The sequence below is a fragment of the Oncorhynchus kisutch genome, linkage group LG1 (genome assembly GCF_002021735.2).
Source record: "Oncorhynchus kisutch isolate 150728-3 linkage group LG1, Okis_V2, whole genome shotgun sequence".
NCBI classification, from domain to species: domain Eukaryota; kingdom Metazoa; phylum Chordata; class Actinopteri; order Salmoniformes; family Salmonidae; genus Oncorhynchus; species Oncorhynchus kisutch.
In genome coordinates this window covers 38,165,829-38,390,610 of record NC_034174.2, presented here as the reverse complement: position 1 = coordinate 38,390,610, position 224,782 = coordinate 38,165,829, and the positions used below count along the sequence as shown (strand labels likewise).

At 42.7% G+C, this 224,782-nt stretch overlaps 6 protein-coding genes across 17 annotated transcripts; 2 read left to right on the top strand and 4 right to left on the bottom strand.

Moving 5' to 3' along the window:
• Positions 1–25,442: 25,442 nt before the first annotated feature.
• LOC109894670 (arf-GAP with GTPase, ANK repeat and PH domain-containing protein 1) lies at positions 25,443–80,289 on the top strand. Of its 4 annotated transcripts, none has more exons than XM_020488313.2 (19): positions 25,443–25,876; positions 64,336–64,394; positions 64,843–64,930; positions 65,232–65,317; positions 65,529–65,670; positions 66,306–66,440; positions 66,647–66,768; positions 67,017–67,181; positions 67,439–67,525; positions 67,729–67,833; positions 69,209–69,374; positions 69,726–69,845; positions 70,041–70,178; positions 70,576–70,635; positions 71,288–71,439; positions 72,124–72,214; positions 73,639–73,861; positions 74,175–74,526; positions 76,640–80,289. In XM_020488313.2, exons 1-19 carry the CDS (start codon positions 25,714–25,716, stop codon positions 76,874–76,876), a joined length of 2,691 nt encoding a protein of 896 aa, XP_020343902.1. In that variant the 5' UTR covers positions 25,443–25,713; the 3' UTR covers positions 76,877–80,289. The 4 variants fall into 4 exon arrangements, with proteins under 4 accessions (XP_020343902.1, XP_031679330.1, XP_031679322.1 ...); XM_031823462.1 differs by lacking the exon at positions 25,443–25,876 and adding an exon at positions 45,300–48,113 and having other exon boundaries at positions 76,640–78,332; XM_031823470.1 differs by lacking the exon at positions 70,576–70,635 and having other exon boundaries at positions 25,444–25,876.
• Positions 80,290–81,361: 1,072 nt separating this feature from the next.
• LOC109894690 (G-protein coupled receptor 182) lies at positions 81,362–85,393 on the bottom strand. Its single transcript, XM_020488356.2, has 2 exons — positions 84,668–85,393; positions 81,362–83,626 (listed from the first exon to the last, which is right to left on the bottom strand). The coding sequence occupies exon 2, from the start codon at positions 83,621–83,623 to the stop codon at positions 82,526–82,528; it is 1,098 nt and encodes a 365-aa protein (XP_020343945.1). The 5' UTR covers positions 83,624–83,626; positions 84,668–85,393; the 3' UTR covers positions 81,362–82,525.
• A 4,683-nt stretch (positions 85,394–90,076) lies between these two features.
• Positions 90,077–106,673, bottom strand: LOC109894676 (phosphatidylinositol 5-phosphate 4-kinase type-2 gamma). 2 transcript variants are annotated; one of them, XM_020488343.2, is made up of 11 exons: positions 106,431–106,673; positions 106,185–106,340; positions 105,984–106,081; positions 100,610–100,706; positions 99,916–100,065; positions 98,845–98,991; positions 97,846–97,884; positions 97,601–97,714; positions 97,113–97,386; positions 93,894–93,997; positions 90,077–93,701 (listed from the first exon to the last, which is right to left on the bottom strand). In XM_020488343.2, the coding sequence occupies exons 2-11, from the start codon at positions 106,332–106,334 to the stop codon at positions 93,621–93,623; spliced, it is 1,254 nt and encodes a 417-aa protein (XP_020343932.1). In that variant the 5' UTR covers positions 106,335–106,340; positions 106,431–106,673; the 3' UTR covers positions 90,077–93,620. The 2 variants fall into 2 exon arrangements, with proteins under 2 accessions (XP_020343932.1, XP_020343917.1); XM_020488328.2 differs by having other exon boundaries at positions 106,185–106,673.
• A 4,189-nt stretch (positions 106,674–110,862) lies between these two features.
• Positions 110,863–113,954, bottom strand: LOC109903098 (insulin-like growth factor-binding protein 3). Its single transcript, XM_020499761.2, has 4 exons — positions 113,404–113,954; positions 112,664–112,698; positions 112,361–112,483; positions 110,863–112,121 (listed from the first exon to the last, which is right to left on the bottom strand). The coding sequence occupies exons 1-4, from the start codon at positions 113,744–113,746 to the stop codon at positions 112,008–112,010; spliced, it is 615 nt and encodes a 204-aa protein (XP_020355350.1). The 5' UTR covers positions 113,747–113,954; the 3' UTR covers positions 110,863–112,007.
• Positions 113,955–115,361: 1,407 nt separating this feature from the next.
• On the top strand, positions 115,362–169,753 carry LOC109894724 (SPRY domain-containing protein 3). 2 transcript variants are annotated; one of them, XM_020488425.2, is made up of 11 exons: positions 115,362–115,492; positions 116,014–116,148; positions 120,434–120,509; positions 122,206–122,330; positions 125,772–125,907; positions 126,235–126,420; positions 149,763–149,912; positions 165,599–165,656; positions 168,015–168,134; positions 168,323–168,444; positions 168,703–169,753. In XM_020488425.2, the coding sequence occupies exons 2-11, from the start codon at positions 116,021–116,023 to the stop codon at positions 168,835–168,837; spliced, it is 1,236 nt and encodes a 411-aa protein (XP_020344014.1). In that variant the 5' UTR covers positions 115,362–115,492; positions 116,014–116,020; the 3' UTR covers positions 168,838–169,753. The 2 variants fall into 2 exon arrangements, 1 of the variants encoding a protein (XP_020344014.1); XR_002255908.2 differs by lacking the exon at positions 165,599–165,656.
• A 1,961-nt stretch (positions 169,754–171,714) lies between these two features.
• LOC109894697 (LIM domain and actin-binding protein 1) lies at positions 171,715–200,065 on the bottom strand. Of its 7 annotated transcripts, none has more exons than XM_020488369.2 (11): positions 199,978–200,065; positions 191,566–191,699; positions 190,484–190,529; positions 182,304–182,744; positions 176,587–176,641; positions 176,000–176,097; positions 175,200–175,265; positions 174,777–174,828; positions 174,369–174,451; positions 174,081–174,214; positions 171,715–173,762 (listed from the first exon to the last, which is right to left on the bottom strand). In XM_020488369.2, exons 1-11 carry the CDS (start codon positions 200,020–200,022, stop codon positions 172,703–172,705), a joined length of 2,214 nt encoding a protein of 737 aa, XP_020343958.1. In that variant the 5' UTR covers positions 200,023–200,065; the 3' UTR covers positions 171,715–172,702. The 7 variants fall into 7 exon arrangements, with proteins under 7 accessions (XP_020343958.1, XP_020343985.1, XP_031679286.1 ...); XM_020488396.2 differs by having other exon boundaries at positions 199,769–200,039; XM_031823426.1 differs by having other exon boundaries at positions 199,787–199,983.
• Positions 200,066–224,782: the final 24,717 nt, after the last annotated feature.

The window sequence follows — 224,782 nt, the reverse complement described above, 5'->3', positions numbered from 1 at the left end:
TATAGTGCACTACTTTTGACCAAGGTCCATAGAGCTCTGGGCCCAGTTTCCCAATAGCAATGGAACTGATCCACTGTTTACATCCTGACATAGTACACGATATGTGATCTTCAGATCTTGCCCCGCTAATGAACGGACAAGTTTGGTGTTTGTAACGCAAGATGGAGGAGAGATAGCATCATTCAATATATTGTTTCAGGTGATAACATGGTTATCTTTTTTTTTCTCAACTTCTTTCTTTACCTTTAATAGCATGTCAAGCTTGCTTGCACTGTAGAGCAGCTAGCTAGCTAGATAGGCTACGTTTTAGATACCACTGTAGCTAGCGACCTCCACCTAATGATTATCTTATAAAAATAAACGTCATTACCATCAAACTTAAACGGGAGCCAACAGTCATTAACTCAGCAAAAAAAGATACGCATTTTTCAGGACCCTGTCTTTCAAAGAGCATTTGTAAAAATCCCAAAACTTCAGATCTTCATTGTAAAGGGTTTAAACACTGTTTTCCATGCTTGTTCAATGAACCATAAACAATTAATGAACATGCACCTGTGGAACGGTCATTAAGACACTAACAGCTTACAGGCAGTAGGCAAATAAGGTCACAGTTATGAAAACTTAGGACACTAAAGAGGCCTTTCTATTGACTGAAAAAAACAAATATGCCCAGGATCCCTGCTCATCTGCGTGAATGTGACTTAGGCATGAGGACTGCAGATGTGGCCAGGGCAATAAATTGCAATGTCCGTACTGTGAGACGTCTAAGACAGCGCTACACGAAGGACCGCTGATCATCCTCGCAGTGGCAGACCACGTGTATCAACACCTGCACAGGATGGGTACATCTGAACATCACACCTGCAGGACAGGTACAGGATGGGCAGTTGTTGTTGCCGAGTTACACCAGGAACGCACAATCCCTCTATCAGTGCTCAGACTGTCCGCAATAAGTTGAGAGGTTGGACTGAGGGCCTGTTCTAAGGCAGGTCCTCACCAGACATCACCAGGAACAACGTTGCCTATGGGCCCAAACCCACTGTCGCTGGTCCAGACAGGACTGACAAAAAGTGCTCTTCACTGACGAATCACAGTTTTGTCTCAACAGGGGTGATGGTCGAATTCGCATTTATCGTCGAAGGAATGAGTGTAACAGTATAACTTTAGACCGTCCCCTCGCCCATACCCGGGCGCGAACCAGGGACCCTCTGCGCACATCAACAACAGTCACCCACGAAGCATCGTTACCCATCGCTCCACAAAAGCCGTGGCCCCAGAGCAAGGGGAACCACTACTTCAAGGTCTCAGAGTAAGTGAAGTCACCGATTGAAACGCTATTTAGCGCGCACCACCGCTAACTAGCTAGCCGTTTCACATCCGTTACATGAGCGTTACACTGAGGCCTGTACTCTGGAGCGGGATCGATTTGAAGGTGGAGGGTCCGTCATGATCTGGGGCAGTGTGTCACAGCATCATCGGACTGAGCTTGTTGTCATTGTAAGCATCTCAACGCTGTGCGTTACAGGGAAGACATCCTCCTCCCTTATGTGGTACCTTATGTGGTACCCTTCCTGCAGGCTCATCCTGCATGACAATGCCACCAGCCATACTGCTCGTTCTGTGCGTGATTTCCTGCAAGACAGGAATGTCAGTGTTCTGCCATGGCCATTGAAGAGCCCAGATCTCTATCCCATTGAGCATGTCTGGGACCTGTTGGATGACTGTTGCCTCCCGTTAAAGTTTGATGCTAATGATGTTTGTTTTATAATTATTTCATGGAGGTCCCTAGCTACAATGCTATCTTCAACCTTGCCTAGCTAGCTTGACTTGCTATAAAATTAGAGAAAGTTGAGGAAAAATTAACTAAACAAAAACATGTTTGTCACCTGAAACAACATATTTATTCTGTCTTGAATGAAGAGGTCATATTTAGCAACATACAAAATAAAATATCCCTAAATAAATAAAATCTCTGAAGAGAGACAGGCTCTCCTCTATCTTGTCAACTTTGATCTGAAGTTCTCAGCGGTCACAGAGATATGGATAAACTATGTTTAGCGAGATCTTGTGTGTGTACAGTGACGCGGGAGGGCAAAAAAAGCATCTAACGACGCACTTAGCTGTTCTACGAATGGTCTGAGGCAGGTGTTAGATTACAAGTGTTTAAGTGCAATGTTAATAACGAAGGAGATAGAACCTTCATAGGCGCATCGTTACATCGATGCATTTGGGAAACCGGGCCTTCGTCAAAAGTAGTACACTATATAGAGAATAGGGTGCCATTTGGGTCAGAGAAAGGCAACAGGAAGCTGAGACATTGCCTCAATCTAGAACAGGAAGTCAATACCAGGGCTGAGCCCACCCTCGTCAAGACAGATGTGAGTCATTCTGTCAATCATGGTGAAGTGAAGTGAGAGCGGATGTGAAGGATGTGCCACTTGAGGATGTGAAGTGGCAGCAGTCTTGGAGCGTTTGGAATCTCAGGGTCACTGATTCTTAGACTGCGTTTAGACAGGCAGCCCAATTCTGATATTTTTTTTACTCATTAGTCTTTTGACCAATCAGATCAGGTCTGAAAAAGATCTGATGTGATTGGTCAAAAGACCAATTAGTGGAGAGAGAAAAAAATCAGAATTGGGCTGCCTGTGTAAACACAGCCTAAGTGACCGCTTGGGGACTGTCTGAACATACTAACTCCAACCCACTGCTGTGCATAGGTACTGTACAACCAATGACTTTTAGCAGGGTTACCATCAAGTGCAGTACTTAATACTGAATGGAACTCGTTCCTTAACTCTTTTCTCTAAAACGTGTGTCCTATTGGCTGTTTTGTGAAAGTGACAAATTAACGGTATTTAGATAGGTGGTTAAAATCCATATCCATAGTTTGAAACTTCCTCCAAGATAGGATCAATGAGACAAGGGGTTCTTAAACTTTTTCACCCTGGGACCCAAATGAGAAATTCAGTGTTTTCCTGGGACTGAAGCTTATGAAAATATGCCTCATTTGGGGGCCCTAAGTGAGATTTGGTGAGGAGGCCCTCTTCACCTTGCGGGCAAAACATTTTAGTGGTGCTGTTCTTGACAGTGGAGATACATTTAAGTGTTAATTTCCTGAAATTCTACACATGCCATGGTGTGGAGAGAACAATTAGCAATAAAAAAAAATGCAATTCAACTCATTTTGCCATGGAGCAGAGATATTTATTTCTTCAGTTTTACAGCAAATGTCCTGCAATTCTACCCATTTTGCCATGACTTAAGTCATGCTAATGTGATATCTTAATGAGTGCCCTTTATTTATTTAAAAATGTTTACATGTCCTGACCCATATCTTTAAGAAAGGCTGACTTAGACAGTGGTGGAAAAAAGTACCCAATTGTCATACTTAAGTAAAAGTAAAGATAACTTAATAGAAAATTACTCCAGTATAACAGAAAGTCATCCATTAAAATACTACTTGAGTGAAAGTATTTGGTTTTAAATATACTTAAGTATCAAAAGTAAAAGTATACATAATTTCAAATTCCTTATATTAAGCAAACCAGACGGCAATATTCTTGTTTTTTTAATTTGCGGATAGCCAAGGGCACTATCCAACACTCTTGACATAATTTACAAATGAAGCATGTGTGTTTAGCCAGATCAGAGGCAGTAGGGATGACCAGTGATGTTAAGTGTGTGAATTGGACCATTTTCCTGTCCTGCTAAGCATTCAAAATGTTAGGAGTACTTTTGGGTGGCAGGGAAAATGTTAAAGTAAAAACTACATTATTTTCTTTAGGAATGTTTAAAATATATAAATAGTAAAGTACAGACACCCAAAAAAAACGATTTTAGAATTTTAGCAAATCATTTCCTCCAATGACAGGCAAATAAATAAGGTAATCAAAACAAAGTGTCACTAGGAAAACACTTCAAGTTATTTACAAAACAATTACACGCAACAATAAAGGAAACAAAATAGTTCAAACCAAGATAAATACAGAATTCACCTCAGGTTTTTGGCACAGATTGAAGGATCATAATTGAGTAAACATTTTTCACAATGGTTATCAGTGTCAATTTATTTGAAGGCATATACTTTAGCGGAACACCATTTAAACCAAGCTAGATCATCCAAAAAACGTTGGGCTGCCCATCGCTGTGTATTGTAATTCTCAATTTCCCACTTCATTATACATTACTCATCAATTCCATTCAAAGTTAATTTGAATTATCAGGCTTACAGAGTGTCTCAACTTTTGACATCCAATGAGAACAGATTGAATTCATATAGCGTCTGAAGGAGCGGTCAGCATTATCCCAGGAACCATTGCAGGTGCTGCACAGACCATAAGTTGACAAACACTGACATACAGTGGTGCACTTCTTATGTTATAAAAATAGCAAGAGTGCATTTCAACTTGGCATTTCTTGGTCATCAACATGAATATTCAAAAAGCTTGTTGTCTGAGGCATGATCTATAGGGCACCCCTTTTATTTGTAAAGAAATATTGATGGCCACAAACCACACACAAATACTTATTTGTTTAAGCTACAAAAGATTCATGTACGTTTATATAAAATCAGCACAACTGCAACACTTTCTGTGGCATAGACAAAACCTCTTAAATTATAAAAGATTGTTCTTTGTAAAAAAAAATAATTCTCTGCATGTCACCACACACAGTGCAATGCTGGTAGTTGGTGCTCAGGGTTCTGTTTCTGATAAACCCACAGACAGACAGAGGGCTAGGGGAATCAAACTGGGGTGGTTCTCAACCGGTTTGGTCCCAGGGACAAACAAGTACAGGGTCGTATTCATTAGTACCCGTAGTAGCAAAATGTTTTGCAACGGAAAATGAAAACAACTGTTTCTTATTGGGAAAGTTCAGGTAGTCCCTCCCTGCTTCAGTCTGTTTTCTTCCATTTGGTGCCTAGTGAATATAAACCCAGATATACCTCTTTGGAGAACTGTGTTGATTAAAAACATCCAATGAGAACAGATTGAATTCATATAGCGTCTGAAGGAGCGGTCAGCATTATCCCAGGAACCATTGCAGGTGCTGCACAGACCATAAGTTGAGAAACACTGACATACAGTGGAGTTAGACAGCTGTGGAACCATCCTATCATACACGAGACAAGAAACTGTACAGACCAACATTGCCTTCTCTTTCCCAGAGCTTTCTAGTGTGTGTGTGCAGCACGATGTGAGTTTGTATGACTTCCCATGTAATAACCAGAAGGTACCAGAAGCATCAGGCTGTGAGTGTGTTCTTCTTTTCATATTGACACATTGTGTGTATGTGTACATGTATCTTTGATGTTGTATTTAGTTTGTGTGTATGTTTGGTGCCCTGGTGTATATAATGCTTGTGTTACTTGTGGGCCTCTTCACTCTCAGCTTCTATAGGAATGGGGAAGGGGATGCCTTGTCAGTTGTACAACTGAATGCATTCAACTGAAATGTGTCTTCTCTACATTTAACCCAACCTCTCTGAATCAGAGAGGTGCAGGGGGGCTGCTTTAATTGACATCCACGTCATTGAGGAACAGTGGGTTAACTACATTGCTCAGGCAGATTGACAGATTTTTTACCTTGTCAGCTCTGGGATTCGATCCAGCATCCTTTCAGTTACTGGCCATACACTCCTACCTCAACCTGTGGTTGACTCTTTTTCTGGTTCCTGTAACAGGCTACTAACCACACACACAAGATCTGAAACAGAACAAAGTCATGAGAACTGTGTGTGCGTGTGTACACGTGTGTATGTGAATGCTGATATGAGGTGGTAGTGTTGACCTATATGTGCATTTAGGGATGAGTGAGTGTTGTGTGTATTTGCTTGTAGGGAGTCTGGGTAATTCCTGACCTCTGTGAAGCTGAAGAAGAGTGCACCTCCACCCAGGATCTTCAAGACCTCAGCAACATGCTGTAGCATCATGTCCCCACAGGTGAAAAAGGGACCAGTCAACTTACAGGAAAACACCAACACAGATGGAGAAAGAAAGCCTTCTATAACATAAAGCCTGGAAGACCATGCATACAACTACAATTGCATAATGAGCAAAAGGCCAACCTTTAGATTACTGTCTACATTACATACATATGTGGCGCCAGGTAGCCTAGTGGTTAGAGCGTTGGACTAGTAACCGAAAGGTTGCAAGATCGAATCCCTGAGCTGACAAGGTAAAAATCTGTTGTTCTGCCCCTGAACAAGGCAGTTAGCCTAGAGGGTTGTTGAAATCTACTTTCTTTCTACCCCAGTGCAGTGTTGGTTTTGCTCTTTGACCCATAATGGTTAAGGTTAAGACGGGTGGGTAGAGTTGTTGAGGACAGAGAGTAATCAGGTTGTCTAAAACCACATGTAGAGAGAAAGGACTTTAAAAAGGCTAAGAACAGAGAGAGGGACATTTTAGGGTCAGAAACCACACATGCTTTCTTAATGGACTTTGCAAATGAACAAGTATTTACAAGTATTTAGTTTTTTTGATACAGGAAATCTGCTGGTATATAAACACTGCCTAGAAAAGATGGAACTCTTCCCTGGCTAAGACCATTAAACACGAGGTGGGTGACATACTGGTATGTGGGTGTGGGTGTGTGTGTGTATCCCTCACTGCTTGACAGAGCTTCTCGTTGAACTGCTCCTAGCTCTGGGTGGTGTTCAGTAGGTCACCACCTCCTGGGTGGTGTTCAGCATGGTCACCACCTCCCGCGTGTCATTGCACATCAACCCCCAGGTAGCGTTCAACAGCTTCACCAGGGTTGGAGACTAAAAATACACTTACACAGTTGAGGACAGGGACAGGAATACTGCAGAATGGCAGCGACAGCAAAACGCAAGGCAAGGGAAAACCACACAGCCATACACTCAGTGACCAGTTTATTCATTTGGGATTCTGTAATTGATAGACGATGGCAGTTCCCAATCAGACAATTTCGAAAAAACTAATCTGTTTTCCTCAGTGCAATGTTTGGTGAATGCATGGTGTTGTTATGTCCTCAGTCCTCCTTTGAATGCTATGTGTACTGATACAGTTCTAAACGACCATCATCAAGTCCATCCTCACTGCAACAGATTGTCGGGTCTGCTGAGAAGGTCATTGGCTGCCACCTGCTCTTCATCGAGGTCCTGCATGACTTCAGGGCAAGGAAGCGTGCAGGAAAGATAATCGCCGACCCCTTCAGCCCAAAAACCTCCTGCCACCTGAACCATTTCTTCCCCTGTGGCATGGCCTCACCAAACCTTCCACCTGGTCCTCTCATCCATGGACTTTCCACTATTCATGCTGCACTATCATCCCAGAACTGCACATTGCACTCTCTGCAAATCTCTTATATGCATAATTTTGCTATTTGTTTACATTTTAGTAGACAACTTACAGGAGCAATTAGGGAAAAGTGCCTCGCTCAAGGGTACAGACAGATTTTTCAGTCAGCTTGGGATTTGAACCAGTGCCGTTTCGATTACTGGCCCAACTAGGCTACCTGCCGCTTATTGTGTTCATAGTGTACAATGCATTCGGGAAAGTATTCAGACCACTTGACTTTTTCTATTTTGTTACGTTACAGCCTTACTCTAACATGGATTAAATGACCTTTTTTCCTAATCAATCTACAAACAGGGTTTTAGAAATGTTTGCACATTGATTACAAATGAAAAACAGAATACCTTGTTTACATAAGTATCCAGACCCTTTGCTATGAGACTCGAAATTGAGCTCAGGTGCATTCTGCTTTCATTGATCGTCCTTGAGATGTTTCAACAACCACATGTGGTAAATTCAATTGATTGAACATGATTTGGAAAGGCACACACCTGTCTATATAAAAGGTCCCACAGTGCATGTCAGAACAAAAACCAAGCCTTGAGGTCAAAGGAATTGTCCGTGGAGCTCCGAGACAGGATTGAGTTGAGGCACAGATCTGGGGAAGGGTACCAAAACATTTCTGCAGCATTGAAGTTCCCCAAGAACACAGTGGCCTCCATCATTCTTAAATGGAATAAGTTTGGAACCACCAAGACTTCCTAGAGCTGAGCAATCGGGGGAGAAGGGCCTTGGTCAGGGAGGTGACCAAGAACCCGATGGTCACTCTGACAGAGCTCTAGAGTTCCTTTGTGGAGATGGCAGAACCTTCCAGAAGGACAACCATCTCTGCCGCACTCCACCAATCAGGCCTGTATGGTAGAGTGGCCAGGCAGAAGCCATTTCTCAGTAAGGCACATGACAGCCCGCTTGGAGTTTGCCGAGAAGCACCTAAAGGACTCTCAGACCATGAAAAACAAGATTCTCTGATCTGATTAAATCCTGGGAGAGTGGTGCCAGGAAAATACCATCTCACTCAACGTCAACAAAACAAAGGAGCTGATCTGGGACTTCAGGAAACAGCAGAGAGTGCACGCCCCTAACATCATCGACGGGACAGCAGTGGTGAAGGTGGAAAGCATCAAGTTCCTCAGCGTACACATCACTGACGATCTGAAATGGCCCACCAACACAGACAGTGTAGTGAAGAAGGCATAACAGTGCCTCTTCAACCTCAGCCTGCTGAAGAAATTTTGCTTGGCCTCTAAAACCCTCAAACCTTTACAGATGCACAATTGAGAGTATCGTCACCTGGTACGACAACTGCACCGCCCACAACCGTAGGGCTCTCCAGAGGTTGGTGCGGTCTGCCCAACGCATCACCGAGGGCAAACTACCTCCCCTGCAAACTACCTCCCCTGCACCTACAGCACCCGATGTCACAGGAAGGCCAAAAAAGATCATCAAGGACATCAACCACCAGAGCCACAGCCTGTTCACCCCGCTATCATCCAGAAGGCAAGTTCAGTCTTGGTGCATCAAAGCTGGGACTGAGAGACTGAAAAACAGCTTCTATCTCAAGGCCATCAGTCTGGTAAATAGCCATTACTAGCCGGCTTCCACCTGGTTACGCAACCCTGCACCTTAGAGGCTGTTGCCGTATATACATAGACTTGGAATCACTGGCCACTTTAATAAGGGAACACTTGCCCCGCTTAAGGATCCTCCCCTTTTTTTCAATTTTCACCTAAAATGACATACCCAAATCTAACTGCCTGTAGCTCAGGTCCTGAAGCAAGGATCTGTATATTATTGGTACCATTTGAAAGGAAACACTTAGAAGTTTGTGGAAATGTGAAAGGAATGTAGGAAAATATAACACAATAGATCTGGTAAAAGATAATACAAAGGGAAAAAAACGGTTATGACATCTACTTTGTGCATGACACAAGTCATTTTTCCAAAAATGGTTTACAGACAGTATATTTCACTAATAATTCACTGTATCACAATTCCAGTGGGTCAGAAGTTTACATGTACTAAGTTGACTGTGCCTTTAAACAACTTGGAAAATTCCAGAAAATTATGTAATGGCTTTAGAAGCTTCTGATAGGCTAATTGACATCATTTGAGTCAATTGGAGGTGTACCTGTGGATGTATTTCAAGGCCTACCTTCAAACTCAGTGCCTCTTTACTTGACATCATGGGAAAATCAAAAGAAATGAGCCAAGACCTCAGAATTATTTTTGTAGACCTCCACAAGTCTGGTTCATTCTTGGGAGCAATTTCCAAACACCTGAAGTTATCACGTTCAGCTGTACAAACAATAGTGCGCAAGTATAAACACCATGGGACCACGCAGCCATCATACTGCTCAGGAAGGAGACATGTTCTATCTCCTAGAGATTAACGTACTTTGGTGCGAAAAAAGTGCAAATCAATCCCAGAACAACAACAAAGGACCTTGTGAAGATGCTGGAGGAAACAGGTACAAAAGTATCTATATCCACAGTAAAACGAGTCCAATATCGACATAACCTGAAAGACCGCTCAGCAAGGAAAAGCCACTACTCCAAAACCACCATAAAAAAGCCAGACTATGGTTTGCAACTGCACATGGGGACAAAGATTGTACTTTTTGGAGAAATGTCATCTGGTCTGATGAAATAAAAATATAACTGTTTGGAAGAAAAAGGAGGAGGCTTCCAAGCCGAAGAACACCATCCCAACCGTGAAGCACGGGAGTAGCAGCATCATGTTGTGTGGTGCTTTGCTACAGGAGGGACTGGTGCACTTCACAAAATAGATGGCATCATGAGGGAGGACAATTATGTGGATATATTGAAGCAACATCTCAAGACTTCAGTCAGGAAGTTAAAGCTTGGTCGCAAATGGGTCTTCCAAATGGACAATGACAACAAGCATACTTCCAAAGTTGTGGCAAAATGGCTTAAGGACAACAAAGTCAAGGTATTGGAGTGGCCATCACAAAGCCCTGACCTCAATCCTATAGAAAATGTTTGGGCAGAACTGAAAAAGTGTGTGCGAGCAAGGAGGCCTTCAAACCTAACTCAGTTACACCAGCTCTGTCAGGAGGAATGGGCCAAAATTAACCCAACTTATTGTGGGAAGCTTGTGGAAGGCTACCTGAAATGTTTGATCCAAGTTAAACAATTTAAAGGCAATGCTACCAAATACTAATTGAGTGTATGTAAACTTCTGACCCTGGGAATGTGATGAAATAAATTAAAGCTGAAATAAATCACTCTCTACTATTATTCTGACATTTCACGTTCTTAAAATAAAGTGGTGATCCTAACTGACCTAAAACAGGGAATTTTTACTAGGATTAAATGTCAGGAATTGTGAAACTGAGTTTAAATGTATTTGGCTAAGGTGTATGTAAACTTCCGACTTCAACTGTACATGTCTAAAAACCTGTTTTTGCTTTGTCATTATGGAGTATTGTGTGTAGATTAATGAAAAATAACAATTCAATACATTTTAGAATATGGCTGTAATGTATCAAAATGTGGAAAAAGTTAAGGGGTTTGAATACTTTCCAAATGCACTGTAGACTGACCAGGTGAATCCAAGTGAAAGCTATGATCTCTTATTGATGTCACTTGTTAAAATTACTTCAAATCAGTGTTGATGAAGTGGAGGAGATTTTTAAGCCTTTTAAGGATTTTTAAGCCTTGAGACATGGATTGTGTATGTGTGCCATTCAGAGGGTGAATGGGCAAGAGAAAATATTTAAGTGCCTTTGAACGGGGTATGGTAGTACAGTAGGTACCAGGGTTTATGTCAAGAACTACAACGCTGCTGGGTTTTTCACGCTCAACAGTTTCCTGTGTGTATCAACAATGGTCCACCACCTAAAGGACACCCTGCCAATGTGACACAACTGTGGGAAGCATTGGAGTCAACATGGGCCAGCATGGAACTTTTTGACACCTTGTAGAGTCTATGCGCCGATAAATTGAGGCTGTTATGACAATGCCATTTTAGTGTAAGAGCTGTTTGAAACCATCGCCTGAAATTTCAGCCTGTTTTGGTGGGAGGGATTTTTGGCCTGCCTTGTGACAACGTCAGGCGGTAAATTAGTTAATAGACCAATACAAAGGGAGTTCCATACATCTCTGCTTATTGAGCCCCACAGTGGAGGTGTCATAATACCCAGAAAACCTAGCGGTCAAACAGGGAAAGGGTTTCAATAGTTAAAAAAAAACACTATTGAAGTAAAGGCTGTGCTTCGTGTAGGCTTACTCTCCCGTGACATTTTTATAACCATGTAAATCTCTCTTGGACAAGGTGACTTTTATAAATATATTCGGCTCTATTTACTCTCAGATTTGAAAATGCAAAGTAGACATCATGCAAGACTACCAATCCCTGCAAGCCCCTGCACATCATCTCTAGCGGACACTTTTGCTAACAGGTATTGTGTCAATAAAAAATGTGCACAAGACAGTTCACAGAATTGTCAATTTAAAGACATTTTGACAATTTATTCATGACTAAATTTAGTTAAGAATCTCTGGATTAACGATCTAATGTTAACTTCACCTCGGTTCGTCAGTCTTGGCCAGTCATCATGGCATGTGCAGTTCTTTATGATAGCCACATTAGCTGCTAATTTGCATTTAATTTTGGGGTGGTAAATACAGGCAAATTAATTGATAAAAGCCACCATGTCCTAGAGAGATTTACACGGTTATCAAAATGTCACACCAGGGTAAGCCTACACGAAACACAGCACTTATTTGAAATCCCCTATGAGAAAAATGAATGGTTGAAAAACGATTGGAACCATTTCCTTGTTTGACCGTTAGGTTTTATAGTTATTATAACTCATACTATGGTACTCGTACTGTGGTATAACGGCTACTTTTCCCCTCCACACTCAGACCACTCCCAGACAGTCCTAGCTAAATTCTTGCTTGACAAATTTCTCTTTGCTAAAAAAGTATTTTTGTTTCTTTAAAACAATCACAGTAATATACTTCATTGTCGCCTGGAAATGATTAGATATTGAGATAAATATGGCTGCATTGGGCTTTTTAACTGACTCACATATTAGGCCCCGCTTTTTGGTGTGGAAATGGAGGCACTGTGCATTTACCGTTTTCCAGCATTAGCCACTAGTGTTGCTGCAGGTAGAAAATCCTAGGAAATGTTCTGTAATTGACACAAGCTGTCTACAATCAATGAATCAATGTCTGGTTCTGTGTGTGTGTGCATGGCTTGGGATTGCCTGAGACAGGGGAGCCGTAGCTCTGCGAATCTTAAATCGCACAAAACCTATTATTTGTCAGGGAATATGATTTGTAGATCAATGATTGTACACCTCACTTTGCTCAATTTGATCCTTTCCAACGGACTCTGAAGTTGTAGCTAATGCTGCATTCATAACCAAGTAGGAAGGTGGTAATTACCAGTTGTAAAGTCGTAAAATTGGTTGAAAGCATTCACGTGCTTTGAACTTGTTGAGAAACACTGATTGGCTAATGTCAAACAAGCTGCGTCAACCATATGCTGGCTTCACAGGAAACTGGGAAATCATAAGCTATCTTACATTGCTATTAATACAGTTAGCTAGCTTGCTTAACATTGACAATATGGTCAAACTAGTTACATTTAGTTAGTATTCATAATGATAAGCTTTAGACTAGGGGTATTTAACTCTTACACTACAAGGTCTGGAGCCTGCCGGATTTCTGGTTTACCTGATAATTAATTGCACACAACTGGTGGTCCAGGTATAAATCAGTCCCTGATTAGATGGGAACAATAAAAAAAATGCTGTGGCACTGAATTCGAGATCCAGGGTTGAGATTGAGAGCTGTAGACCATACAATTTACCACTATTTATTTTTCGTAGCTGTCTATTTACCACCACAAACCGATGCTGGCACTAAGACTGTACTCAACAAGCTGTATAGTGCTCATCCAGAGGCTGGCGCTCCTAGTGGCCAGTGATTTTAATGCAGGAAAACTGAAATTCGTCTTACCTCATTTCTGCTACCTTGTCTCCTGTGCAACTAGAGGCGAGAAAAATCAAAATCACCTTTACTACAGACACATACAAAGCTCGCCCTTCATTTGAAAAATCTAACCACAACTCTACCCTCCCGATTCCAGCTTACAAGCAAAAACTCAAACAGGAAGTATCAGTGACACACTCAAAATGGAAGTGGTCCAATAAGGCAGATACTAAGTTACAAGACTGTTTTGCTAGCACAGGCTGGAATATGCTCCGGGATTCATCCGATGACATTGAGGAGTTTACCACACCAGTCACTAGCTTCATTAATAAGTGCATCGATGAACCATCAAACAGGCAAAGCATCAATACAGGACTAAGATCGAATCCTACTACACCAGCACTGACTGTTGTCGGATATGGCATGGGCTTACAAACTATCACAGATTACAATGGGAAACCAAACCGAGAGCTGCCCAGTGATGCTAAATGCCTTGTATGCTCGCTTCGAAGTACACTGAACTATGCGTGAGAGCATCAGCTGTTCCACGCGATTGTGTAATCACGCTCTCTTTAGCCGATGTGATTAAGACCTTTAAACAGGTTAACATTCACAAGGCAGCAGGGCCAGAAGCATCACCAGTATGCGTACTTGGAGCATGCGCTGACCAGCTGGCAAGTGTCTTCACTGACATTTTCAACCTCTCCCTGAACCCGTCTGTAATACCTTAATGTTCATGTTTAAAGCAGACCACCATAGTCCCTGTGCCCTAGAATGCCAATGTAACGTGTCTAAATGACTATCGCCCCATAGCACTCACATCTATAGCCATGAAATGCTTTGAAAAGCTGGTCATGGCTCACATCAACACCATCATCCCAGACAGCCCGGAGCCACTCCAACTCGCATACCTCCCCAACAGATCCACAGATGACACAATCACTATTGCACTCCACACTGCCCTTTCCCACTTGGACAAAAGAAACACCTACATGAGAATGCTGTTCATTGACCACAGCTCAGTGTTAAATACCATGGTGCCCTCAAAACTCATCGCCTAGCTAAGGACCCTGGGACTGAACACCTCCTTCTGCAACTGGATCCTGGACTTCCTGAAGGGACGCCCCCAGGTGGTGAAGATAGGCAACAACAAATCCGCCACACTGACCCTCAACATGGGGGCCCTTCAAGGGTGCGTGCTTAGTCCCCTCCTGTACTCCCTGTTCATCCACGACTGCATGGCCGCGCACGACTCCAACACCATCATTAAGTTTGCAGACGACATGACGGTGGTAGGCCTGATCACAGATGACAATGAGACTGCCTATAGGGAAGAGGATAGAGACCTGGCAGTGTGGTACCAGGACAACAACCTCTCTCTCAACATCAGCAGACAAATGAGCATATCGTGGACTACAGGAAATGGAGGGCAGAGCACGACCCCATTCATATCGACACGGCTGTAGTGGAGCGGGTTGAGATCTTCATGTTCCTCAGTGTCCACATCACTATCATGTTCCAAACACACCAACACAGTTGTGAAGAGGGCACAGGCCCTCAGATTCTCAAAAAGTTATACAGTTGCACCATCGAGAGCAGCCTGACTGGTTACATCACTGCCTGGTATGGCAACTGCTCGGCATCTGACCGTAAGACGCTACAGAGGGTAGTGCGTACGGCCCAGTACATCACTGGAGCCAAGCTTCCTGCCATCCAGGACCTCTATACCAGGCAGTGTCAGAGGAAGGCCTTAAAAATGGTCAAAGACTCCAGCCACCCAAGTCATAGACTGTTCTCTCTGCTACCGCACAGCAAGCGGCACTGATACACCAAGTCTGGAACCAACAGGACCCTGAAAAGTTTCTACCCCCAAGCCATAAGACTGCTAAAAAGTTAGTTTGAAATAGTAAACCAAATAGCTACCCGGACTATATGCATTGACCCCTTTTTGCACTAACTGTTTTTACTCATCACATACGCTGCTGCTACACTTTACTATCTGTCACTTTATTGCTAGTTACAGTATATGTACATATTTACCTCTTACCTCGTATCCCTGCACATCGACTCATTACTGGTACCCCTTGTAACTTGTGCAAAGTTATCGTTAATCACTGTGTATATATTATTATTTTTGGTATTTATCTATTTTCTTTCTCTCTGCATTGTTGGGAAGTGCCCGGAAGTAAGCATTTCACTATTAGTCCACACCTGTTGTTTATGAAGCATGTGAGAAATATTGATTAGATATTCATAAAGGTTGTAATAGTAAAAAACAGATTTGTCATCATCTTTTGGCTGAAAAGGTAAAAAGGCTGGTGGTGAAACGTCACAACTCGGCAACTCAGGTAAAAACATTTTCTCTGAGTTTCCCACTTTCTACTTGGAGGGTCGTACAAGTGAAATTTACCACTGGGAACTAGGAGCTTCCGATAATTCAGCATGTGAACACTGCAATAAACTTAAAGTACAGCTATCATGCTTGTAAACAAATTATAGTGTTTAAAAAAACATATATGAATAATGTTTTGTTGCATTTAAGTGGCAAAAATGCTGTTATTGAGGTTTAGCATGTGGGAGAAGTCGGCATTAAAGACAACTCGGAAACTATGAAATCTTTGACTTAGAAAGTCGTGGTAGCCTAGTTTCCCACTTGGAAATAATCATTATCAACCAATAGGATGCTGTACGCAAAAGCATATGCACGTCTTTACTCAAGGATTCAGAGTTTCTGAGTTGTCTTGAACGGGGCATCAGGTATGATAAACAAGTTTCCCACTAGTAATTACGTTGGAGGGCTGGATTTGTCCCAGTCATTTGAGGTAAGACCACTTTCCCATGTTATGAACACAGCATAAAAATGTGTAAATTAGCAGCAGTTAAAGCTAGAATACTTAACTAAAACAATAACAAAGGGCCACCCCGTCTCTGTTTTGGTAATAAGCTGAACAATGGGCCTGGAGAAATGTAACCACTCAAATTCATAGATACAGTGCATTTGGAAAGTATTCTGACCCCTTGACTTTTTCCACATTTTGTTACGTTACAGCCTTATTCTAAAATTGATTTTTTTTAAAAATCTCATCTACACACAATTCCTCATAATGACAGCAAAAACAGGTTTTTAGAAATGTTTGCAAATGTATATAAAAAAATATATATATATATAAAATGTATATTAAGTATTCCGATTCTTTACTCTGTACAAGCTTGGCACACCTTGTAGTTTCTCCTATTCTTCTCTGCAGATTATCTAAAACTCTGTCAGGTTGGACTGTGAGCATCGCTGAACAAGTATTTTCAGGTCTCTCCAGAGATGTTCGATAGGGTTCAAGTCCGGGCTCTGGCTGGGCCACTCAGACATTCAGAGACTTGTCCCACAGCCACTCCTGCGTTGTTTTGGTTGTGTGCTTAGGGTCGTTATCCTGTTGGAAGCTGAACCGTCGCCCCCAGTCTGAGGTTCTGAGCGCTCTGGAGCAGGTTTTCATCAAGGATCTCTCTGTACTTTGCTTCATTCCTCTTTCCCTCGATTCTGACGAGCAGTTGTGTAAAGTAATGAAGTAGAATTACTTGAGTTTTTGATATTTAATACATTTGCAAACATTGCAAAAAAACGGTTTTTGCTTTTTCATTATGGGGTATTGTGTGTAGATTGAGGAGGGAAAAAAAATATTTAATACATTTTCGAATAAGGCTGTAACGTAACAAAATGTGGAAAAAGTCAAGAGGTCTGAATACTTTCCGAATGCACTGTATGTATGCAAAGACAGACCATCCATGATATCAACATTATAGTTTTAACCATGTTATGAGGCTATACAGCGGTTGTTTACATTTACATTGTTTACAAACATTGAAGTACAACAACTTTATTTTCATATCAGCATGTTGCAATAAACCTAAAGTACAGCCATCATGCTTGTAAACAAACTATAGTGTTTAAAAAAACATTAATGTTTTGTTGTTGCATTTAAGTGTTCAGCATGTGGGAGAAGTCGGCGTTATTTAAAATTTTGTGAGTACTTTTGGGTGTCAGGGAAAATGTATGGAGTAAAAAGTACATCATTTTTTTTAGGAATGTAAAAGTTGTCAAAAAAATAAATAGTAAAGTAAAGTACAGATACCCCCCCAAAAAACTACTTAACTAGTACTTTCAAGTATTTTTACACCACTGCTGCTTAACCGTTTATAAATGAAAGCACTTTATGTATCTAGTCCCCCGTTTGAAGGTATCATAAGTACAGTGGCAAGAAAAAGTATGTGAACCCTTTGGAATTACCTGGATTTCTGCATAAATTGGTCATAGATGAAGATCAGATCAAATTCTAAGTCTTGTTGTGGAAATTTCCTCTATTTACCTAATCATGGGAGCAAACCACACAAACACACACACACACACACACACACACGTCAGAGTTAGTTATAAAAGTCCATCTTTAATTATATGAGCTCTTATCACAATCCTGTGACTCTCAGATAAATTCAGTGTCTCCCCAGTGAATTCTCTGAGAGTCCCCTTACAATGCAACTGAGTTCCTTTAATAGCAAAGACACCCATAGTCAGACAGCATAGACATAATTCATCGTTCAGCTTTGTCTCCTTTCCCAAACCTCAGAACCATAAACCAAATCCTCGATATCAACAGGCATATATCAAATTGTCATTTATATACAACCCACTCTAAATACAAACTCCTGGACAAACTCACGGATAGGAGATGAGGCTATAGGTTAAGATAGAAACAACAATAAGAGGGAGCATAGAATGATTCCAGACACTGCAACCCTCCTTACCCCACTGGGAAAGGTAGGGAGTACAAGATATGTTTACACATGATGACACTTTGACCTCTCCCCTCTCATCGGCCAGGCAACTTAGTTTTGACATAGAACAGCTAACTGCAACCTCACCACAGTATTATACAAATATACCATTCTGATGAGAAGTAACTTACACACATTTGATGAATATTAAACATCTTACAAATGTTACCAACAAATTCTGATAATTCCACGACAGTCACAACAATAGACAAACACACAAACACAAATAATAACACACAAACAATTATATGTTCTCATGTCTTTATTGAACACAACATATAAACATTCACAGTGTAGGGTGGAAAAAGTATGTGAACCCTTGGATTTAATAACTGGTTGACCCTCCCTTGGCAGCAATAACCTCAAGCAAACATTTTCTGTAGTTGCATATCAGACCTGCGCAACGGTCAGGAAGAATTTTGGACCATTCATCTTTACAAAACTGCTTCAGTTCAGCAATATTCTTAGGATGTCTGGTGTGAAGCGCTCTTGAGGTCACGCCACAGCATTTTAAATCGGGTTGAGTTCAAGACTCAGACTGGGCCACTCCAGAAGGTGTTTTGGGTCATTGTCCTGTTGCATCACCCAATTTATGTTGAGCTTCAATTGGAGGACAGATAGCCTTACATTCTCAAGCAAAATGTCTTGATAAAACTTGGGAATAAATTTTTCCGTTGATGATCGCAAGCTGTCCAGGCCCTGAGGCAACAAAGCAGCTCCAAACCATGATGCTTGCTCCATCCATATTTTACCATTGGGATGAGGTTTTGATGTTTCTGTGCATTTTTTTCTCCACACATAGTGTTCCTTCCAAACAAAGCAACATTAGTTTAATCTGTCCACAGAATATTTTTCCAGAAACGCTGTGGAACATCCAGGTGCTCTTTTGCGAACTTCAGATTTGCAGGAATGTTTTTTTTGGACAGCAGTGGCTTCTTCCATGGTGTCCTATCATGAACACCATTCTTGTTTAGTGTTTTATGTATCGTAGACTCATCAGCAGAGATGTTAGCATGTTCCAGAAATTTCTGTAAGTCTTTAGCTGACACTCTAAGATTCTTCTTAACCTCATTGAGCATTCTGCACTGTGCTCTTGCAGTCGTCTTTGCAGGATGGCCACTCTTAGGGAGAGTAGCAACAGTGCTCAACTTTCTCCATTTATAGACAATTTGTCTTACCCTGGACTGATGAACATCAAGGCTTTTAGAGATAACTTTGTAACCCGTTCCAGCTTTATGCAAGTCAACAATTCTTAATCTGAGGTCTTCTGAGATCTCTTTTGTTCGAGGCATGGTTCACATCAGGCAATGCAGGAACAATCACCCACGAAACACTCAAAGAATATGGCTGCCTTAATATGGTTCCCAATCAGAGGCAGGTGTTTATCGTTGTCTCTGATTGGGAACCATATTTAGGCAGCCATATTCTTTGAGTGTTTCGTGGGTGATTGTTCCTGTCTCTGTGTAGTTTCACCAGAATAGGCTCAGTCACTTTGGATTTTCTTTTTTCATTGTTTTGGAAGAGAAGAGAACGAGCGCCATTCTCCTTGCGGAGATGGTGCTAAATACATCAACACGGTCGGTCCCTGGGATTGGGCTGGCCAATACGATTCGTTTTGCTTGGAAGGAAAAGGAGTTGGAGCCTTTAGGACGGGAAACTTTTGGAAGGATAATATTGATGGGGATTCTAAAGCTGACGGTGAAGGAAGTGTTTTGTTTCCAAGGCAACTCGTTGGAGGGAGCATACGATGTGGCACTATATACAGAGGAGAAACACGATGATATCCTGAGAAGGGCAAGAGCAGTGGGAGGCGAGAGGCCGATGAGCCACTATGAAATAACAAGCCTGGCGAAGAATAACTTTAGGGTTGTAACTGTCAACATTTACAACCCATACGTTAAGGATGAAGAGGTGAGGGCCTTTCTGGGGAGATACATGGATAACGTCTCCTCAGCAAGGCACCTCAAAGACTCCCTTGGGTTTTGGAATGGGAGGAGAGGCTTCCAGGCCCTCCTCAGAGAGGACCCAAAGGGACATGGTGGCTACCTCCATCCTCCTGCTATGTTCTCCCTAGGGGCTGACAGGGGGACGTTGTTTTATGCACGTCAGCCCCCGTTTTGCAGGCGCTGTATGGCCTACGGCCACATATTCGCCTCGTGCAGCACAAGAAAATGCAGATTTTGTGGATCTGAGGAACACGAGGCGAAGGATTGTGACAAGCCTAAGGCGTGCCACGGGTGTGGCTCGTCAGCACACCTGTGGCGGGGGTGCCCGGCTCGTCAGAGGTCATATGCGTCTGCGGCTGGGGGGGGAGCAGGAGCGGGGGATGGGGGAAGAAGAGGAGGGGAAGGAAGCAAGCCTCATGACCAGAGTACAGGTCCAGAGGGGAAGGCCGCAAGGAAGGAGGAGGAGCAAGAAGCGGCGGATGGAAGAGAGAAGGAAACGGAAGGCACGGGAGTAGAAGAACCAGGAAAAGCGGCGGAAGAAGGCAACCGAGTGGAGGAGCATGAGAGAGAAGAAAGCGAGGGAGGAGTGTTGGAGAAGGAGACGGTGGAAGAGCAAGTGGACTGGGGGGAAAGTGCCCTGGTGGAAGAGATGAGGGGTATGGTGGAGGAGCTGGTGGGGGGGGGGGGTATCTCTCATCACCAAAGAAGAGAATGAAGAGGAGGGTGCGATTGGCAGACAGTGAGAGGGAGGGGATGGCCAAGAGAGTGATGGGGGTGGGAGAAACCTCTGGGTTGCTGCTGGTTTCCCCAGGCCCTCAACTTCTGTTGGGTGGGGACACACCTAACAAGACTCAGGACTGGGTACAGGAGGAGGTGGGGAGTTTTTTTCCAATCCAGCTGCAGCACTGGGGAGGGGGAGGATTGTGGGGGTAGACCCAGGGTGCAGGGCACCCCGGAGCCAAACACTATTCCTGCATCCTGGGTTGGTGAGATGGAGGAAGTGGGGGGGATGTCGGGAGTACGGATGGTGTTTTCACCGGTAGATATGGAGCAGGGGAGCATCGGGTGAGTCTCCTGTTTTTGGTTTTTTTCTGTCTGGGTTTAGAATTTGAGTGTATTACATGTTTTTATTTGATTCTTTCATGGGGTCTAATTTTACTTTTGTTACTTTAAATGTAAGGGGTTTAAGGGATTTTGTTAAGAGGAGGGCGGTTTTTAGTTATTTGGAGGGTGTGGGGTTTGATTTTTGTTTTTTACAGGAGGTTCACCTGAGGGATGGAGGGGATGTTAGTAGGTTTAAGAGGGAGTGGGACAAGGGGGAGTCGGTTTGGGGTATTGGGGGGGTGCACTCATCGGTGGTAGGGATTTTGTGTGGGCACAGGGAGGTAAAAGTGGAGGATTCTTTTGTGGTAATGCAGGGGAGGGTTATAGGGGTGGATGTCACGATAAGGGATTGTAAATTTAGATTAGTGGTGGTGTATGGGCCACAGGTGGTGGCAGACAGGAGGGAGATGGTGGACTGTCTGACGCCCCTGTGTGTCACAAATAGGAAATTAGTGATAGGGGGGGATTTTAATACAGATTTAGGAATAGGGGGGGATAGCAGTGCAGGCGCCATTACCAGGCTAATGGCTTGCCATGGTCTGGTTGATGGTGGTCTGCACACTACTCCGAAAATGGCCGGTCCTACATGGCACAACTCCAGGGGGGTTGAGCGGAGGCTCGACTATATTTTTGTACCCAGGTCTTTGGGTAAGTTGTCTGGGCGGCTGTTGCCTGTTTTCTTTTCGGATCACGACGGGGTGCTCCTGCAGGTGGGGTCGCCAGTCTGCCTCTTTGGTAGGGGGTACTGGAAGTTAGATCGGGATGTGCTGGAGGAGCAGGCTTTTGTTGACGGGTTTTATGATTTCTTTTGGAGGCTTGAAGGCCTCCGGTCCATGTGCGAGGGGGTGTTAGAGTGGTGGGAATTAGTTAAGGTGAGGATTAGGGCTTTTATAATAGGGTATTGCAAGAGGAAAAAAAGGGAGGAGAGGAGGGAGGTGGATCGTATCCAAAGGTTAATTGAACTCGAGTATGAGGCAGGCAACCTCGGCGGGTCGTTTGACTGGGAGAAATCCGCTACCCTAAAGGCGCAGCTCAGGGAGTTGCAGGAGCGGAAGGCTCGAGCTTTTCTGGAGCGTGCGCATAGTGGCTTTCTAGAACACAATGAGACTTGTTCCGCTATGTTCTTTAAGTCGGTTAGGGCCAGACAGAGTAGGAAGGCAATGCATGGCATTAGGGAAGAAAATGGTAGTATAGTTAGAGAACCAGAGGATATGGTCAGGGTGACAACTGATCATTTCCAAGGTTTATTTAAGGAAAGGGAAATAGATGTAGAGCAGGGAAATGTGTTTTTAGAACACTTGTCCAGGCGGTTGCCGGAGGACATTAGAGAAGTGATGGAGGCCCAGATTTCACTAGAAGAGGTTGAGAGCGCTCTTAGGAGGATGGGAAAAGGGAAGGTGCCTGGGATGGATGGGCTGCCGGCTGAGTTTTATCTCAAGTTTTGGGGTATACTTGGACCAGTGGTCCTCGAAGTCTTGAAGGCCATCCTTGAGACGGGGGTCCCGGGGGGATCAATGGCTGTTGGTGTGCTGTCACTTTTATATAAGAAGGGGGAAGTAACAGACCTTGGCAACTGGCGGCCATTGACCATGCTGTGCGTAGATTACAAGCTACTTGCAAAGGTTTTAGCATACCGGTTGCGCACAGCCCTTCCCTACGTCGTTCATGAGGATCAGACGTGCGGGGTAGAGGGCCGCTCTATTAGATGGAACCTACAGTTAATCAGGGACTCCATCGCTTGGGTTGAAGATAGAGGACTGCCTTTAATGGTAGCAGCGCTAGATCAGGCGAAAGCCTTTGATCGCGTGAATAGATCCTTTTTATTCAGAGTGTTAGGTCGATTAGGATTTGGGGAGAAGTTCATAGGATGGATTCGTACATTATATGTCGGAGCGGGGTGCCGAGTTAGTGTAAATAGTCACTTGGGTGACGTTTTTGACCTCTCGTCTGGGGTCAGGCAGGGGTGCCCACTCTCGGCTCTCCTCTTCGTTCTGTACATGGAGCCTCTGGGGGCTGCCATTAGGGCAGACACAGGGGTGGAAGGCTTGTTGATCCCTGGAAGTGGTGGGCTGCGTGTTAAGATGACGCAGTACGCCGACGACACTTCCTTGCTGCTGTGCAAGGACTCGTGCCTGACAAGGTCCCTTGCCATCTTTGGGGATTTCACCCGAGCGTCGGGAGCGGTTCTGAACCATGCAAAGTCTTCCGTCAAGTTTTTCGGTAGATGGCGCGGTAGAACGGATGTGCCCGGGGGGTTATCTCTCTGTGAGGGGGCCCTGAGGATTCTCGGGGTCCATTTTGAGACCTCCGGCTCAGCGACGCTAAACTGGAACATGCGTATCGCAGTGGTACAGAGGAAGCTAGCAATGTGGAAGGCTAGGTATTTGTCTTTTGTGGGCAAAGTCCTGGTCCTAAAGGTGGATGTGTTGCCGTCTCTTTTGTATTTGGCGTACATCTACCCATTGCCGGCTTGTCTGAGGAGGCCTCTAGTGAGGCTTGTGTTTCAGTTCATGTGGAGTGGCAGGTGCGAGTGGGTCGCCAGGGCACGCATGCTCTGTCCCATCAGGGAGGGAGGTAGGGGGGTACCGCATTTCCTCCTCAAGCTGGACGCAATTTTTGTTTCTTTCTTGTTAACGGAGCTTGCTCATCCAGTGATACACCCGTCCGGTTACCTCCTGCGGGTGTTCTTCTCGTATCAGGCGAGAAGCGTAATGGTGTGGTCTAACACGGGTCCTCGGGCGGAACAGCTGCCGTGGCACTTTGGTCATGCGGCCAAGTGGCTGCGTGCACACCCTGAGGTTGAAGTTGCCCGAGTAGGTTTAGATCACAGGCACCTGTACGAGGAGGTCTTAAAGGCAGGGAGTCCGGCGCCTGTAGTGGGAATCTCGGAAGTGGTCTGGGAGGGAGTGCAGGCGCGGGGTCTGGACAACAGGCTCAAGGACCTGAATTGGTTGAGCCTCCATAAGTGCTTGCCGGTACGTTCCATCATGTACCGGTATAGTTTGGTGCAATCCCCCACCTGTCCAAGATCCTCTTGTGGCAGGGAGGAGACTGTGCGCCATGTCTTTTGGGACTGTGCCTTTGCCGGAGTAGTATGGGCTAGGGCACGGGTGTTGTTAGGTTTGGTAAGGGGGGATTTTGTATTGACGTGGGCCAGGTTAGAGAGAGGTGTAGGGAGAGCGAGAGGGACGGATAGGGACAGGTTTCTGCTCTGGCTTCTCATGAGTCTCTTTAAACGGGGGCTGTGGGAAGCCAGGCAGAACATGGTGAAGACAGGGAGAGATTGGGGGGTGGAAGGGATAGTGAGGAGGGTGGAAGGAGATTTGAGGGGGAGGATGAAGAGGGAGGAGAGGAAGTGGGGGCAGCATGCTGCTCGGGAGAGGTGGAAGGGGGGTTTAGGGCTGGGTGTCATTTAGATTTGTAAGGGGATAGATTAGCGACGGGGAGATAGGGAAAGGTAGTTTGTAGGGTGACGGGGAGGGAAGATGCTCCCCTGAGGTTTTGTTTGGGTTTTTTGTTTTGTTTAGTTAAATTAAAATACCATTGTTGGAGTATGTATGAAAATTATGAGTTGTAAAGAATGAATGGTATTGAAGGTAATAAATTATTTTTTATAAAAAAATAAAAAATAAGGCTGTTTAGGTTTTCACGTTACGTTTATTGTCTGTATTGTTCGTGTAAAACTTTATTAAACATGAATCGAAATAACCACGCTGCATTTTGGTCCTCCTCTCCTTCACCGGAAGAAAACCGTAACATTATTTAAGATGAATTTATATTGGGCCCAACATAATTCGAGATACAGTATATAAAGCGCATTAGTTTCTAAACAGTGAATCGGATATGTATGAAAATACCCTCAAATATAAGGTGACATTATGTACTTTCGCCTAATATAAAACTTTCAATCTCAAATCGATAATTCTGGAGTATTGAGACAAATGAAACGTTTTCGCTTCAATGTGCAAATAAATGTAGGGCGTACTTCACTTGTATTGCTACAAAGCCACATACACACACAACCCACTGTGAAAAGACTGGTTGAATCAAAGTTGTTTCCACGTAATTTAAACCCCAAAAAATAAGTGATGACGTTGAATCAACGTGAAAAACAGATTAGATTGGCAAAAAGTCATCAACATAAAGACATTGAAGTCCAATGACATAGTGATTTTTTATTTATTTCACAACTCAACCAAATGTACATCAAAATTAGACGTTTTCAAAAACCTGACGTCTGTGCCCAGTGGGAAACACTGTCTCCATGAGGTGTCATATTTTTTCAGAGGACAAAACGAGTCCGACTCATCAGCATTCTTCTTTCAGCTCTTTAAAACAAGGAAGTAGTCGTTGTAAGGCACAAACGGAACAAGACATTTGCTCAAATGAATAAAGTACTTTTGATTGATGATGTAGGCTACTTTGCAGACAGAAGCTCTTATTAAACTGAATACATAGGTTCGATTAGCTTTGGTTGAACTGTTTGGAGAAGTGCGCGCAGATGGATAACGAATGTCAATCTCGCGCATGTAATCACCAGAGACAGGTGTCATTATGAACAGCAGCAACAAGTTAGCGCTTTCCAATGCAATTCGGACCGAGGTACGGCGCTATGAAATTGTGAAGAACAACTTTGCCAAACTTTTTAAGCAGTTGGAGAGCGTCGACGACCTACAGCTTCGCTCTGGTTTAAACGTTCACCTTCACAGCATCCAAGGTAAGCAATTCAATAGGCCTAGCCCCATGGCCTGCCATTGGCTCCCAACCCAGTTTATCATGCAAGGAGTTGTCCTGACAACCGACAAATAGTGGACGCATTTTCATTAAAATCAAATGATAGCCTACCTGTAGTTAAAATACACCACTTTAAAATGTAATTTCAAAGTGCTGGCAACTTGATAGGCTATATGTGTTCCTTTAGCCTAGTCCAAGTGTTCCCAAACTTTTTCACTCGGGTCCCCCTTCCAGCATTGGAGAACGTCCTGCGCCCCCAGCAAAACTAGAATAGTCCCACTATGCAAAATGACTTGAAATGACTTCTAAAACATAACTTAAACGTCTGAAAAGACAAGTTCAATTTAGGTTCTGAATGAAATGTGAAAATCTATTTTCCGTATGTTTAAAATACTTATTTTTCAGGATGTTGAAAAGGCATATTTTCCGGACGTTGAAAGTACGTATTTTCCAGATGTTGAAATCGGGTACATTTTCGGCTCTGAATAAAAGTTGAAAATAAGTCATTTGTAGATGTCTATGTTTGGGCCGATTCAAGGCTGGTCAAACCGGACCAAATCTGAACCAAAAATAGACGTCTATGATTGGTTCAGATTTGGTCCGGACCGGAACAAAAACCAATGTCTGTGGAAATCAAGGCCGGTACGGAACTGCAACAAAAAAGACGTCCAAAAGGTGTAGGCATCGATACATGCTTACTGAGGTGTAGCCCACAGTGTTGTCTGAAATTGAATTTGATGAATGCCCGTCAATGTTATGTTGTCTATAAACACCAAGAAACGATATCCGGACAGGACCGAAAAAAGACGTTGGCTCGTGCATACATGTCTGCCACAATGGAATTTTATAAATGCTCATCTGTGTTGTTGGCCCACCATTTGTAAAACAGGCCATTGCATTGGCTTTATTAGTCTTAATTCCTGTGACTAATCAATTTGGTTATTTAAGTTCTGAATATAATTTACCCAACTTTATCAGGAGTTATCGTGCGCCTATTTGCAGTGTGTTTACACAGCGGGAAATGTAGAAGTATTTTCTTTGTCGCTATGATCAACATTCAACAACTGATCATGACAATGGGGTGAAAATCCTACACAACAGTTGTGATTGTCCATTCCATATTGTCTATTTTATTTAGTGCCATTTAGGTTAGGCTATTTGATCGGAGAAACCTGGACTAGTTGATCTGGACATTTCTGACAAGTATAAAAAGGTATCAAATCTAATTTTACATACACATTTTACGTACACTTTTACATACAGTGGGGCAAAAAAGTATTTAGTCAGCCACCAATTGTGCAAGTTCTCCCACTTAAAACGATGAGAGAGGCCTGTAATTTTCATCATAGGTACACTTCAACTATAATAGACAAAATGAGAAAAAAATCCAGAAATCACATTGTAGGATGTTTAATGAATTTATTTGCAAATTATGGTGGAAAATAAGTAAATATTCATAATATTATAAATAAATATAATACAATAAAAAATTTAAAAATCCATAAAAGATTTTTGAAAATTAATCAGTTTATTTGAATTTTAACCATAACATATGTTGTAATATTTGTTCTATCTTTTCTGGGGGATGAAACTGAAATTGTAACCAGCTTTGTATAACTTTTTTAAGAAAAGGCAATAGTTTAAACAAAATATCATTTTCAATTAGTCAAAAATGAGAAATTTTAATCTGTATAAAGACAATTTTTTTTAACAAAGGATGAGCCTTTTTTAATAATCTACTGGAGAACCATTTTGGGTTTAAGTTTAACTTATGTATGTGTGAAGCTTTTAGTGAGAGGTTTAAAGCTATAATATTTAATCATTTTTGCCCCACAAACTCAGTCATTATATAAATAGACACATTTAATTTTGTCGTTTTAAAGTCGTCGGGAGTATGCAGTGCCATTAGTAAGTAAGTAAACTGTGATAGGAACAAAGAGTTAATCAATGTGATTTTTCCATAAATAGACAAGCATTTACCTCTCCATGGTTGTAGAATCTTATCTATTTTTGTTAACTTTCTATTGAAATTGATTGTGGTAAGTTAAATTATATTTTTTGAGATGTGAATACCAAGTATTCACATACTTGCCCATTTTATTGGTAAACTACAAGGTAGTGTAAACACTTTTTTTTTTAAACAATCCAATACGTAATATGGTACACTTGTCATAATTAGATTTTAATCCAGAGAGTCTAGAAAAGTGATCAAGATCTTCATTGAGACTGTGCAAGGATCCAGATTGCAGACTAGAGTCATCAGCATACATTGACACTTTTTGTTTTTATCCCCTGGATTTCTAACCCATTGATTATCTTGTTGGATACATTTTAAATAGCTAGCATTTCAATGGCCATTGTTTTACTCCTTTTAAAAGCTCAATACTTTCTGAGAAGTAACCATTATTTACTTATTTAGCCCCCCTCCACCCTTGATTCTCTGTTTAGCCTTCCTGTGACATTGGGTACTGTAGGTGTCCTGGATGGCAGGCAGTGTGTCCCCTGTGGTCCATTGGGCAGACCGTACCACCCTCTGGAGAGGCCTCCGGTTGTGGGCGGTGCAGTTGCCATACCAGGCGGTGATGCAGCCCGACAGGATGCTCTCAATTGTGCATCTTTAAAAGTTTGTGAGGGTCTTAGGGGCCAAGACAAATTTCTTCAGCCTCCTGAGGTTGAAGAGGCGCTGTTGTGCCTTCTTCACCACGCTGTCTCTGTGTGTGTAGACCATTTCAGATTGTCAGTGATGTGTACGCCAAGGAACTTGAAGCTTTTCACCTTCTCCACTGCGGTCCTGTGGATGTGGGCGTGCTCCCTCTGCTGTCTCCTGAAGTCCACAAACATCTCTTTCATTTTGTTGAGGGAGAGGTTCATTTCCTGGCAGCACTCCACGAGGGCCCTCATCTCCTCCCTCTTGGCTGTCCCGTCATTGTTGGTAATCAGGCATACTACTATTATGTCGTCTGCAAACTTGATAATTGAGTTGGAGGGTGCTATGGTGTTGAATGCTGAGCGTGGCCACGCAGTCATGGGTGAACAGGGAGTACAGGAGGGGGCTGAGCACCCACCCTTGTGGTCCCCCTGTGTTGAGGATCAGCGTAGGGAGGTGTTGTTTCCTACCTTCACCACCTGGTGGCAGCTTGTCAGGAAGTGCAGGAACCAGTTACACAGTGGGTTTCAGACCCAGGGCCCCGTGCTTAATGATGAGCTTGGAGGGTGCTATGGTGTTGAATGCTGAGCTATAGTCACTGAACAGCATTCTTACATACAGTTGAAGTCGGAAGTTTACATACACCTTAGCAGAATACATTTAAACTCAGTTTTTCCACAATTCCTGACATTTAATCCTAGTAAAAATTCCCTGTCTTAGGTCAGTTAGGATCACCACTTTATTTTAAGAATGTGAGATGTTAGAATAATAATAGAGAGAATGATTTATTTCAGCATTCATTTCTTTCATCACATTCCCAGTGGGTCAGAAGTTTACATACACTCAATTAGTATTTGGTAGCATTGCCTTTAAATTGTTTAACTTGGGTCAAACATTTTGGGGAGCCTTCCACAAGCTTCCCACAATAAGTTGGATGAATTTTGGCCCATTCCTCATGACAGAGCTGTTGTAACTGAATCAGGTTTGTAGACATCCTTGCTTGCACACGCTTTTTCAGTTCTGCCCACACATTTTCTATATGATTGAGGTCAGGGCTTTGTGATGGCCACTCCAATACCTTGACTTTGTTGTCCTTAAGCCATTTTGCCACAACTTAGTATGCGTGGGGTCATTGTCCATTTGGAAGACGCATCCCATTTGCGACCAAGCTTTGAGTTTGAGTTTATTTTTTTATTTTTACAGGGACAGTGCACATGAATCAACGTTTCAGTAAAAGTGCCGGTTTTAGCCAGCCGGCTAATTTTCAACCGCAGTCCCTGGGCAGGTTATTAAAAACAATTACAATATAGACAATAGCAACATAGAACAAGCAAGACATAGCAACATAGGACAAGCAAGACATAGCATACAGACAGAGCAACATAGGACATGCAAGACGTAGCATGACGTTAGCCATGTCTTCAAGCATTTTGTGAAAGTGTGATATGTGGTGCAGTTATGTGTGTCTGATGGCAGTGTATTCCAGACATAGGAAGCTCTCACAGAGAATGCAGATTTACTAAAGGTGCTTTTCCTTAGGGGAACTATACAGTCACCTCTCATGGCAGACCTTGTGGATCTGCTGCCACATGTCTGGGTTTTCTGTTTAACAAAAATATTGAGTGGAGGGGGAGCCAGGCCATTAAGGATCTTGAATACAAGACATGCGTCGGTGTATTGCACAAGATTTTCCCAACTCAAGAGCTCATGCTTTCTGTGGATGTAACAGTGATGATGGCTATTGGGCTTCCTATCAAGCACTTTGAGAGCCTGTTTGTAGACGGACTGAATAGGTTTTAATGTTGTACAGCAAGCTTGGGCCCAACTAGTCAAGCAGTATGTTAAGTGGGGGAGTATCATAGATTTGAAGTACAGTTTTGCTACCTCTGTAGTCAAACAATTTCGTATAAATCGGAAATGAGCTAGGTTGAATTTGGTTATCTGAATTACCTTTTTCACATGCTTTTTAAAAGAGAGGTTGGAATCAAGTATGATGCCAAGGTACTTAAAATCGGATACCACCTGGAGCTTCTCCCCTGACACATAGACATCTGGCTCAGTAGCATCTGTTGCCCTCTTTGTGAAGAACATGCAAACAGTTTTTTTCACATTGAGATGCAAACACGAGTCACTGAGCCACTTTGTAACCTGGACCATTACAGTAGTGAGTTCTTGTGCAGCTTGTTGTTTGCTCTTTGCATGCACATATATCACTGTATCATCTGCATACATTTGAACTTCAGACCCAGTACAGACAGAAGGCAGATCATTAATGTACAGGCTGCACAGGAGGGGCCCCAGTATTGACCCTTGGGGCACGCCCACATCATAGCTACGAGTGGGCGACAGCTCATTGCTCACTCTGACACACTGAGTTCTGCCTTCAAGGTATGATTTCATCCATCTCAAGGCATCAGGGGAAAAGTTTAACTTGGACAATTTTGTGATGAGAATCTCATGGTTAACAGTATCAAAAGCCTTCCTTAGGTCCAGAAACACAGCCCCAACAGCACCCCCTTTGTCCATCTTGGACTTCACATTTTCCAGAAGAAAGCAGTTGGCCGTTTCTGTGGAGTGTTTCGCTCTGAAGCCAAACTGCATGGAGTGTAATGTGAAGGGGCTGTTGTTGAGGTGGGCAATCAGTTCTGCTACACACTTTGCAACAACCTTTGACACCACAGGTAGTATACTAATGGGCCTGTAGTTACTCACGTTAGCAGGGTCGCCTGATTTAAAGATGGCCGTTATTATGGCCGACTTCCATACCCTTGGAAACACACCGAGACCAATAGATGTGTTGGTGACCTTAGTAATGGGGCCAATGAGTGACTCTTTGTAGTTTTTAAGAAAGGTAGAGTCCATCCCAAACACATCTTTGGCTTTAGAGTTCTTTAGTGAGCTAATCACCTTGTTCACCTTTGACTCAGAAACCTCCCTTATAATGAAGACTGGTTGAGTGTCATTCACTAGCACTGAGCCCAAGAAACCAGTGGAGGGGTTCTGTGTCAGTACCCTGACAGAGTCAATAAAGTAGGAATTGAAGGCTATTGCTATTTCGACTGCATCCTGTGTTAGATTGTTATTCACCATGATTTCTAGTCTTTTTGCAGTGTTACTATGGTCTTTCCCTGTTAACTTTTTTAGATTCTCCCATATCAATTTAGAATTTCCCTTTGCTTCACCAATTATGTTAATAAAAAAGTTTGCCTTGGCCTGTCTGATTTCTTTCATCACCTTATTTCTCAACATGGTAAACCTACGTCTGTCATGCTCTAATTTAGATTTTAGGGCTATTTTTAGAGCATAATCTCGTTCTTTCATCAATTTCCAGATTTCTCCATTTAGCCAAGGAAGAGTGCTCTTTTGGCCAGGTTTGGATTTGATTTTCTTTAGGAAGCCATTTATTGTAGTCTGGATTGTGGATAGAAAAACCTGACTATCATCTTCCACGTCTGTATAGGACAAGAGATCATTCCAGTTTATTCCCTTAATTGCTTTTTCAAAATAGTTTAATTCACTCTTAGGTATTCTGAGTTGATCCGGCTTTCTAACAGTAGAGAGGTTAAACCTGCTCTTAGACAGCTTTCTGGCTATAAGTGTCAGATTATGATCAGACAGCCCAGTAACCATATTGAATGATTTAGTCACTCTCTCTGGTTTACAGTGCCTTGCGAAAGTATTCGGCCCCCTTGAACTTTGCGACCTTTTGCCACATTTCAGGCTTCAAACATAATCAACAACAAGTGGGACACAATCTTGACGTGGAACGACATTTATTGGATATTTCAAACTTTTTTAACAAATCAAAAACTGAAAAATTGGGTGAGCAAAATTATTCAGCCCCCTTAAGTTAATACTTTGTAGCGCCACCTTTTGCTGCGATTACAGCTGTAAGTCGCTTGGGGTATGTCTCTATCAGTTTTGCCCATCGAGAGACTGACATTTTTTCCCATTCCTCCTTGCAAAACAGCTCGAGCTCAGTGAGGTTGGATGGAGAGCATTTGTGAACAGCAGTTTTCAGTTCTTTCCACAGATTCTCGATTGGATTCAGGTCTGGACTTTGACTTGGCCATTCTAACACCTGGATATGTTTATTTTTGAACCATTCCATTGTAGATTTTGCTTTATGTTTTGGATCATTGTCTTGTTGGAAGACAAATCTCCGTCCCAGTCTCAGGTCTTTTGCAGACTCCATCAGGTTTTCTTCCAGAATGGTCCTGTATTTGGCTCCATCCATCTTCCCATCAATTTTAACCATCTTCCCTGTCCCTGCTGAAGAAAAGCAGGCCCAAACCATGATGCTGCCACCACCATGTTTGACAGTGGAGATGGTGTGTTCAGGGTGATGAGCTGTGTTGCTTTTACGCCAAACATAACGTTTTGCATTGTTGCCAAAAAGTTCAATTTTGGTTTCATCTGACCAGAGCACCTTCTTCCACATGTTTGGTGTGTCTCCCAGGTGGCTTGTGGCAAACTTTAAACAACACTTTTTATGGATATCTTTAAGAAATGGCTTTCTTCTTGCCACTCTTCCATAAAGGCCAGATTTGTGCAATACACGACTGATTGTTGTCCTATGGACAGAGTCTCCCACCTCAGCTGTAGATCTCTGCAGTTCATCCAGAGTGATCATGGGCCTCTTGGCTGCATCTCTGATCAGTCTTCTCCTTGTATGAGCTGAAAGTTTAGAGGGACGGCCAGGTCTTGGTAGATTTGCAGTGGTCTGATACTCCTTCCATTTCAATATTATCGCTTGCACAGTGCTCCTTGGGATGTTTAAACCTTGGGAAATCTTTTTGTATCCAAATCCGGCTTTAAACTTCTTCACAACAGTATCTCAGACCTGCCTGGTGTGTTCCTTGTTCTTCATGATGCTCTCTGCGCTTTTAACGGACCTCTGAGACTATCACAGTGCAGGTGCATTTATACGGAGACTTGATTACACACAGGTGGATTGTATTTATCATCATTAGTCATTTAGGTCAACATTGGATCATTCAGAGATCCTCACTGAACTTCTGGAGAGAGTTTGCTGCACTGAAAGTAAAGGGGCTGAATAATTTTGCACGCCCAATTTTTCAGTTTTTGATTTGTAAAAAAAGTTTGAAATATCCAATAAATGTCGTTCCACTTCATGATTGTGTCCCACTTGTTGTTGATTCTTCACAAAAAAATACAGTTTTATATCTTTATGTTTGAAGCCTGAAATGTGGCAAAAGGTCGCAAAGTTCAAGGGGGCCGAATACTTTCGCAAGGCACTGTATTACTGAACACCAAATCAATCTGTGTTTTAGAGCAACAAGTCACCCTGGTCGGCCCTTTAACTAGCTGTGTAAGGTCAAAGGTATTAGTGATCCGTTTGAGGGTTTTCCTACAACACTTGTCTTCATAATTAATGTTAAAATCTCCCTCTCTCTCTCTTAAAATCTCTTTAATTTCCTGACTGATGTCTTGAGATGTTGCTGAAAATATATCCACATAATTGTCCTCCCTCATGATGCCATCTATTTTGTGAAGTGCACCAGTCCCTCCTGCAGCAAATCACCCCCACAACATGATGCTGCCACCCCCGTGCTTCACAGTTGGGGTGGTGTTCTTCGGCTTGCAAGCCTCCCCCTTTTTCCTCCAAAAATAACGATGGCCATTATGGCCAAACAGTTCTATTTTTGTTTCATCAGACCAGAGCACATGGTTTTGGAGCAGTGGCTTCTTCCTTGCTGAGTGGCCTTTCGGGTTATGTCGCTATAGGACTCATTTTTACTGTGGATATAGATACTTTTGTACCTGTTTCCTCCAGCATCTTCACAAGGTCCTTTGCTGTTGTTCTGGGGTTGATTTGCACTTTTCGCACCAAAGTACGTTCATCTCTAGGAGACAGAGCGCGTCTCCTTCCTGAGCAGTATGACGGCTGCGTGGTCCCATGGTGTTTATACTTGCGTACTATTGTTTGTACAGGTGAATCTGGTACCTTCAGGCATTTGGAAATTGCTCCCAAGGATGAACCAGACTTGTGGAGGTCTACAATTTTTTTTCTGAGGTCTTGGCTGATTTCTTTAGATTTTCCAATGATGTCAAGTAACGAGGCACTGAGTTTGAAGGTAGGCCTTGAAATACATCCACAGGTACACCTCCAATTGACTCAAATGATGTCAATTAGCCTATCAGAAGCTTCTCAAGACATGCATCATATTCTGGAATTTCCAAACTGTTTAAAGACACAGTCAACTTAGTGCATGTAAACTTCTGACCCACTGGAATTGTGATACAGTGAATTATATGTGAAATCATCTGTCTAAACAATTGTTGGAAAAAATAACTTGTGTCATGCACAAAGTAGATGTCCTAACCGACTTGCCAAAACTATAGTTTGTAAACAAGACATTTGTGGAATGGTTGAAAAACGAGTTGTAATGACTCCAACTTAAGTGTATGTAAACTTCTGACTTCAACTGTAGGTATTTCTCTTGTCCAGGTGGGATAGGGCGGTGTGTTAGCAGATCACATTACTTGTATCTGCTCTGTGATTGGACGATACAGCAGGTATCAATTGACATCGTGTGTTCGCTAACAGACCTCGTGATTTGTATCTGCTCTGCGATTGGACGATACATACCGCAATGCTGTATGTTATGAAAGATGGCGCTGTTTTACGGGCTCCTGACTAATTCTGTTATATTTATTTATATATATATATATATACAAACACACACACACACATTTAACAGAATTAGTCAGGAGCCCGTAAAACAGCACACACTACAGGTCAAAAGTTTTAGAACACCTACTGGGGGTTTTACTGTATTTTTTTACTATTATGTACATTATAGAGTAATAGTGAAGACATCAACACTATGAAATAACACATATGGAATCATGTTGTAACCAAACAAGTGTTAAACAAATCAAAATATATTTGAGATTCTTCAAATAGCCACCCTTTGCAAATAGCCACCGCCATACAACTGCACATGGGGACAAAGATAGTACTTTTTGGAGAAATGTAATCTGGTCTGATGAAACAAAAATATAACTGTTTGGCCATAATGACCATCGTTATGTTTGGAGGAAAAAGGGGGAGGCTTGCAAGCTGAAGACACCATCCCAACCGTGAAGCACAGGGGTGGCAGCATCATGTTGTTGGGGTGCTTTGCTGCAGGAGGGACTGGTGCACTTCACAAAATAGATGGCATCATGAGGGAGGACAATTATGTGGATATATTGAAGCAACATCTCAAGACATCAGTCAGGAAGTTAAAGCTTGTTCGCAAATGGGTCTTCCAAATGGACAATGACCCCATGCATACTTCCAAAGTTGTGGCAAAATGGCTTAAGGACAACAAAGTCAAGGTATTGGAGTGGCCATCACGAAGCCCTGACCTCAATCCTATTGAACATTTGTGGGCAGAACTGAAAAAGCGTGTACGAGCTAGGAAGTCTACAAACCTGACTCCATTACACAAGCTCTGTCAGGAGGAATGGGCCAAAATTCAACCAACTTATTGTGGGAAGCTTGTGGAAGGCTACCCAAAACGTTTGACCCAAGTTAAACAATTTAAAGGCAATGCTAGCAAATACTAATTGAGTGTATGTAAACTTCTGACAGACTGGGAATGTGATGAAAGAAATAATTCTCTCTACTATTATTCTGACATTTCACATTCTTAAAATAAAGTGCCACCTAAGATGACACCTAAGACAGGGCATTTTTACTTGGATTAAATGTCAGGAATTGTGAAACTGAGTTTAAACGTATTTGGCTAAGGTGAATGCAAACTTCCGACTTCAACTGTACCAGTCCTGTGTTTACTTTAATTCTACTAACTGTAAAGCTGTAAATGTGGTAGAGGATGTTGTTGAATTTACTATTCAAATATTGTATCTGAATCTAATGTCAAACAAACCTCCATGCCCTGAACTAACAATCGTGACAATATAATGAGCAATCCGGTTGATTGTGCATTTATGCAAGTTGTGGTTACCGATAGCGTGCCCCTTGAGATGTTTTCATGGCAGCGATACTCGTCATTGTTGGCCCTATTTCCTCTGTCTCTCTGCAAAGCCACTTCCTGCCTCAAGGAGACAGGCAGAGTATGTATTGGTACAGCTTCCTCCCTCCCCTGTACTCTACTTAATTTACAATTCAAAATTCGCCTTACTCCTACAATGTTTATTTTATCACACACTTTTACAGTGTCTCCTCATGTACACTCCCTGGACTTAACCTAAATCAAGCACCTCAAAAATGCTCTCCCGCCCCCCGTCTTACGTCTATCCTATCTCATCTCTTCTGTCCCTCCACCTTGTGTTGTCATTTAGCCTTTCCTCACAGCAGGTATCACTCCTCGTTAGGAGACACTATTCACCTTCAATAGCATCTCTATGAGACACAGAGGAAGAGACCGAGACCGAGACCGAACTCACTGCAACACACCACCTGGCTTCTCTCTACTGGTGTGGCAGTTAGATGATATCCTAATCTCCAGTCCTAATCATTCAGATGCAGACTTGTCAGCCTCGTCTAGTTTATTTCTTTGTGTTATTGCAGATCTCATATTTTGCAGTTACGAGGCAATTAGGACAATTTGAAACACCCCGGATCTTCTCTCAAGAGCTCTGATTCGATTTCTGAACCCACTCACCCTCTCCCTCTGTGTGTGTGAGTGTTTCATTCTGCAGTGTCTGTGTGTAAGGTGTGTATGCACATCATTTCTACACACTCATTTATGTGTTTTCCATTATTTAATTTGCATTGCGGAAGAGTCAAGTGTCATTAGTTTTGTATGTGCGTGTGCCCAATTTCTGATTTCCTGCGTAGGGGTCTCCTAAGTCCCACCCATCCCCCTGTTTACTTAACATTGCATACACACACACACACACACACACACACCGCCCACACCCTTCATGGCAGGAGGATGTTAATCGTCATTACGATGTGGCCGGGGAGGCTAAATGTTGATTTAATTTCTCTATGGAAGGATCACATAATGCCCTTGTCACACAGCCGGGCCTAGCCTCCCTTCCAGACTTGGAGAAAAATAAATGTGTCCCTTTAAGAAAGAGGTCACACCTCAGGCCAAAATTTATGTTGTCTGATGCCGGTGATTACACCAGAATGCAAAACATGTGTCAACTATCAGATTAGCAAAAGGAGAGTGGTGGTGTGGCTCTCCAGAGCAGCATTTTAGTTATGCAGGTGGTGTGTTGGAATGCACAGGGCCGTGGTCCCCAGTGGTAAGGGAATGCACTCTTTCTTGGTGGTTGACTTGATAAATGTCACAACAGCATAAAAGAAGAATGACAACAATGGCTTCGTCACCCCTCAGTGGAATGTTTGGATTGTTTGTCTCCTCATTCCAGGGTTTTTCTTTATTTTTACTATTTTCTACATTGTAGAATAGTAGTGAAGACATCAAAACTATGAAATAACACATGGAATTATGTAGTAACCAAAAAAGTGTTAAACAAATCAAAATATATTTGAGATTCTTCAAAGTAGCCACCCTTTGCCTTGACAGATTTGCACACTCTTGGCATTCTCTCAACCAGCTTCATGAAGTAGTCACCTGGAATGCATTTCAATTAATATGAGTGCCTTGTTAAGCAATTTATGGAATTTATTTGATTCCTAATGCGTTTGAGCCAATCGGTTGTCTTGTGACGCGTATGTGTGATGGTATACAGAAGATGGCCCTATTTGGTAAAATACCAAGTCCATATTATGAAAAGAAAAGCTCAAATAAGCAAAGAGAAACGACTTTTCAGAAACGAATTTCAAGAACTATGAAAGTTTCTTCAAGTGCAGTTGCAAAAACCATCAAGCGCTGTGATGAAACTGGCTCTCATGAGGACCACCACAGGAAAGGAAGACCCAGAGTTGTCTCCTGCCGCAGAGGATAAGTTCATTAGAGTTATCAGCCTCAGAAATTGTAGCCCAGATAAATGCTTCACAGATTTCAAGTAACAGACACATCTCAACATCAACTGTTGTGAATCAGCCATTCATGGTCGAATTGCTGCAAAGAAACCACTACTAAATGACACCAATAAGATGAGACCTGCTTGGGCCAAGAAACATGCGCAATGGACATTAGACCGGTGGAAATCTGGAATTCTGGTCTGATGAGTCCAAATTTGAGATTTTTGGTTCCAACCGCCGTGTCTTTGTGAGACGCAGATTAGGTGAACAGATGATCTCTGCATGTGTGGTTCCCACCGTGAAGCATGGAGGAGGTGCTTGCTTGTGACACTGTCTATGATTTATTTAGATTTCAAGGCACCCAACCTGCATGGCTACCATAGCATTCTGCAGCGATATGCCATCACATCTGGTTTGGTCTTAGTGGCAGTATCATTTGTTTTTCAACAGGACAATGACCCAACACACCTCCAGGCTGTGTAAGGGCTATTTGACCAAGGAGAGTGATGGAGTGCTGCATCAGATGATCTGGCCTCCACAATCACCCGACCTCAACTCAATTGAGATGGTTTGGGATGAGTTGGACCGCTGAGTGAAGGAAAAGCAGCCAACAAGTGCTCAGCATATGTGGGAACTCCTTCAAGACTCTCGGAAAAGCATTCCAGGTAAATCTGGTTGAGAGTGCTAAGCTGTCATCACGGCAAAGGGTGGCTAGAATATAAAATATATTTTGATTTAACACTTTTTGGTTACTACATGATTCCATTTGTATTATTTCATAGTTTTTATGTCTTCACTATTATTCACTATTATTCTACAATATAGTAAAAATAAAGAAAAACCCTTGAACCCTTAGTAAAGAAAATGGGATGATCGGTACTAAATCGGGCTGTTCAATGGTGGCCGGCACCAACGGGAGGGTGCAGCTGTACTTGGTGGTGATGGCATTGACTCTGTAGTCAATACACGGATGTGACCCCCTTCCTTCTTGGCCACAAAGAAGAAACCTGCCGATGCAGGGGAGGTGGATGGGCAGATGAAACCCTGTTGGAGAGCCTCCAGGATGAAGTCCTTCATGGCCTTGGTTTCAGCCACCGACAGGGGGTAGATGCAGCTGCGCAGAGTCTGTAAGCAAGTCGATGGCACAGTCCCAGGGGGCGATGAGGGAGACCGGTGGAGTGGGTCTTGGCGAAAACCTCCGAGATGTTGGCCTGGAGGGCAACCACAAGAATCTTAATCGATGTGGAACCACAGGGTAAGAGAAAGCAGGTCTTCCAACATCAAATCAAATTTTATTAGTCACATGCGCTGAATACAACAGGTGCAGTCCTCACAGTGAAATGCTTACTTACGAGCCCCAAACCAACAATGCAGTTAAAAAAATATGGATAAAAATAATAAATAAAAGAGCAGCAGTAAAATAACAATAGCGAGACTATATACAGGGGGGTACTGGTACAGAGTCAATGTGTGGGGGCACTGGTTAGTTAGAGGTAATATGTACATGTAGGTAGAGTTCTTAAAATGACTATGCATAGATGATAACAACTGAGTGTAGCAGTAGTGTAAAAGGGGGGGGGGGCAATGCAAACAGTCTGGGTAGCCATTTGATTAGGTGTTCAGGAGTCTTATGGCTTGGGGGTAGAAGCTGTTTAGAAGCCTTTTGGACCTAGACTTGGCGCTCCGGTACCGTTTGCCATGCGGTAGCAGAGGGAACAGTCTGACTAGGGTTGCTTGAGTCTTTGACAACTTTGACAACTTTAGGGCCTTCCTCTGACACCGCCTGATATAGAGGTCCTTTGCACCAGTGATGTTCGCACTACCCTCTGTAGTGCCTTGCAGTCGGAAGCCGAGCAGTTGCCATACCAGGCAGTGATGCAACCATGCTCTCGATGGTGCAACTGTAGAACCTTTTGAGGATCTGAGGACCCATGCCAAATCTTTTCAGTCTCCTGAGGGGAAATATGTTTTGTTGTGCCCTCTACATGACTGTCTTGGGGTGTGCTTGGACCCTGTTAATGTGTTGGTGATGTGGACACCAAGGAACTTGAAGCTCTCAACCTGATCCACTACAGTCCTGTCGATGAGAATGGGGGCGTACTCTGTCCTCGTTGTCCTGTAGTCCATAATCCTTAGTCTTGATCACGTTGAGGGAGAGGTTGTTGTCCTGGCACCACACGGCCAGGTCTCTGACATCCTCTGTATAGGCTGTGTCGTTGTCGTTGTTGGTGATCAGGCCTACCACTGTTGCGTCATCAGCAAACTTAATGATGGTGTTGGAGTTGTGCCTGCCCGTGCAGTCATGAGTGAATAGGGAGTACAGGAGGGGACTGAGCACGCACCCCTGTGTTGTGGATCAGCGTGGCGGATGCATTGTTACCTACCCTTACCACCTGGGGGCAGCCCATCAGGAAGTCCAAAATCCATTTGCAGAGGGAGGTGTTTAGTTCCAGGGTCCTTAGCATATTGATGAGCTTTGCGGGTACTATGGTGTTGAACGCTGAGCTGTAGTCAATGAGTAGCACTCTCACATAGTTGTTCTTTTTGTCCAGGTGGAAAAGGGCAGTGTGGAGTGCAATTTGAATCCGTCTCTGTGTGTGGAGTAAAGGTGGTCCAGAGTTTTTTTGTTGTTGTTTTGTTCCCCTCTTGTTGCGCATTTAACATGACATTTGGTGGACCGATTTTTAAGTTTCCCTGCATTAAAGTCCCCGGCTATTAGCAGTGCCACCTCCAGGTGAGCGTTTTCTTGTTTGCTTATGGCGGTATACAGCTCATTCAATGCTGTCTTAGTGCCAGCCTCTGACTGAGGTGGTATGTAACAGCTATGAGAAATACAGATAAACTCTCTAGGTAGGTAGTGTGGTCTACAGTTTATCATGAGATACTCTACCTCAGGCGAGCAATAGCTCGAGACTTCCTTAGATATCGTGCACCAGTTGTTATATACAAAAATGCATACCAGACAAGGGGCGGCGTGCCCAGTCAGTCAGTGATCTCCATCCTCGACTAAGAGGTGGTGGGGTCGTGGTGTTGGAGCCACGAGAGGCCAAGTATGACTTTGTGTACGGGTGCCTGGATGAGGAGGAGGAGCAGGAGGAGAAGGGAAGGGAAGGCTTTCTTGGTGCAGGCGTCCCACGGTGATGGTGAGGGGTGCTGTGATAGTCGCAGATCCCAGTGGTTTGTTATCCAGCGCTTGAACGGAAATGAGAGGAGTGCAGGTATGATGTAATTTTCAGGGAGAAGTCAAGGGCCTTATCCATAAAATTCCCTGTGGCACCAGAGTCCACTAGAGCTGTAGAAACAACACGAGGGACAACCAGCTAGTGATATTGGTACTAAAAAAGGGTTTGGTGGAGAGTGATTATGATGATGGAATATTCATACCTACCAGGAGACCTCTGCTCTAGTGGCTCCCAGGTTGGGATGTAGCGGACACCGTTGAAGCTGATGTCCCTACTGACCGCAATAGGGACAGAGTCCCAGCTGTCTCCAACAGCATCGCTCAGCTGCGGGGAGGCGTGTGGCCCCTACCTCCATGGGTTCAGGCTCAGACTCAGAACTGTCAATGAAGGAGGGAGAGTCGATGGGGGTGCCACCATCCTGAAGGAGGTTATCCAGACGGATGGCCATCGCGATGTATGTCCAATGAGAGGGTGTCGTCTAGGCATGCCAAGTCAGTCTGGACCTCTTCACGCAATCCTCTTCTGAATAAGGTGCAGAGTGCCAGCTCATTTCATCCGCTGGATGCTGACACTGTACAGAAGGTGAGGGTGTACTCCGCAGTGGTCTGGCCCTCCTGCCGTAGTTGGAGTAGGCGCTCACCCCCTCTCTGCCCTCCAGTGGATGATCAAATAGTCCTCTGAATAGAGCAAAGCACCTATCATAGGAACCCAGCTCCTCCTCGCCTCCCCAGACGGCCGTAGCCCACTCCAATGCCCGCCCGGTCAGCAGGGAAATAACCATGGAAACCTTGGACCTCTTGGTGGTGGGGGCACTGGGTCGACTCATGATATAGGATCCTCTGCTCGTTGGAGGATGCCGCTTGAGGAAGATCTAGATGTTGAAGAACGTGTGGTGTTGGCGAAGTAGGTCTCCCTGTTCGCCGACCATCTGGGAGATGTCTTGGTTGTCTGCTGCTTCCATTTTGTGAGGCATTATTCTGTAACGAAGACGCAGGGAGTCAGGAAGCAGGTGCAGTTGGTGAGTTTAATAAGAACGAACGTAGAGTGAATAAACAAACAAGCGTAGTGTCTGAACATGAACACGGAAACAATACTGCCTGATGGGTGATAACAACAGAGTGCAAGATTAAGGGAGAGTAATCAGGGAAGTAATGAAGTCCAGATGTGCCTAATGATGAGGCGCAGGTGTGCGTAATGATGGGTTACTAGACTGGCGACGTCGTGTGCCAGGGAGCGGGAGTAGACGTGACCCTAACGTTAGGCTCCTTAAGAGCATTTGTATTAATTATGGATCCCTATTAGCTTCTGCCAAAGCAGCAGCTACTCTTCCTGGGGTCCAGCAAAATTAAGGCAGCTTATACAATTTTAAAACATTACAATACATTCACAGATTTCACAACACACTGTGTGCCCTCAGGCCCCTACTCCACCACTACCACATATCTATAGTACTAAATCAGTGTGTGTGTATGCATGTTCTGTGCCAATGTTTGTGTTGCTTCACAGTCCCCGTTGTTCCATAAGGTGTTTTTTTTTTATCTTAAAAAAAAAATGTAATTCTACTGCTTGCGTCAGTTACTTGATGTGGAATAGAGCTCCATGTTGTCATGGCTCTATGTAGTACTGTGTGCCTCCCATAGTCTGTTCTGGACTTGTGGACTGTGAAGAGACGTCTTGTGGGGTATGCATGGGTTTCCGAGCTGTGTGCCAGTAGTTTAGACGGACAGCTCGGTGCATTCAACATGGCAATACCTCTCATAAATAAAATTAAAATCTAATAGTACATAATTGGGCCAATCCCTCTCCAAACATGTAGCTCTTTTTTTTCTGAGGAAGTGGATTGGTAACACCATCTTTAACATTGTCCTCATCTCCTGGTTGTGGTTGATCATTTAATAAAAACAAACATTTTGTTAAAGAAAGCTTAAATTCCACCGCATTTCATTGTTGCTGTTCTTGCCAGCTAATGCCATTACTTAGCTGACAGAAAACATCAGAACAGTTCTGAGGGAAAGTTTGTTATGATTCGTAAACAATTTATCAGTCTGTGCTTCCAAAATAAAAGTACAGGTCCAACAGCAAAACATTTTGTCGCATGTGGGCACTTTAGAGCCCTGAATAAGTCAGTCAAGTAAAATAAGTAATAAGAGATAGTATGCATTGTAAAAATGGACTGTATTACATTGTATTTACAAATATAAAGTGGGTAGTTACATGGTCATGCAGTGGCATAAATAGTATATAATAGAACAGCAGCGTTTGTGTGTGTGAGAGTTTGTGTGTAAAGGTTGGATGTGTGGGTAGTCAGTGTAAATAATCTCTAAGGAGCAGATAGTGTGTATGTATCTATAAGCAACTGTCTGTGTATATCACAGTAAGTTACACATTATAATTTCAGTTTAGAGGGGACATGATTCATCATACTCTGTGGGTGTTCTTCCTTCACAGATTTCAGCCAATTAAACAAGAGTCACAGGTGGGTAACACATACCTATACACACAATGAAGCCCCACCCCCACTGTGAGCACACACAACATACAGCCACATACATTTACACACTCATACAGTACACATGCTGAAAATCACGTGGCATGTATCATTAAGTCATGCGAGTATATTATGGGCTACATTTTGTATTTTTATTTATTTAACTAGGCAAGTCAATTATGAACAAATTCGTATTTACAATGATGGCCTACCAAAAGGCCTCCTGCGGGGACGGGGGCTGGAATTACAACAACAATGGGACAAAACAGAGCGACACCTCAACACTACATAAAGAGAGACCTATAAGTCAATAACATAGCATGGCAGCAACATGACAACAACATGGTAGCAACACAACATGGTAGCAGCAGAAAACATGGTACAAACGTTATTGGGATAATTATGATAACGTGTTAGTTTCTAATATTGGACCCATGGTTTCTCTTTATTGTGTGAGTCAATAATGAACTAATGATGAAGAAAGAAGGAGCAAAACCTTTCCTCATTCAATGTCAATGACACACAAATACACATGTTTGTTTTACTATCATTGTGGTGACCTAATTCTAACCCTAATTGTAAACCTAACCCCTAAGCCTAAAATAGTATTTTTCCATATGGGGAGTAGCAAAATGTCCCAGTTTGTCAGATTTGTCTTTGTTTTACTCTCCTTGTGAGGACTTATGGTCTCCACAAGGATAGTGAAACCAAAAAATACACACACACAGAGACAGACACTGTATCAGCAGCTTAGCGGGAGAGATGAGGGAGGTGGAAGGAGGGAGGTGGTGAATAAGCTGTTGCTACCCCAATCCTTGCTGATTTTAAAAGGGGGGTGAAGGGAGCCGTTCTGGAGGGAGATGGAGCTATTGTGACTGCCAAGGAGAGAGAAAGGGGAGAGGGTAGATAGAGCCTTCCCTCTCTTGTCGTCTACCCTTTTCCAGCTCCTTTTTTTCCTTCCCTTCTCTCCAGCATTCCTCTCCTCTCTTCCACCTTTAGCTACCCTCCTTTCTGTTCGGATCCCCTCTCTCATCCTCACATCCCCTCCCTTTTCTGTGCCCCAAGATTTATCATCACCCATTCAGTTTGTTTTCAAACCACCTTATTTAATTTGACGGTTATACCCTCCCCCTCACACTCTCGTGTTCATTTTTATCCTTTCCTCCTCTCTCTCTCTCTTTCCTCCCTCGCTCTCTCCTTTCATTCATCAGTATGACGTCTGTGGATTTTTTCATCACCTTTCTTCCTCCATTGCATCATCGCTTGCTCCCTCTTTCCTGAAGGGGAGGGGAGAGAAAAAGAGCGAGGGAGAGTGGGAACTGCCAAGGAGATTGCCTTAAGAAGAACAGAGCGAGAGAGAGAGAGAGCGAGCAAGCAAGTGATGGGTAGGAGGAGGCAGAGGTTTTTGTCTTGGTTTTGTCTGATCCGACATGAGCCACAGAACGTGAGTGCTTGACCGAGAACAGGCATCTCTCACTGGACGCATCACCCTCACCCTTCCACTCAGTCTGTCTGTCTGTCTGCCTGCCTGCCTGGAGCTGGGGCTGGAGCTGTGGTAGCGATCGGCTATCGAAGAGGCTAGCAGGCACAGTGGCTCTGATGAGAAGAGGGGCTAAGCTGAGCCGGTGGGCTTGCTCTCTGCCTCACAGACACATTTTATTGACTTGCTAATTGCCTAAGACACTCAGAGGAGAGGATGCAGTGACTGAAGGGCGCGAAGGAACCAACTGTACAGAAGAGCGTTACAGGCAGTGGAACAGTGACTGCGTTCTGCCTATCTGACCACCATTTCTGCTTCTCTTTACTGTGGGAATTACAACAGATGTTTGCAGCCTGCCTTTCATTGATCCGCACAACGTGCATACGTGATTCATGCATGACATTAGTGTGTCTTTGCCTCACATGCAGTCGGAAGTAGACTCTCACCACCACATGCTTTGCAACACGTGAATGATTTCCATATGGATGTTTGTTCTCTTATTTACATTCAAACCTGTTTTTCTCTGCTAGGTCTGCTTAAGCTGTTGTTTACTGTGCTGTCTGGTTTGTCTTTACACGATTACATACCCTTTTGTGTCTGTGACGGTGCTACATTATTTTTTTTATTTTTTTGTCAACCAATCAAATGTAATGGGGATATGAAGATTCTGAAGCATACAATGAATATCCTTCACTGGGAGTGAAGAAATTATCTGAAGAGAAGCTTACAGGCTGAAGACTGACTTGAGGCATTTCATCTTGTGTGATTTTGTGGAGTGGGGAACTACGTAGTACAGTCTTGTTGGAAAAATGGACCAGGCTCATTTGTTGACTCTTGCATAATTCCAGACTACCCAGTCTCAAACATCAAGATCGAGGAAAGCAATCTCAGATCCCTGGCATCGGGCTGTAGAATTAATCTTTCATATGGAGAGAGAAAGGGGAAAAGAAAGAGAGGATTGTGAATGAACCTGTGGAGGAGACCAGTGATCAGCAAAGAGAAGGTGACAAGGGGATTACAGGAAGGATTAAAATAAAGTACACTCTAGATTTAAGTAACTCAGCCTTGTTAAGTATGCTCTGCTAATTCCAGGTAGCTCCTACCACCTCTTGACAAAGTTACCATTCACCCACATCAGACGTATCCCTACGCCAGTTAGTTTGACAGTACCTTCTGACTGTTTTCTGGTCTGACTGTTGTCTCTCTGGTGAAGCCTCCAGCTGTGGGTTGCCATGCCTGTTCCCTGCGGGTCTGTCTGGGTCAGAGTGAGGGCTCTGCCGCTGCTCTGAGGTCAGTCTGCCTCCCTGTCTGCCAGCCTGCCGCCCCTATGAGCCAAACAGGCACCCTACCAAGGCGCACCACCTACCTCATCTCCCTCACCCTGGTCAAGGTCGAGGCGGTAGGGGGTGATGGAAGGGCCACCGGGCCCCAGCCACAGCTGGCCCTTTCCCTAGGGAGAGGAGGTGTGGGGGGCCCTGGGTATGAGGAGGATGAGGATCTGAGCAGGACCACTGAGGATGAGGGAGGACACTCGTGTGCCGTGGGGGAGGGAGAGGGGGACACAGAAATGGAGGAAGATGAGCAGGAGGACATTAGTTTTGGGGGGCCTGTTCAGGAGCAGGGGAAGCCTGAGATGAGGGAGAAAGAGAGTCGTGGGCCAGGCTCCTCAAAAGATATCACATTGGGGATTAAGAGCAAGGAGTGTCCCCTCTTACCGAAGAACATGAAAGACCAAGTGAAGGGGCTTGCAGGGGTGTCAGGTGTCCCCTCAGAGGCAGGGTTGAGGAGAGAGGGAACCCGTCCTAAAACCGAACTCTACAGGGAGCCACCCATGCTGTTTCCAAGGGGCGAGGAGGGGATGGGCGACCCAAGCAGCACCCTCTGCCGAGTCAGCGTGCCCATCACTGTCCCTCCCAGGTTTACCCATCGACCCGAGGTCCTGATGAGGTCACATGCCGGGGTGGGGGCTGTAAGCCGGCGGGAGTTGAGGGAAGCAGATCAGAGTATGCCTCCATCTGCCAAGAGTCTGGACCGCAAAGACAACCGTATAGGGGATCGGTCGCCTATGATAGGTGCTGCGGCCGCCCTAGGGCCTTACCGAGCATCCTGGGCAGACAGTGACGGCAGGACCACCCTCCTTCACCAGGGGGTCCCAGTGGGGGGAGGGTTTACAGGCGTGGTGACCAGGGAAAGCCCCCAAGGGGACAGGCTGAAGACAGGCTCCACCTCCCTGCCAGCTCAACCCACCACCCAGGTGTCCAAGCCGGCAAGGAAGGGCAAGAGCCGTACCCTGGACAACAGTGACCTGCACACTCTTTCTGAGGACTTGAAGAAGGGGAAGGATGGCAAGGGCCAGGGTCAGGGGGGAACCACCCAGCGCGCCCGCGACCGCAAGATGCTCAAGTTCATCAGTGGGATCTTTACAAAGAGTACGCCTGCGCCTCCCAGCTCCAACACAACGCCCCCTATTTACACACCCATACAGAGGGGTTCTAGTGAGGAGGAAGGTAAGATATCGCCCACATCCACCTCCCCATAGTTCACCCCAACCAGGTCTAGCTGCATTTTCCATTTCATTTCAGATTTTTCACTACTGGATGCGGCAGGCTACCATCTTACTCCAATGATTTACATGTTTTTTTGCCTGTAACATTGGTTAATATAAGATTTAAACCCCATACCCTTCTCCCAACTAGAGTGATGTTGATTGCATTGCTATTCCACAGTACAGTGTATATAGCCTTGGACTACCCTTCTGAAAAAAAACAGCATATTCCAGCATAGGCTGGTGACCAACTTTGGTTGTGTTTTTAGAAAAGTTTAGAAAAATGTGTTATTTGTGTAGAAAAATCCAAATGAATTAATCAATCAATGTAATGCAAAAACATAGATATAGAAACAAACAATTGAAAAAAATCTAACCGCAATAGAGCATGATGGGTGTGCTTTTGCAGACCAGCTTAACCAACTAGACCATGCTGGACCAGCATACACAGCATATACTCTAAAAAAGGTTATTGAGGTGTTCTTTGTCAGGGGTGAGAGTGATATTGTACATCTTTATTACCAAGAACATACAGTGCATTCAGAAAGTATTCAGACCCCTTGACTTTTTCCACATCTTGTTGCTGTAACGTAGACACGGAGTCAGGAAGCAGGTGCAGTTAGTGAGTTTAATGATAATGGACATGGAATGATACAAAACAAGAGAAGCGTCTGACATGGAAATACAAACAATACTACCTGATGACTGACAAAACAGTGTGCTAGATAAATGGTAAGTAATGAAGTCCAGGTGTGACTGATGATAGGGCGCAGGTGTGCGTAAAGATGGGTTGCCAGCACTGGTGGTTAGTAGACCGGTGGCGTCGAGTGCCAGAGCAGGAGAGTGGCAGTAGACGTAACAGAACCCCCACCCCCGCCCCCCGCAGGACAACACCGGCCAGGGGGAGGGCCCCGAGGGCGAGGTGCTGGCCGGTCCGGACGGCGAAGGTGGATATCTTGGATGATGTTGGGATCTAGAATGTCGTCCAACGGAACCCGACACTGCTCCTTTAGAACGTACCCCTCTGTCCACCAGGTACTGGAGGACACCCCCACGACATCGGGAGTCCAGGAGGGATCTGACTGCGTAGGCAGGGCTCCCCTCGATGTCTAAGGGAGGCGGAGGGGTGTCGTGGGGGACTGCATCAGCCAGAGGACCAGGAACCACAGGCCCTGAGGAGGGAAACCTGAAAAGATGGTGAGATTCAGTAGTGAGTGGGGAGTTGTAATCTGTAAATTACCTCATTGACCATCCAGAGGACCTTGAACAGCCCCACAGGACTTCTTACAGGGCAGGCGGAGAGGAAGGTTCCTGGTGGAGAGCCCGCCGCGATCACCAGGGTGGCGCCTCTCTGCGGTGGCAATCCGCCTGCTCTTTCTGACAGCGTATGGCGTGCTGGAGTCTCACATGGGAATCGTTCCATACCACTTCTGCGCGCCTGATCCACTCGTCCACCGCAGGAGCTTAGGTCTGGCTCGGAGTCCACGGAGCCAGGGCTGGCTGGTAACCCAGAACACACTGGAAGGAAGTCAGCCCGGTGGAGGAGTGTCGCAATGAATTCTGGACATATTCAGCCCAGGGAAGGAATCTGGGCCGCTCCCCCTGCCGGTCCTGATAATGGCTCCTCAGGAATGAAGGCCTTCCATACACGTGATGTGAATAGGGGGCCACGATCGGAGATGATATCCTCTGGAAGGCGACAGTGCTGGAAGACCTGCTGGAACACTGCCTCAGTGACCTGGATAGTGGTAGGGAGACCAGAGAGGGGGATGAAATGGCATGATTTAGATAATCTGTCCACTATCACAAAAATGGTGGTAAAACCATCAGAAGAGGGGAGATCAGTGCCAAAATCAATGGACAGATAAGAGCAGGGATGCTGAGGCACGGAACGGGTAAAGATGTCTACATCCCAGAGCACGGGGGCTACAACTCGAGAGGGCGAAGTTATGGGTGCACTAAAGACAGGAACATCTCCCGAATTGTTGAGACAGGACAGGGCATCGGCTTTGATGTATTTTTTACCTGGGTGATATGTCAGCGTGAAATCAAATCTGGTGAAGAAAAGGCCCACCTGTCTTGGTTCAGGTTCCAAGTCGCCTCACTGTCCGTATGTACAGTGGGGCAAAAAAGTATTTAGTCAGCCACCAATTGTGCAAGTTCTCCCACTTAAAAAGATGAGAGAGGCCTGTAATTTTCATCATAGGTACACTTCAACTATGACAGACAAAATGAGAAAAAAAATCCAGAAAATCACATTGTAGGATTTTTAATGAATTTATTTGCAAATTATGGCTTGTAGGCCTGTTGTAAGACTGGTACTCACCAGACATCACCGGCAACAACGGCGCCTATGGGCACAAACCCACCATCGCTGGACCAGACAGGACTGGCAAAAAGTGCTCTTCTGATGGGTCGCGGTTTTGTCTCACCAGGGGTGATGGTCGGATTGACATTTATCGTCGAAGGAATGAGCGTTACACCGAGGCATGTACTCTGGAGCAGGATCGATTTGGAGGTGGAGGGTCTGTCATAGTCTGGGGCGGTGTGTCACAGCATCATCGGACTGAGCTTATCATTGCAGGCAATCTCAATGCTGTGCGTTACAGGGAAGACATCTTCCTCCCTCACGTGGTACCCTTCCTGCAGGCTCATCCTGACATGACCCTCCAGCATGACAATGCCACCAGCCATACTGCTCGTTCTGTGTGTGATTTCTTAAAGACAGGAATGTCAGTGTTCTGCCATGGCCATCGAAGAGCCCAGATCTCTATCCCAATGAGCACGTCTGGGACCTGTTGGATCGGAGGGTGAAGGCTAGGGCCATTCCCCCCAGAAAAGTCTGGGATGCTGCAGGTGCCTTGGTGGAGGAGCGGGGTAACATCTCACAGCAAGAACTGGCAAATCTGGTGCAGTCCATGAGGAGGCGATGCACTGCAGTACTTAATGCAGCTGGTGGCCACACCAGATACTGACTGTTACTTTTGATTTTTACCCCCCCTTTGTTCAGGGACACATTATTCAATTTCTGTTAGACACATGTCTGTGGAACTTGTTCAGTTTATGTCTCAGTTGTTGAATCTTATGTTCATACAAATATTTACACATGTTAAGTTTTCTGAAAATGAATGCAGTTGACAGTGAGAGGACGCTTCTTTTTTTGATGAGTTTGTGTTCCTTTGTCCAGATGGAAAAGGGCAGTGTGGAGTGCAATAGAGATTGCATCATCTGTTGGAGCGGTATGCAAATTGGAGTGGGTCTAGGATTTCTGGGATAATGGTGTTGATGTGAGCCATGACCAGCCTTTCGAAGCACTTGATGGCTACAGACGTGAGTGCTATGGGTCAATAGTCATTCAGGCAGGTTACCTTAGTGTTCTTGGGAACAGGCACTATGGTGGTCAGCTTAAAACATGTTGGTATTACAGACAGGGAGAGGTTGAAATTGTCAGGGAAGACACTTGCCAGTTGGTCAGCGCATGCTCACAGTACACGTCCTGGTAATCTGTCTGGCCCCGCGGCCTTATGAATGTTGACCTGTTTAAAGGTCTTACTCACATCAGCTGCGGAGAGCGTGATCACACAGTCTTCCTGAACAGCTGGTGCTCTCATGTTTCAGTGTTATTTGCCTCGAAGCGAGCATAGAAGTAGTTTAGCTCGTCTGGTAGGCTCGTGTTACTGGGCAGCTCTCGGCTGTGCTTCCCTTTGTAGTCTGTAATGGTTTGCAAGCCCTGCCACATCCGACGAGCGTCAGCGCCGGTGTAGTACGATTCGATCTTAGTCTTGTAATGATGCTTTGCCTGTTTGATGGTTCGTCGGAGGGCATAGCAGGATTTCTTATAAGCTTCCGGGTTAGAGTCCCGCTCCTTGAAAGCAGCAGCTCTAGCCTTTAGCTCAGTGCAGATGTTGCCTGTAATCCATGGCTTCTGGTTGGGGTACGTACGGTCACTGTGGGGACGACGTCATTGATGCGTGTTTGATGGAGCCAATGACTGATGTAGTGTACTCCTCAATGCCATTGGAGGAATCCCGGGAACATATTCCAGTCTGTGCTAGCAAAACATTCCTATAGCTTAGCATCAGCTTCATCTGACCACTTTTTTATTGATCGAGTCACTGGGGCTAACTTTTAAAATGTTTGCTTGTAATCAGGAGGATAGCATTATGGTCAGATTTGCCAAATGGAGGGCTAGGGAGAGCATTGTATGTGTCTCTGTGTGTGGAGTAAAGGTGGTCCAGATTTTTTTAGAATAATTTTAAAAAAAATCTTCCCCTCTGTTTGCACATTTAACATGCTGATAGAAATTTGGTAAAACAGATTTAAGTTTTCCTGCATTAAAGTCCCCAGCTACTGGGAGCGCCGCCTCTAGGTGAGTGTTTCCTTGTTTGCTTATGGCAGAATACAGCTCATTCAATGCTGTCTTAGTGCCAGCCTCAGTCTGTGGTGGTATGTAAACAACTATGAAAAATACAGATGAAAACTCTCTAGGTATTTAGTGTAATCTACAGCTTTTCATGAGATACTCTACCCCAGGCGAACATTAAGCAATTGCTCGAAACTTCCTTAGTTATAGTGCACCAGCTGTTATTTACAAAAATACATAGTCCACATAGTCCACTAGGCTTACCAGACGCTGCTGTTCTATCCTGCTGGTACAGCGTATAACCAGCCAGCTGTATGTTGATAGTGTCTTCAGCCACGACTCTGTGAAGCTTAAGATATTACAGGTTTGAATATCCCGTTGGTAGTTTAATCTTCTTTTTTTCCCTTTTTTTCCACCTTTATTTAACCAGGTAAGCTAGTTGAGAACAAGTTCTCATTTACAACTGCGACCTGGACAAGATAAAGCAAAGCAGTGTGACACAAACAGCAACACAGAGTTACACATGGAATAAACAAACATACAGTCAATAATACAATAGAAAAAGTCTATATACAGTGTATGAAAATGAGGTAGGATAAGTCAGGTAAGGCAATAAATAGGCCATAGTGGTGAAACAATATAGCAATTAAACACTGGAGTGATAGATGTGCAGAAAATGAATGTGCAAGTAAAGATACTGGGGTGCAAAGGAGCCAAATAAATAAATAACAGTATGGGGATGAGGTAGTTGGATGGGTTATTTACATATGGCCTATGTACAGGTGCAGTGAGCTGCTCTGACAGCTGTTGCTAAAGTTAGTGAGGGAGATAAGAGTCTCCAGCTTCAGTGATTTTTGCAGTTTGTTTCAGTCATTGGCAGCAGAGAACTGGAAGGAGAGGCTGCCAAAAGAGGAATTGGCTTTGGGGGTGACCAGTGCAATATACCTGCTGGAGTGCGTGCTACGGGTGGGTTCTGCTTTGGTGACCAGTGAGCTGAGATAAGGCGGGGCTTTACCTAGCAAAGACTTATAGATGACCTGGAGCCAGTGGGGTTTGGCGATGAATATGTAGCGAGTGCCAGCCAACGAGAGCATTCAGGTCGCAGTGGTGGGTAGTATTTGGGGCTTTGGTGACAAAAAGGATGGCACTGTGATAGACTATCTAATTTGCTGAGTAGAGTGTTGGAGGCTATTTTGTAAATGACATCGCTGAAGTCAAGGATTGGTAGGATAGTCAGTTTTACGAGGGTATGTTTGGCAGCATGAGTGAAGGATGCTTTGTTGCGAAATAGGAAGCCGATTCTAGATTTAATTTTGGATTGGAGATGCTTAGTTGTGAGTCTGGAAGGAGAGTTTACAGTCTAACCAGACACCTAGGTATTTGTAGTTGTCCACATATTCTAAGTCGGAACCGTCCAGAGTAGTGATGCTGGACGGGCAGGTAGGTGCAGGCAACGATCAGTTGAATAGCATGCATTTAGTTTAACTTGCATTTAAGAGCAGTTGGAGGCCACGGAAGGAGAGTTGAATGGCATTGAAGCTCGTCTGGTGGTTAGTTAGCACAGTGTCCAAAGAGGGCCAGAAGTATATAGAATGGTGTCGTCTGCGTAGAGGTGGATCAGGGAATCACCAGCAGCAAGAGCGACATCATTGATGTATACAGAGAAAAGAGTCAGCCTGAGAATTGAACCCTGTGGCACCCCCATAGAGACTGCCAGAGGTCCGGACAACAGGCCCTCCGATTTGACACACTGAACTCTATCTGAGAAGTAGTTGGTCAACCAGGCGAGGCAGTCATTTGAGAAACCAAGGCTGTTAAGTCTGCCGATAAGAATGTGTTGATTGACAGAGTCGAAAGCCTTGGCCAGGTCGATGAATACAGCTGCACAGTAATGTCTCTTATCGATGGCGGTTATGATATTGTTTAGGACCTTGAGCGTGGTTGAGGTGCACCCATGACCAGCTCGGAAGCCAGATTGTATAGTGGAGAATGTATGGTGGAATTCGAAATGGTCGGTTATCTGTTTGTTAACTTGGCTTTTGAAGACCTTAGAAAGACAGGGTAGGATAGATATAGGTCTAGAGTGTCTCCCATTTGAAGAAGGGGATGACCGCTGCAGCTTTCCAATCTTTGGGGATCTCAGACGATACGAAAGAGAGGTTGAGCAGGCTAGTAATAGGGGTTGCAACAATTTCGGCAGATACATTTAGAAAGTGAGGGTCCAGATTGTCTAGCCTGGCTGATTTGTAAGGGTCCAGATTTTGCAGCGCTTTCAGAACATCAGCTATCTGGATTTGGGTGAAGGAGAAATGGGGGAAGCTTGGGCAAGTTCCTGTGGGGGGTGCAGGGCTGTTGACCTGGGTAGGGGTAGCCAGGTGGAAAGCATGGCCAGCCGTAGAGAAATGCTTATTGAAATGTTCAATTATCGTGGATTTATTGGTGGTGACAGTGTTTCCTAGCCTAAGTGCAGTGGGCAGCTGGGAGGAGGTGCTCTTATTCTCCATGGACTATAGTGTCCCAGAACTTTTTGGAGTTTGTGCTACAGGATGTAAATTTCTGTTTGAAACAGCTATCCTTTACTTTCCTAACTGCCTGTGTATATTGGTTCCTAACTTCCCTGAAAAGTTGCATATCACGGGGGCTATTCGATGTTAATGCAGTACGCCACAGGATGTGTTTGTGCTGGTCAAGGGCAGACAGGTCTGGAGTGAACCAAGGGCTATGTCTGTTCCTGGTTCAAATTTTTTTTTATGTGGCAGGATTATTTAAGATTGTGAGGAAAGCAATTTTAAAGAATAACCAGGCATCCTCTGCTGACGGAATGAGGTCAATACCCTTCCAGGATACCCGGGCCAGGTCGATTAGAAAGTGTTTTAGGGAGTGTTTGACAATGATGGGGGGGTAGTCAGACCCATTACGGACGCAGGCAATGAGGCAGTGATCGCTGAGATCCTGGTTGAAGACAGCAGAGGTGTAGTTGGAGGGCAGGTTGGTTAGGATGATATCTATGAGGGTGCCCGTGTTTACGGATTTGGGGTTGTACCTGGTAGGTTCATTGATAATTTGTGTGAGATTGAGGGCATCAAGTTTAGATCATTAAGTTTGCAGACGACACAACAGTGGTAGGCCTGATCACCGACAATGACGAGACAGCCTATAGGGAGGAGGTCAGAGACCTGGCCGGGTGGTGCCAGAATAACAACCTATCCCTTAACATAACCAAGACCAAGGAGATGATTGTGGACTACAGGAAAAGGAGGACCGAGCACGCCCCCATTCTCATCGACGGGGCTGTATGTAGCCTCGCTACGTTTATAGCCTCGCTACTGTATATAGCCTCGAAAGGTTCTACAGCTGCAACATCGAGAGAATCTTGACTGGTTGCAGCACTGCCTGGTACGGCAATTGCTTGGCTTCCGACCGCAAGGCACTACAGACGGTAGTGCGTACGGCCCAGTATATCACTGGGGCTAAGCCACGCTATGGTTTTTCACTGTCTTTTTACTGTTGTTTTTATTTCTTTACTTACCTATTGTTCACCTAATATTTTTTTGCGCTATTGGTTAGAGCCTGTAAGTAAGCATTTCACTGTTGTATTCGGCGCAGGTGAGAAATTTTGATTTGATTGTAGGGTGCCTAGGTCATCTATTTTATTCTCCAAAGATTGCACATTTTGCTAGCATAATGGAAGGAAGTGGAGGTTTATTCAATCTCCTACGAATTCTCAGAAGGCAGCCCGCCCTCTGACCCCTTTTTCTCCGCCTCTTCATGCAAATCACGGGGATCTGGGTCTGTTACCGAAGAAGTATATCATTCCCGCGCCATTGTTATCAATGACACCAGGGTCTGTAGTGAAACCAGGGACTGTAGTGAAGCCTCTAGCACTGAATGCGTTAGACCGCAGCACCACTCGGGAGCACAGTAAAATGAGCGTTAGGGTATGAAAGAGGTTAAATAAGGGAGAGGACAACCTGCGTATGCTTCACCTACTCCCAAGAGTGATGGTTCCGCCAATGAAAACCTACTTGGCCTAAATTTCTCTAACTCCAAGGAGTCACAAGAAAATGTGATCAAGCCCAATGTAATAACATATTCAGATTTCACTATATTTTGTGAATGTGCTATTGTAGACTGATTTGAAGGAGTATGTAAGATTGGTCTAAGTGCTGAATAATTTGTCAGGAGTAAGCGGCACATGAATAATTAAGCATGGGAGTACACAGAGCTGTGTTCTTCTGAGGGATGGATAGGAGGAGGAGTAAGAGGGCAGGGGGTGAGGGATTTGGGACAGAAGGAGTAACTTCCTGCTCTGCTTGCAGAGTCAAACAAAGTCCTAATGGACCCCATTCACTCAATGACTCCACATTACAATTGGGTGAAAAGGAGCTGAAATCTATTTACATTTTGGGGGGCATTTCTATTTTATTTCAGATGGTGTCAGTTATAGTTGAAGTACAGTGTTTTGCAAAAGTATTCACCCCCTTGGTGTTTTTCCTATTTTGTTGCATTACAACCTGTCATTTAAATGTATTTTTATTTGGATTTCATGTAATGGACATACACAAAATAGTCCAAACTTGTGACGTGAAAGGAAAAAGTTACTTGTTTAAAAAAAATAACAAACGAAAAAGTGGTGCGTGCATATGTATTCACCCCCTTTGCTATGAAGCCCATAAATCAGATCTGGTGCAACCAATTACATTCAGAAGTCACATAATTAGTTAAATAAAGTCCACCCGTGTGCAATGTACAGTGGGGAGAACAAGTATTTGATACACTGCTGATTTTTGCAAGTTTTCCTACTTACAAAGTATGTAGAGGTCTGTAATTTGTATCATAGGTACACTTCAACTATGAAAGACGGAATCTAAAACAAAAATCCAGAAAATCACATTTGTATGATTTTTAAGTAATTAATTAACATTTTATTGCATGACAAGTATTTGATACATCAGAAAAGCAGAACTTAATATTTGCAAACCTTTGTTTGCAATTACAGAGATCATACGTTTCCTGTAGTTCTTGACCAGGTTTGCACACACTGCAGCAGGGATTTTGGCCCACTCCTCCATACAGACCTTCTCCAGATCCTTCAGGTTTTGGGGCTGTCGCTGGGCAATACGGACTTTCAGCTCCCTCCAAAGATTTTCTATTGGGTTCAGGTCTGGAGACTGGCTAGGCCACTCCAGGACCTTGAGATGCTTCTTACGGAGCCACTCCTTAGTTGCCCTGGCTGTGTGTTTCGGGACGTTGTCATGCTGGAAGACTCAGCCACGACCCATCTTCAATGCTCTTACTGAGGGAAGGAGGTTGTTGGCCAAGATCTCTCGATACATGGCCCCATCGATCCTCCCCTCAATACGGTGCAGTCGTCCTGTCCCCTTTGCAGAAAATGTTTCCACCTCCATGGTGTTCTTGGGGTTGTACTCATCCTTCTTCTTCCTCCAAACACGGCGAGTGGAGTTTAGACCAAAAAGCTCTATTTTTGTCTCATCAGACCACATGACCTTCTCCCATTCCTCCTCTGGATCATCCAGATGGTCATTGGCAAACTTCAGACGGGCCTGGACATGCGCTGGCTTGAGCAGGGGGACCTTGCGTGCGCTGCAGGATTTTAATCCATGACGGCGTAGTGTGTTACAAATGTTTTCTTTGAGACTGTGGTCCCAGCTCTCTTCAGGTCATTGACCAGGTCCTGCCGTGTAGTTCTGGGCTGATCCCTCACCTTCCTCATGATCATTGATGCCCCACAAGGTGAGATCTGGCATGGAGCCCCAGACTGAGGCTGTTGACCGTCATCTTGAACTTCTTCCATTTTCTAATAATTGCACCAACAGTTGTTGCCTTCTCACCAAGCTGCTTGCCTATTGTCCTGTAGCCCATCCCAGCCTTGTGAAAGTCTACAATTGTATCCCTGATGTCCTTACACCCTCTCTGGTCTTGGCCATTGTGGAGAGGTTGGAGTCTGTTTGATTGAGTGTGTGGACAGGTGTCTTTTATACAGGTAACAAGTTCAAACACGTGCAGTTAATACAGGTAATGAATGGAGAACAGGAGGGCTTCTTAAAGAAAAACGAACAGGTCTGTGAGCGCCGGAATTCTTACTGGTTGGTAGGTGATCAAATACTTATGTCATGCAATAAAATGCTCATTAATTACTTAAAAATCATACAATGGGATTTTCTGGATTTTTGTTTTAGATTCCGTCTCTCACAGTTGAAGTGTACCTATGATAAAAATTACAGACCTCTTCATGCTTTGTAAGTAGGAAAACCTGCAAAATCGGCAGTGTATCAAATACGTGTTCTTCCCACTGTAAGTGTCACATGATCTCGGTATATATATACACCTGTTCTGAAAGGCCCCAGAGTCTGCAACACCACTAAGCAAGCAGCACCATGAAGACCAAGGAGCTCTCCAAACAGGTCAGGGGCAAAGATGTGGAGATGTACAGATCAGGGTTGAGTTATAAAAAAATATCAGAAACTTTGAACATCCCACAGAGCACCATTTTTTAAAATCTGTTTAGATTTTGTTTTTTTTAAAGAATATGGCACCACAACAAATCTGCCAAGAGGGCCACCCACCAAAACTCATAGGCCAGGCAAGGAGGGCATTAATCAGAGAGGTAACAAAGAGACCAAAGATAACCCTATAGGCGCTGCAAAGCTCCACAGCAGAGATTGGAGTATCTGTCCATAGGACCACTTTAAGCCGTACACTCCACAGAGCTAGGCTTTACGGAAGAGTGGCCAGAAAAAAGCCATTGCTTAAAGAAAAAAAATAAGCAAACACGTTTGGTGTTCGCCAAAAGGTCGTGGGAGACTCCCCAAACATATGGAAGAAGGTACTCTGGTCAGATGAGTCTAAAATTGAGCTTTTTGGCTATCACTGAAAACGCTATTTCTGGCGCAAACCAAACACCTCTCATCACCCGAGAACACCATCCACACAGTGAAGAATGGTGGTGGCAGCATCAAGCTGTGGGGATGTTTTTCATCGGCAGGGACTGGGAAACTGGTCAGAATTGAGGGAATGATGGATGGTGCTAAATACAGGGAAATTCTTGAGGGAACCCTGTTTCAGTCTTCCAGAGATTTGAGACTGGGACGGTGGTTCACCTTCCAGCAGGACAATGACCCTAAACATTCTGCTAAAGCAACACACAAGTGGTTTAAGGGGAAACATTTAAATGTCTTGGAATGGCAGAGTCAAAGCCCAAAACTCGATCCAATTGAGAATCTGTGGTATGACTTAAATATTGCGCAACACCAGCAGAACCCATTCAATTTGAAAGAGCTGGAGCAGTTTTGCCTTGAAGAATGGGCAAAAAATCCCAGGGGCTGGATGTGCCAAGCTTATAGAGACATACTCCAGGAGACTTGCAGCTGTAATTGCTGCAAAAGGTGGCTCTACAAAGTATTAACTTTGGGGGGGTGAATAGTTATGCACGCTCAAGTTCAGTTTTTTTGGTCTTATTTCTTGTTTGTTTCGCAATAAAAAAATATTTTGCATCTTCAAAGTGGTAGGCATTTTGTGTAAATCAAATGATATAAACCCCTCAAAAATCTATTTTAATTCCAGGTTGTAAGGCAACAAAATAAAATAAGAAAAAGGCCAAGAGGGTAAATATATTTGCAAGCCACTGTAAAGGTAGCCTAGTGGTTAGAGTGTTGGGCCAGTAACTGAAAGGTTGCTGGATTGAATCCCTGAGTTGACAATGTAAAATCTGTCATTCAGCCCCTGAGCAAGGCAGATAATCCACTGTTCCCTGGGCACCGGAGACGTGGACCTCTCTGATTCAGAGGGGTTGGGAAGGCACATTTCAGTTGGAGGTATTCAGCTGTACAACTGACTAGGTATCCCCCTTTCCCTTTAAATGAATTCCATTCATTTTTTAAAATTCTGGGCTATTTTCAATGTTGGAATTATATTTAGTTAACTCAGTAAATAATCCATATCATCAATACAAAATGTTGACATTTAAGCATTTCAGCCCTCAGCATTAGCTAAGTTTCCATCCAATTGGCGACAGATTTTCATGCGAATATTCTAAAATCTGCCATAAAAACAATATGTGCATTTTCCCAGAAGATATGTTTCCATCATATTGAATTGTTGCAGATAAAAGGCTGTGGGAAATGACAAGTGAGATGGGTTTCCATCGCATTTTCAACTGTACTGATGTTTTTTCTCAACAAAACAATGTTGTGTTTAATAGCGAGTGTGCCAACTCTGGTATTGGCACGTGCGCTCTAGCCAACAGCTCACAGATGCAGTGTGTGTCAAATCAAATCCAATTTTATTTGTCACATACACATGGTTATCAGATGTTAATGCGAGTGTAGCGAAATGCTTGTGCTTCTAGTTCCGACAATGCAGTAATAACCAACGAATAATCGAACCTAATCTAGCCTACATGAGATTATTATGGACAAAAGAGCGCTATTATTTGCATTTGTCAAGCTGCAGCCAAGCAGCGATGATCATGTCACCAGAATAGGAGCATCAAGCTCATCACTGCACTTTCACCACCCTGTGAAGTTCATCATAATTTACTTAATCGGTAGTCTAATAAACTGCATGCTTTCCCGACTAGTCGTATTGGGAGGATCACACAACATGTCATTGCGTGACTCCAAGTCTACCTCGATATGATGGTTATTAAATCAATATTTGCGCATAAAAGCGTTTCCACCGACATTTCTCACATAATTAATTTTAACGAAACAAAACGATTACAATGATGTATAACTAAAGCAAGATAGACCACTGCCTGTAGTTTCTTATTTGAACAAATTAGTCCTAGTGGGCAGAACATTCAAGGACGTGGGCAGAGTCAAGCACACGCTAGCAAGATCCTATTGGCGAGTTCTAGCATCTATCAGCATATTTTCGTTAGGGAACGCCTACTCTGAAGTGCGTGTGTGCAATAACTCAATTCGCCTTTGCACTCCTACACAGCGCATTGAAAAAAAACTTTTGCGAATTGTAAAGTCTGCAAAACTTAGTTCACTCTGTTCTTAGCAGATTCTAGTTTTGGTAACTGAAAACTGTATTGAGAGCAAATGTTTCATTGATTAGAAAATTTGCAGAATGTCGGCTAATATCAATCTGGTTCCATCTTGTCCCACTGCCCGCCATGGGCTTCCTCTCACTACCATATTTGGTAGTGAGTGGAAACGCCAAGCGGATGCTTCACCTTTTATACATCCAGTGAAAGAACAATGAGACAGATATTTCTGTGATTACACCTTCTGTAGCGTATTTTGTTGACATTTGGAAAGTTTACCGACAAATTTTTTCCATCAGGCTTGTTATGACATTTGGTATCCAACATGTACTTTACTCACATAAAAAGGTTGGATGGAAACCTGGTTAGTGTCAATCATTTATTTTCTAGCATTTTCAGTGTTTTATGTGGGCTCTAGTATGTGTAGCCTATGTTTGAATGTGTCTCAGTTACAATTGTATGAATGTGTTCACACTGCTGTATGTATGATAGCGTTTGTTGTGCGAAGACCCAGGCAAATTATGAAAGAAGGGTTGCCATGGCAACAGCAAGCGACAAGATGCTATTTGGCCGGTGACGCTGGAGAGAGAAGGGAGGGTTAGAAAGAGAGAGGGAATTAAGGGGGGGATGGAGAGAGGGAGTGACTGATAGACAGACTGAAAGAAAAGGGGTAAGGGATTTTCATCTCCCCTCAGAGTGAGAGTGGAAGGAAGTGGTGGTGGCTGTGTTACCAGGTGTGGCCGGTGCGCACAGCAAAGCACAGGCAGTATATAATGTGTGCCTGTGGAGACTCCCTCAATGGTGGTGTGTGTCCAGAGAGAAGGGATTCAGTGTATGAGGGATCACATTGTCTGACTGGATTTGACTTCAACACTGCTTTACTCAGACCTCCAAAGACCCTTTTGATTGAGTCAGTGTCATCGTTTGTGTGGCCGTGTGTGTATGATGATTGCCTGTTGCCCAAATCAGGAATCGGTTCTCTGGATAGAGGAACTGTTATACACGATGTATGCATGCGTGCATTGCAGAATCTGCTTGTTAATGTTTTTATTTCCCATCCATCACTCCAGTCTTCTTTAGTATATTGACATGTGTTTAAGTGCCTGTGTTGTGTGGGGTTATGTTCCAAATGGCACCCTATTCCCTGCACTACTTTTGAACAGGGTGCTATTTGGGAGGCATCCTGGGTCTCTGGTAGACAGTCTGGCCTTGGGGTGTCTAGTGCACAAAGGTAGCTAGTCTCATCCTGGAGTGCACACTGGTACATGTACGACCCTCAACCCATCTCAAAACCTTGTCTGCCTCTCAACTGGCTCCCTATACCCTATGGGTCCTGTTTTAAAATGTGTGCACTACATAGGGAATAAGGGTGCCATTTAAGATTAACACAAATCCACGTAAAGGATCGTCACATTCATTCTACATGTCTGCTCTCCTGCATACTGCATGGCCATTAGTCTTCAGGTCCACATCTGAACAAATGCACTCTTATTGATTGGCTCTGTCAGTATGAGGAATGACATTGGCAGCTACTTTAAGGATGTGACGGTACCTACTCTTCCTCTCTGCTATGCAGTAGGGTGACTTGACTTAATCCTCTTGGACCCTTTGGTAACAAAGGGTGTCCACCATGGCTCTCCATCTCACTCTTTTCTGTGTGAGGGCTTTTGCAGTCGTGTACAAATAGAAGATTATGTGACTTTGAGAAAAGTATATAAAGGAACAGATGACTACTCATTGGCAGTCACCTGTTGTGAAGACCCCTTTCTGTGCTTCTCATATATTATTGGACACCTCTGGGAAATGCAGTGAAACAGTTACCTAGAAATCAGAATGCTTGGGGGATATCCTTGTTTTCACTCCGCTGTGAACGCAGAAATGATCTCTCTCTCTCTCAAAAGTATACTTCCTTTTTTTGGGGGGCTTTCAAAAATAAGGTGAAAACTGGGGCTTGTTTTGGAATTTTGGATGATTAAAACATGAGGTTGTTTGTTAATCATCTCACATACATGCTCAGGCACACACACACATACACAAACTGGCACGCTAGCTCTGGGTTCCATCCACAGAGCTGCTAATGAACTTGAGCCCCACCACTGCAGCCCCACTGAGCCTGTGCAATTAATTTGCACTCCTCCTTTGCAGCTCTACCTCATTCTCTCACTCCCTCTCTCTCCTTCTTCCCTTCCTCCCCTAACTCTATGTTCTGTGCCATCTGGACCTGCGACAGGGCACGTATGGGGGCACACACACTGCAGTGGAGGCAGTGGCCACTTGGAACAGCGCGGCACGCCTCACAGCTTCAGAGTGCTGTGATGCGCGGCGGCCGGTGACTTTGAAAGTCTCCCCTCCTCTAAGCAGAATTTAGGCAGGAGGCAGACCGGGAGAGGGAACACAGGGTCAATGTCATGATCACATGTGTTAATCAGTCTCGCTTTCTTTCTCTCTCTTTTAACTCAGCAAAAAAAGAAACGGCCCTTTTGCGGGACCCTGTCTTTCAAAGATAATTTAGTAGATATCCAAATAACTTCACAGATCTTCATCGTAACGGGTTTAAACACTGTTTCCCATGCTTGTTAAATGATCCATAAACAATTAATGAACATGCACCTGTGGAACGGTCGTTATGACACTGACATCTTATAGACGGTAGGCAAATAAAGTCACAGTGATGAAAACATAGGACACTAAAGAGGCCTTTCTACTGACTGAAAAACACCCAAAGAAAGATGCCCAGGGTCCGTGCTCATATATATATATATATATATATATATCTCTCTCTCTTCCTCCCTCTTTTTCTGTATACAGCGGCGTGCACTAACAGTCAAGAATGGACCTTCAGTCGAACTGTCCAAGAGCTCTGTCTGGTGAGAGCAGTGTTATCATTATTGTAGTCATTCCAGTAGAATAGGTAATACGTGTAGGCTTGGCTTCAACAAAGACAGTAACAGTGTATTATAATGTACTTTATAAACTGGGTAGTTTGAGCCCTGAATGCTGATTGGGTATGACAAAACATTTATTTTTACTGCTCTAATTACGTTAGTAACCAGTTTTATAATAGCAATAAGGCATCTCGGGGGTTTCTGATATATGGCCAATATACCACAGCTAAGGGCTGTACCCAGTCACTCCACATTGTGCATAAGAACAGCCCTTAGCCCTGGTATATTGGCCATATACCACACCCCCTCATGCCTTTTTGCTTAAGTATGCTATGATGACGTTAATAGTAGTAGTTGTAGAAGAGTAGGGCAAACATGTCACTCTAATAGAAAGAGTGGGGTAAACGTGTGTGTGTGTGTGTGTACCCAGGGGGTGTTGGGAGGTCTCCGCAGTGGAAAGTCAGCCTTGGTCCACAGACACATGACCGGGAGCTACCTCCCCCTGGAGAACCCAGATGGTGAGTTTGACATCATCTCCACACAGACAAACTGTGCTGTGTACTTAAAGGGGCAATCGGCAGTTCAAACAACAGCAAATCGTACACCCTGCCAGTGTTTTGGCAAAAAGCTGAGGGATGGGTGTGGAAAATGTATCCACTCTCAAATTCATAGTTGGATCTATGGATTCCTGTATAGACAATACTACTAACACAAAGGGCTTCTTGTAATGATCTTGGCCTCTCTCTCTCGCACTCTCTCACTCTCGCTCACTCACGCTTTCTCTCTCTCGCTCTCTCTCTTGTTCTCTCTGTCTCTCAGAGGGCAGGTATAAGAAGGAGGTGCTGGTTGATGGTAACAGTCACATGTTGCTGATCAGGGAGGAGACAGGACCCCCAGATGCACAGGTAGGTGGAGGCTTTACTGACTACAGACTGATGAGTAGTGAGTCTCCTTTAAAACACAGAGTTGACAGGTGTTCACTCTGACACAGTGAAATTAACCTATACGTTCTCCTTGTACTCGCTCTATTTCACTCCTTCTCTCCTTCTCTCCAATTTGTCTACCTCCTTTTCCCTCTCCCACATTCCCCCTGCCGTCTCACCCCCTCCCCTCCAGATGGCTAACTGGGTGGACGGAGTCATCCTGGTCTTCAGTCTGGAGAATGAGGCCAGTTTCCAGGAAGTTTACAGGAACTACAGTGAGCTGGGCTCTCACCGCAACATTGCTGAGATCCCCTTCATAGTCGTGGGCACCCAAGGTAAGACCCTACGCAACCCATGTTATTCTAAAGATAACATCATGTGGACTCTATATGGGTTTATGAAGGTTTCCAATTAGATGTAGTGTTGGTGTAGTTTCCCAATGGGGTGTAGTGTTGATGTAACTTGGAATGTAGTGTTTACACATTTTTTTTAAATGGACCCCCTTTTTCTCCCCAATTTCGTGGTATCCAATTGTCCCATCGCTGCAACTCCCGTACGGACTCTGGAGTAGCAAAGGTCGAGAGCCATGCGTCCTCCGAAACACGACCCAGCCAAGCCGCACTGTTTCTTGACACAATGCCCGCTTAACCCGGAAGCCAGCCGCACCAATGTGTCGGAGGAAACACTGTACACCTGGCGACTGTGTCAGCGTGCATTGTGCCCGGCCCGTCACAGGAGTTGCTAGTGCATGATGGGACAAGAACATCCCTGCCGGCCAAACCCTCCCCTAACCCGGACAACGCTGGGCCAATTGTGCACCGTCCCATGGGTCTCCCGGTCGCGGCCGGCAGCGACAGAGCCTGGATTCAAACCAGGATCTCTAGTGACACAGCGATGCAGTGCCTTAGACTACCTCGCCACTCGGAAGGCTCTTGGAATGTAGTGTTGATGTAGTTCCTCCTTCCTCCAGATAAAATCACCAGCACCAACCCTCGGGTGATAGAGGACGCCAGGGCCAGACAGCTGTGTTCAGACGTGAGGCGCTGTACCTACTACGAGACTTGTGCTACCTACGGCCTCAACGTCAACCGCGTCTTCACCGAGGGTGAGGACATGCGCGCATGCACACATACACACACACACTGCTCCTTTTCAGTTCTTTCAGTACAATGTTGCTGCTTAACTTGGAATTTGGCTGAATCAACCAATTAAATGAATTTCATATTCATCTATAGGAGGATCTAGAAAGATGACGGTCTGACGAGTAGTGTTTGTATTTGTCCTGTCTCTATCTCTCTCTCTCTACCACAGCTGCCCACAAGATCATGGCAGTGAAGAAGCAGGCAGCTCTATTGGCCTCATGTAAATCCCTGCCCAACTCTCCCAGTCACTCTGGAGGCTCTACGCCAGTGTCAGGAGTCTTTCCTGGGCAGGTACAGCAACAACTTTGGCCTCTAGTCCTCCATACTGGAGATGAGGTACTGTCCCAAATCAATAGGATGTTAATAATGTTGGACTGGTAGTGTTCAGATCAGGGCCTAATCAGATATATAGATTTTGTTTCCATATTTATTTCAGATCTTCAGACATCATTCTTTGCTCTCTGTAATCTCACTCTCTCTTTTCAAATTTGACTGTCACTCTCTCTCTCTCTCTCTCTCTCTCTCTCTGTCTCTCTCAGGCCAGTAATGGTGGTCAGAGCAGTGACTACTCGTCTTCTCTGCCCTCCACCCCAGTGATCAGTCATAAGGAGATTGGTGGGGCAGCAGGCGGGGAGAGGCTGGGCAGCGCCACCCCAGGGTCTGTCCGCAGCGCCTCCCGGCGACGCACCGGCTCCCGCTTCACGGTAACATATACACACGCAAGCCCCCCCCACACACACACAGACACACACACTTTCACATTTACTGACTTTAGTTTCCTCATCGACCAATCCATACCCCTCTCAGGGGCCCTGTGCTTTCTTTGAAATGTACTCTTCTTAGCTCTGTTCGTGGATTATAGTCCCTCTCCTTAGCCTCTCTGTCTGTATATTTCTCTCAATCTCTCGCACTCTGTTTTCTCCTGTTAATTGTTGTCGTTTGTCCTGTGCCCTGTTTGCAGGGCCGTAGGGGCAGTGACTCGGAGAGGAGGAGTACAGACAGTAAGACAGGAGACCTGGGCAGTGGACGCTCCATCCCCATTAAACAGGTGGGTGACAGTACATCCTGTAGGAGCTGTGTAGAGGGGAACTCACCCTGTCTTTTGGAGCTCACCACAAACAATGAACTAACATCATGGAGCTAGGAGAGAGACTTACCTTTGAGAATTTCTAGGCTCTTTTGGCATAAGAGTGACGAACGATAACAAAGAACAGATAAAGAATGTTATCCTTGTCTCCTCTCCTCCACCAGAGTGTCCTGCTGAAGCGCAGTGGCAGCTCCCTCAACAAGGAATGGAAGAAGAAATATGTCACGCTGTCTAACAACGGCATGCTCTCCTATCACTCAAACGTCAATGTGAGTCAATGCACCGACACACAGTGCTACACTATAGTCTAGCTGTTTGTATGGACACATCCCTAATAACCTCCCATATACTGTAGCTGATTAGAGACACACACTTATGATAGAGCTTCCTTAGATTGAGAAAAGGAGTTTGTCTTTTTGACCACATGACCTGACAGGGAAAACTCTGGGCTCTATGACAGGGACTTTGGAATATGGTTGGATAATGAATCCCAGAGTTAGCTAAAGAGTATGGTTTGTGGGTCATTCCACGAAATGAGTGCCATTGATATTTTAAGTACAAACATTTCATTTTAAAAGCCTTTTATATTAAATGAATTGCCATAAAAAAAAATTATATGAATAAAGACAGCATTTTGACATGTTCCTCTGTGCACCCTCTTTGACTTCTAGGAAGATGTTAACCCACTTAATCCCAAAATTTCACCAAGTTCTCACCATCATTGTGAATCCCTAGTTGTTATGTTGCTTTCAGTCATTTCTGGTGATGTATTATTTATTTAATGTGATTTAGTGACTCATTCTAAGGTTAAAAAAAAAACTAAATTTCCCTCATTTTAAGGTCAACCCTGTTACGTGAACTAAACTCTTGTTTTAATATGGTCAAACTATTCCTTTTTCATAATGTTTTTCAAAAGAAACATTTGACAACTTCTAGTCAAACCCTAGTGTAAAAGCAGGTGAGCTGGTTCTACTATTTTTGGCAATTGTCTGGTGGTTTTGGAGGATAACGGAGTTGGTCGAGCATAACACATCAACCCTGTTACCCATAGATAGACAGGCTAGAATAACACATCAACCCTGTTACCCATAGATAGGCTAGAATAACACGTCAACCCTGTTACCCATAGATAGGCTAGAATAACACATCAACCCTGTTACCCATAGATAGGCTAGAATAACACATCAACCCTGTTACCCATAGATAGGCTAGAATAACACGTCAACCCTGTTACCCATAGATAGACAGGCTAGAAATGTTTTAACAATATATTTTGGGGGGGAAGCTTGCATTCAATTGCCCCTCCATGTTGCACACAACAAGCTTGTCACAAAGGGATTGATTCATGGCTGATTTAAGATGAAATCGTCAACCGTGTTATGGTCAACCCTGTTACTTTACTTGCACTTATTATTTTTTTAAATTTAATTTATATTAAGTTGAACATGTGCTTTTTTTGACAGAATGTAAAAACTATGTGAAACAAAATGTTTTTTTTCCCCCACTGCTCAAAAGGCAGCCAATTGGTGTAACGACCCTTGTATAACCTGCTGAACACTGTATTGAATCCCAGAACGGATTGAACCATGCTACAATACCACTATATATTTTCTGTAATGTTGACCTTTCCCCATGACCTGGCAGGACTACATGCAGAATGCCCATGGGAAGGAAATGGACATGCTGCGGGTGACTGTGAAGGTGCCAGGGAAACGCCCGCCTCGTGCTGGTGCCGTCCCTTCCTGTGGCCCTCCGCCTGGCCTCAACGGCCTGGTCAAAGACGTACAGGTGCCTGAGGGGGCCAGTGCAGGTAAAAGGGGCCCCAAAAGGACAGCCACTCTCTCTTTATCACTCTCTCTCCCCTTTCATTATCCTTCTCTCTGAATCTAATCTAGAGCATATTCTCTCTATCCATCTTGATGTCTCACTGTTTTGCCATCATTATCCCTGTAACTTACTCTTCTTTCATCCATCTCTTACTCTTCTTTCATCCATCTCTCACCAGATTTGGGATGTAGAAAAACATTGCACTTATGTAATAGAACATAAATAAGCACTTGACAACTTTTTGAGTGATCTACATTCTTTGCTTTGATCACTGAATTGTCATGAGTGTCTTTATGTAATATTTATTTTAAATGTATTTCTCTCTCCCCCATAGTCCCTGGTAGTGGAAGTAACCTCCTGCCGGTAGAGGAGGGGGCGGGAGGAGGGTTGTCAGAGGGGTTCAGAGGGGTGCAGCTCTGTCCCTCTACTGTCTCCTACAGGGCCCAAAGTGTGGGTACGTACACCCCCCTCATCCTCTGGACTTTGTTTATTTATTTTGTCACTTTTGAATTTGCTTGCTCCTCTAGTGTACTCTTATGAGTTATTGTGGATATGATTCTCCGCTAGATTCACACACCCCGTGAGTTTTTTTTGTACTGTTATACCATATGACACAAACTTATTTCCTGTGCTTGTGTGCCTGTGGCAGACACTGCCATCGAGGGTGTGTCCAACCCCTCCTCCTCTAAAGACACAGGTCCCGCCTCCCCGATGGTTGACAGGAAGAAGCATCGCAAGAAGAAGAGCATGAACCTGAAAGGAGACACAGCAATTGGCCAAGCAGATGGTAAGCTTCCAACAGTAGTGTATTCAGGGTTTAGTGAGGTTAAACATTCAGAACATTGCAGATAGAACTGCATGAGATTCAATAGAATGTGTTTTACACATGACATTTATCTGAACATTGCATCCTCTGTTTCAAATCTTTGTTGAGGAATTTTAGACTTTGTGTAGACTTCGTTTGTGGATAAACTTGAAACTAAATTTGAAAGTGAACCGCGAATGGGTCAATACTGAACAGACGTCTAAAGAAAAACATTTCTCTCATCTGTTATTGCCCTGCTGCTTGAAAATGTCGACTTATTTTCTCCAAAATATCTGCCGTTTTTCCCGTGCTCCTTCATTCTCTCTCTCTCCCCTCTGCTTTCCTGGGACGTCTGATCTGCTAATCTCATACCCTGTAGCAAAGCGCAAAATGTGGAAACTAAAAAGCTTTGGTAGCTTAAGAAACATAAACAAGACAGGTAATGAGGGTGTGTTTCTGTCTGTCTGTCAGCCCTGCTTTTCATCCTGTCTGCATGTCTCTGTCCTTCCGTCTGTCCATCTGTCTTGTATGTCTGTCCTGCTGCCTGCTTTTCTGTTTGTCGATTTCTCTGTCACTGTGTCTGCATTTAAGATGCAGTAGCACCATATTGAGTTCTCTTTTGAGCAGTGTTCATTTTGGCAGCTATTTTAGATTTAGTTTGTCTTAGTTTCAGTCTTAAAATAGCTTTTAATCTTAGTCACATTTGAGTAATTTCATCGTTAGTTTTAGTTATTATCAGTCGCCTAAAAAAAAATAGGCTGTTGATCAGTATTTTTCATCATATTTTTATTTTTTATTTTACCTTTTATTTTACTAGGCAAGTCAGTTAAGAACAAATCCTTATTTTCAATGACGGCCTAGGAACAGTGGGTTAACTGCCTGTTCAGGGGCAGAACGACAGATTTGTACCTTGTCAGCTCGGGGATTTGAACTTGCAACCTTCGGGTTACTAGTCCAACGCTCTAACCACTAGGCTACCCTGACCTCAGGCCTAATTGGACCAGGTCATGTAGTCAACTCAGGGTCCTATTTATCATGTTTTGCCTGTCTCTAATACAAGCCTATATATATTGTCTGTGTTCTGTTATCAGACGAGGATAACTTTGACTTCCTTATCGTGTCAAGCACGGGCCAGACGTGGCACTTTGAGGCCCAGAGTGTGGAGGAAAGGGACGCCTGGGTGACTGCCATCGAGAGCCAGATCCTGGCCAGCCTGCAGCTGTGTGAGAGCAGCAAGAACAAGGCAAGGATGCAGACGTACACACACAATTCAAATCCCATTGTATTGGTCACATGCACATGGTTAGCAGACGTTATTGCAAGTGTAGTGAAAAGCTTGTGCTTCTAGTTCCAACAGTGCAGCAATATCTAACACGTAATCTAACAATTCCACAACAACTACCTAATACACACATCTAAGTAAAGGAATGGAATAAGAATATATACATATAAATAGATGGATGAGCAATGACTGAGCGGCATTGGCAAGATGCAATAGATGGTATAAAAGACAGTATATACATATGAGATGAGTAATGCAAGATATGTAAACATTATTAAAGTGGCATTATTAAGTGACTTGTGATCCACTTATTAAAGTGGCAAATGATTAAGTCAATATGTAGGCAGCAGCCTCTCTGCTAGTGATGGCTGTTTAACAGTCTGATGGCCTTGAGATAGAAGCTGTTTTTCAGTCTCTCGGTCCCAGCTTTGATGCACATGTACTGGCCTCGCCTTCTGGATGGTAGCGGGGTGAACAGGCATTGGCTCGGATGGTTGTTGTCCGCTCGTACACAGAGACACACAGGCACACACATGCACTCACACACGCATTACAAGAAAATATCATCTGCATCTGGCGAAGTGTTTGTCTAGGAAACCAGCTATTACTAAGGAGAAACTAATTGTGTGTTTGTGTGTTCTTCAGGCTCGTAAGAACAGCCAGAGTGAAGCTGTGGCGCTGCAGGCTATCCGTAACGCCAAGGGCAACAGCCTCTGTGTGGACTGTGAAGCACCTAGTTAGTCAACTCATTCATTACTGTTGGTTGTATCTCACTTTTCTGCTCTCTTTCTGTTTATTCAATTTCTCTTTCCTTTCGTGCTCTACTGCTTTCTCTGCTTTCTCTTCCATCTTACTGTCCAGCTAGCGCATAACGTTCTGAGGACCATGTGTTTCTTAGAGCTTGGTGAGAGGGTGGTTGGCCAATGGTTATTTTGCATACAATCTGCCCACAGTTTTCTGGGAATTGGTGCAGGATAGTTGCTTGGCTTTGGAAAATTCTCAGCACATTTAAGAAACTTGACAAAAAAATGTTTCTTGGTATTTCATTAATATAACAGAATTCCTAAAAGTTCAAACATGATTACATTTACCTTTGATAATGTTCTTATCAAACTTTCTCCAACTGGTTTGACATTGGGAATGTTTTCAAATTGTTTCTCAATATTCTCTGAACTATGTTCTTCTGTGGGAATTTCAGTACTAAAGCATAACGTTTCCTCATGGTTCAATTTAAAGTCATGTTCTCAAATTGTTCCAAGAACATTAACCATAAAATACAAACTTTTGTAACGTTCAGACAACCTTCTTAGAATATGATTTAAAAACATATATATTCAGTTCTGAGAATGTTAAGATAACGTTCTATAACGCATTATTAATGCCTAAAGAAATTAATTTCCATGTGTCCTATCTACGCTTGGAGTTTAAAAAAGTTAACCCCAAATAAGCTATTAGTGTTGTTAAGTCTTATTGAAACATTCAGTGAAGTTATTGAAAAACATCCAAATAACCTAGAATTTCAATTCTCAGGGTGTTAATAAAACCTCCCAGGAAAACTTAAGGAACTATAGTTCAACATTATCAGAACATCCCTGCAACCTGAAAATAATTATTCCCAGAAAAGGCTAAATGTTCACTTCTGTTCTCAGAACGTTTCAAATTCTTTCAGTTTTACTGGTCAGGAAACGAATGGCTTTGTTCCCACAACCAATGTGAAACCAAAAACGTACGTTCCCACAACTTCCATAGAATCAAATGTGTAGCCGGGTGATCTCATTGAGCTTGGTTTTTCAGTCGGGGGGAAACGTTCTCCATCAGGGTTGGGGTCAATACCATTTAAATTCCAGTCATTTCCATTCCAGTTCTCTTCAATGGGAACAATTGAAATTTTAAAGAGTTTGGTTCACTTTTTGAGGTGATGAAAATTGAAATTGACCCCAACACTGTTCTCCATATCCTTCCACTCTTTCTCCAGTGTAAATCCTACTCATGTAGATGAAACCCAGAATAGAAATGCATTGTAATACCATTAATCTAATCCCATCTCTGTATTTCCTCTCAGTTTATCATATGCTTGCAGTTTCAGGCCGGACTAAGACTGTACACATTTTAGTCTACTATTTAGTGTGATCCCAGAACCTGCTGTCTCCCCTCTCTCAGACCCAACGTGGGCCAGTCTGAACCTGGGCGCTCTTATCTGCATTGAGTGTTCAGGGATCCACAGGAACCTGGGCACCCACCTGTCCCGTGTCCGCTCTCTGGACCTGGACGACCTGCCCAGAGAACTCACCCTGGTGCTGGGTGCCATTGGCAACCACCTGGCCAACAGCATCTGGGAGGGACGCACACTGGGCCGCCGGAAACCAACACCCAATGCCACCCGGTAGGAGGACTAAGGATACTGGAGGACATGGGATAGACACTGGGAAACAGGGGATAGGACGCTTAATAACACGCTTAATAACATGTGAATAAGTGGCAAGTTTGCTGGACTGCAGTTGCGGTATGAGTTATTGTTGTTATTGTAGAAGAGTTGCATTGATAGAAGTGTTAGAGCTAATAGTAGTAGAAATAGTAGTGTGTGTGTGTAGATTCTGACTACATACACATGCCTGTTCACACACTCTGTTCCCTTGGTAACTGTGTGTGTGTGTGTGTGTGTGTGTGTCTCTGTAACTGTGTCTGACTGATCCCAGAGAGGAGCGGGAATCGTGGATCCGGGCCAAGTATGAGCAGAGGCTGTTTGTTGCTCCGCTGGTCCCGCCTTCCCCCTCCATGTCCCCCAGCCAGGGGTCAGAGGTCAACACGCTGTCGGCCTGTCTGCTGGTGGCCGTGATGGAGAGGGACCTCCCCCGCCTGCTCCTCCTCCTGGCCCACAGCACCAAGGACGACATTAACGCCCCACTCCGCCCAGGGGGTCACCTCTCTCCTCAGCCCCCTGCTGCATTCCCCAGCTCTCCCATGGGGGGATCCCCCCTGCCGCCCCACTCAGCGCTGCATGCCGCCTGCCAGCTCGCCGACGTGGTCATGACCCAGTTGCTGGTCTGGGTGAGAGAACGTCCCTCCTTTAGTCTCTTCATCCTTCTTTTCCATTTTTTTTGTTTTTCATCCACTCATGATACTACAGCCAAAGAATGGCAGAAATGTCAAATAAAATGTTGTTACATGCTTTGTAAATAACAGATATAGACTAACAGTGAAATGCTTTCAAGCCCTTCCCAACAAAGCAGACTAAAAAAATGAAGAAATACAATAGAGGAATCATAAAAAGATAATTACACAGTGAGTAATGATAACTCAGCTATATACACGGGGTACCAGTACCGAGTCGATGTGTAGGGGTACGAGGTAGTTGAGGTATATATGTACATATAGGTAGGGATAAGGCAACAGGATAGATAATAAACAGTAACAGCAGCGTATGTGATGAGTCAAAAGAGTTGGTGCAGAAAGGGTCAATGTAGTTAGTTAAATAATTAACCAATAGCTACCCAGACTGACTACAGTACTTAGCAGTCTTATTGCTTGGGGGTAGAAGCTGTTCAGGGTCCTGTTGGTTGCAGACTTGATGCATCTGTATCGCTTGCTGTGCGGCAGCAGAGAGAACAGTCTATGACTTGGGTATATTAGTGTGACACTTTCCGAATGCACTGTATAGCTATTTTTTGTAAAGTATTCAGACCCCTTCCCCTTTTCCACATTTTGTTACGTGTGCCTTTGCCTTATTCTAAAATTGATACAATAATATTCTGCCCTCATCAATCTACACACACTACCCCATAATGACAATCTACACACACTACCCCATAATGACAATCTACACACACTACCCCATAATGACAATCTACACACACTACTCCATAATGACAATCTACACACAACCCCATAATGACAATATACACACACTACTCCATAATGACAATCTACACACACTACCCCATAATGACAATCTACACACACTACTCCATAATGACAATCTAAACACACTACTCCATAATGACAATCTACACACACTACTCCATAATGACAATCTACACACACTACCCCATAATGACAATCTACACACACTATCCTATAATGACAATCTACACACACTACCCTATAATGACAATCTACACACACTACCCCATAATGACAATCTACACACACTACCCCATAATGACAATCTACACACACTACCCCATAATGACAATCTACACACACTACTCCATAATGACAATCTACACACACACTACTCCATAATGACAATATACACACACTACTCCATAATGACAATCTACACACACTACTCCATAATGACAATCTACACACACTACTCCTTAATGACAATCTACACACACTACTCCATAATGACAAGGGAAAACAGGTTGTTAGAAAGGTTAGTAAATGTATTAAAAATAAAACAAATACCTTATTTACAAAAGTATTCAGACCCTTTGCTATGAGACTTGAAATTGAGCTCAGGTGCATCCGGTTTCCATTTATCATCCTTGAGATGTTTTTACAACTTGATTGGAGTCCACCTGTGGTAAATTCAATTGATTGGATATGTGTATGTCAGAGCAAAAACCAAGCCTGGAGTTCGAAGTAATTGTCCGTAGAGCTGGAACAGGATTGTGTCGAGGCACAGATCTTGGGAAGGGTACTAAAAGATGTCTGCAGCATTGAAGGTCCCTAAGAACACAGTAGCCTGGAAAAAGTTTGGAACCGCCAAGACTCTTCCTAGAGCTGGCCGCCTGGTCAAACTGAGCAATCGGGGGAGAAGGGTCCTTGAGTGCCCTAGCTAGAGCCCAGATTTGAACGTGATCGAACATCTCGAGAGACCGGAAAATAGCTGTGCAGCGACGCTTCCCATCCAACCTGACAGTTTGAGAGGATCTGCAGAGAAGAATGGGGGAAACTCCCAAAATACAATGTGCCTAGCTTGTAGCGTCATACCAAATATTTAGAAATATTTGCAAACATTTCTAAAAACCTGTTTTTGCTTTGTCATTGTCATCAATTTTAGAACAAGGCTGTAATGTAACAAAATGTGGAAAAAGTCAAGGGGTCTAAATACTTTCCGAATGCACTGTACATGTCTTATCCACTACAAATTTCAGCTGAATCTTATTGCCCGCTCTCATTCTCCCTCCTCCCCCCTCTCGCTCCCTGGTTGCAGTATGGCAGTGATGTGAGGTGTCGGAACGCCCAGGGGCAGACGGCCCTCACGTTGGCGCGTTACGCAGGAAGTCAGGAGTGTGCCGACATCCTCCTGCAGTACGGCTGCCCCAACGAGCCGCCCCCCTCGGTTGCCACAACGCCCAGCCTCTCAGTCGCCACGACACCCAGCCTTTCGCGCAAGAGCAGCGCCACCAGCCTGAGCCGCAGCAGCAGCTCCAGAAGAGCAGTGTCTTAATGTGACAGGGGTTAGAGCACATGTGTGAAAGTGTAAGTGTGTATGTATGTGTAAAAGTGTGAGTACATGCAATATGTGTGTGTGTGTGTGAGAGACAGAGGTTGTGTGGGTGGTGCATGTGTGTTTGTGACCATATGCATGCCAGGGTAGCTCTAGTTGAAGGGGGAGGCTGTGTCATCAGTGTCCTCTAAAAGGAACCCATAAAGTCACACCAGGACGTAGTCCCAGACCAGAAGGACTGAATGAACAAGCAGCCAACACCATCACCACCCTTAGTGGTGCACTGGTCAGCTGTTTATTCACCTACACCAGCCCGCAATTGCTAAATAACCCATCCGCAACTGCCCGACTATATGTGATAAAGTGAAAATCTGAGGCCTGACCCTAACCCGCAAATATATAAAATGTTAAAAGCTGTAAAAACTACCAACAAACATTTTGGTTTGGCTTGGATGCATATTTTATGTGACTGAAATAGGCTACTATCAGCTTTTCTGATGCTGATAAAGATAGGAACTTTACAGACTGTCCCTAACCACACATTCATTCTCTCAAGATGCTGAAATAAATTATATTTCTCCATTCCAGTCAAAATGTACATTTGGTGTTAGGCGGTAATAGACCTATATTCAGTGTGCATATTTCAGGATACTATTCCATTTAAAGGTCCAGTGCAGCATTTGTATCTGTATTTCAAATCATTTCTGGATAACAAGGAAGTACTTTCGTGTGAATGTTTTCAATTAAAATGGTCAAAAAGAAAAAAAATTGACTTCTTAGCAAAGAGCAATTTTTCAATAAGAATTTAGCTAAGACTGTCTGGGAGTGGTTTGAATGGGGAGGTGAAAACAGAAAATGTGCTCTTATTGGCAGAGAGGTTTGGAACTATCTTGTCTATTAACTAATTTACCACATGATGATGTCACCATGGAAGGCCAAAACTCCCTCCCACCAAATCAGGCTGAAACTTCAGGCTGTCTTTTCAGACAGAGCTTACACTAAAAGGGCAGTATCATAATTTTCTAAATTGTACAGTATTATTCCAACCTCATAGTGTGGAAATATATATATAACAAATCATGTTTTTTGAATGTACTGGGCCTTTAACCCATCTGAACAGTAGCTTATAGTTCCCTTGATGTACCATTTTGAAGTCCTCCTCTTGTGACTGTCAAATTTGTATAGCGCCTCACAATCACACACAATAGTTGGCACTGCTATCATCTTCTTTTACCACTTCACCAAATCTTTCCCAAACATCAGGCTACTGTTCTGGCGCTTCTATTTATATTCAACTCTCCATTTTGCAGCTTGTCTCTTATTTAATTAAACTCCAACATTGTCCTTTTTCCTCAGTGGATCGACGTGAACTTTTTCTGCATAAGTTCGTAAAAGCAATTGACGATTGCTGTGTATTCAGAGAGTGTACAGTTAGGCCCTAAAGTTTAGGCTTAGGCTACACTCTAGCACCAGATAAAAAATAATAAAAATAAATGTAGCCTATAGATATGAATTGCACAAGAATTATACATTTATGGATTTTTTTTAATGCATAGTTTATTCAACCCGCCTGCCCGCCATTTAGCCACACACTATTTAATTGCCCTAAACTGCATGGACTGCAGGTTATGAGTCAACCCACACAGTAAAGCCAGGAGGTAGAACTCCCTCTAACTTGGCTCTGTGCATGCATGTTTGAAAGAGAGGGTCTGGTCAGTGGGGTACCTTGTCCCCACTATGGCGCTGATAATATATACTCTTCCAGGCTCACCTCACCACTGCTCTGTTGGACCTTTTTACCTGCCAAAAGGTGTGCTACTGCTTCACCAGTACCCCGTACCCTGAGCCTCACTAACACGTACTGACTGACAGACAGGGATAATGCAATGCCAAGCTCTGGGGCCAAATTGATGGCCTGGCCTGTATACTGACTTGGGTTCATGCCCAATCACATCTCTCAGACCACAGGGTTGGGAGAAGAAAACAAACCAGAGGTACAGAACTGCAATAATTGAATTACCAGTGTGAGACAATGGATGTGTCCTTCTCGCCCTTCTGTACTTCTGGATGCTTGAAGTATCATGATAAGACTATAGTGTGAAGACGGGAAGATGGTTTCTGCTCTCAACAGTGGAGAATGTCAGTTTAAAATTCATTATGAACATTTCTCCTGTGCTTTGATGGTTATGGTTGACGTGGAGCAGCTTAACTTAAAATGCAGCTACATCTATAAAGATGCTTCAATATGATAATAAAAGGAGTATGATGGGGCTCATTGAATCCTCTGGATGACATTGTACTTATACAGAAACTTAACAGTGGAGTCAAGACAAACAGCAATGGCCAGTGCTGGAACTATAATGACCACTGTTAAAGTATCACTGTACCACAGTCAGACAAAACGGTCAGTTACTGAACAATGCTCAGCTGAGATCAAATTCAAAAGAAATACTGTCCAACAGATATAGGATTTGTATTTTAAGAATTTAAGGTCAAAATAATAATTGTATAGAAAGACATATGAAATTGACATCTTTACTATACTTGTCATAGTTATCAATATTGAGAAGTACTTCATGGACAAGAATGTTAATGTGGGATCTGAAGTTTGTATGGTAGGTTATTGTTTAATACACACAAGGGTTACTCTTAGCTGTTCAGAGATACAAAACAGATTTGGTGATTATTTTATTTGGCAGTCCGCTATCTAGCTCCCTGACGTCACTTTGAGATCCGAGATGGAGACTTGTAATGTGTGTGAATAATGCGTGTTTTGGAAATGAGAGACCCACCCACCCACTAGGGCAGTTTCTATATGTCCTATTTTAGCTGAACAGTGTTACTGCCAGACACCATTGTATTGTGAAACAAATTAAATGCCTTCCAGTTTGATTGAATGTATTGCAAATATTGGGAATGTTTTGTGTGCACTGACACACCCACAAAAGGAAAAGGGGTTCAAAACCAAAACTCAAGACGTCATTCTCGATTATTATTCCAACTGTACAAAGTGATTATTAGTAAGGGAAATGAATTGCCTTGTATTGAGAATGAAAAGTTTGCTAGTGGCCACAACAGAGACCATTATCATAACACCACAAGGACCATGTTGCTTTTATATTGGGACTTATCAATCTACTGCAGTATGATCATACCTCTTTTTTTTTAATGACTGAAAATGAACATTTGTCTGTAAATTGTGTATGCTTCTTTTGCAGTGTTTTTCTACTCCTGTATATGATTCATGGCTCATTCAAGTTAGCTGTCAATACAATTGCTGTCAAACCTGTGGTTTTATTTATATATTTGGGAGTGTTTCATATTTTAAATGTGCAACTTTTATCTGCTTAAAACAAATAAGGAAAGGAAAAACAGTATACAACAAAGCAACAATAAAAATGTTGTATTCTGGGTATTTTGTCATTTGAATGAATTGACATGAAGGGATATAAAGCTGAGGAATGGATCTGTCTCTCTACATGTTTAGTTTTTTTCCTATGCAAGGTGTGTGTGTGTGTGTGTGTGTGTGTGTGTGTGTGTGTGTGTGTGTGTGTGTGTGTGTGTGTGTGTGGTGGAGGGGGTGAATCAACAAGTGAACCTGAAACACTCATTTCCAGTGTCGGCCATGGGGAGGCAGATATGTATATTGTAGAGATCATTTAAGAGTTCTGTAGAGTTCTGTAGTGTCAGCTCAGGCCAAGCCACAGAAACCTGCTAATTAATCCTGGTTTGCGTCCCAAATGACCCTTTTCCCAATGTAGTGCACTACTTTTGACAGGGCCTATAGAGTATCACAGTGTTTGTCATAATACCCATAAAACATACCGGTCAAACAAGGAAATGGTTCCAATTGATTTTCCACCATTCATTTTTCCCATAGGAGATTTTAGAAACACTTAAAATAAGGGATGTGTTTCATGTAGGCTTACCCTGGCGTGACGTTTTGATAACCGTGTAAATCTTTCCAGGAACAAGGTGCCTTGTCAATATAATCAACTGTATTTTTGCCCCCCCCAAAAAATCTTAATGCTAATTTGCTGATAATGTGGCGATCAAAGAACTACAAATGCCATGATGATATGGACGAGACTGCCTAATCAAGGCAAAGGTAAGAATCTCTGGATTAACAATCTGTAAATGAAATGTAATGACAAATATTGGTTACATTTCTTTAAATGGACAATTCTGTGATCTGTATTGTGCAAGTTTTAAATTGACACAATACCTGTTAGCAAAGGTGTCAGAGATGGCTTGTAGGAATTTGTAGTCTTGTATAATGTCTATTTTGATGCTAAACCTGACCTGTACCAAAACGACAAGACAAGATTTACAAGATTATCAAAACGTCACGCCAAGGTAAGCCTACACAAAACTCATCTTTATTTTCTTGTGGTTGTGAGAAGAATGTGCATGACATTCATTTTGAGGTTAATAACTTGTTTGTTCATATGTGAAAACAAGAAGGCTGGGATTGAAAACCAACAATTTCACAGAAAAGAAGACAATTGGTATTTTATATATCCACATCATGAAGCTGGTTTATCACATATGTTCAGTAGCTTGTTCAACAGTGTTTTTGAACAGATTATAGCAGTAGGATAAGATATTACAACCAAAACATGTAAAGGGAAAAAAGGATCTATCAAAAAAGCATTGAGTGAAAGACTGTCAAAATAAGCTGTTATTAGTAATCTAACCAAATTTGACACATTTTGAATTAGTTACCACTTTCTTGATCTGTGCTTAAAACCATCTCTGAATTCCTCTCCATCAGTGTTTATGGACATAACATGGAAGATATTCCCTTCCTGGAAATGTCATGCCACTGGGGGGCCCTTCATTAAGGAAACGAGAAACCTAAAAGAAAAACAGGAAGTGTGGCAGAGGAAAAGGACGCAACCGCTAGCTAGGGTGGAAGGTAGCCTAGCGGTTAGAGCGTTGGGACAGCAACAAAGGTTGCTTGTTTAAATACCAGAGCCGACGTGCCCTTGAGCAAGGCACCATTTGTTCCTTTTTTTAAGGGGGTAGGTCAGCTTTAGGATTGCAGATAGATTGTGGCTTCCATCAATGTAATTATCTGCATTTCCAATACTCCATATTTTTGGGGGAATACATCAAATAGATGCATTTAAACAAATTATATATATATATATTCCTTTAGTTTATTCCAATTAGGGGAGGTAGGGGAAAATAATGGAAAACAACATTTAGACTTCTACATCCAGCGTATACATACTGTACTATATACATTCTACAATAGTTATATTTAGTTTGTTTTGTAGTCCCATCCTTCAGCTCCACTCAACCACTCACATAAGCAAGGAACTTAACCCTAATTTGCTCCAGGGGCGTCGTACTACTATGGCTGACCCTGTAAAACAACACAAATCACTGTGGTCCTTTGTAGCTCTGTTGGTAGAGTATGGCACTTGTAATGCAAGGGTATTGGGTTCGATTCCTGGGACCACCCATATGTAAAATTCATGCGTGTATGACTGAATAAAAGTGTCTGCTAAATGAAATATAATATTATTATATATTACTGCACATATCTGGTGTATGTGACAATAAAACATCTACTATTGCGGGAGAATGTCCCTTTGCCATGCTTGATGAGTTTTTGTTCCCCCTCTACAATGGTCCCTCTCTTTAAGACTCCACATCCGATTGGCTGGTGCTGGCGTTACTCAACTCCTTTGCCTTCTCATTGGCCGCTGCCCTTCCATTACCCACACGGTTGTCATGATTCTCGTCCCTTCCCCTGGCGACAGCGTCTCTGGGCAGGTGGCGAGCCAGGTCGGCGATGAGGTTTCCGCGGAAACTTCTGCTGAGGAAGTTGTAGAGGATGGGGTTGGCCACACAGTGGAACAGGGACAGAGCCTTGACCACGACATAGGAGAAGTAGATCTTCTCCACCGTCTGGCAACTCAGCACCCTTGGGTTCAGCTCATCCACCACCAGCAGCATTAAGACAATGTGTAAGGGCAGCCAGCACAGCACAAACACCAGAGAATAGAGATGAACCAGCCACAGCTCCTTCCCCCGCCCCGCCCCCTCGGGTCTGGCCCGCACCGCCCGCAGGGTCAGCAGGTTAAAGGTCACAATGATGGCTGCCGGGCCCAGGAACTGGAAGATAAGGTAGAGGAAGGTGTGGGCGGTGTTCCAGTCTATAAAGTTGTGCTCTGGGTAGCTGTAGCAGCCTGGCTCGTCCCACTCCAGCAGTGTCACATGGGCGTTCTCCAGCAGGCCCAGAACCACGGACAGGACCCAGAGGAACCCACAGAGAAGGCATCTGAGCCTGGCCTGCTTGGGGCCCCAGGGTCGGGGCCCGGTGCGCACCACGGCCAGGTAGCGCTCCACCGTCATGTAGGCCAGGAAGAAGGAGCTGCTGTAGAAGTTGATGTCATAGACGAGGTTGGTGAAGCGGCACAGAAGGTATCCCCACACCCACACGTACTCCATCATCGCCTCCAGCATAAAGAAGGGCACCATCACTGTCATCAGTAAGTCCGACACGCCCACGTTGAGTATGCAGAAGAGCACGCCGTTGCGGCTGCTGCGCCGGTGCCAGTTGACCCACACCACCAGGGCATTGAGCGTAAGGCTAGCCATGAAGAACAGCAGGTAGAGCAGGAAGAGCGCCACGCGCCTCGAGGTGTTGTCCAGGTCCACATGGCACTCATGGATGAACCAGGCAGAGTCTGTGTAGTTGTTGTCGTTTGAGGCAGAGGTGGGGTGTTCATCCATGACCTGTAGGTGGACAACGGTAGTGTATCCAGATGAAAAAAACTGAAATAAATACAGTGTCATAAGGATTTCTATGACAAACATCAGGGGTGACCACAACTACATTACCTTTTGTGTGTGTTTGTAGCCAAGTTCAAAACCCCACTGAGGACGTCATTACAAAAGGATGTTTGTGTAAGATTGCATCTCGGGACTCATCCCAAATTACATTCCCTTCCAAATACCCATTATCTATCCTGATTACTTAGTCACTTTTACCCCTACCTACATGTACATATTACCTCAACTACCTCGAACCCCTGCACATTGACTCTGTACCATTCCTATATCTCATCCCGGAACTTTGGGTATGAGGCAGTTACAGAATGGACTGAATGCATCTGTTCTCCAGGGCGAGGATCAGAGGAAGTGTTTAAGAATATTAAAGGATCACTAGAGGTCTTGACTGTTACACATATCAAACAATCCTATGAAGAACATTAGATCCAGATTAAGTCAGACCAGAGACTTGACTGATACAATGCTGCAAATCTGTGGTACTTCTAATCTATAGATATTGCTGTGGATATCATATCTAAACATACGTTTAAAAGCTAAGTAACAATGGCTGGGTAATTACCAGACCATATGGAAAGAGTCTATATGAGAAATAAGTCATAAAAAGCTCTCTCTTACTACTACTGAATGAAGCCGGAAAGCTAAGAGTAAGTCCCAAATGGCACCCTATTCACTACTTTTGTCCATAGCCTGGGCTCTAATCAAAAGTAATGCAATATCTTTTATATTTTTCCTTTATTTAACTAGGCAAGTCAGTTAAGAGCAAATTCTTATTTTCAATGACGGCCTAGGAACAGTGGATAAACTGCCTTGGTCAGGGGCAGAAGGGATTTTTACCTTGTCAGGTCAGGGATTCGATCTTGCAACCTTTCAGTTACTAGTCTAACGCTCTAAACACTAGGCTACCTGCCACCGGGGAATAGGGTGCCCTTTAGGAAGCAGCCTGAGAGATGAAAGTAAGAGGGGACTTCACATCAGGAGGCTTACCTTGAGCAGTGATGAGAGGACAAGATCAAGAGCGAGAGAGCAGAGCTGTGCACCTGTAGGATCCACTGCAGCTGAGCGAGATCAAAGTCCTGGCTGCACTGGCTATGTGTGTTCCTCAATGACCACTGTACTGGTAGAGACATGAGCCTCACAGTTAAAATCCTTCCACACACCCACCTCCCCAGCCCTGACTCAACATCACACAGCTAGAGGACAGGATATCCTCGCTGGAGCGAGAGGAGAGGGGGTTTGGGGGACATTCTGGCAAAAGGATGAGCAGACCAACATAGAGGGGGAGATAAAAACGTGACAGATGAAAGAAGCCTCCAAAAAGAAAAGAAAAAGACAAGAATTGCACATAACTGAGCCACCCTGAGTTCATTATTATGATGTCACTAAAGGGGCTAAAATGATATCATTATTAAGACTTGAGACTACCAGGAGTTGTGAGCAAGAGCCAAAATCTATCATAGAAAGGTGAGGGTCAGAGGTCACTGAAGGTCAATGTCACCTTAATCAGGGAGGTCAGAGAACCAAAACAGATCCAACACACTTTTCAACAGTTGCAAGATTAGGCATGGAACATATGGAGTCCAAGGTTTATTTTTCAGCCCAGGATTAACAGTCCCTATCTGAGATTGAGTGAGCCCTGAATAATTTCTAATGATCATGTCAACTCATAATAAACCATCCATAAAAAACAATTATACAGTGCGCCCCAAAAGCATTGGGACAGTGACACAGCAGACAGTCAGCTTTCATTTGAGGGTATGTTCATCCATATCGGGTGAAGCATTTAGAAATTACAGCACTTTCTGTACATCTCCCCCATTTTAGGGGACCAAAAGTATTGGGTAATTAATGGCAAATAATGTAGTGTCATTTTTATTGTAAATAAGAATATCATGTTTCTAAACAGCTCCACAATAATGTGGATGCTAACATGATTACGGATAGTCCTGAATGAATCTTGAATAATACGTGAGAAAGTTAAAGATGCACAAATATCATACCCGCCCCAAATGCTAACCTCCCCTGTTATTGTAATGGTGAGAGGTTAGCATGCCTTGGTGGTTTGATATTTGTGCATCTTTGCATCTAACTGTTTGTGCATCTAACTCAGTCATCATTAGTCACAATTCATTCAGGACTATACGTAATCATGGTAGCATCCACATTAATGTAGAAGTGTTTAGAAACATGATATTCTTATTTACAATAAAAGTGATAAAAGTATGACAATACTTTACCATTAATTTCTATTGGGCACAAAATAATCTGAAACACAACCAAAACAAACATCCAACAAGTTTGTAAAATCACAAGCTTGATATAATCATTGCCTGCTAGGAATATGGGACCGAATACTAAACTTCTGATTACTTTAATACACAAGTGAATTTGTCCCAATACTTTTAGTCCCCTAAAATGGGGGGGACTATGTACAAAAAGTGCTGTAATTTCTAAAATGGTTCCCCCGATATGGATGAAAATACCCTCATTAAAGCTGACAGTCTGCACTTCAACCTCATAGTCATTGTATAATTTCAAATCCAAAGTGCTGGAGTACAGAGCCAAAACAAAATGTGTCACTGTCCCAATACTTTAGGAGCTCACTGTATATATATATATAAACATTAATGATTTGGCCCTTAAGCATTGTGTCATTAAATAAGTCCTCGGTCACATAAATCATTTACACTTAAACTCATCCATGCAACTACTACGATTGTTTGTCAATCACAATCTACAACGTTGTACTGTTCATCTGTCATCACTTAATACATGCCTGCTTGCTGCTACACTGTGTTTGTCAATAAAGATGGCAAGTAAGGTAGCAGGGACATTGAGCAGCCAGGTCACGATCAGCTTATCAAGACACTGGCGAGTGGTGATGTGTGTGCTTCAGTGCCGTTTGAGTTTCTAACTTTCTCACTATCTATTACCAGTGTGTGCATCTGTCTGGCTATGTTTCATAGGGAATTGTTACAAGACAGGTCGGGACACACACACACACAAGATACTCATGAATAGGTTTTGGAATGTTGACAATTTGAGATATATCTCAATTCTGACAAGTTGCTCTGATCGTCACAATTCAAATTTTGCCCCAAAGAGTGGCAGACTCGAGTGATTGACGCTATCACACACATCAAGTGGCCATTCCATAAAGGGCTTATTTTATTATCATTTTAACATAGGCGACGTATAGTCTTATATAACCAAGTCTGAGGCACTGCGTAATGGGCAGGTCTGTCTCACTGTCTGGAGGATCTGACTGCTATGATTGAATAGAGCACAATCAGCACAGCTGCTTCTCTTGTGTTAGTTGGCACTGTGCCAGTGGGCATGATCCTAATCCATACCCAACCCTTCAGCAAGTCATGACAAACTCACAAAGCTCAGCTTTGGACGAGACGGACTTTGTAGTCAATTCTTACACTGGAATTTATGTTTCTGACTCTTATCGATGCCACAAAATCAGAAGTTGGTTCTAAGGGGAGGTTGACCTTTAACAGTGCTTTCAGAAGAGAACTGTGCTGAGAGGGAAGAATCAGGGGTAGAGGAGATACTCAGCGTTTTCAAAAGACTTGCAGTCTTGTTTAGGGTGACACCGAGTTTTAGAAAATAATGGAAGAAGCATCTTGAAATTCTGCCACCTAAACATCTATAAAAATTTAATTGTGTCAGTTTTACAGAGTGCATTCTGTAGTTTCAAAACAGCATTTTATTTTCAGTTTAAACTGACAGCAACCGTAAAGAGTATACACATTTTTTTTCAAGCACAAGTTTCTGCTGCAACTTGATTTTTTACATTACAATAAAGCTTGCACAATGATAGACACCAGTGCTTGTTTCTTGTAAAGTATACTGAGTTTATCATGTATATTTATAATTGCCATTCTCTGTTTAACTGATTGAACAAGCTTTATTTTATATTGGTTTTTGTGGTGTGGTTTTCATATAAGCCCTTTTGGGTTTCCAACCTCACCTGCACACCATTTTAACCAGTTTATCTGTACGGTTTTGTCTTTCACTTGTTTTCTTTGGTGCAAATAAATTAAAACAGTGCTTGTTAGAAAGTAACAAAGTTAGTTCTCATCCCATATCTCTCTCAGGTCAAACAGATGTTTATCTTGGATTTGTTTCGATCTCTTTCTTAGAAAAGAGCGCCTCACCTTTTCAAACCCCTGTGTACCTCTCGGTGTTTACTCAGCAATTCCCTTTGTTCCCCGTACCAACTTATTTTGTTGATCTTCCTTATTGCAACAGGAAAACGTGTCAGCAGATTTATGATATACAAGGTGAGGACAATAAAAGCTGTGACCTCTGACCCTAGTCCTGCTGTTCTGAGGAGAATGTTAAAGGAACTACCCCCTCTAAAAGGATGTTACACTGAAGGACTAAAAACCATGAAGGCGTTTGTTTTTGTGTGCTTTGACAGACATCACACAATGTACATGTAATGGAAAGTGTTTGAGACAGATGACCTTAGTTCAAGCCCAGTCGAGAGGCAAGTTGAGCGAAAAAGCAAATCTGCTAAGGAAGCACAGGGACGCTGGTTACATGCACACACAAATACACAATGAAATCATTCTAGGAAGCTTGAGAGGGGAGGGGTATCTGGGGAAAGGACATGGTGAGTCAGTTTGACTCTGTCCAAGCAAGCTTTTATGGCTCAATGTGTGTATTCTATCCATTTAGTGGTGCCTCCCCATTCAACACTATGCGTGGGTGGTTAATGCTTTGGGTAGGAAATGTCTGTCCATCCTTATTATCCCTGTAGTAAATCAGACTGTTACACTGTTAATCAGATTGCACTGTGATTGCCTGCCATGTGGGATTTGGTGGTTTACTGGAAGGTATTAACATGGTAATGACATCCCTAGACGTTCAAGACCATTATTTTCCTCCAAACAAAATATTGTCCAGTGTTACCTAGTGTTTATTTTTCAGTATAATATTTCTATTGTTGACTCCAGAGTTAAATCAACTTTGTAAATATGAAATTAACACTCAGTGGTGTAAAATAACCCCAGTGTTGGTGTTAATAACCAGTGTTGAGTGTGAGAGTGTCAGTTTTACTCTGTGGAGAGTATAACGTTCCCATCAAAACCACGTCCACCATTATCAGCATGCTCTACTGCAGGTGGAAATGTTAAGGATTGTTCTTATATTTGTGTTTTTGAATGCACATTGATTGATTGATTAATCTTACACTACAAATATTTTTCTATTTTTCTAAACTAATCCAATCAGTTAGATTTAATGCAGGTGATTAAACATGAGAAGTCAGTATAAAATGAATTGTTTTGTATTCTTGACTTTAGAACGTTCCTGTGAATAAACATTTGACTGTGGTAGACTGGGCCTCCGTCTGTTTTCATTTCTATCAGTATCTTACAAATCCTGATATAGCAGACTGAGTAATTACAATTGAATTGGGTTATGTACCTGGAGAACATAATTCTCTTATCACAACCGCAGACCACGTGTTACCACCTAGGACCTCCACATCCGGCTTCTACACCTGCAGGATTGTCTGAAACCAGTCACTCGGGACAGCTGATGAAACTGAGTATTATTTCTTTCTCTAATAAAGCCCTTTTGTGGGTAAAAAAATATATAATTCTTATTGGCTGGGCCTGGCTCCCCAGTGGGTGAGCCTATGCCCTCCAGGCCCACCCATGGCTGCACCCCTGCCCAGTCATGTGAAAGATAGATTAGGACCGAATTAATTAATTTCAATTGATCGATTTCCTTACATGAACTGTAACTCAGTCAAATATTTGAAATTGTTGCATTTACATTTTTGTTCAGTATACATGACTTTGCAAGCCAGCATAATGTGGCTTGTAAGCCTGATGTGGCCTGCAAACCAGAATATTCCTAACGCCACTGTGTTACATGCTGACCAAACCGGCCACATTACGTGCGCGAGCGTTGCAAAATAAATATACACCGTAGGAGGCTGCTGAGAGAAGAACGGCTCATAATATTGGTTGGAACGGAGGAAATGGAATCAAAACACCTGATGTATTTGATACCATTCCACTCTAGTCATTACCATGAGCCCATTCTCCCCAATTAAGGTGCCACCAACCTCCTGTGATTTACACATATTCAATCATTTCATCCAAACTGCTCGCGGGCATCTGCGTAGCCAGGTGCTAAAATAGAACTTGGTTATATGAGCCCGTTCTATTTTAGAAGTTTGACTCGCTGTAAGTATTAACTCTCTTATATACTCATTAATCTTTATGAGGATATACCCATGTGGGTGATTGAAAGATGAACAAGGTCAACACTCCAGTCCCGTTGGTAGCGGTAATGCACCTTAAATTTGGTTGCCAACCGCCATATAAAATCCAAAGAAGATGAACAAGAGATTAACCAAAGAAAACAAACTAGGTTTCCCTTTTTATCTGTGGATTAATTGTCAAAGTAGAGAACACACAATTTTCTATGACTCAAAATTACAAAGCACCATATGCATTTTAGGTTAAAAAAATAAAATAATAAAGTGTTTCTCCCAGGACAAATTAGCTAGAAACAGCAAGACAGCTAAATGGCCATGAATGTTAATTTACCACTGAAAAGTATGGACCCGTGTAGGCACGGGCCCAGTGTTAAATTTAACACTGTCAGTGTTGATTTAACACTGGAGAATTTGCTAGGTCTATGCTTTAAATTACATTACTAATCAAATATGATAAGAACTTTGGGAATACTGTGACTCTGGATTTATGGGAGAGACAGAACTTCCGAAAATTTAACACAGATAATTTAGTAGATATCAACTCAAACATAGATTTAAAGAAACATTTAATGTCATTTGTACAAATTGTATTAGCGAGTGGTTCCTAATCCGTGACCAGATCTTTTATTTTCGATGGCTCCGTATCCGTGAGTGTGCATAAAAAAAATTTAAGGAAGGAATTTTGAAATGCTTTATACTTTAACTTTTGATACTTATGTATATTTACTTTTGATATATAAGTATATTTAAAACCAAATACTATTAGGCTTTTACTCAAGTAATATTTTACTGGGTGACTTTCACCTGAGTCATTTTCTATTAAAAATGTATCTTGACTTTTACCCAAGTTTGACAATTGGGTACTTTTTCCACCACTGCCTGTTTGAGATTACCATGAATTGTTTGAAGTTTAACGTTTGATTCGTTACATTAAATAATTCAGTAATGTCTCGAAGAAATGGTGGTAATCATCTGTTTTTATCACCAGAAAGAAACTGCTAGCCATTGGTTGCCAACAGCTGAGAACGGCTAGCTAACTGGCAAGCAAAAAAACATTGGGAACAGACCTAGAAATCGTCTCTAGTGGCGAAAGTAAGAACTGCACAGCAAAGTGGAGAAAAATGATAGTCAAGTTTAAAAAAAGTTGTATTTATAGTGGAATACTAACAAAATAAACATGACACCGTTTGTAAACGATAACACTGGAAGTGAATGCTGGAATTAGACAACTATGCAAATTTGCAAAAATTGTGTGCATTAAGGAGATAGATGCCCGGCTCAAATAGAAGCATGTTGTGTTCAGTGATTTAAGAAAATAAACACCCCGGCTATTAATGGAAGTTTTATGGTTTCTCATACAATTATATTTTGTTTTAGTCAATGACAATATATGTTGCAATGTAAATGTAACAGTATACCTTTAAACCGTCCCCTCGCCCATACCCGGGCTCGAACCAGGGACACTCTGCACACTTCAACAACAGTCACCCACGAAGCATCGTTACCCATCGCTCCACAAAAGCCGCGGCCCTTGCAGAGCAAGGGGAACCACTACTTCAAGGTCTCAGAGCAAGTGACGTCACCGGTTGAAACACTATTTAGCGCTCACCACCAACTAAGCTAGCGTTTCACATCCGTTACATAAATTCCTGCGTCATTGCATGCTAGTGCATCAATGTTTTGCTTTTTTGCATAGGAAACATCAAGCTTGTGAAGGAGGGATACACAATTATGATAGCTAGTGACTGAGGATGAAAAACCTGCTGACCACGAGATGTCCTTGTATACCTATATTTACATCAAATACACTTGATTTTTATCAGTACTGTGTGAATTACAAGCACATTCAATCTATTTTGGGGCATCTATAATAATTTTTAATTGTTTATACTCAGCAGGGGTGTACTTCAAATCATTTGTCTTCATGAATGGTTTCATGTGTGCTTGGTTGCATACCCCATCTTAAAATGTAAGAAGGCATTTGATATCACAAAGCAGGCTGTATTTCCATTTGTCCTGGATTGTCATTTCTTATTTAGTTAGCCCCACCTCACCCAAGAAATACAAATCCGTTTACAGAGAAAATACATAGATGTGTGTATGTGTCTAACAGATCCATAAGTGTTCTCCAAAGTGTCCCCGATATGTCAATATACAAATCATGTGCAATAGTAATAGTTTACACCAGTGCAGCAAGTTAGTGGACTTAAGTACTGTTGAAATCAATTTGATCTGTGGGGATACATTGACACCTAGTAGCGGTCGTATGGTTAATTTCTCCCTAACTATAATTTCACTGTTTGTTTTGATTGGGTAGGTCCCTGAAAACGGTCTCTACTTCTTTGTTGTGCAAGAACTACAAGCCAAATGTCAGAGAAATTGTGGACTAAATATGCAATATATTGAGAAATATTTCTTATTGTTATCCGATACCTGTGTATGTGCAGGAATGTTTGCGTCCCATAGGTTGCAATTTGGTTGTAATGTTGACACATCACCAGAGACGATCTACCATCTTGGACAACACTGGTCCTACCATGCATGCAAAGCTAGTTAACTGGTATACCTTCTTAGCTAACTTAGCTAGCTCATCAAACAGTAGTTTATGTGCATGATGGCACTTAGAGCCTTGACTCTCATATGGACCTTACTGCCACTACCGGTCATCTAGCTAGCCACGTAGCCACCAGGGTTGCATCGGTTTCCAATGGACTTGAATACAGCTTGCTAGCTAACACTAGCATCACTAGCATGCTAACGTTAGCTAGCTAATGACGATAAACCTTCGTCATGGGTCCGCAAATCAAGCATATGGTACTGAACTCATGACAAAATCATTGACATTGTAGTGGTTTTGTTTTTTCTTAGTGACATTGCGAATATCATATTTTTGCAATTTAATTCTGATTTAACTAGCCATGTATCTAATCTGGGTTCGGCATGAGAAAAATGAATGAGACATACTGCGAGAATTTGCGCACTCACGGATACGGAGCCTCAGAAATAAAAGATCCGCTCACGGATTAGGAGCCACTCCCAATATATTAAGATACATCAGTGATTTCAAAAGACTTAAAAGGCATTTCTCCACCTTGTTTTGATTTAAGGAAATCTAGGCAAAGAAGGACATCGATCAGTCTTTCTAAAATACCAGTCCAGTGTGTGTGTCCATAAATTAATAGCCATTGCTACGGTCACTCCTTCCTTTTGTGCCTCCATCCAGTCAGAATCACCTGGAAGAGCATGCCACAAAGACAATGCTCTCTCTCTTCCCATCGTCACCGAAGCCATTCAAACGCACTCTGTTGTCAGACTTCCACAGCGAATAGAACTCTGCCAGGTCTCCAAAATTCCAGTCAACCAGAACTGGAGGCATGTGACGATGTAGTTTCTCTCGTGTTCAACAGGTGGCAAAGCTAGTACCAAGAGTCTTTTTTTTAACTTCAATTAAATAAATAGCTTTAAAAAACGGTATATTTCTTAGTTAATATACTGTATATTTGCTCTGTAGTTATCTATATACAAAATCATCTACTTGAATTGATTCATGAAATCAAAAAGCAGTGTCGTTAAATATTAGAATCAAATACAGTGTCTGTTAGATAATGAATTGTAACAACAAGGTACTAAAATGGGGAGTTTTTTCGTATCGAGTCGGCCATGGTACTGTAGATGTAGCTGTTTTCTGGTAAGCTAGGCAAAGATCTTAGCAATGAACTCACGGAACCTCTTTGCGTACTGCTCAGGGTGAACGGTGGAGATTTCTGCTCCAGACTAGGAATCACAAAAACACAACATGTCAAATACAGATATTGATAAATCAACAACTAACTTTTCAGATAGAAAACATCTTGAAAAACAATTGAAAAATTTGGGTATTTCCTACCCCCTAAAAGTTTCTAAAGTACAGTTCAGAATTTATACTCAACTCTATTGCAAGCATGCACGCATCCGTGTGTCACTCACCCCATGTTTGACGGTCTTGGCAGCATGAGCGGCTTTCTTCTTGGTGTCATAGTGAGTCAGGACGTCAATCAGACCCATGAAGTACACCTCCCTCTGGGGTGCACCTACAGCAGCAAGACAAGGCTATCACACAGTGGATAGACAATCATCACTCCCCCACTGACTGCGAGGTATACATGTACTGTATTGTATACGGCTTAATATAGTATGAGACTAATCCTAACTGTATTTGGATGCATATGATACAAATATCACACATATCTCACAAATCTCTCATTGACACATTGATGCAGTTTCAAGTAAGTAAGTCATGGGTATCTCAGGTTAGGATTGTGCCCACAAGTTCATTATTCCTCATCATCACAGTGTCTAAAGGATAATCAACAGGAGTCTATGCATTCTATGGAAAATAATGAACGACGTAGAAGGATCTGCATAGAGCCACAAGTTAGCTAGCAGCATACCACCCTGAATCCTACTGCTGGCTTGCTTCTGAAGCTAAGCAGGGTTAGTCCTGGTCAGTCCCGGGATGGGAAACCAGCTGCTGCTGGAAGTGGTGTTAGGGGGCCAGTAGGAGGCACTCTTTCCTCTGGTCAAAAAAATGCCCCTTGGCAGTGACTGCCCTGTGTAGGGTGCTGTCTTTCAGATGGGATGTTAAACAGGTGTCCTGACTCTCTGAGGTCATTAAAGAACCCATGGCACTTACTGTAAGAGTAGGGGTGTTAACCCCAGCGTCCTGGCTAAATTCCCCAGCTGTCCATCATCGTCACCTAATCATCCCCAGCTTACAATTGTCTCATTCATCCCCCTCCTCTCCCCTGCAACTATTCCCCAGGTCGTTGCTGTAAATGAGAACGTGTTCTCAGTCAACTTACCTGGTAAAATAAAAAAGTTGATTATACCATGGCTATAATATAACACCTAACATAATTCCTACAATGCGGTGACATTTGGACCTCAAATTTAGGAAGAAAATATATACATATTTTTGTATTCTATCAGAAACACATATTGGTCAAGCTCGGCACTTAACGGTGAACATTTGAACAGGATTTTAACTTCTCTATCAAACATATTTTGTCTATAATTTAGCCTAACAGGGTGGACATTTATGAGTGGGACATACAGACTAACAACATGAAACATGGAAAAATAGATACAACTAAGTGTTTCTAGTTATCTAGCTTTGCACCATAGTTTTCCCACCAAAGAAATTATGACACTTCTTGAATGTGGTGCCATTGTAGGAAGAGGTCGTTTTCTTAAAATGGAAAATAACAACAAACTTACAGGGTGATAAGTGATATCAGAGAGACACAGAAAATCTTAAATAAAATAATAAATAGAATAATCATGAAAAAACACTAATGACGAAAAAGACTAACTAGGACTATAAAATAATGAAGAAAGATTTGAAACATTTTATTTTATGGCTTATATTTCTTGTAGAAGTAAATAACATCTTGAGACATGGCAAAAATGCCTACATTCACTGACAAAAAGTGTTTAAAATGCAGAAAATTCCCTTTCAGGATCCATATTTTGGTGTTAAGGTAAAGGACACCTGATCTTATATTTAAAGCCTTTTGGAATCCAAATGTTACACTAAATAAGAACTGATATTTCCTGGGGACAGAAAAGGAACTGCATATTAGGAATGACCCTGCCGCTAGAAATGTGAAGTAGCTAGCAAGTTTACTAGATAGCGACAGCAGTTAGTAACCAAACATACTTGCTAGTTTAGCTAACCGAACCATCACTCCTAGTTTGCTATTATTAAAATCCAAATCAACAAGGCCAGTAATGTTTTCAATTTGACTTATTATTTAAGTGATAATGCCCGAGAAGCCAGTGTTTTTAGGATATATTGGCACAGGTTTTGTTAGGCCCGAGACAAAAATCGGCAATATATCCTCCAAACACCAGCTTTGAGGGCATTATCACTTTTATACAACGGATTACCAACATATTCAAATAATGATTGACATATTTTCATTAAAAACGTTATATTGATTAATTTATTCACACTCTTTCATCCTTCCACAAGATATAGTCCCAACACAAATCTAGGGTTGCTACCCAAGCCAGCTGGTCATTTGTTCTATCAGTTCGGTTTCCAGAGACGCGAGCGACCCAGTCGTTCAGTCTTTTTGTTCTCCATCTACGGACGCGACCCAGTCGTTCGTTCTAAATGTTCTATTGCCATACTGGCTGGCAACGTTCTTATCCCATGCTTGCTAGCCAACTTACAGTCACGTCGAACAGTGCAGCCAGAATAACAACAACAGCTGCATTTGCAATTGTTTAAGCTGTTTTCTAGTGACATCTATTTAGATACATCCATAAGAATGAGCAAATGAGGTGTGATATCACCTGGCATAGAACATGTGCTCTCTTATCAGGACACTGTTGTTCAGAGGAGCTAGCCAACAACACAGTTAACACAATCACTTCAAACTGAAGCAGGAAAGTCTGCAAACTTTGTTTCTTTTTACCTTTTTTCAAATGACATTTCTTTGTATACATCCATAAAAATGCCAGCTGATTCATTATTTCAACTGGCTGAGAAACGGTGCCTGCCTGTCTGCATCTTCCCGACACGTTCATTACTATGGGATGGCTAGAGATCGAATTTGATTACTGAAACAATGTTGCAAATGTCAGAGAGACGGACAGCAAGGTTTATACAAATGTCCACTGTTGAAAACTAAATGTTAGTCTAAAAGAAATGTGAGATAATGTCTAGATGCGTTTTAAAGTGATGATCAAGTTTAGAAATTGTCTGGCTGGGCTGATGAGACAATGGACTGCGCAGTCAGATGGAACAGAATAAATAGGCATTTAATGTCATAGATGTAGCCGGTGGTAACTCATGGTATAGACACCGGCTAGAATGAGGTTAACCAATCAGCATTAGAACCACTATTTGTATAAAAGGAAATAATTCCCTTCAAGCGAATCAGAAACAACTATTCAACAATGCCATGGTTTATATCAATGTATCCAATAGTTAGATCATCAATGACCATACAAAACATCCAAGACATCAAAAAATCCTCTTTGAATCATTGTTCTGATCAGCTACAAAATTCACTTGTTGGGGCTCAGAACTAAATAGAACGTAATTTGTCATCCTAGCAATATGCCTAAAAATCTGCCATCTTGGTCAGGAAAACTTTAATTCTAGAAGTTAATTATAGGATCTCTATGGGGACTCACCCACAGCACTCTGAATGGCGTAGACGTCTACATAAGGGTCAAACTCCCCGGGCCCCAGGGGTTTAAAGGAGTTCATGTAGCCAGCGATGCCCTCAGGGGAGGTGCCATAGGAGCCCACAGCAGGAGCAGGAGTCAGGCTGTTCTCCTCCTCCTCCTCCTCCTCCGAATCATAATCATCATACGACTCCTCCTCCATCTCCTCCTCCTCCACCCGGCCCACATCGTGGATCCCCAGCAGCAGGCTGTAGTCCATGATCCTCAGATGCACCAGGAACTGGAGAGAGAAAAAGAACGAGAGAGAAAGGGTGACAGACACACACAGAAGAAAAGACAAACATAGTACAGTTAGCCAATTACAACAGCTCAGTCACATTTGTCTGTTCATCTTTCCTCCCTCTCAACCCACACTGTGCCATCCCTCTCAGCCAGCTACTCTGCACTGATGTACTGCTGTGCAACTGATGCTGTGCCATGTCTCAGACACTCACCTCCACGTCTCTATTGAGCTTGTCCATGATCCTCTCCTTCTCCTCCTCACTCACATAAACCTTCTGCATGTTATTCCTGAAGTCCACATCTTTGTACGTGGGCAACTCTTTCTCCTGAAAACACAAGGAGAAAGAGGGGAGAGGGAGCAAGTCAATAAGAGAACCAAGTTGGATCTACATGTTGATCAATTTCAAAATATCCCACAACTCCCTTTTGAAAATAAATCCATTTGCTATGATCTTACCTTTTCCTTTAAACTCGCTTCACGGGACACCAGAGACCCCTGATAAAAGAACACATTCTGTTTACAAACCTGCCTGTTACCAATTATCCTGCCGAGGGCACTGTAGGACTATTTTCCAGCTTGTGTTACTTGTTTATGTCTGGCTGACACCGCAGAGACTGGCTCGCTGCAATTATTAGTGGCTATTTACTTGTTTCCTATTTACTATCTATTTGATACTTGTTACTGTGTTATAACCTTCACCATCTACTGGTCGATTACAGTCATTGTTGTGCCTTACTTTGTAATAGCCTACTATATCTATTATCATATACAGTTATTAGCTATGGTTGCTATTGCTCATCACTGCAATGTATTATCATATACAGTCCTTCATTTTGAGCTATTCCAGTTCTATGCCATTACAGTGTTGAAGCTCATTCATACCCATTTGTTACTCTGCTATAGTCATTGTAGCCTATATGTTTATATTCATTATTCCCTTTCTGTACCTTTCAGAACCAACCCCATGTACCTATGTTCTAGTGTGTGTAAATGAAGTTACCCTGTGTGTGTGTGTGTGTAACTTTGTGAGGCGGCCTTATTCTCTAACCAGGGGCGGAGAGCCGGGTTGCTTTCTTTCACTGCAAGTAATTACATCTATGGTGGAACTGAGCAAAACTACTGTGGACAGAATGGGTAAAGACACCAGTATACCATCTAGTGGTCCGTCTGTGTGAGAGCATAATCTCAATATAACCACATTATTGTAATTAGACTAACTTTATCCTGAGCCCAAACCAGTAACATACCTCATATCCACAACATGGATCATCATAGAACTGATGATGAGTGACCTGAATATATGGGCTAAATGTTGTTACATAATTTGAAAAAACCCAAATGTGGTTGCACTCAAAATATCCTAAACATGATGTATTGAAAAAGTGTATAGGACTTTCTTTATGACTACTGCTGATGCAAAAAGGTATTTTATAAAATAATGTGATTGATTGATACCTTAAGGTCGTACTTCCTGTGAACGTTGAGCCTGTGGCTGAACATGTTCCTCATAACGATGAGGTAGGTGTCCTCACTCTCCACGGTCACCCGGTACATGGCCAGAAACTGAGGCAGCAGCGTGCTGCCGTGACACGTCACTATGTGCTGGCAGAGAGGGAGAAGCAGAGACGATGTGGGTGAGGTGATCAAGAGCTTAATAAAGTATGCAGTTATTTTATTTAAGTGTGATGCTGCATCTGTATATGAGATTGCTTCTCAACTCCAGTACAGGACGTGCAGAGTATTGTTCCAGGACTACCTTTCCTGATGACTCCTTGCTTTCCCCCAGTCCAGTCCTGACCTGTTCACCGGACGTGCTACCTGTCCCAGACCTGCTGTTTTCAACTCTCTAGAGACAGCAGGAGCGGTAGAGATACTCTGAATGATCAGCTATGAAAAGCCAACTGACATTTACTCCTGAGGTGCTGACCTGTTGCACCCTTGACAACTAATGTGATTATTATTTCACCATGCTGGCCATCTATGAACATTTGAACATCTTGGTCATGTTCTGTTATAATCTCCACCCAGCACAGCCAGAAGAGGACTGGCCACCCCTCATAGCCTGGTTCCTCTCTAGGTTTCTTCCTAGGTTCTGGCTTGCTGTTTGGGGTTTTAGGCTGGGTTTCTGTACAACACTTTTGAGATATCAGCTGATGTAAGAAGGGCTTAATCAATAAATTCAATGATTGAAATAATCACTAATTGAATCAGCTGCATAGCATGTTAGCAGACACGCATAGAATTCCAGTCCTTGCGCTAATGCTAGTTAGCATTGGCTCGCAAAACTACATCCAACTTTCTTCTTACTGGACACAAAGACATAAAAATGGTATCCACGAGTTCATCTGACCGGGGGAGTAGATAAAGGGCCTCATTGCCGAAATATCACTTTTAATGCTGAGTTGGAACAAAAGCTTAAAACACCCATCTCCAGTCTCCAGGACCAGCTTTGCACTCTCACTGTTGCACAGTTGTGTACTAAAGGGAATAGGTTGCCAGATGGGAATAGGGTGTCAGTGTTGTTACCTGGTGATATTCAGATAGGATGTTGTGCATGTCCTCCACTTCCTCACTGGAGATCTGTTTGAGTTTCAGGGTGCGATCATATGATGTCAGCAGCAGCCCCACTCCGTGACCATCCCCGTCCTTCACCGGAGGGCTGCGTGCCAGAGAAGCCTTGGTATCAGAGGGGATATGGAGTTAAGAGAAGTGCAACAGCCACCAATAATATCTTCCTTTGTTTTTGTTATGGAAAACATTTTAAATCTCGGTACATAAAGGGTATGGTTAACCACAAAATCTAACTTTGACAGATGTTTTCATGACTGAAACATAAATTAATGTGGAGTTTATGTTTTTCTAACACAGCATCAAAACAGATGGTAGATGCATCTCTTAGAAGAAAATTGGGATATGACTGATTAAATGGACATCGGACCAGTAAAATTCCATCACCTTTGAATGGCAACTCTCCCCCAAAATCACACGAGTCCCTATTAATGCCACATAACCTGTGACAATGAAAATCGAAAGACACCACCATGTGAGAACATGCAGTGAACACACAGACCTTACCTACCAACCAATCCATGCAAATATTATGCCAACCTCATGCAAATTTAAAACTGCCCCATTCAATCCTACCCCCTTTCTAGTAGGCCATCAAAGCCACAGAGCTTATAAAGACTCACCATGTTGGCCTGTGTGTGGGTATTCATACCTGATAATCCAGATCCTCGATTCCAAAGCGCTCTCGGAGATTGCGGAACACCTGTGGACAATACTCTTTGAACTTGAAATGTCCTGGAAGATTCTCTCTGTAGAGAAACAAATAATAGAGATCAAAAGTGTAAATATTGATGTTTATTACAGCTTTATATTATTTTGGGGGATTTCCGATCATACAAGTAGAACGAATGGGGATGCCTCTTCTACTCATTCTAATTCTAAGGGTTTTATAAGGTTAGGCCTATATGAATTCAACATTCACAAACATAAGGACTATAATTCTACATCTTGTAGACAAACATGAGAAACACCAGAACCAGACTTCAACTTAATGACCTGATGCACTACACCTATTAACCACGAGGACATGGATATCATTTGGCCTCTATTCTGCATGTTGTTTTGCATCTCCCTCTTTTCCTCTCCTCTCCCTACTTGAGGCAGGAATTTCACACTTCATTGTTCAGAAACAGGACAACACGCTTCTAAATCATTCTCCCAAGTGCTTTCAGCTGTGTACTACAACTTAGGGAGGAAAGCAGAGAAGAGAACAGACTGTAAATACAAGGATCGGAATGAGAAACTTGTACAACTGAGCTCAATAACTGATTAATATTATGAATAGTGTATTAAAGAATAATCTGAGGACAAGCTCAAATCAATTATATTGTTGCAACCACCACCGTGCAATAACCATTTTGGATGAGTAGGTTGTGCAGTCCACGGGCTAATTGGATTAATGATAGAGGAAGGCATTTCTGAGGACATCTGATTGATATTACCATATCTGAACCACTGTGCCTATCATTCCAAAATGATTTCAAAGGACTTTCTCATTCCTGTGCAAATGAAAAAGAATCCAAACAAAGTAAAGTGGGAGCAATCCTTCACCAGTGCCTGAATTCCTGACTAGATTAAAGGATTGGAAAACTCTACCAAATCTCATTGAGGTTTATACCGTTTACAGTCTCTGCCTAAGAAACATGCAGGACCCCACTGTACAATAACAACACAAAATGAGATATCAGAGCAGCCAATCTCTGGCCTTTGACAAATACAAGAATACACTTTATTTTTATTAGACTCATCTCTCTCTCTCTCTCTCTCTCTCTCTCTCTCTCTCTCTCTCTCTCTCTCTCTCTCTCTCTCTCTCTCTCTCTCTCTCTCTCTCTCTCTCTCTCTCTCTCTCTCTCTCTCTCTCTCTCTCTCTCTCTCTCTCTCTCTCTCTCTCTCTCTCTCTCTCTCTCTCTCTCTCTCTCTCTCTCTGTGTGTCTCTGTGTGTCTCTGTGTGTCTCTGTGTGTCTCTGTGTGTCTCTGTGTGTCTCTGTGTGTCTCTGTGTGTCTCTGTGTGTCTCTGTGTGTCTCTGTGTGTCTCTGTGTGTCTCTGTGTGTCTCTGTGTGTCTCTGTGTGTCTCTGTGTGTCTCTGTGTGTCTCTGTGTGTCCGATTCCTTTCAGTGGACATGTCATCATGAGTCTAATTACGCTGTCTACTTAGCCATTGAGCGTCATGGTGTTTGTGTGAGCTGAGCTGCACCGAGAGATTAAACAATCTCTGCTCTGGTCCACACACAGGACATTTCTTTCTCTTTTAGAATAGTATGAGCACTTTACTGTAAATCCTCCTTCTTAAAAACCTGCAAGACTCCAAAGCTCTCAATAATGCTTTAGGTAGCAGTGTTTCCCACAAACACTCCCTCTCACATCTCTGCACAGAATGCAGCTTCATAGGTAGTGTTCGCCTTTGACATTCAGATAAATATAGGTTTGTCTATCTTCTAATATGCAATTATTGCGAGAACAGAAAATTGGTTTGTGGCAAAGATCAGGGCCGGTTCCAGGCATAAGCAACATAAACAATCTCTTAGGTCCACGTTGCGGCCGGGGGCCCTCGACCAAATTTTTTTTTTTAAGAACTCAGTCGGGGTCTCATCTTACTAAGAATAGTAGAATAAACCGTGTGAAATTCCAAAATTTGGTTGTGCATCAGTAGTATCTCTAGTGTTATGTCAGTCACTGACTGTCACTCAATTAGCCATGTCACCAAACAATGTTTAGACTGGTAGTTATCTACATTTGTAGTAAATATGACCGAAAACCGACTGGACAAGCAGCACACGTTCTCCAGGGGGCTCCCATTGATTTTGTTCATCATTTTCACTCAGATATCATAATAACATGGCACAACACTTGCAGGAAATTAGCTTTAAAAATGCAAAAATGTATCCCACATCATGGCAAAATTGGTATATTTGCAGGAAATTAGCAGTAACTGCAATTGTATGCTCTCTGCCCCTTGGCAAAATGTGTATAATTGGGTAAAAACTTGAGGTCCAATGCTTCTGTTTTTTTATTTATTTTTAATCTCACTATCAAATCATTTCAGGGTAACAATTAAGTACCTTACTGTGATTTTCTTTTACCATTTTAATTTAAAACATTGAAAAAAGCTTAGTAAAAGTCATTGAGAGCATCCTGATTGTTGCATCACTGCCTGGTATGCCAACTGCTCAGCCTCTGACCCGCAAGACTCTAGAGGGTAGTGCGTACAGCCCAGTACATCACCGGAGCCAAGCTTCCTCCCATCCAGGACCTCTATACCAGGCGGTGTCAGGGGAAGGTCCTAAAAATTGTCAAAGACTCCAGCCACCCTAATCATAGACTGTTTTCTCTGCTAACGCACGGAAAGCGGTACCGGAGTGCCAAGTCATTGTCCAAGAGGCTTCTAAACAGCTTCCACCCCTAAGCCATAAGACTCCTGAACATCTAATCAAATGGCTACACATACTTTACCACCACAGACAGCTGCTGACACTAAGACCACACTCAGTCAGCTGTATAAGGAAATAAACCAACAGGAAACCACTCACCCAGAGGCAGCGTCCTAGTGGCCGGAGACATAATGCAGGGAAACTTAAATCAGTTCTACCAAATTTCTATCAACATGTTAAATGTGCAACCAGAATAAAAAAATCTAGATCACCTGTACTCCACACAGAGAGATCCGTACAAAGCTCTCCCTCGCTCTCCATTTGGTAAATCCGACCACAATTCTATCCTCCTGATTCCTGCTTACAAGCAAACATTAAAGCAGGAAGCACCAGTAACTCGGTCTATAAAAAAAGTGGTCAGATGAAGCAGACGCTAAACTACAGGACTGTTTTGCTATCACAGACTGGAACATGTTCCGGGATTCTTCCGATGGCATTGAGGAGTACACAACATCAGACCTTTAAACAGGTTACACAAGGCCGCGGGGCCAGAAGGATTACCAGGTCGTGTACTCCGGGCATGTGCTGACCAACTGACATTTTTTATTTTCTTTGTGTGTGTGTGTGAATTTTTACCCCCTTTTTCTCCCCAATTTCGTGGTATACAATTGTTAGTAGCTACTTTCTTGTCTCATCGCTGCAACTCCCGTACGGGCTCGGGAGAGACGAAGGTTGAAAGTCATGCGTCCTCCGATACACAACCCAACCAAACAACACTGCTTCTTAACACAGCGCTCATCCAACCCGGAAGCCAGCCGCACCAATGTGTCGGAAGCCAGCCGCACCAATAGCATTCTCACATAAGTGTTCCTTTTGTCCAGGTGGGAAAGGGCAGTGTTGAGCGCAATAGAGATTGCATCATCTGTGGATCTGTTTGGGCGGTATGCAAATTGGAGTGGGTCTAGGGTTTCTGGGATAATGGTGTTGATGTGAGCCATGACCAACCTTTTAAAGCACTTCATGGCTACGGACGTGAGTGCTATGGGTCTGTAGTCATTTAGGCAGGTTGCCTTTGTGTTCTTGTGCACAGGGACTATGGTGGTCTGCCTGACTATGGTGGTCTGCTTATCCTCAACACTGGAGCTCCACAGAGGTGCGTGCTCAGTCCCCTCCCGTACTCCCTGTTCACCCACGACTGCATAGCCAGGCACGACTCCAACACAATCATTAAGTTTGCAGATGACACAACAGTGGTAGGCCTGATCACCGACAACGACGAGACAGCCTATAAGTAGGAGGTCAGAGACCTGGCCAGGTGGTGCCAGAATAACAACCTATCCCTCAACATAACTAAGACTAAGGAGATGATTGTGGACTACAGGAAAAGGAGGAACGCGCATGCCCCCATTCTCATCGACGGGGCTGTAGTGGAGCAGGTTGAGAGCGTCAAGTCCCTTGGTGTCCACATCAACAACAAACTAGAAGGGTCCAAACACACCAAGACAGTTGTGAAGAGGTCACAACAAAGCCTATTCCCCCTCAGGAAATTAAAAAGATTTGGCATGGGTCCCAAGATCCTCAAAAGGTTCTACAGTTGCAACATCGAGAGCATGGTCGCATCACTGCCTGGTACTGCAATTGCTCGGCCTCCGACCGCAAGACACTACAGAGGGTAGTGCGTACGGCCCAGTACATCACTGGGGCTAAGCTGCCTGGCATCCAGGACCTCTACACCAGGCGGTGTCAGAGGACGGCCCTAAATATTGTGAAAGATCCCAGCCACCCCAGTCATAGACTGTACTCTCTACTACTGCATGGCAAATGGTACCGGAGTGCCAAGTCTAGGACAAAAAGGCTTCTCAACAGTTTCTACCCCCAAGCCATAAGACTCCTGAACAGGTAATCAAATGGCTAGCCCCACTATTGTTATTTACTGCTGCTCTTTATTTGTTATTCTCATCTCTTACTTTTTGGGGGTATTTTCTTAAAACTGCATTGTTGGTTTAGGGCTTGTAAGTAAGCATTTCACTGTAATTTCACTACACCTGTTGTGTTTGGCGCATGTGACAAATACAATTTGATTTGATTTGAATTTCTCAAGCAAGAATTTTGCTAGGACTGTCTGGGAGTGGTCTGCATGGGGAGGGGAAAACTGAAAATTAGCTATTGTTGTCAGAGAGGTTTGGAACCCTTATTGGTCTATTAACTAATTTACCGCATGGTGCTGTCATAATGGAAGGCCAATAATCCATCCCACCAAAACAGGCTGAAATTTCCGCTGGTCTTTTCAAACAGCTGTTACATTAATAGGCCATTATCATCATGTTCTCAGTTACACAGTATTATTCCAACCTCAGTGTGTAAAATAACGTTTTTGATTGAGGTAGGCCTTTAAAACAACACCATTCACTCTACGCCCCATGGAAAAATGTGTACAATTCAAGGAAATGAGCTTTAAAACTAAAAGGGCCACCAAATCTTGCTTAGGGCCCCCGAAAGGCTAGAGCCTCCCCTGGCAGAGATTGTGTGACAAATTTGGAACAATTGAGTCAAGAAGGGGATTTATAAATCAGATGACATGATTAACTCTCCACTTGAGCAAGGATCAATATGTCTATTTTTTACGGAGTTGTATGGAGTCTAGTAAAGTAGCCTACTTGTTGAAGAGATGGTTGTTGACTTTGATCTTGGTATTGGCTTTGAAGTCATCAGGAAGCAGCATGACGGGGACAGGCACCTGGACCAGGTCATTAATCTGCAGATAGTGGATACGTTACACTGTTAGAACACACACAACAACAACAATAATAATAATAATAATAATAACATCAACAAAAACATTGATTTAATCGACGTACCGAGTGATTGACTCCCCACATAAGGACGCTTAGAATAGGGTCACTGGCTCGGAACACCTCCACTTTCTGCTGTACAAAATGTTTCTTCTTTGTCTTCGTTTTGGGAGCCAGGAAACTCAAAGGGCTCGAACTGGCACCCGGAGAAGCCATTGCGCGCTTAAAGTACAACAAACAATAGTCTGAGTTGGCTGCAATGAAGAGCAGCGGACAAAAAAAAAGTAGTTGATTTTGTTTACATGAATTCACCTTTGGTTTGGTGTTGTTATTCGGTCCCAAGTTTGTGACGCTGCCACGACAAACTCCTTCAATGACTCCCTGGTTTTATTATTTTCTTTTGCCTTCTTAAGTGTCTCTGTTGCCCCAATAGTCGCCGAAAAACAAACTCAAATCACATTAAAGACACTCGCCATCATCTAGCATCACCTACCCAGTGCCCAGTTGACAGGTGCGCAAACGATTTCAGCGCTCGCGCACTCCGCCCACAATTGCAGCAACATCAAATCTAATTTTATTCCTCACATGCCTCGTAAACAACAGGTGTGGACTAACAGTGAAAAGTTTGTTTTACGGGAACTTCCCAACCATGCAGAGAGAAGGAAACTAGAGAAAGTAAAACAAGCAATAATACATGTAATAATAGATACACCATGAGTAACAATAACTTGGATACAAGGGGTAGCCGTACCGAGTTGATGTTTCAAAACAAATTATTGCAAAAAGGCTCACTACAGATAGTCCGGGTAGCTATTTGACTAACTATTTAGCAGTCTTATTGCTTGGGGGTTGAAGCTGTTCAGGGTCCTGTTAGTTCCATACTTGGTGCAGTCTATGACTTGGGCCCTGGAGTTTTAATTGTATTTTTAATTTAGGGCCTTCCTCTGACACCGCCTGGCAGGGAGCTCCTTCCCAGTGATACCAAGTAGTTGCCATACCAAGCGGTGATGCAGCCAGTCATGGTAGAGCTGTATAACTTTTATTTAGATTTTTTTATCCTTTATTTCATTGTTTTACTTTCTTTTTTGAGGATCTGATGGCCCATGCCAAATCTTTTGAGCCTCCTGAGGAGGATGAGGAGTTGTTGTGCCCTCTTCGCGACTGTGTTGGTGTGTTTGGACCATTCTAGATCCTTAGTGATGTGAACACCGAGGAACTTGAAGCTCTCAACCCGCTCCACTGCAGCCCCGATGATGTGAATTGGGGTGTGCTCGGCCCTCCATTTCCTGTTGTCCACAATCAGCTCCTTTGTCTTGCTGACGTTGAGGGAGAGGTTGTTGAACATCTTGGCCATGTTCTGTTATAATCTCCACCCGGCACAGCCAGAAGAGGACTGGCCACCCCACATAGCCTGGTTCATCTCTAGGTTTCTTCCTAGGTTTTGACCTTTCTAGGGAGTTTTTCCTAGCCACCGTGCTTCTACACCTGCATTGCTTGCTGTTTGGGGTTTTAGTCTGGGTTTCTGTACAGCACTTTGAGATATCAGCTGATGTACGAAGGGCTATATAAATACATTTGATTTGATTTGATTTGTCATGGCACCACACTGCCCTCCTCCCTATATGCTTCCTCATCATCAACTTTGAACAGGGAATACAGGATGAGACCAAGCAGGCACCCCTGAGGGGCCCCCTTGTTGAAGGTCAGTGTGGCAGATGATTTGTTGGCTACCCTCACCACCTGGTGGCTTCCTGTCCAGGATCCAGTTGTAGAGGGAGATGTTCAGTCCCAAGTTCCTTAGCTTAGTGATGAACTTGGAGGGCACCATTGTTGTTTAACGCTGAGCTGTAGTCATTGAACAGCATTCTCACATAGGTGTTCCTTTTGTCCAAGTGGGAAAGGGCCGTGTGGAGTGCAATAGAGATTGCGACATCTGTGGATCTGTTGTTGCTCTATGCAAATTGGAGTGGCTCCAGGGTGTCTGGGATGATGGTGTTGATGTGAGCCATGACCAGAATTTGAAAGCATTTCATGGCTACAGATCAGATGTGAGGGCGATAGTCATTCAGACAGGTTACCTTTGCGTTCTTGGGCACAGCGACTGGTGGTCTGCTTGAATCAGACTGGGTAAGGGAGAGGAGGAAAATGTCAGTAAAGACACTTGCCATCTGGTCAGCACGTGCTCTGAGTACGCATCCTGGTCATCCGTATGGCCCTGTGGCTTTGTGAATGAGCCGGTGTAGTAGGATTCGATCTCAGTCCTCTATTGAAGCTTTTCCTGTTTGAATGTTCGACAGAGGGTGTCCCCGCACAGGAGGTTGGTGGCACCTTAATTGGGTAGGATAGGCTCGTGGTAATAGCTGGAGTGGAATTGTACCAAATACAGCAAAAACATGGTTTACGTGTGTTACATGCCATTCCATTCACTCCATCCCAGCCAATATTATGAGCCACCCTCCCCTCAGCAGCCTCCACTGGTGTCCCGCTCAGTGTGGATGTTGGCTGTAATCCATGACTTCTGGTTGGGGTATATAGAGTGGGGAGAACATGTATTTGATACACTGCTGATTTTGCAGGTTTTCCTACTTACAAAGCATGTAGAGGTCTGTAATTTCTTATCATAGGTACACTTCAACTGTGAGAGACAGAATCTAAAACAAAAATCCAGAAAATCACATTGTATTCCGTCTCTCACAGTTGAAGTGTACCTATGATAAAAATTACAGACCTCTACATGCTTTATAAGTAGGAAAACCTGCAAAATCGGCAGTGTATCAAATACTTGTTCTCCCCACTGTACGTACGATCACTGTGGGGACGTCGTCGACGATGCACTTATTAATGAAGCCGGTGACTGATGTGGTAAATTCCTCGATGCGTCCCAGAATATATTAGTCTGTGCTAGCGAAACAGTCCTGCAACTTAGCATCTGCTTCATCGGACCACTTCCGTATTGAGCGTGCCACTGGTACTCCCTGTTTGAGTTTTTGCTTGGAAGGTGGAATCAGGAGGATAGAGTATGGTCAGATTTGCCAAAAGGATGGCAAGGGAGAGCTTTGTATGCGACTCTGTGTATGGAGTAATGGTGATCTCGCTTTTTCACCTCTAGTTGCACAGGTGACATGCTGGTAGAAATCAGTTAAAACGGATTTTAGTTCTCCTGCATTAAAATCCCTGGCCACCAGGAGTGCCGCCTCTGGGTGAGCTATTTCTTATTTAGTTATGGCCCTATACAGTTCGTTGAGTGTGGTCTTAGTGCCAGCATCGGTTTGTGGCAGTAAATAGACAGCTAAGAAAATGATAGATATATTATAGATACTCTCTTGATGAATAGTATGGTCTACAGATTATCATGAGGTATTCTAACGCAGGCGGGCAGAACCTTGAGACTTCCTTAATATTAGAGATTGCGAACCAGCTGTTGTTAACAAAGATACACACACCACCCCCTTTGAGCTTACCCGACGCTGCAGTTCTGTCCTGCCGATGTATAGAAAAACCAGCTAGAATATGATCAAGTTTCCGAGAACCATAGGATATTACAGTTCTTTAGGTCCTATCTTCAGGTCTCCAGTGATTTGTATATTTGCCAATAGAACAGATGGTTGTGGCTGTTTATTTTCTCCTCTGCGTAGTTTCATCAGGGTACCCGCACGTTGTCCTCTATTTCTCTTCCACCTGTCGGGGATTGGGCCTGGTCTGGGGTGAGCAGTATGTCCTGTGCCGCCGACTTGTTGAAATATAAATCTTCATACAAATTGAGGTTAGTGATCACTGTTCTGATGTCCAGAAGCTTTTTAAGGTTATATGAAACAATGGGCAAAAACATTATGTACAAGAGGTGTTAAGATCAGCGCAAACAAAACACACAAAACCGCAGAATTGGTCAGGATCCTGAAAAACGGCCTCTATACATTCCAGAGCCATTGAATATCAAAACAATCAACTTCTCATTCAACTACCTTAGATTTGTACATAATGAGTCCGTAACAATTGTTTGATATTGTTGACCTATTTTTAGATTATCATAGAATACTAGAATATGGTTCAAATGTAATTACTCCAATGAGACTTATATACAGTAGATTCCCAAAAATATAAACATTTGTTTTGTGACATTTAATTCTAATTTCCCCTTTATTGCGGAATGGAGTAGAGTTACATGAGTTCAGGTCGTCCTTTTTCAATCTCCTAATAACATTTAAATGACTAAAACAAAGCAGTCTTTGTGTGTGTGTGTTTGTGTGTGTGTGTTTGCATGTGTGTGTGTGTGTTCCATTTGTATGTAAAGTCACAAATACCAACTAATTCACTTAACATTCCTGTCTCCTGCTGTTTGAAAAATGTGTATTGTGTATCTTTTTATAAGACTCAGATTGTGCTTTTGGAAGGTGAAGAACATAAAAATAAAAAAAACACACTTTAAACTTTTAAGAGCAAACTAACTCCAAAGCTCTTTGGCTTTAGATATTGTCATGGTAACTGAGAGCCAGTCCTGTTCTAAATCTTCCTGGTCATATGAGAACGATTTCTGGATTAAGGGCACACTGACCAGCCATTATAGCAATAGCAAGGTTATTTTCAATCACAAACAGGTTTTTGTTAAACTGTAGACCACATGCTGTTATTCCAGGCTGTTATGAGGCTCACATGAAACCTCTAAAACATATATTATACAGCAGGTAAGTATCTTCACCAGACATCTGGGAAAGATACCCATCAACATAAATTTGCTTCCAGTGTGTTTCCACTCAGAGGCTTTTATTGATAAAATGTCACATTTACTTAAGTATAAAAGATTGTCAACATAAATAATTACATCAATAAAATATGTTCAGCAGGTACAGTACAAAATCCAATGTTTTGCCATGCCCAATAGAAGACAAAAAAGCACTTAAATAAAATGTACAATTTGTTATAAAAAATACATACTGAGAATTAAATAATACATCAGGTTTTAATTTATATATGTATATAAAAAGACTATATCTTATACTCTAAAAACATGTCTGCACAGCTATAATGTCAGTAAAAAGATTGGAGGTGCTCCAGTAGTTCTTGGTCCTGGAGTTTGAAAATCAGAATGTCAGATTTAAGTGCATAGTTTCAGAACTATAAGAGCGACAGTGGTAACATCATCAAAGACAATCGTCATCACTAGGCCTAGACCCCTCAAACTCAACTCTGGACTTCGAAGCAAGTTCCACTGCATTTTTTTATTGTTCCCCTATAATCAAGGATTGATTTAGACCTGGGACACCAGGTGTGTGCAATTAATTATCAGGTAGAACAGAAAACCAGCAGGCTGTCGACCTCGTAGGGTAAGAGTTGAGTACCCTGGCCTAGACTGTCATGGGACGCAGCGGGTGAATGGGATTGGGGATGTAGTCTACTACAGGTCTACCCACTTTGAGTTAGGTTATAAAATTAACTCACAACTCTGCATATTTATAACACAGAGTACAGATATTGAAACTAAAAAGTGCAATAATTCCATACCCATCCAGTCTAAACTCAGGTGAAGCCTACTTAGTAAATATTCTCTCTGGTTTGAACTGTATCACAACTCATCACTAGAGGGTGCTGTGAGACCAAACTAACAGGGATGGATAAAGCGAATGACCTGCCCGAGAAATACAATTGGAAAAATGTGCTTGTAGGTAGTAGGGAATGCATCTGAAATGGCACCCTATTCCCTACAAAGGGTGCCATTTGGGATGCAGTTGGGTGAATTTTGCATGTATTGGCCATTTAGTGTCCAGCACTTTGGGCAGCTCTTCTGTTCTTCTTCTATCCCCCTCTTTTCTCCTCATCTTGCTTTTCCTCTCGATCCTCACCCATTGGTCAATATTCCAGACTTCAGGGTGTGTTGGACTGGGCAGTGCCCTCTCATACATTGTCACAGATCAGGGTGCCCTCTGGACTTGTGTGTGATGATGTTGGCATGCCACTCTCATTCACACACCAGCAGTGACCGCGGTGCATGCCCCGAGACGACCGACACTGCCACACAGAGATAAAGCCTATTAGAGATGTGCAGTTTTGTATAGGACACAACAACGACACTCAAACACATACACACAAACATTTCTGACCAGGCATTGACTATCGAGTCCAGCCTGCAACTCAAGATTGAGTTGGTCCACTGAACTCCTACTTAGGCAAGGTTACTCATCATGCAAGCATAGTTTGGCGAACCACCTATGCTATACATGCATAAACCAGTCTGCTTCTAAACATACCTGTTTCTTTCTGAAGAAACCACGCTTGTCACAGTTGGGCATATAAATATCGCCACGGTCTGACTGGAAGACCACGGGCTCAAGACCTTTAAGTACAGTGTTCAGCAGCCTACGACACGGAGCCTAGAGAGAGAAGGAGAGAGAAAGACGGAGAGAGAGAGCAGGTTTTCGTTATTAAAACCCCCGCCACTATTTCAGGTGCATGTTTTATAGTCTTTCAATTCTATCGCTCAACACAGTCCTCCATACATTTGGAAGCACAACATGTACTCATTATGAAATGTCTTAAGTAAATGATTTTACCTTCTCCAGGTCTTCAGTCAGTGTCAGGTGTGTGGCTGGAAAAAATACATGACAACAGCTTTAGCATAGTAATGGATTACATTACCACAGTAACTGATTACTGAAATATCTGATGAATGCAGTGGCAGAGACAAACCAGTAGGTAGAGTCACATATCATGTTCACAGATTGGCATTAACAGGTTGTTGAGTAAAATTTCCAGCTGCTGGTGATTTGAGGTCAACATGACATAATTGGGATTATTTAAGAGAAGAACATTTCCCACACACAAAACAATTTAATTCCTGGTGGAGTCTGAGCATAGATTTATTTGAAAGAAATCCTAAGTCTTGTGGCTGAGTTTGGAGCACTGCATACTGATCTTGGCTCTGTCTCCAATGTAAACTACTGTCAGTGCCAATTGTGTGCTCCATTACGACCTAGCTGTATTTCTTACTTCTGATGAAGCTACACATTTTCCACTTCCACAGGCCAATACAATCTCACAATCAGGACCTTTCTTATCACAACAAAGTCATCAGAGCAACGTTTATTTATTTATCTAAGATATGGCGTCATATCCATATTCTGACAAGGATCAACTCTGGGCCCTTGTTATACAGCCCATAACTAGGTCAAGTGAACTATCTGCAAAAGCTCAATTTAGCATTGATTTTAATTATAGTTTACAGTACCTCCTCCTCCACCCCACCAGATGTAACTGAGTGGCGTCTCCCTCTGTGCTGTAGTAGGTGTCTTACCTTTTGGCTGGGGACTCTCAGAAGGGCTGGGTTCACTGGCGTTGCCGCAGACTCCCCTGCCCTGCAGAAGGGCCTGGAGGGGGCTGGGGTCTCCCAGTGGTGGGGCGCAGCGGAGTCCTCGGGCACAGCTCAGGGTGTAGACCCCACAGGGCTCCCCCAGGAACAGGACAGTGGTGCTGAGCTCCACAGACTGTTGCCTCTGGTTGGGGGCCCTAGCCCCCTGTAAGCCCTTACTGGAGGGACTCCTTCCTCTGAGAGGGGGCAGCCGTGAGGCTAGCGTCCACGGGCTGGAGAGGGCAAGCTGGAGGAAGAGCAGGGCCAGAAGGTCAGGGTACAGAAGCATGTTTCCCTCAAAATACACGTGGTCCACCAACAAAAGTTAAGTAATAGTCCAGGAGGTTCCTATTTGTTTCAATGCCAGATATTCAATGTCAGGGTAGGCTGTTGTCTGAGGTTTGTTCTTATTCAGCTCAGTTCCAGTTGTTGGTTGGGAGAAGCGAGGCAGAGTGGATAGGAATCCCCTCCAGCTACAACAGAGCGATAATGAAGCAGACAGACACCACGGACAGCGGCTTTTAAAGAGCCAAAAGGTGGAGGGAGAGGGAGGGGGAAGGAAAGAGGGAGAGAGGAATATTAGTCTCCCCTCTCATTTCCAGATTGCTGAGCACACCCCCACTTCCCCTTGTCTCTGACACACACACCTTTCCTTTACCAGTGCCTGCTGGTGAAATAGGGTTAGCCGTAACCCCATCATGAATGGGTCATTATTGCTGTTTCAAATTCGGCATTATTGTTTTTCCACCGGGAATATATTTGATTTATGTGTTTTACAAGTAAGCATTACTGACACATTTAAAATGACAGGCTGGTGAGGAGAACAATTGTTTATAGAAAACATATACGTTTGATTAAGTGTCCTCTTCTGTGTATACAAACTGAGAATAACCCTTGTACATACTTCACCTGTGCTTTGATGGTTATTGATGAAGAAGCCTGATAATGAATTTGGACAGGTTCCAACAGCAATCTTGTTAAACCGTTGCATCAGGCACTGGTCTAAATCCTATTCCTTTACTGTACTTTACGACTGCACACCTGAGCTGTTTAAAACGTGGGCTACCGTCTTTGGAACTTTGGAATGTACAGTCAAACACCAAAGGAATTCTAATCAAGGCATTAGTCACTCACATCCAAAGTTTAAAGTTTAATAATGAACACAAAAGAGTAACTTGATGACGTAAAAGTGCACGTTCAGACATTGATCAGAGAGACATTGACGGAGAGGTTGCCGGAGTGCCACTTAACATAGGGGACTTTGGCTGACTAAGCCAAACATGATTCATTCTTCCATGACAGGAAATGCATTCCTCTGTGTGTGTGTGTGTGTGTGTGTGTGTGTGTGTGTGTGTGTGTGTGTGTGTGTGTGTGTGTGTGTGTGTGTGTGTGTGTGTGTGTCATGATAATGGACTAGTGAAGAATTTTGTAGGAGGACCACCTCTTTAAAAATGACTTATTTTAGAAAAATTAAGGGGAAAAACACTGCTGTTTAATGCTGAAGCCAATCTGGCAACGAATGTGTAAAAGCAAGAAACATTTGCTGTCAGTCCTGTACGCTGTTCGGTTCAAATGTTTCACAATGAAGATGTATTTTTATGTATTTTTTTTTTAGCTATGGAAGCCCTCCCTTTCCACACCTAACAATTAGTAACCCACCCCAAAACTCAGGATTCATCCTTCTAAAAAAAAGACACGGCTCCGCCCCATAATTAGGCTCCTTTATTATTTTACTGTCATCTCAAATTCTATCTTGCTCACTCACACACAAGTTTAATTTATATCCTGTCAAGTGTCGCCAACTCAATTGAGATAATAATGCTCTTTGAAAAATAGCCTATAGCCTAAAATAAACAGCTACAGTAGAGTACTTTATAGATTGCCGGAAACAAATGTTATTGGTATCATGATGTCATTAGAACGCGCCATTTGCACTCAGCGGAATTTGTTTTGATGGAGCTGGAGAGCACGTACGGGAAATTTGTAAACAACAAGGAATTTGGCCACAGATGAAAGACAGTAGCTTAACAATAAGGTGTGCAACTTTTAGTCGGTGTGTGTTTTATAAATAAACAAAAAGTTACCGGACGTGTGAGAGGATGTCCTGCGTACGGACAGAACTCTTCCTCACTGTATGTGTGGTTGAGAAGTGCTTGATGTGGATAGCTAGCTAACGTTAACCTACGGCTACAGTAGCTAACAGTATTTATTTCCCTGCAGGTGTTGGCAGCTGGAGCTAGATAGCTGGCTAGTTCGCTCTAGACTAGTAACATTTGATATGTTCTTAAATTGCTAACTAACTAGGTATATTGTGTATTAATGAGGTAATACGCCGTACATTACATGTTATTATTTGACACCCTCGTACAAGCTACTTTGGGCATTTTTATATATTTATTTTATTTTATTTAGATCCAACTGAACCGAACAAATGCAAAACCGACATCCTAGTTCATAACTATTCAGCCTGCTATTCATATGCAGCTGCCACTTCAAAAACGTATATGAGAGTAGGGTAGAGGATCAACACCTCAACGTTCCTGTTTCTGTCCTCAGGTAAGCGATGGACGACATCAACCTCCATTACCGTTTTCTGAACTGGAGACGGAGGATCCGGGAGATTCGCGAGGTAGGGGCTGTGCGGTACCGTGAGCGGTTCAAGAGGATGCTGAGAGACGGAGACGTGCTAAGGTGGGGATGAAAACTGTCAAGTGTAGGATGATGAATGAGGGATTGAATTGTATTTATTTTCCAGAAGGAATATCAGTTGTGGTAAGTCAGATAAGATCAAGATACATAGTGTATAAACATATAAACAGCAACATTCATACATAATAATATATAATGACACTAGCCAAAACAGTGTTCCTCTATCCTGGTTCTGGGCAGGGAATGTAAAGAGACGGAACAGTCAGAGCCTGGTTTCCCAACAATGGCAGAAGATGCAAAATGCATTTCCAAAAACACCATGCAGAGAGAACGGCCGCTAAGTGCGTTGTTGGAGCATGTGTTGATACTGATAGAATCGAAAGAAAGGGAGCGCTGCTCTCGGATCAGCTTTATCCATTAAAATCTTACCTTAACATTCACAATACTGAAAACGGATCTGCTCCTATTACAACTTACAGCTGCAAATATTGAGGCGGCTTATTCTAATGCTTAACCAATGCAAATTCACTAAATCACCAATTTGTCACATCATTGCACACATGTTAGGCCAGTGATTCCCAACCAGAGGTACTGGGGGTTCATGAGAAGACTCATGAGACTATAGGCTTACTGGTAAAATGCACATGAGAGGCTACTTTTACCAGAGTGAAATTCAGCTGGTAGTACAGCATATATATTGAGACAAATATATATATATATATATATATATATATTTGAGAGAGGAATTACAGACAGTATCCTACAAGTAGTAAATATAATTCGATTGAACATGAAACGTATTTCAATATGATTGAAATAGGCCTATGGCCTACTGTTTAAATGCAGTCATCTTGGTTTTTATTTGAAGCATCTTTTTATACGTCCCTTGTTTGTATCATTTGCAAAGACATTGGCAGCTGCAGAACTTTGTTCTGAAGTTAGCAGCGGTCAAAGAGAGATAGAATCACATGGTGTATCAATGTTTAGCAGAGATCGTCTGTGTATAAAGGCAAAACTATCACACTTTCACAAAATGCTTGAAGACATGGCTAAAGGTCAATCAGATTTGTGAACATGGTCCCTAGCTGTGTGTTGCCACTCCATGTTGTCTGTTGTCTGTAGCTTGTGAGGTGTGGAAACACTTTGATGCTTTTATGAATTTTGTCTTGCTGCTTTTTGTTTTATGCTGCTCTGTCTGTATGCTACGTCTTGCTTGTCCTATGTTGCTCTGTCTGTATGCTATGTCTTGCTTGTTCTATGTTGCTATTGTCTATATTGTAATTGTTTTTAATAACCTGCCCAGGGACTGCGGTTGAAAATTAGCCGGTTGGCTAAAACCGGCACTTTTACTGAAATGTTGATTAATGTGCACTGTCCCTATAAAAATAAACTCAAACTCAAACTCAAAAAAGCATTTAATGACGCACTTAGCTGTTCTACGAGTTGTCTGAGGCAGGCTTTAGATTAAGAGTTATTTCAAGTGCAACGTTAATAACGATGGTTTTGGGAATAAGCTCAGAGATTTAACAATGCTCCTACGAAGGTTCTAACGATTAACTTATCCTGAAGATGCTTTTTGGAAACCGGGCCCAGATCAGTCAGTCAGACACAATTTACCCACAATGAATCACGGCCCTAATATTCTCAAACACAGCCACCCTGTGGCCCTGTCCACAGAACCAAGGAATGTAAAGAGAAAGCACAGTCAGATGCATCATAATATCTCTATCCTTGGTTCTGGGGACCCACAGGCATGGTGGCCTTCTTCGAGAACATCAAATCTTTGATGCAATGTGGGTAAATTGTGACTGACTGATCTGCAAATAATAATAGGTAGTTATTATTCAAGGTGAATTTTAGATCAGGCAGTCGATGACTGCAAGGCAGTCGAAGCCAAACAAGCCCACTGTGAGTGAAGTCTTTTGTTGCAGCCAAGTAGTAACACCGGATTCAAGTCCTTGATGAGCTGACTCAGGTGTGTTCGTTTGTACGGTGTCCTAGGCTGTATCCTCAAAGCATCTCATAAAATCAAATCATATTTTATTTGTCACATACACATGGTTAGCAGATGTTAATGCTAGTGTAGCGAAATGCTTGTGCTTCTAGTTCCGACAATGCAGTAATAACGAACAAGTAATCTAACTAACAATTCCCCCCAAAAAACTACTGTCTTATACACAGTGTAAGGGGATAAAGAATATGTACATAAGGATATATGAATGAGTGATGGTACAGAGCAGCATAGGCAAGATACAGTAGATGATATCAAGTACAGTATAACATATGAGATGAGTATGTAAACAAAGTGGCATAGTTAAAGTGGCTAGTGATACAAGGATGCAGTCGATGATATAGAGTACAGTATATACGTATGCATATGAGATGAATAATGTAGGGTAAGTAACATTATATAAGGTAGCATTGTTTAAAGTGGCTAGTGATATATTTACATCATTTCCCATCAATTCCCATTATTAAAGTGGCTGGAGTTGAGTCAGTGTCATTGACAGTGTGTTGGCGGCAGCCACTCAATGTTAGTGGTGGCTGTTTAACAGTCTGATGGCCTTGAGATAGAAGCTGTTTTTCAGTCTCTCGGTCCCAGCTTTGATGCACCTGTACTGACCTCGCCTTCTGGATGACAGCGGGGTGATTGATGTCCTTGATGATCTTTATGGCCTTCCTGTAGCATCGGGTGGTGTAGGTGTCCTGGAGGGCAGGTAGTTTGCCCCCGGTGATGCGTTGTGCAGACCTCACTACCCTCTGGAGAGCCTTACGGTTGAGGGCGGTGCAGTTGCCATACCAGGCGGTGATACAGCCCGCCAGGATGCTCTCGATTGTGCATCTGTAGAAGTTTGTGAGTGTCCTAGGAATCCTGTTAAAACCTATTTTAAGACTTAAAAAGCTCCCAGCTCAGAGTAGGTTGATGTTAAGACACTGCTCAGACATACTCTTAACCAGGAGTAAAATCAACTCATAAAAGTTTATCTCAGCTGGTAATCACAATCACGGCAGTTTGAGGTACAGCAAAGGAAAGATAGTGATGACACTTATTGACATTGTTGCAAATGATGGGGAATAACCATCATAACCATGAGGCATCGCCAGCTGTGAATGGGACTGTACATCAAATGTTGAAATGGTAAAACATTTGATATCATTTTCGCCTGACACGATCACTTTATATGGCATATATATATATATATATATTTTAACAAATTCTGATGGTTGTTAAAAGCAGAATTTTAACAATATTATCGTTATATCAACACACTCGCAATCCCGTTTAACATCTCTAAATAGCTTTTACAAAGTAGGTATCAAGTCACTCGACGATAATGTTGCTTACAACATTGTATACTTTTGAAAAGTCTATCATTTTCATTGAAAACAATCAAAGTTAACATAAGCTAGCTGATCCAACACCTTACACTTGCTTACAGCTGCACTACACATTTCTCATCCCTACACATTTCTCATCCCTGGATTGAGGTACGTTTTCCAAACCATATCTTGCGCCGGCTCCGCAGTTTCTTAATACATTTTTTGGGTTAACTGTAGCCAAGCATAAGGTGTCGGATCAGCTGGCTAAAACCCTAGATGCTTTCAATTGCCAAATGTATATGCGTGCAGAATAGATCTGTTCTATGCGAGCTATTTCTATGCTTCCCATTCTTTTGTTTTTGAGTCTTTTACTTTCGGTTTTGTACACCAGCTTCAAACAGCTGAAACAACAATATTTTTGGTTATGGAAAATACATTTCAGAGCTGTTTAGATGGTATAATGGTATACTAGCTTCTTTTGTGACATAAACTGAAATTAGGTGAACTATTAGAGTATTAGCAAACAGGAAATGGCAGAGCGATTTTTGCATAGTGCAACTTTAACAACTGCAATTTCATGTGGTACAGGCACCACTGACTCACTGCATTTTTCTATTATCAAGACACCTGCTGGTAACTCTTAACTGGTTAGGACAGCTCATGAGGTCTCCTAAATATATGTTGACTAGGAGGGACTAAAGAGGCTTCATGCATAGTTTTCCATTTTTACCCATAAGAGTAGGAGTAAAATGTATATTCTCAGCACTTATGACTCATTTTCTACTTGCTTTGTGGATACGACCCCTAGATTGTTTACTTTTAGACTCATACTGTCTTTCACACTGTCCTCCTAGCCTCTCACTGTCTTGGATGACCAGTACCATCCACAAGTTAAAGAACTACTGTATGCTGTGTAGCATACGCTTGTATGTTCGTTGCATATTTTCAAATACTTTTGCAAATACGATACGATTAATATAAAGTCATTTCTGAAATTCTTTTACAGTTACCAAGGGAACTCGGATGAGGTTGGCTGCTACGTGGCTCCAAGGCCGTTATCCAAAGGAAACTGCTACTTTGAGGTAAGCTCCAATACAGATTTAGTTAGGTATCCCTGACTCAGGCATTGGTGGTCTTGTAGTTAATTTTCGTCCATTTATTTAACATTACCAAGCTATTAATCAAAATTGACAGACATATCACACAAGTTGTCAAGTCAAGATGTCTCTTGCCTCTATTGTGTTCCCACACTGTTGTACCCTGTTGTTCCCACACTGTTGCCTACTGTCGTATAGGCGAGTCTTTTGACAGTTCAAGTCAAGAGCATCGTAATTCTGAGCCCATCGCCAGTCACACCCTGTAGATTAACTGCTGTCTGCCCTCAGAGAACTGCACAGCTGCTAAATTTAGCTGACACATTTAAGTAAAAATAGTTTTCAGACCAACCCAAACTGTTATTTTTGGACCCTTCTTTTTTTTTAAACAAATGATCTGACAAATGATCTGACAAATGGTCGTTTTTCCAGTGTAAAAGTATGCAGTGTGTAACATAACTCCCCAGTTATTCACCAGTACCTTTTTTTAATAGGAGTCCCTCCAGACTAAATCATAAAGACAGCAGACTCGTAAAAAAGCATCCTGGGTTTTGGTAAAGCTCAGGAAAGGAGGACTTGGCTGTACATTCTGGGATAGGGAGAGGTCTGGTTCTGGTGTTTAGTGTTGGCTTCCTGAGCCTACTGTATGCTATGCCAGGACAGTGAGTGGGTAAGTAGAGTGATTCCTGAAGGAGTCCTGCTGGTGTCCATATGTGAGTCCCAAATGGCACACTATTCCCTTTATAATGCACTACTTTTGACCAGTGCCCATAGTAGTCCACTATATAGGGGAATAGCGTGCCATTTGGGATGCACACTATGGCGTTGGAGGATTGACTGGGCAGACATAATGAGTGTCTGACTGAACGCCCGCGCCTGCTTTAACTTTCATGGAAGGGAAATCATATCCCGCTTTTCATTAACGGACACACCTTAGAGTGAATTAAACACAACCTTGTTTATGGAAACAGAAGACTTGAAGCCATGTAATTCTTTTTCTTATTGTCTTATCTACTTTTTGACACATGCACTGAAATATTCCCGTTTTCAGGATGATCATTGCCAAAACTCAGATTTTATTAATCAATCATGTAACTGCAAGTTACATGGTTCTTATATGAAAATGTTTGGTTTTTCAGGCTTAGACCATTTAGCAGTGGGCAGGGGGGGCTTTCCCAACCACCTATCAGTCAGTTGTCACCTCAGTCGATCATCATCAGACCTGTGTCCATCTCAGTTCAAGTGTCTTTATGTCCCAAATGGCACCCTATTCCTTTTAGAGTGCACTACTTTTGACTAGGGCCCATAGGTGCCATTTGTGACGCAGCCCATACCAGTCTGACTGAGGATTAAGGAGCTCTGAAAGGGATTAAGAATGTGATACAGAGAAACAGACTGCTGCGTATTCCAGGGGCCGTGCTAGTGAGGTCATGGGGAAGGACTTAATGGTTTCCCCTTTTCAGCGCTCTCGATCTTTCAGTGTTCTGATTGCACTCCTTCTACTTAAGCGGCCCTCAGGTATGATGTCATAATTAATTGCTGTCGGTAGGAAAGTGTGTAGTTGCAGGTGCTCGTGAACAGCTGTCTGACTGCCACCCCCACAGGGAAATATTAACTTTTAAGCATGTTAGGACCTCTTGCTCATGCTATGGTTTTTAAGTGAAGTGGTCTGTGATGTTTTTAGGTGACCATCGTTGACACAGGAGTGAGGGGGATGATTGCTGTTGGCCTGGTGCCTCAATACTACAAGCTGGACCATCAGCCTGGCTGGCTCCCGCACTCAGTGGCCTACCACGCTGATGATGGCAAGTAAGTTAATTGAATTTAACTTTAATTGATGTTTCGACAAATCAGACTCGCGATGCATGTGGCAAAAACAAGAGACTATCACAGACTACAAAGGCAAATCCAGCTGTGTGGTGCCCATCGAAGCCTCCCTACCAGACGAGCTTAACATATTCTACCCTTGATTCGGAAGACTCGCTGCTCCGGATGACCAAGTGCTTTTGCTCTGAGGCTGACGTGAGGAAAACTCCCAAAAGAGTTAATATTCACAAAGCTGCCGGCCCAGATGGCACCCCTGGCCGCATCCTCAGAGTGTGTGCTGGACACCACCCTCTGCAACTGGATCCTGGACCTCATGGGCAGACCAAAGGCTGTGAGGATTGGCAACAACACCTCCTCCACACTGACTCTTAACAGAGGGGCCCCCCAGGGGTGTGTCCTCAGGCCTCTGCTATTATTATTATTATTATTATTATTATACCTTTATTTCAACAAGGAACACAGACTGAGACCAATGTCTCTTTTCCAGCTGGGCCCTGCGTATACATGTTTACACATACAGTTTAGGTACAATGATTAAAAAAACTAAACAAGACAAACAAAACGATCACAGATAATAAAAAATACAGCAACAGTTTTCATTTACACACAGGTTATTCTACTAACTGCACAAGAACTTGCATTACCCGAAACAGTTACAAGCAATACAAAAATAAATGCTCCAATAAATATTTAAAATGAGCAAGGGGGACAAGAGTCTCAAGTTTAAGTTTAGTCTGCAGGCTATTCCATAGGCAAGGAGCGTAACAGGAAAAGCCATACCCAACTCTGTGGAAATCACATGGGCCTCAAGTGTAATCCATGCTTGAGACCTGGTTTTAGGAATTATAATTATAATATATCTGTTCACCCACGACTGCGTGGCTTTGCACGACACCAACTCCATCATCAAGTTTGCTGACAACACAACTGTTGTAGGCCTGATAACCAACAATGACGAGTCAGCCTATAGGGAGCAGGTAAGTGAACTGGCATTGTGGTACCTCTCCCCCAATGGCATCAAAACAAAGGAGCTGATTGTTGACTTCAGGAAGCAGAGGAGGGAACATGCTCCAATCCACATCAACGGGACTGCAGTAGAGAGAGTTAACAGTTAAGTTCCTCTGCGTCCACATCACCGAGGACTTGTCATGGACCAACACCACCACCAGTCTTGTCAAGAGGGTGCAACAGCGTCTCTAAGAAATTTGGAATGTCACCCTGGGTCCTCTCCAAATACTAACTCTGCAGCATCGAGAGCGTGACTGGTTGCATCACGGCCTGATATGGGAATTGCATTGTCCACGACTGCAAGACCCTCTTGCGGGTGGTGAAGACGGCACAGTACATCACTGGGGCCCTGCTCCCACCCACCATGCTCCCGGGCTTCCAAGTGGTGCAGTGGTCTAAGACACTGCATCTCAGTGCAAGAGGCGTCACTGCAGTACCTGGTTCGAATCCAGGCTGCATCACATCCGACCGTGATTGGGAGTCCCATAGGGCTGCGCACAATTGGCCCTGCGTCGTCCGGGTTTGGCTGGGGTAGGTCGTCATTGTAAATAAGAATGTGTTCTGAACTGACTTGCCTAGTTAAATAAAGGTTAAATAAATAAACAATCCAGGACATCTACCCGAAACGGTGCCTGGGGAAGGCCCGCAGCATCATCAAGGACCCCACACACCCCCGCCACGAGCTGGTATCAGAGCATGAGGTCTGATATAAACAGGCTCAGAGATAGTTTTTATCTACAAGCCATCAGACTGCTGAACACTTGAACTGGACTGACCACCTACTCTGCTTCTCCGCACCCCCCCCCCCCCCCCCCACACACACACACATTCAAGCTACACACGCATCATTACTGCAGCTACCAGACTCTTATTATGATTGGTAAATACTGCACAATGTTTATTCTATTCTACTGAGCCATTTACTTTATTTTTGTATTCCTATCTTGTATTATTGTCCCCCATTATGAAACCGGTGAAGGGACTATGGATCTGTCTTCGTCTGTCCGTTAATTTGTCCGTTAGTCACACTCAATATTTCAGACAGCACTGGGTCGAGTTTGAAGGGCCGAGTTAGATGAAACCTTGGGGGAATGATGCGTCTTACAAGTTTTTACTGATTGGTCCAAGCCGGGAGCTATAGTAATTAACTGAAATGTGTTAGTTACACGCGATATCTCAATTGGCCCAAGTGGGGGTTCTGCATAACTAATTGGGGACAAAATGTTAACTTTTGCCTTGTTTCTTATTGTTATTGCATTGTCGAGAAGGAACCTGCAAGTAAGGAATTCATTGGACGGTGTATTCCATGTGTATCCCGTACATACTCTAAAATCTCTTATTTGTAAAGTTTTGAATGAAGGCCTACCTTAACATTCTAGCATCAGTTTGCTTTAGAATGCATAGAGATAATTTCAATGGTATATTCTAGAAGGGAATAGAGAAATAGGCCTAATGTTCCTCAACAGATTTATTTTGAACGGGCCACAGCACCACTTTACGAACATTCAACCTAAGTTGAGAAACACTGCTTGGTAGAGCTGGGCGGCAATACAGACAAAAATCCATATCGCGAGAAATTGCTTGAATTGATGCGATAACGATAAATAGAACAATACGTTTGTAACATTAATGTGCACCACTTTTTTTATCCTTTAAACTACTAATACTATTAATTATGGTTATAACTATCAATTGTCCCATTAACAATCACACATTTAGCTAACTTATTTCATTTCAAACTTCACATTTCTCTAGTGTAGGCTACTTATGGTGATGACAATATTAGCAAAATGCCTTTTTGGTTTATCGACTCAGTTCTACTACTTTGTCTACTGTTGTGAAGGTTGAAGTATGTGAGACCTACAGGTAACTGCCAAAATAAAGGAAGGAAACAAATCATGGATACAAAGTATATTGAAAGCAGGTGCATCCACACAGGTATGGTTCCTGAGTTAATTAAGCAATAAAACATCCCATCGTGCTTAGGGCCATGTATAAAAAATTATTTTGGCTACCATGGCTAGAAGAAGAGATTTCAATGACATTGAAAGATGGGTTCAAAGGAGCATAGGAAGTTTAAAGTGTGTGTGTGTGTGTGTGTGTGTTTCTGACTCAGTCACCAGATCTCAACCCAATTGAACACTTATGGGAGATTCTGGAATGGCGCCTGAGACGGCATTTTCCACTGCCATCAACAAAACACAAAATTATGGCATTTCTTGTGGAAGAATGGTGTCAAGTCCCTCCAGTAGAGCATCAGATACTTGTAGAATTCATGCCAAGGCACATTGAAGCTGTTCTGGCGGCCCGTGGTGGGCCAACCCCCTAGACACTTTATGTTGGTGTTTCCTTTAGTAGTCTGCCAGCTGTTGCTCAGCCAGCACGCTCACATCTCACCTCTCTGCCATTCAACAGGCTGTACAATGGGAACACTGTTGGACAGCAATTTGGGCCCAAATGTAACCGTGGCGATCGTATCGGCTGTGGGATCTACCTAGAGTCGTTGGAGGATGGACGAACAACAGTCCTCTTCACCAAGAACGGAAAAGAAGTAAGCTAAGCTCTTAGTCTTATTCTCTTCCACACACCTGTAGGCCTACAACATACAATCAAGATATTGCTGTAATTGGAGAAAGATTACCCTACTTTCGTCTGGTATTTATATTTTCTATGATATGTAACGCCTCCATATGCCATGAATGCAGATTGGGCCACAGAGATTGAGTCTTAATTTCGTAGTCTTACTCCTGAGACCTCGTGTGCAGTCAGGATCAAGGCTTTGGTCTTAGACTGGGTCTAGTACTCAATGGTCCTGGACTGGTCAAGACTCCATCTATCTGTCACCCATCGGACATAGTAACATTGTGTTTGCGTCCAGGTGGGCACGGTCGTGGTCCCAGGGTCTCCAGAGGCACTCTACCCGGCTGTGGGGATGCACTCCTTGGGGGAGGAGGTGCAGCTGGATCTGCAGGCTGAGTGGGGGATGGAGGAGGACGGACTAATGATGGTTGACAGCCACGAGGACGAGTGGGGGCGTCTCCATGACGTCAGGGTCACCGGGACGGTAAGGACCTGGTCTTGCCTGTTGTCTTCTAGGCTACATACTGAATTCATGTTATTCACATGATCTTCTTGTAGTGATTATGTTACACCTCATCTTCTCAACATACATATTATTTAAATTGTGTATGACTATGAATAAACAACCTTTGTATGAAGAAAGAGAGGGTATGATTACGTTCCAATGTCCATACCAGCATACCACTTAGAATGAGTGTTGTCACGGTACCAGAATATTTACTGGTAACAAGGTTTAGTATCATGATACTCGCTACCATCACGGTACCCGATATCATAACGATATCACTTCAAAATGGCACTTGATCCAGACGGATCTTTTGAGTTCAATATCATGACATTTTAAATGTTTGAAGTCCATTTTTCAGAGACAGCCATGTATGCATTAATGAATCAATTATACAATCATGCAATCAATTTGACTTTGCTTTTAGCAATCTAACTACAGTGCCTTCAGAAAGTATTGACACCTCTTTTTCCACATCTGTGAACGACCATCTCGATTCGGTCCTATGTAGCAACGTTTTCAATGGTGTTTTTCACATTGGATAAAAGTAGAGACTCAGAGCTAGAAAATGGTATATCATACACGGCAGTTGAGGAACAACGGGAAAGTAATTCTGCTTTGAAAGTTGCTAAATGTGTAACCCCACTTTTGAGAAAATGGCCCTTGAATGTTTTGGTACACCTACTGGAGAGCTCTTCTACACCCATTCAGCATCGTTCACACCCTCTTAAGCCCCACCCATCTTTTTAACGATTCACATGTGAGGCCATGCGCTAAACAGAGTAAGGTAGTGTAGTAAACAACCAAAGATGTCAAGACTAAAAGTGGTGAAAGTAGAAGCAAAAATACACGTTATCTAGTCTTTGGCCTATATCCTAATCTGACTTTGGTGCAGGTCATGTTGTTCATCACATTACCGTCTCTGGTAAACACACACTATATGAAATGAAATCAAAGTTTATTTGTCAGATGCAGGATACAGAAGATGTAAATGGTACAGTGAAATGGTTACTTGCATAGTAGCAATATCACAAATAGAAAGTGTCCAGATAAATATTTTATAAATATTAGTTGTCTAAATTGATGGGTCATGTGAAAGAAATGCTATAACCACCTCCCAGCCACATCTAACTAAGTGGATGGGTCATTATTGTGGATGGGTCACCATGTACACATGTTCATGAAATACAATTGATGACTGTAATCACCCCCGGACACACCCGGCTAACTTGGTGGGTTTTGTAATCATCTGTCAAATAGTCTTTTCTTAGACCTGTTGCTAGCTAGCTAGCTAAACAATGAACCTAATGGTGCTTTCAAAACAACTGGGAACTTGGAAAAATACAAGGTCAAATCATGAAATCAGTGGTCTTCGGGTCAGAAAGTCGGGGCTCCCAAATTGGAATTCTGAGTTGTTTGACTGTTCAAAACAAATTTTTAGTTGGAGCTAGTTTTTTTTCTTGAGTTTCCAGTTGTCTTAAAAGCACTGACGTTGGAAGTCAGTTCCCAGTTGTTTTGAATGTGGCAATAATCCCAACCCATACTACTAGCAATACAAACTGACTGTCATAGCTGGCCATCATGCATGAATCTGTAGGTAGCTAAAGCTAACCAACTAGGTTCAATGTTAGCTAGCTAACATTAGGCAATAACTAGCAATGATTTCTGAGATACAAATAATATTACTACACATTTCATACACAGAAATTTAACTAGCGAGCCAGCCAGCTAACGTTAGCTAGCTAGCTAACAGTACGCTTTAACTTACAATGAAAACAACATTCTGACAGAATTCAAAATGTTTAATATCTGAAAATTTAGCTAGCTAGACTCTCTTACCTGTATACATGGATGGACGCTTCTCCCTCTCTGTCATGGATGCCAAGGTTGCCCTTAGTTTGAAGATGTAATCCGTAGATACGTGTTTTATACAACAGCCTTCTATGTGTTCTCTTTGACTCCCTATGCGTATTTGCCATCAAATGCCAGAATTGTATCCCTCCTTCACTTTCATACTCTGCTTTCATCGGGCATTCCACTGATTTCAAAGCATGGTCAACTTCTTCCGTGACAACAACACTGTTGTTCGCTATTTCTGAAGACTCTACAATGTCTGGTTCAATGAAGATGTTTTGACCTAAATCAGGAATTTCCCCATTGTCTGATTCATTTTTGGAGTCGGAGAGAGTCAGCATGGCACGATCAACCTCCAGAAAGTGGAGAGCATTAGCAACACTTTTGGAGTTCTTCATGATATCTTTCAAAAAAGATGCGGTAGAAAGTATTACCTATACATACTGAGCAGCTCATGTTATATAAAGAAACATACTGCATGGCAGACCAATCCGAACTCATCTTTCAGCATGTCCAGCCCATCCATTATCTCAGCCAATCACGGCTAGCGGGAAGTCCGTCTTTTTCCATGGCTAACCAAATCATTTAATTTTTTTTGTCATATTTACAGATGGCATACAAGTGTGTCACTAAGGTACATGAAAGTTCACATGTTCCAGAAGGCATTTGTGTTTACGTTCAAATGCCTCTCCTGTGAAGTAGTGACGTGTAACATACGCCTTGTCCTGAAACGAGTCACATTTTGGTATGTTACAGCCTGAATTTAAAATGGATTAAGTTTGTTGTATCACTGGCCTATACACAATACCCCATAATGTCAAAGTGGAAATATGTTTTTCAACATATTTGCAAATTGATAAAAGCTGAAAAGTCTTGGGTCAATAAGTATTTAATCCCTTTGTTATGGCAAGCCTAATAAATTCAGGAGTAAAAATGTGTTTAACAAGTCACATAAGTTACGTGCAATTATAGTGTTTAACATGATTTTTGAATAACTACCTCATCTCTGTACCCCACACAATTATTTGTAAGGTCCCTTAGTCAAGCAGTGAATTTCAAACACAGATTCAACCACAAAGACCAGGGATGTTTTCCAATGCCTCGCAAAGAAGGCACCTAATGGTAGATGGATAAAAAAAGCAGATATTGAATACCCCTTTGAGCATGGTAAAGTTATTAATTAAGCCTTGGGTGTATAAATACACCCAGTTACAACAAAGATACAGGCGTCCTTCCTAACTTAGTTGCAGAGAGGAAGGAAACCGCTCAGGGATTTCACCATGACGGCCAATGGTGACTTTAAAACAGAGTTTAATGGCTGTGATAGGAGAAAACTGAGGATGGATCAACAACATTGTAGTTACTCCCCAATACTAACTTAATTGACAGAGTGCAAAGATGTAAGCCTGTACAGAATATAAATATTCCAAAACATGCAACCTGTTTGCAAAAAGGCATTAAAGTAATATTGCAAAAAAATGTGTCAAAGCAATTAACTTGATGTCCCGAATACAAAGTGTTATGTTTGGGGCAAATCCAATACAACATATTGCTGAGTACCACTCTCCATATTTTCAAGCATAGTGGTGGCTGCATCATGTTATGGGTATTAGGCTTGGGCGGTATCCAAATTTTCATATTGCCATATGGGATTTACAGTTTTACCGACATTATAGAATTTGCACAAACTAATAGTGAATCACATAGACGCTGTTAGCTAAATGCCAATGAGCAAAAATTCACATAAATGAATTGCAAAAACAGGAAAATCCAGCTCATAAAGTTTTAGAAGCATAGCTAGAAGCTACCGAATGTCATTTTCTGTGAGTGTGGATATTTATAAGTGAAAGTGAACGAGAGAAATTGTGCAAATGAACAAAGTTGTCATGCATGCTTTTCTGAAGGAAGAGCAGCATGTGTACATGGGAAACGAACAGAGAAAAAAAACGTTAGTAGAAAGCGCAGGGGGAAAATAACTCATCCAGAGCTTTGTCTATAAGATAACTGATGGCAAACATTTAGTAGTGAATTGTATATAAGTGTAACTTCATCACCTCATGTGCGCCACACAACAGAGACTCACCGATAGTTATAGAACGCTATGGACTCACCAGCTCCGGTTGTGCTATTTACGAACAAACACGTGACTGACATAAATGATGTGACAGGTGAAATGAAAAACACAATCTGCTAAGGTATTACACGAGTTGACTGCAGGTAATAACTAAAACATTTGCAATCAATATTCAAATGTATTGGAAAAACTTGGGGGGAAAAAATAGTTTTGACGACGTTGAAAAAACATTTTGTGGCTGTTTTCAAATACCTCGGTATATGGTATATATGTTAATGGAAAAAGGAAAACGACCAAAAAGTCAATCAAACAACTTTTCTGTTAAAAAAATAAAAAAGAACAATACAACATCTGATCCCTACACAGGCTCAAGAGGAACCTTGGAGTGTGGGTCTTCCGGCGCCAAACTTTTCTGCCGCAGCCACAATCATGTCCAGTTTTTTTTTCAACTTCTTTGAGACTTGTGCCGTACAGTTTATAACTGTGACAATGAACGCAACAAAATCCATCTTTTTAACACACAGGGTATCTTTTGTCTGGCAGCAAACATTTACTACAGGCTGTGGCGTATCCACTACCATATTTTCACTAGCATCACTTATTTTCTCAATTCTTTTAATCGCCTCCACATTGGAGATTAGATTTTAAAATAGTATTTATGCGTATAGGGTCTGGGTGGGAAAGACCCAGGTCCATTTCGGAACGGGTCCAACTTTTTGAACCTGTGAAGACCTCTAGGCTAGAGCTAGCAATGAGTAAGTGGAACATGCTCGGTGCTCTCGTGCTGTAAGGGGACATCAGCTGCTCTGGCAGACAGACTCGATCCGCTCAATCAGTAAAGATCTGAGACACATACTGTATGAAAGAAGTACCAAAAGTTGTAAAAAATTATAGCACTGAACCGTTTTTTTCAGTATCTAAAAAGTACAGAAGTTTCGGTTGAACTTACAACACTACTTGCTTTATTCAAGTAGTATGCCATTGTTGATATCGGAAGATTTTCCTTATGTGTTTGTATCTGTCTCTGTTTCAGTCTGTGTGTCTCTGTGTGTTTGAGTGTTTATGTGTGTGTTGGTAACTGCTGAGTGGAGACCTGCCTGGTGGTGTTGGCAATGGCATGCTTGCTGGAGGCTGCAGCGTCTCATCTGTCTGGCCCCTCTGGTTCTGTGAAAGCAGCCTTCATACTGTAGCTACACCTGGGATTATGTTAACACACCTGTAGATTACCACAGTCTGTTTAAATAGGAAAACTGATGTGGGAGGCCTGGAATGCTTGCTGCTTCAGAAGGAACTTTGACATGAGAGCAAGGAGTCTTCCTCTGTTGACTGAACCCTTTACCATGTCCTTCAGAACCAAGAGAAACGTCATGGGTTGTCAAGGTGTGACCTAATTGTGCACATTGTTTCATCATTGTTTTCTTATCGTTGACACTAATAAGTGATTAATGGTGTTTAGTGTGGTTGTTTAGTGTTCACTTTGGTTGCCTGGTAACAGCAGGGCTGGAAGTTTTGTGGTTAGGTTGACAGACTGTTAAAGATTTCCCTGGAAAACCACAACATTTTCTCATATCATTAGGATGTCTTCCTCATATCATTGGGATGGTTACTTTGCTTTTTGAGAAGAAGTGGAGTGGCTGGCAATAGGTATTTTCCCTTAACTCATGTAAAGGGATAGTTCACTCCAAAATCAGCGTGGACTCCACATTTTGAGGTTTGAAAATGTCAGAAAATGAACTTGAAGCTCTATGACCAGAATAAGAATGTAAAACAAGTCAGTGGAAATCTAATTAGCATAATAACAAAATAGAGATATCTTCTGCATTGGATGCGTCACAATCCACTGTATCTGCCGATGTCGCACTTCCGCATTTGCGGTGAAATGCGACAGAGCGGTGTCAAACTATGAGACATGCCAAAAATCGAGATTCTCACGAACACGTACATGTCAGTTGTTTTGCTCTAGTGCGCCCACAGGTCTCACAAGACTCGTCTGAAGGTCCCCGGTACCAGTTGAAAGAATGAATGGAAGTACAGTTGAAGTCGGAAGTTTACATACACTTGGGAGTCCTTAAAACTCGTTTTTCAACCGCTACACAAATTTCTTGTTAACAACTATAGTTTTGGCAAGTCGGTTAGGACATCTACTTTGTGGCTGCTTTCACAGAACCAGAGGGGCCAGACAGATGAGACGCTGCAGCCTCCAGCAAGCATGCCATTGCCAACACCACCAGGCAGGTCTCCACTCAGCAGTTACCAACACACACATAAACACTCAAACACACAGAGACACACAGACTGAAACAGACACAAGGACACAAGGATTTTTTCCAACAATTGTTTCCAGACAGATTATTTCACTTATAATTCACTCTTATCACAATTCCAGTTAGTCAGAAGTTTACATACACTAAGTTGATGGGGCCTTTAAACAGTTTGGAAAATTCCAGAAAATGATGTCATGGCTTTAGAAGCTTCTGATGGGCTGATTGACATCATTTGAATCAATTGGAGGTGTACCTGTGGATGTATTTCAAGGCCTACCTTCAAACTCAGTGCCTCTTTGCTTGACATCATGGAAAATCAAAAGAAATCAGCCAAGACCTCATGTGGATATATTGAAGCAACATCTCAAGACATCAGTCAGGAAGTTAAAGCTTGGTCACAAATGGGTCTTCCAAATGGACAATGACCCCAAGCATACTTCCAAAGTTGTGGCAAAATGGCTTAAGGATAACAAAGTCAAGGTATTGGAGTGTCCATCACACAGCCCTGACCTCAATTCTATAGAAAATTTGTGGGCAGGAGGAATTGGCCAAAATTCACCCAACGTATTGTGGGAAGGTTGTGGAAGGCTACCCAAAATGCTTGACCCAAGTTAAACAATTTAAAGGCAATGCTACCAAATACTAATTGAGTTTATGTCAACTTCTGACCCACTGGGAACGTGATGAAGGAAATTAAAGCTGAAATAAATAATTCTCGCTACTATTATTTTGATATTTCACATTCTTAAAATAAAGTGGTGATCCTAACTGACTTAAGAAAGGACATTTTTACTAGGATTAAATGTCAGGAATCGTGAAAAACTGAGATGTATGTAAACTTCCAACTTCAACTGTATATAAGGAGATAGTTTAGACACTTCCTTTAGATTTTTTTGGGGGGACTATCTGTTGTTCCATGTAGTGAATATGTTATTCAATGCATTTGTATGAGCTAATAGCAGGAAGGCCAAATACACATTTTCATCAAATAATACATTAAAAAAAGTTGTTTGATACTTCAAGGGGTCTTAAAATTCCAAATTAAATAGCAGTTATCCTTGTTATGACCTCCTTAAAACAATTCCATATAGCTTAGTGGAACCACCACCCCTGGCTTAGCCAGGGCTTAGATTGCAATGGGTTAAACAAGACTGATTTCTTTAGCACACTAGTTCAAGGGGAGTCATTCTAATTTGGTGAAACGTATATCAGTTCTCTGAATTGGCCTTCCCTATCCTTTCCTCTCTCATTCTCTCTCTACCTTACTCTTTTCCTGCCATGTCGGACGGGGTTCCAGGAATCAGTGAATCTGACACCAATGCAACAGAGCATGCAGGGATACAGTAACAGTACAGGGGGGCCATTCACTGCAGATTCAGTGTGTTGGTAGAACGCAGGGCTGGAAAAGCTGCCCTCATTCAACACAGTCTATAAATAGACAAACTACTCAGAAAAAAAAGATCTGAGGATTACCTGTTGACGAACAATAGGGGTTTGCTGTTGTTTTCTTTCGCTAAGTTTTACTACAGAGTGAGGAAAATAATGAGGCGGGAAATGCAGGCTATGAGTAAGGCTGTGACGGTCATGTAATTTTGGATGACGGTAATTGGCCAGCCAAATTACCTCGGCCATCGTAATAACCGTTCGAATAGCAAAAATACTGCCTGTTTACCCCGCTATCATCCAGAAGGCGAGGTCAATACAGGTGCATCAAAGCAGGGACCGAGATACTAAAAAACATCTTCTATCTCAAGGCCATCAGACTGTTAAACAGCCACCACTAACATTGAGTGGTTGCTGCCAACATACTGACTCAACTCCAGCCACTTTAATAATGTAAAAATGTATGTAAAAATGTATCACTAGCCACTTTAAACAATGCCACTTAATATAATGTTTACATACCCTACATTACTCATCTCATATGTACAGTGGGGCAAAAACGTATTTGGTCAGCCACCAATTGTGCAAGTTCTCCCACTTAAAAAGATGAGAGAGGCCTGTCATTTTCATCATAGGTACACTTCAACTATGACAGACAAAATGAGAAAAAGAATCCAGAAAATCACATTGTAGGATTTTTAATGAATTTATTTGCAAATTATGGTGGAAAATAAGTATTTGGTCACCTACAACCAAGCAAGATTTCTGGCTCTCACAGACCTGTAATTTCTTCTTGAAGAGGCTCCTCTGTCCTCCACTCGTTACCTGTATTAATGGCACCTGTTTGAACTTGTTATCAGTATAAAAGACACCTGTCCACAACCTCAAACCGTCACACTCCAAACTCCACTATGGCCAAGACCAAAGAGCTGTCAACGGACACCAGAAACAAAATTGTAGACCTGCACCAGGCTGGGAAGACTGAATCTGCAATAGGTAAGCAGCTTGGTTTGAAGAAATCAACTGTGGGAGCAATTATTAGGAAATGGAAGACATACAAGACCACTGATAATCTCCCTCGATCTGGGGCTCCACGCAAGATCTCACCCCAGCAACAGTGTGTGAAAACTTTGTGAAGACTTACAGAAAACATTTGACCTCTGTAATTGTCAACAAAGGGTATATAACAAAGTATTGAGATAAACTTTTGTTATTGACCAAATACGTATTTTCCACCATAATTTGCAAATAAATTCATTAAAAATCCTACAATGTGATTTTCTGGATTTTTTTTCTCATTTTGTCAGTCATAGTTGAAGTGTACCTAATGAAGGAAATTACAGGCCTCATCTTTTTAAGTGGGAGAACTTGCACAATTGGTGGCTGACTAAATACTTTTTTGCCCCACTGTATATACTGTACCCTATACCATCTACTGCATCTTGCCATCTTTATGTAATACATGTATCACTAGCCACTTTAAACAATGCCACTTTTATGTTTACATACCCTACATTACTCATCTCATATGTATATACTGTACTATATACCATCTACTGCATCTTGCCTATGCCGTAATGTACCATCATTCATTCATATATTTTTTATGTACATATTCTTCATCCCTTTACACTTGTGTGTATAAGGTAGTTGTTGTGGAATTGTTAGGTTAGATTACTCGTTGGTTAGTACTGCATTGTCTGGACTAGAAGCACAAGCATTTCGCTACACTCGCATTAACATCTGCTAACCATGTGTATGCAACATAAAATTTGATTTGATTTGAATACATTTTTGTCACATGTTCTCCTCTTCTCCGCTCCTGACTGCATGTGCTGCCATAAAAAAATCAAACGAAAAGACCCCATTGAAGTCAGTGATGTTATATTTGGCGGATTGGCAACCATTGCGAGTGTACCCATAGGACTAAAGTAGGAAGTAAAAGCAAGAAGTGTAACCATCAATAAGTGCTGTGATTTGTGGATTCAACACAACTGACATTACAAGCCACATCAGTTAACATCATTTGAATGAACATTCTACATTTCAGCAAGGAACAACAAAGTGTCATCACATTGTTAAGAGTCCATGTTACCGCAGAAATGGACTCAACCACACGAATGTACGCCTTCCCGTCTTTAGTCAGCTACACGTAAAAAAAATGAATATATAGTACCAGTCAAAAGTTTGGACACAATCAAGGGTTTTTATTTTAAAAATTTTTATTTCTACATTGTAGAATAATAGTGAAGACATAAAAACTATGAAATAACACATATGGAATCATGTAGTAACCAAAAAATCAAAATACATTTAATATTTTAGATTCTTCAAAGTAGCCACCCTTTATGTGATGACAGCTTTGAACACTCTTGGCATTCTCTCAACCAGCTTGGCATTTTTTCCCAACATTCTTGAAGGAGTTCCCACATATACTGAGCACTTGTTGTAGGCTTTTCCTTCACTCTGCTGTCCAACTCATCCCAAACCATCTCAATTGGGTTATGGTCAGGTGATTGTGGAGGCCAGGTCATCTGATGCAGCACTCCATCACTCTCCTTGGTCAAATAGCCCTTACACAGCCTGGAGGTGTGTTGTGTCATTGTCCTGTCGAAAGAAAAAAGATAGTCCCACTAAGCGCAAACCAGATGGGATGGCATATCGCTGCAGAATGCTGTGGTAGCCATGCTGGTTAAGTGTGCCTTGAATTCTAAATAAATCACAGACGGTGTCACCAACAAGCACCTCCTCCTCCAGGCTTTACGGTGGGAACCACACATGCGGAGATCATCAGTTCACCTACTCTGTGTCTCACAAAGACACGACAGTTGGAACCAAAAATCTCAAATTTGGACTCATCAGATGAAAGGACAGATTTCCACTGGTCTAATGTCCATTGCTTGTGTTTCTTGGCCAAAGCAAGTCTCTTCTTATTGGTGTACTTTAGTAGTGGTTTCTTTGCAGCAATTCGACCATGAAGGCCTAAAACACACAGTCTCCTCGGAACAGTTGATGTTGAGATATGTCTATTACTTTAACTCTGTGAAGCATTACTTTGGGCTGTGATTTCTGAGGCTGGTAACTATATTGAACTTATCCTCTGTAGCAGAGGTAACTCTGGTTCTTCGTTTCCTGTGGCGGTGCTCATGAGAGCCAGTTTCATCATAGCGCTTGAAGAAACGTTTAAAGTTCTTGACATTTTCCAGATTGACTAACCTTAATGTCTTAAAGTAATGATGGACTGTCACTTCTTTTTGCTTATTTGAACTTTTCTTACCATAATATGGACTTGATCTTTTACCAAATAGGGCCATCTTCTGTATACCACCCCTACCTTGTCACAACACTGATTGGCTCAAACGCATTAAGAAGGAAATAAATTCCACAAATTAACTTTTTACAGGGCACATGCGTTAATTGAAATGCATTCCAGGTGCATACCTCATGAAGCTGTTTGAGAGAATGCCAAGAGTGTGCAAAGCTGTCATCAAGGCAACGGGTGGCTACATTGAATGATCTCAAATTTAAAATATATTTTGATTTTAACACTTTTTTTGTTACTACATGATTTCATCTGATTTATTTCATAGTTTTGATGTCTTCAGTATTATTCCACAATGTAGAAAATAGTAAAAATAAAGAAAAACCCTTGAATGAGTAGGTGTGTCCAAACTTTTGACTGGTACTGTATATATACAGTGCATTCGGAAAGTATTCAGACCCCTTGACATTTTCAAAAGTTTTGTTACGCCACAGCCTTATTCTAAAATTTATTAAATAGCTTTTTGTGTGAAATTCTGCCTATTTACTCAGTACTTTGTTGAAGCACCTTCTGCAGCGATTACAGCCTTGGGTATTCTTGGGTATGCCGCTACAAGCTTGCCACACCTGTATTTTGGGAGTTTCTCCCCTTCATCTCTACCTCGGCTAACATTTAACCCCGCACATTGACTCGGTACCGCTACCCCCTGTATATAGCCTCATTATTGTTATTTTATTGTGTTACAAAAAACATTTTTTTTTAAACTTTAGTTTATTTAGTAAATATTTTCATAACTCTATTTTCTTAAAACTGCATTGTTGGTTAAGGGCTTGTAAGTAAGCATTTCATGGTAAGGTCTACACCGGTTGTATTTCACGCATGTGACAAATACAATTTGATTTGATCCTCTCAAGCTCTGTCAAGTTGGATGGGGAGTGTCGCTGCCCAGCTATTTCAGGTCTCTCCAGAGATTTTTGATTGGGTTCAAGTCCGGGCTATGTCTGAGCCATTCAAGGACATTCCGAGACTTGTCCCGAAGCCACTCCTGCGTTGTCTTGGCTGTGTGCTTAGGGTCATTGTCCTGTTGGAAGGTGAACTTTGCCCAAGTCTGAGGACCTGAGCGCTCTGTAGTAGGTTTTCATCAAGGATCTCTCAGTACTTTGCTCCATTCAACTTTGCCTCAATCCTGACTAGTCTCCCAGTCCCTGCTGCTAAAAAATACCCCCACAGCATGATGATACCATGACCAGGCTTCACCGTAGGGATGGTGCCAGGGTTCCTCTATACGTGAGGCTTGGCATTCAGGCCAAAGTGCTCAATCTTGGTTTCATCGTGGTCTGAGTCCTTTTAGGTGCCTTTTGACAAACTCCAAGTGGGCTGTCACATGCTTTTTACTTAGGAGTGGCTTCCGTCTGGCTACTCTACCATAAAGGCCTGATTGGTGGAGTGCTGCAGAGATGGTTGTCCTTCTGGAAGGTTCTCCCATCTCCACAGAGGATCTCTGGAGCTCTGTCAGAGTGACCTTCGGGTTCTTGGTCACCTCCCTGACCAAGGCCCTTCTCCCACGATTCCTCAGTTTGCCCGGGAGGCCAGCTCTAGGAAGAATCTTGGTGGTTCCAAACTTCTTCCATTTAAGAATGATGGAAACCACTGTAATGCTGTAGTAATGTTTTGGTTACCCTTCCCCAGATCTGTGCCTAGACATCTCCTGTGTCAGAGCTCTATGGACAATTCCTTCGACAACCCATGGCTTGGTTTTTGCTCTGACATGCACTGTCAACTGTGGGATCTTATATAGACAGGTGTGTGCCTTTCCAAATCATGTCCAATCAATTGAATTTACCACATGTGGACTCCAATGAAGTTGTAGAAACATCTCAAGGATGATCAATAGAAACAGGATGCATCTGAGCTCAATTTCTAGTCTCATAGCAAAGGGTCTGAATACTTTTGTAAACATTTCTAAAAACCTGTTTTCGCTTTGTCATTATGGGGTATTGTGTGTAGATTGATGAGGAGGTTTTATTTAATTTAATCCATTTTAGAATAAGGCTGTAATGTAACTAAAAGTTAAAAGGTCTGAATACTTTCCGAATGCACTGTATATATGGTTATTTAAATGTTTTAATGGTTATTTTATTTTCATGGCTGGCTTCATCCATAACCTTAGGTAACATGGTAATACGTAATTGTGCCAGTCCTAGCTAAGAGACGGACATGGCAGGAGTCACGTAGTAGGGACAGACACCTGTATAAGTTGGAGCATGTAGCCAGCCTACTGTATATTAACTGTACAGTACTTGAGTGAGTAAGACTGTGTCAGAAATACTGTAATGTTTAATGGTGTGAATTTCTGTTGTTTTTGGATACTGTTGGTATAAGAAAGAAGGGATGCCATGGGGGTGTGATTTTCGCTTCGTGGTAATTTTTCATGTCTCATACACACTCAACAGGCTACTTCTCTCGGCAGCCCTGTTTCTCCCCTTTTTCTGTCTGTCTGTCTGTCTGTCTGTCTGTCTGTCTGTCTGTCTGTCTGTCTGTCTGTCTGTCTGTCTGTCTGTCTGTCTGTCTGTCTGTCTGTCTGTCTGTCTGTCTGTCTGTCTGTCTGTCTGTCTGTCTGTCTGTCTGTCTGTCTGTCTGTCTGTCTGTCTGTCTGTCTGTCTGTCTGTCTGTCTGTCTGTCTGTCTGTCTGTCTGTCTGTCTGTCTGTCTGTCTGTCTGTCTGTCTTCTGTCTGTCTGTCTGTCTGTCTGTCTGTCTGTCTGTCTGTCTGTCTGTCTGTCTGTCTGTCTGTCTGTCTGTCTGTCTGTCTGTCTGTCTGTCTGTCTGTCTGTCTGTCTGTCTGTCTGTCTGTCTGTCTGTCTGTCTGTCTGTCTGTCTGTCTGTCTGTCTGTCTGTCTGTCTGTCTGTCTGTCTGTCTGTCTGTCTGTCTGTCTGTCTGTCTGTCTGTCTGTCTGTCTGTCTGTCTGTCTGTCTGTCTGTCTGTCTGTCTGTCTGTCTGTCTGTCTGTCTGTCTGTCTGTCTGTCTGTCTGTCTGTCTGTCTGTCTGTCTGTCTGTCTGTCTGTCTGTCTGTCTGTCTGTCTGTCTGTCTGTCTGTCTGTCTGTCTGTCTGTCTGTCTGTCTGTCTGTCTGTCTGTCTGTCTGTCTGTCTGTCTGTCTGTCTGTCTGTCTGTCTGTCTGTCTGTCTGTCTGTCTGTCTGTCTGTCTGTCTGTCTGTCTGTCTGTCTGTCTGTCTGTCTGTCTGTCTGTCTGTCTGTCTGTCTGTCTGTCTGTCTGTCTGTCTGTCTGTCTGTCTGTCTGTCTGTCTGTCTGTCTGTCTGTCTGTCTGTCTGTCTGTCTGTCTGTCTGTCTGTCTGTCTGTCTGTCTGTCTGTCTGTCTGTCTGTCTGTCTGTCTGTCTGTCTGTCTGTCTGTCTGTCTGTCTGTCTGTCTGTCTGTCTGTCTGTCTGTCTGTCTGTCTGTCTGTCTGTCTGTCGTCTGTCTGTCTGTCTGTCTGTCTGTCTGTCTGTCTGTCTGTCTGTCTGTCTGTCTGTCTGTCTGTCTGTCGTCTGTCTGTCTGTCTGTCTGTCTGTCTGTCTGTCTGTCTGTCTGTCTGTCTGTCTGTCTGTCTGTCTGTCTGTCTGTCTGTCTGTCTGTCTGTCTGTCTGTCTGTCTGTCTGTCTGTCTGTCTGTCTGTCTGTCTGTCTGTCTGTCTGTCTGTCTGTCTGTCTGTCTGTATGTCTCTGTCTGTCTGTCTCCCCACCTGTCTGTCTGTATGTCTCTGTCTGTCTCTGTCTGTCTGTCTCCCCACCCGTCTTTCTGTCTGTCTCTCTCCCGCTCTCCCTTTCCTGTCTTGATTTCTCACCCTCTTTAGGTCTCTTTGTCTTTTGTCTGATGGAGATTTATGATGGGGGTTGTCTGTCTGGCAGTATCCGTCGTGAGGCACGCTGTAGGGTTGGTGTCTGACTCAGTAGGGAGACACACCATACCTGCTTTAGCATGGGTAGGGGTGGTTGTGCAGGGTTAGGGCGTGCAGCTGAAAGGCCCTGGGACAGGCAAGGCAAACCTACATACCTCTTTCACTTTTAATTATAACCCACATCCCCAAATACGCCCCAATACTGCATCACTAGGGCTGTGACAATACCAGTATTGCAATATTTTTTTCCATGGCAAAAATGAAAACACGAAGCAGATCAAACTCTTTGGTCTTTTAAAATCCTGCTGTATGTCAAATATTGTGTGCTATAGCTTGGAAAGTAAATAAATGTGACTCTGAATGACATGACATCATAATGATGTTTGTTTCCAACATTAGGGCCGTTTTCCTAAAGAAGTCAAATCCGCTTTTTGTTTTGTTTCCTTGCCACAATACAAACCATATCGCAATACAGGTATTGACCCAGCACTACCTGTCACAGCAACACCCCAAAAACCATCCGTGCATCCAGTCGCTGTCCCAAACCCCTTATCCACTCCACATTGACCCTGGCAAGGGGCAATCCCAGCCACACCACTCACACACTTCCAAAATGTGGAGACAGCAGCCAGGGCCTTTTTTGGCAGGCTAAATCCAAAGCCAGGACAGGAAAAGGGTGATTCCATGCCAGTATAGCCCAAAACATTTTGGGTAACTCAGATTGTTCTGGCAATTCTCACATAGAAAATGAATTGGGAGGAAGGAGGTTTTACATACTTTTTACATTTGGATCACAAACAATTTGTGAGATAATCATTATGAAAGTGGCCATTTTAGGCCCTTTTTTAAAACGGGCCCTTTGATCCATGAACAGTACATGATACAGACAACATATTATATCATTATACTCCTTATTGTGTGCTCAAACATATGAAGTATATCTAGATTCTGAAATACAATTTTTCACATACATAAAAAATATGAATATCTCAGAAGTACCCTTTTTGATTTGGCCTGTTTTCAGACATATTTTTTAGAACAATATACTCTTTAAACATGTTTTTTAAAGCCCCTAAACCTTGCATGTGCCAGATTCCCCACAATGGTTGGTATTTAACAAATTTGAACTTGACGGGAAAGTGTGAGTATCTCCACGCACGTCTTTGACCATGCGTACGCACACCTTGTAGAATGGTATTGCAAGCAAATATGGTTATTTTGTGGAAATGGAGGTGTTTGTTGATGGGATTGATTCATAACAATGGTAATGAAAACCATGCATTTTCAGTTATTGAGGAGAACGCATAACTGGGCATGCAGGCCTAATATGTTTTTCATACGTTTCCTGTAGTTCGTGACCAGGTTTGCACACACTGCAGCAGGGATTTTGGCCCACTCCTCCATACAGACCGTCTCCAGATTCTTCAGGTTTCGGGGCTGTCGCTGGGCAATACGGACTTTCAGCTCCCTCCAAAGATGTTCTATTGGGTTCAGGTCTGGAGACTGGCTTGGCCACTCCAGGACCTTGAGATGCTTCTTACGGAGCCACTCCTTAGTTGCCTTGGCTGTGTGTTTCGGGTCGTTGTCATGCTGGAAGACCCAGCCACGACCCATCTTCAATGCTCTTGCTGAGGGAAGGAGGTTGTTGGCCAAAATCTCGCGATACATGGCCCCATCCATCCTCCCCTCAATACGGTGCAGTCGTCCTGTCCCCCTTGCAGAAAAGCATCCCCAAAGAATGATGTTTCCACCTCCATGCTTCACGTTTGGGATGGTGTTCTTCGGGTTGTACTCACCCTTCTTCTTCCTCCAAACATGGCGAGTGGAGTTTAGACCAAAAAGCTCAATTTTTGTCTCATCAGACCACATGATCTTCTCCCATTCCTCCTCTGGATCATCCAGATGGTCATTGGCAAACTTCAGACGGGCCTGGACATGCGCTGGCTTGAGCAGGGGGACCTTGCGTGCGCTGCAGGATTTTAATACATGATGGCGTAGTGTGCTACTAATGGTTTTCTTTGAAACTGTGGTCCCAGCTTTCTTCAGGTCATTGACCAGGTCCTGCCGTGTAGTTCTGGGTTGATCCCTCACATTCCTCATGATCATTGATGCCCCACGAGGTGAGATCTTGCATGGAGCCCCAGACCGAGGGTGATTGACTGTCATCTTGAACTTCTTCCATTTTCTAATAATTGCGCCAACAGTTGCCTTCTCACCAAGCTGCTTGCCTATTGTCCTGTAGCCCATCCCAGCCTTGTGCAGGTCTACAATTTTATGCCTGATGTCCTTACACAGCTCTCTGGTCTTGGCCATTGTGGAGAGGTTGGAGTCTGTTTGATTGAGTGTACAGGTAACGAGTTCAAACAGGTGCAGTTAATACAGGTAATGAGTGGAGATTCTTAAAGAAAAACTAACAGGTATGTGAGAGCCGGAATTCTTACTGGTTGGTAGGTGGTCAAATACTTATGTTATGCAATAAAATGCAAATTAATTACTTAAAAATCATACAATGTGATTTTCTGGATTTGTGTTTTAGATTTTGTCTCTCACAGATGACATATGAAGTGTACCTATGATAAAAATGACAGACCTCTACATGCTTTGTAGGTAGGAAACACTGCAGATTTTGCAGGTTATCAAATACTTGTTCTCCCCACTGTATTTGGACGGCACTGTAACTTCAAAATTGTCAGAGAGCCCACTCTGGTAATGTTACGTACAGTCAGGTACACATTTTGAGCAAAAAATACTGTATAAAATAAATAACACAAATACTGAGCAATTAAAGTGGCTTCAGAAAGTATTCACACCCCTTGACTTTTTCCACATTTAGTTGTGTTATAGCCTGAATTTAAAATTGATTAAATTGAGATGTATTTGTCACTGGCCTACACACAATACTCCATAATGTCAACGTTTCTTTTTTTCTTTTTACAAATTAATAAAAAATTACAAGTTGAAATGTCTTGAGTCAATAAGTATTCAACCCCTTTCTTATGGCAAACCTAAATAAGTTCAGGAGTAAAAATGGGCGTAACAAGTCACAAAATAAGTTGCATGGACCCAATGTGTGCAATAATAGTGTTAAACATGATTTTTGAAGGACTACCTCATCTCTGTACCCCACACATACAATTATCTGTAAGGTCCTTTAGTCAAGCAATACATTTAAAACACAGATTCAACCACAAAGACCAGGGAGGTTTTCACCTATTGGTAGATGGGTAAAAAATAAAAAGTAGTCAATACATTTTTTGTCCTGAATACAAAGTGTTACGTTATGGCAAATCCAATACAACACATTACTCAGTACCATGCTCCATATTTTCAAGCATAGTGGAGGCTGCATCATGTTATGGATATGCTTGTAATAGTTTAGTAAACAGAACTTCCAGGAGGCAGTCAGCTGTTGCGTACTTTAGTATCTCAAGTAGCTATCTTGCTTGCTCATTTGCAAAGCATCATCATAACACTTGCGAATTCAATGTTTTCAGGCGGCAACAATATTTTTGGGGAATTCTGTCTTCCCTTGGCATTCATAAGTACACGGCACTGTTCGGCATGCAACATTAGATCAATTACTGTCAACACAATTACATGCTTAGTTTGACACTGAAGGTGAGTTGTCACAAAAGATGAGAGGTATTTTTGGAATGTAGGAAGAAAGTAATTTGAGCAGCAATAAAACGTTTAACAGGCGATTCATAACGTTTGAATCAATTTCCTAAACGGTGCGTTCTAAAGTTGGATCGGGCCCTGTGGTCCGATGAACTTATATCTCAAGCATTTGAATCGTTACGTACCTAATAACTCACTATATGGATTAATTTATTTCATAGTCATTTTTGCTAATCTTTATTAAGGATGTCAATCATTTCTGGCCCCACTGTATAGGTATAAACAGAGCCTAAAAATATAATTTTCATCATGTTAAAAAAAGAAATGGGTGATACAAATGTAAAAAGCATGTCAAACGTCCTTCCTTCCAATTAAGTTTCTATATGATAACTGACAGAACAATCTGTGATACCAAAAATATTTAAGGCTATCCTGGTGTGGAATCGCTCTAAAAATGGATCCTGGCATCTGATCTTAAAGCAGGATCTCACACCTTGTGAAGTATAGTGGGGACCATGATTTGTAGCCATATTCATGCTAGGGTTGGAACTCTGTGACTGTTTGCAGTGCTTGCCCGTGTGACTGGGGATCTTTGGCTGGATGGCTGCCTATTCTGCATCAAGCCTATGTGTAATGTGTATTGCATATGCGTGTACGTGTTGGCTCCAGCGTAGCAAAGTACTGGGGTTAAGGCTAAAACCTGCCTAGAGCGTTTAAAACAATTATTGTATTAAGAGGTGTTGACTTACCCGAGGAATGAAGGTGTCGACACAGGGCTGCATGGTTATGTTTTGCTCAGATGATGAAACCGTCTCCCACATAACATTTCTGCTGTGGCAGCCTGCAAAGGTAGGCTAGATGGTGGCTTGACATGAACTTTTTTTTAGCTACTCGTCCTTTGGACAAGTAGGATCAATTTTGTACTTGTCCTATAAAAGAAAAGGTGTGTAACACCATGGGCCAAAAAGGTGACTGTAAATTGTGTTGTATGATTCAAGGAACCACTTCACGGCAGGTAACCTAGCGGTTCAGGGTGTTGGGCCAGTAACTGAAAGGTCGCTGGTTCGAATCCCCAAAACTATGTGACAGATCTGTGCCCTTGAGCAAGGCACTTAACCCTAACATCCTGTAAGTCACTCTGCTAAATGACTAAAATGTAAAACAATTAGTATTGAATAGAGGAGAATCTCAGCTTTTCAACTGTGTTAGAATTATTTCTCAACACCCAATTTTGAGTGGTTGAGATACGGTTTTACAACCGGAGTATGTGGCATCGGTTTCATCAACTGCGCACCCTTATCAACTCAGTGTCGGCTATTTGCAGTTTTACACGAGTGCCGGTGGAAAGTTATTTTAGAAAATCGTACTTCACAATGCATTAATACATGCTATTAGGTAAACAGTTAACTAGCGAGATAACCTGCCAAACTACACTATGTTTTGGATTGGCAATCTAGTTAATCAGTTGTAGGCTATATCATTATTTTACCTGCTGCGCAATGTCTCTCTCTCTCCTCTGACAACTGCCCACTCAAACTGGCTATAACTGGGCAAATAACTCAATAATTAGACATCAATATCCAGAAATGTGTACATGCAGCTAGGCTCGCGTTGATCTAAAAAAAAAAACGCATTTCGCGACTGCATGATTGAAAGACGGTTTGTGCCTGTCAATGCAGGCCTACAATAAGAAATTGGGAAGACCGTGCGTAACACATTGCACAGTGGAAACGGATCAATTTCTGATCAGGTTCTGAGCCGAATTGTTTGATTGTGTGATTGTCCATTCGGACAACTTAAATCTATAATCTGCTTGTCCGACAATTTTCTTTATTTTCCCCGGGCAAGCGGACATGCGTTAATGTCGAGTCCTGCCTGCCTGCCATCTCCATCTCTTCATTGTCTCCAACCCCACACCTACCCTCAGGATGAGCTTATTTGCTCTGGTAATGACTGGGCGTTCACTACGGACTGGAGTGATCAGTCAAGCTGACGTGCTAAGAGACATATTTATGGGAACTCCTTAGAAACCTGGACAGAGCAGGTGTTACAGGCATGACATGTACCTACACTCGGAGAGAGAGAGAGAGAGAAATAGCATGGAGGACAACAAAAATCAGATTCCACTCTGCAGAGCCATGGGTAAACTTGCAGCATTTCTTGGTCATTCTCTAATGCTAGAGATGCTTCTACCTGTCATGATGCCTATGACCTTAGGGGGATCTGCTCTAATCTTTGCTCATTGTTTCAACAGGAATGTTATTTTCCATCAAAAAAATGTCAATGTTCACAAGGTTCATAGTGCTTTATTCTTATTTTTTATACATGTGTGGTTGGTTCCATTTAAATGTGCATTGGAATAACTATTGAAATTACACAAAATGTTGGATAAGCTATTTGCAGTCAGTCATGATTAAAGTTGACCAAGGTCAGCCCTGCCACTGCAGACAAAATGACACAGATAGATAAGTAAACGGCCGTCTCACTGCACCTGTTGCTGGGGCAGCGAGCAGGTCCAAAAAATAATCCCTTTACCTTGCCTTACCGACATCCCTTTATATACACACACGCACACACACATCATGAGGATCAGAGAGAGAGAGAGATTTAGGGATGTCATCACACCCACCGGATCCTGCTGACTGCCACAGGGAGAGCCAGCTACGGTAAATCAGTGACCACACACACTATTACTCAGCATCAGGAAGGTGTCATTAGACTGTACCTAGGAGCCCTATTTGGTCTTCAAAGACGCAGGCATGATAGATGGAAAAAACCATCACAACCATCAATATTGTATTTTTCTTTTTTATTCAAAGTTCAGGAGGTCAAGGTGAAAGTGGGAGGAATAGGAAGAGAAAAGTGAAAGGCCGAAAGAGAGCTATCTGGTAAGCCGGTAATTGCTCTACAGAGAGGAAAGAGAAAAGGGTGGCGTTGACAGATTGTCGTAAAGTAATAATAATGATAATTATTTTTTCCCTGCGTTTTATTTACAGTGCTTGTCTGCTCTCTTTGCTAGTCAGGGCAGAGGGAAAGGGTCACACAGTGTTTCCTGGCACAAATCACACACACACACATACCATGTACGTTAATCCTTTTACACCTCACAAGCACACATGTCACGGCTGTTCTTGTCAAATTGTTATTTTTCCTCCCTCTTGATATGAAGTATTTGTTTGAGGTGGGAACCATGGTTCTCTGGCAGACCTAAAGCATGTCTAGAGAGTCGGGCCTACCCATGACTGATTCAGGTCACATTGGAGTAATTATCAGTTATATATGCTGAATGTAGTTAGCGAACGACAAGGAAACTAAGCTATGACAGGATATGAGGTCATGAGGCAGATAGACTACCTGATTGAATTGTGTTGATATGACCGGGACCTCAGTGTGACCTCGGATAAATGTTTGTTTATGCTTGTTTTGTACTCTATCAATGAGATGAGTACCTCAGTCACCTTTGACCTCATAGCTCCTCTGTTTTGTCATCTGGACTGGTAAGTGGTTGTTTTCTTTATGGCCACCACATGTTCGCTAGTCGACCATTTCATTCGTCACATTAGCTTTAACCTGCGAACACTTTCCTGGACAATTACAGTACTCTACATTCTACGCTGATGTGTTCCTGTCAGCCCTACAGATTCTGATCAAGTCACGCCAGAGGGCTCCAGGCCCACAAGTCTGGTTGCAATCAGAGAGACTTTCTTATGTTTGAGAGGGTTTTACCTGGTGGGCCTTATGCCTGTTCCAATTGGATTGTCTTTATGATAAATGGTTATAAAAAGCACTTTAGGATGAGTCAAGTGCAACTGTTAAATTTAATAGACAGTCGAAAAGATTCTCATGTCTCTCACCCTCATGACCTGGCCCCTAAAAGCCTTCAAGAGCCAATGGCCCCATCAACCTCTCCTGCTGAAATATTCCTATGTGATAAAATGAAATCAAATGTTATTTGTCACATGTGCCGAATACAACCGGTGTAGACCTTACAGTGAAATGTTTACTTACAAGTCCTTAACAAAAAATTCAGTTTTAAGAAAAATAAGTGTCAAGTAAAAAATAGAAAAATCAAAAATACAAGTTTAAAAAAATTCAAGAGCAGCAATCAGAGTCAATGTGTACCGGTACAGAGTCAATGTGCGGGGACACCGGTTAGTCGAGGGCATATGTGAGGGTATATGTGTGAGTGTGTCTGTACATGTCTGTCTGATTCTGTGGTTTTATAAGCACCACAGAGAGAAGATCTATTGTTACCTAAATCCTAAATTCGGCCAAGGTACAAATGTTACATTCACCCTGAAAACTGTTTTGAGGTATTGTCTTTATTATAACTGAGCATAGTTTAAGGTAATTATTACAACTCTATATCCTGCTTGTTTTTTTTTCTTCCTCAGATTAAATGAGAATAAACACATAGATTGCAGACCAATATTTACAAGTGTGTAATTTTGATGCTGAGTCAAGAGTGTGTTTTTACCTTTCAGTAGAAAATGACAGAGGGAAAGGGTCACACACAGTGCATCCTGGCACAAATCACACACACACACACACACCCATACCAGGGCGGCAGGTTGGGCCAGTAACCGAAAGGTTTCTAGATCGAATCCCCGAGCTGTAAGGTAAAAATCTGTCGTTCTGTCCCTGAACAAGGCAGTTAACCCACTGTTCCTAGGCCGTCACTGTCAATAAGATTTTTTTTCTTAACAGACTTAGTTAAATAAAGGTTCAATTAAAACTTTTTAAAATTAAAATATCATACATTGTCTATTGTTCTTGTCCTGGGGTTTTGTGTGTTGAGGAGAACGTGCTTATTCTCTTCATCCCGGGCCTGTATCATTAATTATGTTAAATGGTACTGAATGTACTTTGTTGAGCTAATGGGTTTGTGCAATGTTAATTTCAATGAGTTAATTTATTTGTAGATACAGTATTTGCCTTATTGTGATGTGCGATGCCATCCTCCTCCTCAGTTGCTGGAGTACGTGGGTAAAGGGAAGAGCATTGTGGATGTGGGTTTGGCCCAATCCCGTCTACCACTCAACACACGCTGCCACTACTACGAACTGGAGATCACCGACGCAGGAGAGAAGTGCTACATCGCCCTGGGACTGGCACGCAGGGTATGTATCCTTATCATAGTTTTATTTTTATGTCTTTTCTTGGCAGTAAAGAGCAAAAGGGAAGTAAAGAAATGGTGTGCTAGAACGGCAGACATCATCTGGATTCGAACCCATTCCAGAGTACTGGCATACATGTGTGCTCTGAAGACAGTGGCAGTAACCGCTAGATCACCTCAGGCCACTTCCTCATACATTATCATCATCATTGTCATCATTCATTGCTATTATCACTAGTCATTATCTCCAGCATAATGAACATCAAGAACACTATTATCATCATTATCCAGCCTATAATGAGTCTATCAGAGTTTGTGAAACATGTTATACTTCCATAGCATTCTACGGTTCTTAATACAGAAATATCTACTTTACATAAGTATTCACACCCTTGAGTCAATACATGTTAAAATCACCTTTGGCAGCGATTACAGCTTTCTGGGTAAGTCTAAGAGCTTTGCACACCAGGATTGTACAATATTTATACAAAAACTCTTCAAGCTCTGTCAAGTTGTTTTTTGATCAGTCATTTTCAAGTCTTGCCATAGATTTTGAAGTTGATTTAAGTCAAAACTGTAACTAGGCCTCTCAAGAACATTCAATGTTTTCTTGGTAAGCAACTCCAGTGTATATTTGGTCTTGTATTTGAGTTTGTCCTGCTGAAAGGTAAATTCATCTCTCAGTGTCTGGTGGAATATAGACTGAACTAGGTTTTCCTCTAGGATTTTGCCTGTGCTTAGTTCCATTCAGTTTCTTTTTTATCCTGAAAAACAAACATAACACTTTGTATTCAGAACAAAAAGTGAATTGTTTTGCAATATTATTTGCAGTATTACTTTAGTGCTTGTTGCAAACAGGATGCCTTGGAATATTTTTTATTTTTACTCTGTCTATTAGGTTAGTATTGTGGAGTACCTACAATGGTCTTCAGCCATCATCAGTTTTCTCCTATAACTGTTTTAAAGTCACCATTGGCTTCATGGTGAAATCCCTTAGCGGTTTCCTTCCTCGCCGGCAACTGAGTTAGGAAGGACACCTGTATATGTGTAGTGACTGGGTGTACCATCCAAGGCTTAATTAATAACTTTACCATGCTCAAAGGGATATTTAATGTCTGCTTTTTTTATCTACCAATCTACCAATAGGTGACCTTCTTTGCGAGGCATTGGAACACCTCCCTGGTCTTTGTGGTTGAAGCTGTGTTTGAAATGTACTGCTCGACTGAGGGACCTTATAGATAATTGTATGTGTGGGGTACAGAGATAAGGTAGTCATTCAAAAAGTCATGTTTAGACACTATAATTGCACACAGAGTCCATGCAATTTATTATATGACTTGTTAGGCACATTTTTACTTCTAAACGTATTTAGGCTTGCCATGAAAAAGGGGTTGAATACTTGACATTTCAGCCTTTCATTTTTAATACATTTGTGAACATTTATAAAACATAATTCCACTTTGACATCATGGGGTAGTGTGTAGGCCAGTGACAGAAAATCTAAATTCAAACAAAATGTGGAGAAAGTCCAGGGGTATGAATACTTTCCTAAGGCACTGTGTTCTGGATGTGCATTTGAAGATATTTGCAGGCCTCAATCCCAAAGGAATGGGTACCAACTGAAAAGATGGAATTAGGCTAGATGCCAATTAAGCCTTAATTTTGGGGTGAAAAGGAAGTTAAAATGTTGCTGTCATGTTGCTTATCTTGTTAGCCCAGCCATGATGATCCTATCCTCTTTCAACTATTTCTCCTCCGCTTCAGTACCTACAGTGGGGCAAAAAAGTCTTTAGTCAGCCACCAATTGTGCAAGTTCTCCCACTTAAAAAGATGAGGCCTGTAATTTATCATAGGTACTGTTACGAATCCCTTTTGGCCCGACAGTCTAGGGGGGATGGTAATGAGACCCGTAACATAACTCATGCATATTATTATTGTGACAAAGTAAAAGTGTGAACGAAATAACCACGACAACAGAAATCTACCGTCAAACTCCAGGTTTATTTATAAACACACGGTAATGGGGGGGGGGAAGCAGGAAAAGGGGCTGAGCTGGACCCAAGGAAAGAAACAATAAATATACAAAAACACCCCTAAGCTAGACTAGCCTACTTTAACAACAGCTAACTAACCAAAAATACAGTGGGTGGTCCGCCCAGTTCTAACTAGTGTATTTAACAAAGTTCACCTACGGGTAGTGTATGCCCATGGGCGACTTGTCTTGGTTTCCCCCTTTTCCCACCAGCAACAAACAAACACCATAACCCAAAAACAATACTCACAGGAGATGACAAAGTGATTTGGAGGTGCTCAGACAAAAGAGAGGTTAAGACACAAAGCGAGAGTAAAACACAGAGACCTACATACATGGCATTTACAGAGAGATTGAGCTCTAGAGCAAACAAATGATGGGGTTTTTAAACCATGGGGAAGAAACTGTGATAGGGTAGGAAATAGGAGGAGGTGTGTCTTCTGATTGATGATTGATTGTTGACTGATTGGGGGGTGATGATTTTCACCTGTGAGGGGAGAAGGAGAGAAAAGAAACACACAGGATACATACAGGATAACTGTATCCGTAACAGGTACACTTCAACTATGACAGACAAAATGAGAAGAAAAAAAATTGTAGGATTTGTAGGATTTTTTATGAATTTATTTGTAAATTATGGTGGAAAATAAGTATTTGGTCTATAACAATAGTTTCTCAATACGTTTTCTGTAAGTCTTCACAAGGTTTTCACACACTGTTGCTGGTATTTTGGCCCATTCCTCCATGCAGATCTCTTCTAGAGCAGTGATGTTTTGGGGCTGTTAATGGGCAACACGGACTTTCAACTCCCTCCAAAGATTTTCTATGGGGTTGAGATCTGGAGACTGGCTAGGCCACTCCAGGACCTTGAAATGCTTCTTACGAAGCCACTCCTTCGTTGCCTGGGCGGTGTGTTTGGGATCATTGTCAAGCTGAAAGACCCAGCCACTTTTCATCTTCAATGCCCTTGCTGATGGAAGGAGGTTTTCACTCAAAATCTCACGATACATGGCCACATTCATTCTTTCCTTTACACGTATCAGTCGTCCTGGTCCCTTTGCAGAAAAACAGCCCCAAAGCATGATGTTTCCACCCCCATGCTTCACAGTAGGTATGGTGTTCTTTGGATGCAACTCAGCATTCTTTGTCCTCCAAACACGACGAGTTGAGTTTTTACCAAAAAGTTATATTTTGGTTTCATCTGACCATATGACATTCTTCCAATCTTCTTCTGGATCATCCAAATGCTCTCTAGCAAACTTCAGACGGGCCTGGACATGTACTGGTTTAAGCAGGGGGACACGTCTGGCACTGCAGGATTTGAGTCCCTGGCGGCGTAGTGTGTTACTGATAGTAGGTTTTGTTACTTTGGTCCCAGCTCTCTGCAGGTCATTCACTAGGTCCCCCCATGTGGTTCTGGGATTTTTGCTCACCGTTCTTGTGATCATTTTGACCCCCTCGGGGTGAAATCTTATTATCAGTGGTCTTGTATGTCTTCCATTTCCTAATAATTGCTCCCACAGTTGATTTCTTCAAACCAAGCTGCTTACCTATTGCAGATTCAGTCTTCCCAGCCTGGTGCAGGTCTACAATTTTGTTTCTGGTGTCCTTTGACAGCTCTTTGGTCTTGGCCATAGTGGAGTTTGGAGTGTAACTGTTTGAGGTTGTGGACAGGTGTCTTTTATACTGATAACAAGTTCAAACAGGTGCCATTAATACAGGTAACAAGTGGAGGACAGAGGAGCCTCTTAAAGAAGAAGTCTGTGAGAGCCATAAATCTTGCTTGTTTGTAGGTGACCAAATACTTATTTTCCGCCATAATTTGCAAATAAATTCATTCAAAATCCTACAATGTGATTTTCTGGATTTTTTTTCTCATTTTGTCTGTCATAGTTGAAGTGTACCTATGATGAAAATTACAGGCCTCTCTCATCTTTTTAAGTGGGAGAACTTGCACAATTGGTGGCTGACTAAATACTTTTTTTGCCCACTGTACTTCCACCCCATTCCGAGTGATGGATGATGGAAAGGGGAAAGTGAACAACAAATAAATAATGTGTCATTTGAACCCCTCATTTGGTTTTCCACAGAAAACACAGGCTGTTCCATTTACATGCTAACTCACCGTGCTAACATGACAGCAACACTGATTGAAGTGGAGTGTGGGAAATGTGCTGTATCGGACCAGGTCTCCACCTCACAAGATTAGACACTTATCTACCCTTCTTTCTCTTTTTCTCTTTTCTCTCTAATTATCCATGTATCTCAGCTTTTTTCTTCCTCTGTTACTCAAGGCATGCATTGTTTATTTCACTATTTCCAACTGAATGACAACTTTCACGGTGTGACAGTTTTCTAACCATGGCTATTTAGCCGCTAGGTAGCTGGGCATTTTTGTCTGTTGAGGTGGTTACCACTGAGTTTCACCATAAAAAGCAAAGTATGCAGCAAATGTTTGCGTCCTCTGGGTTAGAAAGATCAAGTTGATAATATCATAGAAAATTCTAAAGTTAATATCCTAAATTAATTAATTCGGTCCCTTTCCAACGGTGTGTCTCTCTTTGTAATTGTATTACAGCGTTTAACTCCATATTGTGGAAATATCATCTGCCAGGCCGTTGAGAGTGGTCTTGTGTAATGACTGTCTGCTCAACACAGAGATACCTGAACTTGTTATGACATCAGAGATTTAATCAACATGGAATCTTCACAATCTGTTTAATGTAAATTAATGTCCTCCTACTTCAGATATGTCAGTTATTTGATCAGATAAGAGAACCTGGAAATAAGAGCCCTTAGATACTGCTGCATTCTTGTGGAACTTTTTTTGACTGCATCTGGAGCTCCCATTCTTGCAACATCACGAAGAGTTTCAAATAGGTCACAGTTCAAATAGCCCTCCCCATTTCAGAAAACGAAGGAGAGTAGGTAGTGCTGCTCAACAACAAATGTCAGGAATTCCATAATAGGGCTTACCCAGGAAAAACCACAAATGACTTACTCAGAGGAGAAACGTCAGGATATCTGTGCTTCATCAGAATATGGAACAAAGCCTGAGGGTAAGAAGTAAATCTCAGCCTGTTTTTTTGAGTGCTCCAACTCCTGTTTGTCATGAATTAGTAATTTTGGAAGTTTGTTCCATGTGTGTTGTAAGGATGTGTTGTACCCAGACAATGACAATGACTGTAAATCATCCATTGGGTGTTGCGGCAAAACCATCCTGATGTTACGTTTGGCCATCTCATCTACCTTTGATCAAGTCCACACCCTGAGAAATGCCAGAGCAATGTTCATGTGGATGAGGGCAAAAGAATAGAGCTCTGTGATTTCACTGATTAGTTTTCCTAGGAAATGTTTTCTGGCGCAGTTTGCTGTTCTGGTGGGGGATCTTAAATCTATCAGTCTGACAGAGGTGGACGTCATCCCCGTTCAGAAACCATTTACATTTTAGTAATTTAGCAGACTTTCATTTCCAGGACAACTTGCAGTAGTGCATTCGGAAAGTATTCAGATCCCTTGACTTTTTCCACATTTGGATACAATATAGCTTTATTCTAAAATTGATTAAATAAATCAAAAATCCTCATCAATATACACATAAAACCCCATAATGACATAGTGAAAACGGGTTTTTACACATTTTTGCAAATTTACTAAAGACAGAAATACCTTGTTTAAATACATTAAGTATTCAGACCCTTTGCAATGAGACTCGAAATTGAGCTCGGAAGCATCCTGTTTCCATTGATCATCCTTGAGATTATTCTAGAACTTGATTGGAGTCCAGCATTGGTAAATTCAATTGATTGGACATGATTTGGAAAGGCACACACATGTCTATATAAGGTCCCACAGTTGACAGTGCATGTCAGAGCAAAACCAAGCCGAAGGAATTGTCCGTAGAGCTCCGAGACAGGATTGTGTCGAGACACAGATCTGGGGGAGGGTACTAAAACATTTCTGCAGCATTGAATGTTTGGAACCACCACGACTCTTCCTAGAGTTGGCCGCTTGGCCAAACTGAGCAATCGGGGGAGAAGGGCCTTGGTCAGGGAGGTGGCCAAGGCTCTGACAGAGCTCTAGAGTTCCTCTGTGGAGATGGGAGAAACTTCCAGAAGGACAACCATCTCTGTATCACTCCACCAATCAGGCCACTCCTCAGTAAAAGGCACATGAAATCCCACTTGGAGTTTGCCAGAAGGCACCTAAAGGAGGTGTGATGGTGTGGGGGTGCTTTGCTGGTGACATTGTCAGTGATTTATTTAGAATTCAATGCACACTTAACCAGCATGGCTACCACAGCATTCTGCAGCGATACGCCATCCCATCTGCTTTGCACTTAGTGGGACTATTATTTGATTTTCAACAGGACAATGACCCAACACACCTCCAGACTGTGTAGGGGCTATTTGATCGAGAAGGAGAGTGATGGAGTGCTGAATCAGATTACCTGGCCTCTACAATCACCCGACCTCAACCCAGTTGAGATGGTTTGGGATGAGTTGGACTGCAGAGTGAAGGAAAAGCATCCAACAAGTGCTCAGCATATGTGGGAACTCCTTCAAGACTGTTGGAAAAGTATTCCAGGTGAAGCTGGTTGAGAGAATGCCAAGAGTGTTCAAAGCTGTCATCAAGGCAAATGGTGGCTACTTTGAAGAATCTAAAATATATTTTGTTTTGTTAAACAATTTTTTTGTTAACCACATGATTCCATATGTGTTATTTCATAGTTTTGATGTCTTCACTATTATTCTACAATTTAGAAAATAGTAAAAACAAATAAAAACCTTTGAATGTGTCACGCCCTGATCATAGAGAGCCCTTGGTGTTGTAGGTCAAGGTGTGACTAGGGGGGAGTTCTAGTTTTCCTATTTCTATGTTGGTGTACTTGTATGGTTCCCAATTAGAGGCAGCTGATTATCTTTGTCTCTAATTGGGGGTCAAGTTCTCCATTGTTCCCACCTGGGTTGTGGGATATTGTTTGTGCACTACGTAAGTCACGTTTTGGTGCTTGTTTATGGTTTTTGTTTGAAAGTTTCACTTAAATTAAAGATATGGAACTCAACACGCGCATTGGTCCGACCTTTTCAACAACCGTGACAGAATGAGTAGGCGTGTCCAAACTTTGACTGGTACTGTATTTGTAATAAATTAGCCAACATTTCTAAAAACCTGTTTTTGCTTTGTCATTATGGAGTACTGTGTGTAGATTGATGAGGGGGGAAAAAACCAATTTAATATGTTTTAGAATAAGGCTGTAACGTAAGAAAATGTGGATGAATTGTACATTTTTGATATTGGTCCCCTGTAATAATCGAACCCCTGGCGTTGCAAGCACCATTCTTTGTCAACTGAGTCATATGGGCCCACTTGTGGTAAAGGCAGATCATTGACAACTTTGCCTCCTCTTTTTATTAGAGAATGACGGGATGGTGTGATACGCATTCCTGTGTCACTCTCTCTGTCCCTCCGATTCTCTGTGAAAATTCTGTTGATTTGCACTTGTGCAAGGATAAGTGTCTGCTAGCTACATGATAAAAAAAAAAAAAAAAATTATCCCTTGATCATAATCTCACGCAATCTCCTCTTCCTCCCATCTCTCCATTTCTCTATCTTTTTCCCTCAACCTTCCATTGCCTCACCTGTCCATCTCCATACGTCTCCACTATTTTACCCTCTCTTTATCAACTGTCCTCTCCCCCCTGTGTCTATCTTTCCATCTCTACCAGTAAATCCCTTGGCACAAAAGCAGCTCTCTTCTCATTCTTCGCAATAAGAGTTAGCATTAGTCATTACCTAGTGGCTCCACAGTACGTCTTTGTTAGTGTGTGTGTTACAGTGAACAATACCAGCATAGAGGATAGGGCTGTTAGCTCCGGTGTCGCCATCCCCAGGTGAGGTTACCCGCTGTGTTAAAGATTAGCATCTGAGTGTTTTGAGAAAGCTGTTTTATCAATGGATAGTGGTTTCTGTTAACGCTTATAAAAAAAGTGTTTTCAGAGTTGCAGTGACTCATCAAAGTGTTTTATGGCTGCAAATCCAGACCCTTTTAATGGCTATCTGTATCAAAATATATTGCAGCGATAGAGGTGGAGTAGAGTGGGATGGGGGAAGAACTAGAAAGAATGAAGTGTTTCAACCTAATCTAAATGTTCTTATCGGTCCTGTATGAGGACATCCTTTGTATGGGCTGATGGACAGGGTGCACCCTGGGACTGGGAAAGACTGTGCCCCATTAAGTGTGACTCATCCTCAGATCTTATCAGAAACAACACTTAGCCTCTGTAGGGATTTCTGTTAAATCACCTGGGGGCTCAATGGAGCATTTGCAGGAAACTGAATCAATGAATCACACACACACACACTATTAATCAGTATCAGGAAGGTGTCATTAGACATACAGTACGCATACATCGTATGAGGGTCGTTCCACCTCAAAAAGCACGAGAGATTTCAACACCCACCATCAGATTGTTCTGAAATTGTTTCTGTAGTTAGTAACAGATATGATTAGCATTCTTGAAACATTTTGTTTACATTTTATTTTCTGAGAAATTAAGCTATCCAATGGCATCCATTTTAATATATTGGATACAGATAATTGTTACTCCCTGACCTTAGAGCTTTTTATGTCTTTTGATTTGGTCAGGGTGGGATTTGGGTGGGCATTCTATGTAAATTTTTCTAGGTTTTTGCCGGGTATGGTTATCCATCAAGGACAGCTGTCTATCGTTGTCTCTGATTGGGAACCATACTTAGGTAGCCTTTTCCCACCTGTGTTTTGTGGGTAGTTTTCTGTTTTGTGTCTGCACCAGACAGAACTGTTACGTTTTTGTTCCATTTTGTTATTTTGTCTCAGTGTTCTTCATGCAACGACGAGCGTGACAATATTCAATAAATATAGTACCCAAGATCTGATTTGGACCAAACTTCTTCCTACCAATGAATAAGACATAAGGAATCCCCCCCAACAATTCAAAATCCACCTACAGAATCCCCACACCCCATGCCAATCCCACCCCAACAAACAGTATATAATATCAGTTCTCTGTTTTGACAAGTAGTATGAAGCTGTGGCTTGGAGTATTGCTTCACCATACTATGTCATGTATCCCCTATGAATCTGGATAATTTTTTTTCCCCAGCTCAGAGAAATTAGTAATTGAAGCATTATTTACCATAAAGTAGTGTGAATGTACCAGGTTTTGACCACTAAATGCCACTGATCTTACTATACCCCCACACTCTCTTATCCATTTTGCTGGTCTCTTATGTTTATGAAATAGATCACAACATTTCCTTTGCAACTTGGGCAGAAAACCAATAGATTTGTATAATTATTGAAAGAGCTTGTGGTCATCCTCACAATTCAAGCCAGTCCTCCATTCAAGCAAATCACTTGTCTTTTACGCTTTATCTGTGTCCAGGAAATGGCCCCTTGGGTGTGTTTAGTTTATTATAACAGAATACACCCCTGATCACATGCAAACACAGTTCACTTTCATAGCAGCCACATACAAAAAGCACAATCCCTTTGCTTGTTGTAATTCCTTCTCGCATCTACGTGCTGTCCTTCTCTCTCACCTTTTCTCTTTGCTTGTGGGCTTCAGTGCAGAACACATCAACAAATAAACCTTTCCAAGCCAAACCTTCATATCATAACCGCTACACACAGCCTACATCGTTTTCATCATATCTTACATCATAGTCAACATAGCTAATAGAACTAACGGATTAGTATGTTCCTATTTCGCAACAAAGCATCCTTCACTCATGCTGCCAAACATACCCTTGTAAAACTGACCATCCTACCAATCCTCGACTTTGGCGATGTCATTTACAAAATAGCCTCCAATACCCTACTCAACAAATTGGATGCAGTCTATCACAGTGCAATCCGTTTTATCACCAAAGCCCCATATACTACCCACCATTGCGACCTGTACGCTCTCGTTGGCTGGCCCTCGCTTCATACTCGTCGCCAAACCCACTGGCTCCATGTCATCTACAAGACCCTGCTAGGTAAAGTCCCCCCTTATCTCAGCTCGCTGGTCACCATAGCATCTCCCACCTGTAGCACACGCTCCAGCAGGTATATCTCTCTAGTCACCCCCAAAACCAATTCTTTCTTTGGCCGCCTCTCCTTCCAGTTCTCTGCTGCCAATGACTGGAACGAACTACAAAAATCTCTGAAACTGGAAACACTTATCTCCCTCACTAGCTTTAAGCACCAACTGTCAGAGCAGCTCACAGATTACTGCACCTGTACATAGCCCACCTATAATTTAGCCCAAACAACTACCTCTTTCCCAACTGTATTTAATTTTAATTTATTTATTTATTTTGCTCCTTTGCACCCCATTATTTTTTTATTTCTACTTTGCACATTCTTCCATTGCAAAACTACCATTCCAGTATTTTACTTGCTATATTGTATTTACTTTGCCATCATGGCCTTTTTTGCCTTTACCTCCCTTCTCACCTCATTTGCTCACATTGTATATAGACTTGTTTATACTGCATTATTGACTGTATGTTTGTTTTTACTCCATGTGTAACTCTGTGTCGTTTTATCTGTCGAACTGCTTTGCTTTATCTTGGCCAGGTCGCAATTGTAAATGAGAACTTGTTCTCAACTTGCCTACCTGGTTAAATAAAGGTAAAATAAAAATAAAATAAAAAATAAAATTAGTAAACCCGCTACAATCATGTAGTACAGTGTACAGTCATCAAGCACTTTAGAAGTTACACCGACGGGTCCTGGTGGCAATAAATTCATTAAACCAAAAGCTGGATTTAAGATGGTGCCGAAGAGGATGGCTGATGTTTTACATGCTCCTAACCAACTGTGCTATTTTGTTAGTGTTTTTGCATCGTTATTTTGTTACTTATTTTGTACATAATGTTGCTGCTACCGTCTCTTATGACCAAAAATAACTTTTGGACATCAGAACAGCGATTACTCACCTCAAACTGGAAGAAGCTTTTTCCTTTAACGAGTCCGATGAGAAGGATATACTGCTTTCCCGAGAACAGGCCCAAATCCCCGTCATTTGCGTGAAGAAAAGACGGAAGAAAAAGTGGTGCAGGTCGGGCTGCCTTGTGAGAATCCGTAGGCGAACGTGTAAACTCCCACTGCCATCCATTCTACTGGCTAACATGCAATCATTGGAAAATAAAATTGATGACCTACGATTGCGATTATCCTACCAACGGGACATTAATAACTGTAATATTTTATGTTTCACCGAGTCATAGCTGACGAAGACACGGATAATATAGAGCTGGCGGGATTTTCCATGCTTCGGCAGAACAGAGAAGAAGCATGAAGATGTCTGGTAAGACGAGGGGTGGGGGTGTGTGTCTATTTGTCAATAACAGCTGGGGCGCAATGTCTAATATTAAAGAAGTTTCGAGGTATTGCTCGCCTGAGATAGAGTGCCTTATGATAAGCTGGAGACCAAGACTATCTACCAAGAGAGTTCTCGTTTATATTATTCATAGCCGTCTATTTACCACCACAGACCAATGCTGGCACTAAGACCCCACTCAACCAACTCTAGGCCATAAGCAAACAAGAAAATGCTCATCCAGAAGCGGTGCTCCTAGTAGCCGGGGACTTTAATGTAGGCAAACTTAAATCAGTTTTACCAAATTTTTGTGCAACCAGAGGAAAAAAAACTACACCACCTTTACTCAACACACAGGGCTCTCCCTCGCCCTCCATTTGGCAAATCTGACCATAATTCTGTCCTCCTTACAAGCAAAAACTAAAGCAGGAAGTATCAGTGACTCTTTCAATACGGAAGTAGTCAGATGACGCAGATGCTACGCTACAGGAGTGTTTTGCTAGCACAGACTGGAATATGTTCCAGGATTCATCCAATGGCATTGAGGTGTATACCACCTCAGTCATCGGCTTCATCAATAAGTGCATCAACGACGTCCCCAACCAGAAGCCATGGATTACAGGCAACATCTGCATCGAGCTAAAGGCTAGAGCTGCTGCTTTCAAGGAGCGGGACACTAATCCGGATGCTTACAAGAAATCCCGCTATGCCCTCAGACGAACCATCAAACAAGCAAAGCGTCAATACAGGATTGTGATTGAATCCTACTACACCAGCTCTGACGCTCGTTTGATGTGGCAGGGCTTGAAAACTATTACGGACTACAAAGGGAAACCCAGAGCACCAGCTGTTCTGGATGACTGTGTGATAACGCTCTCGGTAACCGATGTGAGCAAGCCCTCTAAACAGGTTAACATTCACAAACGGATTACCAGGACGTGTACTCAAAGCATGGTGCGGACCAATTGGCAAGGGTCTTCACGGACATTTTCAACCTCTCCCTGACCGAGTCTGTAATGTGTACATGTTTCAAGCAGACCACCAAGCGAAGGTAAACTGCCTAAATGATTACCGCTGCATAGCACTCACATCAGTAGCCATGAAGTGCTTTGAAAGGCTGGTCATGGCTCACATCAATAGCTTCCTCCCGGGTACCCTAGAACCACTCAATTCATATACCGCCCCAACAGAGCCACAGATGACGCAATCTCAATCGCACTCCACACTGCCCTTTCCCAACTGAACAAAAGGAACACCTATGTGAGAAGGGCCCTGGGACTAAACACCTCCCTCTGCAACTGGATTCTGGACTTCCGGCCCGCCCCCAGGTGGTAATGGTAGGCAACAACACATCTGCCACGCTGATCCTCAACACTGGGGCCCCTCAAGAGTGTGTACTTAGTCCCCTCCTGTATTCACTGTTCACCCACGACTGCGTGGCCAAACACGACTCCAACACCATCGTTAAGTTTGCTGACAACACAACAGTGGTAGGCCTGATCACCGACAATGATGAGACAGCCTATAGGGAGGAGGTCAGAGAACTGGCAATGTGGTGCCAGGACAACAACCTCTCCCTCAATGAGAGGCGCAGGAGAGCAGAGATGAGTGAAACAACGCACTTTACTCGACAGCAGAAGGTAAACAATTTACAAAGTGCAAAAAAGAACTGTGCCACAAAGCATGGGTGATAAACAGCACCCGGTACAAACCACCCGGAACAACCCGACCGAACAAATAACAATCACACACAAAGACATGGGGAAAACAGAGGGTTAAATACATGACCAGTAATTGGGAAATGAAAACCAGGTGTGTGGGAAAACGAGACAAAACAAATGGAAAATGACTAATGGATCAGCAATGGCTAGAAGACCGGTAACGTCGACCGCCGAACACCACCCGAACAAGGTGAGACATCAACTTCGGCCGAAGTCGTGACAGTTTGATAGCCGTAGTCAGCTAGCTAACATAGCAGCCATCTCTGTTTGAGTAGGCTAAACTAGCTAGCTAGCTAATTAAGTAAAAGTGAAAAAATACTATGAAATATAGCTAGCTCTCTCTTTTCTCTCTCCCTTTCTCTTGATTCTCCTTCATTTTTAAGAAATGTAAACTCAGCAAAAAAAGAAATGTCCTCTCACTGTCTACTGCATTTATTTTCAGCAAACTTAACATGTGTAAATATTTCTATGACCATAACAAGATACAACAGCTGAGACATAAACTGAACAAGTTCCACAGAAATGTGACTTACAGAAATGGAATAATGGTCCTTGAACAAAGGGGGGGTCAAAATCAAAAGTAACAGTCAGTATCTGGTGTGGCCGCCAGCTACATTAAGTACTGCAGTGCATCTCCTCCTCACGGACTGCACTAGATTTGCCAGTTCTTGCTGTGAGATGTTACCCCACTCTTCCACCAAGACACCTGCAAGTTCCCGGACATTTCTGGGGGAATGGCCCTAGCCTAGACGTGCTCAATGGGATTGAGATCCGGGTTCTTCGCTGGCCATGGCAGAACACTGACATTCCTGTCTTGCAGGAAATCATGCATAGAATGAGCAGTATGGCTGGTGGCATTGTCATGCTGGAGAGTCATGTCAGGATGAGCCTGCAGGAAGGGTACTACATGAGGGAGGAGGATGTCTTCCCTGTAACGCACAGCTCAGTCCTATGATGCTGTGACACACTGCCCCAGACCATGACAGACCCTCCACCTCCAAATCGATCCCGCTCCAGAGTACATGCCTCGGTGTAACGCTCATTCCTTCGACAATAAATGCCAATCCGACCATCACCTCTGGTGAGACAAAACCGCGACTCATCAGTGAAGAACACTTTTTGCCAGTCCTGTCTGGTCCAGCGACGGTGGGTTTGTGCCCATAGGCGACATTGTCGCCGGTGATGTCCGGTGAGGACCTGCCTTACAACAGGCCTACAACCCCTCAGTCCAGCCTCTCTCAGCCTATTGCGGACAGTCTGAGCACTGATGGAAGGATTGTGCGTTCCTTGTGTAATTCGGGCAGTTGTTGTTGCCATCCAGTACCTGTCCCGCAGGTGTGATGCTCGGATGTACCGATCCTGTGCAGGTGTTGTTACACATGGTCTGCCACTGCGAGGATGATCAGCTGTCCGTCCTGCCTCCCTGTAGCGTTGTCTTAGTTGTCTCACAGTACGGACATTGCCATTTATTGCCCTGGCCACATCTGCAGTCCTCATGCCTCCTTGCAGCATGCCTAAGGCACGTTCAGGAGCAGGGACCCTGGGCATCTTTCTTTTGGTGTTTTTCAGAGTCAGTAGAAAGTCCTCTTTAGTGTCCAAAGTTTTCATAACTGTGACCTTAATTGCCTGTAAGCTGTTAGTGTCTTAACGACCGTTCCACAGGTGCATGTTCATTAATTGTTTATGGTTCATTGAACAAGCATGGGAAACAGTGTTTAAACTCTTTACAATGAACATCTGTGAAGTGTTTTGGATTTTTACGAATTACCTTTGAAAGACAGGGTCCTGGGTTCTTTTTTTGCTGAGTTTAGTTGTTCAAAACTGTTCAACTATTGTCTTTATCTCTTTGAGTCAACTACCCACAACATTTTATGCACTGTAGTGCTAGCTAGCTGTAGCTTATGCTTTCAGTACTATATTAATTCTCTGATCCTTTGATTGGGTGGACAAAATGTCAGTTCAAGAGCTCTGATTTGTATTGAAGTCAATGCATCCAGAGGAGGATGGAAACAAGCTGTCCTCCGGCTACACCATGGTGCTACCCTACAGAGTGCTGTTGAGGCTACTGTAGACCTTCATTGCAAAACAGTGTGTTTTAATCAATTATTTGGTGACAAATATATTTAGTATAGTTTTATCAAAACATAGCTTTTTTAATGTTTCACTATTTGTATTTTTTATTAAATTCCCTGAGGAGGATGGTCCTCCCCTTCCTTCTCTGAGGAGCCTCCACTGGTTGTTGGGCTGGGTTTGGCATGGGTTTTTTTAGGGTCCGTGGGTGGCTTTTTACAATTTTTCCAGGGTTCCTCTTGTTTTACTCATTGGTAGGAAAAAGTTTTGTCCACATCGGCTCTTGGGTACAATATTTATTTAATATTATCTGAATCCTATTAATTAAAATTCCAATTTTGGGTGCAATCAATTAGCTTTTCCCAGAGATAAAATGAATGCCAGTCTTACCATCTCAGATTGTTCTGAAATTGTTTCTGTAGTTAGAAATAGTTAAGTGTCATAGCTTGCTGAAATGACGATTCATGAGTAAAATGAGACCTTGACTTTGTATTGACGTGTTATATTAATTTCACAGAATTATCCCAAAAACAGACACCCTGGCTGGAGCAGGGGTTCCATAGCCTATCATGCAGGTGAGTGTCCTGAGTCATGTTGCGTCTGTTTGTCTGTCCTTCGGCAAATGTTCCTGCATGATGGCTTGGTTGGTTGTTTTTTTGAATGCGTCTGTCTCTGTACCTGCTTGCCATACACTAAACATGTGACTACTGTAGTTTATAGCATGATTCTAATTATTGGTCAGACAGACTCCTGCCTTGAGACATGTGCGCATAAGTCAAACTGTCATACAAATATCCCATAAACCAAATTGTGACACAAATCTCCCATTGATGTCAATGTATGTCGTCTCTAAAGCTATCTTATCCTGGTTTATCGCAAGTTAAAATTTGGCCCACAGTGTCATAGTAGGATGAAAGCGTTCAGTTCATAGGGAGGAAGCAGTCAACCTCATACTGTATAGAACAGAATGTATCCTTCCCAAACTGTATGAAAGGCCTGTGTGGTGTATCCCTTGGCTAACCTATAGAGGGAGGCGGAAAGACAAAGAGAAGCAGTCAACCTCATACTGTATAGAACAGAATGTATCCTTCCCAAACTGTATGAAAGGCCTGTGTGGTGTATCCCTTGGCTAACCTATAGAGGGAGGCGGAAAGACAAAGAGAAGCAGTCAAACTCAGAATATATCCTACAGTACATAGTGCACTACTTTTGACCAGAGCCCTATGAAGGGAAGAAGGTGCCATGTGTGGCTCAGCCAGAGACTGAGAGAGAAGCTGAGAGAGGAGTTGTTCAGCATGTATGGTAGGATACCCCGATCAGTGTGTTTCTCTTATGATAAGCTTATCACTGCTTCTCTGCCAAAGTGGTGATTAGGTGAAACCCCACCTAGTGATCTCTTCATGTTTCATGTGTTCCATGTCATTGTTTCCATGGGGATACGCCCTTTCTCTTCCTATAATCCACCCTAAGGATGAGACACATTCCCCCTGACCTCTGGTTGATAGTCATCCATTCCACTGGCCAGGGAGGTTGAGATGAGGACAAGTGGAGTTTAAGTACATGTTTTGAGGCCAGGCACACCACCCTAATAAGTTATTTTTTCTCTTAATCATATCACAATCAACTTTTACCAGTTGAATGTACACACAAATATAATACTTTTTTTGTATTAAAATTGTTCTGAAATATTGTATAAAATATGCAAATAAGGTCATATCTCATTAATAATGCACATACTGTATTTGCATATACCACAAATACATGTTTCTCGACACTGGATGAAGTCAGCCTTCAATAGATTTAAACTCCATGACCGGACTTACTCAGAAAATATTATGGATAAATACTTTTAAAATCTTTATCTGTAAAATACTTTTTTGGCACATTTTACAAGAACAATTGCTCTATAATCTTTGGAGAACAACATATCAACAATTCCCATTGAATAATTATGGAGAATATATCTAAGGACAACACACAAACTTTTGTCAATGTGTAAATGCTTCTGAAGTTTTTGTTGGCATGTGGGAAGAGTGGTTTTCGGGAAACGGCAGTTAAAGACAAGTACACTGATTTTAGCCTACCAATCATCAAACATCTGTTTTGACCTAAAACCATCTTTTCAAAGTCAGTTACTAAATATAGTCCAGTTCGTAACATTCTCTATGAAATGGCCTTTACAATTATGTGTGAAATTATGGATGTGTTATACTGATTATACAAAATATTAAAAACACCAACTCTTTCAATGACACAGACTGACCAGGTGAATCCAGTTGAAAGCTATGATCCCTTATTGATTTCACTTGTGAAATCCATTTAAATCAAAAATGGAGATAATTAAAGAAGGATTTTTAAGCCTTGAGACATGGATTGTGTATATGTGCCATTCAGGGTCAATAGGCAAGACAAAAGATTTAATGGGGTATGGTAGTAGGTGCCAGGCATACCGGTTTGTGTCAAGAACTTCAACGCTGCTGGGTTTTTCACACTTAACAGTTTCTCATGTGTATCAAGAATGGTCCAAGATCCAAAGGACATCCAGCCAACTTGACACAAAGCTTGGAGTCAACATGGGCCGACATCCCTGTGGAACGCTTTCGACACCTTGTAGAGTCCATGCCCCAACCAACGAATTGAGGCTGTTCTGAGGGCAAAAGGTGTTCCTAACGTTTGGTATACTCTGTGTATGTCCATTTAAAAGTGGTTAAAATTCATGAACACAGGAGTCTCACTCATTTTCAAGTTCTGGGTTGGATTCACTTCCTTGTCAATGCAGGTGATTCATAGAAATAGGACTTTTCTTTTTGCCCTGAACTGACTGAATTTGCATGGAAATGCAGAATGACGGCTCACTCACACACATGCTCTCTCATTCACATACACACGCTCACCCTTTGCTCATAGATCTCTCATTCCTTCCTCTCTCTCAGATGATGGGAAGCTTTTCCAGGGTAGTGGGGTGGGAGACGCCTTTGGTCCTCGCTGTTTTGAGGGGGACGTCATGGGCTGTGGCATTATGTTCCCGCGGGACTACATCCTGGACAGTGGAGGTGAGTTGAACAATAGGCTGCTGCCATCTTATACCGTAAAAACACAACACTCACATTTGCTGCTTTCTTTTATTCTCCAAAGACATTGTTTTTTTTCATGGTTGTCTGTCTCCTAAGTTATGTCTCTTCATCTCCATGTCTATCAATCTGTCTGTGTCTGTCTGACCATATCGGTGTGGTTCCCTCAGATGACAGTGACGACGGGGACTTGGAGGTCTGGCCCAAGCAGCGGCGTGTCCAGAACGAACTCTACATGAACGATGAAGACGAGGAGGAGGATGGGGAAGAGAAGGAGGGGAGTAAAGTCATGGTGAGAGACATATATTTTGTCTACATTAGCAAACCTTCCAACAGGGCCAGGTCATTAGCTCAGTGGGAAGCAGGGGAGAGGAGTTATGACAAATTAGTCATGGGGTTTTAATGTGATACTTGGGTTGATATGGGAGTTGTCAAACAGTAGGCACTGAAGTGGAAATTGGCGATTTGTGTTGCACTCCTCAATTGATTGAAATGTAGCCCAACCCTGGTGTGAATATTAACTCACTGTCGCCCCCTTGTGTTGTGCCAGGTGTTCTTCACTAGGAATGGGAAGGTGGTGGGCCGTAGGGAGGTGGCAGTGCCAGCAGGAGGGTTCTACCCTACCATCGGCATGATGAGCACCGGGGAGAAAATCAGGGTTGACCTGCACCCCCTCAGCGGCTGAGAGAGGGTGAAGAGGGTAGCGACATGATGATGATAGACCAATCCCAAGTCTGCTGTAGGGGAGTGTTTGGAGTTATCACTCCAGTGCAGTATCCCTTCGCTTCACATCACTCCTGGATCCAGCATGTTGCCTGGGATGTCCTACCTCGGTTTAGTTTACTCTGGTTGACTCCTAACATAAAATGAAACTCATGCTACTATATGGTAGGAAGATGGATAATATAATACTGCATGGGTGCCTCAAGAAAGTGCTTACTGTTGTCATGGCAATAGAAAATACTATAAATGGTTCAAAGGGAGATCATTGGACCAATCCCAGGTCTTTAAGCAGCAATCAGTCAAATCTTATTATCTTAACTCTATTTTGAGATTATTAGAGGAATTCATTCAAAATGCTGTAACATAAAATCCGCAGCCAAGAAATGCAACTCTCAGGTATGCCAAAAATCCAAATGACTGTAACGACTATGACGCTGTGTTATGTTTATTTTTTCTAAGACTCATGCCATATCCTTTTATCAAAAGCACTTTATTCTAGATATAGGGGATTATGATGCACTACTTTTTGTTTCGCATTTCTCTGTTCTTTCTCTTTTGGGTTATTTTATTGACTAATGACAGGTTAAATGAAATACTTGATCAACAACATTTTGTATTTGTTTTGATTCATCATCTGTAATAACAGAACTGTACTCAAGAAAGCAATATGCTAAATGATTGCATTTTATGATTTCAAAAGGGAAGACCATGCACTGTTCTCACAACTGTTCCTTAGAGTACCATTTCATTTCATATTAATCACCAATTAGGTTCATTTAATCTTACAGATCATAGATATGAATGCGTCACCTATAAATTGTGCAATTGAATGCAATATTTAAATACCTAACTAAAGATGAGAATCTATTTCTATACCACGGCCCGCTCTGTGTGATTTTTATTTTCACAATTGAGCCCGGGATTGAATTGGGACTGTTACATCCTTACTGTGATTATTTTAGACTATTTTAATTGAAAACAAACAAATATGTGGCTTCTCAGCAAAGAGCAATTTCTCAAGCAAGAATTTTGCTAGGACTGTCGGAGTGGTCAGGGTAAAACTGAAAACTAGCTGTTATTGGTAGAAAGGTTTGGAACTATCTTAATGGTCTATTAACTAATTTACCGCCCGATGATGTCACCAGGCAGGCCAAAACTCCATCCCACCAAAACGTCAAGCAGTCTTTTCAAACATCTCTTACACTGAAAGAACATTATCATTTTCACAATATTATTCCAAACTGTGTGGAAATATACAGTACCAGCCAAAAGTTTGGACTGGTACTGTTTGGGTTTTTCTTTATTTTCTACATTGTAGAATAATAGTTGACATCAAAACTATGAGAACACATATGGAATCATGTAGTAACTGAAAAAGTGTTAAATCAAAATATATTTTATATTTGAGATACTTCAAAGTAGCCACCCTTTGCCTTGATGACAGCTTTGCACACACTTGGCATTCTCTCAACCAGCTTTATGAGGTTGTCACCTTGAATGCATTTCAATTAACAGGTGTGCCTTGATAAAGTTATTTCTTAATGCGTTTCAGCCAATCAGTTGTGTTGTGACAAGGGATGGGTGGTATACAGAAGATAGCCCTATTTGGTAAAAGACCAAGTCCATATTATGGCAAGAACAGCTCAAATAAGCAAAGAGAAATGACAGTCCATTACTTTAAGACACGAAGTTCAGTCAATCTGGAAAATGTCAAGAACCTTGAATGTTTATTCAAGGGCAATGATGAAACTGGCTCTCATGAGGACCGCCACAGGAAAGGAAGACCCAGAGTTACCGCTGCTGCAGAGGATAAGTTCATTAGTTACCAGCCTCAGAAATTGCAGCTCAAATAAATCCTTCACAGAGTTCAAGTAAACAGACATTTCAACATCAACTGTTCAGAGGAGACTGCATGAAAATCAGGCCTTCATGGTCGAATTGCTGCAAAGAAACCACGAAAAGGACACCAATAAGAAGAGACTTGCTTGGGCCAAGAAACACGAGGACATTAGACCGGTGGAAATCTGTCCTTTGGTCTGATAGGTCCAAATTTGAGATTTTTGGTTCCAACCGCCGTGTCTGTGACACAAAGTAGGTGAACGGATGATCTCCGCATGTGTGGTTCCCACCGTGAAGCATGGAGGTGGTGGTGTGATGGTGCTTTGCTGGTGACACCGTCAGTGATGTATTTAGAATTCAAGGCACACTAACCACCATGGCTAGCGCAACGATACGCCATCCCATCTGGTTTGCGCTTACTGGGACTATCATATGTTTTTCAACAGGTCAATGACCCAACACACCTCCTGGCTGTGTAAGGGCAATTTGACCAAGGACAGTGATGCATCAGATGACCTGGCCTCCACAATGACCCGACGTCAACCCAATTGAGATGGTTTGGGATGATTTGGACAGCAGAGTGAAGGAAAAGCAGCCAACAAGTGCTCAGCATAAGTGGGTACTCCTTCAAGACTGTTGGAAAAGCATTCCAGGTGGAGCTGGTTGAGAGAATGCAAAGAGTGTGCAAAGCTTTCGTCAAGGCAAAGAGTGGCTACTTTGAAGAATATAAAATATATTTAGATTTGTTTAACACTTTTTTGGTTACTACAATTCCATGTGTTATTTCATAGTTGATGTCTTCTCTGTTATTCTACAATATATAGTCAAAAAATAACTCTTGAATGAGGGGTGTCCAAACTTTTGATTGGTAATGTATATAAAAAAAACAGGAAAAATCACGTTTTTCACTGCACTGGGCCTTTAAAAAGCTGCACCTTCTACAAGGTTGATCGGATTGAATCCCAGCCTTAGGTCATGTACTGAAACAAGACAACAGATGTATCAATGATAGACCATTTATTATTTATTTCAAACATACTTTGATTTAAAATTCCAAGATACGAAAAAGGTTTGGTCCTCCTTAAAGTAAGGTATAAAACATTAGGGTAAGTTTAACAATTGTGCATTTATCCAATTTTCAAAATTCATTATAAAACTGGATGCTTTTAAAACCATTCAAAACATGCACTGTGTCAAAGGAAAAACAATACATCCAGGAAGGTAAAGGACCCAAAGTACACTGTTGGTTTACTGTTGGTTTACTGTTGGTTTACTCGGCCAGGATCAATTTACCACATTCTATCACAAGACTTTTTTGATTCTCAAGTATTATCAAAGAGATGAAGCGACTGCTTGTGATCATTTTAGAACGTCTCTTCTCCTATTATCCATCTGGCAGTGGTATGGACTAGTCCACTTAAGTACCTGTGAAGCAAAGGCTATATAAGCATCTGATTTGCAAATACAAACATGTATATTTATTTGACAGGCTTTCCTGTCAAAAGTCCTTAGTTTTTCTTCATCAACAAAATAAAAAATGTTGACAAAAGATCATTTCCAGTTTAGAGAATGGATAAGCCTTAGATAACCTTTCCTAGATTATATAAAATATGTCATATATCGTAACTGTACTTACTTCCAGTTTTAAAAAAGACACAGACCAGCCTGAACCAGTGTAAAAAAAAAATGGCTACAATCTACCGCTCCCTTCTATCAGGCTCCCTCAGAAAACAAAAGAATCAGGCTATTTGGTTTTATGTGGTGTAGTAAGACTGATTTATTGCTAACTTTCCTATTGTGAATGACACAAACAAACAAATCAAAATGGTCACAGATTGCACCCAAGCAGAGAAAAATTCAACAAGTGGGTCCCCATGGTTTTATCCCTGCACTTTTAAAAACTCCCTGGGTTATATATGGTGGACGGGGAGTACTGGGGACAGAATGTGTTGGTGTGTATCCAGCCAGATTCAGAGTGGAGTGTCTGTTCAGACATCATCTTCCTCCTCCTCTTCCTCATAGTAGCGGTTCCTCTTGATCATCTCCTCTACGGTGAGCTGCTCCCCCTCGCCCCCCTCCTCTTCGCCCTCCCAGAAGCCCACGTCCTGGGAGCTGCGGTTGTGTTTGGGCTGCGGGGACGGAGAGGGAGATGCTGGGATATCCGGAGAGGCACTTTGGCATTTCAGAGAAGCCCCTTCTATTTCCTTTCCTCTCTCCTCCTGTGCCGCCGGCAGACTCTCTACCTCCTCCTCGGAGCTGGTCTCTCCATTCACCACACTGCCACTGTGCGGGGCGGGCTTGCACTCCTTTTTGTCCTCCTGCCTTACCTCCCTCTCCCTCTGGGGGTTGGGTTCTGGTTCCTTAGGCATGGAGTGGCTGTCCTCCAGTGACCCCCTCCTATCCAGCAGGGATTTGAGGGGCCGGCGGGGCTCTCGTGGCCCGAGGGCATTGGTGGTGAGGCTGGGGGCCACCGAGAAAGGCCGACTTCGCTCCTTCAGAGACGAGCTCCTCCTCAGGCTCTTCAGCTCGGACCTGTCGTGGCTCAGGGTGGACGATGACACCTCGCCCTCTGGGGGCCACTTGGCTCTCCAGGGCCGGCTCACACCACTACCAGCCTCCAGAATTTGAGAGGTACCAGCATCACTGTCAGCAGGAGGGGGCCAGGCAACCCTCAGCTTGCGGGCCTCTGGGACTTTCTCGGCGCTGGAGAGTTTCTCAGTGGAGGTGGTGTGGCTGCGTGTCTCCAGAGAGGCAGTCAGGTCCGTCACCTTGGCCAGGGGAGACTCCTCCACTGTGGGGCTGGGCTGCTTGTCTGACGAGGCTGGACGGGACACCACCGCCACTCTTTCTGACTGCTCCTTTGGCTTCTTCTCCACCTCTCGGTCTACTCCCTCTTCCTCCTCCTCCTCTCCCTCGGCACGGGGTGTCCACAGTTCCTTGTGGGGCCGGTGGCCGAAGCCTTCGTCGTAGTTGCCTTTGGCCTTGAACAGCTGGCTGAAGTGGGGCTTGCAGTAGACATTGCCGTGCAGAGAGGCGTAGTTTCCCAGACTGAACAGCAGAGGGCAGCAAAGATCCCAGACAAATATACTTTAGATACATGCAGACACAAGACACCGGTTACTGAAAGCAGTACTGGATTTACTTGACATTTCATACAAATGTACATTCAAAAGTAATGTTCCTCCAATTGATACGGCTTGTGATAATTTTTATTAAAAAGCATTTTGTAAATGTACTGTATTATGATGCATGATACACAATACTGTTTTGGCATGTTCTTTCTCCTATAGTTTCTAAATGTTTTGGAATGGGAAATTTGTATAATGTTATTTGAAGTGTCCCGTGGGGTGCGAGTGTCACAAGTACCTGAGCTTGGTGTTGCAGTGCAGACAGCGGAAGCAGGAGGTGTGGAAGATCTGGGTGTTAGCCACCAGCCTCTCCAACGGGTACACCGTCTTCAGGCATGCAATGCACGTCTCCCTCACGGGCAGGCAGAACTTCTACACACAGACACTAAGAATTTACCTTTCATACACTGCATTGTGTTTGTCAGTAACAAGTCTTGTCGTCAGATTTTATAGCGGTCCTATCGATTTCCTTGATTGAATACATGTTGTACGTGTCATTGTGATGGAGGTGATGGAAGGGACTCACCCTGGCTGCCTTGGGCGGGTCACTGTGGGCTGAGGATGGAGAAGAGGTACTATCCTTAGAGGTAGGTGTGTCCATGCCATCACCTGAAAAAGACCAAACACACAACATACCAGTGAGACTACAGGGACTCCATCTTGGCTGCAGAGGAAGTCAGTATCACAGTTGGGCAGAGCAATCTTTTTTTTTAAAGGGAGCCTGGCTTTTCACAAAAAAAATCTTGAGACGAGCGAGATGTCTAGACACAGAGCAGTAACTCAGGGTAACAAGCCAGTCGGGGTTCCACCCCGCTCTGCCCTTTAACACAGAGGACCAATCAGAGCAGCTGGGTGCGGTTCTATCCTCAGCATCCCCAGCCGAGAGCTGTGGGGGATGACATCATGGGAGATGGGGAAATTAAAGCTGACTCACCATTGGTCTCTTCTACAGCAACTTTTCTGCTGTAGGACTCTAAAGCCTGGCTCTGAGAGAAAGAGAGAGAAAACCCATCAGCAAACCAAATATACAGTACATAGCTTGTTCACCCATGTACAATTGTACATAAAAAGCTATATGAAAGAGTTTACTGCCACTTGTATTCATGTTTTAAAGCAGGATCTTTAGGGCACTTCTAGGAGTTTATTTACTTACTGCACACCAGCTTTCATTGGTTTACAGTTTTTATCAGTTTAAACACTGCTCCCCTATCCAATTAACTAATCTTCACACACAGTGTGTCGTTTATTTCAGACTCGCACTGCATGTCCCCTCTGTCGTTCTCTCGCTACACACCTCAACACCAAATTTCTCAGACGCGCCACAAGCACGCACACAGACACGCGCGTAGGTACTGACCACAGCCACACCACTAGGGGGCACATTCTCCTTGAGGCTGCCGTCCTCTCCCTCTGACTGACTGGCCTGCAGACGAACAGAGAGGTCGATCAGTAAAAGAACAGTGACAAAATGATGTTTTAGGATATAGAAAACATATTTAGCAAAATATGTGAACTAAGATGTGTCTTTCTTTGACATTACACTTTTGTACACTATCCTTACATTAGCCTTGGATGTGGTGAGACCAAAACTTCTGGACTATTAAACAAGAGGATCACTTTCTAGAAAATAATTTTTAGGTCTGGTGACTGAGTCCACAGTGTCTCTAGCTTCTCCTAAACAAAGGAGACTAGACAATGTAAGGAGAGAGGAGTATTTAAAAGACAACCGACCAAAATCCCACTATTTTACCATGCCTGCTTTTTTATACCAGCTTTCTGGTATGCATCTGAAAGGGGTAGGGGTCAAAAACAGTCAATTAACACCCACCTAAAGACCTAGTCATGATTCCTGCATTTGCACAGACCCTGTAACCAAAGTACAGGTATTGGGTCTGTGTGAATGGCTCGCTGCTTTTTTGCACTTCAATTGTTTAACACCTCCCTAATTTGACATCTAAACAGCCCCCATGGTTTAACACTCCCCACACCTTCCACTGTGCCAGTTACCCACTGGTATGTTTAAAAGGGAAAAGTGGTAAATAAGGCTGTTTGAAAGGGGGCCATATAAAACATTGCCGGATATATATTTTTTACAGGTAAAATACCACATCTTCTGTACGAAATGGGTATAATAAATACAAACACACACAAACTCACAGTGCGTGCTAGTGGGCCCTTTTTGGTAACGGCTGACTGGTACTTGGCCATTCTTTCCTTCAGGGAGGTGGTCTCCAGAACTCGGTCAGGGGATAACACTGCGGGGGAAAACAAAACAACAACAAAAATCACACACACACACACAGGTTAGCATCTAGAAGGTTTCTTGATCCGGATCCCCCACCTAGCTCTGCTGCAATGTTGTCAGAAGTCACTAGCCTACATTAGCTGCTATAAAGAAGAAAAACAGGGGTAACGATATATAAACGCTGCCAAAAGATGACTTGAGTAAATAAAGCTGGTCTTTTTAGATGAAGCAGTGTTGGCACTCTGAATTGACACACTGTTCTGCCTCAATTCAAGCACGGCCGTTATCATGCACCCATGAATGTACACATTGTGTTCTCATCTGTAACCTTCGTGGCTATTATAACTGCAGTGGGCACCTCTCTGCATGGGATCCTTTTGTCAGTTTATTGCCTAGTAGTGATATCAGACACTGTGCCCTCAGAATGTGATTGCACTATATGGGTCTAGTGCAAATGTGTGTGTGTGTGTGTGTGTGTGTGCCCATGCTCATGTATTACCTCCTATTCTCTGGTCCATGTCCTCGGAGGAGCTGCTGTGTAGTCCCGTGCTCACCTGGATGATAACACAGGGGTCAAGGGTCAGGGTTCAGTTTATTACACAACCTCAGACAAGGACTGTCCAATGTCCTCACCGCCACCCCAACAACCACAGTCTCCTCCTGCTTTCTCTACAACGGTCTCTCTATGCCTTTGTAGTCAGTCAGCCTCTGCTTTAATTTTTTTTAGCCCATCTCTACACTCAGACAACCCCATCATTGGTCACATTTGACCACCCCCACGACTCATCACAACTTCCCCCTATCTCACAATGGTTTGGCCCATCGACATCAAAACCAGTTCCTGCATATCCTTTACATTACAATGAGCCATTGATGGTTGCTTACACAAACCCCTATTCACACTGGCACAAACACACCCATTGGGGCATCTGCCATCCCCCCCCGACACCTTGCTCTAGACCTAATCAAATAACAAGCATTCCCATCAGTGATGAATGTAATTTGCCCAGAGAGACTCTGAAAGCAGTAAGAAACACATTACTGTTAAACACCAAAACAAATTCACCAAATATCTATGGGGTCCAGGTTTCAGAAGAAGCTCAATTGTCTCAAGTTGCTGAAATGTTTCTAACTTGAACAAGATGGTGAATTTACTGCAGTCGGCTAATCTTGGACAGCAGATGCAATGAAATTCTACAGCTAAAATCAACCCGTCTGTTTTAAAGAAAGCACTAAGCATAATATGTAGTTCATCATGGAAAAGAAACAAATATGACAAGAAAAAACAACTTCAGACATATTCCAGCTAAAATACTTCTAGCACCACCCAACGGGTCTGTTAACCATGTAACCAACCACATCATGACTCACCATATGGTAAAGGGAGACACACACCCCTACACACTATTGCAGGGATCCTCAACTAGATTCAGCCGTGGGCCAATTTTTTTCTTGAGCGGATGGTCAGGGTGCCGGAACATAATTACACTTCATTTGTAGACTGCAAATTGACTGCAGGAAGCCCAAAACGGATATATTTGACTAAAACGTCATCATTTCAAACCTTGCTTATATTTGTATAGGATCACACATATAGTATCTCTCTAATATGTGTGAGAATACTTTGGAACAGATTTCCTAAATTAAAATCACTTGAAGCTAATTTGCTGGTGTTTTTACAGTCTTGCGTCCATCAACAACTATTTTTTTTAAATAAACAGTTGCACAGAAAACCCATATGGGCCAAATTCAGACCGCAGCCTGCCAGTTGGGGAACCCTGCACTACTGTATGTACACATTAGCGTGCGGACACATGTACACAGCGTTAATCCCCTAATAAGCTCAAGAGGCAGAGCCATTGTCAGACAGGACCGTCTGTCCCCCCACCAACTCCACCTTGACACAGCCATTTTACTCACCAATACACACACACACACACACACACACAACTGATAACACATAACAAGCAGGCTATACACATCCTTAACACACTCCCCTCACCTTAACCTACAAAACACTGAAGATGCCCTATTACAATGCCATAAGAATGTACAGGCTAGTCACCACAGGGGGGCTAGGGAGAAGGGACACTGTTCAAACACAGACAAACGGCCCAGTGAGGGGATCAAGGTTAAAGGGATACTTCAGGATTTTGGCAATGATGTCCTTTCTCAACTTCCCCAGAATCAGATGAACTTGTGGATACATATAGACTTCCAGTCATTGCATTAACACTAGTTAGCATCGGCTTGTGAAACTACCTCTAACTTCCTTCATACTGGACACAGAGACATTCAAATGGTATCCATGAGTTCATCCGACTCTGGGGAAGTAGATAAAGGGCCTCATTGCTAAAATCCCGAAGTATCCCTTAGAGTCGAAGTTACACAACAACAAAAAATCCCCATCAAAATCCGTCAGTTTAAGTTAGAGATGTTTTTTATTGCATTGGATGCATCTCAATCCACCACATCCACCTGTGTCACACTTCTGCATCTGAGGTGAAAGGTGGCAGAACTAGAGCGGTGTTTGTCAGACCATGAGACATCCCGAAAATCCGTCTAACACAAACATCTGTAGCGTCCGAACGGTTTAACGTACAAACTACTACTCTATGGACTAACTACTACTCTATGGACTAACTACTACTCTATGGACTAACTACTACTCTATGGACTAACTACTACTCTATGGACTAACTACTACTCTATGGACTAACTACTACTCTATGGACTAACTACTACTCTATGGACTAACTACTACTCTATGGACTAACTACTACTCTATGGACTAACTACTACTCTATGGACTAACTACTACTCTATGGACTAACTACTACTCTACTCTATGGAAAGGGGAGGCTCTCACAATGGTGTTCTCCGTTTTGCTCTATGACCCCCACGGGACTCGTCTGAAGATAACCGGTATTGGATTTAAAAATACAAAATAAATGGAAGTAGAAGGTTGTTTTGTGCCTACCCCCCAAAAAAGTGGTTAAATGTGTAAAAACTAAAAATGTGTTTTTTAAATTATCGCCTAGATTTCAGACAGACACTTCAAAATCTTGTTTCTTATGATTTATTTTTTGCCATTTACGGATGTTATTCAATGCGTTTCATGGGCTTCAGTAGTAAAGGTCAAAATCATTTGTATTGTTTTTTGATACCTAAAAAGGGTACTAAAATTCTAAATAAAACATCTAAAAGATCCATCTTAAACCAACTCCATCTGTCAGTTTAGCCCCCCCCCCCCCCGCCGCCTTACACTCTACAGAATTAACAAACACGAGCGTGTGTGTGTGTGTTTATTACAGCCCACTGATGTGTAAACCAGATGGTCAGGCTTAAGCAGTAATCCTGGATACAGATGAGTGGAGGAGGGATCTGGCCAATTAAAACAGACAGGGCCTTCTGGAGTCAGCCATAGCCCAAGTCAATAACTTTTACATTGTACTTGCGGATTGAAGCTACAAGGTGTCCATAATGTTATGTATTGAAAGGCCATTTCCTAGTTCACTCAAAATATTGCTCATACAAAATGTTTTACAAGAGAGTTTGATGTTATGTTAGAGCAGAGGACAGCGATATGGCCTGTAGTTCACCAAGGACAGGTTGAGACAGGACCAACTGATTCCACTGCAAATCTAACTGTGTGCCAGCAGCTAAATGTTGGGCTAAATCAACCAAAACAACAGCCAAGCAGAGAGGCATGACTCATTTTAAAGAGAGGACAAGCATGTAATATACACAATTGATCAAACAGGCTAAAGCTCCTACCTTTTTCAAGCAAGCGTGAATTGAATGTGTAGTCTACACAATGTGCTGTAGTCTCAAACTGTTCTTTGCATGTGCAAATGGTCTGCGTCTAACCAAGTAACTATGGTAACTAGAATCATTTAAAAAAAACACCAAGCCATGTTTTGAATATTGTTGTAGTAGAGAAGGCTAATGCCAGTGACAAGCAGTACAGGGTGTAGTTGATTTGGGTGACAGCCAGGTAGAGAAACAGAGCCTTATCTGCTCCATCTAAACCTTTTGTGCCCAGGACCCATTACAAACGAGGGCTATCGAAAAACAGGAGAGACAAAGAGATGGTGGAATAAAGAGAGTAAAAGAGACCTAGAAACAAGGAGTGTGTGAGAGGTTATAAAGAGAAAGAATGACAGAAAAAGAGGCGTAGAACTAAGGAGAGAGGGAAGGAGAGAGAGAGAACCTACTGCGAGTCTTTTGATTGGAGAGAGAGAGAGAGAGAGGGAGAGAAAGGAGTTTGTGTTCTGTAGAAGCAGGGTTTGTTGGCCTCTAGTGATTTGGTTGGGGGGGGGGGGGGTGCATACCACTTCCATGACATCACTGCTGTAAGATGGTATCAGCCCAGAGCATGCACTGAGCTAAAGCTGGGGCAGGGCAGGGGGGGACACACTAGTGTGTGTGTGTGTGTGTGAGAGAGAGAGATGGAGCATGTGTGTGTGTGTACACCTGGAGACGCAGCTCCTCCACCCACGCACAGCCCCACCTCCGCTCTAGTCAGCCGAAATGCACTGGTGTAGCGATAAGGGCTTTTGTGAGCATGTATAGAGGAAACACACCGAGTAGTGAGCACAGCTCTCAGACCAAGACGAATCGAGGTCGACCCCCTACTGTCTGTCACTCCCCTCTTAAAACCCTGCCAGTAAATTCAGCAGAAGTCCAGAAGCATGGCCATTGTGGCAGGCCTCGTCTGACTGAATGGCTAAGAGGACAAAGACTACAACACTACCACTGTTCTCAGACCAGTCTCCCTGAGGAGACACTGGGGTGAATTTCCAACATGTAGAACTAAGTATTACTAGTGGTCATCATGAACACACTTAACAAAGAGATGAACACCAAGGCGTGGTGGCAAACTCACTCCAGTCTGAGTCGGACTCCACAGTCTTGCTTTTCCACCTGGACCATGCATCAACACCAGGCTGGCTAAGCTAAGGTAGCCTACACCAGAGACCTCCAGGAATATACAAAGTATTATGGTCTCAGAGTCACACATTTTTTTTTACCAGATGAGAAAACTGAGGAAACTGAAAAATAGGAGAAGCAGAAGTGCACAGAGGAGAGCAATCTTGTGTGATGCTGAGAGAAGAGGTGGGGTGGGGGCCATTAGGGGTGAATACCTAACTGAAGGAGAATGACAGGACACAGAGTGGGAGGGAGAATTCCTATGGTGGGTCTTTGAAGAAAAAGACGAGGAATGCGGGTACATTCGTGACCCTGGGGTATTATGGTATGTGTGTACACTAAAGAGAAGAAGGTTGTTTAGGAGCAGATAAGGGCATTGTGGAGAACTGAAACATAGAAACTTTTTGAGGGGACAGAAAGAGTGTGACTGAAGGGTTGAGTTAATTAGACAGTAATGGGACAGAGGGACGGGTCGTTAATATGGCCACTTAATGGCTGACTTCTCTGCTAATATTGGAGGAGCCACAGGAAACCCTCCCTCAGTGTCTGGCGCAAAGTATTTCACTTCTCAACTGGGACGGCGTCTTCGTCAGGTCAGTGCATGTATGCATGTGTTGAGTTTCTTGGCCTCTAATATGAGTAGGTAAGCTAGTATCCTCTACACGTGTGTGTGTGTGTCTGAGTGAATGGGTGTTCTGTCTGTACTTAGTGATGCGCACTGAGACACACAGTAGTCCTCGGGGTGCCTTTATGAAGTCAGACGGGGCTTGTTGAAAGGCACGAATGCATCAGGTACCAAGGCATGTGACTGCTAGCATGACTACACTCCAAAGGAAGGCACCATGAAACTGTCTGGCTGTGCAACAGACCAGGAGTTCAGCTGAATCCCAGCTGGATATGGGGGGGACGGGGGGGCTAACCAATCACACACAGTCAGATGACTGACCTGACCCCACAACCATAATGAGCAGCTACATGTTGAGGAAGATGCCAAGAGATGGGGTGAGAGAGAATCCATAGAGCAGAGAGGGGGAGATACTGTGTAGAGCAGTGGTTCCCAAACATTTTCACTCAGGGCTCCCCCTTCCATCATTGAGGAACACTGCCGATGTACTAGCCAATTTCGAGGTTGCACCTTGTGCATTCTACTATTACCCCCCAACCCAGCGGAAACACCCCAGAGTTTGGGAACCACTTTTGTAGAGGGATACATACCCACAGTGTGTGTCTGCCTGAATGAGAACGTTTTTGAATAAAATGTGTGTGTGAGTCTATCAGTCTTACCCTTCTCTTGGCGCCCTCTCCCTTCTCAAACATCATCTTCAGGCTGTTGAGAGGCACGCTGGGTTTCTCAACGGGGCTGCAGGGGCTGGGTGGCGCTACCTTATCTTCCACCTGCATCAGCCCTTCCTCCTCCTCTCCCTCACTTGGCCGCTGATCTTTTCTCTCCATCCTTCTCTCCGCTCCTTCCTTGGCTATAGCTGCTGAAGGATACTGGATACTGTCTTGACTATCCTGAGTGCCCGGGGATCCTGGGGATTTGGCTGGGGGGCGGTGCTCAGTCGGTGGCACTGGTTTGGGTACAGCTGGGGGGATAAGGCGGGCGCGGGGTGGGCCGGCTGGTAGCAGGGAGGGTTTGTCTTGGCGAGGTGCCGGCTGCTCCCAGCGCTTCTTCAGAACACTCAGGTTCCCTGAACGCAGAGTGGGAGGCAGGCTCTCCACCGACTGCCAGGAAGACAAGAGAAGATTAGAGAATGGTCAACTGGAAGAATGTCTTGAAGTTACTGACTGACTGATGCAACGTCCTGAAATAGGTTACATCGACCGAAAAGTTAACCACCATGTAAACTGTACTGAGGTAAGTGTGTGTAAGAGTAGTCTCGTATGAGAAACTGTAAGAATACCAAAATACAGTACCATTTCTAACAGTTCGCAATAATACAAATAGTCACAGTCTAATCTTTCAACCGTGTGGAATGAAACTATTATCAACAAAATAGTCATCAACAGTTGCTTCCAACATTCTACTTCTACCAGTCAATCATGTCCAGTATTATGTCACCCAACTTCAAGCACCCAGACTGCAACCAAACTAAACAGGAAAAAAATATAGGAAAAATCTCAAGTTCAGAACTCTGTCAGAGTTTTCTTCCCGAGGCCACAGTGGGAAAAGACTGCGGACAGTGGTAGGTACTGACGTGGAAGGAAAGCGAGATTAGATGAGCAGCTGTTCAACCAGCCACGAGAGTAGCTGGCTGGTGGCTGAAGTCAGAGCAGGAAACTATCAGCTGCTTCCTCCTCCACAGTGGCATACAAAGTCTTGGCTCAAGATGGAGTCAGAGCAGGACTGAACACGGAGATCTCGTTCTCAACCATATTCCATTCTGTGGAAACCTAACTCAACTTTTCCTGAAAGTACAGGAAGTGTTCTCTGCTCTGCTAGGCTTAACCGTCCATTAAGCTCCCAACTCGTAACTTACGGCGAGCAGCTAGCTGAACTACTATGGGACAACAATACTCCACTATGTGATGTCATTCACTGATCTTCATTAGAAGATATGGAAATGAATGTCCGCTTGTAAAACGCTCTGTTTAATACGGGGAACTTCTGAAAGGTATATGAAACAATACGGTCCTTTGAAAGCAGAACAGAGACAACTAATGAACTTAGTTTACATGGGGTACTCAATGTTCCTTTCAAGGAACCGCACTGGGCTATGGTACACAGAGCTCAACTCAGTACAAAGTATCTAGTCACACCCATGAAGAAGAGTAACAATATGTCATCTATATGGTCAAAACGACATCCATGAGACGAGCTCCTATCAGTAGGTAACCATCAACATTCACAACACCCCTAACGAAGAACAAACCTGATTTTTCCCTTCAACGTGATAATGAGGTGGTCAACCATATAGCAGTGGATATCCATGCAAACTTAACACTGCAATAAAAATTAAAAACTGACGCCACTTCCTACTGTCATCACATTGACCACACTTCAACCAAGCAGCAACTCAGAAAAACCTAGCCTGCACATCAAGCCGTGCTTCACCAACAAAATATGTGACAGAAACAAGATGGAAACACACATGGAAAAGGAGGAGATCAGAATATGGGAGGAACAAACAAAAGAGAAAGGAGGAAGAGAAACCCAAAGCTGAAAGAACTCAGACAGTAGAAGAAAAAAAAAGAAAAATCGTTCTCTGTATGAAAGTATGTTCAAGAAGTATGTTCAAGAAGTATGTTCAAGAAGTATGTTCAAGAAGTACAAGGAAAAACGAGCAACAGGCAATGAAAAGTTGTTTCCCTGTTTTTCTAAAAGAAGTGGTGAAACCTGTGAGAGCGAGGCGAGGCGTAGTGGGGAGTCTAGGTTGTAGACACGGAGAGTCCTGTAGCTGGAATCAGTCTGCCGTCCTTCCCTCTGGTCTCTGTGCTGAGTAAGGCTGATCAAGCTCTCCCAGATGTTAGCAGTTAGAAAAACTCTGGAAGTAAGAACCAGCCCACCCCCCATCAAGACCAGGAGAAAGAGAGAGAGATGGAGGCAGAGTGGGGGGAAAATATCCCAGGAAACAAGAAAGCAGGAAATGATACATTTGGGAAATGTTTAACTCTTCGCTGACTGAGTCTGGGGTTCTTTACTCGTCACTTCTCAAAGTTTATCCCCAAATAAAAATGGTAAATGTGGTTGTGTGTGAATCTAGCAGACACATGGCTGAAGTTTCAAGTATTCCGTTGTTGTGTGAGCCAATGTGAGAGCCATACCAATGCACTGAAGTCATGGCATCACCTAACATGTACCATGTGTCATGTTACAGAACCTCATGCTGTCAGTGTTGAGATCTGTGATCGCCAATCACATCATGGCATTCAAATTGCAGACAGTGTTGTACAAAACCAAACTCCCTTTAAGTTATTTATTTCCCTTGAAAACTGGATTATTAAAAGTAAGGAGTCAATCAACAATGTCACTGCTCCTCCCATTTTACCCCATGTCCTCAAGACACAGCGTAACCTACAACACATGAAGTCCCGTTTAACCTATTGAGACATCTCAGCCATTCACCACTATTGAACGAGAACACACACACACACACACTTCTAGCTTCTACCACCAAGCCATAAGACTGCTGAGAAATTCAGAAAATCGCTTTTTTTTGTACACTCGCTGCTCGTTTTTTACCTATGCACAGTCACTTCACCCCCACTACCTCAACTAGCCTGTACCCCCACACACTGACTCGGTACCGGTGACCCCTGTATATAGCCTCGTCATTGTTAGTGTTTCTTTTATTATTACTTTTTATATTTTAGTCTACTTCGTAAATATTTTCTTCTTGAACTGCACTGTTGGTTATGGGCTTGTAAAGTCTACACCTGTTGTATTCGGCGCATGTGACAAATCAAATTTGATTAGAACACTAAAGGTGACTCAATCTGCCTGACTCAGCAGCAGTAAGAGGGAGGACCTCATGTTGAAAGTTAAGGAGTGGCCATTTATTCCCCTATAAAACTGTCATTAACTTTTGCGGTTAGAGAACATAATAGATGTGATTAAGTCGGAATAATCATACCTGTAATTATATACAGAACCATTACTGATAATGGTCACAGTTGAAGGGGGAATTATACTGAACAAAAATATAAGTGCAACATACACCAATTTCAAAGAGTTACAATTCATAAGGAAATCAGTCAATTGAAATAAATACATTAGGCCCTAATCTGTGGATTTCACATGACTGGGAATACAGATATGCATCTGTTGGTCACAGATACCTTCAAAAATATATATATATTAAAAAAATAAATGCATCAGAAAACCAGTCAGTATCTGGTGTGACCACAATTTGCCTCATGCAGCGCAACATCTCCTTTGCATAGAGTTGATCAGGCTGTTGATTATGGCCTGTGGAATGTTGTCCCACTCCTCTTCAATGGTTGTGCAAAGTTGCTGGATATTGGCAGAAACCGGAACGAGCTGCCTTACACGTCAACCCAGAGCATCCCAAACATGCTCAATGGGTGAGATGTCTGGTGAGTATGCAGGCCATGGAAGAGCTGGGAAATGTTCAGCTTCCAGGAATTGTGTACAGATCCTTGCAACATGGGGCTGTGCATTATCATCCTGAAACATGATGATGAAACATGAGGTGATGGTGGTGAATGAATGGCACGACAATGGGCCTCAGGATCTCGTCACGTTATCTCTGTGCATTCAAATTGCCAATCAATAAAAATGCAATTTTGTTTGTTGTCCGTAGCTTATTTCTGCCCATATCATAACCCCACCATGTGGCCCTCTCTTCACAATGTTGACATCAGCAAACTGCTTGCCTACACAATGCCATACACGTGGTCTGCGGTTGTGAGGCCGGTTGGAAGTATTGCCATATTCTCTATAACGACATTGGAGGTGGATTATGATATATAAATGAACATTACATTCTCTGGTAACAGCTCTGGTGGACATTCCTGCAGTATTCATGCCAATTTCATACTCCCTCAAAATTTGAGACATATGTGGCTTGTGTTGTGTGACAAAACTTCACATTTTAGAGTGGCCTTTTATTGTCCCCAGCACAAGGTGTACCTGTGTAATGGCCATGCTGTTTAATCAGTTTCTTGATATTCCACACGTGACAGGTGGATGAATTACCTTGACAAAGAAGAAATGCTCACTAACAGGGATGTAAAATAAGCTTTTTGTGCATATGGAACATTTCTGGGATATTTTATTTCAGCTTTAGGAAACATGGGACCAACACTTTACATGTTCCGTTTATATTTTTGTTCAGTGTAGATTCCACACAATCAACACAATGTTAAATAAGACTGCAGGAGCCTCCTTAGCGCTCATTTGTGGACCATCATGTAATCATTCATTATGACAATGTTGCTGGTTAACCTGACCAGGAAAAACTCAGGGACCAAAATAAACCTGAAAAAAAACCTAGTTAAAACTCCTGGCCCTGATTCTCATACCGCAACACAGAGGATTGCATCTCAGAAAGCTGAGACCTCTTTTCCTCCTATGACCCAAATTTACAGCCCACCCTTTAGGACTAGTGCTGCCTGTAGATCCACGCATACACACAGCATTGTGCTGACTAGACATTGTGCCGACTGTTTAACTCAGCACAAACAGGAAGACTGGAGGAACAGCATGCACCACACACAAATACAACCAGCGTGTGTGTCTTCTCCTCGCTCTGAATGACCTTAAGGACCTTGTGTGTAAACAATGTTTGTCTACAACTACTTGAGCCTCTCCAGAATTCCACAATGTCACGCAGAGCAAGTCCTGTGCTACAATCTCGGTCCAGATTCACTGGCTGCAAGGTACCCAATGATCTAAATACATTCCCCATCGATGAGCCATTGGAAATGTTAGGTAGTTACCTTGTGCTCCTGCATGACATCGGCCGATCACTTATTCCCTATTCCCTTGTCCACTTCTCCAGCACTTCCCAACAAACAAAGACCATAACCAACAGAGAAGACAACTATCCCAACAGACAAAGACAACTATCCCAACACAGGGAATTACTTTGGGATTAGTCGACTGAGTCAGGATTATGGGGCTGACCGCCTGCCCATCACAATAAGTGGCAGGCAGAACAAGGCATGGAATTGTTCGGTGTTCTCCTCAGACGAGATGAGGACTATAATGGGTGTGTGGGAGGTGGAAGTTTTCGAAAGGCTGTTATTTTACCATGTGAATGACAAAATGCTTTATCTCATCTAGTCACTGTCAAAAATAAGTAGCCTGAGCAGAGAAGAGAGCACAAAACCACTTAGGCAAACAGACGGAGCGGCCTACTGGTCAGACTTCGAAGGCGAGCACATCAGACACCGCTTCCGAGCATATTACTCGCCAATGTCCAATCACTAGTAAAACCAGGTTGATGAAATTAGGGCACGATTTGCCTTCCAGATAGACATCAGAGATTGTAACATTCTCTGTTTTACGGAAACATGGCTCACTCGGGATACGTTGTCAGAGTCGGTACAGCCACCCGGTTACTTCACGCATCGCGCCGACAGAAACAAACAGCTCTGGTAAGGAGGGTGTGGTTGTATGCCTTATGATTAACGACTCCTGGTGTGATCATAACAACATACAAGAACTTAAGTCCGTTTTGTTCACCTGACCTAGAATCAAATGCCGACCGCATTATCTACCAAGAGAATTCTCTTTGATTATCGTCTTCGCCATGTATATTATTAGCAAGTGCATCAGTGATGTTGTACCCGCTGTGACTATTAAAAACTTCCCTAATCAGAAACCGTGGATTGATGGCAGCATTCGCGCAAAACTGAAAGTGCCTTTAATCCTGGCAAGGCAACTGGAAACATGACTAAATACAAACAGTGTAGCTATTCCCTCCGCAAGGCAATCAAACAAGCAAAGCGTCAGTATAGAGATAAGGTAGAGTCGCAATTCATCGGCTCAAACACAAGACGTATGTGGCAGGGTCTACAGTCAATCACTGACTACAAAAAGAAAACCAGCCACGTAGCGGACATCGACATCTTGCTCCCAGACAAATTAAAATAACTTTTTTTGCCCGCTTTGAGGACAATACAGTGCCACTTACACGGCCCGCTACAAAAGCCTGTGGGCTCTCCTTCACCGTGGCCAACGTGAGTAAAACATTTAAACATGTTAACCCTCGCAGGGCTGCCGGCCCAGACGGCATCCCTAGACGCATCCTCAGGGCATGCGCAGACCAGCTGGCTGGTGTGTTTACGGACATATTCAATCAATCCCTATTCCAGTCTGCTGTGCCCACATGCTTCAAAATGGACACCATTGTTCCTGCTCCCAAGAAAGCAAAGGTAACTGAGCTAAATGACTATCACCCAGTAGCACTCACTTCTGTCATCATGAAGTGCTTTGAGAGACTAGTCAAGGATCATATCACCTCCACCCTACATGATACCCTAGACTCACTCCAATTTGCTTACCACCCCAATAGGTCCACAGACGACCTAATCATCATCACACTGCCCTATCCCATCTGGACAAGAGGAATACCTATGTAAGAATGCTGTTCATTGACTACAGCTCAGCATTTAACACCATAGTACCCTCCAAAGTCGTCATTAAGCTCGAGACCCTGGGTCTTGACCCTGCCCTGTGCGACTGGGTCCTGGACTTTCTGACAGGCCGCCCCCAGGTGGTGAGGGTAGGAAACAACAACTACCCCGCTGATCCTCAACTCTGGGGCGTTCTCAGACCCTCCTGTACTCCCTGTTCACCCATTACTGCATGGCTATGCACGTCTCCAACTCAATCATCAAGTTTGCAGACAACACTACAGTGGTAGGCGTGATTACCAACAACGACGAGACGGCCTACAGGGAGGAGGTGAGGGCCCTTGGAGTGTGGTGTCAGGAAAATAATCTCTCACCAAACATCAACAAAACAAAAGGAGATGATCATGGCTTCAGGAAATAGCAGAGGGAGCACCCCCCCATCCACATCAATGGGACAGTAGTGGAGAAGGTGGACAGTTTTAAGTTCCTCGGCGTACATATCACTGACAAACTGAAATGGTTCACCCACACAGATAGAGTGGCGAAGAAGGCACAACGGCGCCTCTTCAACCTCAGGCGGCTGAAGAAATTTGGCTTGTCACCTAAATGCACAATCGAGAGCATCCTGTTGGACTGCATCACCGCCTGGTACGGCAACTGCTCCGCCCACAGCCGCATGGCTCTCTAGATGGTAGTGCGGTCTGCACAACGCATCACCGGGGGCAAACTACCTGCCCTCCAGGATACCTACAGCACCCGATATCACTGCCTGTTCACCCAACTATCATCCAGAAGGCGCGGTCAGTACAGCTGCATCAAAGCTGGGACCGAGAGACTGAAAAACAGCTTCAATCTCAAGGCCATCAGACTGTTAAACAGCCATCACTAACAGAGTGACTGCTGCCAACATACAGACTCAAATATCTGGCCACTTTAATAAATGGATTTAATAAAGCTATCGCTAGTCACTTTAAATAATGACACTTTAATAATGTCTACATATCCTACATTACTCAACTCATATGTATACACTGTATTTCAAACTATCTACTGCATCTCACCTATGCCGCACAGCCCTCGCTCATCCATATATTTATATGTACATATTCTTATTCATCCCTTTATATTTGTGTGTATAAGGTAGTTGTTGTGAATTTGTTAGATTACTTGTTAGATATTACTGCATTGTCGGAACTAGAAGCACAAGCATTTCTCTACCCGCGCATTAACATCTGCTAACCATGTGTATGTGACTAATAAAATTTGATTTGATATAGTTCAATGGTGACAGAGTCAAAGACTTGACCAAGAGGGCAGATTCACAAGCGTATCATTGAACTGGTGGCTGTGTCTGAGGTGATGTCACATCCTATAGTTCCATGAGTGGGTCTCCTGTTAGGGAGCTGAATGGAGATACTCACTGCTTTCTTCTTCTCAGCATTGGCCTCCTCAGCAGCTCTCTGGTACCTATGGAACAGAGGAGCAACACTGACCTCTGCTGATCAAGAACAGAGGTGCACGCAGTAAAGTAGACCAAAGCATTACACTGGGAATGGAAGTTTGCACTGATATTAAATCAATCATATCTGAACATGTTTTGAAGGTCTGAAGAGATCAGGGAAGTGTAAGCAATATAAAAAAAGGGTTTTGGGCTATTTCTGACACAGATCTGGTTTCCTCTGGATCTGCAGACACTATGCTGCTTTTCGACTAACACCACTGTTACACTGGTTTTATACACCCTTGTGTTATACTAGGGAAATTGTGATTCCATAGCTAGAGCTGACAGAGAGGACTTGTGAAGAGCAGAATCAACAACCTCTGCATAGTCAAAACAGTTGCTTTGTGAGTTGTTAAAGTTCACAGTTAGCCATAGCTATGTAAATGCCAGCTGAAATGTACGAGTGGCACGGTAGGTCAGGATTGTTGTAAGGTAACAGCTACTTTACATAGCAACAGAAGAAAATGACCTGTACATGCAAGGTGTATGAGGAAATAGGTCACGGTTGATACTGCCTACGATTACAGTTACGACAATGTGATGAAGAAGTTACTTTATATATTTAGTTATTTTCAGACCCTCAGAGCTTCTTAAAGAGTGGTAACTATTAACTGTCAGAATGATCTCTTTCCAGTTCTGCTGCAACCTCTGTTGGCAGACACGAGGGTAACCTAATGACCTGCAGAACAGGATTAATATACAGCTAACATCTGTTACCTCCCTCCCTCATGTACATTTGGGATGGGAGCACTTGTATAAAGCCTTTAAGTCTGACGTGTTTGGGTTGACTTTCACTGACACAGACTTGACTGACTGCATGTACATACTGGAGCACCAAAAGGATAAGTGTGATTGGTACAGTAGATACTTAGAGCTGGGCGATATGGAGGATTCCCTACAGATAGATGCGTGTTTGGTATGATGCATTTGGAAGAGAAGTGTCCACGGTAGTACACTCATACAGACAGAAGTGTCTAGTAGAGAGCTGTGCGTGTCACTCACTTGGAGAAGCGCTCTGCAATGGCGTTGGTCTTGCCTCGCGTGCTGACCAATGAGAGCTCCCTGGCGGTGACCCGTAAAGACTGCGACGCCCACGACTTTCTGCTGAACGAACTTCCGCCTTCCATCTCCGCCTCCTAACACACACACACACTAATTAATGACAGAATCAAAATGTCTACTTAAACATTTTTTTAAACTACATTTCCTGTTTTACATGAAATACAAGTCCCAAAATTCTCCAACACCCATCTTATAGAAATGACCTAATACAGTGTATAATACACACAGCCTGTAGAGCTTGGATTCAACAACCAACACTGGCACTGTTGGATGACATCATCCAGCTGTTTGTCCATGGTGTGCACAGTGCACTACCTCACTGCTCATTCATCATGAATCAAACCACGACATAGACAATACAGGGTGACACCTTAATTGAAGGGTAATGAATAACATGTTAATAACATGTTAATAACAGTGACAACTTGTGTAAATTGAAACAAACACATTTGTATTTTTGTTTGGGGTGTAATGGCCCAGGAGTTATCCCATGAAAACATTGCCCTACCAGGTAGCCTACAGCCCATTGATTATTACCAATATAGGCATTTTGTATGCTTTTATTGCTTTATATATACACTAAAGTTATGCCAGTAAAGTGTTCTCTTTAATAGGTTCATAGTCCATTTCACCCAGATCCCCCAGAATAATAGCAGAGTGTTGACAGACAGGGGGGGATCAATGCAGCACTGTCTCTGTACAAAGAGGTACTGTCTATCCCTCAGCTTCCCCAATGGTGAGGTCATTGATCTGTATGTCAATCACCTGCTCTGCTCTCTGTCTAGGAGTCAGTCCGTCCCCGAGATATCATCTACAGCACATACCCTCCACTGCTGCAATGAGCTCACACACTCAAACATTGCATGGTTACAGGAGCAAGCAGACAAAATTCTGCCATCATGATCGAGCGGGAAAGTTCAGACACTTGACTGTGGGACAGGTACACAACTGAGATCAGCAGCAATGTTGTCATTGTGCGAATCCGAACATATCATAATCTGTTCCGAGACAGTCAGGAGGCCTGTTCCGAGACAGTCAGGAGGCCTGTTCCGAGACAGTCAGGAGGCCTGTTCCGAGACAGTCAGGAGGCCTGTTCCGAGACAGTCAGGAGGCCTGTTCCGAGACAGTCAGGAGGCCTGTTCCGAGACAGTCAGGAGGCCTGTTCTGTTCGGAGGAGAAAACCAGCACTCAGACTGCCACTTATCTCAGCCTGATCTTCATAATCAACAATTATAGAGGGCCAGAGTATAACATACACCCACATACCTAAATGCACACAGGAAGTTAGTTACTATAGTTACTGTGTTTTACGATAGACACGTACACTAACAAAAAAACAGTCTCATAACATAGCTGATAAGCCAGTAAAATAGTCATTTATCTGGAAGGGAGGGAATGATGAGAATCGACAAAAGCATTTATCAGTTTATACATGGACCCACCTTTGGTATACTGCATGGTGTGTATTTGTAGTCATTTTCAGATAAATTCATATCAATAGGCTGTCTTGGGCCAGCCGGATGGGTGTATGGACCATGCCCTTTCATCTGGCCATTTTCATGAAGGTGTGCTTTGCAGGTATTACATCATTACCCGACAAAGAGACTGAATTGAATTAAGCATTGTCAGAGCAGCTAGTTGTGTGTTGACTCAGACATGACCAAGCACACGCATAAACATAGTAGAGGCAATTCCATGATAATGGAATTAGACTCTGATTTTTCACTTTATAATGTAGACCAAACCAAAAACATCCATTTCAAAGCTTACCAAACCATAGAACTCTATGCACAGGTACTAGTTTTAACCATTTCCACTGACAAATTTACAAAAATACATTTACAGGAAGAACTGTGCAGATGAAGTTCAGTAACAATAAAATTGAAGGAGATTTTACCATAATTCTGACCAAACTTAGCATCTGCATAGTTTTTCAAGTACATTTATATATTTTTTTGTTGGTGTAAATTATTCAAAGTAGCCACTGTGCATAGAGTTCAACTTTGAAATCAATGATTTTGTTTGGCATACATTTTAAAGTGAAAAATCTGTCTCAGCGTAATTCCACTACCATGGAATTGCTCATAAGCTACACAAGCAAACCAGCACTACGAGTGTGACCACGACGACAACCATAACAAATGACCAATTCCAAAAGAATCTCCAACACTTCCTGTCTACAAACCATGGGATCCAGGAAAATAATAATCTAATCCACAGAGACAGACATCACATGGACTTCTCATAAAGACCGTATTTAGCATGGCCACAGGGGTGGTTTAAAACTCGGGCCTTGCATCTCTGTCATATTTCATGAGAAAAACTTTGTAAAATAGGGCAAAGCTTAAACCTTAGCTTAAGAAGTGCATATTGGTTGAAAGCCTGTGCAACCCTGGAGGTATGTGTTCAGTGGGAAAGGGATAAAGTGTGTGTGTCAGAGGCAACGCATCATATTCATGTGCATCAGCACAGCAGGCCAGACCAGGAAGCCAAAAGGCAGAAATCCAGTGGAATTCCTAAAAAAAAAAATCCTCCTCAGCCTTTCCTCCAAGCTGCTTCTCCAAGCTAAGCACAGGGGAAACTACCTCACAGTAGAAACCAAGATGCAGGGATCGAAGAACAAACTGGATGAGCAGGAAATAAAAATCAGTCACTCTTGGAGGAGAATGGAAGTTGAATATAAAACACTTTATTTGGGGTGCTTGTCTATTCAACTTCCATTGTACTCTTATCACCTGCAAGCTCAGCCATCTCCTGACGTTGTGCCTTTGAGCAAGTTGCTTAACCCCTATAATTTCTCCAGGGACGCTGCACTCTACCCTATCCAGGGCATATTTTATCTGTCCTTCTGAGGGGTTGGGATAGAACAGACAACAAATTGCAGAGGGACATTTGTGCATATTGGACAATAAAAAGGAATCATCTTCCTCTAAGCTTGCAGAAGTAGTGGAGGTAGCAGCATAGCTGTAGTAAGTGGTCATGATATGTAGAGGAACAAGTAGCCTAACCAAACAGAGACGAGGCTTCCTTTTCATTTGTCATTCCACTTCTTGGAAGCAAACTGCAACAGAACAAGTTTAGTTGATCTGGCCCAGTCTAGTCTACTCTCTCACCATATCTGAATAGCACTTGTATGTAGTGATGGGGGATATTATATCATATTGACAATATGGTAATATTATTTTTGGTGCTAGTTTGCTATGCCTGCACCAAAACTCCTGTATTTTCACTTCATAGCACTTTTTTTTATTTACTTCTTTATTTATTTTTTAAATAGGGAGCTAATTTGTTTTCAACACTTTTATTTATATGACTGATCAAAACTTGTTTTCTCATGTCTCCCTCTTGTCCCTCTGCAGCAGACATATGGTGAGCAATATGTTTGGAACATCGAATCGCAATAAAATCACAGTATCAAATCGCAATACATAAGTATCGTGATAATATCTTAGCGCGAGTTCCCTGGCAATTCCCAGCCCTACCTGTATGGTGAGCAAGTATATTGATAAGAAATCAAATCTTACACTTCAACATACTTGATTGTGACTGTACACTTGACATGATATGGGGACCGGATGTTGGGAATAACTTTTGAACATAAGTGACATTGCCAGATCCTGCGGACGCGCCTTTCCTGAGGCAATCATTATCGTGTTTCAGTCAACGAGGCCTCTGTGTCAATTTCACTAAAGCACAAAGCAGAACGGCCTTTGAACCTTCACTTTCATCTCATTGCAATGCTGTATCCACAACAAACCCAACACAGGATCAGTCTGTATTGCGCAATATAGCCATTTTATCATCATCAGTGCCTTGAGTGACATGGAGGTACATCAGTCCTGAACAGCTCAAATGTAGGAACGGGTTTATAATTTGCTACCCCCCCCCACACACAAAAAAGACATGCAGATAAACCATTTTTTCTCAAATGAAAATATCTTTGCATCCAAGTAAATGCCAGGGACTTCAACATGACATTGAAATAACACAACATCAGGATCACATTGACTGCACCAACAGACAGATATGGGGCAGGAGGGTATACAGTGACCACAGAAAGTCTACACACCTTTCAACTTTCACATTCTGCCACCTTAAAATATACATCTAAAAAGGATTCAAGTAGATATTTGTCCTACGGATCTACACAACCTACTCCACATTTTCAAATGACATTTTAAATATTTATATAATCATAATTGAATATGTTTTCACCCTCTGAGTTACAGGTTGAAGCGGTTTTGGCAGCCATTACAGCTGTGAATCTTTTTCATTCTATCAGCTTTACGCAACATATATCCATTGTTTTTGTTAAAATTGCACAGGCTCAGTAAATTTGGTTGGATATCATTGATGGACAGCGATATTTCATCCTTTTATCAGATTTCCTTAAACAGATTTAAGTCAGGACTGAGACTAGACCACTCTACAGCGCTTTAACTATCACCAGGTTAGGTTTTCAGAAAAATGGGGTGGATTTCTTTTTTTTTTTTACCTTTATTTTACTAGGCAAGTCAGTTAAGAACAAATTCTTATTTTCAATGACGGCCTAGGAACAGTGGGTTAACTGCCTGTTCAGGGGCAGAACGACAGATTTGTACCTTGTCCAACGCTCTAACCACTAGGCTACCCTGCAGCCCCATCTTTCTAACCTTTTACCTGGGCTTTGCTCCTTTCATATTTATTTTGATCTTAATCTCCTCAGCCCCTGGTGGTGACAAGCATACCCGTAGCATGATGCTGCCACCAGAATACTTGAAAATACAAAAGGGATCAACAACATAGTTTTTACTCCCAAATTACTGGCCTGTATGACAAAGTGAAAAGAAGCCCATGTTAAAAATTCCACTCCAAATCATTAATTCTGTTTTCAACAAGGCTGTTAAATAATACTGCAAATACAACAACAAATAAACAGACTTTTTGGACTAAATTAAACTACAGGGTTGGGTCAAATCCCAAAGTAAAACCCTCTCTATTTTCAAGTATTGTGGTGGCAGCATCATGTTATGGGTATACTTGTCAAAAATCGAATTGAATCCCTTTTTAGATAATTTAAGGGGGTGCAGAAATTCTATTGGCACTGTAGCCTAATTTAAACTGTGCTCTTTACGTCATACCATTACCAACCATATGACACTAGTAACACTTGTGACAAACTCGATTTGCTTGTTACTCTACAATTTGATTCGCAGGTAATGACACTATGTAATTAAACTGAACCATAGCAAAACAAGTACCATGCGGGTTAAAAGCTACTTGAAGTCTGTCTCTAAAACAGACTTTGAAAAAATAAAAATCAATAGTCAATTCTGCCTGGCTCTGAACAAAGAATCATTAAACACAAAATCATTCAAGCTAAACTAGCAGATTGAGTCAGAAACTGAAACACAGGACTCTCCCTCAGACTCTCCCTGACTTGGCACCCCTCAGCTCATGGGACTTATCAGATGTCAAAGCCGCCATCCTTGGTTTAACCCGTGTTGACAATAGGTAGGAAAAAGTCACATCCATGACATGGATACTGTTGGACTAGCCTTACTACAGTAACACTGGGAGTTATGGTCAATACTCTCAGTGAGAACAGAGATAATGATTTTTGAAACGCTATACACACACACAGTTACAAAAACAATAGCACAAAGGAATTGGTAACGTAACTTCTCCCCAAAGAGTTCAAGTTAACCGTGACACACCTTAAACATACCTTTTTTGAATGGATTATTTTTCTGTTTTCTTCTCAATATAAAAGTTACTGTCTTATCTATATTATTTTATAGCACTCCAGTTTCGCTCCAGCCTTTACTTTATGCACTTCCGGTTTGTCACACTCCCCTGGTGAAACCTTGCGACACCCGACACAATGCGTATGTCTCTAGTGTGTAAGAGTGTAAGGGGCGGAGTGAGGAGAAAGGTGTCATGAGAGTGGAGGAAGCAGGTCACATGATTTCCTGTACCAATGACCTTAGAGATTGGATTCCACCTGCCAGGTACATAGGGGTGTGTGTGTGTGTGTGTGTGTGTGTGTGTGTGTGTGTGTGTGTGTGTGTGTGTCTTCAGCAGAATTTCTAGGAAATAGTCTATACAACTGCTCTACAGTTAAGTGTTTTAACAACCTGGTGAAAAACTCAAAACTGATCTAAATTGTGTGATTCTATGGCACAACTTTATCCCCTTCATGAGGGTGGTAAAGAAGGGGAGGTGGGTGGTTGCGGCAAAGGACAGCTGGAGGAGAGAGGTGATGAGAAAGGAGGAGGGGGACAGAGGGGAGAGGAGACGAACAGAGCGAGAAGCTCAGGTTTCTCTGCCCTGTTTGAAAGGTTGAAGCGTGTGGTTGGGCCTGCGTGGTGCTGCGGCAGGGAGAGAAAACCCTGGCTCTCAATACACTCAACACATTGCGACTTCACAGGCCCTGTCTTACCAGTACCGATCCTTGCCTCACACCTGGAGGTGTGCACTCACACGCAGTCGCGCACACACACGCAGTCGCGCACACACACACACACGCAGTCGCGCACACACACACACGCAGTCGCGCACACACACACGCAGTCGCGCACACACACACACACGCAGTCGCGCACACACACGCGCAGTCGCGCCTTACACAGCTTTGTCTGCACCAAGACTTCAAAAACCATACAATTGTACACATTTTTCACAAGAGCAGTTTACCTACATACATTTCTGTAGCAATTCATTGGCTTGGCAGAGAAATTGACAACTGAATCAAAATGTTGCCCATTTCTGTCTGTGTCTCATTAATAAATCAACTTTAGAAGCATGTCAGAGTTGAGAAAATGTATAGTTTCTGTCATGCTTTTTTTTTCTGCCCAGCATCTAAACCAGTGGGATGTGTGTAGCATATTTTCTATTTTATTTACACAGGAAAGTCCCCTAATTGGCATTGTGAAAATGGCTGACGAACCAAATGATCTGACATGGGTAGCATCATCAATGCATTCCACTGAGTCATCTTCACTGGGACATCACCACCTGCCTCCTCTGTGGGCTATCCTTTTCTTTTCGCAGAGAGAGGATGAAAAGGCGACATGGTTTGGCAGCGTTTTCTAAGTCTCAGCTGTGCAACTTCCAAGACAGAGAATTGCATAAATAGCACCGTTAAATAAGCATGGAGCTGCATTCAAATGGCCTGTTCAAATGGCCACACGGTGCGTTTAAGGTACCAAGCTGGACAGTTGGCATTGTGTGACAACTGCTGGCACTGAGGTGAATACCAAAGTAGACTACTCATTTCTCCAGGGACAGCCACTGAATACCCAGCTCGTAATACTCAGCAGGAGTTTGAATAGAATATATCCTGGCTATCAGGCCAACAACAAGTAACCTACTTTGAGTAGCCCAAGTCACCAAAATGGCTGTGGTGGTATCAGCTGAGTTTTAAAGTAATAGTTCACTCCAAAATCACCATTTGTTCAGATGTTTTCAAAAGTGGTCTAATGTCAAGATGAGTCCATGTCTCACATGCCATCTGTTGTGCAGCTCTAACTATATTCCTCAACCCCATAGGAAAGAAAGCCTAAGCACCATTTAAAATGATTAAATTAGATGGTGTCTATCTTTCCCCTTAATTTGGGTTTGTGATAGCTGGATCTACACAACAGATGGGGTTGTGGGGAGTACACTTATTTTGAAAATGCTCCACTTTTGAGTTTTGAAAATATTTACACACTTTGGAATCATTTTGTAACATATGGTCATGCAGGCCTACTCATAAAAAGTGTCATAAGCAGGAAGATATCTTCCTTGGTAGATGGATTATTATAACAATAAACAAGTAGCCTATAAGCCTTCTGTACTATCAAAACGAATGCACTGCGTCTCACTCCAGTCCTCCATACCCTGAAATAGGTTGGCCAACTGCCATAACTTCCCATGCAACCTCCACCACCAGTAATAATGGTGCAAAATTGGAAGTACCTGTCAAATTGTCAACATTAACCAGCAAACATTTGACTTAGCCTTGGCTAGAGCAAATTCACCATGTGAACACTCACACCACAGCCTAAACTAGCATACTAAAACGCACACATTAAGGCTAGAAATTAACATAGCATTATAATAACTGTATATATCAACACAAGTTTATGACAAAACTCCTGTAACCTTGCTTTGGCCTTACGTTTATGATGTTGCCTACCGCAGTTCCCCCGACAGTCCCACAGGTGCACAATAGAAAGAGAGACGTTGGTTTGAGTCGATTAATCTGCTAGTATCTGAGATTTTAATTACATTGTTAAACGAACATACTTGACTTGTTTTAATCTCTTGCTGCTAAACCAGATACGTTTTGTATAGCTAATGTAAATGGCTTTGGTTAATTACACTCACAGCAATGAGTTTTTCGTCTTCGTGCGCTCCTAAAAGTATGTGCATCTCACGGGGCGGGACAAATCTGTCACCAAATCAAGAGTTCTTTTCCATCTCTTAAAGTTGCAGTTCGCAGGGAATAACCATAAAATATTTTTATTCTTCTTCCAAAAAAATGTCTCCGCTCAACATCACAGACATACACTGAGTGTATAAAACATTAAGGACACCTTCGTGACCCCCCCCCCCTCCCCCCTTTGCCCCTTAGAACAGCCTCAATTCGTCGGGGCATGTACTCCGCTGACACATGAAGTTAGCTGGATGTTCTTTGGGTGGTGGACCATTCTTGATACACAATGGAAACTGTTGAGCATGAAGAACACAGCAGCAATGCAATTCTTGATACAAACCGGTGTGCCTGGCACCTACTAGCATATCCTGTTCAAAGGCATTTAAATATTTTGTCTTGCCCTTTCATCCTCTGAATGGCACACATACACAATGTCTCAATTGTCTCATGGCTTTAAAACCCTTCTTTAATCTGTCTCCTCCCCTTCATCTACACTGATTGAAGTGCATTTAACAAGTGACATCAATAAGGGATCATAGCTTTCACCAGGATTCATCTGGTCAGTATATGACATGGAAAGACAAAAAGCTCTACAGGGGCACCATCGAGAGCATCCTGACAGGTTGCCTCACTGCCTGGTATGGCAACTGCTCTGCCTCCGACCGCAAGGCATTACAGAGGGTAGTACGTACAGCCCAGTACATCACTGGGGCCAAGCTTCCTGCCATCCAGGACCTCTATAACAGGCGGTGTCAGAGGAAGGACCTAAAAATTGTCCGACTCCAGCCACCCTAGTTATAGACTGTTCTCTCTGCTACCGCACGGCAAGCGCTACCAGAGCACCAAGTCTAGGCCCAAAAGGCTTCTTAACAGCTTCTACCACCAAGCCATAAGGGGGGGCACTCTTTCCTCTGGTCTAAAAAAATATCCCAATGCCCCAGGGCAGTGATTGGGGACACTGCCCTGTGTAGGGTGCCGTCTTTCGGATGGGACGTGAAACGGGTGTCCTGACTCTCTGATGTCATTAAAGATCCCATGGCACTTATCGTAAGAGTAGGGGTGTTAACCCCGGTGTCCTGGCTAAATTCCCAATCTGGCCCTCTAACCATCACGGTCACCTAATAATCCCCAGTTTACAATTGGCTCATTCATCCCCCTCCTCTCCCCGGTAACTATTCCCCAGGTCGTTGCTGCAAATGAGAACGTGTTCAAAGTCAACTTACCTGGTAAAATAACGGATAAATAAATAAGACTGCTAAACAGCTAATCAAATAGCTACTCAGACTACTTGCATTGTCCCCCCCTTACTGACATGCTTACTTTTACACTGCTGCTACTTTCTGTTTATTATCTATGCATAGTCACTTTAACTCTACCTGCATGTACATATTAGCTCAATTACCTCGACTAACCTGTGCCCCAGCACATTGACTCTATACCGGTACCCCCTGTATATAGCCTCGGTACTGTGATTTTACTGCTGCTCTTTAATAATTCTTTATTTTTATGTTTTACTTAACACTTATTTTTCAGAATTTATGGTTAAGGGCTTGTAAGTAAGTCTTTCACTGTAAGCTCTACACCTGTTGTATTCAGCGCATGTGACAAATACAATTGTATTTTATTTTATTTTATTTTATTTGAAAGAGCAGGTGTCCTGAATGTTTTGTACACTCAGTGTATATCTAGTAGTGAGTCTACACTACAGATGTAGAAAAGATTTCCATCTGCATCCCCGAGCCTTGCAATGAGAGTGTTATTTTATGCTGGCCCTTGTTGCACCGGGTAATGGCCCATCACATCATTGAACGAATGCCGGGAGGGAGGAGCACCTTCTCAAATCCAACAGTAATCGCAAATCAAATCAAATTTCATTTGTCACATGCGTCCTAAACAACAGGTATAAAGGCCCCCCGAGTGGCACGGTAAAAAAAAGCAGGTGTTGACAAACAGTGACATGCTTACTTACAGGCCCTTCCCTACAATGCAGAGAGATAGAAATAATAGAAAAGTAAGAAAGGTAATAATAAAAAAAGTTAGTGCGAAAAGAGGCAATGTAGATAGCTATTTGGTTAACTATTTAACTAACTGTTTAGCAGTATTTTGGCATAGAAGCTGTTGAGGGTCCTGTTGGTTGCAGACTTGCTGTGCGGTAGCACAGTCCACTACAGCCACATCATGTGAATGGGAGGGTGCTCGGACCTCCGTTTCCGGTAGTCCACAATCAGCTCATTTGTCTTGCTGATGTTGAGGGAGAAGTTGTTGTCCTGGCACCACACTGCCAGGTCTCTGACCCCCTCCCTGTAGGCTGTCTCATTGTCGTCAAGGCCTCCCACCGTTGTGTCGTCAGCAAACCTTTTTATTTTTTTTATTTTAATTAGATTTTTTTACCCCTTTTTCTCCCCAATTTCATAGTGTCCAATTGTTGTAGTAGCTACTATCTTGTCTCATCGCTACAACTCCTGTACGGGCTTGGGAGAGACGAAGGTTGAAGGTCATGCGTCCTCCACACAACCCAACCAAGCCGCACTGCTTCTTAACACAGCTTGCATCCAACCCGGAAGCCAGCCGCACCAATGCGCCAGAGGAAACACCGTGCACCTGGCCACCTTGGCTAGCGCAAACTGCGCCCAGCCCGCCACAGGAGTCGCTGGTGCGCGATGAGACAAGGACACCCCTACCGACCAAGCCCTCCCTAACCCGGGCAACGCTAGGCCAATTGTGCGTCGCCCCACGGACCTCCCAGTCGCGGCCGGTTACGACAGAGCCTGGGCGCGAACCCAGGGACTCTGATGGCACAGCTGGCGCTGCAGTACAGCGCCCTTAACCACTGCGCCACCCGGGAGGCCCGTCGTCAGCAAACTTGATGGTGTTGGAGTTGTGTTTGGCCAGGCAGTCGTGGGTGAACAGGGAGTACAGGAGGGGACTAAGCCTGCACCCCTGAGGGATCCCCGTGTTGAGGGTCAGCGTGGCGGATATGTTGTTGCCTACCCTCACCACCTAGGGGTGACCCGTCAGGAAGTCCAGGATCCAGTTGCAGAGGGAGGTGTTCAGTCCCAGGGTCTTTAGCTTAGTGATGAGCTTTGATGGCATTGTGGTGTTGAACACTGAGCTGTATTCAATGAACAGCATTCTCACATGGGTGTTCCTCTAGTCCAGGTGGGAGAGGGCAGTGTGGAGTTCAATAGAGATTGTGTCATCTGTGGATCTATTAGGGCGGTATGCAAATTGAAGTGGGTCCAGGTTGTCTGGGATGATGGTGTTGATGTGAGTCATAACCAGTCTTTGAAAGCATTTCATGAAAACAGATGTGAATGCTATGGGGCGATAGTCATTTAGTCAGGTTACCTTGGCATTCATGGGCACAGGGACTATGGTGGTTTGCTTGAAACATGTGAGCATTACAGATTGGGTCAGGGCAAGGTTGAAAATGTCAGTGAAGACACTTGCCTGCTCTGAGTACGCATCCTGGTAATCCGTCTGACCCTGTGAATTTGTGAATATTAACCTGTTTCAAAGTCTTAATCACATCGGCTACAGATAGTGTGATCACACAGTTGTCCAGAACTGCTGGTGTTCTCATGCATGGTTCAGTGTTGCTTGCCTCAAAACGAGCATAGAAGACGTTTAGCTCGTCTGGTAGGCTCACGTCACTGGGCGATTCACGGCTGGGTTTCCTTTTGTAATCAGTGATAGTTTGCAAGCCCTGCCACATGCGATGAGCATCAGAGACAGCGTTGTAGGATTCAATCATTTGTCTGTTTGATGGCCGTCAGAGTTCGCAGTGGGACTTCTTATAGGGTCCGGATTAGTGTCCCACTCCTTGAAAGCAGCAGCTCTAGCCTTTAGCATGCTGCATATGTTGCCTGTAATCTATGGCTTCTGGTTGGGATATGTACAATGGAAGTCGGAAGTTTACATAACCATAGCAAAATACATTTAAACTCAGTTTTTCACAATTCCTGACATTTAATCCAAGTAAAAATTCCCTTCTCTAAGGTCAGTCAGTTTTTTCAGCACATTCCCAGTGGGTCAGAAGTTTGCATGCACTCAATTAGTATTTGGCAGCATTGCCTTTAAATTGTTTAACTTGGGTCAAACTTTTTGGATAGCCTTCCACAAGCTTCCCACAATAAGTTGGGTGAATTTTGGCCCATACCTACCTGAAAGAGCTGCTGTAACTGAGTCAGGTTTGTAGGCCTCCTTGCTCGCACACGCTTTTTCAGTTCTGCCCACAAATGTTCTATATGATTGAGGTCAGGGCTTTGTGATGGCCACTCCAATACCTTGACTTTGTTGTCCTTAAGCCATTTTGCTACAACTTTGGAAGTATGCTTGGGGTCATTGTCCATTTGAAAGTCCCATTTGCGACCAAGTTTTAACTGACTGATGTTTTGAGATGTTGCTTCAATATATCCACTTAATTTTCCCTCCCTCATGATGCCATCTATTTTGTGAAGTACACCAGTCCCTCATTCAGCAAAGCACCCACAACATGATACTGCCACCCCGTGCTTCACGATTGGGATGGTGTTCTTCGGCTTACAAGCCTCCCCCTTTTTCCTCCAAAAATAACGATGGTCATTATGGACAAACAGTTCTATATTTGTTTCATCAGACCAGAGGACATTTCTCCAAAAAGTACGATCTTTGTCCCTATGTGCAGTTGCAAACCGTAGTCTGGCTTTTTTATGGGGGTTTTGGAGCAGTGTCTTGTGCCTTGCTGAGCGGCATTTCAGGTTATGTCGATATAGGCCTTGTTTTACTGTGGATATAGATACTTTTGTACCTGTTTCCTCCAGTATCTTCACAAGGTCCTTTGCTGTTGTTCTGGGATTGATTTGCACTTTTCGCACCAAAGTACCTTCTTCTCTAGGAGACAGAACACGTCTCCTTCTTGAGCAAAATGACGGCTGCGTGGTCCCATGGTGTTTAGACTTGCGTACTATTGTTTGTACAGATGAACGTGGAACCTCCAGGTGTTTGGAAATTGCTCCCAAGGATGAACCAGACTTGTGGAAGTCTACAAAAAAAAATCTGAAGTCTTGGCTGATTTATTTTGATTTTCCTATGTCAAGCAAAAGGCACTGAGTTTGAAGGTAGGCCTTGAAATACATCCACAGTTACACCTCAAATTGACTCAAATTATGTCAATCAGCCCATCAGAAGCTTCTAAAGCCATGACATAATTTTCTGGAATTTTCCAAGCTGTTTAAAGGCACAGTCAACTTAGAGTATGTAAACTTCTGACCCACTGGAATTGTGATACAGTGAATTATAAGTGAAATAATCTGTTTGTAAACAATTGTTGGAAAAATTACTTGTGTCATGCACAAAGTAGATGTCCTAACTGACTTGCCCAAACTATTGTTTGTTAACAAGACGTTTGAGGAGTGGTTGAAAAACGAGTTTTAATGACCTAAGTGTATGTAAACTTCCGACTTCAACTGTATGTTCAGTCACTGTGGGGACAACGCTGTCAATGCACTTATTAATGAAGCCAGTGACTGATGTAGTAAAGACCTCAGTGTCATTGGATGAATCCCGGAACATATTCCAGTCTCTTCTAGCAAAACAGTCCTGTAGCTTAGCATCCGCTTCATCGAACCACTTCCATATTGGTACTTCCTGTTTGAGCTTTTACTTGGAGGGTGAGGGAGAGCTTTGTATGCATTTCTGTGTGTGGACACAGGTGACATGTTGGTAGAAATGAGGTTAAGGATTTCAGTTTTTCTGCATTAATATCAGCAGCCCTATGCAACTCTTTGAGTACGGTTTTAGTGCCTGCATCGGTTTGTGGTGGTAAATAGACAGCCATGAAAAATATAGATGAAAACTCTCTGTAGTTAAAAATCTGAGCTGCTCTCTCATGTTGTCAACAAGGCATGATGGTGCATTGTCCAGAAACATACAACATCTCTTTTCCATAAAATAATTGTTCGAATTTTCAAACTAGTTTTCGTTGGAAAGGCAGAAAAAGCATTTTTAGCAAAAGCAATCACTTTTCCATGGGAAAACACAGAATCCTACTAATTACTACATGCTTAATTATGTCACTTTTGTTTAGATTTTGCCATTGGACAGCCATGCTTTCTTGCCTGTCCAACATAGCCTCATCTCCCACCCCTTCTAATGCGACTTGCCCCAATGCGCCTCCTTCTTTTCCCCCTGCCCCACTACAAAGTTTCTCCCTGCAGGCAGTCACTGAGTCCAAGGTGCTAAAGGAGCTCCTTAAACAGTGTATGAAGTCAGAACATCTGCTGTCTCAGCCACTGCCTGTCACCGATGGTGTACCCTACGGCTCGATCCTAGGCCCCACACTCTTCTCAATTTCCTTAAAAAAAATGTGTAACCCTATTTCTCCTCAATTTGTAGTTACAGTTTTGTCCCATCGCTGCAACTCCCATACGGACCCGGGAGAGGCGAAGGTCAAAAGCTGTGCGTCCTCTGAAACAGGACCCAGCCAAGCCGCACTGCTTTTTGACACAATGCCCGCTTAACCCGGAAGCCAGCTGCACAAATGTGTCGGAGGAAACACCGTACAGCTGGTGATCGTGTCAGCGTGCATGCGCCCGGCCCGCCACAGGAGTCGCTAGAGCGCGATGGGACAAGGACATCCCGGCCGGCCGGCCAAACCCTCCCCTAACCCTCCCTGGTCGCGGCTGGCTGCGGCAGAGCCTGGACTCAAACCAGGATCTCTAGTGGCACAGCTAGCACTGCAATGCAGTGCCTTAGACCACTGTGCCACTCGAGAGGCCCTCTTCTCAATTTACATCAACAACATAGCTCAGGCAGTAGGAAGCTCTATCGTCCATTTATATACAGATGATACAGTCTTATACTCAACTGGCCCCACCACAGATTTTGTGTTAAACGCTCTACAACAAAGCTTTCATAGTGTCCAACAAGCTTCCTCTGCCCTCAACTTTGTTCTGAACACCTCCAAAACAAAGGTCATGTGGTTTGTTAAGAAGAATGCCCCCCTCTGAGGGTTTAGAGCTTGAGGTAGTCACCTCATACAAGTACTAGGGAGAATGGCTAGATGGTACACTGTCCTTATCTCAGCACATATCAAAGCTACAGGCTAAAGTTAAAACTAGACTTGGTTTCCTCTATCGTAATCGCTCCTCTTTCACCCCAGCTGCCAAACTAACCATGATTCAGATGACCATCCGACCCATGCTAGATTACAGAGACATAATTTATAGATCGGCAGGTAAGGGTGCTCTCGAGCGGCTAGATGTTCTTTGCCATTCGGTCATCAGATTTGCCACCAATGCTCCTTATAAGACAAATCACTGCACTCTATACTCCTCTGTAAACTGATCATCTCTGTTTACCCGTCACAAGACCCACTGGTTGTTGCTTATTTATAAAAACCCTCTTAGGCCTCACTCCCTCATATCTGAGATATCTACTGCAGCCCTCTTCCTCCACATACAACACCCATTCTGCCAGTCACATTCTGTTAAAGGTCCCCAAAGCACACACATCCCTGGGTCGCTCGTCTTTTCAGTTCGCTGGAGCTAGCGACTGGAACGAGATGCAACAAACACTCAAACTGGACAGTTTTATCAGAATCTCTTCATTCAAAGACTCGATCATGGACACTCTTACTGACAGTTGTGGCTGCTTCGCATGATGTATTGTTGTCTCTACCTTCTTGCCCTTTGTGCTGTTGTCTGTGCCCAACAATGTTTGTAAACTGTTTTGTGCTGCTACCATGTTGTGCTGCTGCCATGTTGTTTTGCTACCATGTTGTTGTCATCATGTTGTGTTGCTACCATGCTATGTTGTCGTCTTAGGTCTCTCTTTATGTAGTGTTGTGGTCTCTCTTGTCATGATGTGTGTCTTGTCCTATATTTGTATTTAATTTATTTTTATTTTGAGTCCCAGCCCCCATCCCCGCAGGAGGCCTTTTTTACGTTTGGTAGGCCGTCATTGTAAATAAGAATTTGTCCTTAACTGACTTGCCTAAAGGTTCAATAAAAAATAAAAAATCTGAGAGTGTCACCTGGCTCACACCTGAGTGGCAGCCTGGTTCCAAATCAAATGCAATCAACTTTCAGCCAGTGCAAAACACACCTACACGGGCACCCGTGCGAGATTAATCAAACCACCTCAATCACAAGCTCTCAGGTGAAAAAGATCTTGGAAAGGTTCTTAGTACCATCTAGTGGTGAAAACTTCAATGGATAGTTCATCCAAATGACACATTGGATTCCTTACCCTGTAATGTCATGCTTTGGACAAGGTATGGCAGCAATTCATGCTTTGGTTTAGTTTCCCTGGCACTGCTAACGTTTTAGCAAATGCTGCACAAATCCCATTCAAGTCATGGGACTGATATTAGCATTTTTCTCACATCATGTCCAAATCATCCAAAAGTATCTAAAAATGTATTGCGAAGCTCAAAAAAGTAACTTATAGATGATTTCAAAAATGCTAATATCATTCCCATGACTTGTACCACATTTGTGCCACATTTGCTAAAACTTTTGCATTTGGAAACAGTACCAGGGAAACAGACCAAAACATGAATTGCTGTCATACCTTGCCCATAGACTGCTTACATGAAAGGAAACCAATGTCATTTTGTAATTTGGGTGAACTATAGTTTGGGTGAACTATCCATTTAATAAAGACAATAAAGCTGGGCAGTTATAAAGCTTGACAGAGATATTTATTTCAACAGTTTTCAGACAAACAGAGAAATAAACAAACATGCTTCGAAAGAGTAAAATGAATAATAAATTATAAAATTAGAATTAAAAATAAATAACTTGAAAGACAAACCAAATTGTATCGCATCTTTGATGATGTAGTAGGCTATGGCAGTAGGCTATAGTAAAACAATTACTACAATTCATATAGGACTATAACTTGAACTCTAACCCTTGCAAAAACAAAGTGTCATACAGACAAATACACTTATCTTAGTAAAAGCGGATGCTTAAGCTACTTTGGGAGTACGCTATCCCTATTAGGCCAATGTAGTATAACAATGACTAAAATAGGCCTATACCTTGAACAACATAACAGTTGCAATACAATATGTCATAGACATAGATATATACTCCAATTCATCAAAACATCTGATGCTTAAACTACAGGAATATGTTGCAATATATATATTTAAAAAATATATATGTAATCTACCTCTCGCCTAACTAGGTTTAATTGAAAACATTTAATACTTTTGAAGTATTTTCATTCTAATACTTTAAAACTTGATTCACATTTGAGTGCTTCAGCTTACTACTGTAAAGTTGAGACACAGATTCTACGAGAGGCTACTGGTGAATTGCACTCAACACTATTTTCCAAACCATTTCTTCATTGTACTGGACAGAAAAACTGAAGAATGGAAGGAGAATGCATCATTACCCTCTTTTCCATACCAGATACCTTAAAAGTGGTCAAGCAACTGTTTGGAAGGTATATGCCATTGCAAGGCATAACAAAAAAAACTATTTCATAAAAAAGTTCATCCTCCCCCTTGTCTTAGGAAGCAGGACTAAAATACTTTCCCACACCCATACACGCTTGATAAACACAGATTGGATACAAACATGTACGTAAAACTCATATTAAATAGTATACAATTCCCAGATGCAATTGGCCCTTGATGTTCTAAGATATTAGAATAGGAAGTAATACAATTCATTTGAAAAAAGTGGACAACTCAACACTGCCAGATATAAAATCTTATTTTTTGAAGTGATATGCTGTTGGTGTGTTTACCCTGCTTCTTGTATGAGGGTGTTTTATGTTGTTGACAGAGGAGTTCTATCATTTTGCTTTTGTAAAATAAAAACAATAACTAAAAGGTGTGAAGCACCAAAGTACAGGCTGGAAAAGAGAGACCTCAGGTAACAAAAGTATCCTCTGTGTTCTAATTCGGATTATCTTTGCTATCCCAAGGGTGTTTTGTTTTTTCCAAAGTTGATCGGAATCCTGGCTCCAACTTCCAGCCTCGTTCATGTGACATCACACACTCTGTGGCAGCTTTTGGTGTGCTCCTGAGAGAGGAAACATGCAGTATTGCTTTTAAGTAAATTATTTTGTGAGAGTGAGATAATGTCCCAAATAAAACACAATTGTGGCATCCCGTGCAATGTATAGATTGTTGCCTTTTGACGTCCGGACAGGGGGGTGCCTCACCTGAGCACCTATGAGTGCTGCAGTAATTGCCTGATAAGATAAATAGTCCAACTATATACATTATACTATACATGTGGATGAATGAGCTCTTTACCTGTTTGGTACACCTTTTTGCGTAAGCAAATCAAGGCCATGGACACGATCGAGATGATGAAAACTAGGACCACAAGGGTCACGATGACACTACAGAAAGACAGGCACACAAAAAGACAGAAAGTTAGCTAAGCATTTTTGGAATCACTTTATTTTAAGGTACACACACACACACGCACACACACACACACAAATGAGTTGTTTATAAGTGTGTATATAACGTGCCTTCGGAAAGTATTCAGACCAGTTGACTTTTTCCACATTGTTAGGTTACAGCCTTATTCTAAAATGTATTAAATTGTTTTCTTCCCTAATCAATCTACACACAATACCCCAAAATGACAAAGCAAAAAATGTAGTTATTTTTGTTTTACATTTTTTCTAATTTATTACAAATAAAAAAACTTAAATATTACATTTACATACAGTAAGTATTCAGACCCTTTACTCAGTACTTTGTTGAAGCACCTTTGTCAGTGATTACAGCCTCGAGTCTTCTTGGGTATGACACTACAAGCTTAGCACACCTGTATTTGGGGAGTTTCTCCCATTCTTCTCTGCAGATACTCTCAAGCTCTGCTAGGTTGGATGAGGGGAGTTGCTGTACAGCTATTTTCAGGTCTCTCCAGATATGTTTGATCTGGTTCAAGTCTGGGCTCTGGCAGGGCCACACAAGGACATTCAGAGATTTGTCCCGAAGCCACCCTTTGTTGTCTTGCCTGTTTGCTTAGGGTTGTTGTCCTGTTGAAAACTGAACCTTCGCCCCAGTCTGAGGTCCTGAGTGCTCTGGAGCAGGTTTTCATCAAGGATCTCTCTGTACTTCGTTCATCTTTGCCTCGATCCTGACTAGTATCCCAGTCCCTGCCACTGAAAAACATCACCACAGCATGATGCTGCCACCACCATAATTCACCGTAGGGATGGTGCCAGGTTTCCTCCAGACGTGATGCTTGGCATTCAGGTCAAAGAGTTCAATCTTAGTTTCATCAGACCAGATAATCTTGTTTCTCATGGTCTTGAGCTGCCTTTTGGCAAACTCCAAGTGGGCTGTCATGTGCCTTTTACTGAGGAGTGGCTTCCGTCTGGCCACTTTACCATAAAGGCCTGATCGGTGGAGTGCTGCAGAGATGGTTGGGTTGTCCTCCTGAAAGGTTCTCCCATCTCCACAGAGGAACTCTAGAGCTCTGTCAGAGAGACCATTGGGTTCTTGGTCATCTCCCTGACCAAGGCCCTTCTTCCCCGATTGCTCAGTTTGGCCAGGCGGACAGTTCTAGGAAGAGTCTTGGTGGTTCCAAACTTCTTCCATTTAAGAATGATTTCCAGTGTGTTATTGGTGACCTTCAATGCTGCAGAAATGTTTTGGTTCCCTTCCCCAGATCTTTGCCTCGACACAATCCTGTTTCGGGGAGCTCTACGGAATATTCCTTTGACCTCATGGCTTGGTTTTTGCTCTGACATGCACTGTTTGCCTTCCCAAATCATGTCCAATCAATTGAATTTACCACAGGTGGACTCCAATCAAGTTGTAGAAACATCTCAAGGATGATCAATGGAAACAGGATACACCTGAGCTCAATTTCGAGTCTCATAGCAAAGGGTCTGAATACTAATGTAAATAAGGTATTTCTGTTTTTTACATTTTTAAATAAATTTGCAAGAATTTCTAAAAAACCTGTTTTCCCTTTACCATTATTGAGTATTGTGTCTAGATTGCTGAATCATTTTTGTTATTTAATCCATTTTAGAATAAGGCTGCAACATACATTTATGGAAAAAGTCAATGGGTCTGAATATTAGGCTTTACTCCAGTGATTTGTTATTCAAACAATTTAACGTAGTTATGTATTACTGGACCATCCTTAATAACCATATTGTTAGACATAATAAAGATAAAGAAGCAAGTTACATAACAAACAGATTCTTAGTAAGCAGTCTCAGTGTGGGTGTACCTTAAAATGTGTTGTCTATTCTAAAGTGTGACCACATTTTTACTTGCAGTTAGTTAACTTTCTCCGGAAAGGGGCAAACCTCCCCACATATATGCAATACAGACACATTTCAAGTCGCAATTTCATGTAAACAATTAGCAACTAATTGATCAGAGGCATGCAGTCTTACATTGCTATAGATCTCATGCACCCAACAGAATCCAATGGAGGCTGAGTTGAACCTGAAAAAAAAAGACAGTGTGGATCAAAACATGACCAATAAACATAGAATGGGGCAGCTGTCAGACATGACGTGAAATCTCTCAGTAGTATGTGGGCAATGAATGTCATTTGTGGGCACACAAACCAAGTGTTGCATAATACAGAGTCGGGACTCGGATAAGAATGGAATTTGTACTGTATGGGCTGTGTTTCTAGTCATAGTGTAACGGGTGTGAAACGGCTAGCTTAGTTAGCGGTGCGCGCTAAATAGCGTTTCAATCGGTGACGTCACTTGCTCTGAGACCTTGAAGTAGTAGTTCCCCTTGCTCTGCAAGGACCGCGGCTTTTGTGTAGCGATGGTTAACGATGCTTCGTGGGTGATTATTGTTGATGTGCGCAGAGGGTCCCTGGTTCGAGCCCGTGTATGGGCGAGGGCACGGTCTAAAGTTATACTGTTACAATAGCACATACAATCTCAGACGAAACATGTTGACAAACGGTCTTGTTTACTCAGTAACCATAGCAATTCTAGGCAACTGAAAGTAAACAACAGAACTGCAAAGTCTGGTACAATATTAAACTGGAAATTGCATTTCCGTGTCCTTGTGGCTGTAGATAGGAAAGACATTTAAAAATGTATTATTTTCAAATATAACTGCATAATCACCCAATGCATAATTACCCAATGATTCATGTTTCTGGCAATCACCCATTGAGGCCATGTGGTATCCATCCTTGCAGCCACACACCGTGTCTGAGAAGGTTGAGCAGAAACTAAAAGTAATCTTTCCTTCACCTGCCATGGGTCAAACAGACATATAAATACACTTAACAGATTGACCAGTCTGCAAGCACATAAGGAAGTGAGCAAACAAAGAATGAATGGAATAAAAAAAATGTCAAGTAATCTGTATTATCCAGCTCTTCAGTACTGTGTCAGATATATACGTACATTTTAGATTTTTTTCAAGTCACATCTGTTGGGCATGCTAGTTAGAATACCAGTTAATTTTCTCCATCAAGTTATACATTCGGCAAAATAAGAATGTTATTTCAATATTTCACAGATGTTGTGTGTGTTTTACCTTCACAGTCACTGCATAGAACACAGCTAGGTCCTGTCCACCCCCCATGCAGCTGGCTGCAGTTCTTGACGGTAAATCGTCCTAAATGAGAGGACATATCATGAATAAACATAAGCATGAGAGGGACTGTGAAGAACAAAACAGATTGAAATGATGATTGAAACATAAAACCATAATTTGTTGGACAATAAAGCTTAGATGAAATGTACCTAGAGGACAGGATGGACAGTGCTGTCCAGTGCAGAGATTTACATATGCTATGGCCAGCAGAGAATGCAAGAGAATCTAGAAAGGGGAAGACAGGGTTAACCCAGTGGCTTTAGTAACAGGCAGTAGAAGAGGTGTGTGCCTGGCTACAGGTAGCCACTTTACTGTCCACTATCAGCAACATGCAGCATTGTAAAATATAGAGGGGCATCTTTAGGCAATTAACATATTTGGGACTAGGACCTAGGCGTAGGGCCCTCACAATCGGCTGATAACCTACTGCAACTACTGCATGTGCACTATTAGCCTTATAGTATAAAACTGGTAATACTAATTCAGCCTACTGTTTTACTAATTCCTACACTATATTTTATAGACCTGTAATTACATGGTTTTTGATTGAATGTAACAAAACATGAGAGGAACAAATGAATTACAACAATTATTAAAATAAACAGAAGGAGAGGGAAATGTAACTGAACTTCATTTCATAGACAGAGCTATAGATGTAAGGTTGCCATATTTTTTAAACTATAGCCTACATTGTTACACAGTATTGACAACAAAAACAACAATAATATTACAAAATGCAGCCGTAGATTGGGTTATGATAGGATAAGACACTTAATTGTATACATAAGTTAAACATGATCAAATATCTATGTATGACCATTGAACAGCAGGACTGTGGATTTATTTTGGTTTGTTATGAGCAGCAGAATGCAGGCTATAATATGTTTTGTTCTGAGCAGCAGATAGGCTATAATAAATTCGAGAATCAATTATGTAGGTTTTGTATGTACTTACATTTCTGAAGATCGACATTATTCCGTTGACATTAAAGGCGATTCAAATTATTTGCACCTGAAATGGTCAGGGGTGCACTGTTGCTGACAACCTGTAATGTCCAAATAACTGTATCTCTCTGTAGCCAAAGCGAAGAAGTCCGATATGCTCAGTCTTGACGCACAGAAGTTATATGAGCTCAGACTTGCTCAGATATGAGGAAGTAGTTCAAACCAAACCCAGAGATTGTACGTCATTGGCCAATTTGAGGGAGAAACGACACACGTGGTTTTGTTCATGGCAATGACATGTGAGTGTATTTATAGTTGTATTGCTTATTAAGTGTGATTCAATTATGCTTGTAAAAAGTTGCCACATTTTTATTAGTCGACACTCCTATAAATTCGAACCCACTTTTATTTCTTATGAATACATTTTCACAACTTATACTTGTGACACATTAGGCTATACCCGTTTGGAATACATTTTTGGAACTTCAACTACTGCAATACTACTCATTTTGCCCAAGAAAAAATATCTCACAGTGAAGGGCAACAAATCATATAATCCTTTAGTATGGATAGGTTTGTAGAATGACACCAAGACATTTGAAACCCTAAAATAGTTTTGTTTCACTATTTGTAGGGAGCCATGTAAACAAACTGCTTGAAATGCAGGTCTACATAACATCCGTAAAAATAGTTGTGGCCATGGCAACCACAGTCGTTATAATCAGGGTGCCCTATCACCACCTGGTCACACCCAGAACCATATGCCTACAACTAGTTGGAATGTATTGTGCAAGACATTGGGGGCGTTCAAGCATTATGGGTATAAAACAATTCTGACTTTCAATTACATTTTGACTGCATGACCTTTACAACAACCATGTGTTTAAAGATCATTAACTTTCAACTGCAGTCGACTGGAAATTTCAGCAGTTGCTCCTCACTAAATGCAACTTGAAGTCGAAACCAAAGTATTATGGGAGAAAAACTTTTTTTCTGTTTATTATGATTATTTTTTATGGTTGATTTTGCCACCTATCTTTGGTTATTATCAATGCATGTTTACTCTTTTAGGTGGATGACTATTTAGAGCATATTAAATACATCTTCATCCTTACATTCTTACGATTTAATTACATAGGCCTGCCTACATGTGAACCAAATGTTTAACATAAATAAATAAAATATCCTACTTTAGACAATGTAGCTAATGCATTATCTATGTTACTGTAATGTTGTGTCCCATGTTATAGCCTACAATTTGTCTTGTCTGTGATATTGTTGTCACCAAACACGTTGTTGTTGATTGTCTATTAAGTGTGAATAAATTATTTTAGGGGATTTCTAGTAGGTTACGGAGAAGTGCATGAGGAGGCAAGCAACACACTACTGAAGCTGTACTCGGGAGGGTTAATGAGATCAATTGGGTGATATCATGCAGACTGTGTCATTAAGGGGTTAAGCGCAAATAGTCTTTGAAGTTGTTGAGATATACCAAAATCCACTACTCTCTGGTTCTACACGTGAGCGCTTAGGACTCATGACTGTCACAGTACCAGCGTAGCTAAACAAAGTGGAGCAGTGCCTCAACGAACAGCTGCTGAGTGCATATTAGGATGTTATCGAAGATCCAGTGGACTCTGTGCTTCAAACTGGACACAAGTTGCACCACGGAATGTACCTGTAGCCTTGAAGACATGAGTGAAAGCCCAACTGGAGAAATATGAATGTGATGGACATATCACCCCAGTCACTGAGCCGACACCCTGAATAAGCAACATGGTCGTAGTTGCCAAGAAAGAAAATATCAGATTATGCATGGGATCCAAAACCCCCTAACAAAGCACTGAAAATGTCTACTTTATGGCAACATTAGAGGATGTGTTGTAAACACGGCCTAAATCACGCATATTTATGCTGGTGGATGCCAAAGATGCCTTCAACGACAGCAGCAGGATGATGATGGTCTGGATGCCATGGGGGAGGATGAGATGGCTGGGTTGTCCGTGGCCCCTGATATTTATCAACGTAAGCAACATGACCTGCTGGGGCACGTCAGAGGCATCGAGCCAATTGCAGATTATATTCTTGTTGTCGGATGCAGGGACTCTGATGAAGAGGCGGAGTGTGACCACTCAGGCTTAGTGTGCCAAAGCTGCAGTTCAAGCTGTAAGTAGTTAAGTTTCATGGACACTTACTATCCTCCGAGGGACTGAGAATAGACCCAGAGAAGACCACGCCCACTGATGCCAAGGCAGTACAGCATTTCATTGGATTTATGACACACCTGGCCAACCTGTCTGAGGTGTGTGAGCCACGTCGCCATCTCCTGGACAAGAACAGTGTGTGGCACTGGCTGCCTAAACATGAGCAGGCTGTACAGGAAATAAAGCGTCTGGTGTCTGTCACGCCTGTTCTGAGGTGCAATGACGTCTCGAAACCGGTCACTGTGCAGAGTGTCGCAAGCAAGAATGGATTAAAGTGCTGCCTAATGCAACAGAGTCAGCCCATGGCGTTTGCTGTGTGAGCATTGTCATCAACAGAGTAAAAGTACGCTCAAATAGAAGGAATTTTTGAGTATTTTATTTGTTTGCCAGAAATGTAATAATTATCTGTATGGCAGAGTTTTTTATCTTTTATATTTTTTTATATAAGGGGTGGATCAGGTTAATATTGCGGAAAGATTGTTGCTTCCATCAATGTAATTGTCTGCATCATTTCCAATCCCCCATATATTTTTTGGGTAAATATATATATCCATTTACATACACATATACATACATATACACACACATACATACACATACCTACAGTGGGGCAAAAAAGTATATAGTCAGCCACCAATTGTGCAAGTTCTTCCACTTAAAAAGATGAGAGAGGCCTGTAATTTTCATCATAGGTACACTTCAACTATGACAGACAAAATGAGGGGGGAAAAATCCAGAAAATCACATTGTAGGATTTTTTATGAATTTATTTGCAAATTATGGTGGAAAACAAGTATTTGGTCAATAACAAAAGTTTATCTCAATACTTTGTTATATACCCTTTGTTGGCAATGACAGAGGTCAAACGTTTTCTGTAAGTCTTCACAAGGTTTTCACACACTGTTGAAGTGTACCTATGATGAAAATTACAGGCCTCTCTCATCTTTTTAAGTGGGAGAACTTGCACAATTGGTGGCTGACTAAATACTTTTTTGCCCCACTGTATATAGACATACCTTTTTTGGAATTTACCTTTATTATTCCCTGCAAGCCCTACCACCCTTCCCCCAATTGGAGTAAACTAATAAACAGTAACACTTAGGCTTCTACCTTCAGTTTATACATCTTATACACATTTTACAGACACAATCTATTTTACAATAGATATATTTTGTTTGTTTTTAGTCCTTCCTCTATTTCTGATGTTCATCCAGTTTGATTTCTATTTGTAACTGTGTTATTTCACAAAATTTCTGAACCTACATACATTTTACAGACCTTGTATGTTTTACATTGGTTATCTTGTTATTAGTCCCATCCTTCAGCTCCATTCAACCCTTCCCATCTATCTCTCAATACCATCCATTTTGGATTTCTATTTGCCAACTGTGTTGTGATGCTTGACAAAAGTACTGAACCTTTCTATTCTCATAGCTTCTACAGATTGAAAATTAAAAATATTTATTTTTACTAAAATAATTATTATATTATTGATTGACTATGGCTTTTCAAATCACCCAGTATGGCTATCTGCAGCATTAGTTCTAGGCAAATGTTGCAATTCTTCAGCCATTCCTGGACCTGTGACCAAAAACGAGCTACATATGGACAATACCAAAAATAAATGATCTGCCTCCTCACAGCAAAATCTGCAGAGCTGGGAAGATTGAATCCCCCATATATATAACATTCTATTGCTTGCAAGAATTTTGTATATTAATTTAAATTGAAAAATTTGAAGTTTTGAATCCGGCGTTGTTTTGCGTATCAATTCATTAACTATATGCCATGGAATGGGTACATCGAAAATCTCTTCCCAACTATTTTGCAATTTATTTGGCACAACTGTCAGTTTTTTGGTCCTTAAATGAAATTGGTAAATGTTTTTATTTATCACACTTTTCTTTAACCATGTATGTTCTTTAATACAGGGCCGACATACAAGTTCCTTACTTTTTTGTATGGCAGAGAGTTAATAACAGCTGAGACAGATCATAGGTCGCTGATTGCAATCTTTAAGAAGCCCCTCCTAAGCGTCTCCAAGGCATGTTAATGCAGCTGCAAAACTAAACTCAGCAAAAAAAGAGATGTCCTCTCACTGTCAACTGTGTTAATTTTCAGCAAACCTAACATGTGTAAATATTTGTATGAACGTAACAAGATTTAACAACTGAGACATAAACTGAACAAGTTCCACAGACATGTGACTAACAGAAATTGAATAATGTGTCCCTGAACAAAGGGGAGGTCAAAATCAAAAGTAACAGTCAGTATCTGGTGTGGCCACCAGCTGCATTAAGTACTGCAGTGCATTTCCTCCTCATGGACTGCACCACATTTGCCAGTTCTTGCTGTGAGATGTTACCCCACTCTTCCACCAAGGCACCTGCAAGTTCCCAGACATTTCTGGGGGAATGGCCCTTGCCCTCACCATCCGATCCAACAGGTCCCAGACGTGCTCAATGGCATTGAGATCCTTGCTCTTCAATGGCCATGGCAGAACACTGACATTCCTGTCTTGCAGGAAATCACGCACAGAACGAGCAGTATGGCTGGTGGCATTGTCATGCTGGAGGGTCATGTTAGAATGAGCCTGCAGGAAGGGTACCATGTGAGAGAGGAGGATGTCTTCCCTGTAACGTACAGCGTTGAGATTGCCTGCAATGACAACAAGCTCAGTCCGATGATGCTGTGACACACCGCCCCAGACCATGATGGACCCTCCACCTCCAAATCGATCCCGCTCCAGAGTGCAGGCCTCGGTGTAACGCTCATTCCTTCGACGATAAACGCAAATCTGACCATCACCCCTGGTGAGACAAAACCAAGACTCGTCAGTGAAGAGGACTTTCTGCCAGTCCTGTCTGGTCCAGCGACAGTGGGTTGGTGCCCATAGGCGATGTTGTTGCCGGTGATGTCTGGTGAGGACTTGCCTTACAACAGGCCTACAAGCCCTCAGTCCCGCCTCTCTCAGCCTGTTACGGACAGGCTGAGAGACCATTGATGGAGGGAGTGTGCGTTCCTGATGTATCTCGGGCAGTTGTTGTTGCCATCCTTTACCTTTCCCGCATGTGTGATGTTCGGATGTACCGATCCTGTGCAGGTGTTGTTACACGTGGTCTGCCACTGCGCGGACGATCAGTTGTCCGTCCTGTCTCCCTGTAGCGCTGTCTTAGATGTCTCGCAATTTATTGCCCTGGCCACATCTGCAGTCCTCATGCCTCCTTGCAGCAAGGCACATTCACGCAGATGAGCAGGGACACTGGGCATCTTTCTTTTGGTGTTTTTCAGAGTCAGTAGAAAGGCCTCTTTACCTGTTTGAGAAAGGCGTTCCGCTAGCGGGACACCTCGACAACATCCGGTGAAATTGCAGAGCGCCAAATTCAAATTAAATTCAAATCATAAAATCACAAGTGTAATACATCAAAATAAAGCTTAATTTCTTGTTAATCCAGCCGCATTGTCAGATTTCAAAAACGCTTTACGGCGAAAGCAAACCATGCGATTATATGAGGACAGCGCCCGCTTACAAACACATGAAAACATATTTCAACCAGGCATGTGCGACACGAAAGTCAGAAATAGCGATTAAAAAAATGCCTTACCTTTGATGATCTTCTTCTGTTGGCACTCCAAAAGGTCCCAGTTACATCACAAATGGTCCTTTTGTCAATAATGTCCTTCTTTATATCCATAAATCCATCCAGTTTCCCTCCATTAAAATGCATACAAAATGAATACCAAACGTTACTAATAAACCTTTCCAAACAAGTCAAACACCATTTATAATCAAACCTTAGGTATCCTAATACGCAAATAAATGATCAAATTTAAGACGGAGAATAGTATAAGAAAGAACGCACTTTCATCCACATGCTTGGAAACACTACAGCCAAAATGGGAGCCACCTAGAAAAACTACAATTTCCGGGTCATTTTTCCAAAACCCAGCCTGAAACTCTGTTGACATCTAGTGGAAGCCCTAGGAACTGCAATCTGGGAGGACTTGGCATTATGATTAAAGTACTTGCCATTGAAAATAGTGGTATTTTGGAATTGTTTGTCCTCGGGGCTTCGCCTGCCATATCAGTTCTGTTATAATCACAGACATTATCTTAACAGTTTTAGAAACTTTAGAGTGTTTTCTATTCAAATCTACCAATTATATGCATATCATAGCTTCTGGGCCTGAGTAACAGGCAGTTTACTTTAGGCATGCTTTTCATCCGGATGTCAAAATTACTGCCCCCTATCCCAAAGAAGCTTTAGTGTCCTAAGTTTTCATAACTGTTTTTCACTAATTGTTTTTTTGACCAATCAGATTAGCTCTTTTGGCAATCATTTTGCAAAATATCAGAATTGGGCTGCCTGTGTAAACACAACCATAAAGGTCTCTTGCCTTTGATGTCTGATAAATAGATAGGCATGGCCTGAAAGACTATAGATTATAATGTCACAGATTCCTCCTACTACTACTAGACCTGATTAAAGGGGAGTATGGCTGTATTACTCACTAGTTTTGGTACACAAGTTCATACATGCCTATTAAGCAATAAAATAGAAAAGGAGAGTTGAAGAAAGAAGGCGGCAGGCGGTTCTGGTGGTTAAAGAGGTGAGTCAGCAACTGGAGAGTTTCCAGTTCGAATCCAAGGTCTGAAAAGAAAGATCAGCTGGGTCTGTGTGTCAAATCCTAAATGCTATTGCCTGCCCTTGAGCTAAGCACTTACACCCACATTTCAGTTTGACAAATAAAGTGATCTTTATGTTAAAACAATTTATGTTCACGGGGAGGCAGGCAGCCTGGTGGTTAGAGCATTGGGCTAGCAACCGATGGAATCCCCAAGCTGGCAGTTAACCCACTGTTCCACCGTAGGCCGTCATTGTAAATAAATAAAACATCTTAACTGACTTGCCTAGTTAATTAAAGGTTACAAAAATGACCTTTGAGTTGTCAATGTTGCTATGGTTCACATAGAGAGAAATAGTAATGGTGTATTTTGTAAGAATGGTTCATTGGACAAAGGCTATGTTGAAATGATTGGCGTTTTTGTAGGGTTTTTGGATACATGCCAGAAATAAGGTATCTGGTAAACACAGGCTCGGGAGTTCTATGAGATAATCTTCATCAGCTAAGCTTTAGTGTCCTAAATTTTCATAACTTTGACCTTCATTGCCTACAGTCTGTAAGCTGTTAGTGTCTTAACAACCGTTCCACAGGTGCATGTTCATTAATTATTCATGGTTCATTGAACAAGCATGGGAAACAGTGTTTATACCCTTTACAATGAAGATCTGTGAAGTTATTTGGATTTTTATGAATTCTCTTTGCAAGACAGGGTCCTGAAAAAGGGACGTTTCTTTTTTTGCTGAGTTTACAACTTGGGTATCATCTACAAGCCTGGGCTGGAAATGTACATCAGTGACGCTCTGAGCAGAGCAACAACATAACAAGGCAGGAGGACAGATGCACCACACACACAGCACACTGTGTGCAACGTAGAGATTGAGCATGCTGCATTCACACACATTTACAAGACACAGCATCTCAATGTTACAAACCACAGGTTCTGTTAGATTTTTAGTACATTGAGGTTGATGAAGACTTACAGGACTTAAAGTCAGTTGTTCTCTAAGGATGGCCAGTTGTGAAAGATGACACCTCTCTGAGAGTAAGAGATTATTGGTTATTTCGTGAAGAACTCTACGTGAACAACAAGGTGCTGTACAGAAGACAATGTTTTAATATTCCAAGGGCACTAAGGGCAGAAATGCTGAGCCTCGTACCTGCTAGACACATTGGCATGGAATCATGCTATAGACAGGCAAGGGACACATTTTCTGGCCGAACATGAGAGGGGAAATCAAGGACTATGTAACCAACTATTCAGCCTGTAATGAATATGCACAAGCACAGCAAAATGATTCAATGATGTCACATGACATCCCAGGGCACCCATGCCAAAAAGTGAGCATGGACCTTTTTGCCTACACAGGGAAGGACTTCCTGATCATGGTTAATCATTACTCAGATTACTGAGAGGTGGAGTCACTGCCAGACGTGTCTGACACGGTCGTCACACGCTGCAATGTCCAGTTTGCCCGCCATGGGCAACCAGACTGTAATCACTGACAATGGGGGGTGCTATGTCCAAACACACCAAGACAGTTGTGAAGAGGGCACGACAACACCTTTTCCCCCTCAGGAGACTGAAAAGATTTGGCATGGGTCCCCAGATTCTCAATAGGTTACACAGCTGCACCATCGAGAGAATCCTGACCAGTTGCATCACCGCCTGGTATGGCAACTGCTTGACATCTGACTGTTTATTATTTTTACCTTTATTTAACTAGGCAAGTCAGTTAACAAATTCTTATTTTCAATGACAGCCCAGGAACAGTGGGTTAGCTGTCTGTTCAGGGGTAGAACGACAGATTTGTACCTTGTCAGCTTGGGGGTTTGAACTTGCAACCTTCCGGTTACTAGTCCAACACTCTAACCACTAGGCTACGCTGCAGCCCCGGTAATCAAATCAGCTCTGAGAAAGAGCTGATGTGAAATGATCTGATCGGTCAAAATACTAATTAGTGAAAGATCAGAATTGGGCTCCCTGTCTAAACGCAGCAGGCAGCCTAATTATTATATTGTTTCACTAATTGTTTTTTTGACCAATCAGATTAGCTCTTTTGGCAATAATTTAGCAAAATATCAGAATTGGGCTGCCTGTGTAAACACAACCATAAAGGTCTCTTGCCTTTGATGTCTGATAAATAGATAGGCATGGCCTGAAAGACTATAGATTATAATGTCACAGATTCCTCCTACTACTACTAGACCTGATTAAAGGGGAGTATGGCTGTTTTACTCACTAGTTTTGGTACACAAGTTCATACATGCCTATTAAGCAATAAAATAGAAAAGGAGAGCTGAAGAAAGAAGGCGGCAGGCAGCTTGGTGGTTAAAGAGGTGAGTCAGCAACTGGAGAGTTTCCAGTTCAAATCCAAGGTCTGAAAAGAAAGATCAGCTGGTTCTGTGTGTCAAATCCTAAATGCTATTGCCTTCCCTTGAGCTAGGCACTTACACCCACATTTCTGTTTGACAAATAAAGTGATCTTTATCTTAAAACAATTTATGTTCACGAGGAGGCAGACAGCCTGAGGGTTAGAGTGTTGGGCTAGCAACCGATGGAATCCACCAAGCAGGCAAGGTAAACAAATCTGTCGTTCTGCCCCTATACAAGGCAGTTAACCCACTGTTCCACGGTAGGCTGTCATTGTAAATAAGAATTTGTTCTTAACTGACTTGCCTAGTTAAATAAAGGTTACAAAAATGACATTTGAGTTGTCAATGTTGCTATGGTTCACATAGAGAGAAATACTAATGGTGTATTTTGTATGAATGGTTCATTGGACAAGGGCTATGATGAAATGATTGGCGTTTTTGTGGGGTTTTTGGATACATGCCAAAAATAAGGTATGTGGTAAACACAGGCTCGGGAGTTATTATTCTTTCCCCATTCATTTTCGCCATAGGCTGAACGAACAAGAGGTAACTAATTTCTGGGTTTAAGGACTACAAGTTGGTGAGCTCTATAACCATGTATAATATAGTTAGTTTAGTTTAAATGTGGTATTTAGTGCCATCTGGTGGTAAAACACAGTTATGGTCATACATATTTATTGGATGTGAGAGTATTGATCTGATGTAACATGCTGAAAATACAGGAGGTGTAGGAGCTTTAATGAGAGACTATCCATGTGGGCTGGTCTGTGAATTCTATCATTACTCAATGTAATGATACCCAGGCTGTCATTGAAAATATGCATTTGTTTTTCACTGACTCACCTTGTTAAATAAAGGTATAATAAATTAATAAACACAATGAAGTAAAGAAAGAACAAATCACAAACATGAAATTTGCTAAATTGATCTGTTTACAATAGTGTAATGAGGATATAGTATAAAGATCAAAGACTCCAGCCACTCTAGTCATAGACTGTTCTCTCTGCTACCACACGGCAAGTGGCACCGGAGTGCCAAGTCTAGGTCCAAAAGACTC

Bases quoted from the DNA above. Each gene is read 5' to 3' on its own strand.
- LOC109894690 (XM_020488356.2), bottom strand. From the start codon at position 83,623: ATGGATGAACACCCCACCTCTGCCTCAAACGACAACAACTACACAGAC.
- LOC109894670 (XM_031823462.1), top strand. From the start codon at position 46,934: ATGAGCCAAACAGGCACCCTACCAAGGCGCACCACCTACCTCATCTCC. The intron at 65,318-65,528 runs GTAGGTGGAGGC...CCTCCCCTCCAG, and splicing joins CAGGACCCCCAGATGCACAG to ATGGCTAACTGGGTGGACGG. The intron at 73,862-74,174 runs GTAGGAGGACTA...GACTGATCCCAG, and splicing joins CCAACACCCAATGCCACCCG to AGAGGAGCGGGAATCGTGGA.
- LOC109894697 (XM_020488369.2), bottom strand. From the start codon at position 200,022: ATGCACATACTTTTAGGAGCGCACGAAGACGAAAAACTCATTGCT. The intron at 176,642-182,303 runs GTAAGACTGATA...GTTATCATCCAG, and splicing joins GAGAGGGCGCCAAGAGAAGG to GTGAGCACGGGACTACACAG. The intron at 173,763-174,080 runs GTACTTGTGACA...TCTGCTGTTCAG, and splicing joins CACTGCAACACCAAGCTCAG to TCTGGGAAACTACGCCTCTC.
- LOC109903098 (XM_020499761.2), bottom strand. From the start codon at position 113,746: ATGCTTCTGTACCCTGACCTTCTGGCCCTGCTCTTCCTCCAGCTTGCC. The intron at 112,699-113,403 runs GTAAGACACCTA...TATTTTTTCCAG, and splicing joins TGAGAGTCCCCAGCCAAAAG to CCACACACCTGACACTGACT. The intron at 112,484-112,663 runs GTAAAATCATTT...TTCTCTCTCTAG, and splicing joins TGACTGAAGACCTGGAGAAG to GCTCCGTGTCGTAGGCTGCT.
- LOC109894676 (XM_020488328.2), bottom strand. From the start codon at position 106,334: ATGGCTTCTCCGGGTGCCAGTTCGAGCCCTTTGAGTTTCCTGGCTCCC. The intron at 100,707-105,983 runs GTAGGCTACTTT...GTTTCTCTACAG, and splicing joins AACAACCATCTCTTCAACAA to AGAGAATCTTCCAGGACATT. The intron at 93,998-97,112 runs GTGAGTCCCCAT...TTGCTGCTGTAG, and splicing joins CGCCATTCAGAGTGCTGTGG to GTGCACCCCAGAGGGAGGTG.
- LOC109894724 (XM_020488425.2), top strand. From the start codon at position 116,021: ATGGACGACATCAACCTCCATTACCGTTTTCTGAACTGGAGACGGAGG. The intron at 116,149-120,433 runs GTGGGGATGAAA...ATTCTTTTACAG, and splicing joins AGAGACGGAGACGTGCTAAG to TTACCAAGGGAACTCGGATG. The intron at 125,908-126,234 runs GTAAGCTAAGCT...GTTTGCGTCCAG, and splicing joins TCACCAAGAACGGAAAAGAA to GTGGGCACGGTCGTGGTCCC.